Source organism: Silurus meridionalis, chromosome 17 (assembly GCF_014805685.1).
Source record: "Silurus meridionalis isolate SWU-2019-XX chromosome 17, ASM1480568v1, whole genome shotgun sequence".
Classification (NCBI taxonomy): Eukaryota; Metazoa; Chordata; class Actinopteri; order Siluriformes; family Siluridae; genus Silurus; species Silurus meridionalis.
The window spans coordinates 12,824,812-13,077,070 of NC_060900.1; the positions used below are offsets into that span (position 1 = coordinate 12,824,812).

Here is a 252,259-nt window from a genome sequence, read left to right on the forward strand (position 1 = left end):
TCCCACCTGGGAATCGACTTTGTGACGGATATGCCCCGGTTGGAGGGCCACACCTGCATCCTTGTAGTGGTGGATCAATTTTCCAAAGCCTGCAGATTTCCAAAGCCTGCAGATCAGAAGAGCCTGCCTAACACCCTCGAGACAGCGGAAGCCCTGTTCCATCACGTCTTCCGGAACTTCAGACTCCCGGAGGAGATTGTCTCGGACCGGGGCCCTCAGTTCACGTCTCGGGTCTGGAGAGCCTTCTTCAAACTGGGGGGTGTTGCACTGGCTGCATCAAGAATTGCACCTGCACCTGCACTCACATGCAGCACAGCCATACTGCCGAGTCAAGCTCAAAGCCAGCCAAGGCCAATGACTGAACCGCTGAGGAGATGGCTCAAGAAAAAACAGATTTATCATCTGGCTTAATTGCTAATGAGGCAAAATATTGATAATTTACTAGTAATGGACAGGAGTGAGCAGGCGTGTACAAAGACCTGAAGGTGGTGCTCTTGGAAAAATTCAACATATGACTAAAAACAGTTTCCAGGCAGTAGTGATTCCTATACTATAATGTCAATTGATGAGGGCCATCATCCGGGCAAGGGAACATGCGCCAAAAACACAAATGACACCAGCCAAGCAAAATTACTCACCACAGGGGTCCACTCTTAACCACTCAAAGATAATGTTCATGAGATACCAGACACTGTTAGAGTTGGGCCAGTGCAAACTACAGCTGAGGGTGCAGTTGAAGTACTTTATTATTTTTGTTAACATCCAGACTAAAAAAGCAACGGTGCTTCCTGTCTGAATAGCAAATTTAGCATTGTTTTGCTATGCCCCTAAAAAGAGGCAGCGTTAATGATTCTAGAGATGAGAGGCAGGTGTGTGATGGATGGTTGATGGATGGTTGATGGACATTCTCTTAAAGCATTGATAGATACTGGTAGCTTCCTGACTCTTTAAAAAGCCAGGCTATGTTTCCATGTTACAGTTTTTACCAATTGCTTACACACAAAATCTTTTTTTTGTGTGTAAGCCTCTCACTCAAAGTGCAAAACTACATGACAAATCTTCAAAACCATAAACTATTTCTCAGCCTTTGACTCAGTCTCCAATTGCATAAAACACTTTTTTTCAAAACACTACACACAATTCTCTACCTAAAACACAAAGATCTATCAGAAAGTAACTTGCATTCCTTTTTCAAACACAACCGATCAAAATGCTACACTTAGTCACACAGACACATCGGCAAACACTAATTGCTTAATTGATCACTAACCAAACACTGCTTTACTTTACAGTAGTATGGATAGGCCTATAAATAGGTCAAAGATCAGATTACCTGTTTTGAACAATGGATGCTAACAATGAACAGAGGGCAAGAGGAGGAGGAGTTGGAGGAGGAGGAAGGGGAAGATAAGAAAAGGAAGGAGAGCCATCTCTGATGAAATTAGGGCAACACTTGTTGATCATGTAATCAACCATGGTTTGACCGTGAGAGAGGACTGAGAGTCCAGCCCAACTTGAGTCGATTTCCAGTGGCGTCCATAATTCGAACCTTCAGAAATGAGAACAGGTATGCAACTATGTAATGACTATTTTAGCATTATAGTAATGTACTGTAAAATACGTATGACTGCATAGTATTGCATAAACATTTGTAACTCTAAGCCATCCATTTACTACACTGCATTGAATGGATGCCCATGTAATTCGTCATGAATTTATTTATGTGGATGAGGTTGGCTTCAACCTTACCAAAACCAGGCGCCGTGGACGAAATGTAATAGGACAGAGGGCAATTACCAATGTCCCTGGACAGGGTGGGGGTAATATAACCATGTGTGCTGCCATAACTCAAAACGGGGTCCTTAATCACAATGCCACACTGGGTCCATACAACACCGGCCATATACTCACTTTTCTGGATGCAATTCATACAATGCTTGTCCCTGATCCAGATCAGGCGCCTGCTCGGTTTGTGCTTATATGGAACAATGTTTGTTTTTTACCGGGATGTTCTGGTCCAAAACTGGTTTGCCACCCATCCACAATTTGTAGTTTTGTACCTACCCCCATATTCACCTTTTCTAAATCCCATAGAGGAATTATTCTAAGCCAGGCGCTGGAAAGTATATGATCGCCAACCCTTGGCCCGCATGCCACTTCTCTAGGCAATGGAGGACGCATGTGGGGACATAGAGAAAACGTAGCTTGTGATGTGGATGAAGTATTGTGGCCAGACCCAGCTTGGAGAAGAGATGAAGCTTAGCACTGGGGACTGCACCCCCTCCCCCCTGCCAATTCCTGGACCGGGACCCCACACACAATTTACTGTATTCTACTGTAAAGAATATACTTTCGGTTTACATGTTTATTGTTTTGTTGTATGCTAATTTATACAACAGTAATTTTTGTCCTAATACATATTTTCTGTTTTTACATTGCATTGCCATTTCCGGTGTACTTGTTACCTCTCTCAGCAGATTACTTTCACTGTAGAACATTGTATTGAAATGTAGATATAAGCCTATGAAAGACCAAAGAGCTTTAGATTTAGAACAGCAGTGTTTACATGGTATATCCAGAAATGTATTATTATGAAAGAGGTGTTTGCTATTTGATGCAAATGCTTCATTCTGACATGTGTTTATGGCATTTTGAATGCAGTGTTGCATTTTGAAGAAGATGTGAGCTATTTAGCATTTTGTGTGTGCAGTTTTGAGAATTGTGTGTAGAGTTTTGAAAAAAGGAGACTTGGTTTTGAAAACGTGTGTAAGCAATTGGTAAAACTATGCAAACATTACAACTGTCCAGTGTGTGCATATAAAGCAGTACCTACAAGCTGAAGTAATTGTTCATATACAAGAACAATTGTTTCTCATGAATGTGGTGTTAATAATATATAATTTGCATTCTGAGATGATTTTATAATTTGTCTAGTTATTACAGAATTAGTAATTTTTGTATTATCAGTACATTTATTAGTACATATAAGTACATATTACATTAAGTCAAGCAATATATATATTTTTTTAAAGAAATGTTCAGAATGCAACTTTCTGCCTCCAAATGGAGACTCTAGTTTGCATAGCAATGAACAAGAACCACTGAGTTTAGGCAGTGACTCAGTTGCTATGTAGAGCTACTGCAGTGAAGGGGGAGTGTGTGTGTGTGTGTGTGTGTGTGTGTGTGTGTGTATGTGTGTGTGTGTGTGTGTGTGTGAGAGAGAGAGAGAGAGAGAGAGAGAGAGAGAGAGAGAGAGCGCGCGAGAGAGAAAACATCGTGCGAGAGTATATGAGGAAGAGAGGGAGTGCTTTGCCAAGCTCACTGTGTGAGTGTGTGTCTGAGGTGCTTGTGAGTGTGATTTGCTGCTCTACTCCAGGATGCTGTTTCCATCTTTGTTCCTCACTTGCAGCACATCTCTTAATCTTACTCAGCAACACTGCACTCTGCTCTAAAGATGATTCCCCTGCATACATCCAAACATAAACCCATTTCACTGCCTATGGACATCCAAGAAGCCACACCACTGGGCATGCTTCCTGAGGACCTGCCCTCTTTGAAGTGGAACCTCAGTCAGTAGTCTTCGCAAGTGAGTATTAGACGGGAAATAGAGTCTGACTGCAAGGCACAATCAATTGCTAGTCAGCTGCATATATGCCCAAGTGTACTCTGCATGCAATAGAAAAAGTGTTTGTGTGAGGGAGAGCAAGAGAGACAGTGAGAGCATTTATTTTCCTGATTACTGTGACTTCAAGTATGTGTACACTAAAATCAGTCATAAGAATTCACATATGACATGACATACAAAAAGTTATGAAATGGTACGTCTCCATTCTCCATTTGTTTCCATTCATATCAAATTAAATGGAATTGCTTATGCTTATTAGAAGTAGTTAGTTCTGTGTGCAATTCAGTTGTTGCATTTTGTTCAGCAGAAAAGACAGTGGGTGCTTGCAGTGTTGGAAAGTGTTGGTTGTCACGACATTGAACTCTTAATCAAATTACTTATTCATTTATAACTTATACATGGATTTACTCCATTTTGTTTCTGTGACACACAGAACAGAATATCATCCTTGTTTGTAATTTTTTTAATTTCCTCATTGTTACTTTGACATTTAGATATTTCAAGAGCTCAATCATAGAAATAGTAGCTGGCTGGGTGTGATGTAATGGCTGGATGCCTGTGGCGTATGCTGAGATGGAAAAGTACTATGTGGGTGTAGAAGCATGTATCAGAAAAAGAGCAGAATGAAGAGATAGTGGATGGAACTTATTTCTATGGAAACAGCACATCTCCAGCTCCTCAACTTGCCCAGGTGCTTATTATAGCTACAGGTAAAGGGGCAAGTTGCATCAGATCAGAAAATGCCAACAATTACATCTCACACTACCGCCCCCCCCCCCCCCACCCCCAAGTAGATTGTCAAATGTGTAATAGAAACAGCTGACCAATGAAGTGTAGTATGAGGAAGCATACCCTAATTGATCACTGCTACTACTAGTTAATTTAATTCATGTGAAACTTTGTGCAGTCATACACAGCTCAATGTGTGCTTTAATCTGTATAAAAATCTGTGAGATGAAGCAGAAGGCAGCCTGGCATTTCCACTGCGCCACATCAGTGCATGTTATTAGGAGTCGTGAGGAGCTTGCAGCTTTCAATAATCCCGAGTGCTTTTCTGTGTGCTCCATTACAAGCGCAAAACAACCTGCCTTTAAAATGCCCCCCCTGTCACCTAAATCTTACTGTATATTCCGAGTTTTCATTCTATATCTGTCAATAGGGTTCTTTTCTTGGAGTCGTGACTGAAACAAAAAAAAAAAAAAATGCTCATGACGCTTCGTGACCATGGATACGGTCGATGGACAAGAGTGAACCAGACACCACGCGCAGTAGGAATATATGAAAAGCTATTAGGGTCAATCAACGTGGAATTATGTGAACAATACCTTTCATATTAACATAACTAATATTAGGATGGTAATCCTTCACATGTGTACAATCAGGTTTAGTTGTTACATTTGCCTTATACATCATTTTACCTCACACCTAAATTTGTTTTCAAATTTTATTAAAAGAAATATGGTTCTATCAGCAATCCACATAAATATTCCTCTCGGGAGCTGGAGATTTCCCACAACTTTTTTATACAATAACATTTTGAACATAACATTTTTTTTAAAAGTATTTTATATATTTTTTACACTGTAGAGTGGTGAGCCAAAAGGGTCATGATGCAATAACTGCATTAATGCAGCTGCTGCTTGAACATCTCGAAAGCTGTATGTTTATTTTAACTTTTCAATATTTATTTATTTTTTTAATTCACAACCCTTAACTAATACTTAGTTAAAACGTGTAACCCTTTGCAAAGCTCTAACTCAAACCCCAACCCTACCCCTAACCCTATGGGAAAGTGTATAGTGTGAGGTAGAATTGCACAGATTCAGTACCCTTAATTGGCTCTTTCAATCACCTTAGTCTGTAATACATAATCTGCCTAGCACCTAGGGTGTGTTAGCAAGTGGTAAACTGCTGATGGCGATGAAAAAAAATCTGAAAGATCCGCCTCCATTTTGTGGTAGTTCGAGTGAACACCAGGAAGAAAAAAAAGATTAGGCATCCTATCCAGCAGATACAGAGTTGATTAGTTCATTTTCAAAGAGAAATTGTGAAACAATTTTAACCTTAAAGTATTAAGGTTACTGTGAATAACATCTAATTTAAAGTTGTATACCATCAAGCTGATCTTGATGAGTAAATACAAAAGTTCATTGAGGTAAACAAAGCAAATGATACTGTAACTCTTTAATGACTAAAGGGGGAGATAAATTTTGACATACATAACAAAACCTATGCATTTATGTAATTAACAATAATTTTTTGGAGTTTTAGTAAAAATGCTATTGACAATGTTGAGCAGCCATTATAATGCCTTGTTGGAGACATGTGGTATAATCAATTAGAAACATAAATCATTGTATAAATAGATAATAGGAATACTGTTTAGAAAAAATATTAATTAATTTTTTTAATTTCTTTAATTTTTTTTATTTTAAGTGTGAAAGTCACAGTGTTGTCACAGTTAGATTCTGTGTATGTAACTCATTTTCATATACTGTATTGAGTAAATTGAGTATATGATTGTAATTGGGAAAAAAATTTTGTTTAATTGAAATTCATTTATTGTATCATGTAACTTATCATATTATACACAAGAGTCCACACCCTAAGATGAAGATTGAGTTATATGATATTGATTTGCCTGTTTTATTGTGGGCCAGATTTTTTTGTATGCAACTGAACTCTTCTGGTGGAAAGAAGGTGAGCCAACTGTTGTAATTCATGAAGTCATTAGACGTTTCCAGTGAATTTTTTAAGTGATACCACTGTATCACTTAAACAATGCACTGCATTTTACTTGACCCCTAAAGGCACCCTTCTGATAGTATGTCTTTTTCCTTTTACTCCTAAAGTCAGCTTGAACACATTTTTGTTGCTTTACCATTTTTACCAGTTATATATATATATATATATATATATATATATATATATATATATATATATATATATATATATACACACCAACCATATGTATATGTATATGTACATATGGTTGGTATATATATATATGTGTGTGTGTATATTACATATATATATATATATATATATATATATATATATATATATATATATATATATATATATATATACACACACACACACACACACACACACAACCAGGGCTTATAACCACCGATCAGGCATAACATTATGATCGCCTGCTTAATATTGTGTTGGTCCCCCTTTTGCTGCCAAAACAGTCCTGACCCATCAAAAATTAACAGCATTAACTTAAACAATGAGCTACAGTAGCTCATCTGTTGGGCGGACTAGCAGTGGCTTCACTTTACATCCATTCATTCCATTGAAAAATCAGCTCAATGAGGCACATACAGCATCAATAGTTTATATGCAAAATGGTTACACATGTTTTGCTTGTAATTCAACACTCAGTAGTTTTGGGCCAATTATATCTTGAGCTAGCAATTTTATTTAACATTTCCTTGCAAAAATGTACCAGATCTGTAAAATTATAAGGGGATCTCCTCTCTCAAGTCATTCCACTGGTTTTTGGTGGAATTCAATCTTGGCTCTGACTGGAAATTGCAAAACGTTGAGCTTCTCCTACTAAAAAAAGAAATTAGATCAATTTTCTGGAGCTACACATGATTCCTTGTATTTTGACAGGCAGTCCAAGCAGGAGAAAAGCAGCCCTTATTGTACAATGCTGTCAGTATTATCCATTGCTGTGTGGGTATGGTGCTAAATGGGTGGAGCTACTTTTTTTTGTCCAGCACTTTAACAATGATGCCCAGATAGTTTTATTTTCCTTACTCAGACCATAACATATTTTGGTTTATGTTATTTATGAGATTTTATGTGTGTCAAGAAAATTTTAGGAGACAGTGATACAGAAAAGTAAACACCTTAGTTTAAAAATACAGTGTTCTGTTGAGCTTACATTCACTATAAAGAACATTGGTAAACCAGCTCCTGAAGGCGCTCATATTTTATATGTTATGAGTGACAGATGTTCAAGCTAAACTGGTTTACATTTATTGAGATGGAGAAATGTTAACTTTCATTTGGACATCAAAAAATATAAAATAACAACAGACACTATCATAAAGCACTTTAAAGAATTTAAATGCAGATTCTTATTAAGCAAGCCAAAGGTGACAAGAGCAAATAAAAATTTCCTAAGATAACATTAAATATTGGGTATGGTCTTGTATTATTTCTTATTTAATATAGTCTGTATCCAGGAGAGATTATTTTTTTAAAGGGAGAAGTGAGACTTCATAGTTCATTCATAGTGCCTTGTATGTTATAATGTGCAAATTAAAAAACTGTAATTTCTGAGTTAAACGCATTAAATTAAATTAAATTAAATTAAATTAAATTAAATTAAAATTTAACTGTTTTATCTGCATTTTTGGCTTTTACAAGTTCTAGACCTTAAATTATGAGTTACAATAACCTCAAATTCTACATTAGACATACAGTACGTTGTTTTTGGAAAATACTTTGTCTTTTTGGTAACTTAAACATGTGCAATTTTTTTTACGTTTTAAGAATCAAATCATTAGTTTTACCTTCTAAGGTCAACATTTCAATTTAGTTTTACCTTTCAGGAGGTGTATACAATGTGCCATTGTCTGCTCCGATGGCCACAGGGTCTTGCCATATGTGAATGACTGTCTCTTGTATACCAGATGAAGTCCACAAGCCTGTCAGCATGTTAAAGTCCACTCATACCACATTGTATAGTTGTATTTCTCCTTGACGTAGCTGGACAGCTTTCTGGGACAGGTTGTTGTAGCCCATGACTTGCCTCACCACCTGTTACATGCCTTTCTTGCTTTTCTACATTTATACATCCGAATTTAGGCTTTTTTTGTGTTTGCAGGTTTAGACAAAGGGACTAATTAGTAGCTATACCAAAACCAAATCTTAATGATCAAAACCTACTTTAAAATAATTATTACATTTTACATTACATTTGCGGCATTTGGCAGACGCCCTTATCCAGAGCGACTTACAACTGAGCAGCGGAGGGTTTTAGGGCTTTGCTCAAGGGCCCAGCAGTGGCAGCTTGGTGGTGGTGGGATTTGAACCTGTGATCTTCTGATCCAAAGCCCAATGCCTTAACATTACATTATTGTAAGCCCAATGCCTTATTACATGTGCATAGTACATAAAATACTCTTTCTTATAATTTAAAGCAGTGGCATTAAACATTTCCATTTACAAGAGGTTGAAATATGAATAGAGGTCTTGTGTAAAAAGCACAACAATAAAAAACCTCTTTCTTGGTGGGTCCAAATGGGGGATCAGTGTCCAGATTTTAACAACAAAAAAAAAAAACAGGTAAAATGTCAACTCACAAATACTCCACAGGTTTATTAAAGGTTTATTTAATTTTGTGATGCAAATAATTCAAATATACAAAATTCTTTTGAAATGCTTTTGCCAGCTTCCAAATGGCATGGTTGTTTTGAGTAGTGAGATTCTTTGAAATGCTCTAGAGATACAGTATGTGCTGCCACTATGTGCAGCAAATAACAAAAAGTAATTTGTCACACAAGCACTTCAGCAGAAAATATGTGAAAGTTTAATTATATATATTTGTTTTATATTTAAGCGGTATTTCCTGCAGTTGTTCACTAATGTAAAGAAAGTTTTGAATAACTTCCAATTTATTAGTGGAATTGTTCTTGATTCTTACCACCCTCTGACAACTTATTACGTAAGCATACACATTAGTGTCAATTTTGAAAATGCATGTAACCCAGGTGCTTTCAAACTTCTTTCCTGATCCATTTTCCTAAAAGAGAACCATACAAGTAGTGTACAATGTTTTATTAATTAGCTTTAACAAATTATTAGACATGTAGAAGATGCAGCAATAATAAAAATAATACATGACAATAATAATGACAATTTAAAATGAAAAGCATGGCAGAGCTCTTTAGAGTGTTTAAAGCTTCTGTATATAATATCATTTTACATTTTACAGTTTGAATGGTGACAAAGATAAAAAAACACTATTTTAAAGATCATTAATTAGACAGTAAATAATGACTAATAACTGTATGTGTAATGACTAGTTGTGGATTTGTTTGCTATTACCAGCTGTTTATAATCCCTTTATTGGTTATGTTATTTTGTTTATAGCACTTTACACTTAGTAATGGCTAAAAATAAAAGGCACTAATAGCTTGTATTGTGCAAAGTACACACTTTATATGTGCTCAATGTGTGAATGTATAGCTTATAAGTATGAGTTAAATGTAGAACATGTTCCCTGTTCTAAAGTATACATTTGTTGTTTTCCAAGAAGAGAAAAGACATATAGAAATATTGCGGTAAACAATTCAGCCTTGTTGTTCAGTCTTTGCTGTTCATTCAGGTGCTGCTCAAGAATAGGCAAAGGCAATTAAGCCTTAAACACATTGTATCATTGGTTGGCAATTTGGGTGAGCAAGGCCTTCTCTGCTGGCCTAAACTATTAGCATAACCGACTTCTAACTGACCCAATAGTCTATTCGTTTCATTTCATAGCTTTTTCTTTTTTCTTTCTGTTGTTTTTTTTTTTTTTTTTGGAGTTTCTATCCAGTCAGATTTAAGCCATCACATCACGTGTTAAAAAAATCACACACAGCAGAGAAAACCCAAAGTTTTTTAAAAGGTTAATGAAAATCGCTTTTGCTAGAGATAATGTATGCAGGCGGTGCAGCGTTGGCTGCAGTGAAAGGAGACTTTGTTGAACTGTGTTTATTTGGTTTCTTGCTTCAATAATGACATTCATTCTCAGTGCATGAGATACCTGTCTGTGATGCAGTGCTCTGTTATACTGCATTTCTCTATAATATTGATGGGTTCTATAGCTGTGGTTTTATGATGATTGTATCAGGAGGTGGAGTGATTCAGGTACTTTAAGAGACCACTGAAGATCTGGGTGTGAAATGCAAATCCTGACACTGCATTGCACCATTTTGAATGTCAATTCAATTCAAATCAAATCATTTTTATTTGTGTAGCACTTCCAACAATGGACAATGTCTCAAAGCAGCTTTACACAGATAATGTGGTAAGGAAGAATTAGTAACATGGTGCTTTATAAGTGTAAGTTTGTCCCTAATGAGCAAGCTGGTGGCTACTATGGCATGGAAAAACTCCCTGAGACCAGATTTAAGAGGGAAGCCAACTTCATCTGGGTAGCACTGAATGTCCATTTATTACAGCTAAATGATGTGGAGGTGTCTAGTAATGGTGATCAAATGAAAACTGTAGTCCTGAGTCAGTGTAGCAGACTGTTCACATTACAGTCCAAATCCATCCTCAAAGCTCCTGTGTTACTCCAGAATTTCATGGCTCCCCAGGCCATTGATGAGAAACTATCTCTAGCTGCACAGAGTGGCCTCCAATCGAGGAAATCACCATCCAGAGTCAGGCCGGGATCAAGCGGGCAGATCTGAGAAGAAGAAAGGGACAGAAACAGTGATCACAGATACCTCAGGAGCATGATTAACTCGACAGAGAGAGAAAGAGAGAGAGAGAGAGAGAGAGAGAGAGAGAAAGAGGATGACATGAAGAGAAATATATGGGTTATTGAGTATCCTTATTGTTGTATAAAACTTAAGGACACTGTGCAGTTGGGGGCAAGATTAGCTACTGTATGGCAGCATAACTAAAAGGGAGAGTCAGAAGGTAACACAGACATGAGGTATCTCTGGGATAAGAGTCGGCCTTCGACATCATTTTCAACAAACCTAAGTGAACGCATGAGAGTGAGGGGAGATAAATCTCTGCCCCCTGCTTTTTTAAGCCTGCAAAACAAATAGTCAGCATATATTTTGATCTAAGTAGGCATGGGAGATCATAATTGTATTGAAGTTCACTCAGATACTGTGACGTGAGACTGTTAACAGGGGAGATGTCATATTTTCTAGATCTAGCTCTTGTTGCTGCATTCTGGACAAACTGAAGCTTATTTATGCACTTACCTGAACACTAGTAGTCTAATCTAGATTTAACAAAAGCATAAACTAGTTTTTCTGCATCCTGTAACAACACGTGAAGCGGAGAGGTATAGTGCTCCTGTCAGCGAGCCTTAGCTTTAGCTTTGGATTTGCAAATATGCCGGCAAGTCATGCTGTGAGGGCTTTAATGCCAGAGTTTGGGGAAAGCTAACTCCACCTAGGGCACCCAGACTTTCCCCTGTAGGCTTTCATGGCCTTCACTCACTGCTTTAAAACAGGGAATAAAGAGCTCTTCCAAAAAGACAAAAGACAAATGCAGCTGACTGAAAGTAGAGAAATGGGTCCTGCCATTAAGGGTGTATCTAATGGATATCTTTATTAATCTAATTTAAATCCACAAATTTATGTTCTGTTGATTTAGTATGATGCTTGACATCTTAATGTATCATTACACTTCAAGGAATATTTTAATTAGAGTAATCAGAAACTCAGAGGCAAAGGCAATGTGGGGGAACAAGCAAGTTGTAGTTATTGTACAGTTGTATTGTATAGATTTATATGTATTCGTGTTTTTAATTCATTCACTGAATCATTCATTTCTTAAATTTTTATCTCTCCCTTTCCAGTCCATTACCATTTTGGTGTTTCTAAGGATTTTGAGGAATATAGAATTGTGGGTTTCAGTATTTTTTGGATTGGTTTTAAAGACTAGGGCCATAGCGTTTCAGTAACGATTTTTTAGTTCACTCTATTTGTGTTTCTCAGTCAGGTGAGTGGGCTGTGTGCACACACAAATTGATTAGTTTTGTTGAATTCACAAGCTCTGTATCCCAGATCATCCCAGAGGGTTACATTTCCCCTGCTTTCAGTGTTTTTTCTATTATTCAGTGGTTTTTGTAAAGTTATTTGAAAAGATTACTGCTAATTGTCTAAACTAATCTCACAACAGCAATAGGATAGTTTTCATAATGACGAAACTAGCATGATTTAACATGAGCACATACCAAGCTTAAGTGCACACAGCATGCACCTGACTGAGAAACACAAATTAAGTAAACTAAGAAATTGTTATACTGCTACACTTACAGTATACAAAATATATTCCAACACATAAAGCCCTAGGCCTTGAAGCCAACACAAAACAAGAAAATCGAAACAAGAGAGAGAGAGAGAGAGAGAGAGAGAGAGAGAGAGAGAGAAATCATAAATAAAATGAAATTTAAAATAAATTCCCCCACACTACCACAGCAGAAAAAATAACACAAAAAATGTAAGATTGAATTAAATCTAAATAAATTCCACAAATTTCATTTTAGTGGTTGTTGATGTAGGCACTCCAGGCTCGATTACCTTTTCCAGACAGCTGCAGGAATGCAGGCCATAACCTTTTCCAGAGAGGCCATCCTCTTCACAGCAAGACAAACTGTAAGGCTTCTGAAACCAGTTTAGCCTTCAGACCTAGCAGATAAAGTACAATAGGCTCCTATACCAACTTTGGAAGATACTAATGGTTACCTGGAGTATAAGAAGGCAGCCCAACAATATAGATTTGCAGAAGATATCTGGATTTTCAGGGAGAAGAATAAAGACATACAAGTGCACATTCTCATCATTTAGATAATCATCAGTATTGTCTTCCAATGGCTGATTATTAGCTAAAGAATGAGTATATTGACGTCTCTGACACCTCTATGCAGAAGGGTGGGATTGAAAATTAACCAGTGTGCATTAGTACATACTGACACAACTGATGTGGGGCATGAGAAAGAAGAGGATGCCTGACATTGTTGTGGCTGGACCTCATCAATGTATATGGATATAATCTGGTGAAGAGAGCACTAGGGAGCAGTCAGAGTGGTAACAGCTGAAGAAAGGGATCCTCATTGCGTTTCATTTACATTTCACTTTTTTAGGAAGCACTGAGATACCTTCAGTTACTGAGAAGCCTAAAAACAGCATCAAGGAAACAAGAGGCATGGTCTGAATGATGCTTCAATTTGTCCCAAACCCACAAAGTGATGAGTGAATGTCACTAACACTGGATATATATCTTCAGCAAGCAAATGCTTTTGTAAAAAATGTAACTCAACTCACCATAATGGAGAATCGGAAGAAGTTTAATTCATCAATGCATAGAAAACCACAGATCATGAAAGTCAATAAAATAGAAAATAAATAAAAGGTTTATAGTCTGTTTGTGTGTCCAAAATGATCCACCGGCCCAGTAAGGGTCTATAGCCCAGTGTTTGGGGACTTCTGCTGTAGAATATATGTTACTTGAACACAATCAATGGCCTGATCACTCATAGCTATAGTTTTGTTAGCTAGTTAAGTATTAACTTAGTAAATTATTATATAGTCCCCACTTTAATGCTCTTAAACCTTACCAAACAAACAAATTCAGATTCATAACCAATTTATATTAATTATATATTTTTTTGCATTTATTAATTGTAATTAAACCTTATTACACATTCCCTCCTTAAATGCTAATTTAAAGGATAGGAGTGTATAAAACCAGCACAGCAGACCAAATCATCAAAAGGCTAGTACTAATAGAGTGCAAAGTTTACAAGTTGCATCCCAGGGAGAGACAGCGAGAAAGTCGTCAACACTGTTTACAAGACAAACTATACACGATTGGGGATGCGAAGAAAGTACTCAATAAACAGGAAGGGGAATACGTTGAGGGCAGGCAGAGCTGCACAGGGTGAAATGCACTGGCAAGTCTGAGATGGGTGCAGTGTTCAAAAGTTTTAAAACAGTCTGTTATTGTTTTTGAGACACAAGCATTTCCCTTATGTGTATAAGCAACAAACTAGGTAATATAATGGTATAAATATTTATTTTGACCAAACAAATATATAAATGTAAAGATGTAAACAATGTTTATTAAATTTCAATATTTTTTTCTGGTCTTGCGATCCAGTTAATCACAGAGTAGATCAATAGAATTTAGTTTCAGTGACTGGGCAGGTCATTCCATTATAGATAACACTTCATCTGACTGTTGCTCTTTAAATAACAGTTAAAGATCTTAAATGTATTCTTCAGTTTGTTGTCTTATTGTATTATGAAGTTCTCTGTCTTACATAAGCTTTCTGTTTTGTTGCCAAAAATGTCAAATTTGGACTAATCTGTCTGGAGAATTTTTTTCCAGTCATTCACTAGAATTATCATCACCTTAGGTGTGCATCAACACATAACAATCTTGATACAGGGAACCCAGCTGTAAATGTTTTGTTCGGAAAACGTTATGATAACATTAGCAGACAGTAATGTTAGTAATGTTTTTAGCGGATAGTTTTATTTTTGTTCCCGAAAAGTTCTCCTAAAATTCAAGATAACATTCTTTAAGAGTAATGAGTATAATTTGAGAGTAAAATTTAATTGAGTTCATTTTTTAAAATCAGAATAGACAAGGAAATATAAATCTCAAACTAATTTCAATTGCAGGAACTTACAAAATAAAGTACAATAAAATAATAAATAAATAAATAAATAAATAAATAAATACACAAAACAAAACAAAACAAAACAAAACAAAACTAAATTAAATTAAATTAAATTAAATTAAATTAAATTAAATTAAAGAAAAACACTGCCCCAGCTAGCAGGGAAAGTTTCCAGAACTTTAGCTAACATTCTGTTCAAGTTTGGTTAATGTTTGAAAGAAAACAATTACATTTAATGTTGAAGTAATGTTTTAAGGATGTTTTCAAATGCATTTCAAATAATGTTAAGCTTAAACAATAATATAAAATTTCACTGTAAAATTTCATAATTATTTGGAGGATGTTCTTAAGGTAACAGATTATACAATATTCTTAATAAAACGTTGGCACACTATTTCTTCTTAACAAAGGAAAAACATTATTTCAGCCATATTAGGAAAACCTTATAAGGATATCATTGAGGCCTGAGATGACGGAAGTATATACATTCGTGGGGGCCTCAAGTACTTGGATCCACAAAAATGATCTTTCAGCGTGATTTCACTGTAACGACCCTGCATAGGACAGATCTAATGACTGCTGAAAAAAAACTGTATAAGAAGAGTCTGTTTTATACTGTAAAATTTGCTGTAAAAATAATGACCACATTCTGAAAGTAACATGCTGTTTTTTCATTAAAACTGTAAAATCCTGTTTAAATCAATGCATTCTGAGTAATTTTGTTGTTTTCAAGTTAGTAGCCTACTGCAGTATACTGCGAATTAACAACGTTCAGAGTTGACATTTCGAGACTGTGTCTGAAATCACACCCTACACCCTTATTCACTATATCCTACATTAGTTTACAAGTATAGTGCACCTGACAGAGTAAATGAAAATAAATAAGCTGTTAACAAGCAGAATCACTGAAGGAATGAACAAAAAAACACTACAACTGACACACAACCACAGCCTTAGAAGAAATAGACTAAATAAACCAGAGAATGATCATACAATTTTAAAAAGAGCATCAACAGCTAAACTTACTACAGTTTGTCTTTTTTTCTATAGTTTATTGGTTTTATTTAATATTACAATTTTGGAGATTTGTGTTTGCTTTATTTACAACAAAAACCTTAAGCGTGATAGCACTATTTAGACACAAGAGTAAGCACATTAAACTCAACAATGGTGGCTATTATTAAAAAAAAAAGTTCATGCCACAATGCATGCTGGGTGCTTGTGTAGTACAAAATTTCCAGCATGCTTGTTATGACTTTTTATTTGACTGTTTTGTGATGATTAGAGTTGATTTGTTTTTTCTCTCAATTTTTGATTTTCACCAATGTTAAGATTCATACGCTGATTGTTGAAGTCTGTGTGTGTTTATTTGCTGTAGTTCAAAACTTTTATTTGTGAGTGGTGATCAGGTCTATTTAAAAAAATAATTATTGCTGCAGTGTTAATGTAATTGTTTATTAGCAATAATTCATACATTTAATCAGATTAAACAGAGAGTGAGGACTGTGAAGTAGACTAGTTCAGGAGGATCTTAAAATTATAAAAATGTAGTCAGCTTTAACCAGAGTTTCCTTTTGCTTTTCTTGCAACTAATGACATTACCCAAAAAAAAAACCAAGTTACGAATGCTAAGGTTCAAGAGCCCATCTAGAGCAAACACTGATCTCTATTATGGTGATTTCAAATGAAAGTGCAACACCTAAAATCTGAATAAGAACTTTTGTATGGAAATAAAGTTACACTGGGTAATAATAAGTAAAGCTTTAAACAAAATAAACTAAATAAAAACAGAATGATTAAACAACCCCAAAAACAGCATTACCAGCTTAATTTATTATACTTATATTGATCACATATTCACTTATAACTTATAATAGTTTGACTTTAATTCTGTCGAATTTCTACAAAACATTTATTGAAACCTAACAGGGATTTATATTATATTGAAAATGTTTCGTTTGACCTTACTTTTTTTTTTAGATCAGTGGTTGCTTTAGTTGGGCTATTGACCCTTGATTCTTCAATTTTTTTTTGTCAGGCTGTTGTAAATGTGTTTGTAATGCACATTTGCTATGACAAGAATAGTCAACTAATTAATTTCTTATTCTTCATTAAAGTATTAAGTCTTAAAAGTAATTCGACAAAACTATTAAATATCATTTAATCATTTCATGCACAAAACCTTTAGCACTATAGCAAACATAAAAAATCAGCTCATGAAACTCAAGAAGGGTGATTATTAAAAATCTTTCATGCTGGTATGCATGCTGGGTGCCAGAATAGTACAATATTCCCAACATGCATTGCAGTATGATTAAATTATCCAGCTGAATGTGTTTTTTCATTTGTTTTACGCTATTTGATTTATGACTTTTTACTAGACTGTTTCATGGTGATCTGATCTGATCTGATCTTATCTGATCTGATCTGATCTGATCTGATCTGATCTATTTTGTTTTGCTTTGTTTCGTTCCAAAAACTAATTTTAAAAGGTCAAGGTTCAAAAGTAACACTAAAGCAAACACTGATCTCTGTTATGGTGACTTCAAATGAAAGTAAACATAAACACCTAAAATCTCAATTAGAGCTTTAAATAAGTAAAGCTGGTAATGCTGTTTTGGAGATTCTTGTGCTTGTTCACAGGTGTTTATTTATTTCTCATGTAATTATTCACTTCATTATATCAATGACTTCATCACTGTTTCAGTGTTACTTCAACACTGGTGTGTGGTATTAAAGGGTTTAAATGTGTGAAATGAAAAAAAAACACTATGAAATGTACTTTAACAGTAATTTACAGTAAGTTTAATTTACAGCAGTAAACTGTAAAAAACATCAACAGTATATTATTTGCAACCCTGCTGCCAGTAGTTTAACGTAAAATAAAAAAAAAAAACAGCAAAAAACTGTAAAACCTACAGTAAACTGTAAAACAGTCAAATTCCTGTTGTGTTTTGTGGGTTACCATTTTGTTGGATCATAAAGCTGTATATTACTTTATATAAAGGCAGTAACTCTGTAGGAGTGATGCAGTGAGACCCTCTTCACAAAAAAGTTTTTTTGTCATAGAGTTAAATAAAATATACTAATATAAAATATATTAATATGTTCACATTATTTAAATATTATATTAGTAAATATACAAATGACCATTGGCCAATTTAAGTGCAGTCAGTTTCTGCAAACAAAATTATTTAACTCGAGCTGACAGTATTTTACCGTTAATTTACAGGACAATGTTTTACAATGTAAAGCACCATTTTAACTGTATTTTTTTTTCTAAAAAAAGTCTACCATGAAAATGGATTTTTAAGTATATCCGACATCAAAACAATTTCCTTCGCTTCCTACAATAAGATGTATTAATGTGTGCAGAGCACCACAGACGTGTTTTGCTTGTCGAACTTGGCTGTAACAGTTTCCCTCTAACCAACCAAACAGAGGACGGAAAAATGCTGATGATTTTCTGGCCCTGTAAGGCAAATTTGAAATCTAATTGTTAAAGAAACAGACTCATTGTTAATATAGTCTAAGATACAGTGGCCAGCACTACTGATTTTGCAAACCCTGGGCAGATTGGACAAAAAAAACTAACCTCCACATACACGTACTGGAGGTACTGCAGCCAAGAGAAATGCTACGAAATGAAGAGAATAAACTGTTGGGAATAAATTAATGCAATTTTATGAAACAAACATTAGAATTTAGATTGTAAATGTAGGTCAGTGCTTCTGATAGTGTTAAGGCAAGCAGAGAAGACCTTGGTGGCCCTGACCACCTGCCATTGCATTTTATTAATATTTTGTTTTATTTTATTATGTTAATAATATCATTCAAATACAGATAATACTGCATGAACAAATAAACTTTATAAAGTTTCAAACTATGGTAAATAAACACATCAACAATCAGTGCATGAATCTCAACATTGGTGACAATCTAAAAAAAATAAAAAAATAAAACAAAACCCCCTAAAAATCACAAAAACAGTGTAATGAAAGTCACAAGAAGACAAGTCAAACAACACCAAAATAAAAGAAAATAAAGAAAATAGTGCTAGATCTTGTGTCTAAATAGTGCTGTAGCTATAAAGGTTTTGTGCGTGACATTGTTTTTACATTTTTCATTATAGTTTGTCAACTTTTTTTGGAGAATAATTATTATTATATAATTAAAATTACTCATGAAATCAAATATTGATAGATCACCATCCATAGTTAACGAAAACACCTCAATTAACAATTTTCTTAATTTCTTTTTTGTTATAACTATTGTGCCTAACTAAAGCAACTACTAATCTCCAAAATGGTGAGGTCAAATGAACCATTATAAAATTAAATATAAACTTTTTTTTTTTTAAATGTATTGTCGGTATATGATGCAGATAAGTGAAGCTGGTAATGCTGTTTTTGGAGTTGTTAATTCATCCTCTGTTTAATTCGGTTGATATCATTTAAAGCTGTGGCTTTATGTAATTTGCAGTTTTGTTTCTTGTTCATTCCTTCAGTGATTCTGCTTGTTAACAGCAGGTGTTCATCAGTGTCTAAATTCACCCATTTGCTTTCATTCACTCTGTCAGGTAAACTATACTAGTAAACTCATGTAGGATATAGTGAATAAGGGTGTAGGTTGTGATTTTAGACAGTCTCTGACTGTCGACTCTGAACGCTATTATTTACATTATACCTGTTTTTATACCACATCTCTTATTTTTTTTAAGGAGAAGAACTGCATTCCTTTTAGATCAACAGCACTACAAGAGAAAAAACCTTAACGGCTCCCTATCTGCACCAAGAAATATATTTGAAGGTAGCTATTATAATTGCTGTAGGGTTGCTGAAATATCTGTTGACAGATTTGGGAGTAAAAACTATTGTATCTGTAAAATAAGCTATAGTGTAAGTAAATTAGCATTTATTTAAATAATTTAAAAAAATTGAATACACATAAGTTGTTACATTTATAAAATAGATTTGTTATTCACAATCCTCCTTTTAATCAGATATGATAAAAGTATTGTTTGTAATTTGAAAAATAATTAGGCAAAATCAAAGTCTTGCTGCTTTTTATATATTTATAGCTTTTGAGCACATGGGTATGCATTCTTGCTTATGAAGATGGAGCAGGAGATCTCTAAAGTGCAGAGGACAATGTCTGACTTGGAATCAGTGCTTCAGCAGAAGGATGTTGAACTGAAAGCGTCCGAGACCCAGAGAAGCATCCTGGAGCAGGACTTGGCCACCTATATCACAGAGTGCAGCGTAGGTTTATATTTACAGAGAAAATTCACAGTCAATATTATACAAATCATCATATGGTTTTATGTAAAATTATTAAATGTAAATAATGAACATTTAAATGTTCTGTGTGTAGAGTTTGAAGCGGAGTTTGGAGCAGGCTCGTATGGAGGTCTCTCAGGAGGACGATAAAGCTCTGCAGCTGCTCCACAATATTCGTGAGCAGAGCAATAAACTGCAGGAGATTAAAGAACAGGTACAGAAAGACTTCACATAATCCCTATACAGTGCAAATACATTTTAAAGGGTACTTTTTAGTGCAGCTTTCTTATACCTTTGCTTATCCGGAGCTGCTGAAGAGTGTGTTTAGGTTTTGAATTTAGGTGAAGATAATATTTCAAGGTTTCTCAAATTAAGACCTTTGTACATAGACATGTTGTCTATGATTTGCAAAACATTTGTCATTCTAGGACAATAAATCTGTGCAGGTGTTATAAATGCTTTGAAAACAAAGATTATGTTGGGCAGAGTGATTGACTATACTCCACATTGCTACAAAACAACACCTTTCCTATGGTAAATATGTTATATGTAGACAAATTGATCTAACATTTACAACCCTGTAAATGAATAATAATCATAAAAAAAATAAATCCCTTTTTCTTTACGTTATATATTCTTAAAACAAGTAATATATAGCAATAAATAACAAGTAACAAGAAATGTCTAAAAATAGGTTTAATAACACCCACTACCTCAGCCTGAAGTTGCACTGCATATACTGCACAAACATCTTTATGTCTCACATATCTTTTTCTTCCTACCTATATAAAACTAACCCTAATTCCTATTTAATGTCATGGACATCAGGAATTGGATTTTACTGGTTGTGTATAAGACCAATAATTAATTACATTTTAAATTAATAATTTAATATTTGATTATAGAATATAATCTTCTGACAAAAAATACTAGATGAATTTAACTATATCCAAGATTTTGTCTATGATTGCACAATGTATATTATTTAATCATATGTAGGGGTGTAAACAGTATATAGGTAGTTATGATCCAAAGATATGTAGACAGGTACACAAACGAATAAAAATTGTCCAAAAGAATGAAATTGTGCGGGACAAATGATGCTATTGTGCATTATGAAACCTATGGCTGCATAATATTAGCTTTTTACAAAACACGTGTTAGATTATTTTATGTGCATTGGTTAGAGCTATTGACAATAGTCCATTGTTATTAGATTACACTGAATGTGTTTTTTTGCCTTTGGTATCAGCTTCCTGCAGTGCATGTGTTAATTAGATGCACACCAGGAGCAACACATTTTTTTTCAACAAGTGAAGGCATATGGCACATACTATGCCCTGTCCACATAATATTACCTAGTGAAGTCATGCTTCCAAGCAAAATGAGCTTATGTTGTGCTGCAATCTTCCGTCTGTTTCTGGCTTATATTTCGCAGTGAAAAACAGTGAAACACAGGGCCATGTACTGTTAGTATAAATTGATGCTTATAATAAATGTATTATTCCATATGCAGAATAAGTGGAGAGCTATTAGATTAAAACAAGCTGCTCTCAGGCACAGTTCTGTTCCTTCAATTCTGTGTGCTATTGCACTCTGGTTTCCATGGAAACTAAAAATGGTAGCCAGGAGTGAAGAGTGTGCAGATGTAGTGAGGAGGCAGGCATGGTATGCTGGCAAAAGGGCTTCAATTAGTTGCACTCAGCATTTTTGAGAGATTAACCATTTACTTCCTGGTCTTATAAAGATTTATAATGACAAAGATTACATGCGGGCTTTTCTTATCTTTCCCTAATCGTATGTCTCTCTAAAGCAGTTAATAAATATGTATTATTCTATAGAGCTTTAATTCCAGTGTTTTGAATGTAAATTGCAGCAATATTCTTGAATGGCATAGTCTGATCACACACTGTCTGCTTATTATTTTAAGCAAATCTGTTTAAAAAACCAAATTTACAAGCAATTCATTATCACAACTAATTATGCTCTGAAGTGCTTAATTGTGGTGTTTTGCCAACCTATTATCCTGCCTGGCCTTATTTTCCATTGTTATGCATGGGCTAATCATGCCTAGACAAACACAGGGAATTTGAAGAAATTCACATTGAAAATTTGTTAGCATTAATGGATCTCTGGTGAATATTTTAAGGTTTTAGGTTTTTAGATCAAATTAATGCTAATATATAGATATTAATACAAAGAGGGTAACACATCAAACATTTTTATTAAACAGTTGTATTAAAGAGTTGTAATGCAGCAATTTGAAATAAATAATTTGACCAAACATTAGTATAAAATTAAGAAATCGACATAGATAAAGAACTGATAATATTACAATCCATAAAAAAAGTTAGACTTATGTAAAGATGTGTGTAAACTTACATTCAGAGGTGGGTACATATTTATTTATAAAATATAAACTGGGGTTTTTTTTTTACGTCTTTAAAACTTTTTTCTGTGTTATTCATTTTTATTAAATATAATTCTTTAAGGGATTGTGATCTTATGATTTCTTTCTTATCAAAAATTCCAAAACTGTGTAAAATGTAAATAAAAACATATCAAATTTTTAAAAACTCAAGAAACATACCATCATATAGTTAATCATAAGTTAATTTTGAATTTAATGGCTGCAATAAGTCTAAAAAAGTTGGAACATGACCTTTACCACTGCCTTTTATGAACAGTCTGTATACATCTAGGAACTCAAGAGACCAGTTGATGAAGTTTTGGGGAATGTTGGAATGAAGAATGTTGTCCCATTTGTGTCTGATACATGATTCCAGCTACTCAACAGCCCTTGTTCTTTTTTGTTGCATTTTTCGTTTTGTGACATGCAAAATGTTTCAATTGGTGGACTGCAGGCAGGCCAGTTTCACACCTGCAGTCTTCTACTACAAAGCATTGTCCTGCTGAAATATGCAGGACCTTTCATAAAAAAGACATTTGTTGAAATTGGGACTATAGATATCTTGATTTAATATCAATGTCTGGTCAAAGTGTTATGTGTTCCAATAATATGAAACTGTTTTAAAGGCAGAGGATTTATGCAACTAGACTATGTTGACTTACTGTGGATAGATGAACAGTTCACTTTTCAACACAAAAAGTTTTACAAAATGTCGTTTATATATATATATATATATATATATATATATATATATATATATATATATATATATATATATATATATATATATAAAACCCTAACCCTAATACCTAACCCTAACCCTAGATTTTATTTTTCCCTTTTGACTATGATTATAGTTTTGATTACCAAAAGCTGTTTTGCTGTTCATTTGAATTTGAATTTGGATTTTACCTTTTTAATGAAAAAACAGCAGTTACTGTCAGATTGTGGTCATTATATTTAAAGCAAATTTTAAAGTGTACTACAGGCTCTTCTCATACAGTTATATTCAACACATATTGAATCTGTTCTATGCAGGGCTGTTACAGTGAAATGCTTCTGTCGTCTCAGGCTTTAATGATATCCTTACAAGGTTTTCCTAATAAGGCTGGGATAATGTTCTTTCTTTGTTACCATGAAACAGTGTGCCAACGTTTTATTAAAAGTATTGTATAATCTCTTACTTTAAGAACATTCTTTAGACTTAACATTATTTGAAATGAAAAAAAAAAAACATCTTTAAAAACATTACTTTAACAATACATTCAAATGTTTTCGTTGAACCATTAACAAAACTTGAACAGAATGTTGGCAAAGGTTCTGGAAACTTTTCCTGCTAACTGGGAAATCCCTTTTTATGTGGCTATATATATATATATATATATATATATATATATATATATATATATATATATATATATATATATATATATATTTTTTTTTTTTTTTTTCGTTTTACTATAATTATAGTTTTGATTACCAAAAACTGTTTTGCTGTTCATTAGTATTTTTTTATGATATTCAATTGTATAATTTCATAATTTAATGTCAATTTTTGTTTATTGAGTTTGTCATCTACATGTGCATATTCTAAACAATTATAATTATTTTATTGTTGGAAATTATTTGTGTTGTCTTTTCAGGAGGTGAAATCCTCCATACCCAGTTGTGTAAAAGTCTGGTGATTGACTTTCTATTTTGCCACCGTCTGTTTTTAATGTTTTACATCAAGAGCAGGAACAGACAATATTTCTTTTGCATTCTGAGTTCTTTCTGCTACTTATATAATAAGTTAATTTATCAGAAAACATTAGCGATCCTGTGTCAACCATTAGTAAACCTTTGTTTTGAACCATGAGCAATCATGAGCTCTTTTATTCTTCACATTTTGGCCTTTCAATCACTTTAGTACAGTTTATAATTTTTTTTACTTTGCAGTTACAATCAGATATTTTTTTTGCATGGCATCTTCATCCCTTCTCTCAAAGTTTTTTTTAAATAGTGGATTTTGATACCTTCACTCATGTTGTTGGTGATGCCACTGACTGTTGTTTGTTATATGTTAGTATACCATTGCTTTTTGTCTTTTTGAAGATGTTCCAAACTGTTCTATTGGATATGCAAAATTTGTGCAATGGTTTGTGTTTTCTTAGCTTCAAAATGGCATGCTCATAGACAGCTCTTCAATTCCATTTTGAACTTTTTATTAGTCACACACATACAACCACATACAGTACAATGTGTAATGCAATGCTTTTTATGATGGCATGGTGACATAAAACAATGTGCAAACAAAGCTAAGGTCTAGCAGTGCAGTATGCATCCTGGCTGAGGGTCTGATTAGCCTGTGGAAAGAAACTCCACCTCATTGTCTTCATGTTCGTCTTGATGCTGTTCCCAGTTTTAGGTTTTTCATCAAGATGCACTTGACATGTGTAGAAGTTCCTTAGCACCTGGAACACCAGTTTAAATTGTCTTTTAAATGTCTAAGGTGGTAAAAGGGCATGCATTGTGTGGGTAACAAGGTACCGGAAATTGTCAACTCTCTCTGAAAGATTGCTAATTGGGGCAGGTTTAAATTGGCATGTAGGTGAAGGGAACAGAGGGGATGAGGAGGTGATGGATAGGTATGGCTTTAAGAAGGTAAATTGAAATAGCAGTGGTGAACACTTATTTTAAGAAGAAGAAGGATCAGAGGGTGACGTATAAGAATGGAGCAAGGTGCACACAGGTGGATTATGTTCTATGTAGGAGATGCAACCTGAAGGAGATTGGAGACTGTAGGGTGTTGGCAGGGGACAGTGTAGCTAGACAGCATTGGATGGTCGTCTGCAGGATGGTTTTGGAGGTGAAGAAGAGGAGGAGATATACTCAGTGGTGGTGAAGAGGTGAGGGATGATTGGGCAACTACTGCGGAAATGAAAAGGGAGACAGCTAGAAAGGTACTTGGTGTGACATCTGGAAACAAAAAGGAAGACAAAGAGATGTGATGGTGAAATGAGGAAGTGCAGGACGTCATAAGGAGAAAGATGTTGGCAAAACAAAATTGGGATCAACAGAGTGATGAGAAAAGTAGGCAGTAGTACAAGGAGAGGCAGCAGCAGGTGAAAAGGGATGTGGCGAAAGCCAAGGAAAAGGCATATGAGGCGCTATATGAGAAGTTGGACACCGGGAAGCTGGGAAGGATGTGCTGCAAGTTAGAGCAATAAAGAATGGAGATGGAATGTGTTGACTAGTGAGGAGAGTGTGTTGAGAAGATGGAGGGAGTATTTTGAGCAGCTGATGAACGCGGAAAATCAGAAAGATAGAAGGTTTGATAGTGTTAAGATGGTGAAGCAGGAAGTGGATAGGATTAGTAAGGAGGAAGTGAGAGCAGCAACTAGGAAGATGAAGAGTGGAAAGTCGGTTGGACCAGATGACATACAGTTAGAAGCATGGAGATGTTTAGGAGAGATAGCAGTGGAGTTTTTAAAAAGATTGTTTAACAGGATTTTGGAAGGTGAGAAGATGCCTGAGGAATGGAAAAGGAGTGTTCTGGTACCGATCTTTAAGAACAAGGGAGATGTGCAGCCCTGCAGTAATAACAGGGGAATAAAGTTGATCTGTCACACCATGAAGTTATGGGAAAGAGTAGTGGAATCCAGGCTGAGAGAAGAGGTGACCATCTGTGGGCAGCAGTATGGTTTCATGCCGAGGAAGAGCACCACAGACGCCTTATTTGCTTTGAGAATGTTGATAAAGAAGTATAGAAGTATAGAGAAGTTGCATTGTGTGTTTGTGGATTTAGAGAAAGCGTATGACAGGGTGCCGAGAGAGGAATTGTGGTATTGTATGAGGAAGTCAGTTGTGTCAGAGAAGTATGTGAGGGTGGTGCAGAACACGTATGAGGACAATGTGACAGCAGTGAAGTGTGCAGTAGGAACGAAAGACTGGTTCAAGGTGGAGGTTGGACTGCATCAAGGATCGGCTCTGAGCCCTTTCCTGTTTGCAGTGGTGATGGACAGGTTGACGGACGAGGTCAGACAGGAGTGATATTGTAATTTGTGGTGAAAGTAGGGAGCAGGTTGAGAAGAGCCTGGAGGGGAGGAGGTACACATTGGCGAGATGAGGGCAAGGAGGCGGTTTATGGATGTGGTGAGGGAAGACATGCAGGTAGTTAGAAAGAGGCAGATGTAGAGGACAGAGAGGTATGGAGACGGATGATCCGCTGTGGCGACCCCTAATAGGAGAAGCCAAAGAAGAAGAAGAAGAATTAGGCATAGGAAAAAATATAACCTTTTATTTATAAAGCAGCAAACATGGTCAGTATCACATATTTGCATAATTTTAAACAGGGACCTAAAAATAATTCAGAATCTTAAACATTAAATATTTAAGAAAAACATTAAAACATTTTTTTTTTTACTTTTTGTTATTGGTTTATTTCTGACTAATTATAGATAAATAAATGCCAAATTTTCTTATGTTATTTCAGCACTTTAGCCAATGGAAAAAAATTATTAGAATTTTATTCTATTAATTCTATTTTAATTAGTAATTTTGTTATTCACTATTGTGCAGTCTCTCTCAATCTCTTTTAATATCTATTGTAATTCTTGTACCAGATAAATTATCATATGTACTCAAAATTTCAGTGATTTTTATAAAGGCTGTATGTGAAGGTAAGTGACTCATTTATGAAGACAAAACTGGATTGTAATGTTCGCACTGTACACCCACACTTTGGCCTTCCAGGCATTAAGCCTTTAAACAAAAACCTTTTTTTCTCTTGTCTATGACAAGACACTAAGCTTTTATTTCCATATGTGCATGTTTACTATGGAAAATGTTAAATGTCTTTTTATTATTTGTCATTTTAATTAAAATGGGTTTTTTTCTTAATTTTCTACAAAAATCGAGTGTTAAGAATAGAACAAACTGTGTAATTGATCATTATTTACACCCCTATAACTATCACTAGTATTTAATTTTAATAGCCTATACTAACTATATTACATTCTATTCTAACTGTTTGCTTGCAGAATAAATAAAGAATAACTAAAGATATTGAAGCTAAGAAAAAGAGAAAAGCATTGATGCAGAGCATTGTGCATAGTTGATACATCAGTCGGAATGTCCTGTAAAATAATGGACAACAAAATGAGTCACCCAACTAATTAGGAGCCATTGATGACAGAAATGTTGTGAGAGCAGTGTAGAAAAACCTAAAAACAATACCAACAACCTCAATAGAGCAGGGGTGGAGGTTTCACCATCTGAAAATGATGATACACGAATATAAAGGACAAACCACAAGATGCAACGCACTCATCAGCAATGAGAATTAGAAGGTCAGGTTGAAATAAAAAAACAATACAGAAATGGCCAAACAAAGTTTTAAACCAAGATTGATCTTGATAAAATTAAGAAAAAGCTTAAATATAGTAAAAGATTTTGCTTCAAAACATTTTGTCTGCAATATTACAGAGAAATTCATTCAATCTAACTGGATGGAACTTGCATCATTCAGCAAAACATTGGTTCAAAACACAAAATCATGGTGGAGTCTAGACTGGCCAAGTCAATTACCAGAACTTATACAAATTGAAATTGAACAGAGGAAACTGAACCCCAAAAACAAACAAAAACATTTAAATACCTTGCTTTCAAATGCTTTGAAGGGGACTCTTTACTGTTACCTTTCATTAACTGCTGGCTTTATGCTGATTACATGTTTGAATGCAAGATTTTTATCATCCTTACTGTGCCTTTATAATATTTTCTTATTGCTTACCATTGAATTATTTTATTTGCAGTAACCATTTTACATTGTTGTAATGGATCTAGAGTCCACCAGAAATGCAATGGGTGTAGGAATTCACTCTGGATAATAATAATTTAGTGTTTTATTTAAAACCTAAGACCTTAATGAAGTGTAACTTTTTTTCTCTGCATGTTAATTTAGACTTTTTTTGTATCTGCAGTGTTTCTAACAATTAGTACTGGAATTGTCTTGGTCTACAGGAGTATCATGCTCAGCTAGAAGAAATGCGAGTGTCCATCCGTCAGTTGGAGGAAAACCTCTCAGCTGCTCGGCGTCGTAGTGACTTATATGAGTCTGAGTTAAAGGAGTCCCGCCAGACTAGTGAAGAGCTGAAAAGGAAAGCAGCAGACTACCAACAGAAGATCCAGAAGGTCAGATCAACTCATATATTGGGTTTATAGACAAAAAACACCTAATATAGATACAAATACAAAGGTCACTTATACAATTACATAATTACACATTTTTTTATAGGCCAAAGAACAAGGCAAGGCTGAGATGGAGGAGCTCCTTACTAAACTGCAAAAGGTTTGTCAAATGTTTGCGCAATAAGAGTTTACTAGGTTTTCTTGTTCTTTAAATACAAATTTTGATGTATTTTGTTCTTTACTCAGACCAATGAAGAGCAACAAGCAAAGATTGAGGAACTTCATGACAAGCTAGACAAGGTAGTGACAATCATTTTACCTCAGAAATTCTTTTACTGGTCACTGTTTTGTAGCCTTAAATATATTAATATACAGTGTATAGCAGACGTTATTCTATATTACCAAATGTAGTGCAAAAATTCTCTTAAACACTGATTCTCTCACTCGCTTAACAATTGGTCTCAGGCAGTGAAAGCGAGTACTGAGGCCACAGAGCTTCTGCAGAATGTTCGGCAGGCTAAAGAACGCCTGGAGCGGGATGTGGCACGACTGCAAACCAGAGAGGACTCCACTGACAGCCTGCGCAGACGCTTGCGTGAAACAGAGGTTAGATATATAAAAGCTAGATAAATAGCTGTTTAACCAAATAACCAGGCATTATATAGTCAAGTCAAGTCAAGTCAAGTCAATTCAAGTTTATTTCTATAGTGCTTTTCACAACAGACGTTGTCTCAAAGCAGCTTTACAGAAATCAACAGTCAAGATGAATGGTGTGCATTTATCCCTGATGAGCAAGCCGTGGGGACTGTGGCAAGGAAAAACTCCCTCAGATGTTATGAGGAAGAAGAGAGAGGAACCAGACATAGAATCTGTAGTTTCAGATATTTTAGATTAATTGGTAATTTAATAGCATATTATGACATGGCCATTAAACATGTATTTTAAATTCTTGATCATCATTCTTGATCATCATCATTGACAAATCAGGAACCATAAAAATGTGTTCTTTTTTTATATATTTTTTAAATATATAAAAATGTGTGATGGAGCAGGATGGCAGAAAGACCCTGGAGAATCAAATAAAAAGGCTGGAGATTGTGGAGCGCAGGGAGAGCAAACTCAAAGAGGATATCCAGACCAAATCACAGCAGATACAACAGATGGCTGATAAAATCATGGTAAGGGACAGCAGGTCACCTACTGATACACAAGCACACACATACTCTGTCTTTTCTGTCTGAATAAGCACTAGCCTGTACTGCTCCATGTATGCTCTGTGTGCCTGTCTCAGTTCCAGAAGGAGCAGACTGCAACCATGGATTGTTCCTTGTAGTTAGGATTGTGTTTCTACACTGATGCCACAAAAATTTGCAATTGTTTATAATATCTCTATTTATTCTTTTAATGTGATCAATGTAATTCTATTAAGTGTCACAATGTATGGTGGTTACTAATTGTGAAAAAAAAAGTTGCCTAAAGACCAGTGGTGTAGGCAACAGCTTACACATGTATAAATAATAATTAAAAACAATATTTTTTTCTATATATTAACATGTGAGTAAATTGTGCATATACTAATATGGTTCCCATATTAAATAAGACAATTCACAAGCAAAAGAGAATAAATATCTGATTTTAAATCATCAACACATTAGACTCTCTTTGAGATAGAGAGAATCATAAATAGCTCCAAATGCTGATGGCAGAAAACACAAAGGAATTGTCATGCTAAAGCATTATTGAGCTAGGCCCCTTACCGCTGTGGAGGGGTTGGCTAGATTACACCACTAGTAGGGTTTGATCATTGCCTGTGTTAATTTGAATGAATAATTCTTGTGTTTTATTATCAGGAACTGGAGGAGAACTTGCGTGAAACGCAAGGCACAGCTCAGCGCATGGAGACTCATCTGGAGCAGAAGGAGAAATTATATGAGGACAAGATTAAGGTTGTGTATTAGCAATATAGAAATATGGAAAAATATATTGATATTGCTTTGATTGATTTTATTGCTTATGAAATTAACATATATAAAATGCAAATAAGTTTTGCATAATCTACATTTGTTTAGTAATAAATACATTTTGCATCTTTAAATGTTCAGACACTATAAAACTTTTCATAACGTCTATGAAAGATCTCCTCTTTAGCACTACAAATTGTCTAAAGGTTCACTGTATATAACTAATTTGAAGCATAAAAGATGACTGTATCCCCGCTGAATGTGCAGTGCATTATACCTTCTGCCTTTCTGTTTCAGAAGTGATTCTAGATTCTGTATTATTTGAAACATTAATTTAGCACACTGTATGAGTCATTCTTGACGTTTTTTATGATTAAAAGGTTTTGGAGACCCAAATGAAGGTAGATTTGGCTGATAAAGAGCTCCTGGAATCAAAACAGGATATATGTGAGGAGGAAGCTCGGGAGAAAAGCAAGTTGATCAGTGAACAAGCAGCGGTAAGACCACTATAAAAGTTGTGATGATAGCACTTTTTGTTGTATCTGTAGGTAGCTGTAGTATGACTGAAAAGTGCTGGCGAGTGGAATAGTATTTGAAGGTAACCAAACCTTCAAATAAATAAAGCATAAGTTTATTTTTACTTTCAGTTTCTTATTTTTCAGCAAGTACTGCAGCTAGACTATGTATAAGGTAACGCATACAATACATACATATTGGAGATTATACAAGCATCCACGATAAGATTTAGCAAACATTTAGATAATAGTGACAGAAGGAAGGTTTTACTCCTGCTTATGAGTGGTTGCTGGTGGTATATTGAACTAGGGGCTAAATTGGTAAATAGCTTGAGAATTGCTTTATTCAGGTTAGACAATACCTCAAGGTACCTTCTTCTGATTCTGATTCTGATATTACCACTATTACAACATCTATTACTACTACTAATAATAATTATTATTATTATTCATTTGTTCTTTTAAGAATAGACATTGTCACATTGTTCACTGATCTACATCTGCAATAGTTGGCAGTGCGTTAATGGCACTCGGACAAAACCACAAAGGCCCTCCATCTACTCCTGGAGTGCCTATAGCAAGCTCTCTGTCTAGCAGTCTGCCCCTGTGGGCCAAATGTCCACACTGAAGGCCTGTCAACCTCTGGCAGATACATGGCTTGGGAGTCACCTTCCTTGGCCTCTTACTGGAGCTCATATTGGATGCCTACTTCCTCAGTTTGTTGACAGATTGAGCTGGAGCTCCTCATGGGAGGTTGCTGTCACCCACAGGGGTGAGATCTGCAGCCTGGGTCACCATGTTGACTGCTGGATGGAGATCCTTGTGTAGTGGAGCTGGCCCACTATAGAGTATCCATAAGGTTAGACCAAACTCATCATCATGCAAAAAGATCTGTACTAACTGGCTAACAAACCCAGCCATTGTGCTAAAGTCCCTGTTACATATTGCAGTCAGAAATCCATTAGTGAGCTAGGGCGGTGACCCTCTAGAGGAGGAACTTCAACCATTAACCCTTACTGGGATACACCAAACTCTGAAACTTAAACTGGCATTGCATAAAGAAATCTCTGACATGTTTATTACACCCAATAGTGAGTGCTTGACAGGTTACTGAATCATTACCAAAATGGGCTCAAATATAATTCAAATGGCTCTAAAATTTACCAAATATTTTTTTTACTCTCCTGACATGATAACTGATAGGCTACATGAATTTACAGTGCTGGGCACAATACACTTACTGTGGCCCACAGTGTCATTTCATACCATTTTAAGTGTTTTCTTAGGACTGTAGATGGCGCTGCTGTATTCAAATAAAAAAATCCAAATTAAACCCAAATAAACCATTTGGTAAATGCAAATAAGATGTGGGCACCAGAAATGTATCCTTTATGCTTTTTTTTTATATTTGATAGTTCAATACTGCCTTTAAATAAAAAAATTACAATTCACCATTACTGCTTATACATGCCTCGTTCTCTTACAGACTATAAGTGCAATGGAGTCAAAGATGACCAGCTTGGAGCAGAGGATAGCTGAACTCTCTGAGGCCAACAAACTGGCAGCTAACAGCAGTATTTACACTCAGAAGAACATGTGAGTTTAGAGTGAGACATCTGTAATTTTATTGTATTCTAACATACAATTAAAAGTTTAGTTTTATCAAAGCGCATTTAAATTGTCACCTTTAATCTATTTTCTATTTAAGGAAAATGTTAAAAATCTGAGAAAACCTATAGGATTTTATCCTGCATTTAATCCTGCAAATTTTATTTTATTTTTCTTCAGCTCTTTCAGTGTACCTGATTAAAATAATGCCATTAAGGTGTTACACAACAAAAAGTTTACACAAAGATTATAGAAATGATTTAAGTGTGAGATTTAATTGATTGAGGCATACAGTAGAGTGTAATCAAAATCTTTCAAAAATATCCATTGTCATTTTTAAATTCTTTACAGTATAATACCATGTACCCCTTATGTTTTAAAAAATATACAGAATTTAATGGAAGTTAAACAGACAGATTATTACTACTATTGCTATCCGTTTTTGCCGTTCCCCAGGAAAGCCCAAGAGGAAATGATATCTGAATTGAGGCAGCAAAAGTTCTACCTGGAATCTCAGGCGGGCAAACTGGAAGCCCAAAATGCTAAACTAGAGGAGCATCTGGAAAAGATGAGTCAACAAGAACAAACCAACAAGAGCCGTGTGCTGGAGCTGGAGGCCAGACTTAGAGAAGTATTAAATATTTTTTCTCTGCTTTGTTATTTCTTTCTTCAATAAAAGCATGTTGGACAAAGGTTGCTGGTTGTTATGAAAGAAAAAATAGTGTTCTGACTTCGTGGATGACATGTTCTTTATTCTTTAACATCTAGATGTAAATACTAGCATATTTAAAATTATGATTTATAATTATGCTTGTAGTGTGATAGGCTGTTTTAAATTGCCTGGAGGAGCAAATGTGTGTGTGTGTGTGTGTGTGTGTGTGTGTGTGTGTGTGTGTGTGTGTGTGTGTGTGTGTGTGTGTATGGTATAGAAGTAAATTAAATAATTAATTTAATAACTCAGTATTGCTAGATAGAAAAAAAAAACATTTTTGTCATCTTACAAAGCTCAGGTCTAGGTGAAATTATTCATTCCTTATTTATCAGTTTTCATTAATGATCAGATTTACTTTTATTGATACATGGAGTTCTTTAGCATACCTGTCGGCTATGTCTGCTGACAAAAAGACTAATTTCATAATAATAATAAAGAGATTAAAAGTATAAGTAAGGTTTATAATCACAAGGGAGTAATAGTAGCATATTATTCTATATTAATTATTCTGTTTACCTCTTTAGATTGGCCTGGAACATGAGGAGCAGAAGCTGGATTTAAAGCGGCAAGTGTCAGAGCTGACACTGTCCTTACAGGAGAGAGAGTCTCAAATCAGCAGTTTGCAGGCGGCACGCCATGCCTTGGAAAGCCAGTTACAGCAGGCCAAGACTGAGCTGGAGGAGACCACTGCTGAGGCAGAGGAGGAAATCACAGTTCTTCGGGTAAGAAAGTTTAATAAATAAAACATTTTTACCCCTTGAGCTTACTGTAAATACTTGATTGCTTTTAGATTCAGATTTTATAAACCAATATAAAAATGAAAAAAATGTAACTAGAAAAAATTCTTTTGAATATAACCATACCACAGGAATGTCTTTTTCAGGTATATGAAAAGCAATGAAGGAATACTCGATACAAGAGTGATATTGCAGAAGTGGTGAGCGATGCATTTGGTACCTGGGCCTTCAGTGGGGACTTACCTGACTTAATCCACCTCTTAATAACACCACTATCATATTTCAATTATTGAAACCATCAATACTATACAAAATGCAATATAACAACACGACATTACAGAGAGAGAGAGGCATTTCGCATATGGAGGGTGAATACTATTTTTCTAAAGCAAGCTCCAAACCCCTACATTACAACCGCAACTGTGCCACCTACATCATCTGGAGCAGTTCAAAATCAATATTTGTCTAATATGACAAAAACATTAAAATATTTAAATAAAATACAACCTAACCTAGATGCATACTCATAATTTGCACTGCTCTTCAGAGGCTGTAAGCCTGTGGTACCACTTGTATGCACTAGTCTGGAAGTGGCAAACAAACCCTTTCCTCGGCTGAGACAAGCTAGCTAGCTTCGGGGTTGGCTGACCTCTCCTCACGATGTCTAGCCTTTCTGGAAAATGTATCTTTAAGTATGTCTGAGACCAAATCAATTTCTCTTCCTCCCTAGGCATATTTGTTCAATGAAATTGTATTAATTTATTACCAACAGTTTATTCTCTCCATTTCGTAGCGTTTCTCTTGGCTGCACTGCTTTCAGTACGGGTATGGTTAGATTTTTTGTCCAATCAGATTTCAGCCTCTATGTGCTGCCATGTCAATCTAATCTGCCCAGGGCCTTCAAAGTCAGTAGTGCTGGCATTTTTATCTTAGTCTCTATAATCAATGGGTCTGTTTCTTTAACCAATCAGATTTCAAATTTGCCTCACAGGGCCAGCTATCTGGCCCAGAATAGCATCAGCATTTTTTCAGTTCTCTGATTGGTTGGTCAGAGGGAAACAGTTACAGCTAAGTTCGACTAGCAAAACACATCTGTAGCACGCTGCACATATTGATACATCTAAGTTAGACTTTTTTATGCCTACAGAGAAAGAGAAATTTTGTTTGGTCTCAGACATTCATTAAAATACATTTTCAAGAAAAGCTGGACATCCTGAGAAGAGGTTGGCCAACCCAGAAGCTATCTAGCTTGTCTCAGCCCAGGAAATGGTTTGTTCGCCACTTCCAGACAAGTGAATATGAGCGGTACCACTGGCTTACAGCCTCTAATGAGCGATGCAAATAATGAGTCTGCATCTCTGGTGAGTAGGGTGTATTTTATTAAAATGTTTATGTTTTTGTCATGTTATTAGAAAAATATTGGTTCTGAACTGCTCCAGATGTAGGTGCCACAGTTGTGGTTGTATTGTAGAGGTTTGGAGCTTGCTTTAGAAAAATGGTATTCACCTTCCATATGCGAAATGCCTCTCTCTGTAATACCACATGTTGTTATATTGTGTTTTTGTATAGTATTGATGGTTTTTATAATTACGACGTGATAGTGGGGGTATTAAGAGGTGGATTAAATTTGGTAAGTCCACACTGAAGGCCCAGGTACCAAATACACGGCCCGCCACTGGTTTTACATACGTTAAAAGGTTTTATGATCCCACTACATATAATCTCACTTAGTGCTGAAATTGTTTTTAGCAGGTGGAGAGGTATTATCTGTTTTATGTCTATAAAAACTATTTTATTGGCAGTAGAAGTTTGGCTGTAGTTTTGCATTAACAGATAAACATTTAGAGAATTCACAAAAAAGGAAATGAACATAAAGTTCATCTCGCTATGCAGATGATGCTTGTATACTTCTCATGCACTCTTAAGCATACTAGAATTGATTCCATTGTTAGACATCTTTGGATCTCTGGATATAAAATTCAAGAAAAGAAAATTCACAGAAAATATAAACCTTCACTCCATTTCAAAAAGTAAAAGATTTATGATCTTTCCCAACTTTCCCAAACTGTAAGGTTAATTTCCCCCCACTTATAAATAACTTAAATGAGAACCTCGACCAACAGAATTTACAGAATTTAGTATCTTTATGAGGTTGAAGTAACACAAACTGAAAGAGCTATTTGTTTTCCAAAGCTTTCAAAGCTATCTTATTGCCAAAGCCTATTTAAAGTATTTAAACAATCTGATACATGACCTCTTTGCTAATAAAAAAACCTCTGTAAAATATAAATATACAGTACAATGTACAAAGACATCTTTTCTGGTTGTCCCTTTCCAACTTTCTCTATTTCGTATGGGCTTCTAATATTTTATTTATGTTGTACTGGATCAGTCCTTCTTACAAACTGGAACTGTCAGAGAGGTCACTGGAAGGACCCAAATGTAGGACGCAAGCAGATGTATACTTAAGAGTCTTTAATGAGAGCAAGGAGCAGAGACAAAGTCCGACTTAGAATTCATTAACACCGGCAGCAAGATCATATAGAGCAGGCATGCAAAGTATAAATACCCAGTCTAATAAACTCAAAACAACCCCGAAGGAAGCGGGGAGACCAGAGGACTCATATGAAGATGAGATAGCATCCACAATCCACCTACTGAGAGTCTGCTTGTTGGCAGGAAACCCTTTCCTGTAGGTGCCATAGCAGACAAACAGCTGCTCAGACTTCCTCCACAGACTTGTCCTGTGAACGCACTGGACACAGTCGGTTTTGTTTCTCCTGGTCAGGAGCTTGAAAGGGAGGAGGGAAGATTGCCTGCAGCATGACAGGTCGTGGGGGAGCTGTGGGCACCTTAGGTACATACCCTGGTTTAGGGTAAAGGAAGGCACTGGCCATGGAACTGGACGGGGCCACGGAAAGGTAGGCATGGGCCATGAAACTGCACGGGGCCACGGAAAGCTGTAGGTCCCCGACCCTCTTTGGGGAGGATATAACCAAAAGGAATGCAGTCTTAATAGACAGATACCTAAGGGCTACCTCTGCTGATGGCTCGAAGGGGGGCACTGACAGAGCAGCCAGCATGATGGCCAAGTCCCACACAGGCACTCTGGGTTGCTTCCTGTGCCAAAGCCTCTGGGTGCTGTGCAGGAAACATGTCACCAAAGGATGTTTACCCAGTGACTGCCCAGCAAGCAGGGCACAGTAAGCCGCGATTGCAGACACATAACCTTTCAGGAACCAACCCTTGACCCTTGTCACCATCAAGGTGACACCAGGAGGAGACGGACTCCTTCCCAGCAAACTCTCTCCAGAACTCCCGGGAGAAGCGTGATAGGGGAAAAGGCATACAGGCATAGCTTTGGCCATGTCTGCACCATGGTGTCCAGCCCCAAGGGGGCTGGGTGAGTGTGGGAGAACCAGAGGGGACTGTGCAATGTCTCCTGAGTCACAAACAGATCCACCTTAACTCTGTAAAACCTCTGCCATATCTGCTCCATCACCTCGGGGTGGAGTCTCCATTCCCCGGGCCTCGGCTCTTGCCTCGAAAGGGCATCTGCTCTCCGATTTAAGCACCCCAGGATGTAGACCTCCCTTTATGAGGGCAGTGTCCTCTGGAACCACAGGAGGATCTGCCGTGCCAGCCTGTATAGGGGCGAGATCAGAGATCCCCTCTGGTGGTTGATGTAAGATACCACTGATGTGTTGTCCATATGGAACAGCGCATGGCGATCCCTCAGGACTGGGAGGAAATGTTTCAGAGCCAGAAACACAACCAGCATCTCTAGGCAGTTTATGTGCCACATGAGATAGAGCTTGTTCCACTGACCTTGGGTGGAGGGATGCATCCGTCATTAGCATTACGCCACGACAAGGAGCTCCCAGGACGGGGCCCTGAGACAGGAACTTTCCACCTATCTAAGGCTCAAAGGGCTCAACGTGGGACCTTGATAATACGGATTTCCCTTTTGGGAGAACACTCTGTCTCTGAGCCACCACTGGAGGGGTCTCATGTGCAGGAAGCCAAGTGGAATCATGCTGGACGCTGCTTCCATGAGTCCCAGCAGCCTCTGGAACTGCTTTACAGTAAGTGACTGACCTTCTCTCACTCTCTTGACTGTCATGAGGATAGCTTCGATCCGAGCGGGAGACAGGTATGCCCGCATCTTCATGTTTAGTCTTAACCGCAGCTCTATCATACAGGCGAGAAGACATCTCGATGCTGGACTGCCAGAAGCTCTGATTAAGCTAATATCATCCAATTGTCGATAAGCCTTAGCGGGGTCAAAGCCGCATCCAGGCATTTGTGAAGGTGCAGGGTGAGAGCACCTATATTTGTAAGATTGGTAATATTGGTAAGCTTCTCCCCTGAAAGCAAACCTCAGAAACCTCCAGCAAAAATGTGGAAGTATGCGTTTTTTTGATCTATCATGACAAACCAGTCCTCAGACCTGATCTGAGCCACAACGTTCTTGAACCTGAACCTGAGCCTCATAAATTATTGTTTCAAGGAGCGTAGATCTAGAATTGGATGCACCCCCTATCCTTCTTCGGAGCCACGAAGTACTGGCTGTAGAGGCCAGACTCTCTGAATAAAAAAAGGACCACCTCGATGGCCTTCTTCCTTAAGAGTGTCGGCTCCACTGCATGCGCATTTTGTAGCTTCTTGGTCGTGACGTCACCCTGCCGGTGACAGCACGTTTTGCTGTTGGCTGGATTTCACACGTGATTCAGAGCGTGAGCAACGTAGAAGCATTCCCAAAGTGTTGTGACGCAGCTTGAGTTCTTGAAAGGGAACTGGGCTGAAGAATAAACAGTATGAAAAAAAGTAAATCCCATACCAGAGCAAGTGCAGAATAGACACAATCTGAATCTATAGCCGCGTCCAAAAATCCTGTTTCAATACATTTTTATTTTTATATATATGATTGTTTTTTTCCACCTACGTATAGTTAATGGGTCAGAGATCTTATGCATTACCTAAAAATAGAAAACCTAACAATTCAATATTGCTCCTCTCATGAAAATTATTTTGGTCGAGTTTTTGCGAATTTATTTCATGAAATGATAGTTTAAGGAATAAGAATGTGTATTAGATGTGCAAAATAGTGCAATGGGGAGCTCTGTTGGAGCAAAGGCTTTTATTATTATTGTTTGTATAATGTAATATATCAATAAAAAACACTAAAAATAAAAAAATAAAAAGAATTTTGAAGACCAACAACAACAACTAAGACATAATGGTATTACCCAATACGCTCTGACATGTACTTAAGTAAAACGTAGCTATTATTACTACCTGTTTTAGTGTCACAGTGGTAACTGGACCTCTGGATGTCATTAATAGGCAAAAAAGTTCATCGCGATTAATCACACGATTGTAATGATTTAACCCACGATTAGTCCCAACAACATTGCACATTTTTATCTGTTCTAAATGTACCTTAAAATAATACTTTTCAATTTTTTTTTACTTCAATCAACATGGGCACGGACAAATATGGATGCTTTGTGCAAACGTATGTTTATTATTAGCGGAATGCCACTTAACATGAAGACAAAATATTCTTGTAAATGTTTCAGGTAATTTTTTTGTAAGTAATTATGGTGTTTTAAATTGCATAAATCAATCAGGACACCAAGCGGAACCTTTGCTATGTTTCCACACGTATGGTTAATGAGGTGATACCAGAGAAAATTTACCTCTTCTAACTGTCACACGGATTACATAATCAGAGAATATTTATTTGTGATGTGAAGTTCTAAGTAGACAATTCGAGCTTTCTCTACATACATTTATTTTATCTGTGAGGCAAATTTTCATTGAGATTCAGGTTGTTTTATTCATGTGTATGTAAAGAGAGATGACAGAGACAGCAGAGAGCACCCCCAGTCTATTTTCTTTATTTACGTATTATTTTATAAAAGCACATTGTTTTGTTGTTATTATGAGTGTATACAAAGAAAAGTAGACACTTTACAGATTTAAATAATATGTTGCTCTTATCTGTATGATCACAGTAATACAGTAAATTTAAGTTTGTTTCACCGTTATAAGGAAAAAACTCCCCCAGGGTTCATTGTGACAGATCTTGGTGTTTGATTTGAGACTTTTTATGTCTGATTAAAAAAATGGACGCCGTTAATGAATGTGTGTTGCACTGAAGGCTTTAATTTATACTCTTTTATATTTATTTATTTATACTTTTGAATAAAAATGGTCAAACAGTTAATCGCACATTAATAAAATTAGTGCCATTACAATTAAATGGTGTTGACGCATTTATTTTGACAGCCCTAATTATTATACTAATACAAAACAAATTATAAAACACAAGCAGAGAAAAGATTATAATAATCAGTCTCTGTTCTCAGTCATGTTTGCATCCCTGACTTTCTCTGTCTCATCAATATTACCCCTATACTTCTTGTTGCCTCCTGCCTTGCTCATTGTTTGCTTTGTAAACTAGTTTATGTCTGTGGTGTGTGAGAGCCAGGAAACATTACACCAGTGGTAGATTGAAAAAGCCACGCAAAAACAAGAAATAGGTTGATGTATTTGTATTTGTACTGTACTTCATTACTTCCCACCTCTGAGTAGGTGTCACTTGATGCTGAGTTTCTTCACTAATTATGCTCTGCAGCTGTCTTTATTTCCAACTTTATTTCCAACTTATGCCTTTAGCATATGTAAATCTGAATAAAAATTGTATTGTATATATATATATATATATATATATATATATATATATATATATATATATATATATATATACATTACAGACCAAAAGTTTGGACACACCTTCTCATTCAAAGAGTTTTCTTTATTTTCATGACTATGAAAATTGTAGATTCACACTGAAGGCATCAAAACTATGAATTAACACATGTGGAATTATATATGGAATTATATACATAACAAAAAAGTGTGAAACAACTGAAAAATGTCATATTGTAGGTTCTTCAAAGTAGCCACCTTTTGCTTTGATTACTGCTTTGCACACTCTTGGCATTCTCTTGATGAGCTTCAAGAGGTAGTCACCTGAAATGGTCTTCCAACAGTCTTGAAGGAGTTCCCCGAGAGATGCTTGGCACTTGTTGGCCCTTTTGCCTTCACTCTGCGGTCCAGCTCACCCCTAAACCATCTCGATTGGGTTCAGGTCCGGTGACTGTGGAGGCCAGGTCATCTGGCGCAGCACCCCATCACTCTCCTTCTTGGTCAAATAGCCCTTTATGCCTTCAGTGTGACTACAATTTTAATAGTCATGAAAATAAAGAAAACTCTTTGAATGAGAAGGTGTGTCCAAACTTTTGGTCTGTACTGTATATATATATATATATATATATATATATATATATATATATATATATATATATATATATATATATATATATATATATGCACTAATTTCACAAATGTGAAATTTTATAATTTGTACAAATCTGGGCTCTCTGTGTAACTGTTTTTTTTTGTTTGTTTTTTTGTTTTGTTTTTTAAAAAAATGTTTATTTGATCTGACTGCATTTTACTTTTTGCTATTTCTCTTATTGGGTTGTTTTGATTTTCACGGTCAGTGACATCTCTTTGGACTTAATTTTAAGAATAAACATCAACAAATTGATGTCCAAATGTTCTATGATTTCAAAATCAGATTAAGTCATATTCATTAATTACTGTGATAGATGGCTAATATAACACTATCTTTGTCAGTATTTAAATATTTTTGGACCTGACTTTATTTCTACAAGAATGCTAAACTTGCACTATAAACTTGAACCTCTGAATCTCCAATATTGCAGCATTCACCCCTGATCTCTCTAGCACATTCTTTCTAGCACATTCTTTCTAGCACATTCTTTCATGTTCTTAGATGTAACTTATGTGGCTTTCTTTTGTCAAGGCTCACCGCGATGAAATCCAACGAAAGTTTGATGCCTTGAGGGACAGCTGTGCGGTATGTTTTGATGCCTATTGAAAATAGTAAAATCTGGCAACCCTGATGTGATCAGAACATGAATAATGTTTGGAATTGGCATGGAATTCCAAACATTATTCATGTTCTGATCACATCAGGGTTGCCAGATTTTACTATTTTGCTTTCAGGACAGAATTGCAGTGCATGAGCATTTTTTTCTGCTTTCATTATGCTGTTTTGAGGTTTTATAATTAATAAATATGTCACTTGCTTGCTTTTTTCCCCTTCCTCAAAGAAAATGAGATGGGGTCACAATTAGATAGATCTTTTGATGTGCACATTGAATAATCAAATTATGGTCATTTGATCATACTTAATGTTAAATTGTTTATCTGAATGTTTTGTGGCTTAAAAAATATAACAGTGGTTACTTGACCTTAAACTGATTTATGGTTTTTATTTGTTGTTTGCACCAATATTGCAAGAAAAATATATTCAATGGCACATATCTACATTTTACTGAAAACTTTTTTGTTCAAAGAATTGTGTTAACAGAATGATTTCAAAGGTATACAGCTGAATGATTTTTTACAGCAGGGTTTTAGATTTAAACTGATTAAAATTATAAAATAACCAGATTCTGTGTCACAAACTACAATCTTGGTGTAAACATTGTCCAGGTATAAGATATTTTACTGACTTTTCTATTTGTAACTGTCACCAATAAAAGCTAAATTGATCACTTTAATTTGGGGCAATTACATTCCATAGACCGAATCTCAAGTGAAAGCTTTATTCTGCAATACCTTTGGGTTTTTCCTCATTGTTATTTAATTTATAGCCATTTTTCTTCTTATCTTGTTGCCTTACTTTTTCTGTCCACCCACACACAAGCTGTTTGTGTGCTTTCACCATGGCTCAAGACCAGCCATTGCCACATTATGTGACAGTGCTACCATGTTGCTCCATTCTGAAGTTTGTTTCTCCTGTACCCTTTGCACCCAATCTATTCAATGTATTTGATTGACTTTGGATAAATAAGATATACAAAGAATAACAGTGGTCCAGGCAGAAATAATCTTTGTAATTATAATGAAAGCATATTGTACACTTGCCCTGCTGTGAATATATCATATTATCTTGGTTCTGTTTAGGTGATAACGGACCTGGAGGATCAGTTGACTCAACTAACACAGGAAAATGCAGAGTTAAATAGGCAGAACTTTTACCTTTCCAAGCAGCTAGATGAAGCCACAGATGAGAATGAAGAGAGATTGCAGCTTAGCCAAGAGGTAGATCGGCTGCGCAGAGAGGTGGCTGACAGAGAGATGCACCTCAACAACCAGAAACAAGTAAACACACACATACGTACTGTATGTACATGCACAATTACATACAGAATCCATTGTTTCTTCCTTTTATAATAGCATTTTGTAAGTCACTTTCACTGTTTGATAAAAATAATTAGATGGTGATTTGTGAAAATGCATCCACACACCCAAATAAATTCACTAAAGCTAATGATAGAAAAGATGATTGAAAATAATGCAATATGCTTCCTTTGTTTCATAGCATCACAAAAAAAAAATGTGTATTGAAGAGCAGAGTCTGGGTGTACTTTGCTTGTGTGTGTGTGTGTGTGTGTGTGTGTGTGTGGGTGTGTAAGAGATAGAGAGAGAGAGAGAGAGAGAGAGAGAGAGAGAGAGAGAATCGCATATGTGTGGGAGGTGGTTCATGTGGGTGTGCGCTGTCTCAGTGCTAGATGTTGTATAACACAAGCGAATGGTAATCATAGGCACTTGTGGGAAGGAGAGATGTGTCATCAACACTCTCAGGTCCCCTCTGCTCAGCTTTGTTGGACATTGTAGGGGCATCTACACATGGATATATTTGGAGCATCTTTTCACATTCTTTTTCTCTTTCTCAGCAACTTTTCTTCTTATTCTGTGTCATTTTAATGTAGTAGGATTTGAAACAGTACAATTAAAAGCTGTTACAGACCTGTCCAATTAACACCAAGCTTATGTTAAAGAGATTTGATATAGCTGGGGTTTAGTGTTGCATAACACTGTATGTACAAATGGGAAGCAGGCACGTAAGGAAAATAATAATTTTAGCCATTCTATTGTTAATAACACAAGGCTGCACTAGATTATAAGCAACTTTGTATTTTTATTTATTATAATTATAGATGAAGTTTAGAAATGCATTACTGAAACACAGAATGTACTGTAGTCTTGCCAGTGCTAAACACGTTTGAATCACTGCCCCATATTACAATAGAAATTAAAACACAAATGGGAATTTGCATTTTACTCTAATAATACTAACTTGGCAGTGTATGGTTCAGTAAAAACAGCAGACCCAGAGAAAGAGTTCACATAAGTTATTTTTATTTGCCCTTGGCATAGCAAAAAAAAAAAAGATGGTAAAATTTCTAAACAAACCATGTTGCAACTTTACAGCTCACCCACGGCAGTCTGCTTTCTCTTCTACTTGGCTCATAGCAACATGCTATACACATGCACGCACACACACACACACACACACACACACACACACACACACACACACACACACACAAAGCTCAGTGTTCAGAGAGAAAGAGAGACAGTTCACATAAACATAAGTGTGACACTGTTAATTACTTATCCTGCTTGTACCCCAATGCCTCCCTTCCAGTGCAGACACCCAACTGTTACATACTGAATTTAATGTGACAGACTGCAACACCACATATTACCTCTTAATGAATAATCAATAAGTCAGAATGAATTAGTAATCTCCATGTGGGTGTACTGTGTGTGTGTGTCTGTGTGTGTGTGTGTGTGTGTGTGTGTGTGTGTGTGTGTGCATGTGTGCATATAGAACATAGAGACTCTGAAGACGACATGTACCATGCTGGAAGAGCAGGTGTTAGAGCTGGAGACTCTGAACGACGAGCTGTTGGAGAAAGAGAGGCAGTGGGAGAGCTGGAGGACAGCACTGGAGGAGGAGAAAGACCAGGCAGAACGCAGGGCCCGAGAAATACAGAGACAGCTGGACAATGAAAAACAGAATAGGTAATAATCCACAAGTCCACATAAGCACATATTTTAGTGCACAGTTCTCTGACTTTCTTGATCGATCTTTATTTAGGTTGCGTGCTGATCAGCGCAGCTCCGAGTCTCGTCAGGCTATTGAGCTGGCAGTAAAGGAGCACAAGGCTGAGATCCTGGTACTGCAGCAGGCCTTAAAGGACCAGAAATTGAAAGCAGAAGGCCTCTCTGATACCGTATGTTTTTGATTTGTTTCTCATATCTGGCATGAAGACACATCCAGACTGATGCAGCCAGATAACTTTTATCATATGCTACAATTTATTAATTAGTAGATGAATTTAATCATTTGAACATCAACATGTGTCAGGTGGTGAGATGATTTATCTAGTATTTTGTCTGGAAGAGAAAGAATGAATGTTACATATTGTTACTATCCTTCAGTTGAGTGACCTGGAGAAGAAACACTCCATGCTGGAGATGAATGCACGTAGCCTGCAGCAGAAACTGGAGACTGAGCGAGATCTTAAACAGAGGATGGTGGATGAGGTACTTAACTGTTTTGCTGGGAAGTTAATGTTCCTGTGAGAGAGGATGTTTGTGTCTGAACTTACAGTCAGTTCTGCAATGATAGCATTCATAAATTTAGTGGTGTTGGTGAATATGCAACCCAAAACATTAAACCTCCTTTGTTTACACACCATCCCACCTCCCTAAGTAGCATTTATATCCCTTAATCATATATGAACCATGGTTTTCAATATGTCTGAGAAAAGCTCTCTAATTTGATAGGCAAATACACAACTATACAATAAAATGTTGAATGTTCACCAGACTGAACTGCAATTTCACAGTGATACAGAAATAAAATACAGAAACTCTGTGAAAGTACTGAATCTTTTCTTACTAATATAAATAATATTTATTACTGTAAATATATTGTACTGTAATAATCACTTGTAATCAATTACAATTGCAATTGTACAATCACAAGTACAATTTGCTGTACTGTATTATACAGCTAATTACAAAAAAATTGTTTTAGCTATTAATGCATATAAACAAGAGAACCCTGGAAACAATGATTATTTATTGTTATATTAATGAGAAATTAATAAGTATGATAAAAATTGCAGATTAATTCAACTTGTAGAATTACACTATATGAACAAAAGTACTGGGACACCTGACTTTTTAAGCCATATTGGTTCTTCTTTTTAACACAAAGTTGGAAGCACACAATTGTAAAGGATTTCTTTGGGTGGATATGTCATTTCGACATAGTAGGATTATAACAGTTGTTACAGAGCTACCTTATTAACACCAAATAAACTTTCTTTCGGCTTCTCCCATTAGGGGTCCCCACAGCGGATCATCCGCATGTTTGATTTGGCACATGTTTTTTTACGCTGAATGCCCTTCCTAACGCAACCCTCCACATTTATCCGGGCTTGGGACCGGCACTAAGAGTGGCTGGGGTTGGTTCCCTGACCGGGGATCGAACCCGGGCCACAGCGGTGAGAGCACGGCATCCTAACCACTAGACCACCAGGACCATCCAATTAACACCAAATACATTTAAAAAAGATATGATATAGCTGAGGTTTAGGGTTGCATAATACTGCATGTGCAATTGGGAAGCAGGCATGTTTCAACAATATTAATGATTATCATTGTACTCTTCACTCGAAACACTTCTAAATCGATCTTCTCCCTACTGTAATTTATATTGTAATTATCTAAAATATTGCAATAAAATCTATAATTACAAAAACAATTTACAGTGAAAATGAAACTATAATTTGAATTTGCAAAATACTTTGTAACAAACTTGGCAGTAAATGGTTCAAGCTAAGTAGACCCAGGATAAGAGTTCACAAGAGTTATTTTTATTTGCACTGGTGCTCTTAATATTGCAAAAAAACGAAAAAAAAAAAAAAGAAAGAAAAGACAGGAAGGAAGGAAGGAAGGAAGGAAGGAAGGAAGGAAATTACAGAACAAGCTTTACTTTACAGCTTACCCACGGCAGCCTGCTTTCTCTTTTAATCAGTTCATAGCAACAAACATACACACAAATACCCCCACACAGCTAACTGTCCAGAGAATGGAAGAAAGAGAGAGAGAGAGAGAGAGAGAGAGAGAGAGAGAGAGAGAGAGAGAGAGAAAGAAAAATAGAAAGAAAGAAAGAAAGAAAGAAAGAAAGAAAGAAAGAAAGAAAGAAAGAAAGAAAGAAAGAAAGAGTTCACATAAACATAAGCATGGCCTTGTTAATTTGTATACTGAACACATAGATAACATATATGATGCCTTTGGATGTGTTGGTATGAAATGTTCACTTCACTTGAACTTGGAAACCCAAGATATCACAAACCTACTGAACATCTTTGGGATAAATTGGAACGCTGACTGTATCTCAGGCTCTCTTACTCTATATCAGTACCTGATTTTCTAATGCTCTTGTGGCTGAATGAGCACAAATCTCAACAAGCACACTTTAAAATCTAGTGGAATACCTTCCCAGAAGTGTGGTGGTTATTATAACAGCAAATGGGAAGTGGATGTGGAATGGAATATTCAAAAATCACATACTAAGTTTTGGTTAGGTGTCCACAAACTTTTGTCCATATAGCTCATATTAATCTTCGCATTTTTGCAAACATGGGTAAATCCTGTTGAACTACAACCCAAAAAATGCTGATATACTTATTTTTGTTTTGTTTGTGTGTACATGCTTGTGCAGCAAGCAAAGCTACAGCAGCAGTTGGACATGCAAAAGAGTCATATTTTCAGACTGACTCAGGGTCTGCAGGATGCACTGGACCAGACTGACCTGCTGAAGACTGAAAGAACAGACCTGGAGTATCAGCTGGAAAACATACAGGTATTCCCCCTGAAATAATTATGAATTCATGGCTGAAAGTGTGTTCATAAAGAAATAGTCAGTATTAAAAACAAAATTCAATCAAGACCCTAAAAGAAAAAAGTAAACACGTTTGCATAAACTCTTTCAGGCAGCATATTCTCATGAGAAAGTGAAGATGGAGGGCACCATCACCCAGCAGACCAAGCTTATAGACTTCCTGCAGGCCAAGGTAGACCATCCCTCTAAGAAGAAAAAGGTCAGAGTCTGCTGGGCATTCGTCTCATTACCCCATAAACTAACTGCTTGCTGGAAATAATGCTTCTCTTTGAAGCCATTATTAATAGTCCCTATAACCACTTAAGTGTGGTCCAATTTTGCATGACTATGGTGTATTGTGTCATGAAGCAGGCAGAATCGCAAGTTTTCTGTTTTTTATTCAAATGAAAGAAGCAGACAAACCAAATAACTAGGCAATATTTAGAAACACGAGGCAAATGATCAGTTGATCAACAATGTCTGTGTTGTCTGTGTTTGCCACATTAAATTCCAATTTTTAACAACAGGCCCACTAAAACCATTATAGTAGGGTTAGTAACACCATCAGCAGACATACTGAATTATTATTGTTTTTCTTGAACATCTGACTTGTGCATTTGATAAAAAAAAATCAATTTCACTGGATGAACCTTTAATGGCTTGTTAGCTAGCTGACAAACTATCAGTAAGTGTGGCTAATTCGATCTATTTCTCTTGTCAGAGCAAATATAAACAAATTATTCTGTTATATTGTGTCTAAAGTGTAAGTTGCATATTATATATTATTTCTTTTAAATAGATCTATTATATAACTTGAGCAAAATTGCAGTTAAACTGAATATCAATAAGGATGTGTGTGCTCAGTCTGTGTCCCCATGCTTATACAGTAGCTGAATCACAGTTGTGCTGATATCCAGTATAATTACACTCTTTTTTGTGTTATATTATGTAAAAAAGACAAACAACTTGGCATGGATTCTTCAAAGCGGTAATACTAAAGCTATACATTGCAAAGTAACCCAGTGAGACTCAGAGTTATTTAAACAGAGTAGTGTTATTACAAACAGGTGAGTTCCATTAGCAATCAGGTGAGCAGGGACAGATGCCTGACTAGAGTTTTTGCTTAAGCATCAGAGCTGGACAAATACAGGTGCATCTCAATAAATTATAATATCGTTAAAAAGTTGATTTATTTTAGTAATTCGATACAAAAGGTGAAACTCATATATTATATAGATTCATCACATACAGACTGATATATTTCAAGTGTTTGTTTCTTTTTATTTATATGATTATGGCTTACAGCTAATGAAAACCCAAAATTCGTTATCTCAGAAAATTTTTAAATTGTAAAAAAGTTTAATATTGAAGACTCGTGGTGTCACACTCTAATCAGCTAATTAAATCCAAACATCTGCAAAGGTTTTCTGAGCCTGGTGTCTCAGTCTGGTTCAGGCTACACAATCATGGGGGAAGACTGCTGACTTCACAGAGAAGATCATTTTCCCTGCACATGGAGGGTAAGACACAAAAGGTCATCGCTAAAGAAGCTGGCTGTTCAGAGAGCACATTTATGAAAAATTTAATAAAAGGAAAAAATGTGGTGGAACGAAGCCCATTCAAGAATCTGTGGCAGATTCACAAAGAGTGGACTTCCCTCTGCTGACCATCTTTATGGAGATGCTGATTTCATTTTCCAGCAGGATTTGGCACCAACTTACACTGCAAAATGCACCAAATGTTGACTAAATGACCATGGTATTGGCCAGCAAACTCACCAGACCTGAATCCAATAGAGAATCTATTGTCAATCTGTCAAGAGGAAAAAGAGAAACAAGAGACCACCTCAGCAGTGCCACAGACTGATCACCTCCATGCCATGCCGAATTGAGGCAGTAATTACCAAGTATTGAGTACAAATACAGTAAATGAACATACTTTTCAGAATTCCAACAATTCACTAAAAATGTTTTTTTGATTGTTTTAATGAAGTATTATAATTTTTTGAGAGAGTCAAATGAGTTTTTTTTTTTTTCAATTTAATTCATTTTTATTTGTATAGCACTTTTAACAATGAACATTGTCTCTAAGCAGCTTTACACAGATAAAAAATGTGGTGATAAAAAAATGAATATGTTCTTTATAAGTAAGTTTGTCCCTGATGAGCAAGCCGGTGGCGACTGTTTTTGTTAATTGTGAGCCAAAATCATAAAAATCTAAAGAAATAAACATTTAAAATATATCAGTCTGCGTGTGATGAATCTATATAATGAGTTTCACTTTTTGTATTGAATTACTAAAATAAATAAACTTTTTAATGATATTCTAATTTATTGAGATGCACCTGTATATATAAACCAGACAGAGAAACCGAAGTTGCCTGAATATTTAAATACCTAGACATTCTAGCTGAGTAAGGATGATTTTTAGCATATCTCAATACATCACTGGCCCTGGGCGGTTCACTCTGGCTCTGCTTTGTGTACAGGGCATCTTCGGTGGCAGGCGCCGGGAGGACCTGTTGGCAGCACTGGCAGCCCAGGGTCAGACCCAGACACCCTCCGTGCCTGTTGTGACCCCTGTGCCCTTGCAGTACAGTGATATGAAAGCAGCACTGGATAAAGAGCGTGCCCGCTGCTCTGAGCTGGAGGAAGCACTTCAAAAGACACGCATGGAACTTAGAGAGGGTGTGATGTAGTATACATAAATCTTTGAAGATACTTCCTACTTTATGTTTAAAATCTTAAAAAGTGACATTTGATGAAGTCAATATTTTAGCTTAAATCATACAGCATTCAACTGTCACTTAGTTTCAAACAAAGAAGCTACTTGCTATCAGTAAATGTGCATTGCAGTGGTTAGCTTCTATAATTCTCATTTGTTCCTCATGCTCTTCTTTAGCCGTGCAGTTTAATAAAGCACTGGAACATGGTGGTACTCCTGCCACTCCTGGTCTGGCAAGGCAGCAGCTCATGATGTCAACTAAGTCTAACAAATCCCCTGAACACCAGCCCAACCTGCCACAACTCAGTTCTAGCCGCAGGAAGGAGACATCCAACACTGATGGTTAGCACAAAAATAATTTTTTTTATAAGATTCTTTATATTGGGGAATTAAGCACTGTTGGGTAATTCCTATGTGTAAAATAAGAAAAAAAAAATTCCATTTCACTAATCTGGTCATTTTGCCTACACTGTAAATAGGAGACCAGTAATGGAAAAAAATGTATATGAATTTTTTTTATATATATATATATCAATTAAAACTATTCTTATCTCCCATTCTTTTTTCTGCAGAAATAAGGAGAGCCACTTCTGAAAGTAAGTTCTTATGCATTAGGCTAAGAATTCTTTTGAATACTTTGTTCTGAAGATAAGCTTGTTGTACAGAAAAAGAAAAAAAAAAGTTTTTTTTAATACAAATATTATTTTTTATGCTGCACAAAAAGATTCTTTAGCAGTATAAACCTATAAGATTAGTTAAATTATTATTAAATTGTGCAATTTATTATTCTATTGTTTGTTGTTCTACAGCAATCACATTACAAAAGCAGTGTTATGATGTGTATAGTAATGGATGTTACACAGATGACCAAGTTGTGATGTGTTTAACTGTTTACTATTTAGAATATGTGCGACGTGTAAAGGAGAGGCTACATCACAGTACTCATGGCAGTCACAGCACTCCACACCGCTTCACCCAGGGTCTCAACATGAGGGCAGCCAAGTGCACTGTATGCCTAGATACCGTCCACTTCGCTCGGCAGGCGGCTACCTGCATTGGTACGCTGTCAAGACATCATTGTTAATTCACAATGATGTGTTATACAGTAAGGTCCAATCCAATTAATTGTTTATTGATTTACGTGTGAAGTGCTAAAGCCATTTTTTTGCCTAAAAATAGTTATTTTTATTCTAAAATGCATAACTTAGACACTTAGGAAACTTAGGAACGATACTGTGGCTGTGGGCAGGGAGCTATGGGTGGGGAGGGGGCGCAGGTCAATCTGCAGGTAATGTGATAAATCATGCACACACAAACACCCACCCACACACACACACAAACACATTTGCCACTTGTCACACCTGTTGTAAACAAAATCACTTTTTCAATATGTGTAAGAACAGCAAAAAAAACCAAATCACTGTGTGTTCAGTGTTCATTTTAACTAAATAGGTGATCCAGTTAGCCAGTATAAAATTAGTGTACAAGGACATTGAGAGCACTTCAGTAACTTATATATAGTATCTAAAGTAGACCTTTGGGATATTTTTCATACAGACCAATGGTGCTGCAATCTTCTTCTTTTGGCTTCTCCCATTAGAGGTCGCCACAGTGAATCATCCATCTCCATACCCCCTTCTCTTCTATATCTGCCTCTTTCAAACCAACTACCTGCATCTTCCCTCATTCACATCCATAAACCTCCTCCTTGGCTTTTTTTTTTTGGGTTCTTCCTGGTGGCATCATCCTCAGCATTCTTCTACCGATATACCCCATGTCCCTCCTCTGCACATGTCCAAACTGTCTCAATCTAGCCTCCCTCACCTTGTCTCCTTATGTCCCTGCATTGCGCTCTGCTCCTGCAAACTACCCGTCTGCTACGGGTAACATACTGACCAGGTATAAGTACCTCCTTATTCAACACCAATTCAAAAACACACATTCAAATACTTTTTTATTTTGATACGACTGTGTACAAAGGTGGAAAGTAATGAAGTACAAATACTTTGTTACTGTACTTAAGTAGATTTTTCTGGTATCAGTACTTTACTTCACTGTTTATTTTTCAGACAAATTTAACTTTGACTCATTACATTATTACACGAATATCTGTACTTTCTACTTCTTACATTTTTAAACCAGGCTTGTTACTTTAGTTTTAAACTATTTGGTGAAATGTAAATTTTTTTCCTTGTTATTGCAAGCCGTTTTCAGTCTATCAACCGATTTCCTGTCATTGCGCAGCTTTTTCAATCCTTTCCTGGCTCACATACCACAGACGTAGGCTAGATTATGAAGCGAACAATGTGCAAGACAGAAGGCAAAAAGAAGTATGTGGGTAATGGATGGATGAGACAGAGGGAGTCAGCAATGTAACACATTATAAAATGTAAATTCATTTTAACGGCACTGGTTTTATTAACGCGCAATTATTGCAGCGCCCATCTCTATTTGACCAATTTTATTGAAAATATTAATAAATAAATATAAAAAAGGCGAAATTAAAACCTTCAGTGCAATACAAGTTTATTTACAACGTCCTTTCTTTACACAGATATAATAAATAAATAAACACAGAAAAATTGTTTTTAATCAGTAAACAGTTCGTAATGCTCTGACTGTGTATGAGCAATATCCTTATTTACATTCACACAGGTGGTCATTTTTATGGAACCTTAGTAACGTTAACATAAAAATTCATACTAGTTGCCAGCAATTTGCTAGTGCCAACCAACATTAGCAGAGTTATGCACCAATGTCGTTTGGGCTTATTTGAGCAAAGTCTCTCACTAAACTATGCACCTGTAAAAGTATTAGTTCTGTCTCTGAGTAAACAACTTAAACTGCAAGCTCTTGCTTTTCTTGCACTGAAGCCAGAGTGGTTGCTTTGAAATGGCCTATGGTTCACTTTATTTGATTATTTAAGTTCAGCAGATTTCTACAGAGTTTGGCTTTCAGCTGGATCTGTACCACTAGCATCTGGAATAGAAGAGCCCTAATTTGTCACATACACTTTACAGCACAGTGAAATTCTCTCTACGCATATCCCAGGTTGCTCAGAGGATGGGGTCAGAGTGCAGGCTCAGCTATGATACTGTGCCCCTGGAGCACAGAGGGTTAAGGGCTTTGCTCAAGGGCCCAAGGGTGGCAGATGGCGATACCGGGGCTTAAACCCTCAACCTGCTGATCAGTAACCAAGAGTCTTAATCACTGTGCTACCACTCCCCCTGCCTTGTCTGTTTCTATCTTTCTTGTGATTTTAGGGCAGTTGTTTCCGGGGCATAATTTCTTTTTCTTGCCTTATTTGTAATATTTTTTATTTTATTTTATCAAAGCAGATTAAACAGATGTGAAAAAAATTTAGTAAAGGCAATAATTCAAACAAATAATACTTAAGTAAAAGTAAAATTACAGATTTTAAAATCTACTTTAAAATTTAACACAAGTAAACCTTTCGTTACTTTCCACCTCTTGTTAAAAGACTGTACTGCAGTGCCATCCCTCAATAAAAATCTTGTGGTGAGGCATCGCTCACAGCTCCAGTCAGACAACTACAGTGTGAAAACATTCAATTTAATTCATTTTTATTTGTATAGCGCTTTTAACAATGAACATTGTCTCAAAGCAGCTTTACACAGATAATGCAATGATGAATATGTTCTTTATAAGTAAGTTTGTCCCTGATGAGCAAGCCGGTGGCGACTGTGGCAAGGAAAAACTTCCCGAGATGGCATAAGAAAGAAACCTTGAGAAGAACCAGACTCAAGAGGGAACCCATCCTCATCTGGGTTGCACCAATTGTCCATTTATTGCAGATATACAATGTTACGGGGTACAATGATGGTGATCAGAAGCAAACTGTAGTCCTGAGTCAATGTAGCAGACTGTTGACATTAACTACAGTCCAAATCAAAGCTTCCGTTCTTACTCCGGAATTCCATGGAACCACCCAAGGCGTTGATGAGAAGACTCGCAAGACTCGCTATGGCAGCATAACTAAAAGGGAGAAACAGAAGGTAACACCGACATGAGGGATCTCTGGGATAAGAGACGACCCATCACACCACCTTCAACAAACCTGAGTGAACGTGTGAATGTGAGGGGACGACAGCATACAAATATCCCAGTTCACCAAACACTCTTTATCCATGATCCCTCCAGATCTACTCCTTTACCTAAAAAATTAAAAATAAATAAAAAAAAAGCACTGACTAACACACTGCTTCTCAGATAAACCTGCTTAAAACTGTCTTTTCTGTTAAGACATTCCACCAGCATGTGTATGGACACAGGATGAATTCTCAGTCAATCCATAATCCATTGGAGGCTATTCTTAATTAGGCTCCAGGCAAGGCCTATAAAGACCCAGTGTTTTCTCTTACCTCAATGCCCAAAACCTGTCTGGCAGAGATTTGTTGATGGCCAACACAGTGAGACAGCAGAAACCATTAGTGATGAATTACTGGGAAAGCTAAAGGACTGCTACTGTAAAAGAAAGCACACTGAAAACTCACACACACAAAAAAACATAAAGATCCTAAACCACTCAGTCCAGCAGTACTGGTCCACCAGACACACAATAGCTTTAAAGAATAGATTTCTACTGGCTTTAGACAAAATCATTATTTTTGAGACAATGAGACCAATGATGCTGCAGAAGCTACTTGTTGCTCACCAATAAATCTACTGCACACAGGCACAAGCCAAAAGGTTCTGTATTTGGCCTGGAATGATCAAGCAGATCATTCAACAGATTGTTGAATTATTCCACAAAGTTCACAAAGCATTCAGTCAAATGAACTTACAGGTATGGCTTATTCACCAGCACACAAGTTGGGGTGAGTAGCACCTTGCCAGCAGCCAGCACAGACCTTTACCTGGTTACCCCAGGAGGTGGTCATGTGGCACTTGCAGCTGTACAGACAAAACAAGAACAATACTGCAGTAGAGGAGCAAAAAAATCTGCCAGTATTACAAGCAGGGAGCACAATTCACATTGTGGAAAAGGATGGCAATATTTGTATAAAAAAGACATGAACCAAGGTTACACAATTAATAATAATTAATAAAACTGTGAAAGGTAATACAATTGTGAAACCAGCAGGTAGTTATATTAATAATAATGTAACAGGTACCATCAAAGCATCCCATAAATATTTACAGACATTTCTCAATTCAAGACTGAGGATATTGCACTCAGATAAAGAATAAATGAGGAAGTGCCTGTTCAACCTGTACAAAATGCCAGAACTTTCTGCACCAGTAGAATATTGGCTCATATTAATACCTCAAACAACCCTAAAGACTATGAACCTTGGAAATGTGTTAATGCTTTTTAAGTTTAGTAGAAAGTAGGCACAGTTTTTTATGTTTATGTTAATAAGACTTTGATCTTGATAATAAGTTTGCATTTTATGTAGTGGCTGTTTGAGCGGACAGAATAAAGAATTGTGTCATGCACAATAACATTATTGCATAAAAGCAACACTAGAGGGAGATAGTTGAATTGTAATTAGAGAGTCTACTTCTTCCTCTTTTGGCTGCTCCCGTTAGGGGTCACCATAGTGGATCATCTGTCTTAATACTACCCTGCCTCTTTCAAATTAACCACTTGCATGCTTTCCATCACCACAGCCATAAACCTCCTCCTTGGCCTTCCTTTTTTGCCTTCTTCCTGGTGGCATCATCCTCAGCATTCTTCTACCGATATACCCCATGTTCCTCCTCTGCACATGTCCAAACCATCTCAATCTAGCCTCTCTCACCTTGTCTCCAAAACGCCCTACATGTACGGTCCCTCTCATAAACTAATGTCTAAACCTGTCCATCCTCATCAGTCCCAATGAAAGTCTCAGCATCTTCAACTCTATCTGTAATAAATGGACATTCGGTGCCACCCAGATGAGGAGGAGTTCCCTCTTGAGTCCGGTTCCTCGAAATGTTTTTCCTTATACCATCTCAGGGTTTTTTTTTTAAATAAAATAATGCATCTGTAGTGCTCGTCCTCAGCATAAAACCATACTGTTGCTTACAGATGGTCACCTCTTCTCTCAGCCTGGCTTCCACTGCTCTTTCCCATAACTTCATGGTGTGACTGATAAACTTCATTCCTCTGTAGTTACTGCAGGTCTGCACATCTCCATTATTCTCAAAAACCATTACCAGCACACTCCATCTCCTTCACACTCCATTCCTCAGGCTCTCACCTTCCAAAATCTTGTTAAACAATCTGGTTAAAAACTCCACTGCCATCTCTCCTAAACATCTCCATGGTATGTCATATGTACCAACCGACAGTAATTGCTGCACTCACTTCCTCCTTACTCATCCTATCCACTTCCTGCTTCACCATCTCCACATCATCCAAACTTTTCTCTCTCTCTCTCTCTCTCTCTCTCTCTCTCTCCCCCTCTCTCTCTCTCTCATCAGCTGCTTTTCCTCATTCATCAGCTGCTCAAAATACTCCATCTTCTCAACACACTCTCCTTATTAATCAACATATTTCCATCTACAAATCCTTTTCTCCTTCCTTGGTATCCAACTTCTCATACAGCTCCTTATATGCCTTCTCCTCAGCTTTTGCCACATCCCTCTTCACCTGGGATCTTGTACTCCTGCCTACTTTTCTCATCTCTCTGTCGATCCCAATTCTGTCACCAACCTCTTTCTCCTTATGCTTTTTTTGCACTTCCTCATTCCACCATCATGTCTCTTTGTATTCCTTTCTCTTTCCAGATTTCATGCCATGTACCTTTGTAGCAGTCTACCTTATCACTTCTGCAGTAGTTTCCCAATCATCCAGCATCCTGAGCCCCTGTCTGACCTCTTCCCTTAACCTTACCCTACAGTCTTCCTCCTTCAGTTTCCACAAAATTCCACAAAATTCCAGCAGTATGTCTTACATTACAGCAGTAATAATACATAGCTGAGCATCCTTGCCAATACAACCCACCACCTCTTCATCTGCAGCTTGCACACACACACACACACACACACACACACACACACACACACACACACACACAAACACACACACACACACACACACACACACACACACACACACACACACACACACACACACACACACAGAAACCATATTTGTAACCCTATTTGATATTGTTTTAGCTGTGTTTTTCTTTCCCACATTAGAATGCCATGCTTTGTGCCATCCAAAATGCTCCCCCTACCTTCCAGCCACATGTGGTGTGCCCACCGAATACGCCCTTCACCTATCTGAGGCTCTGTGCAGAGAAAAGAGCAGCAACTCAGGTCTACAACTCAAAGACTCCAGTGGACACATGAGGCTGGAGGCCTGGATGAAACAGCCCAGGTCAGAACAATGATAAAACAATGATGCCAATGCATGTGCATGCAATGTTTTGTAGTTTTAATAATGAAACATCTGTGTCTAATAACTTTAAGCTTATATGGGTATTACAGCACTTTTTATATGTGATTTCACACACACACACACACACACACACACACACACACACACACACACACACACACACACACACACACACATGCAGACCAAAATAAGTTTTTTAGTAGTTTAAAGAGTCTAGAGTTTAGAACATGATGTTAACTTTTGGTAAGCCTGAAAGATAGGAACATCTTATTTAGAGATAAGTCAAAGAAGAGAGGAAGATCAACTTGTATCAGAATTAAGTGTATTATAAATAATATACTTGAATTGTACCACATATAAAATGTGCTCTCATTCTGTAGCCATCATCCAGTTTGGATGTGAAAACCCTTAAATTAAAGTTGAAAGTCACATATGTTGTTTACTACAAACAACTGTGCTAGTAAAGTAAAATAATAACTTTATCCATGTCCAAATATTTATGGACATAACTGTAGTTTTGGATTAGCATTGACCAGTTTACAAAGACTTTGAAAGGTCTGTGTCTTTTGATTTTAGGAATGGGAAGCGTGGTCAGGGCTGGGAGAGGAAGTATGTGGTGCTGGAAGGAAACAAGGTTCTTACCTATGAAGCTGAGCCCAGAGAAGGTCATAACTCATGTACTTAAAAATACAAGCAATGCACAGTAGTCAGGTATTAGTCCACCAAATAGTCCACAATAGTCCACACAATAAGTATATACACATTTTTCACAATAGTTTTTTTAATAATTGTATATACTGATAAGAGATCAAATATCAGAAACAATCAGAAATCTGTCATGACAAGGAAATAATTATACTGATATGGTTTGTTGCAATGAACAGACACCTTGTAAACAGGTACTGTGTTATACTGAAAATTTGAGAGCTGTACTGTGTTCATTCCATGCTAACTGACCTGCTGTTTTGTAGAGTCAGTGAAGCCAGTGGATGAGTTTGATCTGTATATATCTGATGGTGAAGTGATTGTGCACAGTGCTGTTGGCGGCTCCGAACTCACAAACACTGCAAAGTCTGGTAAGATAAAATAAAAAAGAATTATATTGTTCTAATTAAGTGTAATTATTAAACAACTGCACTTATGTCAAATTTAAAATAAAGATAGCTGTAAAAAGAGGCAACAAAGTGACATTAGTTTTATTGAGAAGGGTATAATGAAATTGTTACGGTCCTCAGACGTGCCATATGTGCTGAAGCTGGAGTTGCTCCCCCACACATCCTGCTGGCCAGCACAGACTCTTTACCTCATGGGTTCAAGCTTTGCAGAGAAGCAGCGGTGGGTGGCAGTTTTGGAGGCCATTGTGGCAAGTGCTCGTGGTGCCCGTGAGAAAGCAGAGGCAGATGCAGTGAGTTTGGAGGAAAGATCTAACCAACTTATTTTGTTGCTGCTATACAGTTACCCCCACCAAATCATTTTCATTTAAAACTTTTATTGTCATACAACATTAATACAGGCTTATAAAAATTTAACAAAGAAGATTATGTGACTATTTAATTTTGGATTTCTTATCTGCACTAACATTATTAAAATTGGTCATGACAAACAAATAATTTATGACCTCTCCAGGAAAGAGAAGCTTTGAATTTAATCATTTTAAATTATATTTAAATAAAGATAAAATAATTTGTTATATTTATTATTATTATATTTATTATTATTATTATTATTATTATTATTATTATTATTATTATATAATAAATGTTTCTAAAACAGCTTGATTGATTTATCTGTTGAAAATAATGTATTTTTCATATGAGTAAAGAGTTTATAAGCATTTGCTTGACAATTACATAGTTGTGTCATACTGACATACAAGTCATTTTAATACCTTTATGAGGATGTATGTCAAATAGGAAAGAATCCATGATTTAAACATTTTTTTCCACTTTTAGAAACTTCTTGGAAATTCTCTGTTGAAGCTGGAGGGAGACGACAGACTGGACATCAATTGCACACTCCCACTCACTGACCAGGTACCACAGTACATATAGAAAACTATTGCAATGTGGAAAGCAAATATTAGAAGAATAAATGAAAAAAGAATAATCATGTTCAAGATGTAGATATAGGATGCAGATCAGTCACTTAAGTGGATATAAGTTTATGCTTTACTTTCTTCATTAATGTAGTTTCTGAATTAAGTATTAATGCTGTATTTATTGGTAAATAGCATTTTTACTAAATTAAACATAGTCTAAAACTATTTTATGTTTGTCTTTGCTCAGATTGTGTTAGTGGGTTCAGAGGAAGGTCTGTATGCACTAAACGTTATAAAGAACTCGCTGACTCACATCCCAGGCTTGGGCTCTGTGTTTCAAATCTACATCATCAAAGAGCAAGACAAGCTGCTCATGATTGTGGGTGAGTGAGCTTCATCTGAACCTGCCAGTTTAGTATGTGTTGAATAATGCATTTTATGTTATGTAAGAAATGCTGCAACTAAAATGCCTGCAATGTTTTCCACATCATCATTCCAACACTCATTTATATTGATATCAATGTTAAGGTTTTGGGAACACATATAGCTGAAATAAGTAATGCTGCTGGATGCTTGAGCATAGCTCTCAATCTTAAATTGCTCAACTGTATAAGCTAGCTGATTTTCTGGATAATAGTGTCTAGAAAGTTAGTTGTACAAAGTTAGTTGTATTCACACTTTTGCATACATAGTATGTACGAAATATTGATGTAATATTTTAAGAGCCTTTTAAATTACTTATATCTGGTAGATGTTTCTGTAAGAGACAGATTTAACAACTTCCAAAAGCTTTTAGTACAAACTTTTGAAAAATTGAGTGTGAATAAACCTAGGGCCGCTGTCACTCAGATGAGGATGGTTTCTCTTTTGAGTCTGGTTCTTTTTAAGGTTTTTTTTTCTCATATCATCTCAGGGAGTTTTCTTTGTCACTGTCACCTCTGGCTAGCTTATTAGGAACTTACAGGGGTAAATTTTTTAATTTAAAATATATATTGTGTTTAAATGTGTAAAGCTGCTTTGTAACAGTGTCAATATTTAAAAGCACTATATACTTAAAAATGGGCATGGAGGGTTTCTCCTGATTTAATTGAGAGGTATGATAATCTTTGGTATAATGGTGTGTTTTATAGACAAGGCAGACAAGCTTATTCCTCCATCTACTGTATATTCCTTATCTATAGAAGGCAGACAATCATATTCCTCCATATTTGTTGTCCATATTCTTGGTGCTAGGTAAAAACTTTTAGGGTGGGTGCTAGTGGGCTAGCATCATTATAATTTGCAAACAATAGTTCTTAATTGTCATCCTGGAGGTGTTTACTTGTAACTTATTTACACACAAAAAAAAATTCCCATAAATGTATTCCCTGTAAAACAATCTATTTCCTGTTCTTCAAAAATCTTAGTTTCCTATTCCTTCTCCCCAGTGTGATTTAATTGACTCATTGCAAGACTAACTTAAGTAAACCTTGACTAATTAACTTAGAATTTGCAACAAATTACTTATTTATACATATAGACAAGTTCAAATTAATCACATGTATTTAAAAAACATACACAAATGTAACATTATTAGAACCCACTGTTTTATACAGGGCAAAATGCATTAAGGAAAAATATACAGTCTGTTGGATCTGTTTTCCACTGAATATTTGGTAGTTTTTGTGTCAAACTATTTTCTTTTATCCTCACTTACTGCATTAGATTGACAGCACCTCCGTAATTTTAGTTTATTGGGTCTCACTAAACTCAACTAAAAACAAGCTGTGTTGTGTATGCACCCAGTAATTAACAGGTTATTGACATTTATCAACATATTCTTATATGAAAAATTCAGTTTATATGAAACAATAAATCTAGTGTAAACCTTTTGTTGGATTTGGCTTGTGCAAAAATATACACATACCTTTACTAAATAATTAATAATTGAGTCTCAATGTAGATTTCTGGGAACCTTTTTTATTATCCTGGTGTTCAGGGGCAGAATATTGAGATTGAAAAGTCTAAACTTTTAAATGTCTCAAAGTTTTTGAAGGTGGGTTAAAAATGAGAATCTCTAACTCAGAGGCCATGGTTCTGTCAGAAAAAAGAGTGGGATATTTCCTTAAAGTGTGGAGCATGATCACACTAGGTCAATCTCTGCATCTCTACTCACCTATGTATGTGGGTAGTGACTTAAAGAATGAGTTTGCATATGCAGACAGTGAAATGCTGTCACCCCCCTCAGGGTGGGTAAGCTTACTTCCTGAGATACGGTGAGGAGCTTGTCAAATTGATAGAGACTCAGATTATAGATGCTTCTTCTTTGCCTTAAGAAAAGAAAGTTCTTTTTATTTGGGCACCTTATGGATATAGATGCTGACAAAGACCTAGAACCTACTGGAAGATTATATTACACATTGGATCCAGAAAGAAGAGGTGGACTAGGGTTAGAGAAGTGTAGTCTGCCCTTCTAAGTTTGTTTTAACATTGAAATAAACCAGGAAAAGAGGATGAATAAATAAATTATGCATTGATTTTAAGTTTAATTAATGGTGTTCTACTTGTGCAAATAAAACAATGAACGATTCACAGAACACTAGTGTCCAGTGAAACTACAACTCTCCTGTTTGCATATGTTTAATGCTAAAAATATTACATTTGTTTTGTAGATTATAACAAATAGGAATTTGCAGAACATAATTTTATTCACTTAAGAACCAGTAACTCTATGGATTTTTAGGCAACTTTTTATCTTCAATATTATGTTAATAAGTAAGCAAATGAACCTGTACAAAATAGTGATGTCCTATTCAAATAGTATCTTTTTCTTCTTCTTTCGGCTTCTCCCATTAGAGGTCGCCACAGCAGATCATCCGTCTCCATACACCCACTGTCCTCTACATCTGCCTCTTTCAACTCAACTACCTGCATGTTTCCCCTCACCACATCCATAATCCTCCTCCTTGGTCTTCCTCTTTTCCTTCTTCCTGGTGGCTCCATCCTCAGCATTCTTCTACCGATATACCCCATGTCCCTTTTCTGAACATGTCCAAACCATCTCAATCTCGCCTCCCTCACCTTGTCTTCAAAACGTCCTACATTCGCTGTACCTCTAATAAACTCGTTTCTAATTCTGTCCATCCTCGTCACTCCCAACGAAAACCTCAACATCTTCAGCTCTGATACCTCCAGCTCCACCTCCTGTCTTTTAATCAATGCCACTGTCTCTAAATCATACAACATCGCAAGTCTCACCACTGTCCTATAAACTTTCCCTTTCACTCTTGCAGATACTCTTCTATCACAAATCACTCCCATCACTCTTCTCCACCCACTCCACCCTGCCTGCACTCTTTTCTTCACTTCTCTAACACACTCTCCATTACTTTGCACTGTTGACCCCAGGTACCTGAACTCCTCCACCTTCTCCACCTCTTCTCCCTGCAACCACACCACTCCACTGCCCTCCCTCTCATTTACACACATGTACTCTGTCTTACTCCTACTGACTTTCATTCCCCTTCTCTCCAGCACATACCTCCAACTCTCCAGGCTCTTCTCAACCTGCTCCCTACTCTCACCACAAATCACAATATCATCCGCAAACATCATAGTCCATGGAGACTCCTGTCTGACCTCGTCCCTTAACCTGTCCATCACCACTGCAATCAGGAAAGGGCTCAGAGCCGATCCTTGATGCTGTCCAACCTCCACCTTGAACCAGTCTGTCGTTCCTACTGCACACTTCACTGCTGTCACACTGTCCTCATACATGTCCTTCACCACCCTCACATACTTCTCTGACACACCTGACTTCCTTCTCATACGATACCACAATTCCTCTCTTGGCACCCTGTCATACGCTTTCTCTAAATCTACAAACACACAATGCAACTCCTTCTGACCTTTTTTATACTTCTCCATCAACATTATTCAAATAGTATAGTTTTACAATATTGTATGTAAGCTGAGAGATGGAGCCCATGTGTGAGAAAGATTGTTTTGTTTATATATGAGTGTGCATTAAAAGTGTGCACACATATTTGGGGCCCAAAGTTACTGTTAGTCAGTCAACACAATATTTAGAAATAAATTATATTATATACTATTTATATTACTTGTATATAGTTAAATGTCACTGTATAAGTAGCTACATGTTTAATTTAAAGTACCTATATATTACACTTAATATGGTGTACACTGACTTATTCTCCATACTATATTGAGCAATAGATTTTTTCTACAGGTGATGAGAGGGCACTGTGCCTGGTGGAGATCAAGAAGGTGAAGCAGTCACTCTCTCAGACCCACCTCCCAACATTGCCGGAAATTGTCCCATACATTTTTGAGACTGTCAAGGGTTGTCACCTTTTTGCTGCAGGGAGGGTATGACTCTTATGCCTCCAGTGCACATAATCAATATAGAATTTAATATGTCTTGCTTTATATTGGTTTTTGTGTAATTTTACCCATTCTATCTTTAGATTGAAAACGGTCCCTGCATTTGTGCAGCAATGCCTAATAAAGTCACGATTTTGCGCTACAATGACAATCTGAGCAAATTTTGCATTCGCAAGGTGAGTGGTAAACCTGTCTTTTACACATAACTAAGTGTGACTCATTATATCATGAAAAACAGTAGATAATTTGATTATTTTACATTTAAAAGCACTTAAAGACATTTTAAGCACAGATTTTAGCCATGTAAATTATTACTCTCCAAGCATTTATTACTGAGTAGTTCTTGATTTAAATGTTGGCTATAATGACCTCCCATTATGGAAATAAGTTTCTTTACAGACCGGTGCACTATTTCCCCTAATTATCTGTATGGGCTTCTCTCTCTCTCTCTCCTCTCTCTCTCTCTCTCTCTCTCTCTCTCTCTCTCTCTCTCTCTATATATATATATATATATATATATATATATATATATATATATATATATATATATATATATATTTCTCTTTCATTTTTTTAGGAGATTGAGACCTTAGAACCCTGTAGCTGTATCTACTTCACCAACTACAGCATCATCATTGGCACCAACAAGTTCTATGAGATTGAGATGAAGCAATATGTGCTGGAGGGTGTGTGGTTTAGGATTGTTTTTAGTAATTGTTCACTCCTCCCATACTGTATCTGGTTACTGTTTGTTACGATTACACTTTGCATAAATTTAGTCCTTTGTAAATACTTAGCATTTAATGTTTAATTCAGGTATTTTGTGCTTCTTCACAGAGTTCTTGGACAAAAATGATGTGTCGTTGTCTTCAGCTATGTTTACCGCATCCTCCTACAGCTTCCCAATTGCCATCATGCAGGTGTCGAGTGCATCTCAGAAAGAGGAGTACCTGCTCTGTTTCCATGGTCAGATTGAGATGCTTATTGTCCACTTTTTTGATCATAATCTACATAAAATTCCATAAATGCTCATAATAAAACATTTCATTTGTTAAGGGGCTGTTAGCAAGCTGAAATTTAATATGCCCTCATCGACTTTTTGCATTGTTTGCACGGGCAGAGTTTGGAGTGTTTGTGGATGCTTATGGCCGAAGAAGTCGCACAGATGAGCTCAAATGGAGTCGTCTTCCTCTGGCATTCGGTACATTTGCCTTGAGACAATTTGTCTTCACATTTAAAAATATCAGGTGCCGACCATAACACAGATGGCACTAATATTTTCTAAAATGAGCAATCCAATATATTAATATTTTACTGCCCAAATCCTCTCTTTTCTTCAGCCTTCAGAGATCCATACCTATTTGTGACTTACTTCAACTCCCTGGATGTTATTGAGCTTCAGGGTCATGGTGCTCTTGGGTAAGTTGCAAAATAACCCACATGGACGTCTAGTAGTAGTAAGTCAAAATGACAGTTAATCACAGTGAAATTAATTATTTATCATAAAATAGTAGGAATATTATATTAAAAGTGGAAGTAGCCTAAACTAGCCTAAACTTGAAATGCAAAATAATAATAATAATAATAATAATAATTATTATTATTATTATTATTATTATTATTATTAATAATAATGGATGGGTGAAATATTGTGAAATACAAGAAGGCAACAAAAACAATAAGGCTAACAATAAAATCAAACAAAATAAACAAATAAGCCAAATAATGAACATCAGCATTATGCTTTTTTAATGCATTCAAAGGTAAAAATACATTATGCTCATGACAACTAATTTAATTTACTGTTCAATATTATGTCAATTTCATTGTACATTGTAATATATTAATATTTATGATATATACTCAGAGACATTTTAATTAGGCTGAATTGTGGATTTTAGCATTTATACCCTCTGACATCATTGTTACATGATATAATTCAATGCTGATTTTTTTATGGAAATATTTTTGTCATAATTAGAATAAAGACGCAAACGTTTATGTTTAAAATTTAAACAAACATCAGTCAATGCATATTTAACATTTACAGAACATTTATATTAACATAAATAGAGTTAAATGCAAAAGTTAAATAGATGTGATTCACTGACATTTATTATTAGAATATTAAATATAGCAGTTTTAACATTTGTGTGTTTTTTGTGAATTGTTCAGGCCTCCTTCACTTGTTCACTTGGATGTCCCTAACCCACGCTACCTAGGCCCAGCCATCTCATCAGGTGCCATTTATCTAGCCTCATCTTACCAGAACAAATTGAGAGTGATCTGCTGCAAGGGCCATGTTGTACGAGAGTCAGGAGAATTGCAGAGGACAGGTTCTAACAGGAGGTACACGTTAATAGGAAAATAAATGCTGTGCAAACAGTATATTCATAAATATATTCTCCAATAAGTATAAACAGTGGTTACATAAGTTGTGTATTTATATACTTCATTGGCAGCTTTGACCTCTGCACCAGTCCAAACAAGCGCGGCCCACCTACTTATAACGAGCACATTTCAAAGCGGCTAGCCTCAAGCCCTGGAGCTCAAGATAGCGTTGTACATCGGGATCCTAGCACACCACACCGTTACCGCGAGGGCCGCACTGAGTTCCGCAGGGACAAGTCTCCAGCACGCCCACTGGACCGTGAGAAGTCTCCAGGGCGTGCTGTGATCGATGCTCGGAGAGAGAGATCTCCAGGTCGGCCACTAGATGAGCGAGAGAGAGAGCGTGAGCGCACACGCCTGCACACAAGCTCAGTCCGTACTCAACTTACACCAGTTAACAAGGTACGCATGAGACACTACCACGTTAACTGCGTGTCCTTCTAGGGATGGCAAGATCAGAGGTTTAAAAGCTGTACATGGATACATGCCATCGCTCTGATAAGTTCTATTAGATAGCATTCCTACACAATCAAAAGATGTACATGTTTTGCCTGATTGAATATACAGAGCCGAAAATACAGTTGTGAACAAAACAAACCTTTGTTTGTGGAAAAGTAAATATAAACTGTAATTCACTGTGACTTTGGTGAGTCTTGTCCCTTTGTGAGTGCCTAGTGATTTGTGAGCTTGGCTCTCTAAGACAGAGCCTGCTGAACTCTGTGACCTCTCTGTCCTGGTGCTGGTGTAGGTGTGGGACCAGTCTTCAGTGTGATCGTGCCTCCTGGACAGCTGAAGTTTAAGAGCCATCGTCCAGTCCCAGCATGGATGGACATGCCATTTTACAGGCACCTCTTTTAATACAACTATTCCATCGTGCCATTGCCTGCTGTGAGCAGAACCACATCATATTTATATTTTTTGGATTTAGCTGGTGTCCAAATGTACAATGTTTTTGCTCATATATTTATGAGGAAGGCAAGCGAATGATTGTAAGTGATATTAATACACATGAAATCCTTTATAATCTTTATATCTTAATTTATATATAATGATATATATATATATATATATATATATATATATATATATATATATATATATATATATATATATATATATATATATATATATATATATATATATATATATATATATATATATATATACATACATACATACATACACACACACACACACACACACACACACACACAAATAAATTCCACATCTTTACTGTAAATATGTGGCCTGCTTTTATAGTTTAAAGGGATATGAGAGTTGAATGACATAGCCAGGTCTATTTTTTAATGCTAAAAAGTGTTTGTATAAAGTTAAGACAAGGTTTTCTTACGGAAAAGCTTCATGTTTTCACTTTCATATATCAGCTATAGTTGACATCAATCATTTGGCTGCTTTTCTTATATCATCTATTGATCTTTTGTTGGATTTTGTAAGAGCTGGCAAACAAAAGTACTTATTAGGCATGTGCTGATAATTATTTTTTTTTACATTACTCATAATAAACCTATGAAGGATAATTATTTGTAGCCATATACATCTGAAATCTTATACCAACAATAATTATGAGCATGACCTTTGTGTGACTGTGTGTGTAGGCTTTTAAAAGTGACGGGATTATGGTCAGATAAATATATCTTCTCATATTGGCATTAGAAATTTCCAACATTTTCTGCTCTTAAGAATTGCGACTACTCTGGTATTCGTTTTTTGTGCCTTTTGTGTTGTTATGCTACTTTGTCAGTTTGTTTATATAGCGGTGAGACTGTTTAAGTGTGTTTTAACTGTGATTGCAGTTTATTTACAAATACACACACTTTCAATATGTTGTGCAGTGTAAAGTATACAACCAAAAACTAATTTCACAGAAAATGAAAAAATTACAAATTTTACTGTCACAACTAAGATATGGCAGAACCTTCTTCATATTATTATTATTATTATTATTATTATTATTATCATCATCATCATTATTATTATCATCATTAATAATAATAAGCATTGCTAGAGTTTTGAGCAGCTAAAGGACTTGGTGGTATCCTTGACCAAGACATGCCTCTAGAAATAAACATGAAACTCCCCAATGAAACTTCAGGTGAACAGCCTCAAATTGTGTTGATAATGGAGATGGGATTGCATTGTTTAATGCAGGACACAATCCAGGCTGCCTTTTTTTAAGTTTTGGCTTAAGGAATTATCATCAAGGGTTTCAAATATGTTCTCTCAGTTTGCACAAATTTTTATTCCAACAACTAATTGGTTGAGTGCCAGAAATGCTGAGGCAAACTTTCATTGATAAAAGATCAGTTCCTAGCATGAGACTTCTGCAGATTTGTAGTGATCTCGGGGCTGCTAAACATGAACTTAACCATGTGCCACCAGAGGGGAACTCTATTCCATTGTTATGGGTTACATCACAAAAGGCAGTGCAGCAGAAAGTCTAGCCTAAAGTGATGAGATAACTGCAAAAAATGACAACTGGTGCGAATGATAAGATATGCAAAGTCTGTTTCTGTAACAGAGAGATCATGAAATGGAATGACTGATGCCTCACTTAACTTTGGTATGACCTCAGGTTAGGTTGGTGCTGTCCCAGCTGCTAGAGGTGAACAAGAAGATCATACAAATCCTTCCTGTAATTAGTCTTTTTCTGCAGAGGTCTATGTGTGCCTTTTATCACAGTGATAGACTAATTACAAGCTCTAATTTAGGAAATGAACCTCTCTTTCAAAAAGGGCTTCACACTTTAAAAAGCACTGTGGGACTTGCTTGGGAATCGGAGATAATAAATCATTGTCTCTGGTGAGTTAATCTAGAGAGAAAGCTAGTCTTAAAGTTGTCATACAAAATTGAATGTTTGAGGCTTTAAAGAGGGAAACTTGTGGTTCAATTAACATTATAATACCCAAGACTGCTGCAAAAAAAAAAAAAACCTAGCCAAGCACATTTTTAGACGTAATGAAGAGAACAGCATTCTTAGCATCAGTAGTTTCATTTAAAGAAATTGAAAGTCCCTTCTGAGTGAATTTCTCTTTTCTGGCGCAGCAGTAAAACAAATGTTTTTCACTTTTTTTTATATCTGAGTACGGACATCATGAATAAATGTGTTTTGCATTGAAGGTTTTAATTTGCACACAACAATCACGTGTTAATGAAACGTGTTATTAATGCGTTATTTTGAAAGCTCTAATATATATATATATATATATATATATATATATATATATATATATATATATATATATATATATATATATATATCTCCACAGCCAGCCACACTATGTAGTTAGAAATTTAACTTTGAGAACATTTTGGTCCATCATAACTTGCTTGCATCACACAATTACATTTTTTAATTCTACTACATCCCAAAGGTTCAACTTGATTCAGATCATGTGACTAGGAAGCACTTTAAAGAAGATTAACATTTTTTTAAACTGGTGCATTATTATACTGGATGTGGTCATTAGAAGATGGTCAATTGTGGCTATAAACGGGTTCGTGTTGTAAGCAATAATGTTCAGTTTGATTTGAATAATCAATCAAGTGTTGAATGATTTATAATAAAAGGCACAAAGTGTGCCAAGAAAACATTCTTCACACCAGTACACCACCTTCACCAGCTGGGCTGTTGACAGGCAGGATAGTCCATGAGTCCATGCTTTTGGCACCAAATTCTAACTCTAACATTTGTGTGCATTAGCAAAAATTAAGATTCATTACACTAGAATACCTTTTGCTAGCCTTTAACATCAGTGGTTTGTTTGCCAGTTTGTTTGGATTCACACCTTTAGTTGTGCTAATTTTATCCATTTACTATTGTTTGGCATACCTCTTTCAGGACTTGAACCATTGTTTTGGTTCTACCCTCTTCAACTGTTCCCCCACGGACTATTCATGGACAGGTCAATTCCTTGAGGCTGCTCAAGAGTGGAAGATTACAAAATCAGTGTGATTAAATAGCACTCTTTGCCCATGCTGTGTAGATTATTACAGACAATACTTCTGTAGTCTCAGTAAATTAGGTCTCTCTTAATGGGTTGTGCATCTTGAGTGCCCATAATAGGGTGCTGAATGTTTTATCTTTGCAGAGAAATGAATGATTCCTAAACATAATTGTGGCTTTTACTACAGTGATGGACCAATTGCCGTCACTAATTCTTATTTAGAAAATAATAGTTCTCCTCAAAAATGGGGCTTTACTCTTTAAACAACATTGGGGGTCATAAATCTGAGGTCATGAGGTCATGGTGGGTTAATCTAGACAGCTAGTCACCCTAGATAGTTTTAAACCTTTCAATAAAACAATAATGTTTGAGGCTTTATATTGAAAATCAAACAAGGAAAGCAAATTTTCAAATTTAATTTAAGAGAAGAGTATTCCTTGTACCACTGATCTCATTGAATGAAAATGAAAGTCCCATTTCTTTTAGTACTGTAAACAGTGCATTTCTTTGTTGTTTCCCATTCTATTTAATACCGTTCCTTATGTTTAAAGTTATTTAAACTCCCCACCATTTCATACATGACCAGTGCTTGTAATATTTATTTTTTTAATTTCACATTAAAGAGTGCTTATCCCCCACCACCACCTGGGACAACACAGCCCCAACCCGCTATCTTTCACATCAGTCTGCAAAACAAAAAAGGGAGAGAAATCAGGGAAATATATCACCACAGAATACAGCTTTTAATGAGTGGAATCAGTCAGCAGGCTGGTGACATCTGAATAATCAGGCACAAACCTAAATATTAGCCAGCCAGTCTTACCTCCTTTGTGGTCTTGGGTCTCAGGCAGGATACAATTATTACCTTCGTATCTATTTGTGGATGCACCGCTTATGACCCAAGGGAAAGTTATTGATCAGAGGTTATTGATCAAAAGGTTGGGGGCTGCCACTGTTAAGCATGGTAGGTGGTATCTTAGTGATTAAGGCATTTGACTTTGGATCCAAAGGTCATGAGTTCAAATTCCAGCCAAACCGAGCTGCCAATCCATTGCCCCTGAGCAAGGCCCTTAACCCCATAGCTGCTAAGCTGTATAAATTAGATGTAAGTCACTCTGAATAAACGCATCTTCCACATGCCATAAATGCAAATGCAACTTGTCATATCCGTACTTACACTCACCTGTTTTTTTGTAATCCTGTCACCTGTCACTTGTTTGTAATCGCTGTGAGTTTCTCAAGGTTTTCAGGTTTGTCCTCAGGTGTAGTCAATGCCATTGCCAGTTGTTACTATAAATGACTATGTCGTCTAAATAGGCAGCAGTATATGCATTATAAAGCAGAGGATTCAGTCCTATGACAAAAAGTATAAAAGTATGGCATTTGTTTTACCCCAAGCAATGTGGAAAATGCCATTTTTAGAGATAGTGGGGTCAGGGGAACCTGCCAATATGTTTTTGGTAAATCTGATCCGGTTAAACGTGTCATGCCGATTGATCAGTTCATTGATACAAGACATTAAATAAGCGTCAAATTTAGTCAATGTGTTGACATATTTAAAGTCTACAAAGAAATGGACTGACCTGTCAGATTTAAGCACCAGGGCCACTGGGCTGCTCCAATCGCTGTGGAATCATTAATTACACCCATGCACCCATCAACCTAAATCTATTTTTTTTTGTGTTCGAGGAGCTAGTATGGACAACACATACTAGCAGTGTGAATTGGGCTGCACTTTTTGGACTTACCCAACTTGGGAACAAATGGTACTTAGCCAGCTAGATCACCTTGTCAAGCGATGCCAGACACTGGCGCTGGACCCAATCAGTCGTTGCTTTTCAGCAGTCAGGCAATAAACTGTCTAAGCCTCACTGTGCCAATCAACTTCGTTTCACTTGCCCATTTTATCTGCTCTCAACTTCAGGAATAGACTGTTTACTTGCTGCCTTGACAGGTTCCATTGTAGGTTTGATTTACTTTATTTATTTCAACATCCCAAAGGTACAATTGGATTCAGATCCTGTGACTAGGAAGCCTTCTGAATAGCATTCTATTTATGTTTTTTTTTTTTTTAAACTAGTGCATTTATTATGCTGTATATTAGGCAGGGTGGATTCAGAGGATCTTTTTAATGGGGTGGCACAGGGGGGGGACCAAGAACCAGTCAGGGGGGCCCATGGAAAAATCATGTGCCCCAACACAAGTGGGATGACATAAAAATGGCACTGCACAATAAAAGACATGCATCTCTCTTTTAATAAATAACAATGTATAATTGTTTAGTTGCGACAATAACTGCATTGTACCCATCTTTGTGCCTTAAATCTTCGAAACAACAGGAAGAAACATATGACATATATATATATATAATATTTTTAATTAGATGTTTTGCTTATTATAACTATATGAAAGGGTATTTGTGTATAAAAGTGTACTTTAAAAAAATGCAAAAGCCATATATTGAGTTTAGCTATCTATAAAGCTTATATTGGCTGGGTGATTTCTCCTTGAACAAATTCACTCATGCTGGGTTGCTTTTGTAAGAAGAAATTAATTACCAAAATAATATTACATGACAACCATGCTTAAAAAATAAAAAAAAAACATTGTTTTGACAATTTGCATAAGTATTCATTAAAAATCACAGCAGTGACTACAAATTTAATAATTTACTGCTGCTGTTAGATTTAGAGTTTTTTCTCACCGTTTTAATTGAATCTATCACTGTCACGAGCGAGCTGATTGCGGAACCTGATGCTCACGAATCACGACAGAACAGATGCAGTGAGACTGTCACATTATATACAATAGCACTTCATTAAACTATACCATTTTCACATGATAGCGATTATACACTTTTTGCTTACTGTGCTGTACTGTGACTTGGGACTTTTTCCTCCTGCCAGTTGACCCTGTATTCTCTGCCATTTCTCAAGTGGCTCTGTAATCTTACCATCATTCTAACCCGGTAACTTGAGCAGCCCTAACTAATTGATAACAGCTTTCGTTGACAAGGAATTTCATTATCGATTAGTTGCAGCCTTACAATTAAGTGACAATTGATTTATATTAATAGACTTAAAGTATGCCAAGAAAACATTCTTCACACCAGACCACCACATTCACCAACCTGGACTGTTGGCAGGCAAGACTGTTGCATTCTGTTTAGCAGTTTGTTTGGATCCACACCATCTTTATGGTTAATTTGATTTGTCTGCTGTTGTTTGGCATACCTCTTTCAGGACTTATTGTTTTGATTCTACCCTCTACAGCTGATTCTACTAGGACTACTCATGGCTAATTCAAGTGCAGCTTAATGCCTTGAGGTTGCACCAAGAGTGGAAACGTTACAAAATCAGTGTGATGCAGTGCTGATCATAGCAGAAAATACTTCTGTACTTCTTAGCGGTGGTGCATCTCAAGTGCCCAAAATAGGTGTTGGTTGTTTTGTTCCTGCAGAGGAATTGATGATTCTTTTATATACAGATCTATACTTTGTTTGCTTTGGACAGACCCAGTGTCTCCATTGTAGACACTTTTGCAAAATATTGTCCAAAAGGACTGTTGTGCCTTTCCACAATGACCCCCTGTGCAAGGGAACCAGCAGGCGAGTCCATCTAAGCAGACAAAAAAAAAATCTCCTTGAAGTCCCCTCTAGTAGATGCCACAGATGAAGAATAACACGGTCTGTTGCACAGGATTTAAGACTACATGAGAGGTCTGGCCTCCACAAGTTTTATTAAAACATGGACGATTATTTGGTAAGAAATGCTTGATAATGTCTATATTATTCTTGGTGGTATTTTAGTAAATAAATATTATATATCCAATATTTGACGTTTGATATCAAATGTCAGTGCAATGTTATGCCTTTTGTTGTTTTAATGAAAAATATTTTTAGTGTAAATAAAAAAAAATAGGTATGAAACTGAGCTAGCTATTTAACAGAGAGCTGACAGACCTCTATAGACCTTTTATATATGAGAAGAGACTGTGAATTAAACAGGGAACCAGAAAAAAAGGGAAGACTAGCAAAACTGCCTGCTTAAAGTTTAGAGGTGCACAAACAAAAGATTTTTAAAAAGAACATAAGAAATATTTGTGACAAGTTAAAAGCAATTCCATATCAGAAAAAAGACAGAACTATCCAATCCCTTTCCAAACTGCAGTTTTAAATAAGTCATTTTTATGGTGTTATTTTCAAAGTCATTTTCATGCATAAATCAACCTATATATCACTCCAGTACCAGTACCACTACTTATGTCTCCTAAGGTTTTATTTTGGTTGAAATTATGCATATTAAGACAGAAAAAGGGTAAAGATTGACTTCTTAAACCATAATACTGAAATATATATGTTCTATCTGGGATGAACTAATGTGATCTATTTAAAGGTTTATGCTGAAAAAAAACTAATATCAGTGCATGCCTAATACATATTTTGCATTATATTTGCATAGTCATTTTCTTGCTACAAAGTGTCCTTGTGCTGTTGCAGTAACTGTATAGCAATTTATGTTAAAATAGTATTTCCTTTTATTAACTCTGCTAACTACAAGATGTCTACTGGGCTGTTCTGAAAATTTTTGCTGCTTAGAGTAAAGATGTCCTGTATGCTGTATGGTGAAATAATGTCCAGTAGCCCTCAGGGTTTGTATAAAACATATTACTGCTTCCTTATTGTGTGAGCTAACCAGCACAGCTACACTAAAAGCCCTTTTTCAAATATTTATAGCACATAACTGTGTTCACATCATACGCATGCATGACTTTGTTCTGTTTAGAAAGCCACTTCAAATGGATTGTTATATATTTATACATATTGATGTTTTTCTTTTTTTTTTTTTTTAAACATGAATGACGGACATTATAAAGTTACGCAGTGTGACTTCTTATTGTCATACAATGAATAAACTGCTGAATAAATAAAAAAAATAAAAATAAATATAAAAAGTTTAAAAAATGGGCTGGTGTTTCATGTTTCAATTTTATTGTCATGTCATTTCTGAGAGAGTCTATTTCAAACAAATATCATTGTGCCTAAAAAGAAACTTAGGAATCTTATTAAAAAAACAAATTCCATGTTCATGGATTGATCCTAATATTTAAATAATTCAAATGTCAAATGACTTCTACTAATCAGGGGGTTAGGCAATATCTAATAAGCATTTAGATTGAACACAGCTACTTCCTTTTTTTATTTTGATCTTAACAGATCAGCAGATTGACCATTCTTTTATGATGTAAAATTAATTTGTTCTGAACTGTTGAGACTGGTAATTAAAATGTTTATATTGATTTACTTGAAGAAAAACTGAAGAAAAACTTTGTGTAATAAAAAACAAAAACAAAAAAAAACATTTGTGAGAATTACTGAAATGAAAGTGTACTGAAATGAAAGTGTGTAGGTATAAAGGCAAACATGGAAACATACAAATGACAATTGTGTGCGTGTGTGTGTGTGTTTAGGGGCATTTGGAGACAGTCATTAGTGCATCAACACTCAGCTCTTTATAAAATAGTGTGTATCATGTGGCAACTGATTTGTAAAAATTTAGATCAAATTTAACATTGAAAATAAATATATGAAATAATGGACAGAGCAGCAGGGAGAAACATTAGTGCAACATTTCCCCAGTACAATAAATGTTAAAAATTTTTCCTGGTTTGCATTTGGTAGGGGTAAAAAATAAAAGTAAAAGAAAAAGAAAAATTATATATATATATATATATATATATATATATATATATATATATATATATATATATATATACACACACACACACACACACACACACACACACACACACACACACACACACACACACAATCAAAATTAGAGAACAATTTATAAACAATTCTGAAATAATGTCATCTTCACTGCTCAACAGTTGAAGGAGTTTTTGTCCTGTCTATACATGCTACCAGAACACCTTTTCCACAAAATAACTAAGGCATTTAAAAAAAAAAACATTATTTTGCAAAAAACACACTGATCAAAATTAGAGAACAACAATGACTGTAGCATGGAAAAGATTACAACAAAATTTTCTGAAGGTTACAACAGTCAGCAATTAGTAGGAAGTGTACACGACTCTGCTCTGAATGACTTCAGCACATCTGCGGCCACAGGACAGCACTAGTCTCTCACACTGCTCTGGTGTGATTTTGGTCCACTCTTCTTCCAGTCTCCTCCACAGTTCGGTGACTGTAGTGGGTTTCTTGGCCATAACTTTGTCACCAAGGATTTTCCAGAGGTTCTCTATTGGGTTGAGATCAGGACTCTGGGCAGGCCATGTCATTATTTCAATGTTTTCAGTTTCAAGGAACTGCTTTACCCGTTTTGCTGTGTGACATGGGCGTTGTCCTGCATGAACACTGCGGGCTGATTGGGTGATGAACGAGGAAGGAACCATATGTTGTTGAAGAAGGTTCTGATAAACATTTGCATTCACTCTGCCATGTAGCTGTATAAGAGGCCCAACTCCTGCTGCAGAAAACACGCCCCAAACCATGACACTTCCTCCTCCACTTTTCACTGACTTCTTTACACACTTTGGGTTCAGTCTTTCTCCAGTTTGTCGCCGAACATAATGTTTCCCATCAGACCCAAATAAATTAAACTTGCTTTCATCACTGAAGTGAACTTTGGACCAGTTCTCCTCTGTCCACACAACATGCTTAGTCTAGCCTTTTGAGTCTTTCTGCTAATGAGAGGTTTGGTCACTGCAGAGTGGGCTTTCAGTCCAAATGCTCTTAAACGTCGAGACACTGTATGACGAGACAGATCCTTACCCTGTTCAGCGCTGAACTGGTGAGTAATTCCAGCTGCAGTGTGGAAACGATTGCCCAATGAGATCCTCTGCAGTATCCTGTCCTCTCTTGTATTTGTCTTCCATGGACGACCAGCCTTCTTGGCAGACTTGAAAGAGTTTGTGATGTTGTAAAGATTCAATATTCTTGAAATCACAGATTTGGAACGACCAACTTGTCCTGCTATGGCTAATAGGGTCATCCCTTTGGCCTTCATCTGGACAACCTGCTGCCGGAGGCTTTCAGTCACTTTAGAACGGCCCACCATCTTGCAGAGTCAGTGAAACTGGAAATTAGGCTGCCAGTTAAATAGGGGTTGACAGATAATCAAGGAAATTAGCACCAGGTACCAGATTAACACCAATAACTGGGAGGTATCTGAAAGTGTTCTCTAATTTTGATCAGTGTGTTTTCTGCAAAATAATGTTTTTTTGTTTTAAATGCCTTAGTTATTTTGTGGAAAAGGTGTTCTGGTAGCATGATATAGACAGGACCAAAACTCCTTCAACTGTTGAGCAGTAAAAATTGACATTATTTTAGAATTGTTCAATTGTTTATAAATTGTTCTCTAATTTTAATCGCCAGTGTGTGTATATATATATATATATATTCAGGACCCAAAAACAATCATTTCTGGTGACTAGGTTTGTGAGCCATTTTTCAAGAATGCTATACAATAGATTTTCCTTAAATGCTATATATATATATGTGTGTGTGTGTGTGTGTGTGTGTGTGTGTGTGTGTGTGTATACGTATATATACACATGTATATCTATATTATTTTCTTTTGTTTTGCATTATGTTACAAAAAAGCAATTAGTAAAAAAAGTTAAGTGGCAAAAAAGCACAAAAGTGTATGCGCAAAAGTGAAGCATCAATTTTCACCTTAGGCTACAACAGGATCAGCAATATGAGGGGGAAAAAAAACTGCATTACCAATTCATCACAAGCAGCTGAATGAAGAGAGATGTATGTAATAAATGCACATGCACTTTACTCATCTCTTCAGCTGGTTTCACTTGGCAGAAAACCAGTAACTGTTCGGAGAAAGCAGCTGCCCAGAAACAGAGAGTCAGTTTAGGTTCAGTTTTTTAGTCTGCATTACCTAAACAAAAGAGGTCTGCTGTATAATGATAAATTTGATTAATAAAGATCAAATTATGACAAGTGTGCAAAAACAAAACACAAATAACTGGTGTGCTTAAATATTTGGTCTGACCTCAAAAAGCATTTACAGAGTCACCTCCGAGTCTCTGATAGTTGAAAACTTTTCCTGTACAAAGAGCAGCAATAAATGAACAGCTACAGGAGTAATAGAAACCTTTTTTCACTCAAAAAACACCCTACATACTTAGCAATCCCTTCAATTTAATTTCAATTACAACTGGGTACCCCAAGATAGCCAGCTCTAAAACCATGCAGGATTTACCTTTTATATCTAAGGGAAAGGGAATGCTAAAAGGAATCAAATGGTTTCAGCAGAACCCGAGTCAATCCTGACATCAGAAGCATGTCCAGCAGTTCAATAAAGATCTGTGCGTATCTCAGCTATCCAAACCAGCAGTCAGTCACATGAATGTGCCACCCAAAGTGCTTAATATATTCCAAGAAGTATCCTTAGATACCTCGCTTCTAGACACATATCACTCCATATATAAACATATTTCCCGTCCAGATGCAGAAGAATAAAAAAAGGGGAAACATTTTCCTGCTCCAGCCATGAATAAAAGTCCAAAAGCCTCAAATGTTTATCCCTCAGCTACTGTGCATGTTGAGGTGACAAGCTTGGAAATGGTTAGTTGGAGCTGGCTGTGATAGATTTGTCAAACTCCAGCTGTAGAGAAGGAACAGAGGACTGCAGGCTGTTGTAACATGCCTTACACACACGGCTTGGCTCAAACAGCTGCTGACTTGGCACAGGGATTTTCTGATCACAGCAGCTGGCACAAAACACATTACCACAGTTCCTGCAGACAGAAACAAAAAGAGAATTTGAGAGAGAAGGAAATGCAGGGCAAACTGCATGAGCAAGTTAATTATGTCACTTGTGCTTAATTATGCCTGCAGTGAGTTCAAGGCTCAACGGAGAACCAATGCTGTAAAACAATTTGGTTTAATTACATGCATGACATTGTTCTTAAAAAAAAAAAAGCAGTCAGTCAGTACAGTTCCCTCTGAAAATACTCAAAGATCAAATACATTTCTTTTTGGATTTGCATCTGGATTTGGGAACAAAAGATGAACATGAGACAATAGAGTTTTAGCTTCAACAAATGAAAACATGGCGTGACTTTGAGTGACAAAGTAACCTAAAAGGTCTTGCTGTATGATGACATTCCTCCAAATTACAACTGATGGACAGAATGTTTCTGTAAACTCCTCAATTAATTTTGCTGCTACAATCATTATAATAGATTAGTTATCCTATTCCATAAGCATCCATGCAGACCGTAGCTATGAGACTACCTCCACTGGGCTTGACCAGTACACAATTCTTTGCTGAAAATTACTCCTGGCTCAGATTCAGTCAGATAATCATGGTTTGCATTATATAGTAAAGTGATTGAGGTTGTTGGTGATGTCTGTTGTATTAGGGGTTTTTTCACAGCTCAATATTTGTATCAACTGCTTCTGCTTTGCCCGGCCTGTTTAATGTCTGGTTATTTTTACAATAATGGCTTCTTTCTTTTTCAGGACATTCTAAATTGTTGTATTGGTGTCCAGTGTTTATACAATGAATTTAAAAGGGCACAGCTGGGCAAGAAGAAACACCTGTCAGTCACATATTCCAAAATTTGGGATCATTTGGAAAAAGTGGTTCGGTTGAAAGTAAAGGTGCCATGATCTAAATTGTTTACGAAAACTGAAATTCTGATTGTCACATATTGATTTATTAATTACAAATTCAAATGCCTTCAGTGTGTAGCAAAAAAAAGAAACTTTCAGAGGGAAATGTAATACAGTCTCATGCACATTTAACAGAAACCCGTTTTAGATTAATGAACAAATAGCAAGGAGGAAGGTGCAAATTCTCCACATGCACCTTCTCAGATTGTTTTAAACAAATAAACATGCACACTGTCTTCACATGGTACACACAAAACACAAGACTCTACATGCGCTCTCGCACCTCTTCATTGGCTTGTTTGGGACATTTCACAAATGGCATACATATTACTGAACACTATAGAGTGCTAGAACTTTAGGAAATGTTACATGTGCAATATATTAAATGTGCTGTACATGTAACAGTGTGCTAAAACTGATAGAGTTAACATTAAGAATAATAAAGCGACAAAAAAAGTATAATTAAATAAATAATAGAATAGAAAGGTTCTATTCTAATAAATTGTATTGACGTGTGAAAAGACACTGTTTACACAATTCTTTGCTGAAAATTACCCTGGCTCAGATTCAGTCAGATAATCATGGTTTGCATTATATAGTAAAGTGATTGAGGTTGTTGGTGATGTCTGTTGTATTAGGGGTTTTTTCACAGCTCAATATTTGTATCAACTGCTTCTGCTTTGCCCGGCCTGTTTAATGTCTGGTTATTTTTACAATAATGGCTTCTTTCTTTTCAGGACATTCTAAATTGTTGTATTGGTGTCCAGTGTTTATACAATGAATTTAAAAGGGCACAGCTGGGCAAGAAGAAACACCTGTCAGTCACATATTCCAAAATTTGGGATCATTTGGAAAAAGTGGTTCGGTTGAAAGTAAAGGTGCCATGATCTAAATTGTTTACGAAAACTGAAATTCTGATTGTCACATATTGATTTATTAATTACAAATTCAAATGCCTTCAGTGTGTAGCAAAAAAAAGAAACTTTCAGAGGGAAATGTAATACAGTCTCATGCACATTTAACAGAAACCCGTTTTAGATTAATGAACAAATAGCAAGGAGGAAGGTGCAAATTCTCCACATGCACCTTCTCAGATTGTTTTAAACAAATAAACATGCACACTGTCTTCACATGGTACACACAAAACACAAGACTCTACATGCGCTCTCGCACCTCTTCATTGGCTTGTTTGGGACATTTCACAAATGGCATACATATTACTGAACACTATAGAGTGCTAGAACTTTAGGAAATGTTACATGTGCAATATATTAAATGTGCTGTACATGTAACAGTGTGCTAAAACTGATAGAGTTAACATTAAGAATAATAAAGCGACAAAAAAAGTATAATTAAATAAATAATAGAATAGAAAGGTTCTATTCTAATAAATTGTATTGACGTGTGAAAAGACACTGTTTTCACAATTTTTTTGCTTATTATAAAATCAAATTTTGTATTAATTTAAATAGTTTGACTCATTAAATATCTGTAAATAACTTTTGTTACTTTGGGGATTTCATACAACACAAACCCTGAGAGCATTTGCAAAGTTCCCTCTCATTTTTATTTGCACATAATTTACTGTTTAAAATTGTATTCATCTAATTAATTCAGAATTTCAGTAGCAGCAGAAAAGAGCTGCAGACACCCCAAACTCCAAAGCAATTCCCTGCAATATTTAAGTGCAAGACATCCAATATTGAACTTTAGTCAAAGGACGTGATAGAAAAGTGTCTTCAGCCAAAAAAGGATGAATTTTTACTTTAAAGTAGCATGTGATTAAAAGGACAGTAAAGAGGTGATGAGAGAAGAAAAGTGAAGAAGAGATAGTGGGTGTCTTTTTCTCACCAGGCCTCCTCCACACACTCCTTGCTTCTGTCATAGAAAAAGGGGGAAATAAGAAATGCTAAAAAGGCATTTAAACCATCGCAATCTCTTCAGGGATAACAAGTGTCATTAACCTGAACTTCTGTTACCAAGCCCACGTAGTCAATACACATTACATGTAATCTCTGCAAAAAATAAAATCTTAATATTGTTTTACTCATATCCTTAATGATGAGGGTTTTTCCATTAGCTGTAGGTGCACTTATTTTCCTGTGTTTACAATGATAGACACTACCTACAGAATTGAATAGGTTTGCTTGGAATTTGACAGTTTAAATAAAAAAAATGTTATGGATAAAACCTGGTTAAATCAGTTGACACTGCTATAATTAGATTTGCAAATAGATTACATAAGAGTCTCTACATAGGAACATCATATACACCAAAGAGTATAAATTGTGGAAATCTTATGCCTCTCATTACCTGCAATGATGTTTCCTGGTTACCAGCCAAAATTCTTTTTCACAGCCATAACATTGTGCAGCCAAATGATCAGGGTACCATCGTGTCACCTGCAGTATAATTATCAAATCATTTTTCTTGCATGAATACTTTGCTGTTATCATGAAAGGATTTAAAGTTTTGAATTATAACTGACTGATCTATTATTACCTGTTTATCTGAAATGATCCTACATTTTGATTAAACTAATATAAGTATAAACAGTTAAAAGAAAGTATACTAGTAAACAGCAGTCAACATTTATACTCAACCTTATATTACTGGCAGGGCAATTAAACTGCTGCTGTTCATGATTTTCTTGGCTGTGGCACCTGACGTAAGGTACATATTTAAATTGACAGCAGTTTATAGCAGAAAGAGGTATGACTTTGATACAGAACTGTCAATGGCAAAACAGTCAAGAATGATCCGGAAGGTTACTATCACTACTATGGTGGATACAAATTTTCAGTGTGGAGTGTATGCACAGAGGGGTCTATGAGTTTTCAACAGATTTGCTGTAGGCTCTCTGTTTTTGACACTTAATTTGTTCACTGCATGATGCTATGCATAATAGAATGAAACAGCTTAAGAGTCACTCTCATTTGCTGAACTACTCTGTGGTGGCTACTAGTGTTGTAGCTTGGCTTGTAAGATAACGTCCAATTATCCACAATATTCTCACTCAAGGCTTTAAAGGATTGTAGGAGGATGCCCTCTGAAAGTGCATCCTCTGTTTTTGTTGTGTACACAATCTTTTTTTTCCAAAGCAATAGCGATTACTGTTAATTGTATAAAGTGCAACCTCGATACTCGCGGGGGTTACGTTCTATGACCGCTTGCGAATAACAAAAAATGCAAGGTTTGACTCTCCTTTTGATGGTTCCTTTTCCAAGGGGAATTGTACATGTACTATACTGTAAACCCAACAACAATTGCCAATTACTTGTCATAAATGTTTTATTTACTACTTTAAATGAATAATACAATAATAAAATAGTTTTTCAAACATGTTTATGTAATTTATTAGTACAAAATGTTACTCCGAACTTTCGAGCCACTCGCAGGTTCTCGTGAACTATCAGATTTTTCGCGAGTTACTAAGTCCAAATTAAAAGTCGCAAACTTTCGAGTGTCAAAGTCGCGAATATCGAGGTTCCACTGTAGATACATAGCTGAAGCAGTGTGCCCAGCATCTTTTCTAATTTGCCACTAATTACTACTCAAAAAAGCACATATAAAAAGAACTATTAACCATAGCATATAGAACATATACATAATAAACATATAGAGCATATAAAAAGCAACCTAATCTAAACATGTAGTTTGGTCTGGTCATTAATAAGGGGAAAATTAATTTCCTATCCCAATCCTTTCCTATCCGTTTTGCTCAGTTTCGCAAAACGATTTGAAACCACTATAGAGATTGTAAAATACAGCACAAAATGTTTACAATATTTTCTTCTCATAAACTAAAGTACCTCAGTGTCCTGTTTCTCCACATGCTCCCAGCTGGTCTCTGAGAAGAGCTCTGTGCTGCAGCGTGACAGGCAGTTTGGGTCCAGGTTAAAATCAGAGTCTGCGATTGATGTCTGACAATTGAAGAAGAAATTAAAATGGCAAGGACATGAGCGAAGGTGAACTTGTGAATTACTTTCTGGTCTTAGCATCATATGTAGCTTAAAAGTAGTAAATTCAAATCTTTTTTACTAATGACATACCTGAAAACAGATATAAACTTTAGTATAATTTGAAAGCTGAAACTAAAGGATCGAATCTCTTTAGTGTAATGTAAACAAAAAAAATGCACACCACTTCATCTCCCAGGTCTTCATTAAGGCAGTGCTGTGCTGTGTTGGCATTCTGGCTCTGCAACCGGCTCCACAGCTCTTGCACCTGCCTTTTGAGAGCTTCAACCTCCATCTGGTGGCCAGCTTCAATCTGGCGCAGGCGCAGCTGGATGACATCTGTGTGCAGTGTGAGTCCATCGTCATCAAGGTGGCTGCGGCCCGAATGTGTACAGCGTTGAACAGAGCAGCTACAGCTGGCCAGAGAGAGCTGGCGACTCTGAAGAGCTGGTTGAGGGGTGGAAGGATCAGAGTCAGAGGAGTCATCGTTACATATGAAGTGGAGTGGTTTAGCAGAAGAAACAGAGACAGAGAAGCCACTAAGGGATAGTTGTTTGCAGGTACCGTTAAGCGTTCTGGGAGCACTTTGCGCCTCAGGATCTAACTCAGGGATATGCTTGAGGCATTCAGGTTTGGGCTCTGCAGAAATGGACATGGGTATGAGACGCTCTGATTGAATGCCAAAATCTTCAGTGAGAGTTTCTGTGGAGCTTTCCAGGAGAGAAGGATGCTTATCAGCTACCTCTGTAACAGGCCTGGTAGTCTTTGGAAATGGACACAGAACTTTGTTCTCCTTATTTACTTCATCCGTATCATCATTACTGATGGCAGTGGAGGGAGATTCAGTAGTATTAAAATTGCTACATAGATTTAGGGCCTCCTCTGTTGTACATGTGGCTAAAACTTCTTCCACAGTCTGGACTGATACCTGGTTTGTCTTTTTAGGACTTTCAACATTGTCTGTTTCAGCATAACTATCTTGAGGCAACTTAAAACCTTTGGCAACACTATTTTCTTTAAATACAATCACATCAGCATTGGTGCTGATTTGATTCTCAGCATAATTAGAAACAACAGGATTGTTGATTTGCTCTGCTTTAGCATCTCTGAGACTGTCTGCAGCAGCCTCTTGCAAAATATTCTCTATCTGTCCCACTGCTATGTCCACGGAAAGTTCAGCCTCCACTCCACCCAATGGCAATTTGGCAACTACATGGCTGCTATCTTGAGAACACTCAAAGTCCGCTGTCTCTCTCTCCAGTGTAACCATGTTAAGTCCAGCTCCCAACTGATCATTTGACCATCCTGTGTCCTGATGCATGGTGCCATCAGCTCCTGTTACTATGCTGAGTTCCAGTGATCTGCGATGCTCTTGCCACTTCTCCTTCAGGCTAGGGTCACTGGAACGTCTGTTAGAAGAGAGGGAATTTCCTTCACATGCACTGGGCAAGTTATCAAAAGATCTGGTTTTGGGACACCTGTTTATAAAAAAAAACACAAGTCATAAAAAAAATTATGTTAAATTGGTTTGCACATAGATCTTAATATCAAACAACATAGAACTGGGAAATAGAAACATATTAAAGCTTATAAAAAATAAATACAGGGTTTCTGCAGTTTGTACCAAGTCAAAATTAAGACTTTTTAAGACCTTTTTAAGCCCATTAAGATTAAAATTTAAGACCTATATCACAATATCAAAAAGACACACATAAATACAAGGTTAGCAACTAGCCTTAACGGCCCTAAATAATTATTCTTTTCAAGCCAAGTATCGCAAAATTGCACTTCCCTATAGCTAAAAAAATAAAATACGTCTACAATCCAAGAGAGACTCACACCAATAACAGAAAGCTGATTGGATGTTGCATTTTGGTCTTATTTGCAGTCATAATACAGTGAATTATGTTTGGATTAGCGAAAAAAAAAAAAAACACCAACACCATGAAAACCATGAAGACAAGATTTTTGATTTTTATATTGTTTACTTTTTTAGTAAACAATAGTATATATATATATATATATATATATATATATATATATATATATATATATATATATATATATATATATCCTTATATCTGAAGGATATAAAGTTAATTCCTGACATTTTAACAGTAACTTAACACAAAAAAGTGATGATTTAGTCTGGGTTTCAATAGCATGAATATATATTGCGAATATAAATAACTACTATGTGGTGGTATCAAAAAGTTTCTAGACTAGCTTTGTAACGCCAACAGATGGCAGCACAAGGCAGCACGCACAGTCACAGGGAGCACCGACCTTCATAACTCAGTGTGTCAAGTCCACAGGAGGCAAAACTGGTAAGTAGGTTGGGTGAGGAAGTGAGATCATGTTGTTTCAGGTAAGAAATTCACGTGTGAGAGGAGCTCACTGACAAGGTGCACAAGTGGTCAGAATAGCAGACGTGGTAACACACGTGGTCAGAATTGCACCAGTTGCACAGATGTACACAGGACGGCATTTTGACACTGAGGTATGAAGGTTGTTATCCCTATGACTGTGCGTGCAGCCTTGTTCTGCCTTCTGTTGGTGTGTTACAAGCTAGTCTATAAACCTTTTGATAACACCTTGTAAAAAAAGATTATCTACTTGCTGTCTCAGGGTTGTGGTGGCCATAAGTCTCACCTGACCAAACGCTGGTCTTTAGAGTTGGTATCAGACAGAGAGTAGGAGACACAGGACTCATCATGGGGTGTTGTAGGAGATGAGCTGGGCAGGTACACTGCAGTCCACAGCATCAAGTTACGCACATGGCACACAGGGTGTAAAACCTAAAGAGATCCGACAGCAAAAAAAGAAATGGCCTCAAAAGTTGTGTTGGTTAGGGTTCTTTTGTAAAAAAACAAAAAACAAACAAAAAAAGAAGGTAGATGGAAGAACTGAAGTGAATCATTGTTACAATATACCACACAAAAGATGTAAGTAATCTGACTGTATTCTCCTCAAATGTGAACACTGCAAAAAGCTATTAGTTTAAGCTTTAAAAAGCTGTAAAAACACACAGTCTCTGAGTTTGATGAGAAGAGCATGTTTTTGAAGGATCGGTTAGCTGGACACAGCAGAGACCACACAGAGCAGGTCCTCTCCTGGATGTGTTGGTCTTCTCTTTCCTTCCCACTGTTACACAAGAATGTGCCAAACAAACACGAGTATGTGTGCTGCACCAGCTTCACCTAAAAACAAACACACACACACACACACACACACACACACACACACACACACACACACACACACACACACACACACAGAGTTAAGGAGGTTACCAGCGCTCTAATATAATGATGCCCCACAGAAATATAATCTGAGATTAAGTGTGCAAACCAATAGTTCATTAAAATAACAAAATTATTGCTCCCTGGCACTAAATTTTATATTTTTTTGTTTGACCCAAGTGGCAATCAATTACAACATGGCAGTTACCAAAAAGGCTTCATTGAACTCAAATGAGCAGGGGAACTGTCTCTGGAGCTGGTGCACACAGTCCAACCACTGCAGGAACACTGGACATCGCTCATTCAGGTCCTCTGTATTTTCTCTATGTCCACAGCGATCAGCAAACTTATGACCAAAGTCCAGCCATTCCATCTCAACCAGGACTTGAAAACCCTAAGTATCAAAAGAGCAATAAATGTGTCTGTAATGCAATTTCTGTCATGTCTGTAAATGAATCTGATGAATTTAATGATACAAAAATCTCAGTGCATCATGAAGATATTAGCAAGCCTTTATGGATATTAATTAAGCTTCATGTGGAGAAAAATGTGTAACAGTTTTCTGACATTTACAATAAAAACCAGAAGCCATACTTTTAAACCACTTGTGTTTTGTCTATTTAAGATCAAGTATGTGGCAGCCAAAAAAAAACCTTACATGGGGAGACTACATAGAAATGGGTGTCTACACTAGTTATAGGACTCTGTTTATCTGTTTACACCCAAAAGTGAGAATTGCATTTAAAGATACTGAGAAATATTTCAAATATTTAAAAGGAATCTGGAGTCAGATAGCGGAGTCAGCTATTTAGCAAACCCTAAGCTCTTAAAACTTAGAATCAACTGAACTAAATGGTTTTCAACACTAGATACCGTACACATCTGACATATAACTTACCTCTACTGTGCGGTAATAAGGGTCCAACAGAAGTTTGGACAGTGCCACTATCTGTGGAGTGCGATCCCAACCATCTGAGCAATGCACTAGCACAGGCCTGTGGTCACGATCCACAGCAGTTACCACTAATGAAGCAGCCTTCAGCAGAAGAGACAAATGTTGCAGCCACTTTGTGCTTTCCAGAGCAGATAACCAGCTAAAGACACAAAAAAACCAGAGGCATAAAACATACACTTGCTATGCCAAAATATGTGAATTCCATAAACATCTGCCAAAAAATGGAAGCATGGAATTTATTTTTCTACCTTTTTAATGAAACAACATTACATGGCCTGGCATAAACCTGTTTCACTACCACCAAACCTTTAGTTTTAAGCAGAAGTAAGCAGGTTCTTTGATGTTTTTATAATATAACGAGGTGCCCAGTTCCTGCTAATGAGAAGCATCCCCGAAGCACAATGCTGCCATATTTCTCTAGAGCAGGGATGGGCAAAATTTTTGCCTCACGGGCCACAATGGGTTCTAAAATTTGACAGAGGGGCCGAGCCAGGATATACAGTGTGTGTATGTATATATCACATTACATTAGAGCTGAACTTCTCCTTTAAGACGGAGTCAGACTGAAGATTAACCAGTTCCAATTGCACTTCTTGTGGTGCGGTTTCAGGGTCTTGTGACGGGGACAGTGGGACAGGGGACAGGGGACAGAACACAAGCTGAAAAGTGCAAAGTGACAGCTGATATTGTACTCTTTGAAAACCACGACAGTTTCTTGGCATATTAGGCATCAGGGGCGCCGTTAGGGGGGGTGCAGAGTATGCCAGGCATATGGGCCAAAGAGAATGCTAGGGGGCCCCACAATCATTAATTCAAATTTTAAAAATTTTAAATCTTTAAAATTACATACACACATATATTTTAAATAATAACACTGTGGTGAAATAAAATTAATTCCCTGTAAATAAAATTAAACTGAAAATAGGATGAAAATGTTTATTTATTTTTTGACTTTGAGAGTGTGTTAACTCATGAAAAAATGAAACGCATGAGGTTTGTCTACAGACTGCATAAGTTAAAATGTGTTAGAAGCTCGTTGTGGTATTTAGTCGGTTGATATGTTACATTTCTCTTCCTTTATACATCTGTCTTTTTGAAAATGTTGTATTAAAAAATAAAAATCATTTATATTCATTATATCATTTATATTGTAACATATGCAATAGCAAATTATTACATTTCTTTAACAATACAAATTATTTTATATATATTGTTAGGCATACAGCCTGTGATCGGACATCAGCGAAAAAATATTTTGTTGTCCACTCCGTATTAAACACTTGGCGCTCACTATCTACTTCTCTTTGATTAGCTAATTTTTGCAGAAGGGCTCATAAGAGAAGAAGAGAGTACCGTAATACACACGAACAAGGTCAATGTATCTGAAGTGCGATCTTTATGGGAAACGTGGGCATTACAGGGGAAAGGTAAATTAAACAAGGTTTACCCGTACCTATATTAATAAAATTTGGTCACATTCAGCGGAATAAGAAGACCAATGGGCCGTGTGTGGCCCGCAGGCCGTAGTTTGCCCATGTCTGCTCTAGAGGGATGGTGTGTCTTGAGGCATAGGAAGTGTTAATCAATGGGCAACACACACTGCTTCTGCTTAAAATTTGATCTTGGTCTCATCTGACCACAGAATCAAGTCTTCATCCTGTTAGAGCTCTAAGTTTTGTGGGACAGGCTTTTCTTGGCAGTGCCTGGGTGGTGTGGTGCAGCTTCTATTTCCTGATTATTGAGCCAGCGGTGGTCACTGGGATATCCAATCATTTGAACATTAATTTGTACCTTTACCTAATCCATGTATTTTTATTTCTTTACCTTCCTAATCACATTTCCTTCTGATTCACAACCTGATCTTTCAACACGTTTTATCCATATATATATATATATATATATATATATATATATATATATATATATATATATATATGGATAAAACGTGTTGAAAGATCAGGTTGTGACCAAAAATGTATATCACAGTATTTTTCAAGATAATACCGGTTTCACAGTATATGACTGCATTTTTTTCATGCATGACTGGGTATTAACCACATTTTCTACTGATTGAGAGAGAAAATACTGTACTAGATTGACTTGAAATGCCCTATTTACCATCATGATGACTGTATATTGCAGAAATATTTCACACTAGTATTAGAGGTTTACATTACATTGTACTGCTTTTGTGTAGTAGATAAATAAGTTGATTTGTTTTTAGTAATTTATATTTATATTTATAAAATAATTTATATTTATACAAATATTTGTAAGACTATTTTGCAGGAGTCCCGTAAATAATTTTATTCTTCTGCAACCCACACACACGAGTACTTTATCGCCGGCACCTGCATTCACCCATCAAATCTTGTCCCGTACCACACTCGTTTGCGTTTGAAGGCAGGCTCGGTTGTGGGCTCAGCGCTGGACAGCTTGACGTCAGTGGCAGAGAGACAGGCGCTGAGCAGGCTTCTATCAATCATGGACAATCCACTGCATCTACTGCACAGCATCATCTGCAGGCAGAGGAGCAGCTTCAGTGACAGGTTGCTGTCACTGCCCTGCTCCTCTGACAGACTGAGGAAGTTGTTCCTCCCCATGCCATGCGTCTCTTTAATTCAACTTGGGGGGTGCACATAATACACAAACATTTAACTTGCACAGACTGATCAACTTACCTTAAAATTTTGGGTTTTTCTGTATTTATTGAATGCCTTGTTGCCTATGTTTGTGGATCGATCTATCAATCTAACTATTGATCTATCTATCTATAATGCAACAGTGAAAAGGGACCCCTCTCAAGCAGTGTCTCTCTGTGCCATGTTCCGAACGTTCTTTAAGCAACATACAACATACAGGTATATAACCATTTTACTATATCTTCTTAAGGGACAATACTATAGAAAAACTTTATATATGATATATTTTAGTGGAGTCAATGAGTATCTTGTAAAGTAGTATATATTTACTTTCCTCTGAAAATTCAACATACAGACATTATTGTCTAAATAGCTGGCAACAAATTCAATGTACTCTATTTTATTTGTATAAAATATATTATCAAACATTATTTTATATTTTATTTAACCTATCATTTTATTTATAATTGTTTAAGAAAAAAATTACCTGCTGATGTTGACAAATGCTAATAATAATAAACTACACACGTTATACAGTGGTGTGAAAAAGTGTTTCCCCCCCCTGTTAAAACTGTGGTTTATCACACCTAAGTTAAATTTCTCTAGCCACACCCAGGCCTGATTACTGCCACACCTGTTTGCAATTAAGAAATCTCTGAAATAGGACCTGCCTGAAAAAGTGAAGTAGACCAAAAGATCCTCAAAAGCTAGACATCATGCCGAGATCTATCAGTCTGGAAAAGGTTATAAAGCCATTTCTAAAGCTTTGAGACTCCAGCAAACCAAAGTGAGAGCCAGTATTCATAAATGGCAAAACCATGGAACAGTGGAGAACCTTCCCAGGAGTGGCCGGCCGACCAAAATTACCCCAAGAGCACAGCGACTGCTCATCCAAGAGGTCACAAAAGACCCCACAACAACATCCAAAGAACTGCAGGCCCCACTTGCCTCAATTAAGGTCAGTGTTCATGACTCCACCATAAGAAAGATACTGGTAAAAATGGTCTGTATGACAGAGTTCCAAGACGAAAATCACTACTAAGCAAAAAGAACAAAGGTTTGTCTCAGTTTTGCCAGAAAACATCTTGATGATCCCCAAGACTTTTGGGAAAAGACTTTTGTGGACTGACGAGACAAAAGTTGAACTTTTTGGAAAGTGTGTGTCACATTACATCTGGCGTAAAATAACACCACATTTCGGAAAAAAGAACATAATAACAACAGTAAAATATGGTGGTGGTAGTGTGATGGTCTGGGGCTGTTTTGTTGCTTCAGGACCTGTAAGACTTGCTGTGATAAATGGAACCATGAATTCTGCTGTTTCCCAAAAAACCTGGCCATTTGTTCGTAACCTCAAGCTGAAGCGAAGTTGGGTTCTGCAGCAGTACAATAATCCAAAACACACCAGCAAGTCCACCTCTGAATGGCTAAAGAAAAACAAAATGAAGACTTTGGAGTGGCCTAGTCAAATTCCTGACCTGAATCCTACTGAGATGCTGTGACATGACCTTAAAAAGGTATTTCATGCTCGAAAACCCTGATTTACAATGTGGCCCAACCAGTTATTAGGTTTAGGGGGCAAACACTTTTTCACACAGGGCCATGTAGTTTTGGATTTAGTTTTCCCTCAATAATAAAAACCTTCATTTAAAAACTGCATGTTGTGTTCACTTGTGTTATCTTTTACCAATATTTAAATTAGTTTGATTATTAGAAACATTAAAGTGTGACAAACATGCAAAAAAATAAGAAATCAGGAAGGGGGCAAACACTTTTTCACACCACTGTAGATGTACATATTATATATATATATATATATATATATATATATATATATATATATATATATATATATATATATATATATATATTTTTGACATTATTTCAGAATTGTTCAACTGTTTATAAATTGTTCTCTAATTTTGATTGCCAGTGTGTGTATATATATATATATATATATATATATATATATATATATATATATATATACACACACACACACACACACTGGCAATCAAAATTAGAGAACAATTTATAAACAATTGAACAATTCTGAAATAATGTCATCTTCACTGCTCAACAGTTGAAGGAGTTTTGGTCCTGTCTATACCATGCTACCAGAACACCTTTTCCACAAAATAACTAAGGCTTTAAAAAAAAAAAAAAACATTATTTTGCAGAAAACACACTGATCAAAATTAGAGAACACTTTCAGATACCTCCCAGTAATTGGTGTTAATCTGGTACCTGGTGCTAATTTCCTTGATTATCTGTCAACCCCTATTTAACTGGCAGCCTAATTTCCAGTTTCACTGACTCTGCAAGATGGTGGGCCGTTCTAAAGTGACTGAAAGCCTCCGGCAGCAGGTTGTCCAGATGAAGGCCAAAGAGATGACCCTATCAGCCATAGCAAGACAAGTTGGTCGTTCCAAATCTGTGATTTCAAGAATATTGAATCTTTACAACATCACAAACTCATTCAAGTCTGCCAAGAAGGCTGGTCGTCCACGGAAGACAAATACAAGAGAGGACAGGATACTGCAGAGGATCTCATTGGGCAATCGTTTCCACACTGCAGCTGGAATTGCTCACCAGTTCAGCGCTGAACAGGGTAAGGATCTGTCTCGTCATACAGTGTCTCGACGTTTAAGAGCATTTGGACTGAAAGCCCACTCTGCAGTGACCAAACCTCTCATTAGCAGAAAGAATCAAAAGGCTAGACTAAGCATGTTGTGTGGACAGAGGAGAACTGGTCCAAAGTTCACTTCAGTGATTAAAGGAAGTTTAATTTATTTGGGTCCGATGGGAAACATTATGTTCGGCGACACACTCGCTGTTTTCCTGGTGCTCGTGTTTTTGATGTCGCTGCGCAGGTACCCGCGATCCTGAAAGAGAACTTCGGAGCGGTTGTTCTTCATGCCGGAACGAACGACACCAGGCTGAGACAAACGGAGATATTAAAGAGGGATTTCAGGATCCTGGTGGAGACGGTACGCAGCACATCACCCACAACGAGGATCATAGTGTCAGGACCTCTTCCCACTTACCAGCGAGGGGCTGAGAAGTTTAGTAGACTTTTCTCTAAATGAATGGTTACAGTCATGGTGTCGAGAACATAAACTTCTCTTTGTTAATAACTGGAACTGTTTCTGGGAGCGTCCTAGGTTCTTCCGCCCTGATGGCCTGCACCCCAGCAGAGTTGGAGCAGCAGTGCTATCAGATATCATCTCTAGGATACTTCACACCATCCTGACTGGTAAGACATCAGGAAATCTTCGACAATGAGAACATTTATACAACAAACCAAATAGTTACAAGTTCACACACAGCCCAGTTTATAGAAACTGTATCTATTCCTCGTGTAGCAAAACCAAGAAGTAAATACACAAGATCCAGAAACAATCTCATTGAAGTTAAAACTGAAAAATGCCAGATAAACAAACACCAAAAAGTTTTAAAGTTCGGTCTTTTAAACATTAGATCACTTGCACCCAAAGCACTGATTATAAATGAGATGATCACAGAGAATAATCTCGATGCACTCTGTCTCACTGAGACCTGGATTAAACCAGGTGATTATATGGGTCTAAACGAGTCGACACCGTCAGGATATGTTTATAAGCATGAGCCCGTCAGACTGGTCGTGGGGGTGTAGGAACCATTTATACTGCTTCTCTTAATGTTAGTCAGATGTTAGGATTCAGCTTTAAATCATTTGAAGTGCTCGTTCTTAAAGTTGTACTTTCAGACATACATAGAAAACTCGCTCTGGTCACCGTGTACAGACCCCCAGGGCCCTACGCTGATTTTCTTCAAGAGTTTGCTTGTTTTCTATCAGATCTCTTGATCAATTTTGATAAAGTGCTGCTTGTAGGAGATTTTAATATTCATGTAGATGATGTAAACGATGCTCTAGGATTATCATTTGTTGACTTATTAAACTCTTTTGGGGTTAAACAAAACATCACCAGACCAACTCATCGCTTTAACCACACACTAGACTTAATAATATCCCACGGAGAAGACGTCACTGATATAGATATTTTACCTCAGAGTGATGACATCACATACCATTACCTCATACTGTACACACTACCGGTAGAGCAGATTAGCCGTGTTGCACCACGTTATCGACTTGGTAGGACTATTGTTCCAACCACTAAGGACAGATTCATAAATAACCTGCCTGATTTATCTCAATTTCTCACTAAACCCATAACTACTAATAATCTTGATGAGATAACTAAGAACATAGACCTTATCCTCACTAGCACATTAGACACCGTTGCCCCTATCCGGTTAAAAAAGGTTAGAGAACAAGCACCTGCACCTTGGTATAATAGTCATACACATGCCCTCAAGAGAACAGCACGTAATCTGGAGAGAAAATGGAGGAAAACTAAATTGGAGGTATTTAGAATCGCGTATAAAGACAGTATGCTCAGCTACAGACGGGCGCTAAAAGCTGCTAGAGCTGAACACCTAAGCAAACTTATAGAAAACAACAAAAACAATCCCAGGTTCCTTTTCAGTACTGTAGCTAAACTAACTACAAATCAGGGCTCTGAAAATTGTGTTCCATCACAGTTTAGTAGTGAGAACTTTATAAATTTCTTCACTGAAAAAAATAGATAACATTAGAAAAACAGTTGTGGCAGTTCAACCTCTGACAGCGTGTCATGGTTTGGGGCATGTTTTCTGCAGCAGGAGTTGGGCCTCTTATACAGCTACATGGCAGAGTGAATGCAAATGTTTATCAGAACCTTCTTCAACAACATATGGTTCCTTCCATGCGTTCATCACCCAATCAGCCTGCAGTGTTCATGCAGGACAACGCTCCATGTCACACAGCAAAACGGGTAAAGCAGTTCCTTGAAACTGAAAACATTGAAATAATGACATGGCCTGACCAGAGTCCTGATCTCAACCCAATAGAGAACCTCTGGAAAATCCTTGGTGACAAAGTTATGGCCAAGAAACCCACTACAGTCACCGAACTGTGGAGGAGACTGGAAGAAGAGTGGACCAAAATCACACCAGAGCAGTGTGAGAGACTAGTGCTGTCCTGTGGCTGCAGATGTGCTGAAGTCATTCAGAGCAGAGTCGTGTACACTTCCTACTAATTGCTGACTGTTGTAACCTTCAGAAAATTTTGTTGTAATCTTTTTCCATGCTACAGTCATTGTTGTTCTCTAATTTTGATCAGTGTGTTTTTTGCAAAATAATGTTTTTTTTTTTAAATGCCTTAGTTATTTTGTGGAAAAGGTGTTCTGGTAGCATGTATAGACAGGACAAAAACTCCTTCAACTGTTGAGCAGTGAAGATGACATTATTTCAGAATTGTTCAATTCAATTCAATTGTTCAAATATTATATATATATATATATATATATATATATATATATATATATATATATATATATATATATATATATATATTTTTTTTTTTTCTCTCTTTATATATAGCATTTTTAATGTTAGTAGATAATTTTGCCCTGGGCATTTTAAAAGTAGCTTGCAAGCTGAAAAGGTGTGAGCACCACTGGTATAAATGTTTAATGTTCATTTATTAGGAATAACAATAGATTTGAAAAACTTACTTGGCAGGATCAGGCATCTGGGCACAGAGGAATCGCAGAGCCTGGAAACTCTTGCGAATGGCATGGATGTTAGCCATGCCCATGAAGAACACTTCACAGTTAGGGTAGTATTCTAGAGTAAGAAAAAAGATGATATAGCAGTTAACTGTTAGCTTTGCAAAGAACCAAAACACAGAACTGGAAAATCACATTGCAACTTTCACTTGCCTTCTGATAAATAATGAATATATCATTTGTTAACCCCTGCAGTGTTACATTAAATTGAATTGAAAAGCACTGAATTTTGTTCATTTTTGTATCTTTCTGTTTAGCAGGAAATATTTTTACCTGGACACTCACAGCCTCCTCCTTTGGCTCTGTTAGCCACTGCAGCAGCATAAGATCTAGCATCCAAAATCAGAAGCTTTTGAGGTTGCATTCTCAAGGATTCCACCTCTGAACTGTTTGTTATAGAGGAATCTAAAGGACAAAAATGGGAATAAAGACTATATATGTAATTACAGGTGGAAAATTATATGATTGCATTAAAGAATATTGTTTTAAAACTAACCAAAGTCAACATCTGAGAGATCAGATCCCTTTTGGTAGTCACGGGAGAATGAGCGATTTATGAATGTTTTGGGTGAGTTGCTGTCCACAATGCATGCTCTGGCAATAGACTGCACCAGGTGCTCATCATCTCCATTCCTCCAGCCCCACCAGCTGACCTCTGGCTGGCTGCAGCGTGCTATCACTGCACCTGTGCTTTGGTGCCTGCAGGTGGTCCAAAAAAGAAACAAATACATTTGAGACCTCATGAAATATGTTCATGTAGATGAAGTACTTCTAAGAGACTTGATCTGTTTGTTATAACAAAATATTATGGTACAAACTTAATTCAGTTATTAACACAACACCATATTGGTGAATAAAGTATAACAGTGTTTAGAAGGAAACCCAGATGATCACAAGACAAGTAAGATGTTCAAGGCTAAAACTATAATATTGATATATTGACATTCTTGCTCTATCCAGCAACTCCACAAAGACCAACCTGTAAACCACAGTTGGAAACCTCTTCCAGGCACGGAAGTTTGCCACGTTCTCCAGCTCCTTATCAGTGATCCAGGCTGGCACGATAAGTAGCTGTGGGTAACTGGAACACAGCCTGGTAGCACCAGACAGAAGACATCAGTATCAGATAATTGTAGATAATTATCTAATCATAGCATGCCCTGAAGCACAAAGCTTACTCCAAATGTATATGAAAAACAATAGTAATAACACAGTAGAAAGCAATGCACATGATGCTTGTTACAACATCACTAAAATAGAGTGGAAGTAAATGGACTGAGCAGCAGTTAAAACTAATACTTTCAAATTACAATTAATAAACAACTCACTTGTATTTATCATTGATCTCTGATACCCTCCATGCATTCTGTGTATCAAAGCCCATCCGTTCCACCTCACTGTGAATCCCTGAGATAACATGATCTCCTAGTAAAGCGAAAAGCAATTTAACCAGTGACAAATGTGTGTGGAGGAAGGAGAAGGCAAAGATGCACTTAAAAGCACTTAAAGTATAAAATAACATAAAAAATATGCCTAATGGGCAAAACTTATAATTCTAATGCTAGAGATTCTGTAAAAATATGGCATTAATAGTGCACAAAAAAAATACAGTAAATGGAGTCAATAGAAAATGACATTTGGGGGCAGGACCTGGTCTGCAGAGCTCATTGTGCTGCTCCTTCTCACTGCTGTTGGAGTTAATGGACATAGCATAAAACGCAAAACAGAAAAGCTCCTCCAGCTGAGAGGGTGGCCGTGTCACCAGGGAAAGCCGCTTCAGCCACTCCTGGCACTGCTCAAATGTGGGGAACTGACACCTGTAGTGAAACACAATACTCATGTCACATATCTACTGCACCCAAAATGCTATATACAGTCCTAATGGCAAAAATGTTGGGAAAAGATTTTAATAAAAACAGAATGTGGTGATCTACAAATCTCATAAAGCCATATTTTATTTACAATAAAACACAGAAAACATATCAAATGTTTAAACTGAGAAATCTACCATTTCTTCCATTCTACCATTTAGGGAAAATATGAAGTAGTTTTTAATATAATCTCTACAACATGTTTTGGGAGAAAAAAAAAAATCACCATTAATGCCTGACACAGGATTGAATGTGGCATTCATAGTTTCCAAAAATAATGTAAAATTTTGATTCTTCTGATCACAGAACAGTTTTTCCACTTTGCCTCAGTCAATTAATAAAATATCCCAGAGAAGACTGCAGCGTTTCTGGAACATGTTTACATATGGCTTTCATGATAGAGATTTAACCTGCATTTGTAGATGACACAGCAAACTGTGTTTACAGACAATAATTTCTTTAGGTGTTTCCCATACAGTTTGTTGGTTTGTTTATTTACCTTTAACACATTGTTAGCATCAGGGCTATATACATGGACGACCCGGGGTCATTATCAAATCCACTACATTTAAATTACTTTATAAGACATTTTAGCTTTACATTAGACCAAAAAATCTTAAAACACATTCAGGCGATACATTATGAAAGATAAATTGCAAACATGTTTCTAAAATCGTTTCCTAGTAGTATCGTAAAAGTTACAGTCCAACTAGATGTGTTTAATAGTCAAGAAAACCTAACAAGAGAGACATAAGGGAAACGCATGATTAAGCCTTGAGTCGGAAACTAGTGTAGACAACTTGGTCGTGCCTTGATTTTAACCTATAAAAAACACATTTTAAAACTAGGACTTATTTCATAAAATCTACTATTTTTATATACAGTCAACCCAAAACAATTCACAGTTCAGAACTTGCGGCTCAGGAATTTGCGGGGTCTCATTTCGAACCTAACTAACAGCAAGTTGCGGATTATCTTAAAGTTTGCGGGAATCTGCAGTGGGACCGAATGTTCAAGAATGTTAGGAATAAAATTTTAAACTATGTTTTCACTAAAAAATTTCATAAAAAAACACATTATTGTATTATTAATTTTAAGCGATAAATAAAGCCTAATTTACCGTAATATATATAAGCCGCACCCACTGAATTTTACAAATATTTTTATTTTGAACATAAATAAGCCGCACCTGAGTATAAGCCACACTGAAACTAATGAACTTTACACAGGCTTTACCGAAAGAGAGTGTCTGTAACACGGTGTAACGGGTGAAATATGTTGTGGCTCCTTTAAGAGCAGAGCAGCATTTTGGGAACAGCACGTCACTGCATTCTTCCGGTATTACTGCATGTGTGTGCGTGTGGAGACTGAGGGTATGTCCTTATTATTTTCTGATGCTCATTTCTAAATTTCTTTGACTAACCCGTAACGCTGTTGCCAAGAAAAAAAAAAAGCAAGAGTTTTGGAAACCTGTCTGTGCTTATATGATTTCTGTTTCAACTGGAGTTTTAGTGAGCTATCCCTTGACCCATCTCCCGATGCCGTGCAGCTCAGAACACAGGTGAGGTGCGTTTTTCGTTTCCATTCGGAAATGTCATTGGTCTAATGTTATGTCGTCCAGTTTTTTGGCTTGAAGTTTGTGAAACCGGGAAAAACCCAGGAAATTTCCATAAATTAGCCGCTTTGTTGTTTAAGCCGCAGGGTTCAAAATGTGGGAAAAAAGTACAACGTAACCCCCTGGGAGTTCTGGGGGGCCACTGTAAGCCTCATTCCCTCTGCCATTTGTTTGTGATGTATAGGTTATTTAAAGGTCTGAGGACAGAAGGTGGTATTTCACAGTAAGTTATTTGCAGTTCATGTGCTTTCCTGGCAGCCGTATCTACTGACTCGGAACCCAGCATAATATAACATTAAAGTTTTCCTTCTTTAAATGGTCTAGCTTAGTTACAATTTCAGCAGTTATGGGGTGGTCATACTTAAGTACTTAAAGACAGAACTGTGAGTCAGAGGCAATTAAAAAGTTCTGTACTTGACCCTTCTCAATATTTTTCAATGCAAGTAGTAATGCCCGAGCCTCAGCTGTGAAGATCCGGAATTCAGGTACATTATTGTTGCTGCTGCTGATACACTGTTAACAATATTTGATCCATCTGTAGATGCAGTTATGTGTAGTGGAAATAAACTTCTTAGCTCCAAGTATTTCTGTTGATATTCATTTGGATAAGTATCTGTTTTCTTATACTGAGAAAGGTAGGTAGGAGCGCGGGCGCTTGGTAGGAGCGCGCTTGGTAGGTAGGAGCGCGCTTGGTAGGTAGGAGCGCGCTTGGTAGGAGCGCGCTTGGTAGGTAGGAGCGGGCGCTTGGTAGGTAGGAGCGCGCTTGGTAGGTAGGAGCGCGGCGCTTGGTAGGTAGGAGCGCGGCGCTTGGTAGGAGCGCGCTTGGTAGGTAGGAGCGCGCTTGGTAGGTAGGAGCGCGCTTGGTAGGTAGGAGCGCGCTTGGTAGGTAGGAGCGCGCTTGGTAGGTAGGAGCGCGCTTGGTAGGTAGGAGCGCGCTTGGTAGGTAGGAGCGCGCTTGGTAGGTAGGAGCGCGCTTGGTAGGAGCGCGCTTGGTAGGTAGGAGCGCGCTTGGTAGGTAGGAGCGGGCGCTTGGTAGGAGCGCGCTTGGTAGGTAGGAGCGCGCTTGGTAGGTAGGAGCGCGCTTGGTAGGTAGGAGCGGGCGCTTGGTAGGTAGGAGCGGGCGCTTGGTAGGTAGGAGCGGGCGCTTGGTAGGAGCGCCGGGCGCTTGGTAGGTAGGAGCGCGCTTGGTAGGTAGGAGCGGGCGCTTGGTAGGTAGGAGCGCGCTTGGTAGGTAGGAGCGCGCTTGGTAGGTAGGAGCGCGCTTGGTAGGTAGGAGCGCCGGGCGCTTGGTAGGTAGGAGCGCGCTTGGTAGGAGCGCGCTTGGTAGGTAGGAGCGCCGGGCGCTTGGTAGGTAGGAGCGCGCTTGGTAGGTAGGAGCGCGCTTGGTAGGTAGGAGCGCGCTTGGTAGGAGCGCGCTTGGTAGGTAGGAGCGCCGGGCGCTTGGTAGGAGCGCGCTTGGTAGGAGCGCGCTTGGTAGGTAGGAGCGCGGCGCTTGGTAGGTAGGAGCGCTTGGTAGGTAGGAGCGCTTGGTAGGTAGGAGCGCGCTTGGTAGGAGCGCGCTTGGTAGGTAGGAGCGCTTGGTAGGTAGGAGCGCTTGGTAGGTAGGAGCGGGCGCTTGGTAGGTAGGAGCGCTTGGTAGGTAGGAGCGGGCGCTTGGTAGGAGCGCCGGGCGCTTGGTAGGTAGGAGCGCTTGGTAGGTAGGAGCGGGCGCTTGGTAGGTAGGAGCGCTTGGTAGGTAGGAGCGCTTGGTAGGTAGGAGCGCGGCGCTTGGTAGGTAGGAGCGGGCGCTTGGTAGGTAGGAGCGCTTGGTAGGTAGGAGCGCTTGGTAGGTAGGAGCGCGCTTGGTAGGTAGGAGCGCTTGGTAGGTAGGAGCGCTTGGTAGGTAGGAGCGCGCTTGGTAGGTAGGAGCGCTTGGTAGGTAGGAGCGCGCTTGGTAGGAGCGCGCGCTTGGTAGGAGCGCCGGGCGCTTGGTAGGTAGGAGCGCTTGGTAGGTAGGAGCGGGCGCTTGGTAGGAGCGCGCTTGGTAGGTAGGAGCGCTTGGTAGGTAGGAGCGCGCTTGGTAGGTAGGAGCGCTTGGTAGGTAGGAGCGCTTGGTAGGTAGGAGCGCTTGGTAGGTAGGAGCGCGGCGCTTGGTAGGTAGGAGCGCTTGGTAGGTAGGAGCGGGCGCTTGGTAGGTAGGAGCGCTTGGTAGGTAGGAGCGCGCTTGGTAGGTAGGAGCGCGCTTGGTAGGTAGGAGCGCGCTTGGTAGGTAGGAGCGCCGGGCGCTTGGTAGGTAGGAGCGCTTGGTAGGTAGGAGCGCCGGGCGCTTGGTAGGTAGGAGCGCTTGGTAGGTAGGAGCGGGCGCTTGGTAGGTAGGAGCGCTTGGTAGGTAGGAGCGCTTGGTAGGTAGGAGCGCGCTTGGTAGGTAGGAGCGCTTGGTAGGTAGGAGCGCTTGGTAGGTAGGAGCGGGCGCTTGGTAGGTAGGAGCGCTTGGTAGGTAGGAGCGCTTGGTAGGTAGGAGCGCTTGGTAGGTAGGAGCGCTTGGTAGGTAGGAGCGCTTGGTAGGTAGGAGCGCTTGGTAGGTAGGAGCGCTTGGTAGGTAGGAGCGCGGCGCTTGGTAGGTAGGAGCGCGCTTGGTAGGTAGGAGCGCTTGGTAGGTAGGAGCGCGCTTGGTAGGTAGGAGCGCGCTTGGTAGGTAGGAGCGCGCTTGGTAGGAGCGCGCTTGGTAGGTAGGAGCGCTTGGTAGGTAGGAGCGCGGCGCTTGGTAGGAGCGCGCTTGGTAGGTAGGAGCGCGCTTGGTAGGTAGGAGCGCGCGCTTGGTAGGAGCGCGCTTGGTAGGTAGGAGCGCTTGGTAGGTAGGAGCGGGCGCTTGGTAGGTAGGAGCGCGGCGCTTGGTAGGTAGGAGCGCTTGGTAGGTAGGAGCGCTTGGTAGGTAGGAGCGCGGCGCTTGGTAGGAGCGCGCTTGGTAGGTAGGAGCGCGCTTGGTAGGAGCGCGCTTGGTAGGTAGGAGCGGGCGCTTGGTAGGTAGGAGCGCCGGGCGCTTGGTAGGAGCGCGCTTGGTAGGTAGGAGCGCTTGGTAGGTAGGAGCGCGGCGCTTGGTAGGTAGGAGCGCTTGGTAGGTAGGAGCGCGCTTGGTAGGTAGGAGCGCGGCGCTTGGTAGGTAGGAGCGGGCGCTTGGTAGGAGCGCGGCGCTTGGTAGGAGCGCGGCGCTTGGTAGGTAGGAGCGCGGCGCTTGGTAGGTAGGAGCGCGGCGCTTGGTAGGAGGAACAACAGCAGGATCGGGGGAATCCACAATGCGCTTTGGGAAGAAAAGCGCAGCCGTTGAGAGAGTGCCGGTGGGAAGGCACGTACCGGGATACGCATGAGCGATAACAACAACCGCCGTGAACCAACATATACCAACAGTGTGGAAGTTTAAATAAGAGCTGGTGATGATGCTAAACGAGCACCATATGTGCGCAATTGAAGCCAGGAGCTTCAGAGAAAGCGGCCGAGAAAGCACCTGCGACGCTGAAGGGGGCGCCAAAGGGGGCGTGGCAGGTGGATTCCTGACAGTTAACAAACTGTTAATACAGTTAATATATTGCCGCCATATTGATTTTCGTTTATCTTGATCATCGGTTATCTCGATGCTTTTTGGCAATCCCCTAGGACATCGACATAACCGGGTTCCACTGTATATATATATATATATATATATATATATATATATATATATATATATATATATATATATAATGTATGTGAGTGAAGATGTTATTTGTGGGTCCATCCATATGAAATGAAGAGCATAAGAATATTACTATTTTAAGAGACTCAAATAATTTGACAATTGGCTGCTCAGTAGTTCCATAGCCAGGTGTGTCCGTTATTTCACTTACAAGATTAAAGATCTATGAGTTGATTTTAGTTGTAGTATTTGCATTTGGAATCTGTTGCTGTAAACCCATCAGGCAAATAGCAATCATTTGGTAGATGAAAAAAACAACTTTGGTGAATCTTTTTTTTTTCTGGCTTACAGTTAGCTACATTAAGAACATCCTTCAGGAGGTACGCATATCTATATAAAAGTCAACAATCAAATAGAGCTTATATTGCCTCTGAAAAAAAAGAATGAGTTGGAATATAAATAAGAAATAAGCATTAGAGATAAGAATACCTGTAAAGTTCTGACACAAAATCCTATGGACAGAGGAGACAAAGATCACTAAAATGATGGAAAGTGTGGTAATGGAAAATGTTGCTAATTAACTGAATCTTACTACCTCATCTTATGATGTAGTCAATAAGAGCTGCCAAGGGAAATGGTTTCATTTTATTCATTTATGTGAGTGTTGATAAAAGCAACAGGATGAATTGCCAAAGAAGTGGAATGTTTTGCAATCCAATCGAGCAGAATTTCACTTATTGAAGGCAAAATGCCCCAAGAACTAATAATAAGAACAAAGAACAGAAAAGTTAATGCAGTAAAGGCATGGCGGAGCATCACCAGGGAAGCAACCCAGCATCTGATGATCAGTTCCAGGTTTCTATAAAACCTTGCCTGGTATTTAAAAATAACAATATATCTTTTGATTTTATTAGGGTGTCCAGTTACTTCTGATCTCACATAGTGCTTTAATTACTACACCACTTACTTGACTTGGCTGTACATGGCCTTAAAATAAAGCAGAAAGCAAAGGCAGGGGAAAAATCAATCAATCAATCAATCAATCTATCTATCTATTAATCTATCAATCTATCTATCTATCTATCTATCTATCTATCTATCTATCTATCTATCTATCTAAACTAAGTAAAAATGTGTGTCTTTCTGCAAATGTATGTCTTCTGACCTTATGACCTTGCAGTCCTTGCAAGTGATGTGGAGCTGGATCATGTCCCGACATTCCACACTTTCTATTACCTGCAGAGGAACCTAAGAGACAGAGAGAAATATATGTATTTTGTTGATGTTTAAGGACTAAAATGCTTCTTTTTACTGCTTTGACAAACTTACTGAGATATCTACAAACTGGGAAAAATGATAAATAACCAATTAAAAGCATTGTATCTACAGCAAGCAGCTTAACATCAAATTAAGCAAAAGGGCATTGACCAACTGAGAAATAAAATCTGTGACTTCAGCTCCTGGTCTGTTTTAGAGCCATCATGACTAATGTCCATGTTTGTTGACTAGTTCGGCCATGCTATATATATCCTGCATATCATTTATAAATTGTATTTAGAAATAAATTAAGTAGCATAGCATGAAAGTCACTAGTGGTCCTACTGTCTACAACAGTCAGCAATAAACTAGCTGTCAAGAGAAAGGGAACAATAGACATCAGCTAAGATGATGATGGTGGTAGACTGTTTTTCAACACAGCAATTTTGTAGTCTTATAAGACATTATTTTCTAAGCAAATGAAAAATTTGGGTAAATATTAGTTGTCAGACTGTTCTCAACACTAAGGTGTAAAAAATGACCCCAATCCCTTTCAAAATCTCTTTGTAGACTCAAAGAGTCAAAGATAAACTTTTACCAGCAGCATTTTTGTAATGAATTGGTCAAGAACCGTCTCAACCTGAGATGGGAACAATTTGAAGAGTAAACTGTCTGAACCGTGACACTGGAAAAAGGGGTTTAATTAAATGTTCAATTAAAAGGTTAAAGATTTATCCTACTAATGCATAACAGGGGACTGAATACCCTCTACAGTGGGTTGAATTCAGGTGTTTTTATACATAATTTTCAGCATTTGGAAGAACTATGTTTGTTCAGAAAAACAGTTAGCGACAATTCATTTGTGTCACTTGAATTAACACCAAACACCAATAAGCTTACATGCGTGATTTAAAATATTCCAGAATTTATTCATGTCAGCAACACAGGTAGGCTGTGTACCAGCTTTACAACAGAAAAGAGGATGTGCACGAGTCATCTGATGAGCAGCAAATGAACTACAATCAACAATGGAAAGTATGTCAGGAATAAAACTGGAAAAAAGCTGATGGTAAGATTCCTACAATACCAAAGCTTTTTTGAATGACTCAAGCATAACACACAAAAATGACCTTTTTTTTCTCTACACAAAATATCTACACCAAGAATGATCTTTCTCTATGTTAAGGAATGTTAAGAAACGCCACCATACCACACACTTACATTGACTACGGACTCTTTGAACTTGACGTGTAGGCGATAGCTGGATATGGCAATGATTGCATCCTTTGCTCTCCCTACGTACTGTGTAAACTCTCCAAATAGCTCTGGGAACGGCACCTGCAACAAAAGTATAGCATTACATCAAACTACTAAATAAAAACAAAACAGCTAAATTTTAGGATCTTTGCCAAAGAAAATAAAAACTCTTTTGGTGAATTAAAGTAAATGTATTCTAAAGTGAAGTAACAATTTTTTTGTTGAACGTAATGACAAATCATTCTGCCTTATGTCAGGCGTCATTAGCACATTTCAAAGTTTCAAATCTTCAGCCCCACTTCAGCTCACTCCATGCTAACAACGACCAGGAATTTCCAAAAGTGAATGAACTTCACAAGCACAAGTTGGTCACTTTAAAAATTCAGGCAGAAAAGCAGATACAGTTTTAACTGGTTTGGAACATTACACCAGCTAAAAAGCCATACAATGAAGGGGAGTTCTTTAAAAAATGCCTCAGTGACGTTGTTGAAATCTTGTCTTCTGAAAACGACAAACTAAACCGCATGGTATCAGACGTTCAACTGTCCCGCCACACTGTTGAACACAGAATATGGGAAATTAACACGGCTATTGAATCACAGTTGCACTCTGACCTGGAATGGCAGAAGTCCCACTAAGTAACATGCATAGTAAAAGAAAAACCCTTTTGTAAATTATTATATTTTTGTTTGTGGACTTGGTTGAACTGTGTGTGTGTGTGTGTGTGTGTGTGTGTGTGTGTGAGACAGTGCACACAATGTTCATTGTTGAAAATGACTGGCCTGTGGTCTTAGTACTGTAGGAGTCAATTTCTGTCATTATCATGTTGGTGTGTGACATTTACAATAAATCTGGCTGAGCAGAGCTGTGCGTGTGCGTGTGTGCGTGTGTGTGTGTGTGTGTGTGTGTGTCTGTGTGTGAGTGAGAGAGAGAGAGAGAGAGAGAGAGAGAGAGAGAGAGAGAGAGGAAGGGATGGGTGATGTTCGTGTGTGCCCATGTGTATGCTGTGGCTCTTTGCGGTAACACAATATTTTCACGGACCATCCTTTAAGGTGTGGCAGATAAATACAACTAAATAAAATGATACGACCGGCATAAAAACTGGTATTTTCTAAATATAATAATAAATGTGAATCCACTGTGTTGTTTTTTGTTCATTTTGCTCGCTTGCGGGTTTCAATTTAGCCTTAATGTATTATGTGTTAGCGGCCGGAGCAGCCCCTTTAAGAAGGTAGCGGATGGAGGTAAGACATGTGACTGAGGCATCATGACATGCATCAAGAGTGAGTCATAGACAGATGTGGCAGAGAGAATCCAGTAATTTTCCAAAATAAAACAACGTTCAGAATTAGATAATAAATAAAACGGAAACAATTAACCCACGGACCGGTGCCGGACCAGTGCACGAAAAATGCATTATGTGTTGTTTGTTTTAGATAAAAGTAGATATCCTCAAGTTGATAGTATCCCGTCTTCTGTCTTCACTGCTGTAATCCAAAAGTTACTTTGTGTTTTGTTTTTTCGTAAATCTAAACACTTTAATTATCCAACAGCAAGTTAGTTCCTGGTCTGAGAGAGCCTACAACCGCCGATCAACATGGTCCTAGTTAGAATTTTGACATTTTTTATCAATAAGAATAAATAAAGTGTCACAGTATCACTGTGTATAAACCGTCTTCCGCCGATGTTTTGAGTTAGAGATGAGATAATCCGGATTCGTTCGGGTTAAATAACCCAATCCTTTTTATTCACTTTACTCGGATCACTTGAGCCTTTGGTTATCTAGCAACTAACAACATATGTAAATACAAAGTGTTGATTACACCATTTTGTTATTCTATGTTGTTTTTAGCAAGTAACTGTAGCAGAAGTAGCTGACAGTTGTTCAGGAAACTGCCTGTATGGTCTGAAACACAAGAGACTAAAAAATCATGAATCATATGCAAGTCCTCGCTAATCCATCTGAACCGTGGGATTCAGCTAATCTGTTGGACTCGTAGAGCGTAGTGAAACAGCCGGAGCCGAGAAACTTGTGAATTGTATTTGTGAGATTTTGCCTGGGATTTATGAGTGGGATTTACAGCTTCAGTGAATTCTAAGGATTCAGTGAGTGCCCTCTACTGGAATTACATGACAAATGCAGGCAGAATCCCCACTGACTCCAGGGACTCTTAAGACTTGGATCCGTTCACTAAGTGATTCAGAAGGATTTGAATCCGTAAATGGATTCAGATTTCTCACCAGTATTTTGAATGTGCATATTAGCTAACCGGAAATATCCAAGATCCAAAGAAGTCGCTTCCTTGCATGAACGTTTGGCCGTTGAAATGGTCTATATATTATCACCTCTGATTAGCCATTGCTTTAAACCTCACCGAACAGACCACAGAAGCTTCACAACACAGAAGAACACTAACCCATGATGCTGAGCATAATTTAAAAGCAACCCAATAAATGTTTTAAGGCAAAAAAGAGGAATCACCTAAAATGGCCAAGATAGTCTCCTAACCTTAATCCAACTAAGCAGCATTTTACTTGCTGAAGGCAAAAAAAAAACAAGAACAAGCAGGAACTTGAGCTGCAGTAAAGGCCTTAAAGTACATCTCGTGAAAAATATGGGTTCCAGCATTAAAAACCATGCTTAGATTAATGATTATGCTAGTTTGTCCAATTGTTCCGTTAAAGCAGGGGTGTCAAACTCAAATTCACAGTGGGCCAAAATTAAAAACTGGGACAAGGCCAAGGGCCGAGGGCAGAGGGACGAGGGCCAAACTCAATATTTATTGAAAAATTGACTGCAATTGTGCATGTTTTCCCTTCTCTCCAGATAAGTAATGTTGAACCTTTTCATATGGAAAACTTTACAAACTTTAGTTTTTCATAAACATTGAATCTGAAACAAAAAAAGTTTAATATTATAAACACATGAGAAATTAAATTTGAAATAAAACACATCAGTGGTATTTGTTTCTTATTATGTCTCTCTCTCTCTCTCTCTCTCTCTCTGTAGCCTTTCGAATTCCTTTTTAATGTAAATCTCTTTTTCACAGGCCACCAACAAAACAACCAAAAATAATAATTTCCTTCAATAAAAATAACAAAAAACAAACAAAAAACCCAATAATTCAACCATTAACAGTTCATGCCTTAGAGTAGAAAAAGTGCATAAAGACAACATTCATTCAAGCTCATTTTGCTACACTCTGATTTACTCTGATTGGTTGAAGTCAGATACCTGCATCTCTTCTTAGATACAAGTGTATCATGTCTGGGTTTAGGCTCTGAGCTAAGGAAATCCTCAGGATTGAGTGAAGGTGTTCATCATTGAGACTCCTGGGTGTTGTTTTGTTCATCTTCATTAAAGAGAACAGTTTCTCACACAGATATGTGCTGGTGAACATAGAGAGCATTTGAGCAGCTTGGGCACGGAGTTGGAGCAGTGTGTCGGGGAGGAAACATGGAAACTGTGCAGCACACACAGAGTCGTACTTCGACTTGAGCGTGTCTCTACACTGGAGTTCAATCAGCTCCATTTGGAGGTTGGTTGGTGCGCTTTCCACGTCAACCATGAATGGATTACTAAGCAGTTCAAATCTGCATTTCTGTGCTTCAAAGTCGGTAAATCACCGGGTAAATTCAGCGCTGAGTATGCAGAGTTTTTCAGCGGTCTTGACTGTCGCGCCTACACACTAACAAAGCATTCTGGGATTTGTAGTATTAGCGGTGTATGCGCTATATACTAGCGGGTCAGCTCTAATACACATTTGATATGATCTCGCGGGCCAAATATATTTACACCGCGGGCCAGATTTGAGTTTGACACCCCTGCCTTAAAGGGTTGAGGGCTGTTCACCAGATTTTCAACAAACCACTGTAGACAGCAAAATAACAATACATTTGGCCTTTGTCCAATTATTTTCTAATTAATTTCCAGGAGTGTCTCACCTGTAGATCCTCCTCCAGGATAGGGGGCTTTTTTGGGAAGATCTGGTTGGCTTGAACACACTCCAGACTCTGCTGTCCCTCCTCTTCCTGCCAAGACAGAAGGACACAAAAGGACAGAATTGCCCAACAGTAAGAACTATGGGCAAAAATTATGACCCCATAGCCAGCAAAAGTCCTACACAACTTTCCAAATGCTGGCATTATTCTACACCAAACAAATGTGGTGCTTTTTAGCCCATTCTGTTATGTGTATGTTCACCCCCACATCACAATAAACAATTTTAAATCTTATTTTCTAAAGCAAGATCACTGAACTGTGACTTAATACTCCAAGCGCAGTGTTCATGTATCTTTCGTAGTTTAAAATTACATAACAGCACAGCAACACTTATTACAGTGTTAAACTGAAAATACTGTTGTGCTACTGGAAATAAAAGAAACTTGAGCAATTTCATTCCATCTACAATAATAAATTTCAGATAGATCCTTCACCAGCACCTTGGAAAAATGTACTAATGTAGACTCATGACTGAAATCACCACCAACATATACATAGTCTATTTTCTCAACATCTGTTTGTGTTCTGTGTTGAATAAACACATAGCATAAAGTATGTGAGCTAATTAAAATAATAAAAAAAAAGACAAAATCTCTAATTGGATTCTAATCTGCTTCATCATCTGTGTATTTTTGCATCTGTACATGTCTATTTAATAAGGAAAGAGAAGAAGAGGAAGGCCAAGGAGGAGGTTTATGGATGTGGTGAGGGACATGCAGGTGGTTGAAAGAGGCAGATGTAGAGGACAGGGGGGTATGGAGACAGATGATCCGCTGTGGCGACCCCTAATGGGAGAAGCCAAAAGAAGAAGACACGTCTATTTAATGACTATTTATTATAAGTAATCAGTGCAGACATATTTCTGCAGCTTTAATTACATGGTCTACACATAATGTGTGTGGTCAAATACTTTTAAAAAGTTAAAAAGAAAACCAAACCAAGTACATTTGTTTATGTACGCAAGACTGGGCCACTATGAATCAGATTTATTGCACCATGATATAAATCTAAAATATATCATCTAAAAATATGGCAATGTAATTGGTCTATTTTTTTTCGTGCTTAAGATTAAGTTTTTGTCAACTAACTCCAATAACCCTAGGGTATGTAATACAAATAAAATAAAAAAGTGTCTAAGAGAAAGATTAACAGATACTAAGAATTGTTGAAACGGTCATAAAAGTATGTTATGGCAACATTGTTGAAATGGAAATATTAATACATATTAAAGATGGTTTCATGGAAGACTATACCACAAATGATTAAATAACAAAATAGTGCTCATCAAACTTTCCTTCTCTATCCCACTTAATTGAATATTACTGAGCTAGAAAACAATTATGTTATTTTGTATTTTTTCCCCTCACCTCATACATGCAATAGAATTCTGAAGAGGGGGAAAGAAGTAGTGCAAGCAGTTTCAAAACAGCTGTTTAAACAGCTTTCTGTTTGACAAAGGTAATTTAGATTCTAAAAGTTTCAGACACTCCACTAAAGGGATGAACACTTTTACACAAGATAGTCCCTCACTTTGGTGTTCCATAGACATAACAGAAAAAGTAAGACATAATCAGATGATTCTGTTCTTTACCATGACGATGGAGTGTGAGCCACTGTTGTTGGCTTTTATCTGTAATCTGTTACTTTCCCAACTTGGCCTTTAGCTGCAACAAAAACATAAAAATATCATTCAGTAAAGGGGAAAATAGATGTAAAGTTTGTTTAAAGACCTGAAAAAAACATGCACGAGTTCTAATATGGACCTTACACAGCAACACGTTTCTGTACATACACGGTGCGTTCAAAAGGTCCCGCTGCAGTGGGTTATAGAAAAATATTATTATTCATTATTATTCTTGTCTCCAAAAAAGCTGCTTGAAAATTTCCACAAACTAAATACGTGTTTTTAACGCCAGCTTTAAAAACAAAACGTGCTCCACTACCCACTCTGCACTGCCACTGCAGAGGGTATAATGAACACATTATACATATATACTAAGCTTGTTTTATAATGATATTGTGCTCGTCACAATTTTTTGTATTTTATAATACCATGATAAAGGGTCATTGTTCAGAATCAAGAGTCAAGAATCAATGGGGATTCTTAGATGATTTCATAGTATTGCACAAAAAAAAAACCACAACAGTATTTAACTTGTTCTAGCATTTCCTAATTTTAAACTACAAGCTTTTAATCAAAGTGTAAAAACTGCTAGGTCTGGTCCTAAAAAACAAAACAAATATCAGTGGATATTACTGCAGTATATCATTGTGTAGGGACAATAATACTGTTATTTTCAAACTCTTGTTGTCAGGGAACCACCGGCCACGCCTCCCCTCGGCACTCAGCACACTCGCACCGCCTCGCCTTCATACTAATCACCTTCACCTGTCTCCAATTTTCACCCTCCCTTTATATACCCCCCTTCGCACTCACTCACCGTCCAATCTACGGTTCATTCTGGCGATCATCCCTAGACTACCTGTGTTTCGGAATATACCCGTTTTCCGGTACATGCTGCTTCCGAGCTTCTGTTTGTTTACCAAGGCTAATAAACGTCCTATTTGTATGCTGGCTTCCGACTCTTGATCAAAGCGTGACACTTGTGTCTGCTTTAACAGTTAAAAAGAAAAATGTTCCAAAATAATTTTCATTTTCTTTTTTTTTTTTTTACCTCAAAGATAATATAGACACCAGAAAGAAAAGCACAAACTTAAAAAAAACTTTCACTCAGACACAAATAGTATATGTTGTCCGATGCCACCTAGCTACACTGTTCCCTTCCAACACCTTACAGTCCCCCGCAATCTCTTCAGAGGTGGGAAATAACCAAGTACAAATACTTTGCTATTGTACTTTCTGGTAACAGTACTTTACTTCACTATTTATCTTTTGGACAATTTTTTACTTTTACTCATTACATTTATACACAAATACCTGTACTTTATACTTCTTACATTTTCAAACCAGGCTCGTTACTTGTGTTTTAATCTATTTGTTGAAATGTCAATATTTTTTCTTCTCATTGCGCACCGTTTTTAGCCCATCAACCTATTTCTTTTCTTTGTGCTGCTTTTTCAATATACCACTGGTGTATCATTTCCTGGTTCTCGCACACCACAGATGGATGACGGATTAACGTGGATGAAACAAAGGGAGTCAGAAATGTAAACATGACTGGGAACAGAGACATTCCTGATCACCATCATCTTTTCTCTTATTGATTGTATTTATATTAAATATAAATAAATAAATATAAAAGAGGCAAAGTTAAACCTTTCAGCAAAACACACGTTTATTCACATCCTTTCTTTACTCTCGCATAAAAAATTATGAATAAACTCCACTAAAAACATAATGTTTAATCAGTAAACATTTGTTTTACTGATGCGCCAAGACTTAAATCAGCACCAAAATCCGCCATGATGCACACAATGAAAACAACAACCGACAAACGCACCGGCACATTTTGTGGCATTTTTTCCTCATAACGACCTTAAATTTTATATTAAAATAAATGTTTTGATCTTACAGATCTTTCAAAATCTTACAATCTTACAATACATCATCCGAATCTATAAAGTGACTAGTTTTATTTGTATACTTTCATAAAAACAACAAGCTGTGCTTCTGTAAAATAAAGAAAACAGACAGGGGGCGCTGTCTGCCGTCTGTCTCTCTGTCATCTCTCTTTACAGACACATAAATAAAACAACCTGAATCTCAGTGAATACTCACTTACACAATAAATATATGAATAGAAAGCTTCATATGTGTACTTTTAAATAAACCAATTCACAAACTCTCTTCACCTCCACTATACTCTTCATCCCTACACCATATCTCTTTCCATCCACACCATGGTAGAATATATCTACCTTTCTCCACTCCATCATCATCACCATATCAGCGATCTCTCTCTCTTTACCAGCCATAGTACCAACATTTAAAGTGCCAACCTGAACCTCCACTCTCCTACACTTACTGCAGTCTCTGTAGACATCTTCCTCCTCTCCTTCTCCTCCTCCTCCTACAGCCAACAGTAGTCCAAGTTTCCACCGGTACACAAGTTGTATATGGCTTCTATATATCATTTGTGTCTGAGTATGTATGTATGTATAAGTAAATAAATATTATGTTTCTCCTTGTTTAATAATGATCTGAATATAACTGATTATTCTGTAAATAGCTCTGTGTCTGTCAGTGATTAGAGTTCAGTGGATGCTAATGGGGAATGTGTTAATGATGATGTTTATTCTCCAAAACAAAACAAAAAAGGAGTACAACAAAATCTGCTCTAATAACTTCCCTAAATATTATTTTACACATTTTAATTCTGTGCCTAACTTTAGCAATTTGCCTAGTAAATCTGTGTTGTAGGGGTTTGAGATTTTTTTTTAACAGCTATACAGTTTTATACTCTGACTGTAAGAGGCTTGAGAGCCCCTACTATAGAGTATAGCACTTTGTGACTTGGAATTTATTGCAGAAAAGAAGACATCAACATGCATGCGACACCAAACCCATTCACGAGATGTGCGAGATGTTTTCTCCTCTGAAAAACAAACAATGTTGAGATAGCAAGAGAATTATGTTGTGATCACAAGAAAGAAATATAATAATAATAATGCATGGCATAATGCATAGTTAACATTCTAACATTTGCACAGTACTGTCATTATGCAAAGCCAAACACATTTCATTATAGCAACTCAATCATTTTATGATGATGTGCTTTTATCTCCACTCTGACTACTTATTAAGACTTGCACGAATGATCTTTGGAAACCACTTATTGTGAAATGAGTCCTAATATCTGAACAAGGATAAACGACTGTTGTGTTTAATCTCTTCCAGCTGCACAAGTTCTCAAAATGCAACAGCGTACAATGAAAACTCTACACTGAGCTAACTTTTGGCATGTCTGACAACAACTGATAAACCATATCTTCCACAAGCACACATCTTACCATAGCTAGTACACAGCCTGTTACCATCTTCCACCACAGAGCAGGACCAAAAACCAACCACATCTGTACAATTCATATGAAAAAACTCGATCTGTAACTTTTACATTACAATCATCCTATTTATACAACTAAGCAGATAAGGATTAAGGGCCTTGCTAAAGGGCCCAGTAGTGGCAGCTTTATGGTGAGGAAATATCAACTTGCAACCCTCCAATCAGAAGACCAACCTCTTGGTCTTCAACAGCTTCCCACCTCCCAACTTTTAAAAAGGAGATTTTAATGTGGCATTTAATAACTCCTGTTGGCTGGATGCTGGTGAACATTTTCGTGTAAAGCAATTCTGGCATCATGTCTAATATAGTAAAATAAGAAACAGAACCAAGATGATCATTGGTTACTTATGTGTTAAGTTATGGTGACCGTATATTACCTGAGCAAACTCAGAAAACAATCAAAACAATCCCAGGTTTCTCTTTAGTACAGTGGCTAAATTAATTACAAATCAGATATCTAAAAAGAGTGTTCCATCACAGTTTAGTAAAGAGGACTTTATGAATTTCCTCACTGAAAATAAAGTATTAGAAACACAATTGTGGAGGTCCCACCTTTGACAGCATCTCATGATCCAGTCTCACCTAAAGCTCCACAATTACAATTACACTGCTTTACACATGTAGGACAGAAAGAGCTGTATGATGTTATTATCAAAGCCAAATCAACATGTCAGTTAAATCCCATTCCAAGTAAACTACTGAAAGAAGTGTTACAAACAGCTGGTGAACCTGAATATTATTAACTCCTTGTTATCTTTAGCTCACGTCCCTAAACCCCTCATGTTAGCAGTTATTAAGCCTCTCATCAAGAAAACAAATTTAGATCCAAACAAACTATGAAATTACAGACCCATTTCAAACCTTCTGTTTATGTCAAAGATTTTAGAAAAGATTGAGTCTGCCCAGTTATGGTCCTTCTTATGAGAAATTATATTTGAAGAGTTTCAGTCAGGTTTCAGGCCCCATCATAGCACAGAAACTGCTGTAGTGAAAAAATCACAAATTTCCTGTTGTTAGCTTCAGACAAAGGCTACATCTCTCTGTTGGTTTTACTAGATCTTAGTGCTGCATTCAACACTATCGATCATGAATTACAGAATTACATCGGCATTCAGGGACAGGCATTAAGTTGGTTTAAATCCTACCTGTCTGATTGTTACCATTTTGTAGCTTTAAATGGAGAACTATCCAGGGTTATCTAAGTTAAATATGGGTTGCCACAAGGTTTAGTTCTAGGACCCCTGCTTATCACAATATACATGCTTCCCTTGGGAAATATTATTAGAAGGTATGGGATTAGCTTCCATTGTTATGCCGATGATACCCAACTATATATCTCATCAAAACCAGACAAAATATCTCAATTGACCCGTTTAACTGAGTGTGTTACATAATTAAAAGATTGGATGATGCATAACTTTCTTTTGTTAAATTCTTTCTATTCTGACTCTGAGAACAGAGATTTTGCTCATCGGCCCTAAAACCAGTACACAGAAACTCCAGCAGTTCAGCAAAACTTCTTCCACTTTAGAAATATTGCTAAGAAACATGTTGTCTAGATCTGCTGCAGAGAAGCTCTTCCATGCATTCATGACCTCCAGACAGGACTATTGTAATGCATTACAAGGTGATTGTCCTGCATCATTAATAAACAAGCTACATTTAGTCCAGAATGCAGCAGACACAATTCTCACAAGGTCGAGAAAATATGACCATATAACCCCAATCTTATCATCCCTTAGTCTTCCTGGCAGAGTTCAGGGCTCAGAAACACTCTCCCAGTTTATGTGCCGATTAAAGACGTATCTGTTTTAGCGAGTACGACACATAACACACATCACATATCATAACCTTGTGCTCCAGTACATCTGATCAAATAATTCCTCTCCACTGCTTTTCTTTCTCTACCCATCCTGAGGCATCCTGAGGTTGCACCACCTCAAGTTGTGTCCCACCTCATGAACAGTATGGATATACAAAGAGTAGATGCCGACCCCGCAAACATCCCAAACCATCTAGAACCATCTAGAGACGTACCAGCGTCCACTTGGATCCCACTTCATATAGAGTTTGGACATTGGACCTCTTCGAATTTTTAAAGGCTCTGGCATTGAGAAGCTGGTGTTTGATCTATAATGATCTAAAATGTTGAACTATTTTATGAGTTGCTTAGTGGCTCCTGGTTCCACAACGTCAAGTGACTGTATAAAACTGTAGAAAGGACAATACTTATAATCTTAAACTCCAGTACTCATGGTAGTTGTCACTCTCCAGTGTTTTGTATTGTTTTAAGATTTATGATCACACCCTTGATATCACTCAAATAAGGATGGGTTCCCCGTTTCAGTCTCAAGGTTTCTTCCTTATTCATCTCAGGAGTTTTTCTCTGCCACAGTTGCCCCAGGGTTTATACATACACATAATTCACTTTAATTCTTAATTCTGTAAATCTGTTTCGAGACAATATACATTGTGAAAAGCGCTAAACTTGAATTAAACACTAAACTTGAACTTGAACACTATCATGATTAGACATGGTATTATCAGACTGCTGCCTTTATCTTTTAATCCAACCCAGGTGATTTTCACCTTTTTTATGTTTAACTGTACCTACGTAAATTCTGGCACCCGCTCATTGTGAGTCCCTAAATCATAACAATTCTTTTTTATGGACGGCACCGAAAGCCATTAGGTGTAAAATATAAAGAACAAAAAAGGACATCACAATGTTGAGCAACAACAACAAAAAACCCATCCTTCAGTTACTCTCTATTTTATAAACAATATTAATATGCATGGGATTTTTATAATTATTACATTTTATTTTCTTAATATTGAACATTGAGCCTTGTATAGGGTAGGGGTTCATGTTGGTTATTTGTTTTAACAAATCATATTGTTTTTATGCTTTTTAAAATAAAGTTTATAAAGTCATTTAGTTCACTGTTTGTCACAGCAATTTGTGGACGCGCTCATTGTGTATTACAATGTTTAACATTTTCTAAAAGGGTCAGTTAGTTAAACAATTAATGCATTATTAAAATAAGGTCCTTAATTTAAATATATAAATGAGACGCTTTACCAACTCTTAATAAACAGCACAGTGAGTTCAGTGTGTGTGTGTGTGTGTGTGTGTGTGTGTGTGTGTGTGTCATCTGTTCAACAAACAGACAGAATAACATGACCGTTGCATGTGTATACTTAAAAAAAAAAAAAAAAGTGTCTGCTGATTGTCTACGAATGATTTAACGTTTACATAATATACAAGATGCAAAGATGCCTGGCAAACCAAGGCGGCAACAGCGACATTAAGCAACAAATGCTTTCTTAATTGCCCAAAAAAAAGAAACCAAAATCCAAAACCAACCAACACACAGCATATTGACGTTACACACATAAACATGTTCCACTTGTGCAGCGATGCACTTCATTATAAGCCTGTACAGCGGAGGCTTTCCGGCTAGCAGCTTTAACTAGTTAGCACGCTTTCTAAACTGCCCTTTCATTTCAGCCAAACATTTAATACTTCTGGCTTCTGGTCAACGCTGTTTTATTGTCAACACAGTAACTATGTACATTCTCGTTACAGGAGTTGAAGTGCACCGGGCCGTATAGCGACTATAGTAGTTAGCTGGCTTAGCGTAGCGGTACTGTTGGTGCTGTTGGTGTTGTTGTTTGATGTTGTTGTGGTTGTTGTTATGAGACAGAGATACGGGATGAACTTGTGCAAAGGCCGCAAGCCCATAACGCAGCGAGTAGAAAGCAGTACAACTCGTGCACTAACCTTTGTTGTTTTTTTTAAACACGGGTCCGATTATTTGTTCCTTCTAATAATCACAAAATGTTGATTAATAAAGACAGAAATGACGCCTCATATCTATTTGCAAGTTGAGTCCAGCCCACTCCAGAGTCATCACAGCGTCTCCACCACAACACCGGAGCAGTGACGTCGTGACGTCATGACGTCCTGCCACGTCACTTCTTCTCACTTTCGGGCCAAAGCTTCGGGGGGGTTTTATTTTTTATTTTTTATTAATATTTATAATTAAAAGCCAAAAGAGCAAGAGGTATTACACAATCATGTCAAATTAATACTAACTTCCAGAGAAAAAGAAACGAAAAATAAAACAAGAAAATTACATAAATACCAATGCTTTTAGAGCATTACATGTTTTCAGTGTTTTACAAAACTTATTTGGCAGTTTCCATACTTTAACCCAAGAAATATTACCAAATAAAGAAGACCAAAATATATTGCTGCTGGTTAAGATACAGAACGAAGAGCATTCCTCATTATTTTATTACTACACTGTTGTTTTAAAACATCATCATTTTCAATGAAAATGTTTTTACAAGGATTAACCATGTCAATTCCTTCTGAAATCTTTGTTATTCCATATGAAATAGTTGTGAGGTAAAAAAAAAAAAAAAGAACCTGCCAATTTAACAAGAATTTTGTTGACAGAAATATTACATTTCAACAAAAAAGTCAATGCATCCCAGACTATTAAACATATAATTAGGTAATACATTCCAAGGACTATTTCTATTCTTCATAAACCCAATTAACCATTTTATTTTAAATGTGTCATTAAGAGTATTATAATCTAATCCTTTGCTCTTTAGGATTACAAATTATCTCTTTTTTAAATAATGTGTTTTTTCCTCCAAAAATCTTTAATAATCATGGAAAGAACATCTAATGATAATGACGTATACACAGATCTAGATATACCTTCCGCCTTTGATAATAAAACCCTCGCAAATATTAAGAGGTCCCGCATTAACCACAAATGAAATCTCTTTTGAATTTTCTCAATAATTGGCTCAAATTTGAACTTTTGAATTTGAGTTTTAACAGTTTTTTATTTTTACAAATGATCACAACCAAATATGTTAGTTTATGTTTTACTGAAATATTTTCTATTTCTGTACAGAAGCATTCTTTAAGGGGATATAATAGGGATTTATCTTAATTCATATTAAAGCCAGAAACAGCAATGAATTCTTCCATATACTTAATTAATTTAGGTACTTACTTTTTTTTTCTATCCAAAAAACTGCAGTGTCATCCGCAAACCGAATAAGTTTAAATTGTACACCTAAAGCTGTAATACCATTAAATTGATTTCTTTTTATATATGATAAAACTGGAGTGACAAAAAAAAAAAAAAAAGGAGACAGAAGGCATCCTTGCCTAATGCCATGATGAATGTTAAATCTTTGTGAGGTACCATGAGCAAGTTTGACAGAACTATTACACCCACTATACAATGTTTTAACTGCTTTCAAAATCTCCAAAACCAAATATTTTACAATAACTTTGCAAATGAAACTATCATCCTCAAAAAAGTGGTTATGATCAGTCATATCAAAAACTAGTATAATGTTATTCCTTATATGACGTTCTTGCATAAACCAAGACTGTTCTATATAAATGATATTTTCTAAACCTTGCATCAGTCTCCTAGCAAAAATCATTGCAAACAGTTTACTATCAATAGGCCTCCAATTTTCAATGACTAACTTGTCTTTATTAGGTTTGGGAATCAATGTTATAACTCCTTGTTTTAATGGAACCGGCAATTCACCATTTTGTATAGCTTCTACTAATATCACCTGTTTGTTTTTAGATTGATGAATTATGTTTGTGTATTATGGTGAATTTACATTTAAGTGTATTTACATGTATATTACACATTAATATGTAATTCAATTAATAATGAAATCATATACTATGTATAATAGTAATAGGACCCCCACTTACCACCCCTGTCTTTGGAAAGAAATGCATGAAACTTGTCCATGATGCACAGTGGTGTAAAGTATTTGAGCAAATGTACTCTGTTACTGTATTTTTTGCCTACTTTCTAATTTTACTGAGTATCAAAGATATAAGCTTTTTTAAAATTAAGTCAATTCAATTCATTTTATTTGTATAGCACTTTTAACAATGAACATTGTCCCAAAGCAGCTGCATTCTGAATTAACTGAAGCTTATTTATGCACTTACTCAAACACCCAGACAGTAAAGCATTACAGTAGTCTAATCTAGATGTAACAAAAGCATAAACTATTTTTTTTATATCCAATTTTAGCAATATTTCTAAGGTGAAAGAAGGCAATCCTGATTATTTTATTCACGTGAGCCTCAAATGAAAGACGAGGTTAAATAATCACGCCAAGGTCATTGATTGGTGTACACACTGAGACAGTAACACCATTCAGAGATGCTAGGCAATCGGACAGTTTACTGCTAGTGGCATGTGGTCCTAGTAAAAGTAATTGCGTCTTATCCAAGTTGAGCAGAAGGAAGTTATTAAGCAACCACTGCATAATGTCCTTTACACACTCCTCAACATTGTATAGTATGATAAATGGTGTCAAAAGCCAAGCAAAACAAAAGACAAAACCCTGATCAGAGGCCAATAACGGGTCACTAGCGCCGTCTCTGTGCTATGATGAGGCCAAAATCCTGACTAATACATTACAAAAATGTTATTCATAAGTAGATGTGAGCATAACTGCTGTGCTACAACCTTTTCTAAAATTTTGAATATAATGGGGAGATTTGATATTGGCCTGTAGTTGGACAGCTGACATTGGTCAAGGTCAGGTTTCTTAAATAGGGGGTTGATAACTGCCAGTTTGAAGAATTTAGGTACATAACCAGTGCTAATGGAAGAGTATATCAATTTTAAAACAGGTTAAATTTACCGTTGGAAGATCTGTTTGAAGAAACCTGTAGGCAAGGGATGCAGGTTGATGATTTTGACAAGGAAATAAATGTAATTAATTAATTCTCTTGAATAGGGGTAAAACTTTGTAATTGATTATTTGAATTATTATACTGCTGTCTACAGGGTTATTTATAAAATATTTTGGATTTATTTGAATCATCTGGATTATTTGCCTGATGTTTTAAACTTTATTATTAAAAAAGTTAATGAAATTATTACTACCTATTGATGCCGTGCATGTTAATGCAGTGATTTTATTTCCTGTTGATTTTGCTACTGTGCTGAATAACAATCTAGGATTACGCTTGTTACTTCGGTGGTGGAGAAATATGCTGATCTAGCAGCACTAAAAGCTTTTCTATAACTCAGGAGGCTCTCCTTCCATGCTATTTGAAATACTTAAATTTGCTTTGATGCCATTTATGCTCTAAAGGTGTGTGGTCTGTTCTATGGTGTGCGTATTTTTACTCTTACTACAGTCATGATTCAAAATATATGTACTTTCTACTCCACTATGTTTTAATTAACAAAAAGTGTACTAAATACAAATTTTCAACCAGCTTTTGTTAAAGTTAAATACAAATATTGCCACTCTCTGAGACATGAGACTCTAAAACATTGATTGAGCTGATCAATGGGGCATTCAATCTTCATAGCAGGATATAATATGGGGGCTGACATTTCTGCTTTACAAATGCATAATTATGTTTACAAAGCACATTTCCTACTGTATACTCTAGAATAAATTTTCCTCACTTTCTCCTGGTCAGGGACACAATGGATACACAGACAGCAACTCAAGCTCAGGGATGAATGCAGAGACTTGGAGGAGCAAGTCTGTAAGGATACCTGCTGTGCTACTTCAAAATTAACTTATTAATCCTAAAATTAATTTCGAGTCACAGTACACGGTGTGTATATGTGTGTGTGTGTGTGTGTGTGTGTGTGTGAGAGAGAGAGTCCAAATTAGTTGAAATTGTTGTAGAGAAAAAACAATACAAGACAAAGCTTTTATATAACGATGTACTGTATTCAACAATGGCTTGATACATATGATTGAGAAACATGACACGTGAGATGTGTGCGATAAAATAGGACTATTTCACAGGAAAGGGGAAGGAGGGGGAAAGTCTCTTTCAGCCCACTACTTTCTTTTTTTTGCTGCTCAGGGCAAAATGTTGAAATATTGCCTTCTGCAGGAGCCATATATCACATTTCATTAGGACATTTCAAGGCCAGTTTCCCTTTTACACAAGTAAAGCCTTTCTAATTTATAACTTGTCTTGAAGACTGTTTGAAGAGTTTTTAAGATATGTTACAACACACCCAAGCACAAAATTGAACAGGATCTTTATGGCTAAACAAATTTGGAGATCAATCCCGTTACCTTTTGAGCATCACCATTATTCTGTACAAATTCCAGTTTTGGCATGCAGGGAGCTGTTCTTCACCAAGTAAATACTTGAGATTACAGGAGATACAAAAGTCAATATACTTTTATGATGAAAATATAACAGAACATGTATGCAAAAAGAAATCTAAAGTCATAATTGAAAAGAAACAAATTAGAGTAATTCAAGGAAATTAAAGTGAACTAGAGTGATGGCATTTGCTTGCTGTCATGGATCCTGTCTGCTGCAGGGAGTAAGTGGGCAGTGTTAGTATTCAGAAGAGAACAGTGTTATGTTTCATAATGTGTCCAGTGATCTCCCTCTTGAATAAAGAGAATTACAGCTTGCCGGGAGTTTTGTTTGGGTTTTTTTTTTTTACACAATGCAACAGTCATAAAGTACTACCATATTTTTTGGCTTGCCACAGGCACGTACCCATTAAATTAGCTGAAGACATAGACTTTAATAATATACTGGTATGATGGTATTCTGTCATCAGATCTGAAATAGTTTTATGTCTATAAATGTATAACTACTATGCTGTATCAGGTTAGATAATGATGTCAAAAAATAGACATGGGCATGGAACATACCTTGAAATATGCACAATTAAGGTACTTTTAAACAAACTAACATGCTTGGAGAAAATCGGCTAAAAAATTTTACATTGTTTTGATAAACTACTGAAGACTAAAAAAGATTAGCTTAGAATAAGCACACAAACATACATGCTCTTTCTGTCTCCCAATTTCAGCTCTTAGTTAATTGTATTCTCAGGTAACAATTATGTTCCAATTGCTAGAAATTGTAAAGAACACAGAGAAATTAGGCACTAAATAAAATCCCTCTGTGTCGCAGGAAAATCAAGCAGAAGTCATGAACAATTTAAACTAACCAGCAATGTGACCTGACTGGTTTAATAAAGCTTAAAGAAGCTAGAGATAACCCTGAGAGAAGGTTCTAAAACATGGGCAAGTTTGCCAAAGGAGGTCGGACTCTGTGTGTTTGGTTAATATAACTGTACACTCTATTTAAATACATCAGCACACTAGTGACAAGAACCCTAAGATATTGTTTTCCCAGTAAATGTGTAATATTCATATATCTATACATGTGTTTATTATTTCAATCCTCAGTACTAATAAGACATGTGCAAGTGTTTTACTATCAACTTCAACAATACATCAAGGCAAAGACCTGTGAAACAAACTGTTAGAACAGTTTTCAGATTTCCATTATTCCCAAATATTCCATTAAAAAAAGAAAAACAGTAAATGCTGTAAAGTAGTTCTTATTTGAGGTATTGAAGACCTACATCTAGCAAAAAAAATAATAAAAAGTATAGACAAACTAAACACAATACCAAAAACACTGTCAAAATTTGAAACAAAGAAAAAAATAAAAATAAAAAATAATAATATAAATTTCAGCATATTTCAGCACCCAGCAACAGAATGCCCCTGGGCAGATTTCTCTTTATCTACTGAAGGGATAAGTAGGAAAACAGTTTACAGTGCTTCATATTTTGGAAGTTGACTAAATGGAGGCTTTCAAAAGTCACCTTTTTTGTTAAACATTTAGGCTTTCTTCTGTCTGCCTTTTTTTAATTTAATTTAATTTTAAATGTAACCAAGTCGTTCTTATGCCAACGTATTAGCAAAACTCTATTTTCAGCTCTCTCAGCTGTTTAAGTCCAATAAAACTAAACTCTGCAAAAGCTTGAGGAATTAAACAAAATTAAAATCTGTGAGACGTAATTAAAGTTTGCCCCTTTCCTGACACCAATCAATCTGTCACACAAGGCTGCTTTCACACTACATGTTTTACATGTGATACTTCAGGAAAGTTCTTCTGGTGTGTTTTTGGCCACACTGGAGAGCTTCCAAAGTTTAAAAGAAAAAAACTGTGTTTTTTTAATCTCTTAATCAATTAGGCAGCAAGTTTCACCACAAGCAAATACAGAGAAATATTGCTAATGAAAAATAATTACTACAGAGTGAATAAAAAAAAAAATCATTGCTAATATTCCAAATTTGCCATATAACTAAAATGTATATCTTTTTAATATTTAAGTTATACAAGCAGCTCTCATTCTTTTCTTTTTAAAACAAAAAGCGCTCCAGTTTTTCTGTAGGAAAAAAACAAAAAACAAACCAAACACCTAGTATGAAAGCACCCTAATGTATGCGTTTAGGTATATGCATATTTAAACTGTAACGGTTGCAAAATTGTGCAGTAGTACACAAGAGTTTTGTCCAATTTATATGAAAAATTAGCTTAGCTCTCAGCATTATTACAACCTCTGCATTTATTACTCAAGTACAGTGTATTTACTCTACTTATGTAAAAAGTTCAAGTGTGCCTATTCTGATTTCACAGGGACAGACTTGATGAAGACATCACCCACATTACAGCACATCTTCATGTGGTATTGGACAGCCCATGCAAAAATACAATGAATCAGTGATAGAGGTATATATTAAATGGGATCTATTTATAAGAATGTACCGGCTGCCTACAGTATGTTTGCCATGACACACACTCACATATGGGATAAATGGGATGCTAGAGGACCAACGAGCACAAGAGTGACTATATGTGCTGAGAAGGGCAGGATTCCTAAACTTATAAGTGCCTACCAAAGAAACAAAAAGAAATGGTTAGTTTAAAACATATGCATGCAAAAAATTTCCCAGTGAAAAAGCTACTACCCCGTCACTTCCTGTGGTATTGGTCTTTGAGACTTAGTTCAGGATTATATTACATCATTATTGAGTTATCGTTTGATGGGTCAAATTCTATTTTTGGGTTTGAGATTCTGAACTGTAGGGATACGATCCAGAGGTCAGTTCAAAAGTGTAATGCTGAGTTGTGTCATTCCCTTGCCCCATATGTATGTGAGAGATCAGTGCATCAGAGGAAGAGTGAGGTAAATGCAATATGAATTAGTGAAGACATTGCTCAGAAGTTTTAAATGGCTCACTTGCTTCCAAGTGCACAGAAGGCCCTATAGTAAACCTCTAAGAATCCTTAAAGGAAACCAACCTAAAACCCCCCAAAATAACAGTGTCACTGAAAATATTAGATAAATAATCATTTTCTTACAATTCCTTGTTTCATTTTTTTTCTTTTTTTTGCAGAATTTTCCGATGTTTTCACTTTTATCGCTCAAGTATATCACAGGATACTATCTATAGAGGATAAGAGGGTAATTTGAGTACCATGCTACATCTTGTTCGAAGAAAGGCTATTGCAGACAATTTCTACAGCACGTACAACCACACATTATACGCTTGTGTAACAAATGTTTCAAAACATTTCGACAAGAAACTAAGTACATATGTATTGTTCACTATTTAGAGTCTTTAAGGACTATCCCTCAAGTCAGTATAAAGTTCTCAACATTATTTGACTTTAACTGTCCCGTTTTACAGACAAAATCTGAAAAATTGCTATTCAAAAAGTAGCAAATTTGGTCAGAGTCCTTTTTTTTTTTTTTTTTTAAATAAGTAGTGCTTTTGATGGCTTAAGACAGAGGTCTTGCTTTGAAATAATCTCACCCAGTGGCAATCTATAGAACTTCAGTGTGCATTTTATGACACCATAGCTGCAAAGTCTTCACATCCAAGTATTTCTTTCCTCCTTGGTTTAAAACATGACAGCTAGTGCTGTAACATATAACTCAAAGTAGGATAGCTTTATCAAAATACCTAAAACATGTTTATAAATATTATTTGTTTAAAGTTTCAGAAAGTCTTTCAACAGGAAATTTTATCTGTGGAATGGAGGATATCACGTCCTGTGTTCCTGGTAGCAGAAAAATGCGACACACAAAACGCTTCAGGTGTGAGAAAACCCTCTTCCGGGAGTCAGAGTATTTTTATGTTTCAAGCTCTAGAACTCCCAGTCCAGTGCCTCTTCACGATTGGCTGCTCGCTCAAGTCGATGGATGATGTTGCTAAGGTTGGCCATTTTCTCATCACGCCTCTGTGTGCTCTTGCTGATCTTGGTGTTGGAATGGAGGGATTGAGAAGGAGAAATGGGGGCAGAGGAGGACGGCACAGGTGAGACAGACATCATGAGGCCCGGAGACGAGGCAGCCGAGGGTGAGTCGAGGGACACCTCCAGGCTGCTGCGGCATGCCTCCGATGATGCCTTGAAGCTCACTGGGTCCACTGGTGATTTATTTTCACCTTCAAGCATGGCGGTGTTGGTTTTCTGAATGTTGTCTGAGGAAACAGATCCAGAAACGAGTTTGTGAACGCAATCTTCGTCCTGCCTGAAACTTGGAGGACAAAATGATGTCAGGGCCCTGTCGCCAGACATCTGTTCCGCTTCAGTCTTCATTTCAGGTATTTGTACAGCCATGGAAGAGCATGTGTCCTGCCTGATATGCAGCTTCTCCTCCTCTTCCTCCACTTCCTGTTTGACATTAAATATTGCAGGGCCATTGCGGACCACATGGACTTTTTTCCGTTCATCTACGTCTGAAACAGGACTGCAGCTCACGGAAGGAGAGAAGGTATTTTCCGGGTCGTCATCGTTGTCCTGAGGACCTTCCACGAGGACTTCGCGCCGCATTCGAGACCTGCTTACAAAATAATCAAAACAACACAAATTGAGCACCCAGAATTTTCAGTTAATGGTTTCCTATTTGTCTTTAAAAAGATTTTTGCACAGTCATTAAACTGCATTTTATCTGTATATATGGGGAATAACAGTATTGTTAATCAGTAGGAAGGTTCTAGGAAGGTTAATTCTCTATATCTTTTCTATCTTGTCTTTTCTTGTATTTCCCCAAAATGTTCACTAGGTGGAGCCAGAACAGCATCCATGGGTCTAAAATCAGCACAGACTACTACAGTGGAACCCCGTTGTACGAGCATAATTCGTTCTTGAAAATTGCTCGTGTGTCCATTTGCTCGTATGTTCGAACTGATTTTCCCCATAGGAATGAATGTAAAAGTTATTAATCCGTTCCGAGACCTCATTCGATCGCTTATTTCTGCACTTAAAAAGTATTTGTAGCCTATTTTTAAAAACAAATACACCGCAAATTACCGTAATGTAAACATAATTTAACACTTATGTGGTAGTGGTTGATTGCGAGTGTGAGACGCGCACCACGCTCATAACCGCCTCGCTTTCCATGTAATTCTATTTACTTTCGTTTTCACAGCACCATCACTGATTTTCTTGGGAGACATTTTTCAAGATTTCTAGTGAAATAAAAATATAAAACTAAAAAAAGTTACTGTGGGAGAGCGTATGAATACGGGAGCCACTTTTATTTGTTTTGTTTTTTTTGTGTCGGTCTGCTTAGTGCCCCACGCAGAAGTCTCTGGCGCGCGCGCGCGCGCACACGCACGCATGCACACACACACACATGCTCTCCTCCTTAAATGCACCCTCCGATCATTTGAAAAGAGAAAACAATCATTAGGTCACATTAACTTCAGGTGAGTGATACGTCATCAACTAAGCGACTGATGCGACCCTCCGCCGAAAACGAGGAACCAGCAGCGTGGGTTTGCTCGTGCTTTCGAAATTTGCTCGTGAAACAGGGTAAAATTTTGCGAGCGAGTTTGCTCGTATCTCTGTTTGCTCGTACTATAGGTTGCTCGTACAACAGGGTTTTACTGTATATAGTTTACACTGTACAATTCATACAAACCTTTTAATCTTACAAGAAAAGGTGTTTGAAAATCACAGTTTCTTTCTAACCTGTAGTTGTGAAACCAGTTGATGACAGTGTTGGTCTTGAGATTGAGTTGTGTGGCCAGCATCTCAATGGTGTGTTGGGAGGGGTAGGGCTCCTGCAGGTATGCCTTCTTCAGAGCCTCTTTCTCCTCTGTGTTTAGCACTACTCTGGGCTTCTTGGCTTGGCCGTATGAACATAGCTCCATTTGGGAAAGTCCAGGGCTAATGGAGTCTGAACGTGCTCCTGGAGAGTCAGTGTCTGAGCTGGGACTCAACAGGCCATATCTGCGCTTCAGGTATGCTGTAAATGTAGAAGTAAATCATTAAATCAGTGACTGTCTTAAAATTTAGCACATGTTAATTTTAGAATTCTTTAATTCCTGTGGGGAAAATGTAAATTGCAATGAAAACAAAAAGAAAGCCGTAAGTTATCTTTTGTATTAAAGTTTTTCTTTATTAGGAAAAGGGGAGAGCTGATCCTGATTTAATTTCTAAGCCAAACATTTTTTATTTTAGATTCACTGTTTGGCAATAGTGCAAATAAATATTTTTATGGAAATTATTACTTTATTACACATTTAAATACTTGCAGGTTTGCCAGACCGGTTGCCAGAATGGTTGAGGACGGTTTGAGTATTTCTATGACTTGTCTGTGACGAGCATAAAAGCATCTGAGACCATATTAAACATTGAACCTGTGGATAGGCCACAACAGCTGCCAAGAACCAAGCAAGCGGATGCTGCAGTGGGCAGAGTCCTACCAAGACTGTACACTTGAATAAAAAACATGGCCTGGACTGATTTCTGCTGAGGCACACAGGTAGTCACTCAGAATTTGACCATGGACCATAGAGCCAACCTGTCTTGTGTCAGTAGTCCAGGTGGGTGGAGGTGCTTTAATAGTGTGATGTTTTCTTTTCACACATTGGGACCATTAATACCAATCAATCATCATCGCAGGCATGCCACAGATTATTTGAGAGAATGTGTGTTTGTTCATAGCTGTGTTCAGCATTATAATGCACCATGTCCCATAATTTCTCAAACATCATGACAATGAGTTTATGAACATGACAGCAATTCTTCAGAGTATGCTCAAAGGCATGCTTCCAACATTTTGTGAACTCGCTCTGTTTTAAAAAAAAGTCAGGCCCTACCCAGTGTTAGCATTATGTTTCAAATAAAGTCCTCAGTAAATGTATACTAATGTTGTACAGTACGTACTCATGAGTCGATGTGTGAAATTCTTTAGTATGTCCCATTAGTTTACCTTTTTTCTCCATCTTCTTCATATCTCTCAGTTTGTCCACATTGTGTGGGTCATTTAACCATAGCTGCATGCGCACAAATGGCTCTCTGCCTTTTAGACTCAGCTTATGCCACGGTTTGGGCCTCGATAGCAAGTCTGACACAGAGCCTTGTGTAAGGCCTAAGATACTCTCCCCAAACAGTCGCTGGCCTAAAAATTACACAAATCAACATGTAGCAACCATTACAAAAACCTCATATATTTATGTTCCATATTAAAGTACTTATAATAATAAGATGTTCAAATTACCTAGGTTGTTGTCAGTGAGCACCTCTTTGACCCGCTTGGTTATAGCATATGTGTCAAGCTCAGGTGACATGGCCACCATCTCCTGAATACCTAATGGAATGTGAGGTTGCTGAAGTGCCAATGTGCCTGCTGTGCCATTCACTCTGTGAGGTTCTGTGTGCTGTGGGTGAGGGTGCTGGTTCTCCTTACTGCTCTCCAGCACCAAACTCACTGGCTCCAGTGGCATACTGGGCTGGCTGTCCTCTGGGCTGAGTGGAGGTGATGGTGAAGAGTGAGATGTCACTGGACTTTTGTCTGAGGAGAGTTTCAGAGAAAGATCAACCATTAGTTCTTAATAATTTGCTTTAAATATGAAATACAAGATTTGCTTCAGAGGCCAATTAAAGCATCAATAAATTGAAACTTTTTTTTTTTTGGAAAAAAAATATTTGTTACAAACAAATAACCACCTGATTCATAGGCTTCTATAAAGAATGTAACTCACCGTGGTTATGGCTGTGGTTGGACTGCTGATTGAGGCTCTGTCCTAACTGGTCCAGCAGCCACAGCTGCATGCGAATAAATGGCTCTCGCCCCTTTTGTGTGAGCTTGCTCCAGGGTTTGGGTCTAGACAGCATGTCACTCACGCTACCCTGAGAAAGGCCCAGTACCTGCAGGAGCCAATCACAGCATTTATGATTTTTTTTCAACAAAAGAACTAAAAGGTAAATGTTGGTATTCAGACTTTTATCTTCTTAAACTTTCTTCTTTGAACTTTGATCTTCTTAATAGAAATCAGCTAATACACCAGTTAAAGTGAAACATCAGCCCACCACATGGTGGGAGCAAAGTACAACTTACCAGCTTGGAAAGTAATAAAAATAAATGAATTAAAAAACAACTGGGTGAATATTTAAGAAGTTTTGGCAATAATGTTTTGTAATAATTGATTTGTATCTGTTTTACATGCACTCTTAAGTGTGTGTTTATGTGTTTCTATTATCTTACCTATTTTTTATAGTGTGCTTATAATGTTTCAGCGATGTGTGGGATTTAAAAAACAGAATTATGAAAACATGTACACTGCAAGAGTATTAAAAGCTTCAAAGCAATAAAAAACTGGTTAAGCAATTAGACTTGATGGTTCAGGTGGCCTGTTAATATTCACAACCTGTTTCAGAAAGTCTTTTAATAACTGGTACATAAAGGACTGGGAATACACCTGATATTAGGTCAGAAAAAACACATTATAAAAATACGGAAGACTGCAATTACATATAGCGATACTATTGTTCCAGCACTTTAGAAAACCACTCCACAATTTCTTCTCCTAAGTTTTTCTCTGTCCTCTTCAACAACCTGACCTGAAAGCATATTCCGATCAAACGCGTACCTTCTCTCCAAAAATTCGCTGACAAATGCCATTCTTCGCCAGCTTCTCCTTGACCTGGCGTGTAAGTTCTAAGGTATCCACCTCACGATACATATACATCTCATACTGCTCAGGGGTGAGCGGTGGCACAGTGGGCTTCAAAGTACGAGGAATGTAGGAGGGATAGTAGCTCATCCGTGCTCCTCCACATGCAGTCTGATCCCCACTTACACACGATTCTGGCTCCACTTTCACAGGACGGCTTGGTGGAGGTTCATCCTCCTCAGTGCCTGGCCCTTCCTCTGTGCCCGGAGGGCATTCTGTGTTCCAGGCCCGGGGCACTGTGGAGGGCACAGAGGAGGAGGAAGAGGAGAGCGAGGGAGAGACAGAGGTGAAGGGACGAGACCAGTGCTGGTCAAAGTAGGTTCCAGCCTCGCCGATTTCTGACTTCACCTTACGAATAATGTTTTGGACAAAAGCAGCAGGAGACAGAACGCTGAGAGGGGTCTGGGGGCTGCTGATGGGGTTTGATGGACACAAGGGCATGACACTACCCTCTTCTTGCTTGATGTAAGTGGGCATAGGACCAGGAAGGGTCTTGTGGGACTCCTGAGAACACAGACTCTGGCTGCTGGCCTCCAACTCAAACAGGGCTTGCTGTTGTGCCTGCATCTCTCGCCGTGCCTGCTCCAAGATGCTCTTAATAGTCTCGTCTGAATTACTGCCTCCACTACTGCTGCTGCGCCCGGTAGAAGATCCCAGAGAGGACTTACCATCACCTATAATGCAGAAACGCAGAAGAATCATTAATAATTTACAGTAGGGTTCAAATGCCAAGCATTTATTGAAGTGTTGAAGAAGTCTAGAATGAAACTGAAGTATTATCTAAAAGTCCTGCTTGCATACAATTAGGATTTAAGTGTCAAACTTAATGTTGCCATTCATGTGTTGTTTTACTGTTGCTTATATCACTATTCTCTGTATATTATATGAAAGTGGATTTGATCTAAAAAAAGAAAATTTAAAAAAGGTATTAAAATGCATTTTAAGAGTATTCAATTGCTTTGTCAAAAATTAGCATTATACTGTACATAATAAAGTGATGTTTATATATACAAAAAAATGAAAGAGTTGCTCGAGGTCTTGATAGTGCCTCATAGATGATTAGTACATAAAACGTTTGTAAATTCAGCTCAGTCCTTAAATAGCATGTTTAATGCGATTGAATATAGTACTGTAGTATTTCTGTCTATTCTAAGAAGTACATAGCCAGTGCTGGCAGCAATGAGTTTTCCTTACAATGATCCTCTTTCAAACAGCCAGTCTTCACAGATGTAATAATACATCTTAAGAATCCAAAACAAAATAAATCATCAATTTATTATACACCATGTGAATTATATATACAACAAAAAAAGAATTCACATTACTGGTAATATAAATATATAGTTAAAATTATTGACCAGTTCAATGAAAATTATGTTATGTTCATTAGGCAGGTCTAGGAAGGTTGGAAGCTCTTTGGACAACTATTACCTGTCATATTCATTGCAACTGTTTGTTTCTCATGGTCTGAGAGTCCTTCAGGTGATATTTTGGTTTTGTTTCTTGTTTCTTTTTATAAATTTGCAAAAAATTGTCATCATGGGGTTTTGTTTGTAGAATTTTGAGAAAAATAATTAATTTAATACATTTTGGAATAAAGCTGTTACAGAATGTGGAAAAATGTAAGCGCTGTGAATGTGGATGAACTGTAGAAGACCTTGATCATTGAGAGAACCAGAACCATAAGAAAGACCGAACTAGAGAACTGAAGCAGAATAGGCCACATCAGTAGTAATCAGTAGTAATCACATCAGTAGTAGGTTGTACATTAGGCTTGTGTAATGACATGCCTTATTGTCCTTTTTACTGTATAATAATTTCCAGCTACTATATTTACTGACATTTACTCTGATTGCATTATATTAGCAAACCTGTAGACCACATTTTGCATGGGACTTCCAAATAATAGGAGATAAGCCAAGATCAAGGCAAAACATCCAGTTAAATCCACAAACAAGAAACAGGAATAGAAAGTTTGCAATATAAGGGGACTACATACAGTGGAGCTGAACGAATATGTTGTAAAAGTAAAGTGAGGGTGTGTGTGTGTGTGTGGTGTGTGTGTACAGTGGGTAATTGTGACACAGTGTTGATAATCAGCAGTCGGGTGACTGTGAATGTACAATGAACATGGCATGTGGGTTTTGTATTCCACGGTGTCCATGCAGAGGTGCACTGTTAAAAGTGGCGATTAGTACAGATTCTCATATGGACATAATGGGGACAAAATTCATTTTTGCCCATTAAAAAAACTACATTAATTGTGCCTCCAGCATTGTGTTAGATCCACCACTTAAAAATTACTGAATAATGATTGGCAATGCTTAAGGAAATATATACAAACAGTATAAGATTATATAGAAAATGTACTGCTATTTCTTTGTGCATTACTGCAAAATCATTGAAAGAATCCACCAACTGATTGTCATGATTATAGCTGCTGGCAGACAGTTAGAACTGCACAATTGGTAATAATATAATGCCCTCCTCTACTCTCCTTAAACCTGACATGCTGTAAATGTTTATTTTCTATCAATTTATTGTCTATTTTCGTCTATGGGTTCTGCATGATTACCTCACTCAAAAGTAAATATTGCACAAGCTTAGTGTCAATGTACCAAATGTCCTCCCATTACATCTGAAATTAAATGTAGCTTTGCACATTTGGCAGTTCACCATTGTTACAGGAGTCAGGAGTTAAGGAGTCAAAGTGTCTGGAGAAAACAATCCCTTTCTAATTTATTGCTATGTCCCAGTCTGTTGTAGCCAGGTTATACAAAGTCAATGGATTAAGTTTTTTTTTGCTATACAGGCCTTATACACTGAGTTTGAGCTCAAAATATGAATATTAGACACTTATTTCCTGATTTATGCATTTAACTTTGAACATCTGATATTAAGCTTTATATCCTTTGCATTAACTGCATCAAGCCAGTGACGTTACTAAACTGGTGTATTCTTACTTTTAGTTGATGGTGTTTTTTTAGGCAGGGGTTCTCCCTTCAGTCTTCTCTACAGATGGTGAAAGTTTGGTGATTGGCTTAGCCAGCCTAAAACCTTCCACTTTTTTTTTTATTTGGGGTGGGCCTGATCAGTGTCCAAGTATTTAACTTCACTTCATTTCTGCTTACAGCATTTGTTTGTTTGATCACTTGAAAATGGGTGCGATCAATACAAAAGGTGCCATGTTATATTGTTAAAAGAATGAATGTAATATATATATATTTTAAAGTAAGCTAAAATTGTAGCCTATTATCTCATATTATTATTTTTTATGACTTTAAATGTATTGCAAAAACAAAAGTGATTGCCATTTCGATGCATTTACAGAAGACTAAGTTAGAAAACAAAAAAAACCCATATCTTTTTTGTAGATGTTTTAAAACCTGTTTCCAATCATAAACACTGTACAGAAATGACAGCATATTTTCATATGAACCATTTTTCTTTCTATGTGGCTTTGCATATTTATCAACCAGCAAGTTTTATTTTCATTTTAGTGGAGAACAGAGCTTAATCCATGTCTTGAAAAGCTCCCTACCTCCTCGCTGGGACTGGATCTCTTTCTTAGCCTGTTCCAGAATGTTCTTAATGGCGTCATCTGACCCAGTTTCAGGAGTTCGGATTCGAGGAGTGATACTCCCTGCACAGAATGTAAGACAGAATGGGAATGAGAGATTGTATATGAGAGAGAAAAAGCACTACGGTGTTATTTTGGCAGTGGGGGGGGTGGTTGTTGTTTGTACACCAGTGGCACCAGTGTCTGGTGTCTAGTTAATAGCACACAAGTATATTCTTTCTTTGGGGGTTTATTCTTAATTGCTGTATTGGCTTTGCCCAATGCTTGGATCTTTCTGATCAATTGTTTCTTTTTTCTCCACTTCAAAATGACGCATTCTACCACAGACAGCTCTCCTGTCTTTATGTTTTTTTATCTTTTTTAACAACAAATTAGGTTTGGGTTTCTGGGGCTCTAAAAGTTCCAAAGTTTTCCTCTTGACTTCTAGAGCAACGGCATTTGTGACCATTGCATGTAGTAAGCCTGAGGTAGCTCCCATTTCGAAAAACAATCAAGAGTCTATAAACGCATCTATAAATATAGGAAAAGGAAGCATTGCAACTATATTTTAAATGTTTAGATATTAAGAATTGCGCTGGCAAAAAAACAGTTCATTAGATAAGTAAGGCTGATATTATGTTTACATTTTATTCCCCTAACACAATTTACGTCTGACATTTCAGTATAACATTTTACAATATAAAACATGCAGCATGATACAAAATACCATATTCTTCATAGAGAAGGCAATACCATTCTTCTTCTTCATATATTTTAAGGTTGTTTTAAACATTATAACATGGCAGAAAGATGTGTTGCTCTTATGTGAAATGTACAGTATAGGTTAATGATAATAATAATAATAATAATAATAATAATAATAATAATAAATTATTATTATTATTATATATTATATATATATATATATATATATATATATATATATATATATATATATATATATATATATATATATATATATGATCACAGTGTTGCACTTAAAAATATAAGAAGTACAAAAATTACAATATGAAAAATCTGGATTGTTGTATCCAATAGGACCTCATCCATAAGATCTCCTCAGCAGAATAACTCAACTGTGCTTTGCTGTTGACTACAGGTCCAGTAACCAGTTGTACTGTTTTGGTCTAAATAAAAACCTAAAGGTATTTGTAAGCATTGGTAGAAACACTGTTATATGGTGGTGAGTTTGCATACAGGGTCACACAATACATAGAAACATTAACATTAACAACAACCACAAAACGAAAGAAATAACTATAAAACCATGAGATAATCTTGTTGTCTGTGCTTTTGTTGTCAAACACAACATGGTGTTAACAAAATAGAAATAATTAAATTGTTTAATCTGATGTGTCAGTTCCACAAAGGGCTGAGCCACGAACGAAAAAAATTACAAAATGTGTTTCTTTTTAATTATTTTCCGACAATAGGAATTAAATCATTTTAATCGAACTGAACCATTTTTATTGTCAATATTTCAGTTATCTAATTTACTGGAAAATCAGAAATGTTTTGTTGCTGTTTTAGAACTATATTTAACCCCACAATTTAATCACCTGCCAATTCCCACCAGCTCTTCCCTGCCATCTGATAGCTACCAACTGAGGAGGGTGAGGGCCAACACAAGTTTCTTCATTACAAGCAGCATAACAAACTCACTACCTGCACCTTGTCCATGTACATGAACTTATGGATGCCTAAGATTGGCTAATGGGTCTTTGGTTTTTGTTAAACTGCATTGCTCCCTCCCCAGGAGTACATTTAACATTGCTCCCATGACTCCCAGCTACAGATGACTGTGTCATCAGGGTTTAAGCTCATTCCCGTCTTCCTGGCTATAGGACAAATAATGTCTGAGACATACCTCTCTGGCGAACTTGAATGGTGCGTAAGGCCAGTATGTTCTGTTCATCAGATAGAAACTGCTTCATCTTGATGAAGGGCTCTTTGCCTTTGACTGTCAGCTTCCTCCATGGTTTGGGCCGAGCCAGAATCTCACTGACTGAGCCTTGGGAGAGGCCCAACACATAGTGTCCAAACACCCGCTGGCCGATGTTATGTTTGAGAAGCTGCTCTTTCACTTGGTAGGCTATCTCTGCTGTGTCTAGCTGGTCCTCGTCTCCTCCTCCTGAACTCCCACACTCTGACTGGTCACTAACTAAGCCGGCTTCCATCCCAGAGGTCCCTGAAGCGCCTGGATTGACTGACATGAGGGCAGCTTTTGCAGCAAACAAAGCAGTAGGGAAGGCCATGAGTGAGGCACCATCCTTCTTAAAGTGCGGAGAGAGGAGCTGCTTCTGCAAGAGAGGCCCTGTAGCATGTTTCTCACTGGAGAAGGGTGATGCAGAAAAGGATCGTGGGAGGTCATGGGTCACATGAGTCCCATCAAGATTGGGTGGACCCGGACTGGAGGAGGAACGGCCATCTAGTGGTAATGCTCCTGGAGGGGAGGAGTATGAGCTCATTGGGCGCCCCAAATCTCTACTAGAACCATCTGACTGGTCTTCATCTGAATGGACACACAAAATAATCTTTGCTGCATGAATGAAGTCTTTAAGAAAGGTCTTACTCATTTGTGTGCTGCATCAATGTTGTGGAAAAACTACAAATGTTTTCAAAAACAAATTTCATCTTACCAGGACTCTGCTGGACTCTGACTTTGTCTGTCAGAAATTTGTTGGAGTGTAGAAAAGTCTGTTTGTCAAGCAACAAAGCCTCTGCAACCTTGTCAGAGTCCTGTACGCACACACATGTCAAAAAATAGTTTAACTAAACAAAAAAGATGAATTAGTGACAGTGGATAGCATTATATATATGATAGCTAGTGAGGTAGCTTGGTCATTGAAATTAGTTTCCTCATTGACAAAACCAAACTATAGAACGAAAAACAAAGTGGAAAAGTAAAGTAATTTATCTGCTTTTTAGGTGGTGGCAAATATGTCAATATGATGCTTAACTCCGAGGGAAATGAACCATCAGCAATGAAAGCTCACAAATCTTAAAACCATTTTTCTCACCTGGGAAGAACTCCCATTTGCCGATGTCACTTTCATTGCTTTAAGAATGCTGTAGGGGGAGAAAGAGAAAGTCAAGGCTGTCCTAATTAGCAAAAAGACACAGTCAATACACTTTATTGAAAAGAGAGTTGTTGGTTTTTTTTTTTTTTTTACCGGAGTTCAGTTTTAATTTCTTCATAGTCCAATTGAGACTGCAGTTTAACTTCTAATTTCTGAAAAAATAAAACAAGCATTTTTGTTATAAACTGTAAAATTATATAGTGAATAAATGTCTGGCTGAATTAGTCTTTCTATCTAATCTAAATACATAAAACTAATACACCAACTAGCAGATAAAGCAATATTAAAAACACAAAGTTTGTCTCAATTCAATTCCACAGTCAGTAATTACACAACCCCTAAACCTACACCATACACAACTACATGGTGTTATGTTCTTACACACCCATTAAAAATGTATAGTCTGGTTTGTGCAGAAGAGAGCGGCATACAGGTCTGTAGCTGGAAAACTGTACAGCGTCTACATGTTCAAATCATTTCTACCACACTTACTTCAATAGCCTCTGTCTTATACACAAGTTGGTTTTCAAGATCTGCCAGCTGGCTTGCTGAGGAGTCCTGCACTTCCTGGAGAGTGAACTGCAACCTCTGGACATTTTCAAGCAGGCGAAGAATTTCTCTGTCTTTGGAGAAGAGAACTGCTTCCAGTCGTGATGGTGAGCACTTGTCCTTCTCATCCTTTCCTCCTTTCCCCTGAGAGGGGCACCACAGCAGAGAAGCAAAGTAGTGAAGGAGAAGAAAAAAAACATGAAAATCCTGTTTCAACTTCAAAATGCCTGCCATCCTCTCCGCTTTCCTATAATCATATTACTTCAAAGTCTTGCTAATGAGGAGCCAGAAGCACGAAGGATTTGATTTGTGGCACCAACAGTATGGATAACTGACTCTTTTTTGTACGAGTGTGACTCCTGAGCCTTGGGATGACTTTGTGGTAAAGTGAGTCGTTTCTCTTTAATCTTAAAAGTTTTGGTGACAGTAGGGAATCATTTGTACCTCACTGGGGCCCTCGTCACTCCCTTTCGAAATGCCGTGACTGCTGGTTAGCTGGTTCCTCAGTCGATCCACCTCCCTCTGGGCCAAATCTGCTCTCTGCCATCAAACACACACAATTCTGCTGTTAACATCACCTGTGCAATAAGAGCACAGAAAAACATCTACAAACTATGCTAAAACCGAAATGCCCTTAGATTTCTCAGTATAGGTTTAAAACAAGCACACAAACTATAAAACAAATAAATGAGTAGATCAAAATCTCAAAGGTCAGTCAAGAGAGTTACATACAGGGAGAACCCAAAATAAAGCATCTCTCTCCCACGCACTCTCTTTCTACTCCATTCTGCTGAGGTGGATGTTTACTTGCAGACACTTTCCTTCCCAAACTGTTACCCTGCACAGTCACACTCTGCCTGCTAATTAATGACTCATTTTCCGAACATTTATCTAAAAGCTGCTGGCGAAGGGAGAGGATAGAGAGAATGGAAAATCATGGCGGAGAGAAAGGGGGAAAAAGTGGAAGCAATCAGTACGACGAGGTAACTAACAGACATATCACGCTTCTCTCTCAGCAGCCATCGCTCTGTGCTGTCTCGTGGCCCTCTGCTACCTGCAGATGGCTAATCATGAAGCCCTGAGAAAGCGGAGGGTAGAGGGCGGGTGGTAAGAGGAAGAGAGGCCACAGGGGCGTCTAATTAATCCTGAGGCTTGATTACAAAAGGTGATTACCTTAACAAATGCAGGATCCTCAAAATTAATAATAGAATGAAAAGCCTTGTGCTCACCTGGTTGGCCTTTTCCAGATTTGTCTTGAGCTGTGCCAGTTCCTCTGCTCTGAAAGACATAATACACACTTACTATTAAAATACTCAGTAGGATAACGTCAATACTGACCATTTGTACGGCTTCTGATGAACCATCTTTTATATTTTGTATAGTTACATTAGATACACACACTCATAACTGCTTTGGTCACATTATCAATATTTTGCATTCCTAACAGTTCACCAAACAACAGCCAAATTATTAACTCCCACAAAGATGTTACGAGTATTACAAAGTCTGTAAAATCTGGGTGGGGGGGAAAAAAAGAAGACAAGGCAACCTATCATTAAAACAGAATGAGTCACATCTATCGCATATTATTTGACATCATATCTCAACATGCCTACACACTCCCAACAATCAGAGCACTCATTTGAATAGCGTCTCGGGGAGATTATTCATAAGGTTTGTTTGAAGTTCAACAGTTTCCTCTCAGTCATCAGGGAGCTGATTTTCAAAAGGTGGAGAGGCTGAATAATGAGGAAGGCTGAAAGTTTGATTAAATACATGAATCTCTGAGGTTCCTCTAAACAAAGATTCTCTCTATATTAGAGTGTATTTGCTTCCAGAGAAAGTGCATTGAGAGGCTGTACAGTGAACACTAAAAAGACACGATCTCACACTAAATTACAATTAAGTACAACTTTGTCCCTCTGTCTCTGAGTAAATAAGTGTCTGTACTAATGAAAATGAAAATGCATTTATGTAAGCGCAAGGCCAGAAAGATATTCTTCACAAAAGACTCCACGCTACTTATTAAATACCACATCAGTCATAAATAAGTGAAGAGTAAATAAGTGTCTATGCTAATGAATTCCTTAAACTATCAGGATGAGTGCTGAGATCACTCATTTATACTGTATGTAGCAGCAGGATGGCAGCCAAAAACAGAAGCACTTCAGTAGAGAAAGAGAAATCCTCACATTACAGAGAGAAGAAAGAAAGTATTCAAAATTCACCAAATGGAAACTGTGCTTTATATCTAAAATTTCCAGGGGAAAAAACTCCTGTAGTTGAGCATTCAAGACTTTCCCTAATCCCCACTGAACGGCACAAGTTTCAGGCTCATTCAAAGTGCACACCGGAGACTGTGTGTTACAGTAGATGACGATATTAAACCCGATTTCTAATTTAACAGAGCGGTCTTTCTTAAGGTTTCTCAAAGCAACAAGAACAAACTGAAATTGCTTATATTACCTGCACGATTCAGTCAAGAACTCTTATTTATACTCAAAGCAATTACATTAGCTGAGAATGGACCACATGAAAAATATTCAGAGCAACTGCTACAAAAGTATTGGGACACCTGACTTTTCAAGCCATATGCGTTTGTTCACCAAACTTTTACCAAAATGTTGGAGGCACACAATTGTACAGCATGTCTTTGGATGTGGTAATAATACATTTTCTCTTCACTTGAACTAGGAGACCCAAACCTGTTCCATTCCAATGTCCCTTTGCACAATGCGAGTTCCATGAAGATCTGGTTTACATGGGTTGAAGTAAAAGATCTAGAGTGGCCTACTACTGAGCTCTGAACATAATCTGGGATGTTTGGGACGAACTGAACTGCTGACTGCACCCCAGGCCTCCTACATCAGTAGCTGAATTTGCTAATGGCCTTTTGGCTAAATGAGCCAAAATCTTCACAACTACACTCCAAATTCTAGTGAAACAGCACTCATCATCCAGAAAAGTGAAGGGTATGTGAATGGAATGTTCAAAAAGCACATACGAATTATATGGTCAGGTGTCCACAAAATCTTGTCAATATACACAGACCAGACAACTGCCAAACCACCTCCCTAATATTGCGTTGGTCCCCCTTTTGCTGCCAAGACAGTCCCGTTGACCCACTAACTTCAACAATTTGAGATACAGGAGCTTGTCTGTTGGATCGGACCACACGGACCAGCCTTCACTCCCCACATGCATTAATGAGCCTTGGTCGCCCATGACCCTGTTGCCAGTTCACCACTGTACCTTCCTTGGACCACTTTTAATAGGTACTGACCACTGCAGACCGGGAAACACCCCATAAGAGCTGCAGTTTTGAAGATGCTCTGACCCAGTCATCTAGCCATCATAATTTGGTCCTTGTCAAATGCCCTTAAATCCTTACGCTTGCCCATTTTTCCTGCTTTTAACACATCAACTTTGACAACAAAATGTTAACTTTCTGCCTAATATATCCAACCACTAACAGGTGCCATGATGAAGAGATAATTATTGTTATTCACTTAACCGCTCATAATATTATAATATCATAATTTCATGCCTGGTGTAGTGTTTGGGCTGAGGAAAAATAACTAAAGAACAGAATTTGATTATTTGCAAAGGTTAGAAGACAGTAGGGCCGTCAATTGATTAAAATAATGAATCGTGATTAATTGCATGATTGTCATTGTCATTAAGAGGTAATTCAATTATCGCAACATAATCGTACAATTTTATGCTCGAATCAACATAAGCATGGACAAATATTAAAGCTTAATGCAAAAGTATGTTTATTATTAGTGAAACCCAACTCAACATAGAGCATGAAGAAAAATTATTCTTGTAATCATTTTAAAACAATTATTATAAATTGAGTAAATCATCAGGACACCAAACAGAACTTTTTCTATGTTTCTGCACAAACGTTATAAATTGCCGGACGTGTGCATCATGGCGGATTTTGGTGCTTGATTTGAGACTTGGGGCATCAGTAAAACAAATGCTTTTCCCATTAAGGGTCCCAACAGCGGATCATCCGTCTCCATACCCCCTGTCCTCTACTTCTGCCTCTTTCAAACCAACTACCTGCATGTCTTCCTTTACCACATTCATAATCCTCCTTCTATTGAGTAAAAAAACATTTTCACGTAAGTTTATTATTTTTTCATATCTGAGTAAAAAAAAGGACGTTGTGAATAAATGTGTTTTGCGTTGAAGGTTTAAATTTTGCATCTTGGTCAGACAGAAATGTGTGCTGCATTAATCACACGCTAATAAAATTAGTGCAGTTAAAATGAATTTGCGTTAAAGCGGTATTAACGTGCTGACAGTTAAGAACTAAGATTCTGTTATGCTTTTGAGGACATATAACTGACATGGATTTGAGGTCCATGCAAAGGAATACAAGGTTATTCTGACCAAAAACTGTGTGCAAGTGTACCTAGAAAAATGTATGCTGTTTTGCAAGCATTGGCTGGTCACACAGAATATTGATTTGATTCGGATTTCTCTTATGTTCATAAATATGAGATAGTAAGGTATAAAGTTGTGCAATACTATGTAATGCTATGTAATTCTTAACCTTATAGCAACATTTGTATAAATTATCTCGATTTCTGGTGCATGCCAGAGGATTTCTATTGCATGCCTATAAAACTACTGATCACATCCATCCCACAAACAAGGTACCATGAACAGAAGCAATTAATGTACTGTTAGCCATCAGTTTATTTAAATTAAACAATGGGAAACAAACAATTAAGCAAACTATTTACTCCACAAATCTGTGTAAAACAAGTGCAACATTTCTTTTGACATACTAATAGATTTGTAATTTAGTGTCAGACCTTTGGACCCAAATGTATGCATAGAAACACACACACACTCGGCAGGCATGAAAGGGAATGGGAAATAGTTTAGAAAACTAGTCTACATTTAAGAACTTACTTTGCAGCCATTTCCTTGTAGTATTTACACCTTAGCTCCTGTAGCTCTGACTGGGCTTTGTTCAGTGCTGTGAATAAACAGAACACAGTTAATGTCTTGCTCTTTTGCATATTATCAAGCTTAAGTCTTGTACAGTTCACAGTTTAAATGACTGCTAACCTGACTGGAGAATTTTTATTCTATCTTCAGACTGAGCCAATCTGACCGACAGAGCATCGGGTTCATCAGCTTCTCTGAAAAGAAAACAAAGTGTTTTGCAATAAATTGTAGAACAGCAATAATGTGAAACATACCTCCGTTCCTTACTTTTTAATACTTGCTATTTAACTTTGAATTATGTGTAAGGTGCAGCAGGAAGTTATTAAAGTTATTTTATAGAAAGAAAAATACCCCAGTGCAGGGAACTTATCATCTGCAAATATTTTATTTGCAAATATTTTATTGAATGATCTAGTCATTACATTTATGAGGATTTACTAACGGCTATTTATAACAGCTGTATGTGCTGTATGTGAAGAGCGGTGAAATGGATTTAAATTATTTGAGGTATATTTTTGTTCTGCACACTTAGTGAAACAATTCACACTCTCCGAATAATCAATTCCAGAGGGCTAAATGCCAGTGTATTCCTATTGTCTACACTGTATTCTTAATGTGTATGTAAATAAGTAAGCAATAAAGCATGTATTGGTGTGCAGATATAAGAAAATCAATTATGAACTGATGTAATCATTTATTTAATATTTATTTAAGAAATATGTGCAATGTTCCTGTTATTCCAGTAGCACCAGTGCCCTTTATTAACTTCAGTTAGAGGGGGAAAAAAAACTAAATGCAGCTTGTCATCTTACCAAAAAGCCCTTTGTCCTGAAGTCTTGTGTGCTAACTTCTACAATAATATCCATGCTAATCTGCTAAATTAAAAATGCTAAAATGTTAAATCTCCTCATAACAATCCTCACCATATCATTAATTACAAATGTTTTACACAAATATGATAATGTTTTAGAACATACAGCATTATATAACTGGGTGAGTTAATGATCCACATTAATGATGCATTAATGTAGTCCAGAATATCCGTTATGCAGTGTTGGGTAGTATAAATAGCAATCTTATTTGAATCTATTACTAGTAAGTAGAAGACAATCAGATAAACTGTTTATGTGGTTAGCTAATTGTAAAAGCTATATTGTTCAATGCCTTGATTTGAATTAATTCCTTTATTCCAGGATCTAAAAACGAAGAATAAACCCTCAAATTGTCTTGCTTTGAAGACAGTTCTACACAAAAAAACTTTTTACCTTTTACAATTTTAGTAAATTTAGTTAAAAATCCAACTACTCAATAAATACAACTCTAAATGACAAAACATAGTACACAAATTAACAGAAATAGATTTTTTTTTCTATGTGGTTGTAAGAGGTCCAGCACAGGATTAATAACATTTTTGTCATTTTGGATACCTTTCCTCCAGGCCCTGGTGGTTGTGAAGGGGTAAGCCACCATCTTGGAGGCTCTGTGTGCTGTTTGGGGTCATCATATGGGGCAGTTCTTCTGTCACCTCTACTCTCTGTATGCTTATTGGGCTTTTTTCTACACTTTCTGTCAAAAAGACCAAGACAAAAATAATGTACATTATAAATAAACAGAATTTTCTTTGGCATCAAAGAAATTTATTCCAATACCATATTAGCAGTTCATTTATTATAACCATTTAGAAATTTCAGCTATTGTTACACAGTGCCACCGTTTACACATGCTCAAAGGTAACTACACAAGCTAACCTAATAAAAAATAAAAAAAAAGAATTATAAACCTTGCATTCAAAAACTTTTCAGTCAATGACTGCGTGATGTTTGACACTATGGATATTATCAAATGCTTCCTCATACGCATATGTCTTCAGTTGATGCATGTTTGTAAGTCTTTCTGCCTTTGAAAAAATATTCTTCAATTGGGTTGAGGTCAGAGACCATTCCATTGCCTTAAGAAGCTCTTGGGTTGCACTCGCTGTATGTCATTGGGTTATTATTCCTCTGTACTGTGAAGAGCATCCTATGAGTTTACAGCATTTGACTGAATCTAAACAGAAAGTATAGCTGAATTCATCCTGCTACATCTATCAGCAGTCACTTCATAAGCCCTTCCTTTCATTCTCCATACTCTTCTATTCTCATTATTCTGGTACTCTTATTGTTTTTGGGTTCATCGGTCCAAAAATCTTTTTCCAGAACTGGGTAGGCATGTTTTTAAGATGTTTTCTAGCTAACAAGAATTTTGACAAATTGCAACTTGACGTTAAAACACAATTTTTTTATATTTATAAAGGGCATCTTTTGATTGTAAATGTAAATTTAACACTTGGAATTTACTTTACTTTTACTTTAGCTTTTATGTTTTTTAAATCCTCTTAAAGTCTTTCTAGCTAGTTATCTGTGGACATACTGTTTAACTTTTTTTTTTACTTACAAGAGGTTAATCATTCTATGAGTGTTTGCCCACTCCCATACTGTAGCTAGCATGAAGTATAATTATTTACCTAGTACCTATAATGAGACATGTTTCCACCAATATACTGCAGATTACAGAAGGGACTATAAGATCATCAGACTGATTACACAATTTACTAATTAAAATACATTTTTCCAACATTTCTTGACAACTCCTTGAATTGGGGAACGAAATAAGATGCTTATAAGAACTGTCGTAGCCAAGAGGTCACAAACTTCCCAAAAGTTACAAACTGTGCTATTAAATGTTAACACACAAATGAGAAGCTCTGAAGGTTAATGCAGTGAAATAGTACAGCAGTACCTAAACCTATTTTGTTAAGCACAGTTCAGTCCTAAAACAAATTAGTGATGTATTTTTGTCAGCATATGTTTTAAAAAAACTACCTGTAATAGGAGTTTGATGGACTAGGCCTGAATCCAATACAGTGCAAACCTTTTAATAAAAAGTGTCAACTTGATGTAGAAAAGGTTGCCTAAAGTATTTTTTCTTTTGTAAGCAAAAAAAAAACCTGCATGAGCTATTCAACCTCTGGGCTGTATAAAATATTTGTACAGTTTTTTTTTTAGAATGCTAAGTCACATTTTTGTGGGACTAGTGGAATGGAAAATAGAAAGCTGACCTGCACTGTTAAGGCACTCCAGGTGTCTCCTCCAGTGGCCCGAGATCTCTCTGACCAGAAGCTCACTGTCTGGAGAAGAGCTTTGCAGCTGGGTGAGACGTTCCTCCAGTGAGTAGGAGGCTTCCAGCACCGGAGCGGGGTCTGACACACACACACACACACACACACACACACACACACACACACACACACACACACACACAGACCAGAAAAAATGAGAGAAAAAAGTTGGTAAACACTTTCTAGTCTCTACTACATGCTCCGTTTTTCATAATACATTTTTAATACAGTATGCAATTTAAATATTTTGTGTTTTAAAGGAAACCATTGACACCAACAACCTTGGCTCCTCAAGTCACTCACAAATACTTATCTAGACAAATCCAACACTTTTGGGGAATTTCAAAAATCATTGAAAAAGAAGTAGCATGTAAAAAAAATGGTGAAATTCTGTAGCACAACAGAGGAGCTGTTTTGCAATGCATGTGGCTCAGCGTGAGGCCCATGGGGCCAACTAGGAGGCTGTTTCTGCACTAACAAGTCTCCTCTGGATCATTTGATCATTTAAATTATTATGCCAGGAATCCTCAGGAGGCACCTCAGCTCTCCACTTCACAGGGCTGTTTTTAATCTTCCTCTCTTCCTTTCTTCTTCGCCTGAAAAAATATTTGAGCCTGCTGTGTGCCGCATGGATCGGAGTAGTGCTCTTGTTGTGCACCTGCCTGTGAAGGAAGGCAGAGGAGGTGACTTCTAGCACCAAAGCAGTGCGAGAGACAGGCTTAGGGGAGTGGAGCTGAAGGAGGCGGGAGTGTGTATGTTTGTGTATGCACATCAACTCGTGCACGCTCTTACACACAGAACCATGCAAAAGCTGGTGCTGCAGCAGTACACACACACACACAGAAATAATTTTTTTTCAAATTCAACCTCAACTTCCATTTTCCTTCAAATACAGGACACAAACAGAGCTATCAGAAATATGAGCATGTACAAGGACAAAAGAGATTAGTAGTAGTGCACTGACTCACAAACGCTTTATAAAATAGTAAGACGGCCATAAAAGCAGTAATATAACAAGTGACTGGGTGTGTGTGTGTGTGTGTGCGTGCGCGTGTGTAAGTTTATATTGTTACAGCAGCACAGTGGAGATTGCGTCAGTCACATGGGACACTGTGCTTAAGAGGATGACTTAAAACAGTGCTGTTCTCCATACAACCCCTGAATCTTCCCACTGCCTTTACTGCAAGCCTTTTAAGAGCTAATGATCAAATGCTTCAGGCCAATTCTCCGGTGCCGAGACAAACCGGTCCTGATTATCAATCAGCTCCATACACAGAGTAGGTGAAAGTGTGCCATGTAGGTGAATGCGCCTGTGACTAAAGCAATCAGTTCCATTCAAACCCATGAACATATGGTTCAGAATGTTTTGACACTATATGGAATAAAAATGCTGATTACTGCATGTATAATTTTTAGAAAAGTACCTACAGACTTTTCCAGAAGAAAAGCGTGGCTCTTCACTAAAACGCAACATCAACATTTTATTAAAGGCTGGTGACTGCATTCAGGCATCGACTGACCAAGAAGGGTTTCCTCACCACATCCATAAAGCAATTAAGTATTAGTGACTAAACTTTCACAACTGGTGTAAACTTACTAACGCCTCCAGGCCAAGAGTAGTGTTTCGCAGCTCTAACTCTGTTCACTGCCAGACTGAGACTGAGACAGACTACACTCCTCCATGGCAACAAGTTTCTCCCCAAGGGTAAGCGAGTTACACACTCTCACACACATGAGTAAGACTCACCAGAGAAAGTGTCATTTATGAAAAAAAAAACAGTTTTCAAAGTCAGAACTATCAGATATGAACAGACACAGTTATGACAACACTCTATAACTAAATAATAGTGGATTTTACCGAAACCGATGAATAGGTTGGATCGTACTTGCTGTTAACCGATTAATGAACAGATTTAAAATGAATACTGGATTAATAAACTTAACACTCCATGTAAAATAGTACTGTACTTTATCACAAAAAAATGTGTAAATCATGAAAATGTGCTAAAGGAAATATATTTGAATATATTAATTAATACATATTAGGGTGTATCGAATGCAATCCTTTTTTACATGTGGAACATAGTTAAAATAGGAGTCCCTCACAAACATATTAACTGGTGGACCGCAAGTTTGTTTAGTCAATCGCCAATGTTTTTACGACAGTCTAGTAATATGGATTATTTTGCATGTACACAGAAAAGCCTTGTAGTTTATCACGTTGTCTTCTTAATTTACAGAACTTAAAGAGGGCCTTACCAAAATTCAAGTTAAGAAAAAACTGAAACTGTTGCTGTTTTCATCACTATGCGCTTTCCCTTAACCAGTTTTTGGTGTGACCATGAAATGGTCCGAAATGTCAATAATCACTTCCCCTTCTCAAAGTTTGTTTACGTTGATTACACAAACTATTAGCGAGTGTCAAACCTATTCTATCACCTCTAATCATTTCCTGGCTTAATTAAGCACACTAATGACTTCTTAGAAAAGAGTCTCTCCACCAGGCTCAGCCCTCTGCTGTGAAGTAGGACACACCAGACCAGTGATTACCCTTAATGAGTTCGTCCTTTTATTGTCCATGTAAATGCGCTGTCCATTTTAGAAATCAGCCCCTAACTTTGTTATGCTCAATTAAATGAGTGGCCTGAGGTCACGATAACTAATAACAACTCTGATGCTTTATGAAACAATGCATCATATTGGTGTGAGGCCGAAAGTTCCTCTGCCCCTGAGGAAATATAGACTAGAGGGTGTTAGAAGGAATCATGGAAGGTGTTGTGGATCAATCCTGGTTATTTCAAACCTGTTATTCTTACTTTTCCTTGGGCAGCACAGGTCAGTTACCTTTAAAGAGTTGCTTTTAATAATAATTATGAAAGGTCAAGGGCTGAAAGGTGCTTTATATTTGTCACATGTACTTTACAACAATGTGAAATTTTTTCTTCACATATCCCAGAGATGTTAGGAAGCTGGGGTCAGAGTGCAGGGATGTTAGGTCAGTCATAATACTGTACTTAATCTCAATAGTCTGCTATAATGACTCTTTGAATTTGATCACGATCACTTTAGCTGTAAAAAATGGACATTTGGTGCCACCCAGATGAGGATTGCCACTCCCTCTTGAGTCTGGTTCCTCTCAAGGTTTCTTCCTTTTTGCCACCTCAGGGAGTTTTTCCTTGCCACAGTCGCCACCGGCTCGCTCATTAGGGACAAGCTAAAACTTATAAAGAATAATTTTATTAATTCTTTCTTACCACATTATCTGTGTAAAGCTGCTTTGAGACAATTTCCATTGTTAAAAGCGCTATACAAAAAAAAAAAAAAAAAAATTTACGTAATAATACAATAATAATACAGCAGCCCTGGAGCACTAAGGGGCCTTGCTCAAGGGCCCAATAGTGGCAGCTTGCTAATACTGGGGCTTGAACCCCCAACCTTCTGACCAGTAACCCATAGCCTTAACCACTGAGCTACCACTTCCCAAATGAATGAAGGAACAAACACTGAATGTAAGAACAATCAGGAGTTGTGAATAACTTGCTATCTGAGAAGTTGCAAAAATAAAAGCAAGATTTATAAAATTTTATATTTTAAAAATTATAGATAATGTTCAGTGGCAGAAGAAACACACTTCTGTAAGATTTGAGCTTCTTCTAAGCTCTGCCTACCTGCTAATTAAATATGAATGCTATTTGCATGTGTATACCCATTACAGTCTCATAATATTAGAAAAACTGTAGACAGAAGTAGAGAGCATCAAACGCAACAGCACATTTAAACAGTCACAGACCAAAAAAGAAAGAGCATGATTAAATATTTCAAAACGGCAAACTGTCAATATAAAAAAAAGCTACCCATTGTTCTATAGGTTTCACAACACAAATACCCACATTGACACCAGCATCTGCACTAATGATCAAACTATAGTTGTTGCTGAGTGACAATGTTATGTGTTATGGCTTCATTTTAATGAGGTAACAGACAGCAGTGGTACTGGATAACAGTAGCTGCATTGGGCTCGGTGTGTCACTGATAACTCTAAACTCAATAATTCTGATAGGCAATAATGCTTAAGATTGGCAAAATATATTACTGTATCACACAATTTCTATTCTCAATATTTATCACCTACTGGCTTCTCAAATCTACATATCAAAAGCTGCAGCACCTCCAGAATGACTCCTGTGCAGTGCCTTACATACCCCAGTAACTAGCTTTTGTGCATTTGTCTTCTGCCTCAATTGAATTAGGAGTTTTTTCTAATAAAAGGCTGCTTAGTAAAAGGCACTTAGAGCTTCTTCTTCTTTACACTTCTTTGTTCTTGTGCATGATGCAACGTCCTACAATTTCCAGCTCACACTTTAGTGCAGATGAGCATGTCTACGCTCGGAGTTGCAGAGGTGAGGGAAAGCCGGACTGGGTGGCCTAGCGCTGCATGACACGGCATGCCAAGAGGAGCAGGTGTGCCAGGGCGGTCCGTCTTGGCCCTGTCAGCGTTACACTGTCATTAGCTAGCGCGGACGCAGCGGGGGGCAGCGCAGCGTCTCTCAGGCCCCTCGGTAATTACGCTCTGACATAATTAACCCAGCAAGCCCATTAGCCCAGCGATGGCTGGAAAAAAGCCCTCACTATAATTATTTGTTGTGTGCATGCTAATGAGGCCAGCTGTGCACCCATCGTACAACATGAACAAATTAATTTACAAGGCTGTGCTTCAAGGGTCTTTTTTTCTTACTCACACTCCAAACCACCAACTCTTTTGCAAGTGTGTGTGTGTGTGTGTGTGTGTGTGTGCTGAATTTATCTTTTCACCAAGTAACATGTGCTTTGGACACGTAGTTGTGCGACAATGGGAGGGAACGATGTGGTCATGGACGAAGGATGGACAGGGTTTTTTTGGAGTAGTGATGTGCTTTATTGCACTCTATAAACTAAGCAGCAGTGGGTTTTTTTTTTTAAGTTTCCCCCCCAAGACTAACACACATGATCTAACTAATCAGTTAGTCACCAAGCACATCATGAGCTGTGTGAGGCAAAAAAGTAAAGCCCCTGTGCTTTAAAACCAGCAGATTACTCCAAACATAATCCTACTCTAATAACAATAATAATGCTTCTAACATTTCATGGAAATGAAAAGTCCAGAACCTGCAGAGTACTGCACAACCCCCTCCCTCTCTGAATTCTTCAGTTTTCTCTCAGTATTTCTGTAATTTATTATTAGTCACCCAATACCCTCCAACCCAATTTTGTCCAATTAAGCAGGAAAAAAAACTCATTGCTAGCACACAAAACAAATGGGATTAAAAAGCCATTATGTCACTTATTCCCAAATAATTATTTCGTTCCGAACAATATCCAAGTTTAAACTCAAATATCAACATTAGGACACACCTTTGCACCGGGAAAGAATGCTTTTACAAGACTTTCACTCAGGAGCCGAGTTCACCTTTTGACAAAACATTCCAGTTCATTCAACTGACATTCATCATCCTAACGCATTGTTCACAAATCTATCCGAGAAAAAAAAAAGTGACATCTTAAACGCTCCCCTGAAATACACCAAGGAGGTAATTCTTTTGTTCTATTTAGGTGGAGTGGCTTCACTTGGCACACTTGATATTCAGTGAGTATATTAAATTGCCTTTTTTTTTTTTTTTTTGCATACCTTGATGTAGAAAAGGAGCGAGCGAGTATGCGAGAGAGGGAGAGATGTGTCTGCTTCTTTTGGCTGCATGCATTGAAAGACAAACTTTCTCACAAAGCCTTTTTGTTACGCCAGCAGACTGAAGGACAAGAGTCTGGCTTACATCAATGCGCATCACCTATAAAAGGAGTCTTGAAAGAAATGCACTGTCACGGATGCGTGGGATATGACTGAGATCTGCTATCTCAATAAAAGCTTCGGTATAAAAGAGGAAACGCAGGCAGGCGGCAAGGGCGAGCGAGAGCAAGTGGTTCTTTTGAACGCCGATCAGAATATTACATGAAGGCCACTGCTAAGATGAAACTCCATACGTCTTAAGCTGCCACTAAAAAAACTTACGTGTACCTGTTAATAGCACTCTGGTGAAATCTTGACATGAATGTAGAGCCTTGAATTGTAGCTGGTAATCTTTAGAATTTATTTGTATGCATTATTTAGATACAAACAAAATACATTCATTTACATACAAAAAAAACATGGATATAATATGTTTTTAAAGACAAGTTCAAAATGTAAAAAGTTCAGTAAACAGTAATGATCTCAATAGCTATTAGCAATAGTGTATTTCTGATGTAATGTTTTATAGTTTTCAGAGCACCTTGTCCAATCTTCTGTAAAACTTCTGAGTGTTCTGGGAAAACCTGATTTAAATGTGTTGTTTCTTTATGTAAAATGTTATTTTCTTTACTGACTTTATGTGAACATTAAATTTGTTATAAAAAGTATAAAAGTAAAAACATTTTCTCTCTTACTGACTCATTCTTACTGCACACGTACACACACACGCACACACACACACACACACACACACACACACACACACACACACACACACACACACACACTCCAGTATAATCTCTGTGGGGTTTTCCCTCTACAGGGATCTATTGGGTAGGCCGGTGCTTTTATGAACATAATGCATTATTAAGCACCTCAAACATCTCCTGGGCCTTTTGTTTATTACTGCTCTTATTAATCACCAACACATAATCTCCACCCATCCAGAGAGCCCTTGTTCACCATTTATTCTCCACTCTCTCTTTCCCTTTTTCCCCTCACACACAAACACACACACACACACACACACACACACACACACACAGCCTTTGATTTTGATAATATTCTATGATGAAACCACCTCTAATGATATAATGATGGCAGTAAAATTCGAAAACACTGATTAAACATGCCAATATTATAAAGCACAAACTAATGTCTAAAAGACAAAGTCTTTAAAATATAAACAACAACCATTAAGAAGGACAAAAAGGCTTTTCTTGATTTCTGATCTAATACAAGCAAATTCCTGGGAGGGGTTTAATTAGCCATCATGTCTGTAATACCTCTGGTCACCACTAGCCAGCAGTGTAACACAGCCTTATGTCCATTTTCCATGTTTCATCTGGTCTCTGACCAGCAACTACACTAAGAAGTTGTTCTTTCCATTAAAACTTGCTTTTTTACCACTGCCTCTGTGCGTGTTTCTTGAATGTTCAAAGCCCTCGACTGTTATAAAACGTGAAAGAGCTGCAGTGAAGAGGAAAGGCCTCTTGGGGATGGAGAAGTATAAAAGCACATGGAACGGCAAAGCTAACACCTGCAGCGCCTGTCTTACGGCAATGCTCCAGGCTTTGGCAGAGTCGACCCTCTCCAGGTGAGGCAGCTCCAAAAAATAGAAATATAAAAATAATAATAATAATAATAAGATGACACCCTTCCTGCATAGCTTTGAATGACAGATCATCTCTTACCTCCAGTTCTATCACAAGAAGGAGTAGAGACAGATCATTTTAATACTTCATCTATGGATTTTGCATTTAAAAACAGAAGGAAAACATGACTGCAGGGCCGAATTATGGCAAATGGCAGTACAACAAACTGAGAGGTATGCTGTGCAGAGGAATTCTCTCCGAACAGGAAGAGAAGTGCACTATAAAGCCTGAGAGCAGCAGTCAAAACCCTGGATGTGTTAATTTGTTTAGAATTTAAAAACGAATTTCCTTAAACCTAGAAAGAAAAACAGGATACCACTTGGCCTGCATCCCTTTTCCTTCACATTTTACTATTTTATGTATGAGGCAATCAGTGTCTCAATTCACACACATTTTTTTTTATTGTGTACATCTGTTTTACATTTGTGTTTTGTAATTATGCTCACTTGAGCAGCCGGGATTAAACGATTGCTGACAAATCAGGAAAAAGGCAAGGGAAAAAAAAACCTGAGAATGGAAATGGGGAACCATCACAGTGGTAAATTTCTGTTGACATCAGCCACAGAGATGGGGTGAGATTATCGCGTAGACAATAAAGAACGAATCAGCACTTTAGGCTGCCCTGCTTTACAAGTCAAGAAACAAACCTGTTCCTAAAGCTGTCAGCAAGGATCACACACACACACACACACACACACACACACACACATACACACACACACACACACACACACACACACACACACACACACACATCACACTTACCATGCTCAACTCAACCTAAACTCCAGCTTTACTGTCATTTTTCAAAAGAACGAAATGTCGTTACTACGGACCAAGGTGCATAGACAGTAAACAGTAAGAGTAAACATTAAACATAGTGGAGTTCTGTGGTATATGAGGTAAATGTGAAAAATAGAGGTTGAAATGTAAGTAATGTAAGTCTAAAGTGCGAGTGCACAGTAAGAGGTAAAACATGCCAATACTGTATGTAACGTAAAGTCAGTTACGGATACAAAGATAAAGCAAACATTGTATATATAAATTAAAACTATATATATATATATATATATATATATATATATATATATATATATATATATTAGTTGTTAATACTCTAATCAGCATAAGCATGGACAAATATGAATGTTTTAAGCAAATGTATGTTTATTATTAATGAAAACCTACTCAACATTGAGCACGAAAACAAAATATTCTTGTAAATGTTTTAAAGTAATTATAGTGTTTTAAATTACGTAAATCATCTGGACACCAAACTGAACTTTTGCTATGTTTACACACGGGCGGTTTTAATTGCTGGATGTGTGCACCATGGCGAATTGTGGTGCTTGATTTAAGACTTGGCGCATCAGTAAAACATGTGTATTAAAAAAAAAAGAATTTTTTGCATTATTAAGAGTTTATTAAAAAAATGTATAGAAAGGACGCTGTCAATAAATGTGTGGTGCGTTGAATTTATATGTGTTGCGTTGCTTTATTGACCATGATGAATATCCAAGCAACTTGCCGAAAAAAAAAAAAAACTGAGTGCCTCGACAAGGCCTGCTTTACTTTAGCAGTTTCTGAACAACTGATAGTATAACAAACATCTCAGTCATTAAATACTGAGATCACACAGGGAACTCCGAAGCAATAACAGCCTAAAAGACAACAAAATGAACAAGAGAAGGGATTAGAGACATCTGATACCAATGTATGTTCATCCACTATTAAAAGTCCTTTATCACCATGGCCTGGACAGTAGTCCTGCACAGAAGAAGCACTTACTCAAAGACCGCCATGAAAAAAAAAAAAAAGATTAAAGTAGGACCCCAAGGTTCAGTTGGCAGGTGACTTTTGTGGAATGTTTTGCACTCTCTTTAAAAAGCTATAGCATCTTTTTTTAAAGGGACGGCTTGAGTTCCGCTCACTGGATCAGCTAAAAGGTAAAACCCTGCTGTAAAAATGGGGACAAGCTGATACAAGAGGTAATATCAAAGGTAAAATACATGATAATGCACTCATTCTATTATGCTTTGTTTCTATAGTAACGGCCTATTCACTAAGGCGTCTATGGTGGACATGTCACTTAATCTAAAGTACTATATAGATTAATAAAACATGATATTTAACAAAGAAGACTATGTAACTATTGAAGGGTTCCCTTTTAGAAGAGGATTATATAATATTTAAGGAATGTGTGGCGGGTGTCAGTGCTCTAGACAGTCTTCAGGATAGAGGATATTTGCTATCAAAATTTGCATTAAGAAAGAAAAAAAAGGTCTGGTGTTGGAACAACTGTTTATAGCTGTGGTAATATGTGATAACAGGACCTAAGATGTCTCACAGAAATCAAATTGAACATTGAATTAACTAATAACAGTAAGATAATGCGATGAGTTGTTCATTAACTAAATTAATTGTTAGCAAACTGCAAACAGGGTAAGAGGAATGGCACACTTAGGGCTATTCAGTGACAGAAAAATAATCTTCTCCAAGATGCTAATAGCCATGAGCTTCATGAATTTGCACCCCTGCTCTTATTTAATAATGTAATTGTTGATAGTTAAGTATGTGGTATGTAGTAAAGCTTTCTTTCAGGACACATTCATTTTCCAGTTATGAAAGGAGTCTCGAGTGTCAGGAGTTTGTAAGTGTTAAGTTTTTTGGTAAGAAAGAGTCTTTAGGATAAACAAGCTTAAACATTCTGATTTCTATATAAATCCACAAGCTGTGTTTTGTTGTTTTTTTAATTATTAACTGCAGACATTAGGAAATTAGGAAATATATATATATGAACCTTCAGCCCAGTCTGAGGTCCTGAGAGCTGTGAATCATGTTTTTTTCGAGGATATCCCTATACTTCATTCATACTTCATTCAGCTTTCCTTCAACACTGACCAGTTGCCAATTCCCTGCTGAAAAACACCCCCACTGCAGGATGCTGCCAGCATCATGCTTCACTTTTAAACGTTTCCTAATTTATTACAGACATATTGTTTAGCATTTAGGCCAAATAGTTCAATCTTGGTTTTATCAGGCCAGAGAATTTTGTTCCACATAGTCTAAAAAATCCTTCAAGTGCCTGTTGGCAAACACCAAACAGGCTTCCATGGGATTTGCACTGAAGAGAGGCTTCTGTCTAGCCACTCTGCACTAAAGCCCAGATCTGTGGATGGCTGCAGTGATGGTTGTCCTTCTGTAACTTTGTCCCGTCTAGACACAAGATCTCCGGAGTGACCATCGAGTTTGTGGTCACCTCACTTACTAAGGCCCTTCTCCCCTGATTGCTCAGTTTGGAGATCAGCTCCTGATTGTGCCACACTTCTTCCATTTGACAATTATGGAGGCCACTGTGCTCTTGGGAATCACTGTGCTCTTTGTAGCCTTCCCCAGATCTGTGACTTCCAACAATCATGTCTCTGAGCTCTGCGGGCAGTTACTTTGACCTCATGGCTTGGATTTTTTGCTCTGATATGCATTGTCTGCTGCAAAGTCTTCTATAGAGAGGTGTGTATAAATCATGTCCAATCTATAAACTTTTCCACTAGTGGACCCTAATCAAGGTGTAGAAACATCTCAGCAAAGATGAAGCGAATTAGGAGGCACCTGTGTTTTTTTGTAAGTGTTGTTGCAAAGAGGCTGAACACTTACAGTATGTACATGTGATGGGTTTTTTTATTTTAACAAATGTACAGACATTTTTAAAATTCTGTTTTCACTTTGTCATTATGGGGAACTCAATTTGAACGATTAGAGTATCAGGCTGCAAAATGTATTTATATATATATATATATATATATATATATATATATATATATATATATATATATATATATATATATATAATAAATATAAAAGATACTAATATATAAGCTGTGCAGGCCTGAGGCAGATAAGACATGTCAAGCCAAACTATTGTATTAAAATAATTCATTATTGCCAGTGGATTAAAAAGTACAGAATGCTGACTATAAGCAAATGGATGTCAGTATGTTAGAGTTTATATAATTGTAAGAGGTAATATAATGCTACAGGTTAGTGTTCTTTATCACACCTGGAGAATCCAGTTCCCATGATCCGGAATAATTCTGTGGTGTGTGTGTGTGTGTGTGTGTGTGTGTGTGTGTGTGTGTGTGTGTGTGCGCTTGCACACTTGGTGGGGGGAGGTGACCTTGCACATGGCCAGAGAGAGTGTCTGATAAATAGGCCGTGGTAGACAACAGGCTCACCTTGCAGATGGTGTGTTCCGTCAGGGGTCGATACAGATGAAAACACACTTCTTGCTGTTAGGACAGCACTTTAGCAGGTCAAGCTCTAGGCTAGGCTCTCTTACTACAGCTTTGTTCAAATCCAAGGCCCAAGGCTGACGGATGTTCGAGTAGCCCTTTGAAGTGGAGACCTTGGCTTTTGAGCATTGTCCCTCCTCTGTACTGTAGAAGCACTGCACTAATCTGGGTGCGTCCTTTAGCTCTACACAAAATGTGGAGCAGCCAGAGCAGGTGCAAAGCTCAATGGCAGTTCATGAACCTTCCTTTACTGAGACGGAGAAATGGAAGTGATGTTTTACCTTTTGTCTACCTGCTATATTTTATCTTGTGATGTGCCTTGCAAAATATGCATAAAGCTTGTTTGTATTGAATATTTGACTTTTGAAAATAGTTTCAGCAATTGGAGCTCTTTCCTGGCACCTTGGACCTCAGTGGGTGTTTTTTGTGGTTCATTTTTTATTCTCTATATGCAACCTGAAAACAAATTATCTAAGTGACCCTTGTATGTGACTTGTTCAAGAAATCAAACTACTTGTGAAGTACAAATGCCGTAAGTAATGCCTCTTGTTGAGTCCACAAACACAGCCTCTGGAACATGCACACACTCTTAAGTGCAGCCCCTGTGAGTGGAGGTATAGGTCAGAGACCAGATGTGCCTTTAAAGAGTAACTTCTGAAGCAAATAATTTCATGTCTACTTTGCAGAGCAATTTGGAACAAAAAAAATAAAAAATAAAAATAATAGAAAGACCTTTCAAGCAGCCACCGTCTCATCATATGTTGGGCAGCAATGTCTATCACCTCCTCATTCATTATGTAAAGATGGTGCACTGTTCTCATCAAAAATAACATGTACATGATAGGATACTGGAGAGAGAGCAGTCTACTGTGACATCCTTGTTTATTCTGTACTCTCTCTTCTCCTACCTTCTTTGTCAGTTTTTCTTACTTTCTTTTGTGTGTAACTCTTTGTGACTCTTACACAACCACTCCCTTGTTCCGTTTCCTCAGTGGTCTCATCAAGTGGTGGCCCCTACATTGGTCAGGCTTTAAATAGTCCACAGCAGTCAAAAGCGTCCGAGATGTAAATGTTGAATCCAGTCAAGGCCGTGTGAAGGATTAATGAGTTTCACTCTTCTAAATGTGTCATGTGGATGTGGCACTTTACACACATATTCGCGTCCACAACTGAACAGATACGCAGTGCCAAGCTTGTGCTTTATTTATACCTGATCCCCAGCCTGGGAGAATATTAAGTAGGTTATAATATTAGGATTAATGCCCATCTTGGGTAGTACTGATATTTGCTTGTATGCAGGTGTGTGACTCACCTGGGGCTTCTATCAGCTGTTTGTAAACTCCCAGAAATGCAGACTCGGCCTCCTTACTGCGCTGGATCAAGGCAACAACCTACAAATAATAGCACACAAATTCAGAAAATTAGCAATTAGTTTATCTGTTGAAAACATAAGGAGACATGCAACATAAAATAGATATAATAAATGTTCACTGCACATTCCAGTATCTCATATTCGAACATAAATAACCTCAGCAATTTTGTGCATTTCTTTCATTCAAAACGTGCATTTAAGTGAAGTTGTGAACATCAGAAGTATCAACAGAACCACTCAACATACATCATGATTATAGACCAATACAGTGTCTATAAAGCAGCCTATCATTATTATTATTCCAAAATCTGGTCAGAGGCATAATGCTGTGGACTTAAAGCTCAGTGTGCCGAGGTCAGCATGTATGCAGTTTTTCCCTCCGTTGCTTCAACCCTGCTATCCACCGCTCGACAGGGGCCTCAAACCAATTACAGCTTCGTTAGGGGAGAGCGGGTGAGCAGAATGCACTACCACCTGGCCCCATGGAGAGGGCACCTGTGCCTGCAGAGACGTAGGCAAGAGAGTGCCCGAGACCAGAAAATACACCTCAGTCACTCTTTTCACAAAACTAAATGATCACCTGAGCTAACATCCTGTCTCATGTCAGAGAGCAAACATACAGAACTTTGGCAGTTGTGCATGTTTGTACAATAAGATGGAGAATTTCTGACACAGTGGCCATAGGTTCTTAAAAAAGGTTACATTTTTTAATAAATTACATTTATACATTTAATACTTTATATCAGGGGTCCTCAAACTGTTTTCTTTGAGGGCCACATAATTGTAACTTTCTTTAATGGGGGGCCGGGTCGGTCTGTAACAGAAAATTACATGGGCCAGGTTGGGGGTTCATAGTGTCAGCGCAGATTATATTCTTTGAACAATGCAAACAGCCATTTCTTTGCACTGAACAAAAAATAATCACTTTTTGGTTAAATACCCTGCGTTCTGAATGAACTTTTCTCTTTCTCAACCGTTTGTTGACTTTGTACATTTTCTCGCTGGTTTGCGTGCAGTAGCACCTGCTCAAACACGGAGGAATGCTATGCTGAATGTACCATTATGTTGGTTGGTGGGTGGATCTAACGAATAATGGTAATAACTATGGGAAATGTTAGTTTAAAAACCAACCTTTATTAATAAATAGAAATATGAAATGAGTAAAAACATATTTATTACATTACAAATTAAATTTTCAAAATATGTCTCTGGCATTGTTCAGAGGGCCGTTCCAAATGTGCTTTATACAAACTCCATTCGCCAACATAGCAGCACTGAACTTCATATAATGCTTTAGGAAAACATCATGTCTCCAGATACACCAAAGGTCCCCTCATGTGGATTCTCCTCTTCGTGGTCACAGGAAGCTTGATTCTGTGGTCAGTGATCTGTTTTTTGTGTAGATTTGTGTGTATTGCATCACTGCCCTGCTGGAAGATTCAAACTATAAACCAGTTGTAGGTTCTTGGCAGAGATAGCCATTTTTTTTTTCATTTACAATCTCCTGATATTTCCACAAAGGGTCAATGGCCTTTAGAGGAAAACATCACAAAAGCTTCAACTTCCTTTCTTTTTTATGCCCAAACCCACCCTGAGTGTCAGTTGTCAAAAAACTCAATTTTTTTGTCTCATCTGACCTTGAACCAGTTCAAGTTCCCTGTAGTGCCTAGCAAATTTCAAATGCTAAACTTTGTGGTTGGATGAAAAATCTAACGTTCTCATCTCATATGTATGCTCCAGTAAAGTAATGGGTGATCACGTGTGCAGAAAATGTGAATATACACTACATGATTAAGTTATATTCCTATAGGAGGGAAAATATAAATATACATTTTCTTAGAATAAATGCAGAATTAAATGTTAGCTTTCTCTCATTCAACCTGTATATTTACTGTGAGATTAAACTAATCAACCCATAAACCTGGATAAACCCAAAGCTGATTGCATGTAACTACTGCTCCATTGTATAGAGCACAAGTCGATTTGAATTCTTTGTGGAGTTTGATTTAGATTAAGGGGAAACATATTCCTCATTGTACTTAATTATAGGTATTTAAACATAAAGAGATGTAATGTGTGTTCAACAAAGGTAAAGATAGCTAAATACAAATATTTTAGAATTATGATACAAATAACAATAAGCACAAAAAATATTAGTCTACAGATATAATACAAAAATGAATGCTGTTACCTTCTAATAAATGTTATTGGCTTAAAGAAGAAATTCAATATGATTAGAACTATATGTGAGAGAGCGAAAGTGAGAGAGTGGGGGGAGATTTAGATTTACAGTAAAGAGCTGTTGTCCCTGGAGTTCCATAATGCCAGCATCATGCTCACTAAAATATTTTAAAGATAAGAGCCTGCCAATACTCACTGCTGCTTCATGGAGTTCATGTTAAAATGGAGAGGCACTACACCAATCGATACAGATACAATAGTCTCCTGCTTTCCCTGTCTGAAAGCAATAGTGTTTCTGTGTTTTTTTTTTCTTCTGTGCTTTCTCTCTTCTCTCTCTCTCTCTCTCTCTCTCTCTCTGTCTCTCACTTTTCCTCCATTTCCAGGACATCACATTTGGTTGCTACATCAGCACCGAGCCACTGCACGCCAAGATAACAAAACAAGAAGCTATAAATGCATGTGAGCAAGACTGTGAGATTTAGACACCAAGAGACAAGGCGTTATAGAGAGTCAGCACCTGATCAGTCTAATTAGCTCTTCCGTCCAGCACATAGCAAGCAGCATGAAAAATATTTCTAATAAATGTACTCTTCGAATTGCATTATTGATTACAGAACATGAGACACAAAACATACATCCTTTCGAGTTATACAGAATGTAATATATAAAAATATAGTTTAGCAGAGCAATGTCAAGTCTTTACCAGCTTTATCTGGTGTGTATGGAGGCAGAACTGTAAAGAATAAATAAATAAATAAATAAATAAATAAATAAATAAATAAATAAATAGAAATAAATAAATAAATAAATAAATAAATAAATAAATAAATAGAGGCTGTTTATAATTATTATTATTAATGAGATCAATAATTTTACTGCTAAAACTGTATTTCCATGTACCTGTATTATAATTTATACAGTCAAGGTTAATCAATTAAAAATGCTAGATATGACAGTCTGGCTCTTAATCATAAAATTTGTGTGCAATCAAATTGAATTATAAAATACCCTTTTGCAACAATTGCCATATCTGTGCATCCAAACTCATGTTTGGTCAAAGATTATTAATATACTTATGTATTAGCAAATGAGATATATATTATTTATAATAAAACAAATTCCCAATGTTAAAAAATAACAATTGCACAGGTGGGAACCTTCACTAATTTATAAGTAATGAAGTTTGGTGTCAACATGTAAATGTGAATCAGAGATACAAATGTGAAGCTCTTTAATCATTTAATTGAGTAATACTTATGAACAAAAGGCCCCATAAAGTGCTAGCTACATTCAAAGTGCTAGCTCATCTGTTCAAAGATGTGATGGTTAGAAGCTTTGCTGCTTCAGGGCCTGGACATCCTTGCTATAATTGTCAAAACCATGAATTCTGCTCTCTACCAGAAAATGGTAGAAAGTCGTGTCAGTCGTGATGTGAACCTCAAGTGCCATTGAGTAATGCGGCAAGACAATGATATAAAGCTCAAGAGCAAATCCATCTCTGAATGGCTCGAAAGAAACTAAATTAAGGTTTGGAGTGGTCTAGTCAAAACCCTGATTTGAACTGACATCGCACTGAATGACAGCTTTGTAAAAGACTCATCTCTAGTTACTGGAAACATTTGGTTGCAGTTGTTGCTGCTTAAGGCGGCAGAATCATTTGTTAGATTTAGGGGCAAAGACTTTTTCACACGATATATATACACAGGTGTTATATAAGCATTTATCATAAAAAAATGATATGCTCATTTTAAAAGATTTCAGTGTTTTCACATGTTGCTGTTTATATTATACTTACTGTACCATTTAATGTGACTAATACACATTCTAAAAACAAAGGACTGGAAAAGACATTCCTTTCTTTAATTTTTTTTATTGAATAAAAACGAAAACGCTTTTTTTGCTGTGAAAGGCTAACATTTTATATCGTATAGCTACAATTCGTTTTGTGCATCATTTCACCTCATAAATCAGCTGGGACAAGTGGGTGTGTCCTTGTTACTGCTGGCCTGAAACCGCTCGTTTTTATGTAGTACATAAGTTTAATGAAACAGACGCAGATTTGTTCATCTGCCGTTCTGTGTGCTCAGCTTGTACTAAAGTCACGCTATTTTATTATTTTATTAATTGGATTTTATTCATCAGAACCAGACTCGTTAAATCTTATTTCAATGCTTTGATGCATTTTAAGCTTTGATGAGTGCCATTATCATTGAAGACTTTTATTATTTTCTTTAAACAGCAGAATGAGAACAAATCGACCTCAATCTTTATCCTAAGCACAGAAAAAGTAAATAGAGTATATTAATAGTCTACAAAAAGTGTAGGATTCTTTATACTGTATGCATATGTGTGTTTGCACAAGCGTGGCTACATGCTGCATGTGTTAGATTGGCACCCAACTCTCATAATTCATCATCTATTAACAGCAGAACATAAAGATTTTCTCGACAATCACACCATTAACCTGTCTGAGCCCAGCAGACCAGATATCAATCATCTCTCTCTCTCTCTCTCTCTCTCTCTCTCTCTCTCACACGTGCTCCAGAAGAGATCTGCATATAAAGTTATGTTCATTTGGACTCTTATAGCCAAGTTACAGACTGTAATCCAGTTACATGGGGCTGAAATCAGTATAGGCAATACCACACTGACAAATTTACAATTCCTTTATCTGCTTCCAGTGAAAAGGACAAAAAATTGCTTTTGTCCACAGTTCAAAGTGAAATGTCACCAGCCTTTTTTCCAGTGCCTTTATTCACTTAAAGTTGTTTGACAAATTGCCCCTCAAAATTACAGCGAGTTCTTTCTGCAGTCGGTGCGTCAACACACCAAAATTATAATTTCTTATGCCTACTAATTCTGGCTTCAAAGGACAGATGACTTTTTAGAACTTGTGGCTCCTGACAGTGCCAAAACTAGCACGTGCCAAGTTTCAAAGGGGTGAAAAAGAATAATTAGTTTTACATAAAAACACACTCAGCAGTCATTTCCTCTAATTTCCAATTAGTGGGGAAATCAAATGAGTGACAATGAAAAGCGCTAAAGATCTGATCCCATTCTTCATTCGATTCTGTTAAGCGGAGTAGCTTGAGTGAGTTGCGTGTGTGTGTGTGTGTGTGTGTGTGTGTGTGAAAGAGAGAGAGTGTGTGTGCATGTGTGCGTGTGTGTGTGTGTGTGTGTGTATGAGATAGAGAGAGAAAAAAGATAGAGTGAGAGATCACGGGGGGCAGAGGGTGAGGAAGAAAAAGTATGAATTATGGCCAGGTTATAACAGATGCTCAAAAATAAATAAATAAAATCAGTGTTGGCATGTAAATTGAGGAGGTTGGTTAAAAACAGGGAACGCATGATGAGGAAATAAAAAGACAACAGGAAAGGGGAAAAACCCCTAAAGAACAGAGTCAGAGAGTGGAGAGTGAGAGGCAGAGTTAGAAAGGCTCCCAAAAAGACTAGCAATTAGCAATTATGCACTCATCAATTATAATTACTACAACTGGTGATTATGCAATTATCATAGTGAATCATCAGTTTTTAGCAGTAGGGTTCACACTGAGGTGCATTATGTCGGGCCTGCAGAAAGAGTCAAACCGCACGGAGACGTAGAGGGAGTTTAACATTTCACATTTAACAGTAGTTGATGTCGAGTGAGGTCAGTGTTATTTAGCTTCAAAAGCCAAAGATTTCCTTGAGGGTTCTTTGTATACTTAATAAGTCTCAGCTTTCTAAAGGGCTCTACTTGGAATCCCCTTATCTGAGATCGTCGCACACTCAACGCAGTACCTTCAAAGGCTTCTGAAGAAAAGACTATCTAAAGAATCTTTGTTTTCAAGTTTATATCCAGGCGCATGTATAGTAACATTATGGTCGCATTAAAATAAAAACGCTGCCTCAAAACAGGCAGATTGTTCTGTTCTCCAAAACACACTGCACACAATAATGAGGAGACTCTGACATCAGTATTATAAAGACTATACTTAACACAGAGAGAGCACACAGGAAAAGATACACACGTGGTGTGTTCCTAAAATAATCAGTGGTGGACGAAGTACCCAAACCATGTAGTTGAGATAAATTAGAGATACACACTGTAAAATATTATTCAAGTAAAAGTGCTTTCTTTAAACTTTCACTTGAGTAAAAGTACAAAAGTATTTGCCTTCAAATATGGCTGTAATGTTCCTATTATCATTTTTGTCACAAGACTCTCAATCAACTTGGATCATATGAAAAGACTCTAATGTTACTCTCAGCACACCAGTCTATTAATAGAATGATATTGAGGACTCAAATGCTGATTGTTATCTATTCAAATTATCATAAACCCAAAACCTTTGTGCACAAAAAGTCTCGCAAATAAGGCCACGGGTGTTGTGGTGAGTTCGAGTCAGGAGTTTCTTCCATCATTTATTCCTCACAAAATGTTCCGCTTGCTGTTGAACTGATGCTGAACTGTATGTTGGTGAACTGTATCTTGGAAAAACCACCAAGTAGCACACAGAGCGCGTAAAGTACAGACTCTAAAAAAGGTACTTAATTACAGTAACGAATTACATTTACTTTATTACTGTCCAGCACTTTGGAATAACACAGAGACAGAAATTATTAACAAATGCACCACTCACAACAGAAGAAGACATTCACAGGGAAAAAACTATGTTATGGATATGTAGTGGATGCAAAACTATTTTCAAGTACATCACTGGGCACAAACACACACACAAGATGTTTTGAGTATTTCATCGGGGTGTCGTGCCAAGTCTAAAGTGTGGCTACTGTCTCTGAGGCACTGGGTGAAATGAGCAGTCAGAGAGCTGACACGCATCTAGTCCTTACGTCAATTCCAATCAGCAACTCTGTCTCTCTCTCACACACATACGCACACACCATTGTGTCATCCAGTAAGGTTTTCCCCGGCACTTGTGCGCTTGACGGCCACAGAGTAGCAGCTTTCTCCCTCAACTCTACCCTCAAGCCATCCACTGCTCTCCTCAAATGCAGTTCTTCTGTAAACACTCACACATACTATGATTTAATACCACTGCTGTAGTAATATCTCTACACTATTATGCCAAACAGCATACAGAAGACAATATTTACAAATCCTTCTGTATATGAGTTGTATATGAAAAACTACTTACAAGTAGGGTTCAAGTGATATATATATATATATATATATATATATATATATATATATATATATATATATATATATATATATATATTAAAAAAAGAGATTCACCACTGCACCGATACAGAACACAGCTTATTTTTTAATTGTTCTGTTTTGTATGTGATACTTGCTATTAACTATTTACAATTATGATTCTCCATGTACAGAGTGTCTGTGTTGCCTTGTATGTTGCATCATGGACCTGGAGGCACAATATTTCACACTACTGTATACAAACACTGGCTCAAAACAACAGTCTCAAAACAATAGGCAGAAACTAACATCTACACATCTAAAAATACTGTATCTGGGGAATGCAAATGCTGGTTGTGGTCTGACTGAACAGCTACAGAGTATGTATGCAGTAGCCCTGAAGTTCCTGCTAGAAGTAATTAGCCACCATACTGTTAAAAAGCATAGTAGGGTAAGTTCAACATGGTGACCACATTTGAAGCTATGTGAGCTACAGAATCAAGCTTTAATCTGATAAAAAGCTAACAGTTCCCAAAATTCCTATATGTCCTAAATACAATTTGTAATACACATTAAAACATTATAATAATAGGATAAACACATTTACAACAATATAAATCTGATAAATCTGCAAACACACACACACAAACACACATACATCCACACAATAAGCCCATGATGGAATGTAAAAAAAATATAAGAAGCTGTGTACCCTAGAACATAATCATGAGCACCACGAGTAATAACTTAGTACTTTTAGTTTATTTACACATCATCTTTTGGCTACACAATACAACTCCTTCTGACCTTCTCCATCATCCGCAAAAATCATAGTCCATAGAGACTCCTGTCTGACCTCCTCCATCTGCCTGTCCATCACAACTGCAAACAGAAAAGGGCTCAGAGCCAATCCTTGATGCAATCCAACCTCCACCTTGAACCAGCCTGTCGTTTCCACTGCACACTTTACTGCTGTCACACTGCCCTCATACATGTCCTGCACCACCCTCACATACTTCTCTAACACAGCTGACTTTATCAAACAATACAACTCCTCTCTCCACCCTGTCATATGCTTTCTCTAAATCCACAAACACACAATGCAACTCCTTCTGACCTTCTCTATACTTCTCCATCAACATTCTCAAAGCAAATAATGCATCTTTGGTGCTCTTCCTCGGCATGAAACCATACTGTTGCTCACAGATGGTCACCTCTTCTCTCAGCCTGGCTTCCACTACTCTTTCCCATAACTTCATGGTGTGACTGATCAACTTAATTGCCCTGTAGTAACTGCAAGTCTGCACATCTCCCTATTACCAGCACCTCCTCCATTCCTCAGGCATCCTCTTACCATCAAAAATCTTGTTAAACAATCTGGTTAAAAACTCCACTGCCATCTCTCCTAAACATCTCCATGCTTCTACCGGTATGTCATCTGGGCCAACCGACTTTCCGCTCTTCATCCTCTTAATCACTGCTCTCACTCTCTTACTAATGCTATCCACTTTCTGCTTCACCATCTCCACACCATCCAACTTTCTCATTTTCCTCATTCATCAACTGCTCAAAATACTTTCTCCACCTTCTCAACACACACTCCTCACTAGTCAACACATTTCCATCTCCATCCTTTATTAATTGTAGCACATCCTTCTCAACTTGGTCCCTCTGTCTGGCCAATCTGTAAAAATTATTTTCTCCTTCCTTAGTGTCCAACTTCTCCTACAGCTCCTCATATGCCTTTTTCTTGGCTTTCACCACATCCCTCTTTACCTGCTGCCACATCTCCTTGTACTCCTGCCTACTTTTCTCATCTCTCTGTCGATCCCAATTCTGTTGTTTCGCCAACCTCTTTCTCCTTATGCTTTCCTGAACTTCCTCATTCCACCACCATGTCTCTTTGTCTTCCTTTCTGTTTTCAGATGTCACACCAAGTACCTTTCTAGCTGTCTCCCTTATCACTTCTGCAGTAGTTGCCCAATCATCTAGCACCTCTTCACCACCACCGAGCCCCTGTCTGACCTTTTCCCTAAATCTCACACTACAGTCTTCCTCCTTCAGTTTCCACCATCTTATACATCACTCTATGCTCCTCCTTCTTGTTAAAATATGCATTTATCACTGCTCTTTCCATCCTTTTAGCAAAATCTACCACCATCTGCACCTTCACATTTCTCTCCTTAAGGCCATATTTATCCATCATCTCCTCATCATCATCACTGTTACCTTCACCTACATGCCTATTGAAATCTGCACCAATCACCAATCTTTCTTACCTATGTACACACTCCACCACTTCATCTAACTCACTCCAGAATTTTATTCCAGTTCAGTTTAGTCCAGTTTTTTTACACTGATATTCTCTGATACCAAACATAGTTGATTGACCTGCTTTTTTATGATTAACAAATACACAATAATTAACTGTGCATGAAATACAAGTATGTGTACACCAAGAACAGCTAATAGTACTTAGCACTTATGCTTGCAGCTAGTAGAAAGCCTCCTGTGCAGCTTCATAAATTCTAAACCAATGGGTAAAGATGATTTTCAAAAATAAAAAAGAACAGAAGGCAGTTTCCAGATTCACTTGTATCTTGTGTGTACTGCTACACACAGGTTATGATCTACTCAGACCATGTTATGGTAGACAATTCTCAGCACAGCAGAAATGACACAGCTGGTTAGCTAATGAATGAGCAGTACTAGTAGGGGTTGAGTGGATACTGTTACTGCTTCTGTAAGAGAGAATCAGCAGGTCTGCAAAAGGAAATCTTCAAATGAACCTTGATCTTTCCAGGACTTGCTGGCAGTCTTCGCTCTGTGGTGCGAAATGTGCATCCACTACAGTTTTTTTGACATTGGTGGTACAGACGTGAAGAGATGATGTGCTGTAAAATGATTGTTTCTTTGCTGGCTGCTCTAGGGTACACGTTAATCAAGTTCTCACAGCTGCAGAACCTTATGGTGTACCTTATGACTTTACAGACTTCATAGACCAGACTTTTATAGGCGTGATAATGTGTGGCCAGTCAGAAGCAATCAGGAGGCCATACTTTGTCGAGGTGCTGTGTTGTCCATCTTTCTTGGTTGGGCATGATGGTTTAAAGGTCTTACAGGTATAGGTCAGTTTTAATTACTGGGTGGCACTACAAGGACTGAAAGTCCATTCCAATACATCATCATGCAGAGCAGAACTCAAACAAAGGGTCTATATTTCTTAGTAGGATCTTACAAATCTTACAAACCTTCAGGTTTTACCATGTTTATTGTGTATTGATGGGGCAAGCTACAACTAGGATTACTGTAGATTATTCAGTGCCCTTTATATTTTTCTAACTGATATCATACATGAACATGAACAGCATAAACAGCAAAAGACTTAAACTGCATCCCTGTTAGGCTGATGATCAGTCTCTGTATTATTAGCTGATAAGCCTGTTTTTACATTTTCTTCACTTGTATAAAGACAGAGGTTTTTGTGAAAGTCATCTAGAACTTGAAACATCTAATTAGCTGCTGAATCATCTTCAGTCTTAACTTTATCTTCTTGTGTACAATGTCAAATCTTAATTTTTTTTTCAATAACCTGTAACAGTAGTCTTTGTTAGACTTTAAAGTTTAGCTAACTGCAGATATATCCAGGTTTGCCAGATGTTTACAGGGTTACATCTACTACTTCATCTTGGTTAAGTATGTGTTGTTGTAATGGTCAAATCAAACATTTTATTTTAATAAATATGAGAGTTAGTTATGGTAGAAATGCTGAACTGTAGACAGTGAGGACAAATCTGCTATTTATGCATGATTCTGATTCAGCATTTTCCTTATGATGTTGGCTCAAGCAATATTGTTTAATATTAAATATTTTGAATATTATTCAAGGAGCAAATAAATAAATATGACACTTAATACACTCCACATACCTATTTATCTTAAACCCTACTTATTAGCCATATTCAGAGTTAAGTATTATACCTTTATACTTAACATCATATATGCAATTACAGTATTATCTATCAAACCAACCATTTAAGAAATAAGTGACCGTTGCTAGAAATGAGTATTCTAAGCTACTGCATATACATTTAACCCAAAATAATTCTAGTGCTGAATCTCTGAATATTCTGCAAAAAAAAATAAAAAATAGATAGAAACGTTTTAAATGCACACCTATCCAGTAGACTAAAAAAAAAGTCTTTAGGCACTTTATCAAATATAAAGTCTGTGAGAACAGCTCTATTAGAATCCTCAATCACAGAATGACTGCAGACCCATTTTTCAACCCTCATTATCATCCGGCAGGTCGTCTACAGGTGCAGGCACAGCCACAAATCCATGAGAGAGTGAGACATTAAACCTAGATCAAAATGTTTCCCTGATCCACCCTCCTTGCCGTAACACTGTTCCCAAATCCTGCTCAAAGCCACTAACCCCAGAAACTGGAGCCTTTCTGAACCCGCACAAAACTTCGTTCTGATCCTCTCTCCTTATACCCTTAAAGTCACCAGAATAAAATCCAGGATGTTTGAGAAAAAAGGTAAAAGTAGTAGTGTAGGTAGTGCAAAATAGAAAAAAGGTTGTGTCTAGACCCTTCATTTGAAATCTTTGTAGTTCAAAACTCAAGAAGCTTTCCCCCCCCCCAAAGAACAGAATTGACAAAGATTGAAAATAGTAAGTAAAGCTTATGGTGGATTTCTTACAAATGAGCAGAATAGGAGATTGATAAATAAATGATGTGAAAAGAAGAATCTAAGTATAAAGAAAAAAGGTATAAAATGAATAAAATAGCTTTATTTTGTACACAAAGTGAAATGGGCACTACAGGTAATCATTCTCCTTTATCTACCCTCTGTAGGACACAAGGGTGTGCACAAGTAGCCTCCACATGATCACGTGCTATCGTTCACAATGACACTCTGAAAATGTACTATCACTATAAGCACTAGGGTTCTCTCTGTATATCACACTACAGCTCTCATCCATTCTAAGAAGGCAGCCAGTCCCAGTCTAGGGTCTTGGTACGAAGAGATAGAGAGAAAGAGAGATAGAGGGAAAGAGAGAGACAGGGACAGGGGTTTGTGGGGTGATGGATGGATCTTGCTTGGCATGGTTCTCCTCTCTCGCTTACAGAGCTGGTGACTTTCCAGCCAAGCAATTATCATTGCAGAAGGCATAATAGCCTAATTAATTACCAGTGTCAACGTTGCCTTTGTTTCAGTGTAACAGGACATCATGCCAACAGAGCATCCGCTTAAAAGGGGGAAAAAAAAAACTCACAAGTGGCTCGCAGAACACAAAAGACAGAAGGGAGAGAGGACAACATGTCCCTTTTTACATGGCGCACAGACACACACACACACACACACACACACACACTCTCTCTCTCTCTCTCTCTCTCTCTCTCTCTCTCTCTCTCCATCTCTTGTGCTCTCTCTCTCTCTCTCTCTCTCTCTCTCTCTCTCTCTCCTCATCTCTTGTGCTCTTACCGTCTCTCTCTTTCTCACTCTCTCTCGCTCTCTCTTTCTCTGCTGTTCTATGGTCAGATTTGGTTAATTCAATTTGCATTACAATATTATTAAAAACTCCACAAAATCTTTTAACATGGCTTTCCAAGCAAGACGTAGTGACAGACATATTTCTATCTTATACAACACCCCCTGACACCCCCCCTCAACTCCCACCCCAAATATATATATAAAAAAAAAAGTGCCTAGATGACAAACACTTGCTACCCCTCCCGCCCTGGCCCTCCGCGTGTGAAATATTATGTGTCAGGTCTGTCACATTCTCTTCCCTTTTACATCTTAGCAAAAAATAGCAGTACACAGACAATCTGAGGCCAGAAAAAGAAGTGAAATAAAGCGTGGCAGCGGCAGGAGAGAAGGGGGAATTGCACAGTGACTGATGAAGGCGCTGGGGCAGAGACAGCACGCATGTTTATTCGCATTTTTAGCCAAATCACAAGGCTGCTTAATAAAACCATCTCGAGAGGCCGGCTGGTAGCGTGCAATGCCTGAGCACCAAAAACATGCTCGCGATGCTGTACTAAACTGAGAAACATTTCATGCATGTGTCCTTGCGAGTGTGTGTGGTTCTGTGTAAATCGGAGTGCATGTGTGTCTGTATGTGTAATCCTTGAAGGGAGGCAGCAGGGGCTCATTGTAGAGCGCATTGACTCTAATAGGAGCCGGCGCAGCCGTAGCGAGCAGCTCGCCGGCTCCTGCGGTGAGGCGAGTTTTGCATAATTAATGACTGTTGATGTTTCCAGGTAGTCGCTCAGCAAATTCACTTCAGAGCGGCTGCCACAATCGGGCCGTCTCCGGCAAGAGCGACACCGGAACAGACAGCTAACATTACCACCATAAATAAGGCAATTTTGTACAGTGTCTTCCGTCATTACCGTGAAGTGTTCAGGGGCGACAGTTCGAGTCACTTCAGCGGAAAACAAAAAGTGAAGAAGGTAAAGGGAAAAAAAAACAGCAGAACCGAGAAACTGTTCCTTATCTCTAAACCTACAGAGGTTCCAAACTCTTTGTTTAGTGAAGCGCCAATGAATCCCAGGATGATGCCCAATGTCTCTGTATTAATGGTAATGATGAACAAGAAGCCTCATGGTGTTAACATGATGTAACCACTAACTGCAGGTCCAGTGAAGACCTCAGGTATTTATGCACCTGTGAAATACAGGCATGCCTTCACATTAAGGTGTTAACATTATTAAAAAAAAAAAAAAAAAAAGCCAGCCAAAGAAGGCTATTTTTTATGACTCTATCCCCACCACTCATTAATTTATAATAACCTGTAAGGCTTTTCGATGTCATACATATTTTACTGAGAGATATCGTTCCCTTTCGCAGCTCTCATGTTGGTCTGAAAACTGTCAAAAGACAAATCACTGGTGCTGTCTATAATTAGCTTCAGGTAAGAACAAAGAGTAGCACTAGTCCTAGTCTCAGCAATAACGCTCAAGTGTTTTAACAATGGGACAAAAACCTATTTTGATAAAACCAGGCAAGACTGCAAACTTAATACAATGATGTGTGGACTTATCTAAATCATGTTTTGCATTCCGTCAGGGATATTGTATAATTTCACATCATATTAAATTGGTATTGATACACACTTTAGTAGTTCTATTGCACTCAGTATACTAGATTGAATGTAACCCAGCCATTAGGGTTAAACAAGCCAGTGCACTCTTAGTGCCAGTCCCAAGCCCAGATAAATGGAGAGGGTTGCGTTAGGTAGAGCATCCAGCGTAAAACGTGTCAAATCAAATATGTGAATCACGAAGTAGAAATTCATACTGGATTCGGTCGAGGCAAAGGTTACCAACAACTGCCACATGGTTTGTTAGCCAACAGGGCACCGGTGGAAATCGGGCTACTGTTGGCCAAAGGAGGAGAAGGAAATGAGGAAGACCTCTACAAAAACAGCAGGAAAAGGAAAAGTGTAGGAGAGTGGAGGTTCGGGTTGGTACTTTAAATGTTCGTGCTATGACTGGTAAAGGGAGAGTGATAGCTGATATGATGAAGCGGAGAAAGAAAGATATGTTGTGTGTTTAGGAGACCAAGTGGAAAGGGAGTAAGGCCAGGAACATTGGAGGGGAATTTAAGCTATTCTATCATGGTGTGGATGGAAAGAGAAATGGTGTAGGGGTGATCCTGAAGGAAGAGTATAGTGGAGGTGAAGAGAGTTTCTGATAGGGTGATGAACGTGAAGCTGAAAGTTGAAGGGGTGATGATAAATGTCATCAGTGTCTATGCTCCACAAGTGGGTTGTGAGATGGAGGAGAGGGAAAAGTTCTGGAGTGAGTTAGATGAAGTGCTAGAAGGTGTACCTAGGAATAAACGATTGGTGATTGGGGCAGACTTTAATGGGCATGTAGGTGAACGGAACAGAGGTGATGAGGAGGTGATAGGTAGGTATGGCTTTAAGGAGAGGAATGTGAAAGGGCAGATGGTGGTAGATTTTGCTAAAAGGATTGAAATAGCAGTTGTGAACACCTAATTTAAGAAGAAGGAGGAGTGTAGGGTGACGTATAAGAGTGTAGGAAGGTGCACACAGGTGGACAATGTTCTTTGTAGGAGATGCAACCTGAAGGAGATTGGAGACTGTAAGGTGTTGACAGGGGACAGTGTAGCTAGACAGCATTGGATGTTGGTCTGTAGGATGGTTTTGGAGGTGAAGAAGAAGAAGAGGAGAGTGAGGACTGAAAGAAGAATAGGATGGTGGAAACTGAAGAAGGAAATAAAGGAGGAGGTGGTGGTGAAGATGTGCTGATTGATTGGGCAACCACAGCAGAAGTGATAAGGGAGACAGCTAGAAAGGTACTTGGTGTGACATCTGGAAATAGAAAGGAAGACAAAGAGACATGGTGGTAAAATGAGTAAGTGCAGTAAAGCATAAGGAGAAAGACGTTGGCGAAACTGAATTGGGATCAACAGAGTGATGAGAAAAGTAGGCAGGAGTACAAGGAGATGCGGCAGCAGGTAAAGGGATGTGGCAAAAGCCAAGGAAACCTCCCCTTTATATAAATTTTTTTAGAAAAGTTTGTAGCACAGCAGTTATGCTCACATCTACTTAGGAATAACATTTTTGAAATGTATCAGTCAGGATTTAGGCCTCATCATAGCACAGAGACAGGGCTTGTTAAGGTGGTAAATGACCTGTTATTGGCCTCTGATCAGGGTTTTGTCTCTTTACTTGTTTTGCTCGACCTTAGTGCAGCTTTTGACGCAACTGATCATACTATACTGCTTGCTAGACTTGAGAACATTGTTGGAATAAAGGGAACAGCTCTCTCCTGGCTCTCCACACTCTCTGAGGTAAAGTTTGGTGTTCTGCAAGGATCTGTCTTAGGCCCACTGCTTTTCTCTTTATATATGCTGTTTCTGGGTGAAATTATACATAAACATGGTATTTGCTTCCATTGCTATGCTGATGAAACACAGCTGTATATTTTAGCAAAGCCAGATGAGCGAGATCAGCTTAACAATGTTGAGGAGTGTGTAAAGGACATTAGACAGTGGATGCTTGATAACTTTCTTCTGCTCAACTCAGATAAGATGGAAGTAATTTTACTAGGACCACATGCAGTTAGAAGTAAACTTTCCGATTACGTAGCATTTCTGGATGGTGTTTCTATCTCAGTGTGTACAGCAGTCAAAAAACTTGGTGTGATTATTGACCCTAGTCTTTCCTTTAAGGCTCATGTGAATAATATTACCAGGATCGCCTTCTTTCATCTTAGAAATATTGATAAAATTAGAAATATAATGTCATTACAGGATGCAAAAAAACTAGTTAATGTTTTTGTTCAAGCTTCAGTTAGTGATGACCACATCACCCGTTTTAATCAGTGTACACTGGCTCTCAAATAAATCTCGCATTGATTATAAAATACTACTACTGATGTATAAAGCACTTAACGGTCTTGCGCCGCAGTATCTGAGTGAACTTCTGTACCAATATGGTCCTCCACGCCTACTTAGATCAAAAGTTGCAGACTATTTGTTAGTACCTCAAATAACGAAGACTACAGCAGGGGGCAGATATTTCTCTTATAAAGCCCCACAGTTATGGAACGGCCTTCCAATCAGTCTTCGGAACTCAGACACAGTCTCAATGTTCAAGTCGAGGCTGAAAACCTATTTATTTAGTCAAGTCTTTTATCAGTAGAGTTTGGAGGGATCATAGATATAGAGTGTTTGGTGAACTGGGAAATTTGTATGCTGTTGTCCCCTCACTCTCACACGTTCAATCAAGTTTGTTGATAGTGGTGTGGTGGGTCGTCTTTTATCCCAGAGATCCCTCATGTCTGTGTTACCCTCTGGTTCTCCCTTTTAGTTATGCTGCCGTAGTGAGTCTTGCCGGAGTCCCCAACTGCACAGTGTCCTTAACTTTCACACAACAATAAGGACACATGATAATCCATATCCTTCTCTTCCTGTCACACCTCTCCCCCCTCTCTCTCTCTCGATCTCTCTCTCTCTCGCACCTGAGGTTCCAGTGACCACTGTTCCTGCCCCTCTTTCCTCTGCAGATCTTACCACTTTGCCATGCCTGCCTCTGGATAGTGTTCTCTCAGTTTGGAAGCCACTCTGTGCAGCTTGGGACGGTTTCTCATCAACGCCTTGGGTGGTTCCGTGAAAATTCCGGAGTAAGAGCGGGAGCTTTGAGGAGGGATTTGGATTGTAGTTAATGTCAACAGTCTGCTACATTGACTCAGGACTACATTTTGCCTCTGATCACCATCACTGTACCCCGCAACATCGTATATCTGCAATAAATGGACATCCGGTGCAACCCAGATGAGGATGGGTTCCCTCTTGAGTCTGGCATCTCTCAAGGTTTCTTGCTTATGCCATCTTGAGTTTTTTCTTGCCACAGTCGCCAGTGGCTCGCTCACCAGGGACAAACTTACACTTCAAATGAAGAACATTCATTTTTTAATCACCACATTATCTGTGTAAAGCTGCTTTGAGACAATGTTCATTGTTAAAAGCGCTATACAAATAAAAATGAATTGAACTGAATTGAATTGAAAAGGCATATGAGGAGCTGTATATGAAGTTGGACACTAAGGAAGGAGACAAGGATTTGTACCGAATGGCCAGGCAGAGGGACTGAGCTGGGAAGTATGTGTTGCAAGTTAGAGCAATAAAGGATGGAGATGGAAATGTGTTGAATACAGAGTTAAAATTCGGCTGGACCAGATGACATAACGGTAGGAGCATGGAGATGTTTAGGAGAGATAGCAGTGGAGTTTTTAACCAGGTTGTTTAACAATATTTTTGATGGTAAGAGGATGCCTGGAGAATAGAGAAGGAGTGAGCTGGTACCGATCTTTAAGAATAAGGGAGATGTGCAGACCTGCAGTAACTACAGGGAAATTAAGTTGATCAGTCACACAAAGTTATGGGAAAGAGTAGTGGAAGCCAGGCTGAGAGAAGAGGTGACCATTTGTGAGCAGCAGCATGGTTTCATGCAGAGAAAGAGCACCACATGTGCCTTATTTGCTTTGAGAATGTTAATGGAGAAGTATAGAGAAGGTCAGAAGGAGTTGCATTTGTGTTTGTGGATTTAGGGAAAGGGTACAACAGGGTGCCAACAGAGGAGTTGCATGGTATTGTATGAGGAAGTCAGCTGTGTCAGAAAAGTATGTGAGGGTGGTGCAGGGCATGTATGAGGACAGTGGAACAGATGTGAAGTGTGCAGTAGGAATGACAGACTGGTTAAAGGTGGAGGATAAGTCTGCATCAAGGATCGGTTCTGAGCCCTTTTCTGTTTGCAGTGCTGATGGACAAGGTCAGACAGGAGTTGGGTTATGATGTTTGCGGATGATGTTGTGATTTGTGGTGAGAGTAGGGAGCAGGTTGAGAAGAGCCTGGAGAGGTGGAGGTTTGCACTGGAGAGAAGGGGAATGAAAGTCAGTAGCAGTAAGACAGAGTCAAGTCAAGTCAAGTTTATTTCTATAGCGCTTTTCACAACAGACATTGTCTCAAAGCAGCTTAACAGAAATCAACAGTCAAGGTGACTGGTGTGCATTTATCCCTGATGAGCAAGCCGTGGCGACTGTGGCAAGGAAAAACTCCCTTTGATGTTATGAGGAAGAACCCTTGAGAGGAACCAGACTTAAAAGGGGAAACCATCCTTATTTGGGTGACATCAAGAGTTTGATCATAGTAGAGTACATGAGTACATGTGTGTGAATGAGAGGGAGGGCAGTGGAGTGGTTCGGTTGCAGGGAGAAGAGATGGTGAAGGTGGAGGAGTTCTGGTACAACAATGCAAAGTAATGTATAGTGTGTTAGGAAAGTGAAGCAAATTTTGGAGACAGGGTGAGGGAGGCGAGATTGAGATGGTTTGCACATTTCCAGAGGAGGGACATGGGGTATATCGGCATGAGAATGCTGAGGATGGAGCCACCAGGAAGGAGAAAAAGAGGAAGACCAAGGAGGAGGTTTATAGATGCGGTGAGGGAAGACATGCAGGTAGTTGGTTTGAAAGAGGCAGATGTAGAGGACAGGGGGGTATGAAGACGGATGATCCGCTGTGGCGACCCCTAATGGGAGAAGCCGAAAGAAGAAGAAGAAGAAGATACTGAATGAGGCTGCTACCTTATGCATGATTAGTTATTACTAGAATACCTTACTGTAGATTTATTGTAGGTAAATCAGGACAGACTGTATAGGGAGGCAATCATTTCATAGTCACACAACAATATGGTCTTAGTTACCTGGGTACTTATTTAGTTACAAGGGTGTGCAATTAAGGAAACATAGGGAAGCTAGAGCCATAATTTAAAGTCAAAAGTCCTTTAGGTAAGAAGGTTAAAAGTCTTTTCACTCTGCAAATAAAAATGAGCATGTCATCTTGTGCTCTTCTGTCATCCTGGTTTAATAAGTGACAGCATCAGGCACCTTTACCAGAAGTTGAGTAATAGTTCTGCTTAACCAAAGTTCTACATCCAGGCTCTATGTATACATGCCATCCTGCACCCTAACACCACTGTCCAACAATGCATTCAATGAATATAAAGACATCATAGTTAAGGTGAATGAATACTATTCATATGGTAAAATATGTTAACATTTTTTGCTTTATTGTTCATTTTATTTCTTTATAATTGCACAGGGTTTTTCCTTATTTTTGCTCGGTAACAATGTTTAGGTCAGGAGCCGCACATTTCTTTTGTATTCCATAGCGTAAGGGGAACACTTTAATATAATTTATATAATTATCTGCAGATAATTATAATTTTTTACACATTTTATTATATAAACAAAGTAATAAATTAAAATAATTACTTAATATGATTTTGTCCAATTTTTTATAAAGATTATTGTTAATTATAGACCAGAGGAAAGCATGAGCATAGATGAATTAACATATACAATGAGCCTGAGTCCACCGTAGCCTCAGATTCCTGTATATTTCTGAAAGGAATTGAGCCTGATGTGACCTTCTGCTGCTAGAACCAGTCCACCTTTAGTCGGATGTGTTGTGCATTCTGAGAGGCTTCTCTACCAACCTTATTTGTAAAGAGCAATTATTAAAGTTATTATATTCGTCCTATCAACTTAACAGTTATGTTATTTTGCTCTCATAATCAAGGAATTTTCGACCCACAGAAGAACTGCTCACTTGCTGTTTTTTTTTTTCTTCACACCACTTTGTGTAAACTCTATCGACATTCATGTGTGAAGATCCCAGTATATCAGCAGTTTTGGAAATATTCAAACCAGCCTGTCTGGCACCAACCACCATACTGATGTTTGATGCGACTGTTAACACTTAATAAAACACTTGACCTGTATCTGCATGATTTTATGCATTTTTCTTTACACAGTGATTGCATGTCGGTATTACAAAAAAAAAAAAAGTTATATTCTACTATAAGCAAATAATGTGTGAAAATTTGCATTTCTGTTTTTGTAAAACCGTCGTAAAATGCATGCAAATGTTTTAATCTGTGAGAAATCATTCTTTATAAAGCCCAGTAGGTCTGATATGACTGTGAGTGGCCTTTGAGCTTTGGTTCTACGGTAACTGGCCCTGCTTGTTCCCTTAAGTACAAGACTGTGTGCAATCATGAATAATTTATGATGTTCTTATGATTGAGCCCGGCCCACGGGACAACACAGACTGATGCAAGTCATGAAGCCTGTGACAGCAAAAAAAAAAAAAAAAAAAAAAAAAAAAAAAAAAAAAAAGAAAGAGACAAGGAGCGTGAATTTGTGTGGGTTGCAGAATGCTGATAACGGTGACATGAGATGCAGGTGTTTGATATTCGAACAGATACACAAAAGAACATTTTCATGTCACGCAATCCAGAACTTGGCAGTTTTACACAGTGCAGTTCCAAGCAAAGCTGGATTTGGTGAGGCAAGGAAAGTCAAAATAAGGGAATGTGTGTGAATAAATATGCTTTTGCTCAGATTCCCTAGACACTTAGTTGGGGAATAAGACCTACCCTTCAAACCACTGGCAAAAATTGCTCTCAGTATGAAATGTAATAAAACGGCTACATTGCTGACTCTCGGCGCACCTTCAGTCATACTTCACATCTCACAACTCAGCTGGAGAGGGATAAACACACACAAACACACACACACACACACACACACACACACACACACACACACACACACACACACACACACAAATACATTTGCCCAGTCAGGTCCTTAGACCCCAAACGCCTTCACATATATGCACACTATGCCCAGTGAGTATACGTGTATAATCTCACTTAGGCATGCATAAATGCTGTGACCACACTTAGTCCAGCCCTACCCGAGCCAATAAACATTTCTCCTGGAACTGAAGTCCTTCAGCACCCACTTAAAAAGGCCATGATCACTGTTTCTTTGGGTAAACAATTAGACCCGTGGCTTTTATGTGGAAGACATTGTGTTTTCCATAAAGCCCTGTGGGGAAATTAACAATACTTGGATGTCTACACTGAAACACTGCTCAAAGGTGTTGAATTACATTTTTGAAAAACAACAGCAAAATCAGTAAATACTGAATAGCTTGGCATTAAAGCCTTAAACACTCTAGTTATCTAGTTGAATACTGGGATCTAATGAATGGCAGCATACCACAAGGGTAATGGCAGAAGGCAAACACAACACAATACCATTTTCTATATCCCTTAGGAAACACCATTTACTTTTAGCTCTTTCTTCCATTTCTCAAAGAAATACAGTAATGCAAAGGAATCTCATTTCCTGTTTCATGTTGTAAAAGCTCTTCTCTGCTTCTCACCCACTGCACCTCTGTTAATTAGTATTGTGCTTAATCCAATATTGAAGAGCCAAAAACTGTCAGGTCATATTATAAACAATCGGCCTGAACACTCACGCAAATGACATTTTGTGCTGCTATCTCTCCCCGCAAAATGTTCCCAAGGTACTAATTGGCCTACTTTATGTTCTCGGTCTTCGAATTGCCAGTTTCTTTTTTAGTTTTGGGTATTAGTCTTGACATCCATCGATCTGTAACATGTGGCATTCTATATTTTTCCAAGACGAGGGAAAGGAAATGAATTGAATAGGGTTAACTCTTTCCCTTCCAGGTGCAGTTGACATGATGAAGACTAAGGGCTGTTTCAGTGGGTATGGTCAGGTCTGCTCAAATGAAGGATTGCTTGTAATTTGAAAGGAGAATGAAAGTTCAAACACTTTGCCAGCAGCAAAGTAAGTGTAACTTTTCTCCTTGTGCATTATTTAAGATTAGCTCCATCATTTTATCAATCTATCGATCTCTCAGCAGAAAGATGAAAATGGAAAAATAATGAGTCCGATGAATGCTGTGTAAAGAACATCAATGTGCAAAATTTAATTATCTGCAGAGGAAAAAAGTGTCGACTGTTTTCTAAAACAAAAAGAAGCGGTTAATATTTTGCCTCTCTGCATATTTTAATTACCAGATCAATCATAAGTGCATACCGTGCTGCTTTTGTGAGAAGGGGAGAAAATTGCAAGTCTAAATGAAAAACAATAGATTTACTTTAAAGTCGAGTCTCTTTTGAAGTCTAAATTAAAATTTCAGGTACCTTTAGGAAAAGCTGCTTCAGAAAGTTGCGATATTTAATTAGTGTGTTTAGATTCCACTGAAATTACACTTCACACGCCAACATGATGTTAAATGAAAACTCTAGAGGATTCAGACTTCTGCTGGCTCAGACACAAGAAGCTCACCGCACTTGGAGACTTGGAAAACGGTAGATTAAAATGATCAGGTCGGGTCAATGACAAAACACTTATCCTCTTTTTGTGTTTTTATTTCTAATTAACCATGATGATGTGAAATCATACACTTAGTCTCACTTAACCCACAGTTGACTCTTGGTAAAGATGGAAAGCTCATTCATAAAATAATATGTATGGGTCAATAAATATCTTAATAGTATCTTAGATTCTGTAAATTCTACGTAGAATAATGTTGCAAAGACATGAGAGAAAATGTAAAGCTTTAGCACTGTGTAGTCTAATACTTCAGTTTGTGTAAGACTCACATCCAGTCTGGGTTCTTCCCTGTGAACAAGAAATAAATGAATCCCCAAATATGAAGCCCTTTTTTCCACCCAGACAGTCTGATCTAAAGTCGAAATTAGACTTGGTTCCTGCTTTTAGGACGAGCACACAGCGTGTTTCATGCTTACATGACTTTTTTTAATTCCCTGCCTCATGTGCAGTCAAGTGGTAAAGTTTATTTCTCTTGGCGCATCTTCACCCGGCACACTGCCACACATTTCGCACATTTTTATTGGCTAATTTGACTGCACTCCTGCCAGCAGCTGCATACGAGCCAAAAGTGTCGGTGGCTGTTGGTACTCCTCCATGCCACACATCCTCCCCTGAAAGCTACGGGTGGATCAGTCCATCTTTCAGATTGAGAGAATATTGGCCTGGATTCATCATGTCATCTGTTTCACCCCCCCTCAGGCAAACATAACCAAAGGCACTTCCTCTCCATTTGTGGAAAGCGAAGCTATTTGTGTAGCCCTCCATATAGTCAGCATCTGTTCTCTAAAATCAGTAGGTTTGGATGTGCCAGAAATCTGTGTACTGCTGAGTGTTGGTGTACACTGGCTCACACACTGGTGCTATGATATCATTCATTCATAAATTTTCCCCCCAAAATATAATCCCATTCACAAGCTTTTCTGATCAGTCATCCATCCTTCGACTGTCAGTTGTTTTTAGATAGGTAGAGAATGTCTGCTGCCTTCAAATATCTGATGATTATAAGTCAAATAACGTATCATTTAGCAGTTTTCCAATACCTCTGCAATGGGTCAAGTGAAAATATACTTCAACAAGAGCTTGTAATTTAGGAGTTCAATGCTTATTCTTTTATATTGCATTTACTGTCAGGTGTGTGTGTGTGTGTGTGTGTGTGTGTGTGTGCATGCATGTATGTATGTGTGTCCCCCATGTGCTTTGCATAAGAACAAACACGCGTAACATTTGCACAGTAGCAGTGTCGCTCAGGCACAGTGACTCCCAAGCTCAGGATTGTCATGATGCAAAAATTAAACCTTTCATCAACAATGGCAGCAAAATGTGCTGACACACCTGAATCCCACCCAGCTAAAAATAAGGGTCTCGCGCGCACACGCACGCACGCACGCGAGTACACACCCTCTACTTGTCTTAATGCGATGGCAATGGCAACGACAAACCAATATCCTTCACATGCACACAGGGACTTGCCTCCATGGCAATGCAAACACTATGAAAGAGAGTAGGCCCGCACCTCAATATTACTTTAGTAATCAATTCACATGTTTTCAGTTGATCTTTTAGTGATTTTTATTAATCAATCAATTAGTAAAATAAAAATTAAATACCTAAATCATTTCCTCAGCATTTCAATTAATGGATCCTCCTGCAAAAGCCTTAACTCAAATTACTCAAAACTAATTACAATAATCTGTAATGACATGAGAATATTTTGAAGTGTTTATGTTGCAACTATCTGACGTATAATCTAACGTATGGCTATACAATTCCATTAGATTTTTTCCTACATTTTTACTGTAACCAATAAGAAAGTGGTCATGATCTCAGACAACAAGTCAATTCATCCCTAATTTCATTCCAGTCCAGCTACGATTAAAGTGACGAGGATCACACTTTCCCCTTTCTGATTTAATTTGATGATTAACTGAAGCTCTTGACCTGGATCTGATTGGATAATTGTGTGAATGTGCAGGGTTATGGCTGTGCTCGGCGAAATAAGCAAAATTTGCAGATTTTAACCATTTAGCTGATTAGATGTAGCAGCCGTACACATCAGACAAGTGTGCTGGTAAAATGTACTAGTAGGTAGTGATGGAACCAATGACTATTACGATCGAGAAAAGAGAAAACGTGTATTGCGAGATGCAATATTTCAGTCTGTTATATCTTCCTCACACTCACACACCATATCTGCAACATATGCTGAGAAAGCTGAATTTGAGATGAGAAACAAAGTGTTTACTTTGATGTACCTTATATACTTCTTTAGCTAAGCTCAACTAGCATGAACTAACAAGTTCATAGACTCTTTAGCACAGACTGGAAATAATCTCAATCTATTCGATTCTAATCTAATTATTTTTGTAGAACACTTTTTAACAATGGACATTGGCACATTGGCCAATTGTTGTCCTAAGCCATTGTAGAAAACTGTTCATATTGATTGCGGAGCTTCGGTCTATGAAAGACGGCAGTAAACTAAGGAATACGATGGAATACATGTGCCTTTTGTTCAGGTATTAAACATTGTGGCTTTGCTAATATTCACTGTAATATAAAGCTCTTCAGCCCCTACTATAACTCTCGATGAGTTTTTTTTTTTTATTATTATTAAAAGCAATATAACAGATGGCATTGCACTGTAGCTCCTGGCCTCAGAAAGTACATGTGTGAACCCTCTCCCATGAGGACAGGCTGGAGTGAGAGGATGAGAAAGAGAGAACAGAAGAGTGAAGTGTGTATGTGTGTGTGTGTGTGTGTGTGTGTGTGTGTATATGTGTGTAAATAGAGGTAGGATTGGGAGCAGAGTGAGATAGTAAGAAATTAAGTTTTTTTTCCTCACACAAGGTAAAGTCTGCCTCGCAGAAGCGGAAATCTCACCCGGTTCACACATGCAGGACACAAGTGCTAAAGCCAGGGAGGAGATTCCCGCCTATTGATATCAGTGCGCTTGGTAAAAGTCACCACTGTGACAAGAATATATAATAGCCCACCTGCTTATCGCCATCTACTAATGCTAATTTTAATGTATCAGGGACAGAGAGCAAGCACCATATTAACATTCACACTGACTGGCAAAGAAGAAAGGTGGCATAAGATATAATTGTCACACCACACCTATATGAGGTGTCTGATTAAAAAGGTCTCCACACTCATGGTAAGATTCAAATTGGAAGCAAGAATGAGTCGGAGCATGAGACCTGGTAGAGGTGGGAGATATATTAGTAATTAGAATTGCACGCCGGTAGAAAAGTGTTAATCGCAGTTTTTTAAATACCGTTTCTTGGTTGACAAAAATCACCAAGCACTTGCTATATAACCACTGCTCACAGTGTTATATTGAGAAGTTGTTATAACTGCTTTAGGGATGCTTTATTTGCTTTTGCCATAGAAAGTCATGTGGAAGGGATATGGCATGTCTGTGATGAAAAAGTAGTACAAAAAGTTTTATGCACACCAAAAAAAATAGACAGCCATAGCAGCAAAGACTCCAGCGGTGCAAATCCTTCAAGCTTTGATCATTTTCGGGTAGAGCTGCAAGTAAAACATGGTTCTCTATATTTGTTTTTTTTTCTTGGCAGTTTGCAGGACTTGTGATATTATTGAATAATGAGAATTGTTTTTTTTAATATACACACAGTATTCACCATTTCCAAAAGTGAGTGCACCCATCACATTTCAGAATCCATTTTAGTATCTTCTCAAAGGACAAGAATATAGAAATGAAACTTGGATATTTTAGTCTAGTCAATGTGCAGCTTGTATACAGGTATAAGACTCATTGTCCTCTAAAAATAACTAAACATACAGCCATTATTGTCAAAATAGCTGTGGGTGTACTCACTTCTGTTGCCAGTTATTTTGACAATAATGGCTGTATGTTGAATTATTTTCAGACATACAGTGATTCTTATACTACTATACAAGCTGCATATTGACTATAAAAAATATTTAAGTTGCATTTCTATAGTACTGTAATATTACATTTTGGCTATAATACCTTCCTCTGCAGTACAAATAATTATTTTACAAAGATCCTTATCAATTGTGAATACATTTCTATTTATAATGCATAAAAATGGAAATTTATGCTGCCCATTAATAGTAAATCTGCATACAGTCAGGAAAAATCGTCACACCTTACACAATTCTTTGGGAATCTGTACACTTAAATGGCAGCTCATCTACCTCATATAAGTTGTGCCCTGGTTCTAGTCCCAAATAGGTGTGTAAAATGCGAGTGGATGAAAAGTGTTCCTGTCTCTAACAGGCACTGAGCTATAACGCTGCTGCACAGCCTTTAGAAAAATTAGCCGCAGCTTTATGACTGCCTGAGCCACAAGCCTGTACAACTTGGCCCAGCCAGAAGGTTGTAATTACACCTCTTGTCATAAAAACTGAGGAAGCCAGAAACGACAATGCGCTCGCCCCCCCCCCAACTCTTCTTCTCACACATATCCTCGCCATAATTAATTACCATCCCTTTACTCTCTGATTTATTCCTCGATTCATAACATATTTATACATTCAAGATGAATTATCATTTCCTTCAGGAATTAATCAAAAAGAAGGCAGGAGGAAGCGGCCCGCTCTTGTCACAGAATGATCAAAGACAGAGAGACTTCACCTAGAGCAAGGTCTAGACGACACTGATCAGCACTAGCAGCGTTATGTACATGCTGAGGTTTAGTCTAAAAGGCTAACATGCTTCTCATATTTATTTTATTTCGATTTATATTAAGAAAAATTAAATCTTCCTTCCACAATAATATACACTAGTGCTCTATACATAATAATTGTAAAAGAAAATAATGAATGATTTTAAGCAAAACTAGTAAAAATGCAAAAAATTGACTAGATGTGAGCATATCTCCTCACACATATACAAACTGTCTCCATGCACATATTAAAAATTCACCACATAAAGCAGTTTCATAAGCGTTACAACACCTTGAAGAAGAAAAAAGAAAAAACCAAACAAATTGCTGGGGCCTTTGTGACCTAGAATACAGGTGTCTTATGCAGAATCGCTGTAAGCAGGCAGGTTTGGCTGGACGAGATAAATGGCAGGGCTGAGTCTGCATGTGAAGACAGCTGGATTTCGTACCTCTCTGCCTGATAATGAGCGGAGATGATGATTTCTGGGCTGCAGGGGTTAATGGCACGAAACCGAACAGTGCCGCTAATTACATGTTACGAACTATTTATCAGAATCTCCATCTGCGCTGCGCCACAACTCTCATTGTGCACGCTAAATTACTCCTTGGATTATCTTTGTAAAGCAAGTTTCCATAATTAGGGCCCTGCACTGATGTTTTCTCTTTCTGAACACCAACAGACAACGAGGGAGAGAGGCAGAGAGAAAGACAGTGAGAAAAATTAGCTGACTGGTTAATTTGGGCCTGACATTTCAAACCGGCGACACAAAGACACCTCACACACTTCTCTGGGCCTCCTCTTGGCAACGTGTACTTCGCAAACTCTGTGCTATTCTGAAAGGTGAATGCTGGGTGCAATTTGCTCACTGCTCTCAAAATAAGGAGGAAAAAACTGCCATCAAAAGTAGCAAGTAGCGTAAAAATCTTGCGATGAACCAGGACTTTCTCCCTGAGCAGCCTGAAAAGCCAAAAGGTGCGCCTTACACCACCTCACTCGAGCTTCTCCTCTGCAAAAATCTTTGTATTAAAATTACCTTTATTAGAAAACACTTCATTATAAAGCCAAAAAGCTCTGCCCAGTCTCCCAGGACCGCCAGATTAATAAGGACAGAGATGTATTTTAAGACGTAAACTCGGCTCCTCACTGTCCTTAATCTCCTTTCCACTTCACAGGCCAAATTAACACCTCTCTCTGGCTCTGATGGGACCTCGTTAGCTTGCTTCCACCCAGAAAGAGAAGCAAGAGAGAAAGAAGGGAAAAAAGTAGAAGGAGAAGGAGGAGGAGAGAAAGGAACTGAAGCGACCAATGACATCCACCAGCGCTGGGATTAACCATTGGTGCGAGCGAACACTTCGGGAAATCTAGGTCAACGGCATGTTCCTAATCAGCTGGCTGGTTAGTGATAATTAGCAGGCGAAGTGGCGCATGGAACAAGGGGAGGGAAGCGGTGAAATGAAACAGAAAAAGAAAAGAAGAACCTGTCGTGTTGCAAACACTTCAAAAGGAGCATACTTTCTCTTTTAAAATGTGGCACAGCAAGGGTCCGGGGATCGCCAGGGACTTAGTGAAAGTACAGAGCTGGGGAGGCGGGGGAGAAGGAGGGGGAAGTGCAGAAAGGCCTAATGGGACCCAAAGTACACAGCCCTTCACACAAACTTCTGAAGGAGCCATGTACATACTTACACACACACACACACACACACACACACACACACACACACACACACACACACACACACACACACACATCCACGTTCACTGTTTGCACATACAAACCACCTGCATGAAGGAGGATCACTCCATCTCGGCACGCTCTCATTAACTACACCGATACTGAGGCAGGGTTTCAAGCCTTATTGTTTTCAATTGCTAGAAACATAAGTGCAGAAATATCAATAAGCGCACACTCTGACATTTAAGACTGTTCTTAACAAGGTGTTTTTTCACCAAACTGGTTCTCGTATGCCTTTCGAAATGAAGCCGTGTAACAAATCGCACAAACAGATAGTGGAGAGTTTTCAGATGCTCTCGTTACGACCAGAGGTTTCTTAAGCCAGCTGTGAACCTCTGTAATCAGGTATGGAATTGCCTATCCCGTAGCCGCCCTACACACCGCTGCTAAATTTAGCCTCGACTCGCTCTGGCGTGGTACTGAATCACTCCTCATGAGTGAGGTGAGAGGGCTGGAAACATATTTGCAGTATCGTTTCAATACGCCTGTGCTTTGTGGACCGTGGAGCGGGCTCGCAAATATGATTTATGATCTTCATGTAATGGTTGGTGCAGCGGCTTTTCGGTGGAGATCAGATGACTGTCTCAACAGGAAGCATGTCAGAAGAGCGGCACAGAGCATACCATCACATAACAGGAGAGAGAGAGAGAGAGAGAGAGAGAGAGAGAGAGAGAGAGACAGAGAGTGACAGATAGAGGGGGTCCTTGTCAAAGAGAGAGGGATATTTGCAGGCAGACAGAGATACTTATACTGTACTTCAGCATGTTAATGGAGAGGAGATGCTGCTCAAGTCTGCCGGTAAAATGATACCAGTCAATAAGAAGGTGGAATGCGGATGTGGATGACGTTATTCTCCCAGTGAGAGGTTTTGCTAAATGGTAACTGCTGCTAATTCTCATTAGCATTGCTTTTTTTTCTGTTTTTTTTTTTTAATCCCTGCTGCTAAAGTTACGGTGGTGAATTCACTCCTACAGAGTTTATTTTGAGTGGGATCAAATGAGCACCGAGAATCATTTGTTTAACACCATGGGAGTTTATTTTAGAGCAATACTTTGTTCAGAAGTGCACACTGTTTTTGTATAGTTATGTGTAGATCCACTGTGTTATGGATGGAATGTAAAAGGCAGTGTGGTTCAGTGTGCGTTAGACTGACTGACCTGGGCTTGGAAACTCTTGAGGACAGGAGCAACCATCTCCCGCACATCCTATAAAAAAACAACAACAAAAAGACCAAGTAAAAAAAACAGACTAATTACTGAATACTGTAACACTGATGCACATGAGGTTTTTCCAGTGAATCCCAATGTAACACGAAAATAATAAACAAATGAGAAAAGGGAACATTTGTAAAACACTTTTATTTTAATGTTCCTGTAATGAGTGTGAGGTAACTATGATGCAAACAGATTTTGAGCCTGTAAAATGATATTCATGAACTGTGCAGGTGTATTTGATCGCTTGCCTATGCCTACGTACAACAGATAAAAAAAAACAAGCGCGAAATAAAGGTAAAAAAGGCATTCCACTCCAACTGTTTGAACGTTAAGAAAAAAATATATAATGTCGGGGGGTAATAAATGTTGTGAATGTGTAAATTATAAATGTGCATTAGTGTGAATGTCTACTAGTTTTGGGATTTCCTGTGTGCCACTAAGAAATGTATGCTTTTTTCCTTCATCGCTCCTTAATTAAACTTTTTTTTTTTTGCAACCAGTGAGGAACAAAAGGTATTTACTTGTGTGTGGATGTTCCTGCGTGCTTTAGTACATTTATGAATAACATTTCATATCCTTCTCGTGCCTACATACATATATGATTTATTATCCCCCCAAAAAAACAGGCTTAAGCAATGTCTAAGGGATATCAGATACATGCGAATGGAGCTTTAGACACACTATCCTCACAATCAATAACCTACAATATCAAATCAATCGATCACGTTTACGAAAGGTAAATTCTATAGGCACTGATTGATTTCAATGGAAAAGAATCCATCACGGTGTGACCTTGTGTGTCTTACAAAGTTTGGCTATAATCAATTTGATGTAGTTATTCAGTTATTCAAGAAAATGGTGTGATCTTTGATGGTACTTCTTAAATAAAAAAAAAATTATAATAAAAAATTATATATATATATATATATATATATATATATATATATATATATATATATATATATATATATATATATATATATATATAAAATTTTGGCTGCTGATTCGAAAATATAAAAGGTTATACCGTAGCTTAATAAAGGCTGTTGTAATCTTCATCAAAGAGAGAAAAAAGAAAGAATCGGTACTATACAAGCATTACACAAGAACTATGCCAATCCTGTAAATCCTGATTGTCACTGATGACATTTGTGTCAAGTGGTGTGCAAATTAGGCTTTGCCGTTTCCAGCCTGGAGAATTTGATGGAGGTTAATGTTGAAGCTTTAAATGTCTTTAAGCACAGTCATGGGAGAAAAAAGGTCTGTTAACGAGGAAAAATGTAAAATGTCAGTGCTTATATAATGAGAGGTGCGTGACATGCATTTCGTTGCCTCCTCACCTTTACCTGAGAGGAATCAGTGACTTCAATAAGGATTAAAATTATAGAAGGGAAAAATGGGGATTCAAAGGAGAGGCCAAAAGGCTGAAAAAATCTAATGGGGGCTGATCTTTTATACTGTCTGGGTTTATTTAAAAAGTTGTGCTTTGACTGTTCTGAGACATGAGGTGCATGTATTGTGTTTCACTTGGCCCAATAGATTATAGTGAATATATGTAGGAATATATATAAGGAAAATTGCCATTTCTCTTGCTATGAATAAGAATTAAGGATTAAAAAAGTAAAATGCAAAATAAAATGTCATATGATACAAAGACACAACCACACACAATAAAAATCCCCCAGAGACAAGGCTTCAAACTCACCTCAGGGACATTTTTCTTGAACTCTCGGCTCAGCTCCAGCACGTGCTTATGGGAGTGCTCGCTCTCTTCCTGTCGCCCGGCCAGTTGTGTTGCCACTGAATTTAGCTCCCTCTACAGAGACGGAGATAAACAGAGAGAGAGAAAGAGAGAGGTACACATTAGAGAGAGCTGCCAACAGTTATAAACACAGCTTAGTGTGTACATAAATAAATATACACTGCTGAATATTAACAGTGTAATCCTTCATGATCTGATAGAAAGCAACTGCTTACCATAAGACCCAGACCCATAAATAATTAAACCAAAATAAATCCAATGCCTACAGTAGCAGAAGGCCTTTTAGATAATCAGTATCAGAAGTAATCAATACCTCTGCAACAGTCATGAAACTACAGCACAGGGAACACAGGAGAGAGAGAGTGGGGGGAGGGAGGAGAGACAGACAGAGGGTGTAGCTACCTAAAGTATTGACCTCACGTCAATACAATCGTATTCATACGGTGCCATCCAAAAATATAATCAAGCATAATGTATGCACTGCAGATTGCATACACGTGCTAATAACGTCTTTAAGGAATCAAACAGTAATCCCCTTCTCTCTACACTGTCCAAACTCATCCAACTCTGCTCATCTAATTGAAGTTTATGGAGACAATCCCTTATGGCATCCAGCAAATCAAGCAGCCATGATCAATCATTCAATTTCTCCATCTGTTCTCTGCAAGCCAGCAGACCACTTTGCTCTCTGTGCTTGCTCTCTCTCTCTCTCTCTCTCTCCCCCATCATTTTTCCCCTCATATTGTCAAAGGTCTTTTTGCTCAGCCACTGGTGAAGAATGAGGAAAAACGGCAGACTAAAAAGGAAGAGGGCAGCATTTCAATTACTGTATCAGAATCATACATGACATGGAGAATGAAATTCACTAGGTTTTAATTAATCTGCAGTCTTACTTAAAAGCAATTTAGGAAATTATCAAAGGGGAGAAAAAAAAAATCCAGAGGACAGAAAAAATGGATAGTAGCATTAGATTAGAGATAATGCGCTTAAGGACACAAAAAATTATAATTCTTTCCACACGTCATTAAATTAGGTTTTTGTACTGCCATTAAATAAGGTCAATTTTTGTCTGTTTTAAAAATAAGATATATATATATTTGCCAGCTTTTGTCAATGAAAAACACACGAGTGACTTTACTTATTCAAATGGTCTAGGATGCCGGAATAAAGAGGGATGAATCATGCAAATTTACATATAACTACTAATTCATTTATATTGGGTAACTATATTATCATGGGCAGTTTAAGACACATACTTATTACCTTCATAAATCTATATCATTTTATTTTTTTTGCAAAAAAAAAAAAAAAAAAAGACAGACAGACAGATAGAAATAGGATTTACAATTTTGATCAGTTTGATCCTAAATATGAGGTACATAAAGCTAAAAATGGATGACGTAAAAACAACAGTGTGTGAGCAAACTCACACAACGCCAAAACCGTAGATTCTGAATGTTAACTACGTCAATACAGGGTTTTATATATATAAATAAGTTCTGAAAGCAGCTGGACAGCTTAACTAAGAGATATCTAATTTGATTAAAGCCAAGCAATGACCAAGAATGTCAATGGATATAATGAAGAGTTTTGGGTTTTGATTTATTCAACGTATAATAGAATTAAGCACAGGAAGTACTGTTAGGTATCACATATGCAAAGATGTGCTTTTATAGTTTTTTTTATATTCTTTTATATTCTTTTATATTCGTTTGTGGTGCTTTGATTGGGTATAATTCTGTAATAGATATGATAGCTGAATTCCGTAGCTAGATAAACTGGTCAGCAAATTACTTAATTAGATGTCACATACTTAGTGACTTGTGTCAGTGTCACATGCTCTCGATATAAACACACCTGAACCTGGTAGACTCCTTATTTCTTCACTGCAGAATAAACCCTAATGTTTTCTGCTTCTTGGTAGGTTTGCAGAAATCAGATCCGTATGCTACAAAGTTTGTTCAAATGCTCTTATACTTACCTCAAGCCATGGGTTTCTGAGTTGCCCGATACTGCCAGTACACAGTGTGTGATGTGCTCCATGTTAGTTAAAGTTCTCGCAGACTAGAGAATTCCCCCCACACGCACACAAGAATCCCGGTGTAGCACTCCCACTTCCCTGTTGGACTGAAATACTTGTGAATGCTAATCAATGACTGTTCACAGTCCAAATATCTTCAGGCAATTTCAGTTCTTCAATCACATCTACGGCAATCATTTGATTTCATTGGATTTGCTTCGGCACAGAAACCTTCTCACTGCGATATAAATGCAACGTTTGCTTCTGTAAAGATGTACTCGCAGCTCTATACAGTCGCACAGACATTAAGTTAGCTTGAATTTTACTGAAATGAAACAAAGGGGGATAAGAAGTGTGAAAAAAGCAGTTTATGTTTGTAAAAAAAAAAAAAAAGCAATCAGGAGCTGCATTTTCACTACATGGCAAGCAGGCAGGTCAATAGCAAGGCCCTGTCATTAAGCCCGTGCCAGTCAAACATCCGGTGGTAATTGATGAATCTCCCCCTGGAAAGCACCATGGGGGTAGGAGGAGCCACTTGAGAGGCGGAGGCTAGCGCTTTCTACTGAGGCCAGCGTGTGTTGTCCTGTCTGACAGACAGCGTAATAGTGGGAACTGACTGGAAGAGGTATTTACGCTCAAGCATGACAGACCACCTCCACTGAGCAACCGCTCCAGATATGCAAATAAGGAGACGGGTATGAACAAAACCCTATTGGGGTGGAGGATGTTAAGTGATGCTGAACACCACAAAATACCGAAAGCAATGAATAACGTTCGCACTCAAATACGTCCCGTCAGATGTCTGTGTTTTACACGCCATGTTGTTTTAAAGAATACGTTCGATATTGCGGAAAAAAAAGGCACCTAGAGATGAAACAACCTTCATACTATTCTAGATTCTATACTACAGCACCTGATAATCTATAATATTGACTGCCACTGAATATGTGGCATTAAAAGCTGATGACAACACAGAACACGAAATGTTGACATCTGGAACAGCAGATCCAGTTCCACCCTATGAACAGGGGTAGTCACACCAGCACAAATAAATGGGGGAGGGGCAGGAAAGAAGGAGTGGGTGGCAGCAACAACAAAAAAAGAAGAAAAAATGTAGATGTAGGTATTATTTTGGTATCCCATCTAATTGCAATCATAGGCAGATGTCTGAAAGTGTGACAGCATCAGCAGAATTACTGCTGAGAGAACAGAATCTTTGTCTAAAAATAATCAGACATTCGGGGCTCTGCTGTTTGTTATAATGGTAATCGATGCTGGAGGCTTTGAATTCCATCAATTTATAGATCCACTCTGTTCTGCCTAGTGACTGCACTGCCTCCAAACCCCTGCTGCACGCACACACACACACACACACACACACACACACACACACACACACACACACACAGACAGAATACAAATTCACACAAACAGGGTCATCTGCATCTATGTATGTAACCAAGCCTACATGTTTATTTCTCTCTTACACACTATTAAACACACGCACACACACACTCACACAATCTATCTACACTTCTACATACACAGAGATGCCTAATCTCATTTGTAGAACATATTGTTAATACAAAATGAACCACAAGAAAAGAAAAAAAATTTATAATAGCAGTAACCCTAACAATTACACAACCCAACACAGACACATGCAGTGAAGTGGCACAGAGGGAGTAGTGTGTGATCAAAATAAGTATAGTTGCTTTTCATATGTTCCTTATCTCTTCCATCTTTCGGTAAGGCAGAAGATTGTCCTTAGCCATTTAAGATTAGCTCCTCAGTTGCCACATTCAAAAGGAAGATCGATCAATAAATCAAATAAACACAATCAATATTAAACCCTATTGCCACAGACTAGTCTGGTCCACATGTTATTGCAGGCACCACCCCCATCCTGGCCTTTCAGCCCTGTCTACAAAAAAGAACATACAATTTTGGGGGATGTGAGATAAGCCAGCTAGTGGTCATTGCCAAGTTATCGTGTTCAGGAGCTCCTGGTTCCACAACTCCAATTGGCTATATAAGACTGTAGAAAGGACATTACTCATAATCACACACTCTGGTGCTCATGATATTTCTCACTCTTTGGTGTTTGTAATATTTTTAGGATTTATAATTGAACTCTTGGTGTCACCCAAATGAGGATGGTTCCTCTCTCAAGGTTTCTTCCTCGTGCATTCTAAGGGAGTCACCATACCAAGCCACGTTCACCCCAGGCTTGCTCATCAGGGATAAATACAACATATTTCACTCAATACTTACATTTTCGTTCTAGGGTTAGGTTTTATTCTGTGAAGCCGCTTTGAGGCAAATGTCCACTATGAAAAGCGCTATAGAAATAAACTTGAATTTAATTTAATCAGATCACCAGTGTCTGGTACAGAGTCTCTCAGAGTGTTATAGTGCCAACTAAACAATAACTGCTGTGGAGTGAAGTGATAAACTGAACTTAAAAATCAGTGTACTGCACCGCTGTCTGCTTTCTAAGGCAACTTTCAAGTGCTACTGGGGAAACTACCAAAATATAAAAACAAAAACAAAAGTAAACCTAAAAATAAACGTTTTCTAACGGGCTACTGCAAGAAAGAAAAGAGAGGGTGGTATGGCAAAGAATTTGACTCTTCCCACAAACGCACAATTACCTGTTAAACAAAATGCACTGAAGGGTGCACATAATACGCTAATAGTGCTATGGTGTGTAGATTTAGCAGGTACTGTCTCTGAGAATCTCATTTTGACACCCTTTCTTAAGCTGCTGGCAGAGCCTGGGAAATGATCCCGAATAATTAATCCCCAGTCAGTCAGGCAGCCTCTCCACAGACAGCACAGAGGATCTTAAAGAGGAGGAGCAGCACATGAGCGTTACAATCATCAGCAGAGGTGTGACTAGCGTTGTCTCGCATTAGCCGTCATGCTGCACTTCTTTTAGGAGTTTTAGCGCCTTTGCACACCACAATCCATCAACAGCCCGTCTAAAACACCTAAACCTTTTTTTTTTTTATGGTTTTACTAAGAAGTGTTCTAGGAACAGATGGAAAAACACCCTTTTCTCTTGCCACAGATGAGAACCAGAGACAAAAACTAAGACAAAAAAAACTAAAAGGGTTTAGACAACGATACTACTCTATATTTGAACTAAATTTCACTCATATCTGAATTCTCTGTATCTGTATCCAAATATTATCATCAACAAGCAGTTACTGAAAATAAACTTTCCCTTGCATGACAAAAGGGAATATTTTGTATAGACGCCACTTCAATGTAAAATCTTGCCTGGCTTCAAAAATATACACAGAACAAAAAAAAACATGATTACAGCTGAACACAACATTAATAACTATAAATGCTGTAGGAGGAAAGAAATTTGGAGAGAAAAAAAATCTGTTCTGTCTGAACTTTGAGATTTGTATGAATGGCCATGTACACGGCAAAGATTTTAGCTAAACTACCACAATTATAGTCAAATGTATCTGTTTTCTCCTAGTATAAGATTACAATAAAACAAATGTACAATTATTAAGCCAATCATGAACTAGTCTTATTCTGATTTTTTTTGCTTATTTTCAGCATTTAAGCATCTCTAGAAAAAAGAAGAAGAAAACTGTAAGCTAGAAATGAGCAATAATGTTCAGAAATACATTCAACAATCTCCTATATGGTTTATTGTAATCTTAGAAATACAACAAAAAAAAAAAAGATTTGTATGGCCACCCATAGTGCAGATTCCCCTGTTTCGCTATAGATTTTGGTCATTGACAACAGCAGCAGAATGAATTTGGAATTGTAAATCCAACAAATGTTTCACAACCCAGTGGTTGCACTTCAGCAGAAGAGTCACTAAAACCAGCACTGCAAAAGCAATATCTCATAGATATGATGCTGGATACAGTGTATTCTCTGGTGATTATCCACTATAATGTAATCTGGTTGTTTTGGAGGCTGTGTGCCATGTGAAATAAATACTCTGTATTCAGGTTGGTTGATGGACTTGGCCAGTCAATAACATTTTTGCACGGAAAATACTTTATAGCACTGGTTTTCCATGCATTTGTTGCACCCAAGTGGTTGAGATGCTTCTTTACACATCCAGATTCATCCTGTTGCAGGTGTCAGCAGCTATGACAACAACAGAAACAAGTGAATCTGCTTTACTGGCAAACATACTGTATAAGCCCATGGCACTATGATTCAATCTAAAAAAAAAAAAAAGAAAGATATCTCCCCTTTTGTTCTCATATGTCCAAAGCTTTCCGATTTCTTCTCAGAGCAGCAGAGCCTTTTGGTCAAAACATTTTTAAATGAGGATTTTGGTATTAAACTCTGTAGGGCGTTTTAACATTTACACGGCTCTTTTAATGACTAAATGTAGTGCCTTCTAAAGACTGCCAGGTAGATTTCAACCTTCAAGACTTTGGTCTTTTATGGAGACCAATAAACATTTCAAAACAACTCCAAGCCTTTTGTTAGTTTCCTTATACTATATTTAATTATGCATTGGTACAAAGGCATCAATCCAAAATAGGTCTGTATAATATAAAACTCATACTCAAGCAAAAATTTACAATTCTCTCCACACTGATATTCCTAATTAATTAGTCAAATTTGTAGCTGACATGGCCCTGAGTTCTGTTAAATGTAAAATATATAGACAAGCAAATGAATAACAATCCTATCTTTAGCAGCATAATGAATCATCCTGACATTGCCAGCACTTCACCCTCAATTCATTCTTAATTATTTGTCACCTTTGTTTTTATTAGTTTATTTATTTATTTATTTATTTTTTTATTACAAATTACTCCTACAAACTGCTTTGTATGAACATTTCTATCACATAATTTATATAACTGTTCATTACTTATCATCACCATAACACTCTAATGTTACTTTCACTGTCTGGGGTTAGACATGAACCTTCTAATCACTTTTAAATTCTTGCTTAGTTATTGACTGCTGATTTCTTGGCAAAAGTTGAAAGAGCGGAGTAAACGCGAAAATGATATGGCGCTGTGTTTCCCTGAAACAGCCAAGAACAGTACTTCAGTTTGCCACAATGAGTTCAACTGCACATAGCTAAAGCAAAGAAATTAATAAGTGTCTCCTCAAAATTTATTACAGAGTAAATATAACCAGGGTAAGGAGAGGTATATAAATTGGGGCCACTGACATGACAATCCATAACAAACGGCGCCAAATCAAGAGCTTACCTCCGCAAAGGTGCAACTGCGATGTTGACACTGGCCCAGTTTTGCAGGGCTATCGACAGAGGCGAGAAAAAACAAAACACTGAGCGATGGATAACACTGATAAACTGCCATTGTTTATTCTCTCTTAAGAAATATCAATGTGTTCTCAGGTGTGCTCCTTTTTTCCTGTTGTTTACAAGCTTTCCTTTCCCCTCCACAGCTCCCTTGCTGATTGCAAGAGGAGATCAAAGCTTGCTTGCCAGAAGAATGTGAATATTTCAAGTGATGGGAGAAAGCCAAGTTTCACACCACCTGTGTCATCCTGAACTGGGACCAGCCCCATCACATTCACAACCTGAGCTCCAGCAGGCCCCTAAGGGGCCCAGTGACACAAACCTGGACCACCTGTCAGACTTGATGTTTTTTTTCTTAGTCATGCATGCTGAGGAGAATGCGTGCACGTGTATTGCAATATTACTCGTTTGAGATAAAAATAAATGTATCTAGAGCGCCGAGACTGGGAACATAACCTACATTGAGGATGTACATTTTAAAATGGAAATGATGGACTCCCTAGCAAGGTTACAGAACTCGCAGAGGTACAGTTTGAGAGAATACAATCATAGATTTGTTTTTGTTTTACTGAACATCTTTAAATGCATTATATATGGAGGAGAGATTCTGTGAAGGATGGTCACTTTAAAAAGTAGTTAATATTTCAGTATTTTTTTCCCACTTGCAGCTGTAAACACGCTCACATATTTCTCTAGCTGCATAAACGGTTCTGACAAAAAAAATAAATATTGCACAAATATTGTTCCATCTGGGATCTGATAACGTGTCTGTACGTATGCGTTTCTTTATGTGTGTGTGTGTGTGTGTGTGTGTGTGTGTGTGTGTGTAGGCACCATTTGAGCAGCCATCTCCTATTCCACAGCCAATAAAAAAAAAGTATCCCGAGTGTCCACACCAATCTAAACGCTGCTATTCAACAGCTGTTGCCTATGGCTGGAGCACAGGGAGCACTGGAACAGAGAGAGACACTGTAAGGAGAAATAATGAGAGTGCCCTTGTGTATACCTGTTGTACTAACTGTGTAAGCAGGTTACACCAGACTGTCAGCTTTCCAGCATCATCTCTCAGATGAGCCGTAAAGCCTTTACAGAACATTCCTTACATTCATCTGCATCAGGGTGCTCGGTACACATTAGCTGAAATCATGGAAGGAAAGACAATCTATTTGACGCTACACTGCCCACATGTCCAGAACCCTTTCCTGAATACCGGCGCTTCGTGCTGTTAACTTCCATCTTATATTCTGGGCAGACAGAAAAACGTGGGCAAGGGGCAGCAACATTTTCCCTCTTCTCATAAATTACTCTTTAAACTGGCGGCTAAATGAAATCAAACTAAAAAAACATGGACCACTCGGCATTGTGCTGAAGCAGACATTTATTTTTATTTAGGCTAGGATGTTCAATTTATATTTATTGTCCTCTAAATGTTAAACGCGCCCAGTGAAAAGACTGTGGAAAAGTCCAATTTTTTTTTTTTATCAATAGTCGGTAGCATGAAGATTCAGAGGTAATCAGTGGGTCAGACTGTTAGTGAGCTCTGTGTAAATGTCAGCTCACTCATTACCAAAGCAAACCAACATGGCCAGAGGAACCATGATAGATGGCTGACCTAAGGAGGGCCTCCACACTGATAACGAAGGTCCCTCTCCATCCTCCATATTAATCAATCCATTTATCTCCCATGTTCCAGAGACACTTGGATCATCCTGTCACATGTGAGCAATCAGTCACACGCAGAAAGATTCAGTGTTTGACTTAGGAATACCTTATATGCCTGTATATGCTCCGCATGAAATCATTCCTATAACTAGTGTGTGGTCTTTAGATTATATGCCCCAGCTTTCATAATGAACTGAACCTGACCTTTAGAACAATCAGGAGATCATGAGCCTTGATGATTTAATTAGTTTTTTTTGGCCACATTTATCAAGCTATAAAATTAACAAGGCCTGTAGCGCTGGCACTATAAGACAAACAATCAGCATATGAAGTGCAACAATGTAATGTTCTGCATTTCTCGGCAGAAGAACGGTGTAGGGGCTGATTGCTGCTCAGCCGTAAAATCGTCAACGTATCGTGACACGAGCTGCCGCAGTCCAGCGACTCCCATCTGTACCATGCAATCTCAAAGGAAAAACAAAAAAAAATAAAGTGTACCAGAAGCGTGACGACGGCAACGAGCTGTCTCCATTCAGCCCAGTCAAGCGCTTCTCTCCTGGGCTCAGCTGAAGGTTTTGGATGGCAGAGTAGAAAGCGCAGGAAGAGAATTGGGAGAGGGTTTACATCGTGAATCCCAAAGCCAGGGAAGAGCGCCCAAGTGGGGTTCTGTGAAGTGTGAAACCCCGTCATCATTACCAGTCCTCCAGACAAATAAATCCATCATTAGGGCCGTTACACGCACAGATGAAAGTCCACCGCTCAAGCCAAATTGAGACAGCAGCAGAACGGTGGGCACCTTCAAGAATGCACCATGACAGCACAGGATAGAACTCTGGTACGACTTAATGGCAGAGGTGGTACTATAAATATGTCTATGCATGACCACCCAGTCTGGCCACCAACAGTGCTCTTTCCTTGCTCATATCTATCTACTTCTCTCAGCTGTGCATGAAGGACATTAGGGATTTGGCCCTCTTTTGCTCCAGCAGAAGTGACAGCACCACGGCGAGAGATAACGAGGGGTCAGGAGCTAAAAAAAGAAATTAAATTCAAACTAAATCAGGAGGCTTTTAGCAGCGTTATCTGAGACTTTCCACAGATATCACAAGTTAATTGATCTGAAGCATCTCAGGAGCCCAAGTTCTCCTTTAGCCATGCTTTCCCTCTGATGTAGATCTACAGAGGTGCTATGCATTCAGAGCATAAATGTTCTCGTAGGGTCCGGCTATCATACAGCTATGATATGAATCAATAGACTCTGATCACTGAGCAGCTTCTTTAGAAGATTTAAAGTGAGGATATTGGCCTCATTTTCCTAGCTGAGACAAAGAAAATCATCCAAAACGGTAAACACGCCACAAAGAAAATTATTCTACAGTGCGATCCATTATTCATTTAAGATACATTTTTCATTTAGGAGAAGAGTGGAAAGGATGAGCAATGATGAATGCATTGCCCAGGATGCAATTTGTATGTAAAATAACAGAATATTAAAGAATATGTTTTAAGTGCAAATGTAGTTCAGTGCCATTTAAAGGGTGAAAAAAATACAGTGAATTAGGAAAAATAGAGCCTGTGGCAATGCATTCAAAAAATCACTTAGTGGTACTCAGAGAGGCTAAGTAATGGGGCACAATAAGAGGCGTTCCAGGACACGGCACTCAGTCTCTCCATCATCAGATGGCCATAATTCAGAGAACAGATTTTCATTGATATATCATTTGGCAGGCGCGGTAAGTAAACCGAATAATAGTGCATCAATGGAACCTCCTGAGGATCCTTTTCTTCTCCCTCTCTCTTTCTCTCTCTTTCTGTCTCATACACACACACACTTACTCTCTTCTACACATTCTCTTTCACCCACTCCTTATGCTCTTCTCTCTTACTGTCAAGTGCACAGAGGCTTAAGAATAACACACATGTGCGCACATACGCAATTGTACACACAAACACTGATAATACTGGTATAAACCCTTCTCTCTTTCTTCCTCCCTTACTCACAGTTCTTGTTGTTGGGTATCTTCTCTGGACACACTGCTAATCAACCTCACTCAGTTAACACAGATTCAGCTCAGCGGCCAAGCAAGAGCATGAGAAAGAAAAAATTCGGCTTCAGCAGAGAGCAAGGAAACAGCAGTTAGAAAAGGAGAAACTTTAAAACACTGACCTACAAAACAGAGACATGACCCAGCACTCCTTTCAACAAGTCCAAATATATTTTATGCAAGTTGCTTTACACTATACCTCTATTACTATTTATCCATTACCTAATGAAACCCTGTGTTAATGGCTTAAAAGCTACGAGGGGTGTTTAAGTCAAACCGGGTGTTTTATCAAATAAAAGAAAAAATGTTAAGGAGTGAAAACTGCATTTATTGCTACATTTATACACTTATCTCAGTGTTTAACTAACGCCTGGAAAGACTCGGCATAGAAAGATTTGTCAGTACACCTGAACCAGTAGTTCACCCACAGAAAGATTCGTCTCATGTGCAATTTCTCGAGAGGTTATGCGTCAACACGCTGAACGTTCACAGGAATGACTGCTGCGGGCTGCAAACCATCACGACCGGGATCGTCACTGATGGACATGCACTGAAACATTTACACCATTCAAATCTTACTGTGGCTGCACGTCTCTTTACCATACTGTGCTTGAAGTCTTCTGTAGATATTCGTTGGTTTTATACCTTCGTTTACAAGAAACTTCAGCACCGCACCCTGTTCCATGTACAAACTAACACTGTTGTCTGCCATCCTGATTAACGGTGTCTGTAGTAACGCCATGCTTGCATCCATCTTTATCATGCTGGGATGACTAGAATCTTGTACTAAAATCAGTGTTTAGATTCTACATACATATTACTGGTTATGCACAAATCATCCCAACAGATGTACATTTCTTTTAAATGGATAGGAAAAAGACTGGATGCATGTATATTTTTAAAGAAACTTTGTAAGTTTGGAAACTCTCATATTGTCTGCATTTTCATTTTGAGCTCACACACATACTGTCACCTAACATGAAGTTTATTCAACTGCCATGTACATTTCATGGTGAACAAAAACTCAGCACTACATGTTAGTTTATTTCCCTACGGTTGAATCATATTGTTCAGTAAAGTCACACAAATGTCTTATTTTCTCCACTTGTCCTATACCAACATTCCCTGACATGCAGCCTTTAGCCCTGATGGCAGGACTGGAGCATGCCATTGTAAGCACAGGGGGGTAGGTGGTGAGATCTATTCGAGTTCGCACAATCGATACCCAGAGGGCTCAGACAGGAAGGGTATGGTTTTTTTTAATGTGGGGCTTCTTTATGGAGCTTTTTTTTTTTTTAATGTAGTGACCTAGTTAGGCAAACTACCCATTTTCTCCTCTGAACTTCACCTCATGCACTGCGCAATAACACATTACCCACAGTGAAAAGATGCGAACTTGTGGAGGGGCGAATACAAACACATAAGCTCGTTTTCCCTCGAAATTTGGAGGAATAACACTTTATAAAAAATTATACTAGGCCGTGTGTGTGTGTGTGTGTGTGTGTGTGTGTGAGTGTGTGTGTGTGTGTGTGTGTGTGTGTGTGTGAGAGAGAGAGAGAGAGAGAGAGAGAGAGAGAGAGAAAAAGACACTCAGTGGTAATGACGAGTGACTGGTCAATGTAATGAAGCAGAGGAGAAAGCAGTTTGTGGTGGTCAGATAAAAGTCTACTGAAGCAGAGGTTTATGTGAGGAGGTGTTGCCCATGAAAATGCCTGTCAGATTATCTCAGTGCACTGTGGGCTCCAGCATCAGCCTAATCCAGCTGGCATGTACAAGTGTCTCAACCATCTACCGTGAGGAGCCAAAGAAAGAACAATGAATGAATACAAAGTCAAAGAGAAAGGAAGGGGAAAAAGAAAATTAGATCTATGGTGTGTAACCTTCACTACTTCCTTGACAGGCATGTTCCAGGTCAATGGCAGTAGCTGATCTTTAGCTCTAATGCTCTGGTAAGGCACCATCTCGCCTGGTGTGGGCAGTCGCTTTTAGAATGCAAAACACCAGCAAGTTGATATGAACTCTCTTTGTAGATTTTGATAGATATGTTTTATGGGTTACAGCACATTAAAATTTTTGTTTGTCCAGATTATTATTTTTTTTAACTAAATTCTGAATTCACAGTTCATGCTAGCATACTAACACCTGTACAAGTACAGCATCTTGGCTTTCCAGAAAACCTGGCATGAAATTCTTCTCATGAAACCCAACCACTGGAAATCAAAAATGTCCTTCCTCTTCTTTCGGCTGCTCCCATTAGGGTTCACCACAGCCGATCATCCATCTCCATAGTACTCTGTCCTCTACATCTATATATTTTCCTCTACACACATATACATATATAAAATAAAAAAAATTTTATATATATATATATATATATATATATATATATATATATATATATATATATATATATATATATTTACACTTTAAATTACGTATTCGGTTTTTTTTTTGTTTTGTTTTTTTTTATCTGACACCAAACTTATAAGCAAAGACAATAAAATTTGTTTGGCTTTTGTTGATTCAGCTTATGTAGTTTCACCATAAATAAGCTACTAGTGCTTATTCTGACATGTGAGCCAGACCCACAGTAATATGAATATATTTTAAAACACATCAAAACTTAGACTTTATTCCACATTAAAAAGATTTTGTGTTGTACTGTGGATGTGGGATAATGGCGTTTCTTTGGCCATTGTCAGTTGGTACAAATCAAATCTATCCGGAACTGACGTTGAGTTTATTTAGCTACTGTTGCTGCCATTATAGCAAGACTTTTACAACCATAAAGAGTGATGTACAATATAAACTCTGCATTCCAGCAAGCAATACAGAGTATCATGTATTCGGTCTGGTAGAACTTACCACTGCAACCTCACATTAAACTGAACAAAAACCCTTCCTGATTCTAATAGTGTGCACAATCTTTGAAGAGTTCATGTCAACTATCTGCTTCAGTGTGGAGAGAAAAAAAAAGGAAAACTTTTATAAAACACAAATTTACACACACAATAAGATTGTTACAAAAAACATGGTATCAGTCAATATTCAGAGGTTCTTTACAAATTCTGGGAACCCATATGACTGACTGTTCACACACTATATTAAGTGGTTGGTGCAAACACTTCAGACCATTATTATAGTGAAGGAGGTATGGAAGATAAGAGAAGGCACAAGAGCCAAAGAGTGACTGCTTACAGGAGCAGCTGGCAAGAGAAAACTTAACTCCTGGCAGCCACTCAGTAGAACACTCTAAGCTTTACGGGCAGCGGAGAGAAAATGCTTCCTCCTGAAGCAAAATAAAAAAAAAGAGGGCCCTGCAAACTCAATGCCTTTCATCTTTGCAGTGAATAACCCAGCTTGAAGAAACCATTTCAAAGCGGTACTCGTTTACCTGCTCTCACACTTATACTGGAATGGGAGGAAAAGCAAAACAGAGAATAAGAAATAGAAGGAATAAGTAAGGTATCTCCCCTAGCCACTCTAAACTTAGCACTGGTCCAAATAAAAGTCTGGAAATGCTGAGGTGGTCTTTTTTTTAAATATATTTAATCTGGCTTCAGTAAAAAACAAAAAAGCTATTAATACTATGCACTTTGATGCATTTGCATGTCCAGTGACTGAAATCCCACATGAAAGTGTGACACAAAGAGAAACTTAGGTAATAAAAAGGAATTCAAACTATTTTAGTAAAATCCCAGATATGATGGCAGAGCATTTGAAAGTGAGAGAGAGAAAGAGAGAGAGAGAGAGAGAGAGAGAGAGAGAGAGAGAGAGAGAGAGAGAGAGAGAAGATTTATCCCTTCACGGCCTTTTGACACTAAATTAAACTGTTGGGTCCATTCCCTGTGCCAGCTAGTTATCTTTCCAGGCTAATTTAACACTATAATTTACGTTCCATATAAAATATGTCCCGATATGGTCCTGTCATGGCAGTACATCATTTTCAGCGAGTGCGCTGGTTTCAGTGAAAAGGACAGAATTAGATCATATTCATGATGCAATTAAACACTTCAGTGGGAATCAATGTAAAACTGATGAGCCCTGAAAACAATGCATATGGCTGAGAACATTAGAACACATTACCTTCCCCTGGATCCCCTCCACAGACGCAATTTAAACCCCTCCACTAACACTCTTGGCTGCCATCACCGCCGCCTCATAACACGCAGCCATAATAAATGAATTTTTCACAAAATTATTCAACTACTAAATTGCCCATGGTAACTGAATATCAGATGAAAGTGATGTGAATTATTAAGTAGAGATACTGTTTGTTCTCATCCAGAGTATAATAATCACCCAAATGGGGGAAAAGGAGAATAAGAGAGAGAGAGTAGTGCAATGGGAATGTTTTATAATAAATTCTGCTATTGATGTAGAGTCAAGGAGAAGCTGGTCTGCAGCCTCGGTTGCCTGCTGAGATGATGGCATCGACCATTTCCCAACAGGAGGAAATGTGGGTTTTCTTGTGGTTTCAACTACGAGTAAATTACTCAGCTGAGCCAAGTTTGATCATACAAACACAAGCTTAACCAACTTCAAACTGGTTCATATGCTCAAAAATAATTTTCTGTGCAAAATATAAGTAACGGCTAACCAACAAAAATGTTACTGAATAACATTCACATGTAACTATATTACACCTTTAGTTCCTTGAAATAATCCCATATGAATATATGCACAGATAGTTTGTAAGCCCTTTACAATTTTCGGAATACATCTGAAAAGTCCAAATAAGTTACATAAAGAGAACCCAATTAAACAGATGATGCAAAAACATTATAGTTGTATAATCATTAAGTGTTTCTTTAAATATAAATCTTGGGGGAAAGTTTGTAAACCTCAAGAAGTTATTTAAAATTACTTAATTTAATTGAAGTCAGGAGCTTTAATCAAGGGGATAGTAATCAGTGAGTTGAGAAGGCCCATCACATGATTTAAGAACATTACTTGGGTATTGTCAGGGATCCACCAGCCACGCCTTCACTTATCACTCCAAGCCACTCTCCCACTTACTAATCAGCTACACCTGGCACTCATCAGCTTCCCTGCTATATAACCCCCGTTCCTCCACCAGCTCATTGTCCGTTCTACAGCTTAGGCAATAGAACACTGTCGGACTACTCAAGCTACTCAGTGTTGTTTCTTTGTTGGCTACGTGACTCTAGGTGTTTTGTTTTTGCTTCTACCTGATCACAGCTCTTACCTGGTTTAGCAACCTGGGGTTTCCTTTTTGTGTTTTGCCCTGTTCTTTTCTCATTAAAAGCCTTGTGGATTTCACTTCGGTTTCCGGCACGTTCTTTTGCCTGACAGGTCCCTGAAAAAGCCTGATTGATGATCACCAGACTGTAATGCAGGAAATTCAGCATTTACTCAAAAGGCATGGTTAATAAAATGGGAAGTCACAAGAGCCCCAGGGTAACATATAAGGACATACTGGCCACTTGTGTGTTAAGTGTGAATGTTCATGAGAAATGTTTGGTCAAACAATGAATATGTAAATTTTGCATAACAGCAATACAAATAGAAAGCCACTACTCTGCTACTCTTGCTGTCTGAAGTTTCCTCTAAACCACATATTTAGCCAGAAGCATAAAGAATTATTTTCTGTTGATAGAACTGTTTGGTGAAACAAACAATGCATTCCAGCATAAGAACAACATAACCATGAGGCATGAGGATGCACTGTCATGGTTTGGGGCCATTTTCTTGCTCAGGATCAGAAAAGCCTGCCATTATTGTTAGACCTTTAAATTCTGGACAGTACAAGCTAATCCTATAGGAGATTCTCAGGGTATCTGTCTATGAACCAACGCTTAATTACAAGTAGATCATGCAGCAAAACAATGGCCGTAAGCACACAAATAGGTTTACAAAGAAATGGATAAAGCAAAAATAGTTCAGACCATAACCCAACAGAAAAATTATGGAAGGACCTCCAATACATTCTGGTGCATGACTGCCTATTCGGCCAAAAGAGCATTATGGAGGTCAGGTGAGGGTTCTGGGCCGCAGTTAGTGTTCCAGTTTATCCAAGTGGTGTTCAGTGGGGTAAGTCAGGGTACTGGGCAGGACACCATTTTTGTGTCTACTTTTACTCAAACCATGGCAAACAATTTCTTCATGGATCTCATTTTGTGCCCAGAGACATAGTCATGATGAAACATGTTTGGATTAATGTTCATGTGCTTAATGTGTGTCAGTCATTTCAGTCCATTTGTTGCTTAGCTCCACTGTACCTCATTCATCAATGGAAAAGGACCTCCACATTTAATTACCAAACCACACAAACGTTATTTAGACGACTTCCTTTTTCTTTCGACTGTTCCCGTTAGGGATCACCACAGCGGCTCATTCGTAGCCCCCCTTTTCATCTACAATACAAATGTTATTTGGACGATGGACCATAATTAGCAAAGCAATGACAACAACATGTAGCACATGCTGTGTTGGTACAAGTATATGAGCAATAACAATACGATGATTTCTTCATAATATTACAATACTTCAATAAAAAAAAAAAAAATTATATATTTATATATATATATATATATATATATATATATATATATATATATATATATATATATATATATATATATATATATACACACACACACACACACACACACATATATATATATATATATATATATATATATATATATATATATATATATATATATATATATATATATATATATATATATATATATATATATATATATATATATATATATATATATATATATACACACACATATACATATACACACACACATATATACATATATATACACAATTGAATCTATGGATCTTGAAATTAAAACTCTCTCAACCTGTTGTTTATTTGAGGGTAGCATGGAGAAATTGCTTTGGAACCTCTACATTTATGACAGCATATACTTAAAGACTTGCGTCAACTGCAGCATAATGCCATTAGTGAAACATGAAGTTCGCTTTGGAAATACAGCCAGTTATTCATCACCTTCCTATGTCATTGTGTTGCTTTCATCTTGGTAGGAAAAAGCAGCAGATCATGTGCAGGGTCCACTGGGAAGAAAGGTATGCTGTTGTGCATAATTCCAGGGCACAAGTCATTGAAAGTGCAGAGGAATCTCAGAGCATTGTATCTGAAAAAATAGAGGGTAATTCAAGTGTTCGTTCTCAATTCAGTCTATTCTGAATGAAAAAGTATAGTCTTTACTACAGAAACAGCCAAAAGAGATGGCATGGGCCAGTGCATCTGGGCGTGTTCTTTTGAAGATCATTTTTAATCCAAAATGCTGAGTGGTAAACAAATAGGACTGGTTGCAACGATAGATCTGAAAGCTACATTTCAACATTTTATTTTCTGTGAAATACATTGTGCTGTACCCTCCCTTCATGTGAGAGCATGAGTTTCCTTAGAGTGCAGCCCTATAGCATGTTAATAGTTACAGATCATTTCACATTGTAGCAAAAGTCTTAAAATTGCATGAGGCCACACACTGCCCATAACAGCCCATTCTACTTGCAACATCACTACCGAGACGGAGTGTGTTGTACCGCAAGATCAAATGGCTCCTAGCAAGGCTGCGGGATTATGTAAAAAAAATTAAATAAGAAAGTTGGAAAACAAGTCTTAACATGAGTGTATTCGTGTTCCTGGACCGACTAAGGAGGTCGTCACATTTACTAACTGCCAACAACAGAGTTTAAAATAAATTAAGTTTGATTATGTTGATAATTCGTCCTAGAAGTTGAGTTCTTTGCAAAAAGACAGACATGTTGTTAAGACACAGAAAGAGCTCTCAGGAACACTGCTCTGCCTTATGCCCTTGAACCAGTGTTGAGAATCCAGCACCCAAGTGATATGTGATTTAGGATGGTCCTATAGTAAACCTCATTAATGTATGGTTGGTGTAGAGTCTTTGGCAAAATGTTCACAGCATGCATATGGACTAAAATCCTATTTGATCAGGAAAAACTCAAAATTACCCATGATGGAGTGACGTGATTATAACCAAACCCAAAGCAAAATTAGAATATTTTCATAAAACCAGCACAGTTAATCAGCTCATACCACTAATGACAGTTTTTAGTTTATTAATGAATAACATGCTGTTTAGCGGTTTACAGTTAATTCGTATCTTCCTTTAAAGAAGATATGAACAGCTAATCTCACCTAAGCGTCTTTTTTCTTGTCATGTTACCAAAAACCTGGAAAGTATAACCCGCTCTGTCCTAAAGATTTTCCTTCAGTGGAAGGGTCTTCTACCAAATCCCCTCTACAATGATTATTAACTTTCCCTTGTTAAATTAAAACATGCTTTTTGAATAAATACAATTCTTATTCTGTTTAGATTATATGGATCATCCACTGTGTATGTGTATGAGCTATAGAAATCACAAATGAGGTATAATTAAGGCAATAATTTAAAACAATCGCTTATGTTGCAGCCAAAACTATGTACCAAAAGAAAAAATAATCCACACCTTCTCAACTCAACAAGTCTTGTTTCACAAACTTGTGAAAAAATGGCATAAAGAAGGATCGATTTAAATAAATAATATAAACATAAATAAAATAAATAAACAGAAGAGAAATCCAAATCAATCCCTATTTCATATGACCACCCAATGGCTGCAAAACAGCATAAAATCTTCAAGGTACACTTATGCACAATTCTTGGAGGAACTAGGCAGTTAGGTTATCCCAAACATGTTGGAGAACTAACCACAGACTTTGTGTTTGTAGACTGCCTCAAATTCTTCTGTCTCTTCATGTAATCTCAGACAGACTTGATGATGTTGATGAGATCAGGGCTCTTTGTGGGCCAAACCTATATGCTAAAGTTAATTCTTAATGGCATTTAGCTGTATGTTTGTGGTCGTTGCAGGATAGATAAGTATCTGCCTGTATTCCTCAGTACTGAGGACACCATTATCCTGACCAAATCTCCAACTCCATTTGAAATAATGCAGCCCCAGACTTGCAGACTGGCCTTGTTTTCATGTCAGAGGTTTGGCTTTTTGGCCAAAATTCTTCCATAAAAACCACTTCTGGACAGACTTCTCCAAACAGTAATTGGGTATATCTGAGTCCCACTGGCTTTTATGTTCATGGCACTGCTAGACTTCCAGATCTTCCACTGTCAAAGGGAAGTAAGCATGATGTGTCGGTCATCTGCTGTTGCTTTCTGCTCTTTCAAAATAGTTGACCAGCACATCTTAAAACCATTTAAAAACATCAGCTCCCTCTGGAGAGACCTTGCTGAGTTTGGCTGTTCCTCACCCAATGACCCAGTTTAAGCCTCCTAATCAGCTGTTTCTGTTGCGGTTAATGACTGTGTTTCAACTTAAATATGAAATTGATTATTATTAGCACCTGCTTGGTATAACTGGTTAATTATACACCTGCCTCTGATCCTACAAAAGCAAGTGTCCAAGCAGGCAAACATAAGAATGGAAAACTAATGGGTAGTCAAACCTAATATAGGTTTGAATTTCTTATTCTTAGCTCACTTTGCATTTTGTAAATTGATCAAATAAATTGTTAACACTCACTTTATTTACACTCACTCAGCATTTTTCTTCTTTTTGTTTTACAACTGCCTAAAACATATACACAGTAGTATATATATAGATCGATCGATCGATAGATTGATAGATAGATAATATAGTATAATATATATAGTATAATAGTATGTATGTAATATGTATGTTTTAGGCATATTATATATGCACACATTATACATATTATATACACACACACACACACACACACACACACACACAATCTATCAAAACCATAAGCAACGGCAACAAACACTGAACAACAAAGCAAGTGCACCAAGTGTGTAAGTGAAGTGCTGCAAGTTAAAAAGGGTAAAATTTAAATGTGTTTTGGGGGTGAGGATGTGTGATTGAGCAATTTAGAATAATTTTTTCCAATGCGAGTTTCTCTTGACTCCTCTGCTGAAACAGTAATTACACTTAATGATGCTTTAAACTGTCCATCAGTAAGAAGGTGAGAGGAGGGGTCACTGTAAAGTGCTCCAGGGCCACAGTATGTCAGGACAGATGCGAGAGGTTGCACTACAGCGGTGGCCAGTCCATCACACAAACATTTCTTCAGAAAATAAGAGTCATGGGACACAAGGTGCGCACACACATACACACCATTATTTCAACATTCTCAGCATACCACAAGAGAGAGGATAATTGAGATACAAGGGCACAAAAAAATGAACAGAGAGAGTTAGTATAAGTGCTCTATCAAAGCAGAGAACGTAGACGTGCTCTTGCTGTCGACAACTCAGTTTATATAAGATTAAAATGTATAGTGAAATATGAAATACACAGATGAAATTGTAACACTATAATGTTGTCTGAAAAAAAAAAATGTTAACACTTTTATACTAAAATATTACTGCTGATTATATACAGAGAACGGTCTCAAAGTCCAGATCACACAGGACTAATTTCATATAAAAAAAATTAGACTTCAAAATATAGGCAAAATCAATGCCTTTTAGTTTTCATTTCTAATTGTATTGAATTGATTCTATTCTTTAACTGACAAATAATATGAATTTCATAACAAAGTTTATACTGTCATCAGGCAACATATGAAATGTGTGAAATCTTTATATCCCATAGTTCTCTGTTCAATATTCAGGAAATATGTATTGAAATACATTTCAGATTCAGATACATTTTGGGAAAGAAGAAAAATAATATATAAGTGCCTTCTAAATAAACAGTTTATTTTTTAATCACTGATTTTCCGAACAGTCGATTATGTACGACTGTGCTACGTTGTCCACACGGTAAAGGTTTTAGCATCCAATCACCATATTAGATTTGTGGCTAATAAGAAACAAAGTGAGCATGTCTCAATTCATGTGGTTTTCCCCTCTCAATCAGGATATTCGGATGGGGAGAAGCCAGTCAAGGCTTGGCAAAGGCTTGTGTTTGCACCCGAGAGTGTGTTTGCTGAAATTACTCTCAATAACACCTCAGAGGGAATGCAACTAATGCTAATGCAAGCGCAAACAAATGGCATCTGTGTAGCGTGTGTAATCTGTGCGTTATGCGCAGGGCTACCAGAGCATCATATGGTATAGCCATACAGAGCCACACATTCAGGTGTATGTCTGTTTCCCTGCATCTTGTTGACAGACTCTCTTCCATGGTATTTTGCTGCCAAACTGACAAAAATACTAAATAAATCACTCCCAAAACTGCTAGTGTGGTTTCAAACGCCATCACTGTGGGTTCCCCACTTGACAATGTCAATACTGAGGAGTAATGGAAGTATTTTATATGATTGCTTTTTTTCGCTCTCTTCATGTTTTCTTTTACCCCCTCCTGTGGTCCAATCAGCACAAGGGCCAGAACAAAAGAGGCATTGTCTCTTTAACCAAGGGCAGCAGTGTATCACCGTTTCTTCCACTGGTACTCCACTTTATTAGCAACGCTGCACACCACTGTTTATACTAGTGGGTATTCCATGTTTGCTGGAACAATTACAGTATGACAAATGGCCCATCAAGGCCATCTATCAGAGGCTGGCCGACAGGAATCCTATAAGGAAGGCGGCCATTTGTCCCCCTGCTCGCCTTCTCTGGGGTGCCATGCTTCAGTATCCATGACAACACGCAAGCCGCTCACCCTGCAATGAGAGATGGCAACCCAGGCGCAGCTCTGGAAATTAGCCTTTGACACTCTCCTCCTTTTAGTGCATCCCTTCAAAAAACACACAAACACACCATGTACAAGGATGTGCACACACTCCCCATTTTCCAGGCCATACAGTAGAAGGGGCAAATGACTCCTGTAATGGCAAAGATCCCCTGCCAGACCACATCTGAGGAAGTAGAGCATGACCAAACAGGAGAGCAAGACAGCCAATGGCCACTGCTTATACCCTATTAGCATCAACTCGAACACGATAGTACTTCTGCGGATTCCCGTGGAAAAGAATCATGTCCACACATCTTCAGGAAAGCAGACTGACATTTTATTGAGCTTTTTGTGCGCTCTGTATTAAATACTGGGAATGTATTTGTTTTGCATCCAGGCCTGCAGTTGTTCATTATATTTCACCTTTTGGATTATTGAAACAGGAAACTCTGGGGTATTGAGAAGGAACCAAATTGCTTGGGACTTCGGAGTCCTTACTGGTGGAATGGATTATAGAGCTTTAATAAAGGTGTTTGGGCTTAAAAAAAAAAAAAAAAAGACGAGCTGGCAGTAGTGAGAGATAATAATGAAAAGAATTGTGAGGTTTGATTCAAAGCTCACTGAATCTAGACATATTAGTCTAACGTGAACAGCCTGGTTCAGAAAAATAATAACAAAAGGAGACACAATGAGGGTGTCAATATTTATTACAACAAAAGAGAGGACTAGGATAAATGAAAGACACCATAGGAAAGGCACTTCTAGCTATAATCATTATCAGTATTAGTAGAAATATAATTAACAAAATTAACAAAAACTATTTAAATATAACAAAGAAAAGTTTCGATATATCATTATTCCGGGTCGTGTGTTCAATGAGGTGAAACTAGCTATGAATGGAAAAACTAGGAGAAGAAAAGGAAGTGGGAAATTAAAAGTTTAGTAAAAATCATTTTAGGAAATGGAGCATGGTATGAAAGATTCAGAAGCAGCACCTTAGCATCTAAAACCTGCCTGTAAAAGCATGCAATAGCAGCTTTTGTATTCATGTGGTGCAGTCTCTGTCTCAATATTCAGAGAACTGACAGTTTTGGCAAACCACCGATTGGCCTTAACTTTGTCTAATTAAATAAAAGCAGTTCTGATCAGCCACCATTGAGACACAACATTCTCAACAGAGGACTAAATGCTGTTTAATTTGGTGTTTCACTTGTGCCTGCTTTTATACAGCTATGAGCAAGAAGGAGCAGGAGCAAAAGACCCATTGTACTGCTGCTGATCGGAGAACATTCATGTTTTCCCTGTTTACAGAGCTCAGTGCATGATTGGGAGTACAGAAGCTGTCTGTTCAACAGCAATTCAATGCAATTCCACCTGAAAGATGAGACGAATCAAGAGCTCAGAGTGTGGTACTGTATTAATTCAACAAGAGGGAAAGTGAGTTTACAGAAAGCAAATAATACTGTGTGAACATGATTATGGGATTGGAGTGCTACTGGAGAAGACGTTTAAATAAGATCACAGTTTGCACAGACAATGTTACAGAATGTAGCATAAAGGAAGCGCAAAACAACCACAAGAATCAAATTCTTCTCAATGTCAGTTGATATGGGCGGCAAACATTCACGCAAACCGATCATCAGTAACCTACCACTGGCATGTGAATAAAAAAAAAAGAGAACTAAAAGACCACCATGTGCTTAAACTGAGACTACACAATTACTCAGAAGGTGATGCGCTCCCTCCATCTCCACTACCTGTGCATATAAACACACATACAGTATGGACACATGCACAGACACACTGAATGGCATATGCCTTGATTTAAAGGTCATTAGTTTTTAATTGCATTGTTAATTCCCTTTGGGGAGGAGAAGTAGCACATTATGTGTGGGGGATGGGTGGGTTTAGAGTTTGTAGGGAAAAGGGTGCTAAAGCAGAGCAAGAGTAGACATGGGAAGGGGGGGGTTTGGGATGTCTCATTGAAACACTATGTCACTCAAGTAGAATCACCCAGAAAGAAAACCACACATTATTTGAATTAACAGGCTCAAACAGTGCCAAGGTCCTCGCACCATTATAAAGCCTTTTACTTTCCCACCAACCACCAAGTCTGCTGTGTGCTTGTGTGCTTTAGACTGCAAGAGGCAACAATTGCAGATTAGTGAAGCCCTTCTCCCTTTTCAACAGAGGTTAATAAAAAGCGACAGGGCTAAGTCCGCTCTGATTAAGAATGCTGAGAGATATTAGAGCAGTTTGTTACATCAGATCATTATTGGATTAAACATCACACTCATAACAATGAAATTTTCATTTTTTTCATTTACACCATGTACACACAAAGCTAGTTTTGAGAGTACACGTGTCAGCCAAAAAAAAAAAAAAGAAAAATAATAATAATACTAGTAACAATATTATAATAAGTTTTTTAAATATTTCCTGTTATGTCTCCTTCAGTCTGGATTACCAGGCTGAGAAGCTACAAGTCATGGTGCAATTTGATCCTTATTACTTTGCTGCATCAGGAAACAAAAATGTTGGTCTTTACTGAACCAAATCAGAAGCTTTATTTTTTTTTAAGAAGTAAATGGTCAAAACTACAGATCTAAAGCATGGCATGAGCTATGTTTGTTTATTTAATCAGCAATTAAAATAAAAAACAAATTGAAGATACCCACTAAGTGGGACTAAATTAAGATTCAATCCCAACCACCAATTCCTCACCTTTTAAAGACCATAATCATTTGTTCAAAATGTCTTATTCTGAATATTGAAAGTAGAATTACTTTTTGTTCACCATATTTAGGTTTTACTTCACAACCAAGATATTCTTTATAATTTAGATCTGTTGTAATTATTGTACGGAAATGAAAAAGGACAAAATCATTTTCCTAAATCTTGCCTATTTTATTACATTTTTTACAATTCATAAGAAAAAAGAAAAAAAATTACTTCTGACCAATAGCATTTAAGATGTGTGAACATTCAGGATGTGTACACACACACACACACACATATATATATATATATATATATATATATATATATATATATATATATATATATATATATATATATATATAGTTGTTTTAACTATGTGCGATTTGATATTGTCTAATATTTAGCAAACCCAAACAAAACACACCTACAGAGTGCATGTATTAAAAGATGTGGTCTAGTAGGTTGCGTGTGCATTTTGAGTTCGTTCTTTTACTGCTTGATTTAGTCTATTAAAATGTATCGAGAATAATCACAAAATCCAAGATATAGGCCAGATAGTTAAAACACACAAAGTTAAATAATCTCTCACAAAAAGTGACTTTTTTCCCTCCAAAAATCAGCTACTAAAATGTATTATATTATAAAATGTATATTATATTTATATTATACATTGATGAAATACTAATTTCATTTGCTTGGTAACAGCCAAAATGTATAATTCAATAATGAATAATTACTTTTTTTTTTTTTTTTTTTTAATAAATGACTTTATAAATGGTAAAAAAAAAAAAATGCCCATAAAATGTAAATCACTTTAACTTATTGAAAAAGATTAATTTGTGTCACTGCTGTTTACTGAGCACCACCAAGAATCTAAAGAATATCAAATGTTTTAGGAGTCAGCTGTCCACAGTAGTCCTTAACAAACCAGCAGAATAACACACTCAGCAAAATATCGTCTAATTATCGTTATTGATAAAATCCAAAAAAAAAGTTCAAGACATAATTGTCAATATTACATAGAGCCAAGACCATTAAAAAAAACTGCACTAAAGAAACTTCTTCTGAGCCTTGTGTCTCCCACACACACTAAAGTGCTGTTAGTCTCCACTATTACCTGTTCTTTACCATCAAACAGCTACCCATTAACACACCACCCTTTTACTGACCTACACTGTTATTGGACTGTCTACCTGATCATCTCTCAGATATTAGTCAGACAGAAATATTAACTTCTTCAGCTAGTTTACATGTGCATTGTCTGGATGGAGATCCTCTATGAGAGTTAATCCTGCTTTCCACAAGAGGAACAGTGTTTGGCTTCAATTAGAAGCCTCTCCTGGGGTATTCCCCCCTGTCCCATTACCTCCCATAAATCCAAATGCTTTACGATAAGGTGCATAAAATGAGTCATCCATCTGTACAGTAAATAAGACGTTGTCAATGGCATGACGCCAAGCTTGGATCGCTGCACTTCCTCTCTGGATGTACTCTCGCCAGGCTCCATGTCTGTCGAAACAGAGCTAAAAGGCTTATGATAAAACATGGGAGTGCACACTAGATTCCTTTGGAAGCTACTGGACCATCAGTATAAAAACATACAAAGCAGGCCCCTTTATGCTGCATGTTAGCTGTCTAGCACAGGCAAGTAGGATTTGTGTATAAATAGACTGATATTTGGAGCCATTCATGATTTCCAATATCATGACTGAAACCCCAGTCCCAGCTGAAGAGAACTAGCCCCATAGCATAATGCTACCTTCACCAAGCTTCACTTCAGTTAAATATTCTTTGGGGAAGGAGCTTGTTTTCTGTGCCAAAAAAATACACCATGAATTTTTGGACCAAGATTCAGCAAGCTAGACAAACAAAATAAGACATTGAAGAGAGTGATCAGTATTTGCCAGATGTTTACAGTTTCTTTAGGTTTCTTAGCAGCACCCCAATTATACTTTCTTTTTGTACTTTGGTTAAAGTTGGAGAGACAGCCTACTCTTGTTAATGTCACTGGTGCCTTATTTTCATCACGCGTTGGTGATTGTTTTACAGTGTTCCATGGTACATATGTTTAAAATTTTCTTTTTGTACCACAGCCACATGCCCCGTTAAAAACATGTATGCACACTTACGCAGCCAGGTTCCTGTAATATTAATCTCTCCCCCGAAAACACCAATTTGTTTTTCCACTTGAATTGTGTTGGTTGCTATAATCATATTAAATGTAAAAAAAGATCTTAAAAGATTTACTTTGATTTCTATTTTTTTCCCTTTTTTTACATCACAAAAGCCAACATTCTTTATATCCATTGTAAATATTTTTATATCTTTACATAACCTGGAAAGGGATTTTAGTGCATCTGCCTTAAAAAAAATAAACACACACACAGATATTAACCATGTCAATGTCAGTAAATATTATAATTATAGTTTTTCTTTTGATATGACAAACTATTGTTAAACAGCAAAAGTAATGAAACAATATATTAAGAATTGCATTTGGTTTATGGATAGTTTATATGAGGCACTCTTAAACAGACCACACTGCATCTTTTACATGCAAATTTCCCAGCATTTGCATCTCCTTATTACCTTATAGGAAGTACAAAATAAAGATGTAATATTCTTACAGTTTTATGCGTTTCTGTGACTCATATGCTGTTGCAATGTAATTTGCCCATGCATTAAGTATAATGAACCACTCACAGTCCTTTTTCTACTTTCCTTAACTTTATTACATGATGCAATCGCAAGGAACTGGGAGTCAATCAGAGGAGAAGTTGTTTTGGCCCTAAAGCATGCAACAGCCTAAGGATCTCTCCCTGATGTTGGCGATAGGCCCGTGGCAGTCAGGCCATGAACAGCTACCATGTTCTCAAAGTGAACTCCTTCCTTGTGGCAATCACTCCTCATTCAATTTAACAATTGTGAAGGTTTTGTTTGCACTGACCAGTAATGACTCCCTGAAGAAATATAGTGCATATCAAAGTGCCCAAGCCAACCGGGGCTGCGACTGACTGCGTTGACAATTTCTGGAGGAAAATGAATAACAGTGCATGTTCTGTTCATGTAAGGTATTTTGTTGCATTAATTCTTTTTAATTACAAAATGAGCTTTAGTGGAAAAAGGCATGAGAGTCATGGTAATTACAAATTTGTAAGTTTAAGGCTGAAAACAATTTCAACAGACAAAAAAGTGTCAGTATGGGAGGGTTTGTCTTACTGAGAAGCAAAAGTTTATTTAAACATATAAGCAACTGAAAAGCCAGAGGGGGGCACCATCTCCACAAACCCGTACTGCATTCTAAACATGGCCACTGCATTGGCAGAATGAAACCCATTCTACTTCATATCATTGCTATTTTTAAACTTACACAAGGAGATGAACTTCACTTGAAATTTACTTCACTGCAATGATTTATAACCTTAGTAAATGATTGTCAGTCAACACAACTCGATATGTGTTGCTTTCTCTTTCTTTTAGTTAGATTCTCCTTATAAAACGACTTAAACAGCTTTTCTGCCTAATGTCACTGACAATCCTGGTTAATTACCCAAAGAAGGTTTCAAACTACTTTGAAATAAGTGTAGCACACTGTACATATTTATTATTTCTGCATGCATGGGGAAAGCGGTGTTCTGATTTATTGCAGCACTTTGTTAAAAGTAGGGCACTTTAACAAGATGACAAAAGTTTGGAGAAAGAAGCAAGGCTTATTTATTTACAGGCAAGAAATGAGCAAAGGGAAAGAAAGGGTAGAGACACAACAACTAACTGCATGATGCACGGATACAAACTACCAGTGATGCTCTGGCAACTCTCCCTATATTGAAACATTTTAGATGTTTTCTAGATTTAAGTTAGTGGTCTAAAAGAGCCTGAGAGAAGGTGAAAGATAAAAAGATTCATTCTGAAAAAGTTGAGAGGGTTTCCTTTTCAATTCTCTTTTTTGATTTATATTGATGGCTACGTTCTAATACGCTATCATTTCAAGAGTAACTGCTAATTTACAGTGACTTCTATAAGACCTTACAGTAATCAAAGAATATATAAGTTTAATATTACATAGATTAGATAGATTTACATAGATTTTTACAATATTACATTCCCAAACAATAAATAACATCAGAAAGTCACAGATGTAATAAAAAAAAGAAGTTGCAAAACAAACGGCCGAAATGTAAATGTTTTAATGGTCTTAACAATGAATCATTGGTCAGCAAATTAGCAAGAGTTAAAAACAAACGAAATGCAGTCCTGAGACCCTCAGTGCCCTCTGCCTGTTTACTTTTGCTGCAGTGTTTTGAATAAAGATATAAACTGAATTTATTTACATACTATTTTTGTTGCGCAAAAGTAAAATCATGATCATTAAAATGCTTGATGCAAAATTCAATACGTCTGGGTTCACTTTAAAAACATTTTTTATTAAGTCCTCTGTTCGAAGCTCATCACCACCGAATGGAACAACAGTATTTATGCCTTTTGGGTATGTGAGCATGTTTACCCGCAAGGCTTAAACATTTAAAGAAATGAAGAGGAAAATCTACCTCATACCAGGTTACTTTATCTATGGGTTTCATTTTTGTTAATTTTGTGACCAATGATTTGCTGTATATACATGTAAATATCTTTAAGAAACAAGAAGCATCCTGTTATCACTTACACTTTTCATAGACATGCCTGCTAAAATCACAGATACAAGATTAGTGATTTAATCCACAGCTCAATGGAGTTTCTGGCCATGTTTACACTAACCGGGTTTCCACCAGGTTCTCTGGTTTCCTCTTACCTCCCTAAAAAAGGTTGGTAGATTGACAGGCTGTACTACATTGCTAATAAGTATAAATGAGAAAGAGAGAGAGAGAGAGAGAGAGAGAGAGAGAGAGAGAGAGAGTGTGTGTGTGGGTGGGTGGGTGTGTGGGTGGGTGTGTGGGTGGGTCGGTGTAACTCTGAAAGACTGGTGTGTGTATACATTTCAGCCTTACACACAAAAACTGACCCACAAACCAGGATGAAGTGTTAACTAACCTGTTTAAAATGAAGTGATGTGACAATATTTAATTAATAAGAATTTTATTTGCAAATTGTCATATATATATTATAAGTTGGATAAAACACTTATGCAATTCTTCCAGTTGGAATCACACAATGATCCGTTTTTTTCTGTCATATTAGGACAATGTCTCTTGCCAGAAAACAGTTTAATAGCAGTTTATCTAATTTGATAGGAAATGAATGGCATCCATTTATAATCAACAGCTTTGTTTCCAAGATGATCACGTTCACACAATTACTTTGATCTCATCAAGATATTCAGCATCAGCGGTACTGAGGGATGAATGTTTAAACCCGTATCTGTAGCAAGACTAAAACTAGAACACGCAACCTAAAGTAGTAGTCATAAAGAAAGGAGAACCTGTTTATGAGTCTCTCATTATTTAAAGTTATAGCTTCCCAATGGTCCAATGAAAACTTGATGGCAGCATTAACATGCCAGCTCACTAGCTCCTCATGGCTATGAACATACAGCGTATATATGTGCAAACGAAGAAATGGCAAGGGGAATACACAAAATATCATATACATAAAATATAATAAGACAAATACTAACAAAACACAAGAGAACCATAAGCCTGTATTAGGAATTCTCTGGCACCAATGTCCAGTAAAGGCAAACAGAACACCCTAACAAACATTAATTGAACAGTAATTTCTTCCCCAGCTTAATTTAGTACTTTCTAAAATTCAATGTTGTGTCCTCAGCACTAAAGCTGAGTTCTGCCATGGACATTTCTTGTCTGAAAATCTGCATACAGTAGAAAGACAAACAGTCCTGTAAATAAAGACTCATGTCCAGAAACTGTCTTGTCTACGACGTGCTTATTGACCGTAGTCAGATGCTCTGCTGATTAAAAATTGATTCCTTTTGAAAAAATCTAATCAACAGAACAGGATTCTTTCATATGTGGAGGGCACAGCTGCTGACACTGAGGGGGGAGTAGACCTGTTATTAACCTCTACCCTTCTGTGTGCATCCTTGCAAAGCCTGCACTCACACACAGTTGCACAAACACACATGCGTGTGCTGCCTCATGGCCCAGGGCCAGACACAGGCCCAGACACCCTGAATTATTCAGCAGTCTGGGAGAAAGCTACAACTACCTCGTTGTCGGTTGCATGAAGGCAGTAGGGGCCACTATCCATACTGAACCATACAGGCCCTCGGAGTCAGGTGACCCTGAAGAGTGGCCCAAGGGAGGAGTGGCGGAAGAACATTAGTGGTTGGGTTAGGTGGGGGTGGAGCAGAGAAGGAGAGAAGGTAGAGTTTTATACCAAGCTGGTGGACTGGGGAGATGTGAGCCTGAATTCATCAGCGGTGTAGCCAGGGTCACAGCAGGTTAATGATGTCACATGTCTAGACGGACGATCCTCTTGCCCTCTGCCTGGAAAGCCAGCTGGGGATGAAATATAAATGCTGGGGCTATTGACCATGGTCAGATTCTCTGAACGCCTTACATGCCATAACAATCTATTTTGCAACCAATGGTCAGGGTTTGGATATTTGCAGTTAAAGATTGTAAAGGCCTTATGACAAGAAATACATTACAGGTTACACAAATTATATTGGTGTTCACATCAAAATCAAATCATAGAATTGAACCGTAATGGCATCCCCCAATAAATGACTGCAAGTTTAAAATTACCCTCTGCTTTGGTTCTCCGGTAAGAAATAAGTCATACAAATCAATGCTTTAATCTTGCATTAAACACATAAAAGTTTGTATTTAATATATAGAATAAAATAGAACTATTCTATGAAGAGCCCAATAAGGTCATGTGAACTCTGCTCACAGGGTCAGTCCAGCCCTCTCACTCAAGTCTCTGAGTCTCAACACTGTCCAAGGTTCATATTTAAGCACAGAATGAATTACTAAGTGCAGGGCTGGCTTTAATATGTTAAAAACCCGAAAGAGTCAAAAGCTTCGCCCACACGACAGCCTGTGATTAGAGCCTCTTCATTCAGCACTCAACACTCAACCCATTATCATTACACAGACAATTACTGCTCCACCAGGGCCACTGCCACCACCCCAGTGCGTTTAGTAATCATGGCATTCTTCCTGGAAAAATGGGGGTAAAAAGGGGGAGGGAACAGTTAGCTGATGGCAACGGATCTGTTGTCAAGAGACCGATCACCTTGGTGATCCTGGGCCAAATTTGAGCTGAAGGGGGACACACGCTGCAGTAAACAGTAAAGCTGTAAAGCAAAATCCATTCCAGGTACTGTATTATTAGACCAGCTTCTGCCTGTGGGCATAAGACAGCACTGATTACTTGTAAGGATGTGAGCAACGTCTGATGCCTCTTTTAAATGACAGTTAAATAGCATTTCAATGAATCAGAGGAAATCTTTTTAGACAATTCTATTTTAGCTTTACCCACTTTTTATAAACACTCAAAAATAGATCACGAGCACACTTTTGCACAAGACACCTCAGGCAGTTTGGTCCAAGTATTGTAGGTATCTAGGCAGTTGTGTGTGTTGTATAATCATCTCATGTCTACCTTGTTGGTATAGAGCAGAAACGGTTCAGTTCAAGTACAGTAAAAATGTAAGACATTAAACTGCTTGTCTGTTTTTAAGAACGCAGTTATTATAATTTTAGCATTATATATTTTATATATATATATATATATATATATATATATATATATATATATATTAATCAAATAAATTGGCACAAATTAAATTGAAGTGCAGATGTCTGTGTCTATTTTACATTTAATATTACATTTTCTAAAGATATGATCTACTCAACTGTTCTACTTATTTTAGCATACTTTTACAATGTCTCTATTTTTCTTCCAGCCTTCATTCGTTCACTCCCTTGAAATGTAGAATTGTCAGGATTTTCTCCTTTTAAAAGAAATTCTTGAAGCTGGACATAAAACTGTAAAGAATTCATAGCGGTAGCTTTAGCTACCAGCCTTTTCCTGGTTAAAGGCTTAGGCTAGCACTATGGATTCTTTTCAGCCATGCACAAAACCGGTATGAAGTAAGTAGCCACAGTGACGATGCACTAACTGTAGTTTGTTTTTAATACCCCTGGCATTGTTGTGCATGGACTCACTCAGAGTGCGAGGCAGAGAGGAAACAAACTTGCGGTCTGCCACTGAGGTATCTCACGTTAAAAATATTGCATTTGGCACAGTGTGTGTGTGTGTGTGTGTGTGTGTGTGTGTGTATATTATATATATACATATACATATACATATATATATATATATATATATATATATATATATATATATATACATATACATATATATATATATATATATATATATATATATATATATATATATATATATATATATATATATATATATATATATATATATATATATATATATATATATAAAAACACACACACACACACACACACACACACACACACACACACACACACACTGGTGTTCCAACCACTTTCATGTTTACAGGTGTATAAAATCAAGCACTTGGGCATGCAGACCACTTCTACAAATATCTGTGAAAGAGTTGGTTGTTCTCATAAGCTCAGTGAATTCCAGCATGGTACCGTGATAGGATGCCACCTGTGCAATAAGTCCAGTCGTGAAATTTCCTCGCTACTAAATATTTCACAGTCAACTGTTAGTGGTATTATAACAAAATTAAAGCAAATGGGAACTACAGCAACTCAGTCACGAAGTGTTAGGCCACGTAAAATCACAGAGCGAGTCAGCGGATGCTGTTAGTCGATAGCTCCAGACCTCCAAACTTCATGTGGCCTTCAGATTAGTTCAAGAACAGTGCATAAAGAGCTTCATGGAATGGGTTTCCATGGTCGAGCAGCTGCATCCAAACCTTACATCACTAAGTGCAATGCGAAGCTTTGGATGCAGTGGTGTAAAGCACGCCACCACTGAACTCTAGAGCAGTGGAGACGTGTTATCTGGAGAGACGAATCACACTTCACTGTCTGGCAATACAATGAACGAGTCTGGGTTTGGCGGTTGCCAGGAGAACGGTACTTGTCTGACTGCATTGCGCCAAGTGTAAAGTTTGGTGGTGGGGTTGTTTTTCAGGAGTTGGGATTGGCCCCTTAGTTCCAGTGAAATAAACTCTTAATGCTTCAGCAAAACAAGACATTTTGAACAAATTTCATGCTCCCAACTAACAGTGTGGGGATGTTCCTGTTCCAACATGACTGCACACCAGTGCACAAAGCAAGGTCCATAAAGCCTTGGATGAGCGAGTTTGGTGTGTAAGAACTTGACTGGCCTGCACTGTGTGTGTGTATGTATGTATGTATGTATGTATGTGTGTATGTATATGTATATAATTAGTTTTAATCTAGTAAAATGTTTAACTATGACCAGTAGGTGTAACAGTGTTTCATTAATAAAATTACAATAATTATATCGAAATTAATTAATATGATAAATCATGATATAAGCTTAGGCACTCTGCAACCTACAGGCAAAAGTTTTTTCCTTTTAAAATAGTGTACCTTATGAGTCAGATAAAAAACACTGATTTTTGGCGTTGGATAAACAGCACCCACGCACACTAACTCACAGCACCCACTCCCCTCCACTATGGCATGAATCTATGTTCCAAGAGGAAATGCTTCATTTGCATCGGGTCCTATAACTGTTAAGGTCATCATTCTCTCCTGCATCCAAGCCAAACCCAAGGGCAGGTGGCCCGGTCATGGAGAGGATGTACACACACCCACTTTACTTCATTTGCACAATGTAATTTCCTCACCTAATTCCACCAAGGTGACTGTGAATAAATCTCAAACATCAGCACTTACAACAATCAAAATAGCTTTAGTCAGTGGCCAGCCTGGAACAAAAGATGAAATTCGGCACGAGGTGAATTTCGAGCTAAAAATGTTTTATATATTTATAAAGAACATTTGTGTTTCAATTTCATGATGCGCTGAACTGCAGTTTGCATGTGTCCTTCAGAGTGTGGCAGCTGAGTAAGCACATAACTAATATGAGGACATGTGTTGACATGAATAAGACAAGTGAATAGGAAACAAAACACACAAGGTTCTATGAACACACAAAGACAAAAAAGGAGAGTGTCAAATCACATATCATTTACTAGATCTAGTACAACATGAACATAGCAAATAATTTCCACCCACTTCCACAAGCAAAAGGTTGAACCAGAGGTTGGGCCTACCAAACAAAAAAAAAAAAAGCAGACTTGCAGAAAGATCAAGATTTCTCTTGCAACACTGGAAAATGGAAGCTGCTGATAGTATTTCAGAGAGAGAGAGAGAGAGAGAGTGTGTGAACTGGTCAGACTATTAACAGTCGTAGAAATGGAATAGAGCTCTTCAAATGGCTGTTTTGAAATGAATACTGAGGTGATGAGTGTAGGCTCCGATAGAAAAAGGTTCCTGTGATCGTTAATATAGCAGAGCACAAGGACAGTATATAGAGCACTGTAGGAAATGGGAAAACATGTGGTTGCATCAAAGCACAGAGACATATATACCAACAACATCCATACTCAATAATGATAAATGCAATCATGACACAGTTTGTAAGGGGCATTAAGGAACCTAGGAGGTCTCGCAATTTAGAAGGCACACTGCATTTTGATCAAACTAAGCTCAACCATATTGATCTTACACAGCAGTCCATGTTGTACAGTTATTAGGTATGCCATCATTGCTCTTCCTTCTGCTATAACCAGTAACAAGTTAGTTTAATATTAGGGCACAACGAGAAGTAGTGATAAAAGTTGTGCAATAGTGACTGATGTTTATACACAAAAATATACACGGAAGCCTCATTGGACCATTTGGAAATGCTCAATGGAAGCTTTAACGTCACAATTTGGTTTTTCAGAGACAACATTTTGAAAGCCCAAAAAAAGTTTCCTAAAATCTGTATTCTTTGGTTTGACATGTTCGCTGACAGCTGATTAATGGCTGTTGCGAGCATTTTTTTTTCCTCTGATGAAATTCTGGCAGTGTCAGAAGATTTCAGACTCTTTCCTGCAGTGTGACTTCTACTATGACCGTCAAACCAACAACCAATAAGAGCGCCGAACCTGAGCGCCGTCTCAATTAGAGTGTCAACTTCAAACCACCTCAGGGAAAGTGTGAAACAAGTCAGGTGGACAGTACAACAAGAAGAATAACTTAGAGTTATGGAGGGAAAAGGAGTGTTTGTATGTGATTTTTATCAACAAGGCATGCCATGAACAAAATGAACGTGGCAGAGAGAAAGCAGGTTTGAACAGATCACGGACTGATGATGTAAAACTTTAGACGAAACATTTCTTGTGTGCTGTAGTTTTTGACTGTCATACAGTCTGACATTATGACAACTGAGATCCTACAGTGCGACATGGGGATCATGTTCATACAGTCTGACAAGCAACAATCTCAAAGAACTATAAAAATTGCACACCTGTGTTTGCCACAATTCTGGGGCCATGCCACAAGAAACTGGCCTCCTCAGATTATGCACAATGCATATAGTAATTTAGTAAATTGAAGCCATGTAAATTCAAATATACCTTAAGAAGAAGAAAAAAAAAGTAGATAATACATAGCAATTTTTATATTTTATATCAGCGAAGGTTGCTGAAAGAACCTTTTCAGGCTTTTCCAACAACAACAAAAAATCCGTCTCACTGCTGATTTTGCACAAAAACGGTCGAGTTTAAAAAGTCTCATCCCACAGGCGCTTGCTAGTCCCTACAGTGAAGCCATGGGTAACCCAAACGACAGTTTTGAGTCTGCTTCAGCTCAAGAGGGAGCAAAAGAGGGAATGAAGAGCAGGGCCCCCAAGTGAGATGCTGTGATGACACTCACACTTATGTTTACACCCCACTGCTCAAGCCTCAGGGGAAAAGGGGGTGCTTCACTTCTTCAGCAAGGCCTACCGCACTGTTTAGCTAAACCTGCTGCTCTTGGTGGCATGCACACAAGAGAGGGGGAGAGAGAAAGAGCATATGCAAGAGAGCAAAAGAGAGCAAGAGCATAGAGAGGAAGCGGTAGAGAGAAAGAGAGAGAAAGTAAGGGGGTCCCCAGAGGGCTGAACAATCAGACAATTTCAAGATCACAAAGCATTAAACCAATCCCGGCAGGGTACACTAATTAAACAGCCGAGCCCGGCACCACCAACCAATCCCCACAGAGCAATTAAATCCATCCCCTCTAAAACACTGTGGAACCTGTCTGGGGAAAACTGCATAGAGGAGAGAGCAAAAGCGAGAGAGAGAGAGAGAGAGCGAGAGCGAGAGAGAGCGAGAGAGAGATTGAGAGAGTGTGATGAAGAAAAATAAAACAATTCATCAGAAAAAAAAAGAAAGAAAGATGTGGAATGCAAAAGGGATTTTGAATGGGTACATTTTAATTCAGCATTTTAGTCTGCTTTTTTTTCAATGATCTAAAATGCTTGAACAATCTATTTTTAGCTATTCAGTGGGAACAGCTAGGGGGACATGGACATCATGCTACAAAATATATTTAAATTATTATCTGAAAATAACACAGAGTTGTAAAATTATCCAGGAGACACTGAATGAAAGCGGTGTGAAGCCTTAAACTCTTGTTATGGGAAAGCTGCAAGAATGCAGAGACCATGGAGACACTTTCACTACGTAAGAGCACATGTCTATTGTTCTTTGGTTTATTGAATCTCAATCAGTAAAAGTAGTATCTTTATTAAGCCCTTTGGGTTACCTAACTACATATAATTATTATTCTTCTTTACCAAAGTGCAATAAGATTGATAAGAACACCGTTGTGTTATATGATTGTGGATTGTGAATGACGCTTTCTATACCCAAAAACTTCTGTTCCCAGATACATTCGAGGAATCACATACCTTTTTTTAATACGATTGCTTCTCTTTTTCTTGACCTGGTGTCATGTAGCAGGAGTTCTCTTCCTTCAGAAAGTTAAATGTGGTCATGAAACAGCAAAGGAAAGGCTTTAAAATGATCAAAAGTCCATAACTTAAGTACCTAATTTTTGTCACATTATTTTTACCTTGCAGCAAGTTTATTAGATGAACATTAAAAATAACTATTTCTAAAAAGATAGTAGAAAAGTAGAAGATTTGACACCCAGTCTGCTATTTGTTAGCGACAATGGAAGTGATTTAGAAATACTTAAAAAAATGCCTATAAAACCCTCACCTTTGTGTAATATCATGATATTGATGTTCTACCAATACATCAACCAATCCCAGTATTCATTACAATACGATAATATACCAGTGTGTAATGTCACGTCTTCATACAGCTACTGGAAACAGAAATAGATACATTTCTGTTATATGATTTTGGCCTTAGATGAACTGTTACATTTCTTTTTCTTCACTATTAAACAGCATACATCCACTGAGAAAGAGACTAAAACATAAATTACAAATGAAGTTACTTGTTCTTTAATTAGATCCAGACATTATCAGCTGGTATTGGGAAATTGTAATTTCCCAAGTCTCACACTGCATGTATAATAGGGCTCATTCCTGTGTTACAATGATACTAAATTGAGGACAAATAAAGGGGAAAAAAGGCTGTGCTTATTATTAGTATCTCTAATAACTTAAATGCGTAAAGAAAATGACCGTATAATAAAAATCTAGCTTGTTCTCAAATGAATGCTTCACTAATCTATTTTATGAGCGATAAACATAAAATCGAGAATTTGCATTCAAATACAAGTACTATCTTCACTGCATGCATAGTAGCAGACAAAACACTGAGCGCACACTCATACTCATACACACACACACACACACAATCAAGGGGTCTCCTTTTATCCCTGAAGGGCAGAATGGACAATAGGGGACTGAATTACGTCAACAGAAGCGCTGCCTGATACGAGATGGGCAGACAGCAAAATAGGAGAATGGGGACGAACCGATTCAATAAGACTGGTGATCAAAATTTCTGCCATCAGACAGGCAAAACAAATAAAGAGGGCTGCCGTACAGGTACACAGCTCAATACAGCCAACCGGGCCAAGCTCTGGCAGGAAGAGGAGGCACGGCTTTATGCTCATACAGATGAGCCATTAGCTCTTTCTCCTTTTTAAAAGAAAGGTTTAGAGAGACCACTGCTGGGATGAAGAGGACAAGAAAAGCCAAGGCTCTTTCTCCTTTGAACTAATGCATCCCCAAAGTTTTGTTAAAGCCTCGTTATTTACTCCTGCACTGAGCCCATAGTCATCCCCAGGAGCGTCAGAGAACAAGGTATTAATATGAAAATGCTGAGAGTTACTGCTATGAAGGACTATGGTGCTCCGGTGTAGATCAATAGTGAAAAATTGAGGATCTATCCATTTGGGACGTTGTTAGTGATTTTTCGAATAGGGATCTAGCTTAAGCTGGAGGCATGCATCATGGTTATGCATCAAGTGTAGTGGTAAGTAAACGCTATTGTGAAGTTCACCCTCTCTCACTCGCGCACACTCGCACACACACACACACACACACACACACACACACACACACACACACACACACACACGGGTCAGTTCTGAAGCATGAAGGTCAACAAAATGCTTCATCAGTGCAGACTTTCCTGTTTGCACGTCTTGTCTGAGCCATGTTACTTCAGTTCAAACATAGACAAACAGTCTGCTAATGCAGCTGTAGATCACGTCAAGCATGCTCGAGAGTGGATTTCTTTTTGTGGTGCACAAAACCATCATTATGAAAGGAAAAAAAAAGAGCACAGGCGTATCAAAGCAGCCGTGTTTATCCTGGAACACTTGGTGTGAATGGAAGAAAATGACTCTGGACAGGTATGAAAAAAATCAATCCCCCAGAGGGTCACGGTGATTAAGCCGACGTTTTATGACAGACCTGTTCTCGTGTCTATGAATAGTTGCCCATCACGGCATTAAAAAATACAGTTTATCACCCCACACCTCATGCTGAATATCCGTATTTGAAGTCTCAAGCCTGAAATCTAGCTAGGAAGGTTAACCTTCTTAAAGCTTGAGTCAGTTTCACTTCCCCCTTAATGTTATCAGCAACACTGAAGAATGTGACTTCTGGACCGCACAACTCAATTCACCACAATATCAAGGATTTTTATTTCCTCTTTTTTTCCCCCTCAAGTCAGGGAGAGAAGGTTGTATTCATACAAGCAGGGTGGATAAGAATTTGTCTTTCATTAAACTCATCTGCGAGATTGAAACATACACAGACGAGGATCTCTGATCTGCATTTAGACAGCAAGCCATGCACATATTCACCATACATTCACTATTATGGATCTATAATTAATAATACATGTGGATAATCTGTGATTGGTTTGCAAGGCCTGACTCCTTTGCATTAGTGTGTGAATTCTCAGTGGTGCAGTTAAGGAGCTGGTTCATCCTTCAAGACACCTTCCACTTAAGGCTTCCTCTCAGCAAAAACACTGTTCCTTCCATCATCGTAAATCCTATTTACACTGCCCAGCAGAATCTCTCACAACCTCACACAATGGCACGTTTTTAAGAGCAAGAATGACAACAATAAATGCATGATTGTCTATGCTGTGAAGCAGTGCAGAGCTGCTAGATTTCAACTTTCAATTTGTTCCAACTAAGGAAAGGCACTAAAGAGAAACGCTGGAGCTAAGGCTTAAGGAAGGCAGTGTATTGGCTGACGATGACCGAGGCATATGGAGTATGGCAACTCTTGTTCATTCATTCATTCATTCGGGAAAGGGACTGAACCTCCAGACACAAGCAACATACTAACATCACATTTTGCTGAAAAGAATAATATTTTGGTTAACAGTCTGTGCGAGGAATCTTTTTACCAATTAATAAAGTGTGTAGGACATAAATGAAACAAAATGCCATGTTCATGTGTTTATGAATCTGGACAACGAATGCATGAATATAATCATTCCACTGCTTTCATATACGAGCCTGTTAGCGTGAGGCGTGCACGAACGCACCCACACACACACACACACACACACACACACACACACACACACAGAGAGCTACACATGCAGAATTACAGTGCAATCACATTAATAAAATGCCCTCATTAAGAAATTAATATTTATGATCATTAAAAATCATGATTTTGTTAATTTTCTTATTTCTTTTTTTATGATGACTGAATAATTAACCATATTTGGTAAAAACCAATCAAGTACAAAAGCTGTAACAGCTCCTCACATATAGCCTCATCCCTAACTTAGACAAAAATAATGTTATTCAGTATCTGGAGGAGGATTCTGGATTATTTTATCATACTACACAAAAAAGGCGCATAAGCCTGTTTCCTACTATTCGGGACCTGGACCCTCCTGACTGGTCCTTCTAGATGGGTGCCCATGGAATTGCCATCTGGCTGGTGTGAATGATTACCAAGGCAATGGCCAAGTGACCTGAGACCAGCAGGAACCAAGGTCACAGAGCCCACTCGTTCTCCCATTCTGCATCATCTTGTTTATGCTTAAGAGGACATCTCAGTGAGAATATGGAAAAAAAACAAACAACAAACAAACAAACAAAAAAAAAAAGCAAAAGGTTTATTCACCCTCAATTAAAAAAAAAAAGGCTAACCAAAAACAAGAATCCGGTTGTGTCATCATAAATATAAGCCTAAATTATTAAAACCTAAAAACGAGGTAGACATCAAGTACAGTAAATGCTGGAGTTTATGATCAGAAATCACAAGTTGTATTTATAGCATCCTTCAAGAGATCACCTCAGGCGCATTATAGAAACACCCTTGAGGTATAATAGCAATGTAGCAGTTGGCTTTTAACTTATTATAATTGGAGGGCAACTGTCCCGACACCCAGGACACACAGATCCCAGACACAAATATCATCTGACACGGCCATATGCAATGCTGCAGACCAACACAGACAAAAGAGGGTAATAAATCAACTGTCAACCACAGATCCCCCACATATTCCCCCACTGGTCGATGCAAGTAGACTATTTCCACCCAAGGGGTCTAAGGTTAGAGCACAACAACTGACGAGAAAGACAATATTAGATTTTTTTTGGAGGAAGGCAGGTCTGCAATCTGAGCTTATCTAAAGATTTTAAATACAAACAAATTGTCAATAGGACTCATTCTATGGTTTCATAGCTCTCTAAGAAAGACTTGTTCTCTCCAGTGTTCCACAGTCTATATTTAAGGCTGATGTATAGATCTCTGTGAAGTTCAAGTTCATAGCTAGGTGAGGGTACAACGAAGACACGGTGGCCATGACACCCGACGACAGAAATATGAGAATGACAATAACAGTCACAAGAACAACGACCATGTCCACCCAGAAACAAATCTCACTTTTGTTGACATTCAAAATGCTTTTGTTTGACTGCATGCACAAAAAGCATTACTGCATATTTAACAGGAATTCTACAACCACGCAATGCTATACAAACGTTTATACGTCACATAGTTTATCAATAATTTAGTCACGTTCTTTCAGTAGTGCACTTTCTTTTTCCAGGTCATTCCTTAAGCACATGCACATTCAGTGGGCAATTTTGCGCTCGGATAACTCTGCAACTACAGCACACTGCGTGAGAACTGCAGTTTGACATTTATTATCCTTGCATTATCCATGTACTTTTTTAAGGGAATAAATCTAAGAGCCAAAGCAAAGGGGACAAAATTATATTCATAAAACGTAATCGAATATGGCACGTAAACAACGCACCGTGTAGTGGTCAGTCATCTCAACTAAGCACAGAGCGAACGCTGATCTCTACAAAATGATCGCACAAGCTTGTTTAAAAATAGTAAGATATTTTGTCACACGTCGATACAGGCTGGGGTTTTGGCTGCAGGTACTGGATGTGTAAATTCGGTCTGATGTGATCTAAAGAAAATGAAGGATGCTGACAGCGCATACAGTAACTGCATTCAGCTCGCCTTGAATTGTCATCAGGTGCAGGTGAGCACATCAATAACCCCAGACCAGGTGTGACCTAGACTAGCGCACAGAACAAAGTAAAGCCTTAAAACCCACATGTGCAAGTATGTGCATTCTTTAAAAACATATATTTAAAAATGGGATTTGCACACACATTTGCACTGTATTATGGGCTTAACAATAACATGGTGAATCCATGCAGCACTGCAAATGCAATACTATTGGAAAACTACTACTGTTTACATTTCCAACAGTTTGAATGATTTCCTTATATAAAACAAATCCGGATTATCAGTCTTGATGAAGGGGAATTTGTTCCTATTCAGCCTTCAAACAAGAATCTGCGGTTTCATATCATGATGCAGCCCTCCAGAGTTTAGAAGAAACAGTGTGTCCGGGGTCTGAGTGTGTGTACAATCCAGACTCCTTACGCACACACTTCATTCCAGGCTTACTAGAGTAACACTGCTCATCTCTCTGTGTACGGGATCTCCGTGCAAAATACATTTGCTCTTTGCACAAATCGATATCGGTGTCGATCGCGTCTACGGAGACGGAAACACAGTGTAGCGTCGCGCGCCATGTCTGTGCGTCTGAACACTAAAACGCGAGCGGACCGCTCCACTGCTTCCATCACACACATTTTAAACCCATCAGTGTCGGCGAGCGGCTCTGAGCGCGCACACACACACACACACACACACACACGGCCACACACCGCGGCGCAAAACGCGATTCCTCCTCGGCTCGGCTTTTTTCCCTCCATGCTCCCGTCATTTCTCATGTTACAGGACATCAATCACGCGCCTCAGACGGTGCCCTTGCGCCGGCCCAGGCTGATTTACAAACATTAGCAGGGAATGCAATTACACAGTCCTTGGCCGAGCATGGCTCACAATGCAGGGAGAAAAAGAAAACGGACACACACACACATACACGTATATTAAAAAAAAAACACGCTTTGCGTTTTGCAAGCTGCTCCACGGCGATAAAAAAAAAAAAAAACACACACACCGCAGTTTGCACAATGTGATTGTAACGCAACGTCGGGGCGCGTGAGCAAACCTTTTGTCTCTGGTCGAGCAGTGACCGCATTATTCGCGCAGGGAGAAAAAAAAACACCCCAAAGTGACTGCGTAGAAGCAGCAGGAGAACCCGTGTTAGTGCAAAGCAGTACAACCTGTGTTTTCATTTCTAACAACGCGGATTTGTTCCTGCACACAGGCTGATTATACACGTTACCTCCTGTCACGCCGTAGATTGAGAACAATTACCATACATCAAAGTTACCCGTCGGATTGTTGTGTTACTCATGCAGAAGTTTTGCTTATATTTGCCCTAAAAAAATTAAACAAAACTGGCTCAACATGCATGAACTTTTCATACATAGCAAGCCTATTTATTCATTGCACAGAACCGGTGCACATCACGAACAAGTGCGAGCGCAGATGAATCCAAAACCCGAAGATCGCCCTGAACGCACAATAACATGTCCTGGATGATAGAAATGTCAACAGAAAGCAGAAAGAGTGAGAGAGTGATTTGGATAGAGGGCAAGTCTGCCTCAGCAGCAGCAGCTGAAACGCGGATTAGTCACGCGCGCCGCCGCGGATGAAACCCAGCCATCAGAATAAACGCCTTTTAAAAAAGTTAAGTGCACGCACCAAGACTCGCGAGAGCATTAAAAGTTTCCACGCTGAAGCCCGACAGAGGATAAGCGGCGAAAAAATGTTGCTCGAGGGGGAAAAGAAGGCTCGGGGTAAAAGCAGGGCATGTAGAGAGAGAGGCACGGCTCTGCTCTGCTCTGCTCTGCTCTGCGCTCCGCTCCGCCACTGATCAATGATTGAACCGAACAAAGGCAGAACAGGATCAATTTCTAATAACGATCAATGCAACGGCTCCGGTTTTCGCCCAAAAACACAGTCGCTGCAAAAGCGAAAAAATGTTTCCATAGTGCAAAACCTCGTCGACTATTTACTGCAGTGAGGTGGGAGAGATGACCTACCTGCAGCCGCCGTAGATCAAATTTCTTCCAATATTGAAACATCGATCCCACATCGGCGGCCATCTTGGGGTATATTGAGGAGATTTTTTTTTTTGCACCGGCTACAATAAATATATGGGCTGGATTCCCCTCGTTAAGCAACGTTGACGCTACTGCGCGTGAGAAAAAAAAATCTTATGAAAATAGCAGCCCCCCTTAAAAAAAAAAAAAAGAAAAAAAGAAAAGAAAAGAAAACTTAAGGCTGATGAGTGAAGAAGCAGAGCGACAGGAGGAGATGATGATGTATTTAGAAAAGTAGAAGAAAACGCACACGGGTGGTGCGGTCCAGGGATTCAGCTGGCCAAGTGCACTTGATTTCGGTTCGGGAAAGTTATCGATACTGACGTAACGCGCTGATCGATAGTGTCTGCTATCGGAAAGAAGAACAACGGAATCATGAACTCATCTGTTTTTATATGAGCGTCAAAAGCACGAAGGGCGTAATTGAAATTAGGAAAGTTAAAGAATTGGATGGTGGAAACATTAAGCTTTGATTTCTACATACAGTTGATTTGAAATATGAATAAACACAAACTACATAGAAACAAACACTGCTTTTTCTACTTTCCTTGGTGTGCACTGGGTTTAACATAGAGGATTATGACTTTCTGCCATTTTTTTTATTTAAACTACTTTTGCAAAGACAAACCTGACAATCGTTTATACAGAGGGGATGTGATAATGAAAAATAGCATTTTAAGTTACTATTTTGCTCCAAAAGGATGATGATTAAGATGATGAGATTGGTGGTACTGATGATGCTATTCATAATAATAATAATAATAATAATAATAATAATAATAATGATAATAATGATAATGATAAATAGAGAATCAGCATGTGTTGTTTCACATTGTGAATATATATATATATATATATATATATATATATATATATATATATATATATATATATAGTGCTTGTAAAGATTTGGTGCTGATGTGGAAAATGAATCCTTGTTTGAATCCATGTTTGTCCATATATATTTCTCACTGTTGGATCGTTGTTTGAAATTTTAAAGGTAAAAAGCTATTTTTATTCATTCTTAACATCACTTGCTCCCTCTTGTGGAAGACCTTTTTTCTTGGATTTTAAAACCATATTTTCAGTATAATAGTTCACTAAAATGAGAACACAGACAGTACAGTAGTTGTTGCCCGGTCACAGAAGGCATAACAATATTCATATTACATTTTAAAGATTTTAGGAGGAAGCTTTTCACAGCCCACACTATACAGAGGATTCTACTCAACTATAAATCGTATGGTATTATTTTGTCTTAAAAAAAAACCAACCCAGGCAGTCACGAATTGATTTGATCAATTTTTAGATAATATTCGGTTCTCATAGTTACACATTTTAAATCTCATAGTTTGCGAGAAATTACAACAGAAACACATCTGTCATTTTTCTTTTTTTTTTGTTATTAATGTCAAACTGGGCCTAGGAGTCAACTGTTTCTTTAGCTCGAAATGCTAAATACATTTTATAAATCCCCTAAGGGACATATTATAGGGGCTTATTAAAAGTTTCGGTTTTATTGCCTTTTATTTATGGCTTCAGGGGGAATACACTGCATCACTCTCATAAGAAGGCAATAATGTATCCTGTTTTCATAGGGTTCATTGTTAAATTTGAAATTTAAATAAGTGTTGATATGCACACAGGATGCATCCGTGCATATTACTTTTGTTCAGATGTAAATGTGGAAATATTTTGAAGGTGCTTCTCCTACCCTCCTAACCCCCCCCCATGTCATTTGCAAAGAACAATAAAAGAATGAGAGGTGTACATTTTCACAGATTTCTGGCTAATGTCGCCCTGCACACTACAAAACAGGGCTCATTAAGGTGTGGGGAGGTGAAATGTTATTATGAGCTATGCACAATATACAAATCAACATTTGACTATAACTGAACATTGCTGGACTGTTTAGAAATTCAGTCAGAATACAGTTGAATCTCTTGGGTCCAGAAGGAATTAAAACAAATGTGTTCGGTTTTTCTGTGTGTGTGTGTGTTGCATGTTCCTATAGGAGGCTAAATTATCAGACAGCATTGTTAAATTTAGCCTATTCTCAAAAACATTTCTTACAGGCATCATGTGATCTTTTGTTTATAATTATGTGTACCTGATTCCTGTCCAATATGCACAACAGATCAATAAAGACCAAATGCCTTTAAGGGGCATTAAATAATTCCTTACTTGTTTGCTTGTGGCTCTTCTTATTCTAACTTTCAACATGTTTATTGAGTCAGCTACACAAGGCAGCTGATGCTACATGAATAGATTTAACTAGTACCTACATGTCTTGATAAAATTCACACATTTTACATGTTAAGCAGAAAGACCTTGACCACTTTATATGTGTCACACTGGGACCAAGGAACATTCGGTCTGAAGGCACAAGGCAAGGACACAACCTAGATTAGACACTAGCTTATCAAATTGCACATAAAATTTTTAAGTCCACTGTCCACCCTTTTTCTTTTTTTACAGTGGGTGGAAACTGTAGGAAATCCATGCAGAACTCTGCAAAAACGTGTCTTGAAACTCTACACAGACAGTAACCGGAGCTCAGGATTGAATTTAGGAGCCTGGAGCTACAGTATGAGGAGGCAACACAACCCACGTTCTTTTTAGAAAATAAATTGTATAACCACAGGATATGATTTTGCTGTTGTGGACAGCATGACACCACACACCTTTTTATTATTAAATGCTACAGATTGAGTTGTTGGCTAAATCTCTTTTAATGTACTGCTGCAACACTGTGCTTTCATGCTGTGTATTGCATAAGAACACTAACAAGTTATTGTGTGTTACTGTTACTTGTGTGATATGGCATGAATGTCACCTCAGATCTACATTATATTTGACAGGTACAAAAATGTGAGAAATGAAAGCAGAGAAATTCAGCAGCATAGACATTAAGATGCTGTATATTTGCATAATAATAGTATAGTTGAGAAGTGTAGTGTGAATAAAATACAAAAAACATTCAGACTTTTTACATAATGTGTTCTAAACAAATACGAAGATATGAATAATATGTGGTTTGGGGGTTTATTTTGTATTTTCGAAAAAAAAAAAAAATTGCCAGAAAGGTTTACAAGTGTCTGGTTGACAGTATGTGTGCATCAAAAAAGTTCACACAAGTCAGGGATTCTTGATTTTATACTTTCATACTCACTAAGGACTTGACAAAGTACTGTATATGTACAGGCAGTCATAGAAATAACCTTAATATAGTTTCCTTCATTTTTGAAAAGTTCTACATATCCAGTTCCAATTTTAAATACAAAGTTATGTTTCATCTTATGCTTTGCTGATCCTCTATATATTTTTCGAAAGACACATTGTATTGTTTATTAAATGTACATTATGATCCACTGGAAACATTTTATGCACACATGAAACATACATATGCTGTACACATTTACATTATTTTTTGTCTTTTAGCAGAGCAACTAACAAAAAATGATTGGCAAGCTTGCAATGGTCTTACAGTCCCTGCTCTTAATTAGTACAAGCAGTTATTGTAGAACAGAACCAACTAGACACATTTAGAGCAGTGACAACAGATAATAAATATAAGAGGATATTAATCTAAATGGAAATGGGCTTTTTTTTTCAAATTGGGCAAAAAACATGAGGCACTACAAAACTCTATATCCCCTGAGGGGCCTGATTAAATTATATTAGCCTGCCTGTTATTGTTACAGACAGTATTGCAAGACATCCTAAGGAAGACTAGAGTTGTAAGAATGTAATTATGTAATATGGAGTAAGCGTGTCAGCAAGTCGAAATCAGAAAGTAGAGTTTTGGGACTCCTTAAGAGAATGAAATCAAAATGCTTTTCAGTTTCAACCAACCAAACAAAAATCTATCCAAATTAACCTGATAAACCTGATAGTATCCCAGAAACCTATATAGCAAATATAGCACATTTTATAGCACAAATCAACAGAAATTCTGCTTAAAAAAGATCATTAAGAGCAAGAGATATCAAGTGAGTGGCAATGAGAAACGACTGGGCAACACATAATAGAGCACACAATCTCCAAAGACAAAAAGTTTTGATAAGCTCACCAACATGTTTATAAGTGATAAAAGGGAGATTAGAGTAAGATGGATGAAAGTGCAGTTAGTATTTATTGAAAGATTGGCAGACAAATTCAAATCATGAGACAAAGTCAAAAACAGTGAACTGGCAATGGTCAATTTATTAGCAAATATCAGAAGCTAGACACATCTGAAATATGAAAAACAGGAAACAATCTGGAACATAGTTTAAAAAGGCTTAGCAAGTTTAGATGCATGCAACCTCCACAATAAAACAATGTCCAGTGAAAAAGATGATTGCAATCTGGAATCCAGTGACTGTGTCAGAGTTTGGTGGCAGGGTCATGATTTCAAATATCATTGCCACCGAGCTGTCACTGCTGGCCTCTGAACAAGGCCCTTAAACCTTAACTGCTTAGATGTAAACTTGTAAACACAGGATGTTTATGAATATAGTACAAATGGATTTTATATGACCCATATAACACAAAAACATGTGTCCTGGACTTCCTGACTGGGAGACCTCATTCAGTCCGGAACGGGAACAGCATCGCCATCACCACCACATTGAATACTTGGGCCCCTCAGGGCTGTGTGCTCAGCCCACTGCTGTTCACTCTGCCAACTCATGACTGTGTAGCAATGCACAGCTCGAACCACATCATCAAGTTCGCCGATGACACGACCGTGGTGGTTTCATCAGCAGGAACAACAAGTCAGCATATAGAGAGGAGGTGCAACAACTAACAGCCTGGTGTAGAGCAAACAACCTGTCTCTGAACACTGACAAGACTAAAGAGATGGTTGTTGACTTTAGCAGAGCACAAAGGGGCCATTCGCCATTGAACATCAATGCATTCTTTGTGGGGATCGTCAAGAGCACCAAATTCCTTGGTGTTCATCTGGCGAAGAACTTCAGTTGGAGTCAACCAACTTGTGGCACCTCTCAGCTGTTATTCCACTCCATGATTCTTTAACAACATTCCACAATTAATTTACATTTCTTGGTTTTGCTTTAGAAACAGCATTTTTGATATCACCCCACAAGTTCTCGATTGGATTAAGGTCCGGGGATAAGGCAACATGACCTCTTCAAGTATTTTGACATAAGCAAACTGATCCATGATCCCTGGTATGCGATAAATAGGCCCAACACCATAGTAGGAGAAACATGCCCATATCATGATGCTTGCACCACCATGCTTCACTGTCTTCACTGTGTACTGTGGCTTGAATTCAGAGTTTGGGGGTCGTCTCACAAACTGTCTGTGGCCTTTGGACCCAAAAAGAACAATTTTAATCTCATCAGTCCACAAAATGTTTCTCCATTTCTCTTTAGGCCAGTTGATGTGTTCTTTGGCAAATTGTAACCTCTTCTGCACATGCCTTTTTTAACAGAGGGACTTTATGGGGATTCTTGAAAATAGATTAGCTTCACACAGACATCTTCTAACTGTCACAGTACTTACAGGTAACTCCAGACTGTCTTTGATCATCCTGGAGCTGATCATTGGCTGAGCCTTTGCCATTCTGGTTATTCTTCGATCCATTTTGATGGTTGTCTTCCATTTTCTTCCACGTCTCTCTGGTTTTGCTCTTCATTTTAAGGCATTGGAGATCATTTTAGCTGAACAGCCTATAATTTTTTGCACCTCTTTATAGGTTTTCCCCTCGCCAATCAACTTTTTAATCAAAGTACGCTGTTCTTCTGAACAATGTCTTGAACGACCCATTTTCCTCAGGCTTTCAAATGCATGTTCAACAAGTGCTGGCTTCATCCTTAAATAGGGGCCACCTGATTCACACCTGTTTTTACACAAAATTGATGACCTCAGTGATTGGATGCCACACTGCTATTTTTTTGAACACACCCCTTTCAACTAATTGCCCAATTGCACAGCCTTACGAGCATGCATATCATGAATGCTGGGTCTTGTTTGTTTTCTGAGAATCTACTGCACCTACTGGTAACTTGTTTGCCACGTAGCAGTAAAAATATACTAAAAACCTGGATTATTCTGGTTAGTCACATTGTACTGCTATACTGTATATGGTTGAAATGACAATAAAAGCTTCTTGACTTGACTTGATTAGACATATCTGTGTTTTAAAAACAGTTTTTTTATCAGCTGAAGATTTGAATCCTTTACCAGATTAAACATCTGATGTACAACCACTTGAATGTGTCAGGATTCAGACCAAGCAAATACACATCATACCAAAACCCAATTTGTCAAGACGTATGGAGGACATGCGTAATAATCCATTAAGCACTGCACTAGTAACGGATGATGTAAGTGTGCCTGCCATGTATTACCACTGTAAAAACATAGGCATGAAGTTAGCTGTTAGTCTTCCATGCTGTACAGAGTTAGAAGCAGAAATGCACTCTCTGCTGTTTTTCTCACTTTTTTGCAGCAGTGAAAGTAGCTGAAAATAATCCCCTTCTTCAATGGATTACCAATCAAACAGTTTTAAACAGGGACCTGTCAGCTTCTAACACTCAGTATAATCCTACATCTGATCCACAGGAAAAGAGAGCCAGAAACAGGAGCACTTTCTGACTACGCTAATTATAAATGTTAGAAACTAATACTTCCACCATAAGCACACTAATTCTCGTTACTTAAAAGAGACATAAAATATGCCAGCATTAACACCATACTAAGGTCAGTGATTAGTATTATTTTTCAATCTAGACACCTGAAGGAGAAGAAATAAAGTGGTGTAAGCTATTACTGGCCTACCATACAGAACCCTCTATATTTACTGCAGTAAAGCATTTGCATATGACATTTCATGTTTAGGGACATTGGTGAATGCAGAGTGTCAAGTGGCATTAGAGTAGGGTTCAGATAATTATTTTTTTTACTCTGGGCTAACACACACACACACACACACACACACACACACGCCTAATGTCAGCTGTCTGACACTTGGGTGGAAAATAGGGAAGGACAGACATTCTTTCAAGTATCAAGGAGACCGTGGAAAAGAGCAACACAAACAGGATAAATGTGAAACTAATCCAAAATGGCAGTGACGGACATGCACACACACACACACACACACACACACACACACACACACACACACACACACACACACACACACACACAATTTCTATTTTCCTCTATTCACCTACATAGAACACTGCACTGCAAACAGACAAAAATGCTTTAAAAAGAAAACAAATGACAGCTCATAGAAACAGCACAAGAAATAGAATCAGCATTATATTTAAACATAGAGAAGGAGAGAAAATTTGCCACTGATTTGTCCTTCAATTTTACTGCTGCAACTCTGTGACCCACAGAGATCAGAAATCAGTTAACAAAAATTCTGGATGCCATGTAAACCTTTGCAGCACTTGATGTGTTAACTAAACCCCAGCTTGTCAGGATCCTTTAGCATGAAACGCAGAACACGTCGATGAACAGTAGCTTTAACCTCTGAACACTGAAGAAGCAGATTGTGAAACAATGAAATGTGAGAATATGTCTAGAACTTCTTTATATTTTATACATCTAAAAAAATTTAATTATCCCTGAGTGTCTAACCGGCTGCATTTCCAGATTTGTGTCCTTCAAATAAAGGTGCCTTCTGACAAAAAGAATGCTATTCTGACTGATCATCCTTTAACAGTACATCTGAGATCATTTTTTAGACAGCGAGACAGTTTGATCAGTTAGGATGCAAATATTCCCAGGTTCACAACTATACATGTTTATGATAGGTGATAGCTCAAGTTTGAAAATGAAAATGTAAATTATATTTTTGCTTTGGAGTCTCAGGGATAAAGGGACAAGAACATGTATGCATGCGATATTATGGCTCGCCCCCCATTACACCATGATCCCTCTGAACTTCCACTGCTCACTAGTTCCATCATCTTTTAGAATACAAAAAGACATGCTACCAGACTCTTTTCTGTTGTGCAGAGTTGATGCCCAAACAGCTGATTCACTAGCAGCCTTCGAACAACCTACCTCAAAGACCTACCTCATCTAGAGTTTCTTAAAATAGAAATTGATGGAGACTTCAAAGCACTTTGTAAGTCGCTCTGGATGAGGACGTCTGCCAAATGCAATAAATGTAAATGTAAACAATATGACAACTATTAGTTGGCAGAGCTTATATTTCACTCGTAAAAAGGTTTCAGGTTTTATCTATGATATGTGTAAAGGGTGCTGTAAACATCTACTCTGCATTCAGAAAGCATTCATTTTTCACATTTCATTATGTTGCAGCTTAAAGCAAAAATGCACAATGGACTCAAATATTCTTACATGGAATTAGATTGGAACAACCAGGACTCTTCCTAAGATAGCTGCCAGACCAAACTGAGTAATTGGGAAAAAAGGGTCTTGATTAAAGATTTTAAAAAATGTTAACAATAAAAATTTCATATAAGTACTTCTTCATCACTAGATGGCACCAAAGCATATACAAATGGAGATGTAAAAAATATAAAAGCCTGAATCGATATAATTAATTATAAATCGCACATTTAAATGACTGGAAAGATGTTCATTGTGTGGTGTTATTGTGTGAATTCTAATTTAAATACATTGTAAAGTCAAGTCAAGAAGCTTTTACTGTCATTTCTACTATATATAGGTGACACAGTAAAATAAGACAACGTTCTTCCAGAACCCTGGTGCTACATTAAACAACATAGAGCTACAACACACAAAATAAGGTTAGTGCAAACAGTGCAGACAAAAAACAGTGCAGACAGACAACACAAGACAGTGTGGGACAGATACACATAATATAAAATAGTGCTGACCAGTAAACATACTATAAAATATGATTATACAGTAAATTATGATTAAATATAAATATAATATAAATATAATATGGGTGGTGGAATGATTGAGATGAGTAATTAGTGTGTGTTGAATTCAGGTTGTACAGTTCAGTTACATAGTTGAGTGTGTGTGTGTGTGTGTGTGTGTGTGTGTGTGTGTGTGTGTGTGTGTGTGTGTGTGTGTGTTATGTACAGTTCAGTTCTGTGTGTTGAACAGTAGGGATGCTTCGGAACCTCTTTCCTGATGGCAGGAGGGTGTGTGAGGGGTGAGGCTACTGTGATGACAACTGTAGTTACTGTAGGTTTAATTATCCTCCAAATAACAACAAAATACATTACACAAAACATCACTTTTAGCAATCAAGGGGGACCTCTGCTGATCAGAATCAGATCTCAAAGAGTACATTTTTAATACAGAGAAGTTAGAAGCACACACAAGCATAACTTGCAAATGTTTTACTATCTTGGGTTATGTGCGTTAGAACACTAAAGATTTTTAAGTTTTAGGCTGTATTATACTTTTTTATGCTTTTCCACAGCTTCTTTTTGGTACTGTTTGTTTTGGGTGGTTTCTACCTTCTGTCTCCTTTTCAGAAAGTGTAATGCATGCTAACTTGGGATAGTTTTGATTTATATGGCTTTTTTTTTGCAGGTGTGTTTTGGGTCATTGTCTTGCTACATGTTTAGTTAAAGATCCTCCTAAATAGACTGGATGCATTTGTCAGACAGAATGTTTCTGTTCACAAATTTATTCTGATGCTACCAACACGAGATACCTAATAAATAAGGATGATCCTGTTCCAAAGCAGACATAAAAGCATAAGACATGACGGTACCTTCACAATAGTGTTTGCCTTTGGAATAGTGTGTGTTTTGGATCATGAGCAGCTCCTTTCTTTCTCCACACTTTGGTAGATACTTCAAGGTTGTTGGTGATCAGAGAGGTCAATGACTGTAAGGGTTTTTTTTAATTCTGTAATCAATTGCTGTTTCTCATTGTCCTTGGCCTAACCTGTTCAGTGTCTGATTGTTAGTACATCAGTGGTTTCTTACTTTTTCTGGACATTACAATTTATTCTATTGTTGTTTGTCCAATGTTTGTGCAATGACTTTGGTAAAAAAAATATATATATTTTTTTTTTAATTCTTAGCATTAAAATACCATGCTTTTCTCCCCTTTGACAGCTTTCTGGTCTTTTTGCTGGTTTCTCATTTGAACCTTCACGGATGAAACCTGGGGCTCAATAAAAGAGTAGATATTAAGATCTATTACTTTTTTAAACAATCAGTCTAATGGTGCACACCTGGGCAAAAGAAATACTGTTCATGCACATGTTCCAATATTTCGCTAACTTGACAAATAGCTGGGTTAAAACAAAACAAGCCTTGTTTGAATTTTTTAAATGCTGCCTCTTGCTCTGTCTCTCATTCCTGCTTTGCTAGACCTCTGTGACCTGCTAAAGGAGTTCGCTCAGCCTCTGTGCCCTGACAGAAAGGCCAGCAGCATCTCTACTTTACTCTCACATTACTCACATTATCTGTGTAAAGCTGCTTTGAGACAATGTACATTGTTAAAAGTGCTATACAAATAAAAAGGAATTGAATTGAATAGAATGCTAAGGAAGGCCCAGCTCCCCCACACATCCTCACAAAATTCTACAGAAGGACAATGGAAAGCATCCTGAGCACCTGCATCACTGCCTGGTTTGGGAATTGTACCATCTCAGGACACAAGGCCCTACAGCGGATAGTGAGGACGGCTGAGAAGATCATCGGGGTCTCCCTTCCGGCCTCATGGACATTTACACCACATACTGCATGTGTAAAGCCACCAGCATTGTTGCTGACCATACACACCCTTCACACCCCCCCCTTGTCACTCTCCTGCCGTCTGGAAAAAGGTACCAAAGATTTTGGGCCCTCACATCCAGATTTCTCAACATGATGGGACTGGACTGACACACACACACACACACACACACACACACACACACATAAATGGACAGACTCATTAAAAACTTCACTTGACTGACATGACTTTACTCTGTGCCCTAATGAGGAGTTCGCATGAAGAAGTGGAAATATGTTAAAGTTTCCCAGCAGCCCTTTAAAGAGACTTTTGCTTGTTAGGAGCTGCACATTAAATGGAAAACTCTTTAAGGATTATGAACAATGACTACATTTCCCACCAGCCTCAAAACCTCAATGAACTATGTCATGTTTGTTCTTATGTTTGTTTATACTAACGATTTACTGATTACTGCTTCATGTTTCATGTTTCTAGGTATGAGATTTGTTCCTTTGCATTCTCGTTTTGAGTTTGATAGCATTTTTTGTTGTTCTTGTGTTTTCTTTGATGTTTTACATTTAATTACAATTTCCCATACTTACATCTGCTGCCACATATACACTATAGAGAACAAGAGTTTGTGGACACATGATAATAAAATTCATATGTTCAGATGCAAATTCATATGCATCCTGAGGTTGCGCCAGCTCCAGTCACGTCCCACCTCATGAAGATTATAGACCTTTAAAGAAGTAGATGCCGACCCCACAAACATCCCAAACCATCTAGAGACGTACCAGTGCCATTTGGATCCCACTTCATGTGAAGTTTTGACATTGGACCTTTTTTGAGTGGCATGGAAAAGCTGGTGTTGGATCTATGATTGATCTATTTTATGAGTTGTCAGTAGCTCCTGGTTCCATAACCTCAAATGACTGTATAAGACTGTAGAAAGGACATTACTCATAATCTTACATTCCAGTGCTCAGGTTAGTTCCCACTCTTCAGTGTTCTGTATTGTTTTAAGATTTATAATTAAACTCTTGATATCACCAAATGAGGATGGGTTCCTCTTTTGAGTCTGGTTCCTCTCAAGGTTTCCTCCTCAAAACATCTAAGGGAGTTTTTCCTTGCCACAGTCGCCATGGCTGCTCATCAGGGATAAATACACATCGTTCACCTTAACTGTTAAATTCTGTAAAGCTGATTTGAGAGAATGTCCATTGTGAAAAGCGCTATAGAAATAAACTTGACTTGACTTAAAATGTGTTTTTAAACATCCTATCGCATATTTGGTCCCCATGTGCTTTTATAATTCCATCCACCTCTCTAGAAAGACATTCCGCTAAATGTGGGCATGTGTTTGTGGAGATTTGCTCATTGACCCACAAGAGCGTTAGTAAAGTCAGGTACTGATGTATGGTGATGAGGCCTGGGGTACAGTCAGTGTTCCAATTCATCTCAAGGGTGTTAAATAGGATTAAGGTCAGAGCTGTATAGCAGGCAACTTACGATCATCCTCTCCAAACCATGTGATCCATATCTTCAGCCGACTTTGTGCACAGCAGCATTGTCATGCTGGAACAGGTTTCAGTATCCTAGTTCAAGTGAAGAGAAAATTAAAATGCTACCACATCCAAATATGTTCTATAAAATTGTGTGCCTCCAACTTTGTGGTAACAATTTGGGGAAGAACCAAAGAACATTTGGCTGGAAAAATCCAGTGTCCCGAAACTTGCCCACATAGTGTATTTATTTCACAATTGTAAAGTTCTAAAAGAATAGACATACCTGAACAGAAAGATGTTTCTTGTTTTTCCATGTATCTTAATTAGAATTAGAATTATAGCATTCCATAATAATCTGGTTACATGCAAAAGTGAAAATGGGCATTGTCTCTTTCTTCATATATACAATGTAAGATTTGCTCAGCATATACACTCAAACCTCCTAGTTAATAATTGACTGACCACTGTCTCCTACTTTTCTGTTCTTAAATTTCCAGTATCTGGAGTTATCTCCATTTCTCTAAGGTATGCAACCCTCCAAAAAATGATTAAATAATTAAAGAATCACATTTAATATTGATATGTAACTAGCTAATATTTAAAATTATTTGGCAGAATGAATATATTTAATGCTGCATTGATTCAACAGACTCCTTATAAAATAATTATGCTCAGTTTAAAAAGTTTTTTGTTTGTTTTTTTTTGTTAAAAAATATCCAAAACTAAAACTGGCAGAAACCTACTTTTTCCTAATTATCTGTTTTCTACAACTGAGCACAGGAACAGCTCACATATTTTCCCCAGTCGAGCACAATGTTACCCGAATACACTGTACCAATTTCTTTCTCTTTACTGGCAGTATCACATGATGTTTCACTATTAATATTTTGTCTTATTTTTGTCTAGGATTTGCACAAAAACCACACAGTGTGTCTTCATTTTAAATCCCCAGTTTCATTCACACTCGAATCTGGAGGGTGCTCTTGTGCAGAAAGTCCAAAACAGACGTAATAGAAGTAATAACTTATGAACTGGCCGAAAATCTTTTATATGGATAAAGGCATGTAGAATGGTATCACTGTAGTTAAAGCAATCTCTGATAAAGCTAAGCGGCAAGGG

At 37.7% G+C, this 252,259-nt stretch overlaps 3 protein-coding genes across 13 annotated transcripts; 1 reads left to right on the plus strand and 2 right to left on the minus strand.

The window, feature by feature from the left end:
• The first annotated feature begins 3,274 nt into the window (after positions 1-3,274).
• On the plus strand, positions 3,275-68,192 carry LOC124400374 (citron Rho-interacting kinase). 6 transcript variants are annotated; one of them, XM_046872158.1, is made up of 40 exons: positions 3,275-3,586; positions 19,726-19,814; positions 20,086-20,266; positions 20,379-20,498; positions 28,698-28,868; positions 28,972-29,025; positions 29,112-29,165; positions 29,331-29,471; positions 29,918-30,043; positions 30,716-30,811; positions 31,207-31,323; positions 32,828-32,937; positions 33,406-33,580; positions 34,186-34,383; positions 42,299-42,352; positions 43,468-43,665; positions 45,182-45,375; positions 45,452-45,587; positions 45,796-45,900; positions 48,092-48,232; positions 48,363-48,470; positions 50,739-50,937; positions 51,152-51,316; positions 51,547-51,570; positions 51,877-52,032; positions 58,127-58,307; positions 58,905-58,993; positions 59,300-59,404; positions 59,564-59,733; positions 60,281-60,361; positions 60,614-60,749; positions 64,595-64,734; positions 64,833-64,925; positions 65,327-65,435; positions 65,587-65,715; positions 65,870-65,950; positions 66,090-66,168; positions 66,925-67,098; positions 67,212-67,542; positions 67,889-68,192. In XM_046872158.1, the coding sequence occupies exons 3-40, from the start codon at positions 20,117-20,119 to the stop codon at positions 67,910-67,912; spliced, it is 4,914 nt and encodes a 1,637-aa protein (XP_046728114.1). In that variant the 5' UTR covers positions 3,275-3,586; positions 19,726-19,814; positions 20,086-20,116; the 3' UTR covers positions 67,913-68,192. The 6 variants fall into 6 exon arrangements, with proteins under 6 accessions (XP_046728114.1, XP_046728117.1, XP_046728116.1 ...); XM_046872161.1 differs by having other exon boundaries at positions 48,363-48,443; XM_046872160.1 differs by having other exon boundaries at positions 20,123-20,266.
• Positions 68,193-78,893: 10,701 nt separating this feature from the next.
• mtmr3 (myotubularin related protein 3) lies at positions 78,894-119,842 on the minus strand. Of its 3 annotated transcripts, XM_046871333.1 has the most exons (21): positions 119,679-119,842; positions 112,462-112,534; positions 110,813-110,899; positions 106,832-106,948; positions 105,519-105,601; positions 98,869-99,035; positions 98,547-98,643; positions 98,198-98,311; positions 97,715-97,917; positions 97,492-97,623; positions 97,165-97,276; positions 88,866-89,061; positions 88,176-88,361; positions 87,755-87,925; positions 87,378-87,523; positions 85,290-86,203; positions 84,910-85,172; positions 84,579-84,689; positions 83,080-83,168; positions 82,618-82,644; positions 78,894-79,886 (listed from the first exon to the last, which is right to left on the minus strand). In XM_046871333.1, exons 2-21 carry the CDS (start codon positions 112,462-112,464, stop codon positions 79,715-79,717), a joined length of 3,390 nt encoding a protein of 1,129 aa, XP_046727289.1. In that variant the 5' UTR covers positions 112,465-112,534; positions 119,679-119,842; the 3' UTR covers positions 78,894-79,714. The 3 variants fall into 3 exon arrangements, with proteins under 3 accessions (XP_046727289.1, XP_046727287.1, XP_046727288.1); XM_046871331.1 differs by having other exon boundaries at positions 84,910-86,203; XM_046871332.1 differs by lacking the exon at positions 82,618-82,644 and having other exon boundaries at positions 84,910-86,203.
• Positions 119,843-125,125: 5,283 nt separating this feature from the next.
• On the minus strand, positions 125,126-239,493 carry cux2b (cut-like homeobox 2b). Of its 4 annotated transcripts, none has more exons than XM_046871924.1 (22): positions 238,926-239,493; positions 193,551-193,661; positions 191,789-191,836; positions 161,094-161,172; positions 148,017-148,157; positions 146,347-146,485; positions 145,040-145,113; positions 144,881-144,947; positions 141,178-141,226; positions 140,393-140,488; positions 139,892-140,092; positions 139,493-139,551; positions 139,340-139,388; positions 138,959-139,058; positions 138,187-138,831; positions 136,281-136,382; positions 132,656-133,413; positions 131,768-131,933; positions 131,284-131,577; positions 130,996-131,184; positions 129,750-130,026; positions 125,126-128,613 (listed from the first exon to the last, which is right to left on the minus strand). In XM_046871924.1, the coding sequence occupies exons 1-22, from the start codon at positions 238,986-238,988 to the stop codon at positions 127,920-127,922; spliced, it is 4,401 nt and encodes a 1,466-aa protein (XP_046727880.1). In that variant the 5' UTR covers positions 238,989-239,493; the 3' UTR covers positions 125,126-127,919. The 4 variants fall into 4 exon arrangements, with proteins under 4 accessions (XP_046727880.1, XP_046727879.1, XP_046727881.1 ...); XM_046871923.1 differs by having other exon boundaries at positions 125,126-128,616; XM_046871925.1 differs by having other exon boundaries at positions 125,126-128,616; positions 238,585-239,493.
• Positions 239,494-252,259: the final 12,766 nt, after the last annotated feature.

What these genes read in the sequence shown, in the direction of transcription:
- cux2b (XM_046871923.1), bottom strand. Translation starts at nt 238,988, where the DNA reads ATGGCCGCCGATGTGGGATCGATGTTTCAATATTGGAAGAAATTTGAT. An exon ending in GAAATTAAAACTGAACTCCG is followed by an intron (nt 139,389 to 139,492) that starts GTAAAAAAAAAA and finishes CTCCCCCTACAG; the next exon opens with CATTCTTAAAGCAATGAAAG. An exon ending in CAAATGGGAGTTCTTCCCAG is followed by an intron (nt 139,059 to 139,339) that starts GTGAGAAAAATG and finishes GTGTGCGTACAG; the next exon opens with GACTCTGACAAGGTTGCAGA.
- LOC124400374 (XM_046872158.1), top strand. Translation starts at nt 20,117, where the DNA reads ATGAAGATGGAGCAGGAGATCTCTAAAGTGCAGAGGACAATGTCTGAC. An exon ending in TGATCAGTGAACAAGCAGCG is followed by an intron (nt 31,324 to 32,827) that starts GTAAGACCACTA and finishes GTTCTCTTACAG; the next exon opens with ACTATAAGTGCAATGGAGTC. An exon ending in AAGGAGAGCCACTTCTGAAA is followed by an intron (nt 51,571 to 51,876) that starts GTAAGTTCTTAT and finishes TTTACTATTTAG; the next exon opens with AATATGTGCGACGTGTAAAG.
- mtmr3 (XM_046871331.1), bottom strand. An exon ending in TCAAAGAGTCCGTAGTCAAT is followed by an intron (nt 105,602 to 106,831) that starts GTAAGTGTGTGG and finishes TCTGTCTCTTAG; the next exon opens with GTTCCTCTGCAGGTAATAGA. An exon ending in GAGTGTGTGGAGGAGGCCTG is followed by an intron (nt 79,887 to 82,617) that starts GTGAGAAAAAGA and finishes TTCTGTCTGCAG; the next exon opens with GAACTGTGGTAATGTGTTTT.